At 47.1% G+C, this 229,257-nt stretch overlaps 1 protein-coding gene across 1 annotated transcript; it reads right to left on the reverse strand.

Annotated features, from left to right (window-relative positions):
* Nucleotides 1-27,415: 27,415 nt before the first annotated feature.
* IGLON5 (IgLON family member 5) lies at nt 27,416-159,691 on the reverse strand. Its single transcript, XM_035120981.3, has 8 exons — nt 159,401-159,691; nt 56,124-56,202; nt 44,193-44,425; nt 41,208-41,327; nt 38,424-38,555; nt 35,052-35,172; nt 30,217-30,368; nt 27,416-29,065 (listed from the first exon to the last, which is right to left on the reverse strand). Exons 1-8 carry the CDS (start codon nt 159,624-159,626, stop codon nt 28,965-28,967), a joined length of 1,164 nt encoding a protein of 387 aa, XP_034976872.3. The 5' UTR covers nt 159,627-159,691; the 3' UTR covers nt 27,416-28,964.
* Nucleotides 159,692-229,257: the final 69,566 nt, after the last annotated feature.

The following is a 229,257-nucleotide window of genomic DNA, read 5'->3' on the forward strand; positions in this document are numbered from 1 at the left end:
ATCTGGGCTGGGGCAGATGGTGGTGGTGTCCCACATCTGATGGAAGGTCCTCAGGTTCCTCATCCTTGTATATACACACCTATGAATTACTGGCATGACAGAACAGGCCTTGAGGAAGCTATCGCCCTCCTTGGACTCCAGCTGCCACCAACCCCAGCCCACATTCCCACACAACCAGGTATCAGGACCACAGAGTATTTGTGGGTCAAACCTTCCTTCCCTCTCTGCAGCCCTGATCCAAATGTCTCCCAGCTAGTGATGGGCAGATCTGTCACCTTGTTTCCTTTCAGTTCCTCATTTTTTCACTCATTAGTTCATTTATCCACATTTTCACATCACTTTCTGAATATATGGGGTTGTTGTTTTTTTAGACGTTCTCATGAAACACCTTAGTGTGAATTTCTCTGAATATCCACATTTTTGTCAGGGTGATTTCCCCTACCCTAATACATTTTGTGTGCTGTTTTCACTTACAGGTGCTCTTTAATACACATTTCAATCCAGGGCATGCATTTTTGGACACGTGGCTTGTCCAGAGAACCGCCTTTCAAAATTTGGAGAAGTGTAATATTTTGAGCCAGACATCTTGGAGAGTGAAGTCAAATGGGCCTTAGAAAGCATTGCTAATAACAAGGCCAGTGGAAGTGATGATATTCCAGTTGAACTATTTAAAATTTTAAAAGATGATGCTGTTAAGGTGCTACACCCAATATGCCAGCAAGTTTGGAAAACTCAGCAATGGCCAGAGGATTGGAGAAGATCAGTCTACATCCCAATTCCAAAGAAGGGGAGTGCCAAAGAATGCTCCAACTACCGCACAATTGCGCTCATTTCACACGCTAGCAAGGTTATGCTTAAAATTCTACAAGGCAGGCTTAGGCAGTATGTGGACCGAGAACTCCCAGACGTGCAAGCTGGATTTCGAAGGGGCAGAGGAACCAGAGACCAAATAGCAAACATGCGCTGGATTATGGAGAAAGCTAGAGAGTTCCAGAAAAACGTCTACTTCTGCTTCATTGACTATGCAAAAGCCTTTGACTGTGTCAACCAAAGCAAACTATGGCAAGTTCTTAAAGAAATGGGAGTGCCTGATCACCTCATCTGTCTCCTGAGAAATCTCTATGTGGGACAAGAAGCTACAGTTAGAACTGGATATGGAACAACTGATTGGTTCAAAATTGGGAAAGGAGTACGACAAGGTTGTATATTGTCTCCCTGCTTATTTAACTTATATGCAGAATTCATCATGCGAAAGGCTGGACTAGATGAATCCCAAGCCGGAATTAAGATTGCCGGAAGAAATATCAACAACCTCAGATATGCAGATGACACAACCTTGATGGCAGAAAGTGAGGAGGAATTAAAGAACCTTTTAATGAGGGTGAAAGAGGAGAGCGCAAAATATGGTCTGAAGCTCAACATCAAAAAAACCAAGATCATGGCCACTGGTCCCATCACCTCCTGGCAAATAGAAGGGGAAGAAATGGAGGCAGTGAGAGATTTTACTTTCTTGGGCTCCTTGATCACTGCAGATGGTGACAGCAGTCACGAAATTAAAAGACGCCTGCTTCTTGGGAGAAAAGCAATGACAAACCTAGACAGCATCTTAAAAAGCAGAGACATCACCTTGCCGACAAAGGTCCGTATAGTTAAAGCTATGGTTTTCCCAGTAGTGATGTATGGAAGTGAGAGCTGGACCATCAAGAAGGCTGATCGCCGAAGAATTGATGCTTTTGAATTATGGTGCTGGAGGAGACTCTTGAGAGTCCCATGGACTGCAAGAAGATCAAACCTATCCATTCTTAAGGAAATCAGCCCTGAGTGCTCACTGGAAGGACAGATCGTGAAGCTGAGGCTCCAATACTTTGGCCACCTCATGAGAAGAGAAGAATCCTTGGAAAAGACCTTGATGTTGGGAAAGATGGAGGGCACTAGGAGAAGAGGACGACAGAGGACGAGATGGTTGGACAGTGTTCTCGAAGCTACGAACATGAGTTTGACCAAACTGCGGGAGGCAGTGCAAGACAGGAGTGCCTGGCGTGCTATGGTCCATGGGGTCACGAAGAGTCGGACACGACTAAACGACTAAACAACAACAATATTTTGAAAGATGGCTTCTGTTTTGGTTTATGAATTCTTTTGGCTGGCACAAATTAAGCAGGCTTGTCTGTAAATTGTTTATTTATGATTATTTATTAAGTTTATATACCACCCTTCATCCAAAGATCCCAACAGGAAAAAAAATGTAAATGTGAACCGAATTAAAGTTGTCCCCCACCCCTCCCTGCTGCATTCCATCAGCTGCTATTAGCTGCAAAGGGGAACATATAAAGTCCTAATACTAGAGGGGGAGACTTGGTACTGGGGAAACTTTGGTGCTCCAGATATTGCTAAACCAAAACTCCCACCATCCCTGACCATTGACCATGCTTTCTGGGACTGATGGGAGTTGTAGTTCAGCCTGGAGGGTCAAAGTCTGTCTGTCTGTCTGTCTGTCTGTCTGTCTGTCTGTCTGTCTGTCTGTCTGTCTGTCTGTCTGTCTCCTGCTGAATTCATTTTCCACCCTTTTTTTCTCAAGGAGCTCAGTGTGAGAGCCAGTGTGGTGTAGTGGTTAAGAGCGGTAGATTCGTAATCTGGGTAACCGGGTTCGCATCTCCGCTCCTCCACATGCAGCTGCTGGGTGACCTTGGGCTAGTCACACTTCTTTGAAGTCTCTCAGCCCCACCCACCTCACAGGGTGTTTGTTGTGGGGGAGGAAGGGAAAGGAGAATGTTAGCTGCTTTGAGACTCTTTCGGGTAGTGATAAAGCGGGATATCAAATCCAAACTCTTCTTCATGGTTATCCCCCTCCTCATTAAATCCCCACAACCACCTTCTGAGTTGAGAAGCAGTGGCTGACCCAAAGGCCACTCAGTGAGCTCCATGGCTGAGTGAGGATTTGAACCCTAGTCTTCTAGATCCTAGTCCAACATTCTGACCATTATGCCACACTGGCTCTCTAAGGTTCCCACACTTGGTATAGGGGGAAGAGTTAATTTCTGTGCCCCCCAGATGCTTTTCAGTCCCCAAAATGACATTTGAAATGCATTCACACATCTCCGATGGGGCTGGGGAACCCCGAATTTGGCCCACCTGGCCTCATTTGACCCACAGGGACATTTCATCCAAACCACTCCCACTTGCCCTACACAGCCGGACCCTGCAACTGGGAAGCAGAAGTGAAGCCTGCACACCAGCTGATGTACCTGGAGTTCAATCCTGTTTGGTCCCGGAGTGCGAAGCTGGTTCTGCTACAGAGAAGGCTGTGCCCACAGGAAGAGAGCAAATCCTCTGGGTCTCTGCAAAGTCTGATAATTGGGTTGTAAGATCATAAATAAATCTCTCTCTCAGCTGTCTATATAGCGGGCAGTGAAATAAATAATGCAGCAAGTCTTCTACTTCATTTTGTCCAGAAATGCAAAAGATGTTCACTTTGTGAAGCTTTCCCATAATTTCTGTGTAAGAATGCTGAAGGCATCGTTTGGAAACCTAATCTGGGGAAAGATTTTTCTTAAATAACTTTGCAGGTGAGGATCAATCTTGTAACGATCGCACCGCCACGAGAAATCAGTTTTTTTTTTAATTATTTTGCCCAATGCAAATTATCAGCTAATGCAAATATATTATCTTTGACCAATTCTTCTATCTTTCTTTCTTTCTTTGGTGGTGGGGGGTGAGTAGTGGGAAGGAGGCTGATACTCATCTACTAATCTAAGAAGTTCTGATGATAAAATATATACCAACATTAATTTCTTGCACGGTATAGCTCATGTTGACACCTTGGGGAAGGGCCTGTCCTGACACCCACCCCACACAGACAGAGGTCTTTACTTGGAAGATAGAGAGAGATCGTAATTCAGGCAAATAATGATCCAGACTTAGCAACAGACACAGGAGTCGCAATGCAGGAGTTCAGGCAAGAAGTTCAGAACTGGATGGAAGCAATGGAGACGTCCCAAGACATTTCCTCACCCCCTCGGCGAGTCTGTGCAGGTGAGGCATGGTGCTTGCAAGACTCTCTCACCTTGTGGGGATATTGGCATTGTGTGATCCCTCGGGACAGGTGGGTCTTCTCCCATCTGTAAAGGCAGCACCTGGTCCTAGGTGACAAGACTGCACCCTGCTGCTCCAGCTTTTGTTCAGTTGATGGTGGATCCTGTTAAGCCTCTCCTGCCCCAGTGGCTCAAGGCTGAAGGAGGCTGGTGCAGATATACTGTGCTAGATGTCTAACTCAGTTTAAGTCAGCTTCCTCCCTCACACCATCTCTTCCACCCTTTGCCGCCCTATGTCCATGTATTTGTGTGTGTGGCCACCTTTAGATATCCTCCAGCAGCTTCTCACAGCAACTTCTAAAGTCCATCCCTCCTGCCCCAGGAAATCAGGACAACACTGACACCCTAAATAACTGGGTACTTAGGTCAACAATAGCCTAACTCTGACGCCTCCCATTCCAGATACAACAGATAGCATTCCCGAAGCCCTGAATGAATCCCACCCACAGAGCCAGCCTGGAAGCCTCACAGCCAGCTGTGTCCCTGGTCGAGAGGCAGCTGCTGTGCTTGATGCACAACTTCAGGCAGGAGGGAGCTGTCCAGGGTCCTGACAGCCGAAGCAACAAGGCCAAGAGCCAGCCAGACTTGACAGGATGGGAACTGACAGCGGGCTTCCTGCAGTTGCTTCCCTTGCCTCCTTGTCCACACCCTGCCATCCTATTCACACCCTCCCCTTCTGCCTGACTGCTGTGCCCTCCCCAGAGCATCAGCCCTGGGCATGCAAAGGAAAGCACCAGCTGTTGAGCAAAACTGACAGGGGACAAGCTGAGCTGATGGAGAGAAGACAGAAATCGTCTTGTGGTTCTTTTGATGCTGCTTCAGGGCAGCCTTTCCTCTCTTTTCCTCCCCCTCCCTAAGGCAGTTCTTCCTCCCTCTCCAACTCTTTATGTACCATGCTGAAGTTACAATAACAGCCTTGAAAGCTTCTTTCTTTCTCTCTCTCTCTCTCTCTCTCTGTATATATATATATATATGGGACAGCATAGTTGTCATTCCAATGCAAGATGCAAACATCACACTGCAGACTAATATATCCAGAGTAACTACCACCCTCTCTTTCACTTGATGAGTACAGTGAAATAGGCTGTGATATGTGGAGTATTATTTCACAACATCTATCTATCTATCTATCTATCTATCTATCATCAATCAATCAATCATCCATCCATCCATTCATCCATCATCTAAAACTTTCTAAGCACTATAAATAATCTTAAAACATAAGATATTCCTTGACTGTTGGCTCACAATCTAATAGACACAGCACAAAAGGAAAAAAGGAATGAGGAGGGGAAAGGAAAGGAAGTGATGGACACTTGCCCAAGGACAGTTCTGGATAAGGGGTTACTAGGCTGCACCAGACAACCAGGTATTGTATTTGCTATACAGTGGTACCTCTACTTACGAATAACTCTACTTACGAATGTTTCTACTTACGAATGGAGCTCCGTCCGCCATCTTGGATGCTGTTCAGATAAGATTTTTTCTACTTACGAATTTTTAGATAGGGTTGCTTCTACTTACGATTTTTTTCTCCCAATGCATTCCTATGGGATTCGACTTACAATTTTTTTCGACTTACAAATGTGTGTTCGGAACACATTGAATTCATAAGTAGAGGTACCACTGTATATTTTTCTGCCTGTGAGAAATAAGTTGCTCACACCACTTCTTCCTAGATTCCCTGGAAGGTGCAAGAACGGCCCACTGGCAGAATGGATCTGACTTACTGGTTACTCCCAGGGTGGCCCTCTCATCAGCATTAGGCATAATGGTATGCTATTTTTTAAAAAAAGAAAAAGAAAAAAGGCCCCCTCTCCTGTGTGTAATTTCCATCTTTGGTGTAAAATGCAATGATCCTTTCTGCACATGATAAGTGATACCATTCCATCATCGTGCAATTATGCGGGTCTTGGCAGAAGCTTAAAACGAAATTCATTCATCCATCCATCCCTGGCTTGAAGAGATTCATAGCAATTTGAGGAGAAAATAATGGTCCAATCTACTGTAAGTTACCTTAGGAGCTGTGTCATCTTGTGTCGTTTTCTCCCGTCTGCCTGCTTTATTGGTGTTGTTGGACCCCATCTCCCATCATCCCCGTTAACTGGACACCCCTGTTAGCAGGACCTGACTGCAAGAACATTCTCCCACCCTGTGGCTTCCAGCAACTGGTATTTAGAAGAATTTTTGCCTCTGACTGCGGAGGCAGAGCATCATGGCTGGTAGCCACTGAAAGCCTTCTCCTTCATGAACTTGTCCGATCCTCTTTTAAAGCCATCCAAGTTGGCTGCCATCACTTTCTCCTGTGGCAGCGAGTTCCATAGTTTAACTATGTGCTGCTTGAATAGAAGCACTTTCTTTTAACTGCTCTGACTCTTCCAACAGTCAGCTTCACTGGATGTAACTGACTGCGCTGGCTTGGCCCGGTGGGAATTGGCATCCACACGGCCACAGGTTCCCCCCATTTCTGCACTTAGACCAAGCACGGAGCCAAGTTAGGAATGTCTGGGAATCTTTAATGGCTCTCTCTCTCTCTCTCTCTCTCTCTCTCTCTCTCTCTCTCTCTCTCTCTCTCTCTCTCTCTCTGTGTGTGTGTGTGTGTGTGTGTTTGGATATTTTGAAGACTTCCCATGCACCGCTTTCAGGGCTGGAGTCAGACACAGGTCAGTATGTAAGACACCCGGTTCCAACATCAGTGAAGTTAACTCCTCATGAAAATTCATTAGTAGCGTTTTGGTGCAGATGTCTCCTAATGTAAACATTTTTGCAAAGCAATTTTCCTTAGCGTAACAGGTTTCCGTATGTCAGTTTCACTAATATACACATTGATGGGCACCTCTTCATCTCTGTATGGCACAAAGGTAGGCTTCCCAGCCCTGGCTGGAAGACAAAGGAGGCAAGGCAACCAGGGATTTCTTAGGGTTCCACCAGCTACGGAAGGGGGTGGAGGGGGTGAGGAAATGCTGGTGTTTGCAAGAGAGATGCTATGCAAAAATGTTAGTTACATTTCCTCTTTGTATGAGACGGGAAGCCTATTTGGTGCCATCGAACCAACTCCGAAACCTGTTGGCATCGCCTGCTTTACTCAGCCCTCTTCCTAACGTAGCTCATGATTTTTTGGACATATGAACACACAGCTCTCTTTCATGGTTTTATTTGATTTTATTGGAAAAAGAAAGATTTTTTTTTTTAGTACTTTAATTTTTTTCTCTTTTCCTCATGGATTTGGCAAAAAATAATAAATAAATTTAAAAAATAACCCAAGGGATCAGGAATTTGGCCGCAAAGCCCACCCCTCTCAGAGGTGGATTCGAGCCCCTTTTGCCGGAGGCGGGTTCGAATCCCACCTCCACGGGATTGGCACGACGCCCCTGCGATGGGTGTGGCCCTCGACGGGCCGCATGAGATGGAAGACAAGGTGGTTTGTTTTGCTTGCAATAAAGTTTTTTTTTTACAATATTTTCATCATTTTTAAATGTTGAGGTACAGCATCCACCAACATGCCCCCTCCCCTTCCCAGCTGCCCTCCTGCCCCACCCCCTAACCTCTGCGACAGTTAACAGAGCATGGGACCATTGATGGAGTGGGTAGCCCCAGCTGGCTTGCTCCGAGGTCGGCCGTCCTGCACACTTGCTCCTTCTCTGCTCCAGGTTCAGTTGTTGGCTCCCCCCCCTCCTCCCCCCCTTCCACATCTCTGAATTGAAACACACTTTGCAGAATCAGGCCGGGATCTTCTCCACCATTTTCTGCCCTTGCAGCTGCAGCCATCCACCAGGTGCCTTCAAGGAGGCCATGGGGGTGGCAAGAGCCAGCTACCAGTTGCCTCGGGTGATCCGGGGTCTATTGCTACTGAACATGGAGGTTTTCCTTTAAATGACTTTGGCTCCTCCTCCCTGAACCTTCCAAATCCTGCTGTAAAGTCAGTGGCGGCCGGTCCATTGGAGTGAATGGGGAGGGACCACTGCCCCCAGCATCTTCATTCTGTCCCCAGCCAGTCTGCATCTGCTTGCCTTCATACTCAGAATCAGTCTAGGGGGTGTTGTCCCTTGTGTAACAGCAGAGAGGAGGGTGGAGGCAAAATTAGAATGAGTTGTTTCTGCCTCTCATTGGTTCTGGCGCCACCTACTGTTAACCTCCTTGCCTTCTGCCCTACCAGCCCTAAGAGGCACCAGCCACCACTGATTTAAATCCAGCAGACGCCATTGCACCGAGTCTTGCAGCTGTGAGTTCTACATGATAATGCAACAACGTCTCCCTGCCACTGCTCCCTGCTCAGATCTTCACCCCCTCTTTCTGCCCCTTCTGATCCTGCATCCCCATTCCTGCTTGCACACTTTTGGCCCCGCTGTTCTGCCCTCTCTTTTGCTACCTTCGCTCTGCTCTGCTTACATCATTCTCTCTGGTGTCTCTAGCACAGGAGGGCGGTCCTGGGTCTTACAAGCTGCCAGTAGGCAAAAGAGAACTTTTGGTGATCAGCTGGAATGGCCAGGTTGCTGGGAAAGAAACTACAGCCCAACCTGGTTGAGGCAAGACAGCCTTCCTCAGCCTTCCCAGACTGCAGTCCCTTCTGGAGAACTCTCTGGGGGAGGCCTCATGCCAGTGGTGGGCAGGGCCAGGGGCTAAAGTGGGTGGAGCTAATAATACTAATACTAATAATACTAATACTAATAATAATTTATTTATTTATTTACACCCTGCATATCTGGCTGAGTTTCCCCAGCCACTCTGGGCGGTTCCCAATCAAGTGTTAAAAACAAAACAGCATTAAATATTAAAAACCTCCCTTTTAAAAATAGGATAGCTGCTTATTTCCTTGACATCTGATGAAAGGGCATTCCACAGGGCGGGCACCACTACTGAGAAGGCCCTCTGTCTGGTTCCCTGTAACCTCACTTCTCGCAATGAGGGAACCGCCAGAAGGCCCTTGGTGCTGGATCTCAGTGTCTGGGCTGAATGATGGGGGGTGGAGCCAGTGTGGTGTAGTGGTTAAGAGTGGTAGACTCGTAATTTGGGGGACTGGGTTTGGGTCTTCGCTCCTCTACATGCAGCTGCTGGGTGACCTTGGGCTAGTCACACTTCTTTGAAGTCTCTCAGCCCCACCCACCTCACAGGGTGTCTGTTGGGGGGGGGGAAGGAGATTGTTAGCCGCTTTGAGACTCCTTCGGGTAGTGATGAAGCGGGATATCAAATCCAAACTCTTCCTTCAGGTATACTGGGCCAAGGCCGTTTAGGGCTTTAAAGGTCAGCACCAACACTTTGAATTGTGCTCGGAAACATACTGGGAGCCAATGTAGATCTTTCAGGATCGGTGTTATGTGGTCCTGGCGGCCGCTCCCAGTCACTAGTCTAGCTGCCGCATTCTGGATTAATTGCAGTTTCCGGGTAACCTTCAAAGGTAGCCCCACGTAGAGTGCATTGCAGTAATCCAAGCGGGAGATAACTAGAGCATGCACCACTCTGGCAAGACAGTCCAAGGCAGATGGAGCCGCCCTGGACACAGAATTAACCTGCGCCTCCATGGACAGCTGTGAGTCCAAAATGACTCCCAGGCTGCACACCTGGTCCTTCAGAGGCACACTTACACCATTCAGGACCAGGGAGTCCCCCACACCTGCCCGCCCCCTGTCCCCCCAAAACAGCACTTCTGTCTTGTCAGGATTCAACCTCAATCTGTTAGCTGCCATCCATCCTCCAAGGGCCTTGAGACACTCACACAGGACCTTCACTGCCTTCACTGGTTCTGATTTAAAAGAGAGGTAGAGCTGCGTGTCATCTGCATACTGATGAACACCCAGCCCAAACCCCCTGATGATCTCTCCCAGAGGCTGCATATAGATATTTAAAAGCGTGGGGGAGAGGACAGAGCCCTGAGGCACCCCACAAGTGAGAGCCCAGGTGTCTGAGCACTCATCCCCCAACACCACTTTCTGGACACGGCCCAGGAGAGAGGAGCAGAATGCAAATTTCACTTAGGGACAGCAGATTCGTTTCTAACCACATCCACACCTCCCTCTGCCAGGGCAAACTGGAGTTCAAGGACCCATTCCAGGCAGGTGGGAGAGAGGGCATGTCCAAGGTGGAGGTGAGGCAAAGGGAGAGTTTTGAAGGCCAGGCAGAGAGGTCTGGAGGGCCACAATCCCTGCTTTGGGGCCTGGTGTTCCATTCTGTGGTGCCTTCTACCACCCATTGGTTTATTAGAAAAGTTGCATTCCTCTTTCCTACCTCCCCTTTACTTACTCAGTCCTTCATTTTTCTACTTCCCAGAGATCTTTGCTCTCCTTATCCTGCCTTATGAGGGGCCCCTCTCTCCCATTAAGGATCCACAATTTGGGGGGTGGGAGGTAGGCCTCTTGTGCTTTTGACATCAAGCAGGCGATGTGCTTTGAATAGCCTCACTTGCAGGTTTGGTTGATGCAGAAGAGCAGCCCTGGAAGGTTCCTCCACTCCTTTTCCTTACTTCTGCTCAGCAGTAAGTCCAGCTCGCTCTCCAATTCCAATTGTCTGCCAGGTTCAGGTTACTTGAGTGGACTGGCATGGGCTGCCATGTGGCCCGATCAACTCACCATTGCCTAGACACACTCCTGTGTGTTGCCGCTATCACCTCTCTCTCTGGTAGCACTCCTGTCTTTTAAACAGTTTGTATTGTAGGCAGAGAAACTGCTGATTTTTCTTGCCTCCAAGCAGTGGAAAGCTGCACCTGTTAGACTCTTGCCTGAACACACAGCCATTAAATGCACAGGAATGAAATCAGCAAACCGACTCTGGGTAGGAGGAGATGTCTAGGGCAACTGCTCTGTCCTACTGTTTTAAACACTGACTCTTTTGCTGAGAGTACCTAAAAGAGCCCCTAAACAAGATCTCTTCTCTGACAGCAATCTGGAAAACTACTCCCTCCAAAAAAACTCACCTCTGCATTGCTGAATCGTGCACGGACCTCAGCATGGAACAACCCACTCCATCAGAAATCACTCACGCTTATCCCTTGACGGGGAGAAAAAAAAACACCCCCCCTCAAGTTTTACAATATGGACATGGTGCATATTAAGTAGTGGCTAGCACAAGTAATCACACGTGCAGACAAGGTGTAAAGTCTGTGTAAAGCCTGCAGGTCCCTCCCCATAATAGATTTTCAGTTGGCAAAATTGATTTGCTCCTAGCTGACATACCCTTGGTCTGAGGATTGCACCCCTGTTCACGTATACCGGTACTTGGCATGGAGTTTGCAGCACTGTTCGTATCTTATTATTCCAATATCATCGGCATATTCTCTCACATGCTATGCCCAGTGTTTTTTTACTCCCTGCCAACCACAGCTTTTCACACGCTTTCCAGAGAGTTTACACTCTGACTGTTTTCACATGCTTGATGAATGGTTTACACCCAGTTTGCAAAGAGATTGAGCTCCCCACCACACACATACTTTACAACTATTTTACATCTGGCTTACATGTGCTCCACAAATCATTTACAACCTTTTTTTTGCATTTTTTTTTGCACATACTTTACATGGTGTGAGTTTTTGGAAAATACCTGCACTCTGCTGAAGCATGCTTTTTGCAGAGTACCTAAATTGCTCCCCCCCCAACCACATGATTTACATGGAGTTCACACCTTGCTCTGCCTGTGCTTTACAATGAGTTTTGCATATGCTTTATAATGAGTTTGCACTTCATCGGCATGCACTTTACACAGCGTTTACAAGTGCTTTACACAAAGATATGCCTTGCTTACATATAGTTTATACATGGTTTGCAACAGTTTCCAACAATCCTTTGTTTACATGGGCGTTAGAAGTTTACATGGTATTTGCACACTCCACACCTTTGCAAGTGTTCTTGCCCTTTGCAGATAGACTGGGAATTTCCAATTTATTAACACCAGTCAACTAAATTATTATTATTGATTTAAGATACCAGCCAAGGTATGCTGTCCCGGTACAACAAGGCATAAATATGGAGAATCATAATAAACTTAGTCCCAATTACACCATCCACAAGTACTGGCTCGTGTGTGTATGTTTTAATTAGCACTGACATGTATTACATGTGGATTTTCATGTGACTTACACATGGTGTACACATGGGTTGACACATGGTTTATACATATGCTTAGGAGTAGTTCGCACCTGCTATTCACATGCTTAGCACGTGACATAGATATGATACTTTCCCCCCGGGAAGAGACTTCAATTGGCACATTGTTCAGGAAGTTACATGTCAAACACAGTTAACACATGCTTTACTCATGGTTTAACACCTGCTTTACTCACTGGTTTCTCATGCTTGACACTAATTGCGTATGATGCACTCGTGAACGGCGCATGGCTTCCTCATGACTGGCGCGTGGCCTACTCATGCTTTACACACGACTTACTAATGGCTTACAAATTGTCCTTTTGCTTAGCCGGATGTGGCATATGCACAAACAGAGACATGCATGTTCATTACTTGATCCTGAACTGCTCGACGTATGGTTGGTCTGAACATGAACTTATTCCAGGTGCTCACTTTTCACACATGGCTATATGCTTCTGCCGGTTAATTGCACAAGGTTGCAGATGATGCATTTTTTAATTAAAAAAAGTCATCTCCAGTATGGCTGAACAAGAAGTGCATGTGCAAAGCAGGATCATAAACTCATGTAAACATTGTCAGCTTTACATCTACTTGCTACGATAATAATAGTAAAATAGTTAGGGGTGTTACTCCAGGGACACTGGCAGATTTAACAGTCAGTGAGGTCACAGAGCCTGTCTGTTCCATCCATGACCTCTGACCTCTGTCAGTGACCTCCAGTATTACAGGGAACAGGGTGGGGAGGGGATATATTATTACTTTTGAGTGCGAAAGATTACCACGTGTCGTTACTTTTACTAACAGTAGCTGATCCACCCTTCTAGACCAAGAAATCTTGGGACTCCCTGCCATTGGCACCGAGAGCTGGGTTTGCATGGTTCAAATTCGGCTATTTATTTATTGCACAGATCTCTCTCTCTCTCTCTCTCTCTCTCTCTCTCTCTCTCTCTCTCTCTCTCTCTCTCACACACACACACACACACAGAGTGGGGGTGGGGGTGGGGACATTTGTTTACATTATGTATGTTCGACTGCTCAGCCAGCCTTCTCCCAAGGGCTCAGAGTGGGCAGCAACAGATTAAAAACCAATATAAAATCCTGTTAAAAATTCAAATTCAGATCCAATTAGACAGCTGCGAACATTGCATATATCTAAAATGCCTGATCCTCTGCTGCGTCAACACGCCCCCCCCCGACTCCCCTGAATCCCAGCCCCATGCTGAAAGATGAGGAGTCTCTGGAGAGTCTCTAGGGGCTGGTTCCTTGCACCTCCCTGGGCCTCCCCTCGTTTTCTCATTTGCAGCTCTATGTGTGAACTGACGCTACTGAAAAGCAATGCGCTTTGAGGGGGTGCCAGTGTTCCTCTGTGTGATGCTGGAGCTGTGTGATACTGAGGCACTTGCCAACATGAAAGTCCTCCTCGCTTGACGCTGTGGCCATCTAGTGACAAGTGTTTGTGCCTGTCCAGGGGCAAGGTCCCCATCCTCAAGGGAAAGGAGTTCTAGAGCTGTGGGGCAGCCCCTGAGATTGTAGCTGACAGCATTGCTTGGAGGGTGAGCTCAGCCAGGCCACATTCACACTGCACAATCTAAGCACTGTGATACCACTGTAAGCAGTCACGGCTTCCCCCAAAGGATTCTGGGCTTGTTCAGGGTGCTGAGAGTTGTTCGCAGATGCCACCCCCTCCCCCCCTACAATTCTCAGAGTAGTTTCATGATCAGTCCCAGGGAACTCTGGGAATTGTAGCTCTGGGAGGGGACAGGGGTGGGCTCCCAACCACCTTCAGTACCTTAACAAACTACAGCTCCCAGAATTCTTTGGGGGAAGCCACAACTGTTTAAAGTGGTATCGCAGCGTTCGGCCTGTAAGTGGTGGTAGGTGTTCTTTCTCGTGAAGCTACATAGCCTTGCCACCAGTCAGCGGAGGCAGATCCATGAAGGCAAATGGGGTGTCGCCCAACCAACCCCCCTATGCCGTTAGCCAACCCACACCTGCCTGCCTTCTTGTTTACAACCGGTAAGGGGGCAGCTCTGCTTTGGGATCAGTTCTGTCCTTTCCAACATCTGGTCTCCCTGCTTGGTGCCCCACATGTCCCACTCAGCACCAGGCACCACTGGGGGCCACAGTTGCTGTGAGATGGCAACACAGTCCTCCGCTGCTGCCCTTGTTTCTTTCCCACCCCACAGCTGAGTCCCTGTGAGTGCCACAGAGTGACCTGCAGGACGGAGAGATGCTGGCCAATCTTCTCTCACATCCCTCAAGCATGACAGCAAACTGTGGAAAGTTATTTTCCTGCCAGGGGAAGGCAAACCTGAAGTGGAGGTTAGTGGGAGAGAAGCAGAGAGACACAGAAGGGTGGAGGGAAGGAGGGAGGGAGGGAGAGGGAGAGGGAGAGAGAGAAGGAAAGAAAGAAAGAAAGAAAGAAAGAAAGAAAGAAAGAAAGAAAGAAAGAAAGAAAGGGAATCGACTGTCAGCATTGGCACCGTTTCATAGACCTAAACTTTGCTCGTAAGTAGGGCAGCTTGTTCTTTTCTAGGCTGGCAGGGGAGGAGGAAGCTGGGATAATTAATCCGATATTTTTAGTGCCGCTGCTGCTCATCCCCCAGTCCTCTCCATTTTAGTCTCATGTCTCTCTGTCAAAAGTCAGTCTGGTGTCCTGGATAGTACATCACACCTGGATAGCGGGTGACAGCCCGCTTGGCTGCGAAAGCTTATTGGGCAAACACTTCCTCAGCCTGCCCTACCTCGCAGGGTTCTTGTGAGGATCGGGATCCATGCATGCTCCTTGGAGGAAAGACAAGTGGGGGGGGAATTCAGTGGACCCTGACCTTCCTCCCCACCAGCACTCCTAGCCCGGGTTCCTCTGTGCCTCCCAGCACCATGGTAGCAACTCTGCTCTCTGTCTGCGAAGTCTCCTTTTACGGCCAATAGCAAATTGTGTTACATAGCCAGTTAAGAAGTCCTGTGATTCATGAGTCTCCCCCAGGTAGCAGTTCTAAGGATCCAGGAAGAGGATCCACGGGCTGCAGAGATATCTGCATTTCTGTGCAGAAGGCGATGTACATACCTTCCCACTAAATTGCTGCTACCTCCTAGACCTTCTCTATACAAAAAAAGGCCAAAGGTTTGGCTTCTATGAGCCTCTGCACACATTTCCCGTCCTTGCTTGTTGGAGTTGCACAGAGCTGGGCAGCATTTGAGTGGCCAGTCTTCTTCCTTAGTACTGCAGACGATTGCCTTGGTGGCCTTTTTGGATTTTTGGGAGGTCACTTACTTCACTAGGTATGAGGGAATCTGTCAACTTCCATTGCTTTAAATCCAGAACTTTGCATTTCCACATCAGTTTGTGTTTTTAAAATTTATTTTTAAAGCCCTCGTTATTTTAGTGCAAATTTCTACATATGGACATATCCTGGCGTGCAGTTTTGGTCTTCCATACAGTTTTGCAATGCAAATTTCTCTAATGTAATACAGTTTTGCGTGTTTGTTTGTTTTTAAACTAAGATCATGGCCACTGGTCCCATCACCTCCTGGCAAATGGAAGGGGAAGAAATGGAGGCAGTGAGAGATTTTACTTTCTTGGGTTCCATGATCACTGCAGATGGTGACAGCAGTCACGAAATTAAAAGACGCCTGCTTCTTGGGAGAAAAGCAATGACAAACCTAGACAGCATCTTAAAATGCAGAGACATCACCTTCCCGACAAAGGTCCGTATAGTTAAAGCTATGGTTTTCCCAGTAGTGATGTATGGAAGTGAGAGCTGGACTATAAAGAAGGCTGATCGCCAAAGAATTGATGCTTTTGAATTATGGTGCTGGAGGAAACTCTTCAGAGTCCCAAACCTATCCATTCTTAAGGAAATCAGCCCTGAGTGCTCACTGGAAGGACAGATCCTGAAGCTGAGGCTGCAATACTTTGGCCACCTCATGAGAAGAGAAGACTCCCTGGAAAAGACCCTGATGTTGGGAAAGACTGAGGGCACAAGGAGAAGGGGACAACAGAGGACGAGATGGCTGGACAGTGTTCTCGAAGCCACCAACACGAGTTTGACCAAACTGCGGGAGGCAGTGGAAGACAGGAGTGCCTGGCGTGTTCTGGTCCATGGTGTCACGAAGAGGCGGACACGACTAAACAACAACAACAAAATAATGCGCACATTTTTGCGTACACTTTACCCCAGCATATGCATTTTTGTACATGTTGCAACATTCAGAGAAATGTGAATGCTGAAAGATGGCTGCGTTTTAGGTCACGAATTATGTAGGTTAACCTTTAAATGCAAAATGAATTGGATTTCTTCCCAATCTCTACCATGACACAGCTCTGCTTCCCTCTCTTCCTGTCTGGTGTCTAAAGCATAGTGACTTCGTGGTTCTGATAAGCCACTGTTGTTTTGTCAGGTCCCTTGGGGGCCTGTGAGATTAGCAGTTGCCTGCTGCTACCCAGCTGTACCTCTTGCTCCTCTGTCATGTCTGAACAGCGACACACTCAAGTTTATGCCCAAGGATTGGGACCAGATTGCTAGTTCAGGGCAAAAGATTTCACCCAAGCCAGAAGCTGCTCTAGAATCTTCACTAAACAGAATAGACAACCCAGGAAGCGGTATTGGCTCTGAGTGTGCCTTTCATGGTTTTTCTAGGAGCATGTAATGAAGCAAATGGTAGAATCATAGAGTTGGAAGGGACCCCCAAGGGTCATCTAGTCCAACCCCCTGCAATGCAGGAACTGTAACGAAAGCACCCAAGACAGATGACCATCCAACCTCTGCTTAAAAACCTCCAATGAAAGGGAAGTTCACAGCCTCCTGAGGGAGTCTAGAAACATTGCATTTACACCAGGAAATTTATTTGATTGAAATTTTGTTATTGCACCAGCATGGGAATTACAAGGTGAATTTTATTATGATTATTTTTGATTCTGCTAAAGGAACACCCATACATTATGTTGAAAACGAGTAGAATAATTGGATGAAAACCTGGTGCAAATCCATATATAGATTTTCCAGAAGGTAGCTGTTCTAGTCCGTTGCAGGAAAAACAACAGAGCCCCGTGGCACCTTAAATACTAACAGGTGTATTTATTATGGCATAAGCTTTCGCAGATTGAAGGCCACTTCATCAGATGTATTTGTAAATGTATTTGTAAGGAACAAGGCAAGGCTATGGGAACTTCCTGCTCTTCCTGGGGGAGCAACTGATTTAAGGTATTCTCCATACAATGGGAAACACTCACTGCAAAGGAACACGACTTTAAGCCACTTTGTGTTGGGATTTTGGCCGTAAAATTCAGGGTTGCAAAACAGTTGCTTTTTGTTTTAAAGGCTATCCTGCATAGGAGGGTCAAAAATTCACAGGAAGCTATTCATAGGACGTTTAAAGATTCAAGTGGGGTAGCTGTTTTCCTCAGGACATTTTGCGCAAGAAGCTCATCCCAGGAACCTGCCAGTGAAGATCGACTCTCCTGATTGGTAGGTACATTGGACCACAGCCAAGTCAGACCACTCTTGCCTCTAGTTCACTGTTGTCTACACCAAGTCACACTGCTTCTTCAGGGTTTCAGGGTATCTGGAGATGCCTGTGATTGAACTAGGCCTTCAGCATCCAACATAGATGTTCTACCACTGAGCTATGGCCCTCTGTAGGTTGGGAGGAGTAGTGAAAAATACTGCATGTAAGTCGAGCTGGGGAATGGGGTAGCTGGAAGTTTGTGGAGTCAGAAATTTGGAGAAATGGAGTCGACGAGCTGCAAGAGAGGAAGGGTTGAAATACTTTAAGAGAACTGGAACTCTGGAAAGTGTTGGGCACTGCGGCAGGATGGAGGCTAGAGAGGAACACAAAGGACCCCAAAATGGTTGGGAATCGCAGGTGGGGAGAGTCCTCCTTGCAGGTTGCTCATAAGCATCTGGTCGGGTCACAGTGCGAACCGGATGCAGGGATACATGGGCCATTGTCTTGATCCAGCAGGAATGTTATGATGCTCACGAAACTGAGAGATGCAAATTGTTAAGTTTCGGCTTGATTAGGGAAACAGTCTGTAGTATACTTAGCTGGATATATCTATCTCTGTTCTCTCTCTGTCTCCGATCCCCCCAGCTTAGGAGCAACTACTCAAACTGTAAAACTGGGTTGCCTTCTCAGTTCAATTCATTGCCTTAAGTAAAATGTGTTGTTGTTTTTTGGCGGGGGGGGGGGGATGGGCATGAGGTCTTGTTATTCAATCCCATCCTAAGTGCCATACCACTCTATCTATCTGACATAGGGTGTGGGTTGGGCTGCCCAAAGTCCAGAAGGTTAAATGGTTGTTTAGTGGGGGAAACCAGTAAAAAAAAACACCTAAAAATATCCACTTGGTGGCAGCAGTGAAGTTAACAAGCGTAACTTGGTTTGGCTGGTTTGCTTATAACCTTTCCCTCTTCACAGTGTAGGCGACAGCAACAGGCGGCTAAGATTTTCTGCAGTGCCTCTGATGTGACACAGATCGGTGGCATTGCGGGACATTAAAAATGGCAGCTCGTATCCCCCGGCTGCCCAGCATGGCAGCTTGGGGCAGGGGTTAGTACTGGTGGACCCTGCAAGAGAACTGGGGGCCCGGCATCTGCCTGAGGGTGCTGGGTGCGAATGCTGAACCTGCATGTTATATTTTCTGGGCAAGATGCAGTCCTTGATGCCTGGCCACTTGCTGATGGTGGAAATGTGGTTTAAGAGCTTTTCTCCCAAGAGCAGGGCTGCCATTCCAACAGAAGCTGTGTGCCTTTGACAGCTCTGCGACTCTCCTCCCTCTGCCCTATCTGTGCTGTCAAAACGTTTGATTGCAAACTCCTGGGGGGCAGAGAGCTGTCCTTTTGCTTACGCTGCAAAATGCCACGTAGATGGATGGCACTGTGTAAAATAGGAGTGGCACAGTGAAGAAAGAAATTGGCTTCAGTGGGTCCTTATATATATATATATATATATATATATATATATATAAAGTCTGCACTGGAAAATGCGAGCGCACCATCCCCTCTAAAGTGAGATTGCAAAAAAACACAAGCAATTTATCTAGAAGTGCTAAGCAGTCCTTTGATCCAAGTATTCTGATTTCACAGGTTCACAGACTGGGGAGCAAATTTCTTGCCCTGACTTCCTAAGCCTAATGATGTCTCTGAGGCTTACCCAGCTCATCATTTCAAAGGTCCAGGTTGGCTACAAAGGTCACACATCTCACCTCACCTGGGCTAAAGAGCTAAAGCAAACATGATTGGATTCTTTTGTTTTCTGAAGATGGCAATCTGCCTATTGCTGTTTCCAACCGACCTCCCTTTCTTCATGCTCACGAGGAAGTGATACAAATCTATAACAGGGATGGAGAACCTGCAGCCCTTTTGCTGGACTTCAGTTCCCATCGGCACTCTCTGGCATGGCCACTGAGCAGAGGCAATGGGAGCTGTAGTCAGCAACATTTGGATGGCCAGAGGTTTCCCTGAAATACAGAGGAATGTAGGGCCCGTTGCCCAATGGCAGAGCATGATCTTTGACTGCAGAAAGTTCAGCCAACAATATCTCCAGGCGGCAGGTGGCAGGGAACAGTTTCTGAGACCACGGAGATCTGCTGCCAGTCAATCCTAAACTGGATGGACAGATGGTTCAATCGGGTCTAAGGCAGGGGAACCTTTGGCCCTCCAGGTGTTGCTGAACTACAACTCCCATCATCCCTGGCCAGTGGCCATGCTTGCTGGGGCTGATGGGTGTTGAAGTTCAGCAGCATCAGGGAGGGAGCAAAGGTTCCCTACAACTGGCCTAAGGCGTTTCATGTATTCCTCACTATAGTTTGGTTCACTGAGCACAATGTGGTGCAGGAGAGGGGATTTCAGCCTGACTCTATGCCACAGCCTTGCCCATGAGTCTTCTTCCTCTTGTCCAGGTGTGAAGTCCCACTGCTTTTGGCAACCCAGCTGCAGGTTAGTCACCTCTTATCATACTTTTCAGGCTATGAGTGCAATCGCATCTTGTAGCCAAATAGGCACCCACTCACCCACAAGAGGGAGATACTCAGTGGACATGCGATGCTGATTGGCTTTGGGGAGGAAATAGGCCCCTACAGCTGGAAGGAAGTGAAAGTGGAGCTCCCTGCTGCAACATTTTCTTTGTGGTTTCCACTTGAAAATTGGAATGTGCACTCTGTCTGTCTGTCTGTCTGTCTGTCTTTTTTTTAAAAAAGGAGCTCTCTTGTGCTTTCTGTCCTGCAATGCCAACATTCACTCACATGAACACCACCGAATCTCCAAGTCTCTCATAGTACAGTATATTGTGTAAATAATAATAATAATAATAATAATAATAATAATAATAATAATCATCATCATCATCATCAGCCCTATGGGTGATTTCCCTGTACATTTTTGGCTTACCTATGCTGTGATATGTTTCTTTCTTTTAAGTACGGTCAAGTTTTCACAAAGGGAAACCTGTGCTTGTTTCTCCCTTTTGCAGTTGTTTTTTTTTAGAGGGGTGTGGGCACATTTATGAGATCAAGCAAACATGGGAAATTATAGCAATGCCTCATCTTGTGATGAGATTTTGCTGTAAACAAACAAACAAAACCGATGGTGTAAAGTTAAACTTGCCCCAAGTGAGCTCCTAGGCATGTGCTCAGCAATGAGAATATTCCAGAAGATGATTATGGATTCAGGGAGTCACCAAGGGGCTACTTCCTGTGTTATATATTCCTTACCACCAGATGCATTAAACAAAACCAGAACACATTTTGGCCTCCTGTGAGAGATGCAAACAAACAGTTCAGCAATTACTATCCATGGCCACGATTCACAAACCAAGACTAATGCTTTGCACTTAACACAGCTGACTTCAGAGTAGCTGAGCTTGCATAAATCATTCCATTTGTAGTTTATGGGGCTCCGATAATAGCTGCCAGGTTGCCTGATATATAAATCAACTGCCTGCCGTCTGCATAGGCAGCAAGGTTGGGAAACCTGTCATCCTACAGATCTTTCTGGACTACAACTCCCATCATCCCTGGTCCCCATCCATGCTGTCTGGGACTGATGAGAGCTGGAGTCCAGCAACATCTGAAAGGCCACAGGTTCATCACACCTAATGTAAAGTAAGGAAAGACATAGAGTTATAGGCTAGGCATGTCATTTGCTCAGACCAGAGCAGTCAGTGCCTCTTGGAGAAATGAATAGGGTTGCCGTATTTTAAAGGGCAGGGCTCCTGTGTGAGATTAATGAGATTTGACATGGAAGGCCATCCTGCCTTGCATGTTGCCCCCAGTTAAAGATTTCTTGCAGCAGGGCTAGAGAAGACCCTGATCACCTCCGTGTCACCAGTGTTTTGCAGGAGGGATTCTGTCGCATGCCACACATTTAAGATTGCACAATTAAAGTGGATTAAAACACTCTGGCACAGCAAAACCACTTTTTTAAAAATTGTTCTTTTGTAGTTAGTCAAGTGATCAGGCAATGCACTAAAAATGTGTGGGAGAAATGATTGATGAGTGAGAAGATGTAGTCTCCATACAAGCAAATATGGAGGAATACTCAATAATATAGGCCATCTGGAGAAGAGTTTGAGTAGAGTTTGCAACTGGGATAGGTGGACTGATGTCCTGGCAGAATAAAGATGCTTCCAGGGAGGCAGGCAGGCAGGCATCCAACAAGTGAAGCTGCGCCTGTCCTGTTTCTGCCTGTGTCATGCAACTGTTAATGTAAAACAGGACAACCCCTAGAAATGAGAGCAAAATGCTTGCCCAAATCCATTCAGGACTGGGACCTGCATTGATTCGGCAGTAGGTTTATTTCCTAGGGAACGACAGTCCAACCGCCTACAGCACCTTTCGTCAACCTGGTGCCCTCCTGATGTTTTGGGCAACACCCCTCAACCCCAGCCAGCTCAACAAAGGCTGCCTGTCCTACAGTAACAGTCCAATCCCTGCATTATCAGAAGCCTTTAGAAGAACATGAGAAGAACCTGGTGGATCAGACCAGTGGCCCGTTTAGTCCACAATGTGCTCTCACAGTGGCCAACCTGTGGGAAACGGGTAAGCAGGACCAGAGCGCAAGAGCACTTTCTCCCCTTTATAGCAACAGAACAGAGGATTGCCTCGCTTTGCCTGACCCTGCACTGCCAATCCGCTTTGTTCATCCCTGGCCTCTCTCCATCCTTGGCGTGTCCATCTCAGACTGTGGGCCCTCAGGGTCAAAGAATGCACAATTCCTATGCTCGATATCCCTCCTGTGCCACACTGTTAAAGAGCCATAACTGCTGGTGCAGATGAATGAATGAATGAATGAATGAATGAATGAATGAATGAATGGGTGAAGGTGCTGAGAAGATGGAACTGAAGTGGGAATGTTGCAGCAGAGGATGGAGAGGAGGAGGAGGAGGAGGAGGATGGGTGGTTCTGCTAGAAGACAACCTGAATAGAGGGAATGCATGCAGAAGGACCTGAGGCAGATTGGAGTTCCATGAAGCACGGGGCAGGAGAGGAAATGTAGGGCTCAGTTGGGAAGCAAGGATGGATAAAACTGTCCATTTCGGTTTCTGCTTTTTTCCTTTCTTTTTTTCAGTCCAGAATGTTTAGTTTCCCTCATTTCCACAACAGTTTGCATATACTGTATAGTCCTCGTGAAAATTAATCAGCATTTCCGTGTGTTCCTCTTAGTGTAAACAAACTTGCCTGATATACACACGTTTTGCAAAGCAGTTTCCACAGATATAATGCATTTTTAGCATAATTTTCACAAACATGCGTATTTTTAATGCACGCATTACAACAATATGCACAGTTTGGGGTTTTTTTTTTTGCCCCTGACGTGGCTGGAGAACTGCATTGCAGAATCTGGAGAAGTGCCCATTTCGAAGGATGGTTGTGTTTTTGTTCACGAATGGTTCCAAAAGGTGAGGATAGGTATGTTCGCCTTTCAATGAGAACTGAATCACGTTTCTTCCCCACCCCTCCTGAGAAAGTTTCCTGTATAGATTGAAATGAACAGGAGCTGCAGGACTGCCTAGCAAGAGAGGCATTGCAGGTCAAATCCCTTGGCCAAATTCTGACTTCTTCCAGGGGAAAACAGCCAGTTTCAGAGCACATCAGAAGCCTAGCTGCCCCCTTCATTACCCTACTGCTCTTGACCTCCATCTGCAGCAGTGCTTAATTTATAAAAAAAAATATGGAAGGGTTCAAATCTGCCTGGAAGCCCTCTCCTTAACCCTGGGCACAAGGGAGAACAGATGTGATGACTCAGACCTGAAGACAGAATACAGACAGAAGACAACAAGGGTAAGTGAAATCTGGACTGTGTACAGACGGTTGTTTCTCTGGCCGAATGGGAGAACTTCCCCTCTTATCTCTATGTAAGTACACACAGATAATGGAAGCAGAAGGGGATTTACTGGCCAGGGTAGAAGGTCTGCTCATTCCGTTCCCCTGCTTTCTAATTAAGGGCCCTCCCCATGCTGTACAATCTTATACATGTTTACTCGGAAGAAAGCTTCATGAAGCCCAGTGGGACTTACTCCCCAGTAAGCATGCTTAAAATAGCAGCCTTATCTCATAGCAGGTAATAAGAGTGCTGAAATTGACTAGAACAAATAAGTATTTCCTGGTCCAGTCAATTTCATTCCTAAGGGGAAACTCTCCATGTTTCCTGCTGGCATGGAGATGTACCTGTTCTCTCATGTACATTTTTTTTAAATAGAAGTGCGTCAACCATAATTTAACAGGGGCACTACACTGCCTGGGACTGTCTCACCAAAACACACATACAGCTCATACAATCCTGGGTGCCCTGACTGGAGCTCCTTTTGGCTTTCCTCTGCTACTGTTTGAAGCACTGTGGAACTTTCAAGGAACATTTGGGCTAGAGGCCACAGCAGGCCACAAAGACCAAACAAAACCCCATGCATTGAAGGCGAGAAAGCTCCACAAGATCGCCTCCAGCTCTCTGAGAAGTTATCGTTGGTACTCAGCTGTTAAGTTCTGCAAGCCCAGCAAGACTCCCGCTTCAACCAGGGTTTTTAATGTGAATGGAAACCCTGTGTTGGCTTGGCCAGCATGCTCACCTACATTACAGATGCCTCTCTCACACTCCCCACTTCTGCATGTACAGCAATCAGATGTTAGCACAAGCAAGCACAAGTGAGTCTCGATCACCATAGGCAATCAGAGGGCCACACTTCCTCCTTTCAGCTGGAGGCACAATTTGATCATCATCAATCCCCCCTCCCCAAATCTGCTCCTGTAGGGCGGGGGAACCCATACTTGTTAAGACTGCAACTCCCATCAACCATGTTGGCTGAGGCTGATGGGAGCTGGAGTCCAAGAACACATGGAGTGTCACAGGTTTCCCATCCCTGTCCTGACATGGGCTCTCCCACCTCTGCTGACCATCAGGAGCACCTCCAGCTACAATTATAACCTTGAGAATGTAGGAGGGACAAGGAAATGCTACTCAGGAGGAGATGCCTCTGACACGATACCAGAGTAGAACCTAACAAGGGAGAACTAGAGCGCCTTCCTTCTGGAAATGAATAAAAGGTCCCACCAATCTGCCTTGGTCCGGTGGTTGCGATGCTTGTGAGTGCATGCCCTGGATTCTCAATTATAACCAGGGTTCTGTGTACTGTCTGCCAAATGAAAAATTCTGCAGCAAGATAATATAAATTCTGCACCAAGAAAAGCCCAGTTCTGCAATCTGCATAAACTATGCAAATGAACTCAATATTTCCCCCCTCATTTTGTTTAATTCATCTAGAAACAAAACCCTATTTTTACATAATCATTCTTCTGCCACTCAAGTAGAGGGACAAGGAGCTAAGACCACTTGGGATCTTGTTCAGCCACCTCTTTGGCTTCAGAGATTCAGCAGGCATAGCACAAAATGTTTTGTAAGCATACAGCCATAACTATAACAGCCAAGAACTTGCTCTCCCCCCACCCAAAAGAAAGAAAGCTGGGATTCCCAGAAAACTGAAATCAACCCCTACCACATTCAGAGTTTTCTGTACTCCTGCAGAATCATGGCATGTACACAGCTGCATAGGACTGTAGATACTCCATGTTTAAAAAGAAACTAACATTATTCTAAAGGGACACGGGTGGCACTGTGATCTAAACCACTGAGCCTTGGGCTTGCCGATCGGAAGGTCAGCAGTTCGAATCCCTGCGACAGAGTGAGCTCCCATTGCTCGGTCCCTGCTCCTGCTAACCTAGCAGTTCGAAAGCACGAAGTGTAAGTAGATAAATAGGTACCGCTCCGGTGGGAAGGTAAACGGTGTTTCTGTGCACTGCTCTGGTTCGCCAGAAGCAGCTTAGTCATGACCCGGAAGCTGTCTGCAGACAAACGCCGGCTCCCTTGGCCTATAGAGCGAGATGAGCACTGCAACCCCAGAGTAGTTTGTGACTGGACCTAACGGTCAGGGGTACCTTTACCTTTAACATTATTCTGCCAACCTACATTCTGTGTCAAGAAATGCTGAGGTCTAGCAAATTGTGTAGGACAGTGGAAACTGAACTCATCTGCATGCATTTGCACAATATATCTTACAAACAGGCAGTTTCATTTAAGTGGATTGAGAGGCTACATTACCATTGCTGACTGTAAATGCATTATTATTATTATTATTATTATTATTATTATTATTATTAACCTAGTCAAAGCACATCTTAAAAGTTTTGAGGGTTGGACTACATAGACGTTATAGGAGATAAACAGCAACCCTTCATCTCCTCTTCCTCCTTCTGTAGTGGCATCAGCAGCTACAAACAAAACAGGGAGCCACACCGATAACTGGAAAGATGCCAGAAGCAAGGCCAATAAGGTGCAGATGTAATCTGACCAGTGATCACCAGTGTTTCTGTTGACTTCCTCCTGACACATTTGGAAACGCAGCCCCTTTATGGGCGTGTGGCATGCTAGAAGGAGATGCAATTTTGTGTCGACTAAATGCCAGCTGTAATGGGTTGGGCTTTCCTTATAAACTTGCCTCTTATCAGCATCACATGTGGCATTTCTTCAGTTCTCAGCATCTCCCACGATATTTAGTTTGATGCCCAAACCATGCAAAAACCTGCTAAACCTGTTTACCAGAAGCAAAAGTGGGGCGAGTTCACACCTCACAAGCAGAAACCTCTCTTTCAAACTACCTCCAATTGTACTGGGGATGGGGGCTATATCTGCAGGGAAGGATCACCCACATAGCTTTGCAAATAAGTCTACAAAAACTACTAGCCGGCAGGAGGGATTTGCTATCCGGCTCAGGGGCCAGTTTCTTGCGTTTCTGTGTTGGCCACTGAAGTGGAGAATCTCCTCTGTGGCCAGCATGAAAACAATAGGTATTATTAGCCTCATAGCAGCGGTTCCATCAAGACAGGACTTCAGGGCAAGTGTCTAAGGCCCCACGGCAGAATGAGGGAGTCCCAGTCTCAGAAGGGCCTGCAGATTGCAATGTGAAGCAATAGACACTGCTATCTAAAGAGAGGACCCCAAAGTCCAAATTACAGTCGTACCTTGGAAGTCGAACGGAATCTGTTCCAGAAGTGCGGCTTCTGATTGGCTGTAGGAAGCTCCTGCAGCCAATCAGAAGCTGCAGAAGCCCCGCCGGACATTCACAAACCGGAACAGTCACTTCCGGGTTTGCAACGTTCGGGAGCCAAAACGTTCGGGAACTAAGCTGTTCGGCTTCCAAGGTACGACTGTACCTATCCGCATCACTGCCTTTACTGAGACTTCTAATAAATAGGCTGTGGAAGGATGAATAAGCTCCACTCTACCAGCCTGCTTGCATTTCCATTCTGGCTGCAAGGTTGCGGGGCGGGGGAGTTCCTTCCTATGTAGCATGGACCTTGATGCAGCTCCTGGTTTCTGCAAGTGACCAGGCAAATCGTCAAATGCAGGGCTGGATCTATGATTAACTAGGCCTCATCATATCCACAAAGATACCCACTGGTATTTTCCACACATTCTCGAGCTTATCTTTACAAAAGGACTAGAAACTTTTTTTAAAAAAAAATTATGACATATCCGAATGCTGAATTCTATCCCAAACGTTGGACTTTTTTTGTGTGTGGTGCATGTGCAGAAGTGCTGAATACACAAAACCCTGATTATAATTCCATCTGAAAGGGAGCCTTTGAAGTCAGGGCTGGGGGGTCCCGAGATACAATCAGCAATAATGACTTGAGAACTAGGAAGAGCAAAGAAGAAAAGAGGAAGGAAAATAGAATAAAGACATAAATAAGGAAGAATTCAAGTGGCATGGTGCTTTTGTTCAACAAAGATACAGAGGAGATATACTGTTGTGGGTTTGTGCATATGTGTATGTGTGTGTAAAGGTAGAGAGGGGGATGGGAGTCCTTAGCTCAAGGGAAATTGCCGAGAAAAGATTTTGTGAAAAGTACAGAAAAAGAACACCATTGATTTTAGAGAGCTGGCAGATGTTCCAAGCAATGATTTTTCTAGCGGAATTATACACCCCACCCCCAATGAATGAAAAAAACAAAACCCAACCCAATCACTGTCAAAAGCAGGAAAATTCCTGGGCCAAACAAAGAATTAAACCAGTCATTCCCTCTTCCTGATTTCTTTCTATAGATCACATAATGTTACCTGGCAATCAACATTGTCAGGAGAAGTCATTCTTACCCCTGCGTTTTAAAGGGTGGAAACTCCATGCCTCAAAAAACTTAGCAGACTTGGTTCAATGACCTTCCAAAGACTCTGGCATGCCATCGTGTCTAAGGGCTGCGGGTTCGGTTCTTGGTGCTGGTCCTCAGACAGCGTTCGTGGAGTGCATCTATATGATGTCAGCCTCTCTCGCAATGCCCCAAAGGAGACCTCCTTCCTGCCTAGGCTGAGCTCAGCAGCCTTCCAAATATTGCTGATAGTTTTCCTGGCCCCAGGCTGCAAAAATAATAATAATAAAAATGGCCTGCAAATCTGTCTGAATGAATCTGTAAGGGGGCAGAAGGAATTCCGCCGCCTATGGAGGTTCTCAGCCCAGCTTGTAAATAATAATTAAAAGGCAAGCTCCTAAATGTTGTCAGCTGCTGAAATCCTTGCTCCCAAGCAACAGCGAAAGAAGGAACCAAAAGGGGGTAAAAGGAGGTTAAAATAACAGCAAGAACAAAACCCTTTGTGAAATCTGTATTCCGGGGTCTGTGCATTCGAAGGACAAAAGGTCCCATCAGCCCAAGGAGGAAAATGTTGCTGTTCCATTTACCGTGTTTCTCATATTATAAGACATGTCTTATATTTATTTTTTCCTCAAAAAAACACACTATGGCTTATTTTCAAGGGATGTCTTATTTTTTTCCTTCTCCTCCTGCCACGGCTGGCATTGCTGCTGCGCCTATCACTATGTCTTATTTTCGGGGTATGGCTTATATTCCTTGAATGCTTAAAAATCCTGCTATGGCTTATTTTATGGGTATGTCTTAAAATATGAGAAACAGGGTAAGTCGCAGAGGTGAGGGGTGGGGTGAGCAATGTCTGCAGTCAACCCTATAGAGCCCTGTGTCTTTTCGTTTGTGTTAAATAACAAGTTCAACTGGGAGTGTCTGAGATGGAGTGTGAAGATAAATGGCTGTAGAAACAAATGCATATTTTTTTTCCGTTTCGTTTTGTTTTCTTCTATCCCTCACAGTGATGGGGTTCTTGATAAATTTCATTTCTCTCTCTCTCTTCATCTTTTCCAGAAAGTAGAGATGCCTCCCCTTCTCTCTCTTTCTCTCCCTCTCTTGGATTCATTCCCTTTCACCTGTTTCCTTCCGTGTTTCTGCTTCATTTCCCCAGCCGCCCTAAACCTTAAACAGCAGAGTCACAAAGGCGGATGACAGCAGGCCCAGGAAGAGGGGAGATTCCATTCTGGAGGCTGCCATGTTGTCCAGAGAACCTGGTCCTAAGAGGAGGAGAGGAGAAGAAGAAGGGGGGATTTGTTTTAACCAGAGTGTTAGCAATAAAACTGGCCATCTCTACTAGGATTAGGCAAACGTGTCAATTTTGAGTTCCCTCGGTGTCTCATTTTTTCCAGTCTTAGAAGTTCCATTCTCCACAATTGTACATCACTTTGCAAATATTTTTTTTTTCTTAAAATTGGTTATCTCCTGCTTGGAGTACGGCAATGTGCTCTTCATGGGGCTACCTTTGAAGGTGACTCAGACAGAAACTACAACTAATCCAGAATGCGGCAGCTAGACTGGTGACTGGGAGCAGCCACCAGGATCATATAACTCTGGTCCTAAAGGATCTACATTGGCTCCCAGTACTTTTCTGAGCACAATTCAAGTGCTGGTGTTGAGCTTTAAAGCCCTAAACAGCTTCAGCCCTGTATACCTGAAGGAGCGTCTCCATCCCCACTGTTTGCTCCAGCTCCGAGGGCCTTCTGGTAGTTCCCTCACTGCGAAGCTAAGTGATGTTACAGTGAAGCAGGCAGAGAGCCTTCTCAGTAGTGACTTCCTCTCTGTGAAACGCCCTCCCATTATTATTATTATTATTATTATTATTATTATTTAAAATTCACCACCATTATAGTGTGCATTTCTCCTTTACCTTTACACCTTTCTCCATATAAACACATTTTTATGCAATTTTGTCTGATTAACACGTTTACAAAGCAATTCCCCCTAATATTATGCTTTTTGTGTATGCTATTGTCATTAACCGATGCATGCTTTTAAATGCACACATTACTAGTGCATGCAGTTTTGTACGCCTTACTTGCTTGGAGAGCAGTGTTGGAAAATTCAGAGATAGGTGTATTTTGCAAGAGGGCTGCACATTGTTCTGGGAAGTTCTAGTTTTCACCTTCTGATGCAAAGTGGATCAAATATCTCTCCCACCCACACTACTTCTCATATGCCCGGCCAGTCTAGTGGCTCTAGGAGCAAAAACTGAGGGTGCAGGTAGTGGCAGGCAAAATATTCTGAAAGTTGATTTAGCAGAACCATTGGGAGGAGAAGGCCCCTTCCTAGTAGGCCCAGGCAAGGTTAAGACACAACCTCCACCAGGGATGGGGGAGGTGATAGCAGGAAGAGGAGAAGAGAGACTCACTGATAAGCCGTAAGCTGACATTGAAGGAGCCTAAGTTGTTGGAAGCCAAGCAGGTGTAGTTCCCATAATGACGAGCAGTGACGTTGCTGAAGAGCAGCATGGAACGAGTGCGCTCATTCTGGATCTGCAGTCCATCCACACCGCCAATTACTCTGCTAGGAAAAGGGAGTGGGAGGAGAGCATGGGCGGGTAACATTGTTAAAGCATTGTGCTCTGAGAATACGGGGAATTATAGAAAATACCAGCTTGCAACTGATCTCATGCCCTGTCCCTGATTTGCCCATCATCAGCATTCTACTTCCTGGCTTCTTTTTGCATGAGAGTTAGCCCTTTGTTAAAGAGATATAAGTTTCCAGTGATGGCCCTTGTTTATTAGTTCGCACCTCCCACCACCACCACCACTGCAACCCTTGGAAGCTGCCCACATGCCCAGGCACGTCCGTGTGCAGTCAAAATCCCTGTGCACAAAAAGGGGGTCTTTACCCTGTTGTGCATTTGTGTTGCTAGATCCCTTTCCCTGCACCATGGTTTCACCCAAGCCGCTGGTAACTTGCGAGGAGGATTAGAAGCGGGGACAGAGGAAGTGGGCAGGGGAGATGCCAAAAGGGGACACTTTTCTGGCAAACCGCACATAGGTATCAGTCCGAACCAAGTCAAGAAATTGCAAAGGGGCAGCTTGTTCATGCATCGTTGGAGGTGCTCTGGAAAGGAGGCTAGGTGTTTTGGAAGCCCTTGAATCCTGAGAGGCATTTGGACAGGGGGTGTTTCAAAGGCACCCCCTGAAATCAAAAGCTACAGGAGGCGGGGAGGCTGAATCGGCCGATGCAGTCCAAGGGCTCCCTTTGCAGTTTCCACACCTCTCTATGCTACCTTCCCACAGTCCCAGTGGCTGTTTATCTCTGCTCTGGCCTGTCAGACAGGCGATCCATCATCTGTTGGACCACAACCCCCACAGCGGCAGTAGATCTGGATTCACCTGCCTCCTTTTCTCTGATACGGTGGTGTCTGTCTGTCTGTCTGTCTGCGTGTGTATGCGCATGCACATGCACACATGCGTATTGTTGCTTGCCACTCCTGAGAGGGAAGCTTCTTCTTTATTAACTGTGGCAGCAAGGATGGTATATCCCATGCCAGCCCTCCTACCAGGCAAAGTATTCCACATACAGTCTCTCCTATTATCCAGGCTATTTTCTCTCCCCTCACCCCTGAGTTTTAAATCTATGAAGTCATCTAGCCTGGCTCGGTTTGAACAGCTGCAAAACCTGTGACTCACCAAATCGAATGCAGCTCAGCAACCATGTTATTATCTTTTTTTCCTCCCCTTGCTTGACCGTTGTCCCTGCTTTTGCACTCCTGAGCAGCCAGAAAGAGCAGGAGTTTTATTTGGTCTGCAGTGTGCTGGTTATTGGCTCAATTGGTTACAAGAAGGGATGGGAGAAGGAGGCAATTTCTGCCCTTCCTTGGTTTCTCTCAACCAGCGCTGCTTCCGTTCCCCTACAGTTCAGCTTCCACAGAGATCTATATGATTCATCTCACCATGGCCGAAATTTACACCATCTAGTTCAATCTCCTGCTTGTTGCGTGAGTTCCAGAGCAAAAATAAAAACATGAGAAGAGCCCGACACATCAGGCCAATGGCCCATCTAGTGATGTGTCCTGTCTTTGCAGTGGCCAACCAGAAGCCAGACCCGAGCACAAGAGCCCTCACTCATCCTATGGCTTCTAGCAACATTGCCACCGCCAACCAACCTGGTGGTTGCCATTGATAGCCTCCACCTCAATGAAAATGAGCATTCTTCACAAATGGTTGTCTCACTTCTACTCACAGACCTCCAGTGAAGGAGAAACCACTACCCCTCTAGGAAATGGGGTTCTATTATTAAGCTGCTCTTAAAAGTCACGAGGTTTCTCTTAATGTTCAACCAAACAAATACTCTGTCCTTTGGGGGCGGCAGAGAACACTCCTTTGCCTTCACCCGTGCGGCAGTCTTTCAGGTTAAACACTGCCTCCCCTTCCGATGCTACCACTCTGATCAAATTTAGAGCCCGCTGTCACTGCTTTGTAAGTAAAAACAAAAATATTGGGAGATTCTGGACATGGAATTTGCAATTTGGCCCTTAGCCCCAGCTCAAATTAAACCCCAGTTGCTTGTTCATCAACCAGAACTTCAGAATTTTATGGCTTCTAACAATTTTATTGTATAAACCCCACATTACTTTTATTGACAGCTATCAAATCACTGGGTTGTTCTTTTTTTTAATGTCCTTGTGTGCCTGGGTGGCTTCCTCCTGCCCTCCGCCCTGACTTTTTGCATCTGATGTTCAGTGTGCCCACAGCTCTGTCATTGTTTCCTAATAAAGTAAGATAAAAACTCATGGTTTCTTTTCGCTGAGCAGTTCTAACCACAAACAGCTCCCCTGAGACGCAAGAGGTTTGAACCATGAACTGTTATCACCAAGCTAGCGTGGGAACACTGGAGGGAAACAACTGGAAGGCTGATTGGGAGATAATTGCAAATCATCTTGTCAGGTGTCAATCCCTGCAGAACCGGAACTTGGCTCCCGTAAGAGAGGCCTCAGCTGTTCAGCTAAGTACAGAAATTCCCTCCTCCCCACCTCAGCCTCTTCCTTCAGGAGCCTTTTTCTCCCCACAGCACTTACTCCTTCCTACCAAGTTAAGAAATGAATGCAAGCATGGAAAAGAGCAAAATCCAGGGGCAAATCTAAGGCTGTGCAAGGGCTGCGCATGCACTGGGTGCTGAGCTGGCGGCGGGGGGATGGGACGCTATCTCAAAGACTGGTAAGCAAGGCGCTGGGTTTTGGGAAGGAGGCATGAGAACTCTGACAGGGTCCTAGTGCCCTCCTCCTCCTTCCTAGAACCTAGTTAACACTTTCCCATATTTAAGAGGAGGTGAGAGGGCTCTAGGACCGGCCAGAGCCCCCACACCTCCTGCCCAAAGCCCAGAAGAGGGCGGAACAGAGGCAGAACAGAGTGGAGTGGGCTTATGCACACTCTGCCAACACAGCCCCCCCCCCAAGGAACGGAACCCGTGTGCAAAATGTGCACAAACCCCTAACCTTTGTTCCCATCACTTGACTGCAGAACTGCATTGCAAAATTCAGGAAAGCGTGAATTTCCATATTTTGGTTTGCTCTTTTGTTTCAGGAAGGGCAAATTTGATGGGTTCCCCTTTAAACGTGAACTAAATTGAATCTCTCCCTCATCCCCATAGTCAAGGGTGACGAGAGTTGTTGCAGAACAGCACGGGCTGTACAACATTGGCTATCCCTGCTACAGACCGATACAAATTGCCATTTCCCACCTGTACCAGGTGAACACAACCCACTCATCACATGCCAGGGCCTGCCAGGGAACTTGACAACCGCTCCCCTCTCTCCCCCCCCCCCATTCCAGGCAAGCAACCACACCACACGGTTTATCAAGCCCCCCGGGGGACGGGGGACTATACGTGACTGATGGGCCGTGTTCTGCTTGGAGAGTTACAAATTAATCTGCGTTAAGCGACCATGAGTACGCGCCGTGGGTTTGTTTAATAAGATTGCCATTTGGAAGGTTAAAGCATGCGGCGCTGTCTAACTAATGAGACACACAGCGAAGTTACATGGTGGGAGGGGGAGAAGAGAAGCTGCCTTCTACTAGGTCAGGTGATCCACTTGCCTATCTCAGAGCTCTGATTGGCCACGACTCCCCAGGATCCCAGGCAGAGAAGGGTCGTCACCATCACCTGCCACCTTGATCCTTTTCACAGGGTTTGAACTTGAGGCCTTCCACAATCATTGCCTGTGCTGCTGCCCCACTGACTTTCGAGTGCCAGTCCCAGGAATTCCTTTTCTTTTTTTGTTTATTTGCTTAAACAGGTGAGATTGGAGGAGGGCAAAGAAAAAGATGACTGCAGAGCAGACTTTCTCAAACTTGGGTCCTTAGCGCTGGTCCTGGTAGCTAGGGGTGATGGGAGTTGTAGTCCAACGCCATATGGGGACTCAAGTTTGAGAAAGGCTGCTGGAGAGTAACGACTGTCTTGCCAGATGGAAACAAGATCAAGCTCAGCAGCCAGCCCTGATTGGAGAATTGGGATGCACCTCTGATGCAAGCCTATCTCGGTCTTATCTTGCAAGATATTGGTTCCCACAGAGAATCCAGGGAACTGCAGGGCACTGATGGTTGCTGAGAATTCCCTCCCCATTCACAATGGCTTGGACTGTGCCTGCAGCACAACCAATACTAAGTTTACAGAATGACTGTACCACTTCAGATGGCAGGAGGGGGGCATCATGTTTTAATGCTGCAAAAAAGTGTGGGGGGGACATCCCTGCAAGTAGAAAACTAGCATATAAAGGGAGCAGGCCAAAATTAGAACCTTTCTTCCCGCTGTGCCTAGGTCTTTTTTTACTCCAAGTATTTTAAAGGGTCTTTTTGTCATTGTACACGGAGGAGCATTCAAACGCACCCCCCCTACACCTGCAGTAGTTCGGTCCACATTATCACCACATTCCACCACGTGGGTAGACCACACCAATTTTGCCCTGGGGAGAAGAAATGGCTTGTGTCAATAGGTCTTAAAGGAACACAGAAAGCTGCTTATGCCAGGTCAGGCTATTTGGACCCCTAGCAGGAGCTCTGCAGGGTCTGAGGCAGCGGTCTTTCCCCTCCCCTGCTAAATGATCCTTTCAACTTGGAGATGCAACTGACTGAGCCTAGTATCTCCGTATTGCAAAGCCACTAAGCTGCGATTCCCCCTCCCAAATGTATTGGAAGGATATCAATGTTATGGATCTCTGGCCACGGCCAAGAAATGGGCAGAAGAATGACTTACTGTTTGTCGTCTTTGAACCACTGGAATTCCGCAGGTGGCACAGCCATGGCCTCACAGCGCAGAAGTGCATTCTTTCCCATCGGGATGCGTGAGTCCTTTATATCTGTGATGGTTGGAGGGTCTGGGAAGAGACAACAGTTGATGTGGGAGGCATATATTAGTCATGATATGTGGTGTCTTAGCTGTTCCTCCATAGATGGTCTCCAGTTGCCAACCTTCTGGTAGAGATGCTTCCCCAAAGAATTCTGGGAATTGTAGTTTGTTAAGGGGGAAGGTTGTTAAGAAGCCGCTGTTCCCCTCCCAGAGCTGCAATGCCCAGAGTCAGTGGCGGACGAAGACTTTCCACGTCCCGGGGCAGCACCGGGGGCATGCACCCGGGGGCGGGCCATCGACCCACGCAGTGTGCATGTGCCGCATTGCCACACACAACACATGCGCAGAAAGTGTGCGGCACATGCACCGTGCACGCCGGCTTTATGCACGCGTGCTGCGTGGTGGAGCCACTGCCAGACCTCAGCGCTGTGCAGGGATGCTGCCGCCCGGGATCCTCCGCTCGCGGCTGCAGCGGCTTCATCCCCGCGCAGTGCTGGGGATGTTTGCCGGCGGCTCCGCTGCGTAGTGGAGCATCGGTGGAGGTGGGGAGAGGGTGTTGCCCCCCCCATAGTGGAGCCCGGGGCGGAGCGCCCCTATTGCCCCTCACTTCCTATGCCCCTGCCAGAGTTCACTGTGAACAGGGATCGATTGTTAAAGCACTCTTGGAATTGTAGCTCTGTGAGAAGAACAGAGGCCTCCTGACAACCCTCAGCGCTCTTAACAAAGTACAATTCCCAGAATCCTCTGGGGGAAGCCATGCAGTTGAAAGTGGTATCATATCGCTGTAAATGTATGGTATGGACGCGGCCCAAGTCAGGCTTGGGGGGAACACAACAGGGGAGCGTAAAGCTGTACAAGTTCCAAAAGTTCTTCTCTGGCTTGCATAACAATCTGAGCCAGAGAAGAATTCCCTGCTGCCCTATCATAACATTATAGGAAGTTGCCTTGTACTGAGTCAGATCATTTGTCCACATGGTTCAGTACTGCCAACACTAACTGACAGAAGGTCTCCAGGCTTTCTTACCCGGAGATGCCAGGGATTGAACCTGGGACCTTCTGAAAGCAAAGCAGATGCTCTACCACTGAACAACAGACCTTCCCCTGGCATCTGGCACCATCCTCCAAAAGAAGATGTCTTTGGAAGAAGCACACCTCCCATAATCCCCTACACCATGGCACAATGTTTGCCTGTGCAAAGGAGTGATAGAGAGGAGGGAGGAAAAAAAAAAAACCTCTCCTCTTCAAGCCCTTTTGCTGCTTCTCCCACTATCCCAGATTTAAGGGAAGGGAAGGTGAGGGGGAACCATGCCAACTGCATAATATGTGCCTTTTCACCTAGTATCATAAAGACCTCTGCTGAGAGAGAGGGAGAGGGAGGGGGGAGAGGAAGTGGTGATCCTAAGCCTTTGACTCCAGTGCTCCAGAACTTGCCCCAACTTTCTTTAGCCTTTCAAGCTATCAATCCAAGAGCCTGGTCAATATTTATAAAGCCTTTGAGAATCTGGGCTCTGCACATCTTAAAGGCCATCTTTCCCCCCACCATTTAAAAATGGGCCTCCCTGCCAGCAGCCTGAAGGAAGATTTTTGGATTTGATATCCTGCTTTATCACTACCCAAAGGAGTCTCAAAGTGACCAACAATCTCCTTTCCCTTCCTCCCCCACAACAAACACTCTGTGAGGTGAGTGAGGCTGAGAGACTTCAGAGAAGTGTGACTAGCCCAAGGTCACCCAGCAGCTGCATGTGGAGGAGCGGAGACGCGAACCCGGTTCACCAGATTATGAGTCTACTGCTCTTAACCACTACAACACACTGGCTATAGACCAGCCTAACAGCTCACATCTCCCTATTACTTCATTCTGCCATGTGTGTAAACCAGCCCTGAGCACTCATGTTACCAAATAGGTTGTGAGAATTGGCCACTGATGTCTCAGAAGGAAGAGGATGATACTTAAACTCCTCCATCCCCTTCCCAGTTCAGGGCTAACAGAAGCTTGGAGGTGATTTATATTAGGGACAAGATAGGATGGGAAAGGGTTAAGCATCCCTCTTCCAGGGCCACTTCTAATTTGGAACCCCCAGCAGCTGAATTATATCTATATGGATCAGGGGACTCATCTGTACTACTACTCATCATTTAAAACGTTATAAATGCGTTATTAAAATGTGACACCAGGGGGTGCTGCACATAGCAGGAATCTGTCACCATTGGGAAATTTCCTTGAGAGCCATATAACATTTTTTTAAAAAAATAGCCTTTAATAGCGTTTTTACAAATCATTGTAGATCCAGCAAAGCTCTCTTACGAGAGATCCAGTCAAGAATCTCATAGGTAATGTGTAGTTTAGCCAGGGGAGGAGTAGAAAAGACCATTATTAAGGGAGCAAAGGTCAGTCCCATGGTACATAAGATGTTAATACCCAGTGATTGAAAGCTGGGCAGAAGATTTGGGAAGTGGGAGGCAGAGAAAACACTTGCAGCTCCATGCTCACCCTTGGAGTAATTCCTGCATTTCTGATTCCCAGTTGAGGGCTGGGTCTCAGCTACGGATGGAGGAGAAATTCAATTCTGTTTGCATTTCACTGAGAAGTCACCTAAGACCCACTTCTCAAACCAAAACACAGCAAGCCTTTGAAATTCACACTTTCCCAAATTTTGTGATGCAGTTCTCCAACTAAACAAGATGCACAAGAGTAAAGGGGGAACCCCTCCCATAAAACTCCCCATATGCTCCATTGCAAAATTATTCCAGCACGTATGCACGAGAGTAAAGCGTGCATATAAATGCATATAATTGTGAAAATAATATGCAAAAATGTATTATATTGGGGAAAATAACTTTGTAAAAAAATGCACATGAAGGGAAAAAAATTTATATGAAAAGTTTTGCATTAGAAATCTGCATTAAAAATTCTGATGAATGTTTGTGAGGGTTTTAAACAAATAAAACCACAAATTGCTGCAAAAATGTAGAGGATTAAATTTAAACAGCAATAAAAATGATAGCATATTTGCAAAGCTAAGCAAGGTCTGGTATGGTTTCAGATTGGATGTGGGACTGCATGTTGAGATTCCTGCATTGTGGGGGGTTGGACTAGATGTCCCTCAGGGTCGAATGTTATGATAAGATTGAATTGGGGGGGGGAGGAAACTTAGAAAACGGAAATAGACAGATCCGTCCATCTCTAACTTTATAGCTGAAGCTCCACGCCCCAGACATTGCAACCCCTGATCTGGCTGAAGGGGACAGAACTAGGAGGCAAATATGGGGAGCACTTACAGTTGACAGTGATGAGGACCCGCTTGCTATCAGGTGTGGAGACTCCATTGACTGTGATGCACTCGTACTCCCCAGCCTGCTGCCTGTTGATTTCCGTGATTTCCAGGTACTCCCCTTCACTGGTGAACCCATCTGTTGGGGAGGGAGGAGGGGGGTGGCGGGGAGGGGGTCAGGGCCAGCAGTAGGGAGACAGACACAAACACAGACTTACACACAAGAAAACACATATGACAACAACACTGTTATCCACACCTCGGACACGCAGGGGCTGCCTCGCACCGGGGCTGTGACAACAGCGTAGGGGGTTCTGGGTTAAAAGTGTGTATGTGGGGTGGGGGGAAACAAGCTTACACAACCTGCGACGCACCAAGCCCAAACACATCCCAGCAATTAGGGACGGCATGTCTCCCGGGGGCTTGGTAAATGGATGAGCTCCAACCACCCCTGTTTTCGTGGCAAGGCTGGCACCAGGAAGGAGGGGACCTTCAGAGTTCCCACCAGCGTGCACCCGTCTGACACCAGCACCCCACAACTCAACCCCGGTTGGGGTTACAGCAGGCTCCAGCGGCGAACAGCAAGACCATTTTGACATTCTCATACGGCCACAATGTAGGTGAGGTGAAGGTAAAGGACCCCTGGACGGTTAAGTCCAGTCAAAGGCAACTATGGGGTTTGCGGCGCTCATCTCGCTTTGAGGCCAAGGGAGCCAGCGTTTGTCCACAGACAGCTTTCTGGGTCATGTGGCCAGCATGATTAAATCGCTTCTGGTGCAACGGAGCACTGTGACAGAAGCCAGAGCGCACAGAAACACCAATTACCTTCCCGCTGCAGTGGTACCTATTTACCTACTTGCACTGACATGCTTTTGACCTGTTAGGTTGGCAGGAGCTGGGACAGAGCAATGGGAGCTCGCCCCGTTGCAGGGATTTGAACCACCAACCTTCTGAGGCTCAGTGGTTTAGACCACAACACCACCCGTATAAAGCCCCAATGTAGGACCTCACCAGGGTTTTGCGGGGACATCAATATGGCAGCTTCTGAACTGCTTAATGTGGCCAACCCTAGAGAGACAAGCAAGCAGGAGGGCAGGTAGGCAGCTATCTCGGGTTCTATCCAAGAATGCTGAGATCCTGCCGCCATTTGTGTTTCCAAGGTCTGCCGCCTATTTTCTGGGAACTGTGTCCCTGGGGAAATCAGTGTTCCCATTTGTCCCTGATTTTATTTTCATCTTTCTGCCTTTGTAGAGATGCTTGGGAATGCCTTTGAAAGATGTTTTATTTATTTATTATTTACATTTATTAGCCAGCTGTTCAACTAGTCCTCTAGGCAATGCACAACATGAATTAAATGCAATAAAATGTCAAATCAGATTAAGTGACACACACTTAAACAAACAAACAAACAAACAAACAAACACACACACACACACACACACCCCTCTATAAGGGTACAGATAAAATACCTGAAGCCCTACCAAATTAGAGACTAAAATAGGAATCAATATCAGCTTTAAAGTATTGAAAGTCTTTTTTAAAAGTTTAAAAGCCTGGGGGGACACTAGGCACAGGCTATGGTTTAGAGCGGTTTGTCACCCCTGTGCAGCTCATGATACTGCTCTTTCTTCAAAACCAGGTGAGGATTTATTCCATCTTCCTGTGAGTCTGTATCTTAGGTTTCCCAGCAAGATTTAATTGCTGCTTGATTCTCCTCACTCCTCAAACACATTTTAGGCAACTCGACAAAACTCAAAATCAAATCTTAAAAATCACAATATTGTAAGTGTGAAAATCCCACACACCCCACAAGCTATGTGTGCTAAAGCAGCACACATACACAGGGAGCAGCTTTGCCTATGAGGTGGAGCTGGGCGTGCTGATAAACAAATCAAAGCTCTGCGCCAAGAAAAAGAAGAAAAGCTGTATTCTGAAGCTGGAATAATTAAGCACTGCCTTGTACAAGTCATGGGGAGGAGCGAAGGGGCTATGTTTAGCAGGGGATTAGATTCTCACTCTCTGCCACTGCAATATCTTTTCTGCCACAATTCTGGAATTTCACTAGCCATTGAAGATACTCTTTCAAGCCCATTCTGCAATTTTAAGGAGTGGAAACTTTGTTTGTTTACTTATTGTAAAAAAGAAAGAAAGAGGAGGTTCTAATTTCTGTAACCAGTACCAAATTTCACCTGCTTAACAGATGTACATGGATATGAGATTTATTTGGGTCGAAACCTGCTTTGAGATGTAGGCAATCGTCAGCTCTGATTTTATTTATTTTATTCATTAGATTTGCATGCCACCCTTCATCCGTGGATCTCAAGGCATAAAAATACAAAATGGAAACACTAAAGACATAATAAAAACAATAACCGGAACAAAGAAAACCCATACCCCCCCAAAAAACATACACACATTTAAAGGACACATTTAAAGGGGCATACAATGCTAATCAGCCAAAAGCCTGGTTGAAGAGGAAAGTTTTCACTTGGCACCTAGAACAGTGAAGGTGCTAGGCGAGCCTCCCTGGGAGAGCATTTCACAAATGGGGAGCCACTGCAGAAAAGGCCCTTTCTCATGTTGCCACTCTCTGAAGCTCCCATGGAGGAGGCACAGAAGGACCTCAGGTGGTGATTTCAGGGTCTGGGTGGCTTCATATGGTTCTAAGCTATAAAAACGTTTCCTTCTTCCTGCCTTAATTCATTTGCAGAGGAAACCAGTTGCTCAGAGGGGTGAGCAAGCTTCTGCCAGAACAGAGGACAAAGGGGATATCCTCTCCAGCCTCCCTTACCTTTCAACTGCCGCCAAGTTACCGTCGGCTCTGGCTTCCCCACTGCTAGGCAGAGCAGATTCACGTTGCTTCCCTCATTCACGGTCACTGCTGATGAAATGTTCACGATCCGAGCAGGGACTGCAGAGTTTGGAGGAGAGAGGCAGTGAATATAAAGGCGCCTCTGGCCTCCCAACACTAGGGGGCACTGTTGTCCTTGACACAACCCTAATGACAGTGCCTCTGAGGTTTTGAACAGCCAGCTGCCCTGCAGCAATTAACAAATGATTTTGTTTGACTGCAAAGCTACGCTCTGGTCACTTGACAACTTTACTTAAGAGCATAAGAAGAAGCCAAAGCCCACCAAAGCCAACATTCAGTTCTCACAGTGGCCAACTAGAGGCCTATGAGAAGCCCAGGAGCAGAACATAGCCAACATGGCTAGTAACCATTTACAGGCTTATTTTCAAATTCTCTTCTTGCATATTACATTCAGTGATAGTGCCAGGTATCAGCATCATTGGGTACCAGTTGGCCTCAACTTCCAGTAGGGGGCAAGGGAGGACCTTGGTAATATGGCAAAAGCCAAAAGTTGGCCCCCTCCCCAGCTCTTGTGCCACCTTCCCAAAGCCAGGTGAGCGAGGTGCTGGGCTTTGGGAAGGAGGTGTGAGGCTGTGGTAGGGTCTCAGAGCCCTCCTGTCTACTTCCCAAAGCTGGGAAAGCCTTAAGTAGGCTTTGGGAAGGAGGCAGGAGGAGTCTAAGACACCCTCTTGCCCCCTGGACCCTGTGTGTAGGAACCGGTTGCACTGCCCAAAATCTGCCTCTGCTGTTTATAAGAATCCTTGACCCTTCCTTCTTTGCTGGGACTGTTTTTTCACTTGGCCTCTCCAACCCCCGTGAGTTTTGGCAAGTGCAATGAGGAGCTGTAGATACCCTTGGCTCGTCTTGCCCTTTCTCCTGCAGACTGGGTCCAGAGGAAGAGGGCAAGCAAATGGGCAGCAGGAACGCTGTTGAAAGACTCATCCGCTGAAGGCAACTTGCATAGAGGCACCCATAAAACCTAGAGCTGACACTGATTACGTTCAATGTTCTGTCATGCCCTGGAGTGAGCAAGAGTAAGTATCATAGCTGCCAAGTTATCCCTTTTTTAAAGGGATTTTCCCTTATGCTGAATAGGCTTCCTCGCGAGAAAAGGAAAAACTTGGCAGCTATGGTAAGTATCTAGGATGGGCCTACACAGACAGAGAGACAGTGGAGGCTAGTCCATTGTGATTGTGGGACACCACCCATCCAACCCCAGTCTGCTCTTAGCCAGCCTGCATCTGCTTGCCTTATTACCTCCACTTGGTCCCAGGCGTGGCCTTGGCTGTCAGCTTCCTCCTCCTGTTCCTACAGTGTGGCCCATGTAGAACTCAGGAGGGAGGAGGATGGGGACATAACTGGAATTAGCAGGCTCTGGTGCCATCTACTGTTGGGCTCCCTGCCTTCCACCCTACCAGTCCCATTGGACGGTGCCAGCATGCAGAGAAATGAAGGTTTGATTTTTGAATCTTCATATCTGACTTGATGATGCCCCCAGCTGTCTCCCTTTAATTTATTCCACGGAAGTGTGGAGTTGCCATTAACACCAATGTGAAGCCCTACACTTGGGACTACATTGAGGGACACATATTCTTTTCCCACCCAACATCACTAACATTTAGTGGCCAGGGTACAGCAGATGGGGATTCCATGGGAGAAAATGCAATGTCACTCTGGGCACGGGGTCAGCAACGGAGCATTGCAACCCCCTCCACTTCTCCAGGGGTCCTTGCAATACATACTGGTCTTCTTATCGTGATGTCAGGCATTTTGCTTGTCTTTTTTGTTATAAATAGCTGTCCCACCCCAGAAACAGCTGCATTTTGAGTGCCTCTTCAGCAAATCCCCAGGCTAGTGCTTTCGGGGTTAATTCCCAATAGCTGCTTTCTCTGCCCCAGCGGAAGAGCCCCCGAGAAAGAAATTGCTTTTTTCCTGACTGGGCCTAATGATCCCCATTGTCTGCCCTGATAGGTTGGGGTGACGTAGGCGACGGCGAATGATGGAGGAGTTGGGAACAGCTGTTTCCTGACGCCCAGGCGCCTCGTTCCGGACCGGGGTCCAATCAGCTCCTATTGTACTGGCTTCCCAGCTCCAGCAACCGTGGGAAAAGGGGGGGGCTGGGTGTAATTATGGGGTGGGATAGTATTGCAGTTGTGGCTTTTGCCAATGCTGCAGAAATCCCGCAGGCGGCTGGGAACCAGCGGAGGAGAGGAGTCTCTGTTTGGTTTTGACAGCTGGAGAGAGATTCCAAGTTGTCTAGAGCCAAAGTGCAGCTCTCCTCTGAGATGGATGGGAGAGTTCTGGGGAGCTATACCTACGCAATCAGGTGCAAAGGATGGCAGGACTTTTGCGCCTTTGCTAGTTAGGCAATTTGGAGAAATGCTGCTGGAGAAACACCTGGTGCCGTCAGGAAAGGATTTTGAATTCTGAATTGTTTTAACCCACCCTGGGGCTGCTGCTGGTGGAGGGTGGGTATGAAATTATACTAGTAACAATAGTAACAATAGTAGTAGTAGTAAAGTAAAGGTAAAGGGACCCCTGACCATTAGGTCCAGTCGTGACCGACTCTTGGGTTGCGGCGCTCATCTCGCATTATTGGCCGAGGGAGCCAGCATACAGCTTCCGGGTCATGTGGCCAGCATGACTAAGCTGCTTCTGGAGAACCAGAGCAGTGCATGGAAACGCAGTTTACCTTCCTGCTTCGAGCGGTACCTATTTATCTATTTGCACTTTGACGTGCTTTCGAACTGCTAGGTTGGCAGGAGCTGGGACCGAGCAGCGGGAGCTCACCCCGTCGCGGGGATTCGAACCACTGACCTTCTGATCAGCAAGCCCTAAGCTCTGTGGTTTAACCCACAGTGCCACCAGCGTCCCATGTAGTAGTAGTAGTAGTAGTAGTAGTAGTAATAATAATAATAGCAATACCGTGCACAATGAGGTACACCTGCGAGGTGTGAGGCTTGTCTTGTGTCTGGAAGGAGCAAGTGTAGAGCCCTTCGTCATACACGTCCACATGGGTGATCATGATGCTGAACTCTGAGGGGCTGTTGGTCAGCAGCTGCACCCGTGAGTCAATGGACCACTTGTCATTGCCGGCGTACAGGATGTTGGAGCGGTTCAACCACGCCACACGCGTCACCTGCTGGTCTATGTAGCAGCTGCAGAGAAGGGAGAGGAATTAAGCAGCAAAGGTAAGCGGCAGAACGATGGGGTGAAAACGGGGCAACAGCAGGAGGAGGGGCAGGGCAGGGCAAGCTCCTATATCGGATTCTGAGGGATGCTGCAATGGACATAAGAACATCTGGATCAGGTCAAAGATGCAGCTAGTCAGCATCCTGTTCTCACAGCGGCCAACCAGGAGCCTATGGGAACACCACTGCTATCCTTACGCCTCCCCCCCCCAATGAACTTCTGATATCCACTGATATTCTAACCCCCCATGAACTTCTCCAATCCTCTTTTAAAACTATTCAAATTAGTGGCCATCCCTAGTTTTCAACAGAGCGAATTCCAAAGTCTAACTATGTGCCGTGTGAAGAAATATTTCGTCTATTCCGAATCTTCAAATATTCTGGATGGTTATGGCGAGGAAGGTCCGTAAGGTAAAGGTAGGAACGAGAGAGTTTCTCAATTCAGTTTCCTCTCAGTGTTTTCTTTTTTAAAGTTTCCGATTCTCTACATTCCCACATCAGTTTCCTATTTATTTAAAAAGCAAACAAAAAAAAGTTCTCATGAAAATTCATAAATGTTTTAGTGTGAATTTCTCCCAGTGTTACACATTTGTATGCAATTTGCACATTTTTGCAAAGCTGTTGCTGTTATATTATCACACACCCCTTCAAAAGAACGGTCCCAGAGCGGGTTACAGCAATGTAAAATACGCAATTAAAAACAGCTTAAAACAAATCCCCTGTCATTCTGCGTGATGCTTCCCACTAAATACATTTCCGAGCACAATTCAAAATGTTACTGCTGACCTTTAAAGCCCTAAACGGCCTCGGTCCAGTATACCTGAAGGAGCATCTCCACCCCCATCGTTCTGCCCGGACACTGAGGTCCAGTGCCGACGGCTTTCTGGCGGTTCCCTCGCTGTGAGAAGCCAAGTTACAGGGAACCAGACAGAGGGCCTTCTTGGTAGTGGCACTCACCCTGTGGAATGCCCTCCCACTAGAGGTCAAAGAGAAAAACAACTACCAGACTTTTAGAAGACATCTGAAGGCAGCCCTGTTTAGGGACGCTTTTAATGTTTAATAGATTATTGTATTTTAATGTTCTGTTGGAAGCAGCCCAGGGTGGTTGGAGAAACCCAGCCAGATGGGCGGGGTATAATTAATATATTATTATTATTATTATTATTATTATTATTATTATTATTATTATTATTGCATTTCCAGGCATGTTCTACCCTGATATACATGTAATTTCAGACATGTATTACTTGGCTAGGGAACTTGGCTTCAAAATTTGGAGAGTTTCAAAGGATGGGCTGTGCTTCAGTTCGCGTACCGTTTCAGAAAGTGCAAACTGAATCGAATCCCACTTCCTTCCAATCCCAGCCTTTGCACAACCTCTAAGAGGGACAGATACACAGCAAAAGCGCCCACATTGGCATTTATGCACTCAGGCCGTGGCAAGGGAGCACCCATAATCTCAAGGCCTAGGTTGCCTCCATGACTCCAGTCCAGGCAACAGCCACCATCTTGGGGCCTTGAGAGAACAGGGACCTCAGCACCTGAGCAATATCCTGCTCTGTATATCGCTCGGTTTGTAATCCAAGGGAAAGCCGGGCCCAGTTCCACCTCTGTAGCACACAACTGAGCAGAATTTATTACGCAGCCTTGTAATGTGAGGGAGAAGTGTGGCAGGAAGGGAGGAGAGAACGAAAGTACTCCTGAGTTTTCCTCACAGATTGCCGAGGCCTTTGGCGCTCTCTCCTTCTCTCTCTCTCTCTCTCCCAAGCCCTTTGAAGTCCAAAAGCCCATGTTATTACAGCTCTCTCTCTCTCTCTCTCTCTCTCTCTCTCTCTCTCTCTCTCTCTCTCTCTCTCTCTCTCTCTCTCTCTCTCTCTCTCTCTCTATCAAGCCCTAAAAACTTGAACACCTTCCAAACTGCGGATTTACAAAAATAATGAGTGTTGGGGAGAGGGGGGAGAGAGGGGAAAAAACATTAAAATATCCCAGACTTGATAAACTCAGCTGCTGAATTTAAATCCTGCGCGGGCATGTTCAAAAGCAGGCCTTGCCTTCCAAATGGGCTTGGGGTGTTCTCAGTGCAGCCACCCTCTCCGAGGCCTTGGCATCTGCCCGCCCACCCCCTTGGCATCTCACTACTATTCCTGCCACTTCATTTCTCCTCTCTCACTCTCTCTCTCTCTCTGCACCCCCCCCCCCGGCCCTGTGGCTCCCGGCCTCAAGATTTAATTATCGGAGTGCTTTTTCTCTCGCCTTCAAGGCGAGTGGGCGCTAAGTAATCCCGTTTCTTGGTCCCTGACAGCTGTCAGGCACAGATTGGACAAGTCTTCCAAAGATAACTGGGGAAAAGCTGGGTTGGGGAAGGGCTTTGTGTTTCCCCCTTGAATTTGCAGCTGACCCTGATATTTTATATAGATGCTATTCCTCCACATACCCTGCCCTACCCCTCACATTCTCCCATGGACCCAGAGCAGAGATATCTGCTAGTGGCATCTTGCTGCATAATACCTGGTGAAAGTGTCTGGGGGAAGGTCAGATTCCTGGGACAGCAAGGGCCAAATCTACAATATACCTGGTTATTTTTCCTGATTTTTTTTAAAAAAAGCTTTAAGGAAAGCGAAATATTGGTTGGTTGGTGGGTGGGTGGGTGGTGGGTAGGGGCTGCTTAACCCTTTCCCCCGGCCAGTCGTTGGGAGGTAGGACCACGTAAAAAATATACAGAATGGCAGAAAGCTATTGTAACAGAAATTGGGATCACCCAACATGTCCGATGGGCATTAGCTCCGGGACTGGCTAAAAGGAAGTGGTTCCTTCTTTTCAGAAGGTGGGATTAACGGGTGGAACTCACTGCTGCAATGTGTCAGGCTTTGGGGATCCAATCCCTCTCACGGTAGCAGCCAAGAAACAGAAAAACAATAAAAGTTCTTACCACATAATTTATTAATATTCACAGAGAGAGATGAAGGAATGCAGTCTTCCCTAAATAATGGCGTTGCTCTGAGTAAAGTCCCCCCCCCAATCTTTCCTATTCTACATCACCCCTGTGTCGGCTAATCTGAGCTTTCTGCCTCTGAGATCTTTGTTCTACAACCCTCAATGCATGCCAGGTCCTGAGCGGGAAGGTCAGGAATGCTTTCCAAAGACACTGAGTCTGTCAGTTGTCTCTCCCCTGGTGCTGCTTCTTCCTGCTGTTCATCTTCCAATATTCCCCAGCTTCTCCCCTCTGCAGCCTCTGAACTATGCCCTTCTGTAAACCACTGTTCTGAATCTATAATGTCCTCCTACTGGCGCCCCCACCATTCCTCCTAAGTCCAGTCCCCGACACAATAAGTATCGTGATGGCAGCTAGGGGAGAGAGGCTTAAAACCACAAAAAGTGCCTTGCTGGATCAGACAAAAGCTCCATCTGATCCAACATCCTAATCCCACAGTGGCAAACCAGCACCCTAATAGCAGGGCATGAGCTCAAATGCTCTCTCCAGCACACAGTACTCAGTGTTGCCTTCTGCTTCTGATGCAGCAGGGAATATATTACACAGGCTCCATGCCTAGTTGCCACTGAAGGCTGTTATCCTCTGTGAGCTTGTCTTGTTGCCTGTTTAAAACCACCTTGTTTTAAAAAGGTGGTGGTAGACGACGGGCATACCAGCAGCCACGAGTCAGGATCTTAAAACCTCCATGCAGAGCTGCAGTATATCTCAACATCCAAGGAAAGGAGGCAGCATAGAAAGCATCGTTTCCATGGCCATTGTGGGAAAGAGAGAACGCTGGACTAGGTGGATCTCTGCTCCAGCCAGCTTTTCCAAAATTCCTCCTTGGAGACAGGGTACTGGATGGTGTGTGTGTGTGTGTAACCTGCCCCTGGGAGCTAACAAAAGATGTAGGCTCTGTACTGCAGCTCGCTTAGTATTCCTGCCAAGCAAGTCATCCAGCCAGCGAGTGAGCGAGGGCTCCTTTCCACCTCCTCCCCCTTCTATTCTGCAGAGAGAGAGCAGGAGGGAGAAGTCTTGGGAAGTAGGTCAAAGCCTCTGCTGATTCAGGCTGGTGGGAACCTGGCACACTGCAGGCTGTTTGGAGTGGGGGGCTGGCGGGTGGGGGGGAGGAGGGGAGGAGGAATGGGGAGAACGGCAGAGAGACGATCTCCGCATGCTGACTCACAACTTCCAGCTGGGCATGTGCGGAGGGGGCTGGATACATAGTGGCAGAGAGGGTATATGGGGAGGGGGGCTCTCCCGCCCCATGTTGTAGACCCACGTTCCCTCAAAGAGCATCCTGGTTGCTTTGATGTCTATTGAGTGAACAAAGCAATTTAAATTTTAAAACAAGCAGGAGGAGAACAAAAGACGAACCTGGCCGGGTCAGGCCCTGGGGCCCATCTAGGCTAGCATCCTGTTCTCTCTTTTTTTAAAAAATATTTTTTTATTAAATTTTCCAAATAAACAAAAAACAACAAAAATAATAATTACATTCCATCTTATATTCGCTCATCTCAGTTCATTTCGCTCTGCCGAGTTGTGAATTCCTTTATTTCTATGGCTTTATTTCTCACTCTTATCTCGCAGTTCCTTTTTACAAACATGAATAGATTAAGTTCGTCGGATTTATTTCAGCCCCGCAAGTGTCCTAAAACCTCTACAGTTTTTCTCCATATAGTCAATGAATTTACTCCATTCCTTCTGGAACTTTGTCTCTCCCTGGTTTCGGATCCTGCAGGTCAACTTTGCCAGTTCTGCATAGTCCATCATTTTCGTCTGCCACTTCTCAGTCGTCGGTATCTCCTGTAATTTCCATTTTTGGGCTAAGAAAGTCCTCGCCGCAGTTGTAGAATACATAAGTAGTCTCTGATCTCCCTTTGTTATTTCCTCTCCTATTAGTCCCAATAATCCTGTTCTCACAGCGGCCGACTAGATACCCATGGGAAACCAGCAAGCAGGATTTGAGCACGGGAGGACTCTGACCTCCTGTGGCTTCCAGCAACTGGTATTCAGAAGCTTTGTTGCCTTCAGCTGTGAAGCCAGAGAGTAGCCATCGTGGCTGGTAGCTATTGATAGCCCTCACCTCCATTAATTTGTCCCTCCCCTCCATCATTCATCAGATGAAAATGGGGGTGCTGTCCTGGGCTTTGAAGCACACCTTCTTCTTCTTCTCTTGCTCCAGATGGCTCTGTCATGTGCCCATCTCCACCTCCAGCGCATCCACTTTCTCCTGCAGTTCCACCACCTTAGTGCTAGGTGGTGACAGGAGTTTGCCATCCTTCCACAACCTGCCTCTGCCCCTCCTCCTCCTCCTCAGAGGCCAGAGCAGGGACACAGATGCAGCGGCCAAGCAAAGCAAACCAGGGCCAAGCATCTGTAACCACCACTCGTCAGCACCCCTTGGCATCCCTCTCGGTCGTGGCAGTGGCTTTGTGGACAAGCCCCACCCTCTTCACTCCCCAACCCACCTTTCTTTATGGGAGACTGACCGACTGAGAAACAGGGAAATGGTGAAAGACTTTCTTAGGGGCATTCATGACCTGGATCTTGTTTTCATTTAAAAAACAACAACTAGGAAGTGATGCCATATTGAGTTGGGGAAATGGAGTGGCAGGCCTAGATCTAAGAAATGTGTTAGTGGGACACATGGATCTGAACTTCCAGTAACATATTGAAATACTGCACTGAAGGGAAGGTCCCTTGGGAATTCGGGGCTCGGCGTGATCAAGTGAGAAGCTGTGATGGCTTAAGGGTTTTTGTGACAGTCCCGGCATTTTGGGGGCAGTTGGAGAATATGTTTGTCTAGTCCTCTTTTAAAGCCATCTAGATTGGTGACCATCTCTCTCTCTCTCTCTCTCTCTCTCTCTCTCTCTCTCTCTCTCTCTCTCTCTCTCACACACACACACACACACACACACACACACACACAGGGGGGGGGAAGGGGACTTATCGCCACCCACTTGCTTCACATTAGTGATGGGGGAGAAATTTGATTTTCTTTGCATTGGAATGAGAAACTACCAAACTCTCACTTTTTGAACTAGCACACAAGCCAGTCATTCATACTCCTTCAGTGTGGTTCTCCATCCAACGTGCCAAAAAGAGAGAGCATGTATTGGTGAAAATATGCAGGAAAATGTATGTTAGTAAACACACACACACACACACACACACACACACACACACACACACACACACACACCATAGCTGTCAACCCTCCTTTTTTTTGCGGGAAACTCCCTTATTCCAGCACTGTTTCCCGCTGCTATCCTGGATTGTTAGATATACCATAGACTGTCCCCGGGGCAGGTGAGGCTGCTGCTGATCCCTTATTTTCAAATCCGAAAGTTGACAGCTATGACACACACACACCTGTTATATAGGGGAATGTTTCTTGCATAATGTGATTATTCATCAAAACTTCATACAAAAATGTGCACATAGGTAGAAATTTGCACTAAAACATTGACGATTTTTCACGAAGCTTCCTTTGTTAAACCAACAACTCACAAATGGCTGCAGAAATGTGACAAACTGAGCCCAACATGGGAAAAACGAGAAACCAAAATTAACAGAGACATCCATCCCTATTTCACACCAGGCATAATTTCATACACTTCTATCATGTTCCCCTTTTCTCCCTGTCAAGGTCAATTGCCTTAAGGTATATTAGCGCTCAGCTCTGATTGAGCTCAATTTTGGGGAAATAAGCATAAAGGAGGGGAGGGTTCTGCTCTCCTAGTGTGCATCGCTCTTGTGATTTTAAAATAGAGCCCTTGCTCCTCGTCTAAATGTTTTTAAAGGCATGCTCCTGACATGTCCAGTCTGGGCATTTCCAGGTTGGGGGGTGGGGCAGCTTCAGCAGAATGGCTTTTGATGGGACACCCTGGTGCTGGATCTGGTGGGAGCTGGAGTCCCAAGAATGCTTAGAGGACCACATTAGCCACTCTGGGATTGTAAGTTGTGGATGTCTTGCCTGAGCCAGCAGTCAGAGGTGAGGTGCCTGCAAGAAGGAGTGGCAATGAGAAGTGCAAGCCTATCCATACCAGTGAGATCCTATTGTGCTTGTGGGTATGAAATTGTGATACCAAACAAATGATGATTATGATGATGATGATGATGATTATAACAACAACAATTTATTATTTATACCCTGCCCATCTGGTTGGGTTTCCCCAGCCACTCTTAGCAGCTTCCAACAAAATATTAAAAATACAATAAAACATCAGACATTAAAAACTTCCCTAGACAGGGCTGCCTTCAGATGTCTTTTAAAAATCCGATAGTCATTTATTTCCTTGACATCTGATGGGAGGGCATTCCACAGGGCAGGCGCCACTACCGAGAAGGCCGTATGCCTGGTTCCCTGTAACCTCACTTCTCACAGCGAGGGAACCGCCAGATGGCCCTCGGCACTGGACCTCAGTGTTTGCGCAGAATGATGGGGGTGGAGATGCTCCTTCAGGTATACTGGACCAAGGCCATTTAGGGCTTTAAAAGTCAGCACCAGCACTTTGAATTGTGCTTGGAAACGTACTGGGAGCCAATGTAGGTCTTTCAAGACCAGTGTTATGTGGTGCCGACGGCCACTCCCAGTCACCAGTCTAGCTGCCGCATTCTGGATTAATTGTAGTTTCTGGGTCTGCCCCACATAGAGTGCATTGCAGTAGTTCAAGAGGGAGGTAACTAGAGCATGCACCACTCTGGCAAGACAGTCTGCGGGCAGGTAGGGTCTCAGCCTGCGTACCAGTTGGAGCTGGTAGACAGTTACCCTGGACACAGAACTGACCTGCGCCTCCATGGACAGCTGTGAGTCCAAAATGACTCCCAGGCTGTGCAGCTTCAGGGGGACAATTGCCCCGTTCAGGACCAGGGAGTCCTCCACACCTGCCTGCTCCCTGTCCCCCCAAAACAGTACTTCTGTCTTGTCAGGATTCAACCTTGATCTGTTAGCTGCCATCCATCCTCCAACCGCCTCCAGACACTCACACAGGACCTTCACCACCTTCACTGGTTCCGATTTGAAAGAGAGGTAGAGCTGGGTGTCATCCGCATACTGATGAACACCCAGCCCAAACCAAAATGTTCAGCCCGAAACATGAAGTGCTAAAGTACTTGGGAAAGGCTGTAGCTCACTGGTAGAGCATGTGCCTTGCAAGCAAAAGGTTTCAGATTCAATCCCTGGCATCTCCAGGTAGGGCTGGGAGAGAACCCTGCCTGATACCTTACAGAGCTGCCGCTAGTCAGTGCTGGACAATGCTGTGCTAGATGGGGCCAGTGGTCTGACACAAGATAAGGCAGCTCCCTATGTTTCGAGGGCTAATTGGTCAGATCATAATACAAAAACCACCCGGAGAGCGCAAGAAATAACGGCCACATCTGGAACTGGCACCGAGTCTGCCCCACTGAGACCCATTAGTACATGGAACACCAAAGATGAGAAAGAGCAACGAGCAAGAAACAAGCAGAGGTCCTTTGTGCTGGGAACAGGAGGTCATCATAGGGCCAGACGGAATGCTATAATGCAGCCACACGAAAGCTTGGCTTGGTGGCTGCTTCCCCCATGAAAAGACGATAATCTCTGGCAGCCAGCGGTTGCTGAGAGCAGCAGTTGTTCTCTTGTCGAAAGTCAGGTGGGCATGTGTTCCAAACAACCTGTGAGATGCACTAATGGCTGTCCCCGAGCATGTGCAGAGTGTTTTCCCTCCTCTACTACAGCTCTTGTGCTCTAGGACAGCATGAGTTCTAGTCTATCTGGCTGCAGCCCATAGCATCTCACATACGCAACTAAACATCACTCCTCCCCTAAGCATGTGCAGAGTGGACAATGCAGTTTTAAAAACCCAGGCTTGCTGTCAGTCCTTGCTCAGAGAGGGAGAAAGGAGATCTCAATGCATCTCTTTGTGATGTGGGGTGTGAGAAGCTTCTCTGGCTTCCTTTCTACGTACTAAAAGGTAAAGGGAACCCTGACTATTAGGTCCAGTCGTGGACAACTCTGGGGTTGCGGCGCTCATCTTGCGTTATTGGCCGAGAGAGTCGGCGTACAGCTTCCAGGTCATGTGGCTAGCATGAGCATGACAAAGCCGCTTCTGGTGAACCAGAGCAGCACACAGAAACGCCGTTTACCTTCCCACCGGAGCGGTACCTGTTTATCTATTTGCACTTTGACGTGCTTTCAAACTGCTAGGTTGGCAGGAGCTGGGACCGAGCAATGGGAGCTCACCCCGTCGCGGGGATTCGAACTGCCGACCTTCTGATTGGCAAGCCCTAGGCCCACCCACGTCCCTTCTACGTACTAGGTTGCTGTAAAAGCAAGGGCAGTTAAAACAATACGGTAACCCTGGCACCAAGCCCCCTCACATATTTTTGTATAACTGCACTTAATTTTGGAATGCAGAATTTCACATAATTCTGCACTACTGATATGGTTGAACGATGCAAGGTGTGCTCTCCTGCACATTTTTGGTGCTGTGCTGTCCCATGAGCGCACGCCCATCCCCCCAAAATGGGATGTTCAGATTTAAATAGGACAGTTGAGGGTATAGGTGCCAAGTTCCGGATTGAAAAATCCAGGATCAGCAGCGCCACGGCACCGGAAGTCACTTCTACACACTTCCAGACATGCGTAAAAGCGACTTCCAATGCCGCTGTGCCCATTTCCAAAATGTCCGCATTGCACTTCCAGACATGCACAGAAGTGACTTCTGGCGCTGCGGACATTTTGGAAATGGGCACAGCAGCATCAGAAGTCGCTTCTACGCATCACATGTCCAGAAGTGCGTAGAAGTGACTTCCGGTGCCGGCGCAGCACCAGAAGAACATGGCCGCCGGCAGGCGCTCCATAATCCGGGGGAAAACGGGGTATTTTGCCATTCGGGACACCTGCGGGAAATGGTAAGAAAATACAGGGGTTTCCTGGGGAAAACGGGGTACCTGGCAGCTATGGCTGAGGGGTATGATCTCGATGTGGGGATAATGGAATTCCCCCAGAATACAGGGAAGGCTCTCCTATGGGGGCCTACTGGGAAGGGTTGTTGCTCAGTGGCAGAGCATCTGTTCTGTGTGCAGGTCCCAAGTTCAGTCCCCAATGTTAGGGCTGGGAGAACTCTGGAGAGCTGCTGCCAGCCAGTTACAGACAACATTGCTTTTGGCAGTCTCTTGAACTGACCCAGTATAAGGCAGCTTCCCTATGTCCTCTTGCTTCGAAACAATGCAGAAGTATTCACACCAAGGCCTGGTGAATTTATGCCGCATTTGACAGAGTTATTAGCCATCCCGAAAGTCACCGCCAGCTGCTATTAACGCGTTATGAGAAGGTAATTGTGCGTTGTGCCGTTGGGGGGGGGAGGCAGGGCATATTTTATTTAAATACTGTCAAGATGTTGCGATGAAACTTTAATAGGCAGGGAGAGCTAAATGATTGAACTGCGGGACGAAACCTGCTCTGGGTTCAGACATTAACAGAAGGGGAAATGGGAGAACAGGGTCAGGGAAAGTTCCCGCTCTCTGCTGGCGCAAAGACTGTAGATGAAAGATGGCTGCATTGCCAAAGAGTGTGCTTCTATTTTGTTTTGCTTGGAAGGATCTACTCTTTCCTTACATGGGAGGTCTGTGATGGTTGGTGGTCCCTGGGCCCAGCAGGCCCAGCACAAGACCTGTGTACGGTGGCCCGCTAGGTGCTTACATTTGCTAATTCTCATTTCTCCTTTTACCTCAGGGCAATTTAATAAAGAAAGCCAACATGTGGGCAACAGGTGGCTGACCCCACAAATCTTGCTGGGCTCCAAATCCCCTGGGTTGGGCGGAAAGGCCACAGCTCAGTTGGGAGAGCACCTGCAGAGGGTCCCAGCTTCAATCCCTGGCATCTCCAGGTATTGCTGAGAATGTCCCCCACCTGGAAACCTGGAGAGCCAGTCAGTGTAGCAGTGAAGATGAAACCATGAGGGCAACTGGGGCACTGCCCCACCGACCTCAGTCTGCCCCAATTAGCCCTCACTTGTCTGCCTTCTTATAGTCTATGGAGTGGTGTTGCCTGTCAGCTTCTTCCTCCTTAGTTTCTGTGTTGTCTCCTCCAGCAGGGAGGAGGATGGGGTCAAAAGTGGGATTAGTTGGCTCTGCCTGCCATTCGCTCTGGCGCCACCTGCTGTTAGCCTCCTTGCCTTATGCCCTACCAGCAGCAATGGGCACTGCAGTGTAGGGAACGCGAAGCTAGGTGGGCCAATGGGTCTGACTCCCTATGTTCCCATCAGCTCCAGCTAGCGTGGCCAGTGTTCAAAAAGGATGGGAGCTCTAGTACAACAACATCTGGAAAGCCACAGGCTCCCTATTCCCAAACGCAGAGGTGTGGCGTTGAGCGGGGGCTGACATGAAAGTTCTAGTAAGTTTAGAACAGGAGGAAGCTATGAGTCCCTACACCTTGAGAAACTACAGCAGCTTTCCTCAACCTGAAGAGGTTTTGGACTATAAATCCCATTAGCATTAGCTAGCAGGACTCTACTGGCTAGGTTGGATGGCAGTGGCAGTCCAAAACCTCTGAAGACCACTAGATTGCGGAAGGCTTTTGTCTAGTCCATGGTAATAAATTAATGGGGAGGGCTCATCATATCATCCAGCAGGGACACACTCTCAGCCACCCACATATATATATATACTGTACAAACCCACACTCCTCGGTCAGAGGGAGAAACTCACCTTAGTGTTGCATTGTCCCCTTGACAAACTGTGTAATTGTCAGCTGGCTGGTTAAAATCAGCACCCCGAACCAGCAGTCCTGCACAGTGAAAGACACAGAGAGAAGTTGCTGTTAGAGTGCGGCCGAGGAATTGCCATGCAGAGTGATCCAGGGATGGCAAAACAAGCAACACCTCGTTTAGGAGTAGAGCTTTTAAAGTTGTTATAAGGCCGAAACCTCTTGTCGATGTAGAAGAAACAGGAAAGTTTTCTGAGCTTCCCCATTCTTATCATCCTGTAAGAATTCTGCCTGAAGAAGAGTTCTGTATAGCCTAGAAGTGATGCAGTCTTGCATCAACAAAGGTTGATGTTCACAAAATGATTTATGATTAGATATCACTCGGCTGTCAATATATTGAGCTGCTCTGAATTAGGAATGGTAGACTATATCAGTTTCCAATTCTCTCGGTTTCTTGTTTTTTTCAAATCTTAAATTTGGCTCTCCACATTTCCACATCAGTTTGTGGTATTGTTTTTTTTTTAAGTTCCCATGAAAATTCACCAGCATTTTAGTACACATTTCTACTAATACACAAATTTTTGTGAAGTGAAAGCAAATGTGAAAGCAATTGAATGTCTCCCCCATCCGCCCTCTGAGCTTGCCACTCTATTTTGGGGTACAATAGTAGAAAGCAACACTGCACCTTGTTTACTTTCTAGGGATATTCACATGGCAACCTCACAGTCACAACCCTGGAGTCAGCACTGACGAGGAACAGAGCATGCAGCCCTTCTGATTCTCCCAAACCATTGCCTACAGCAGACATAGGCAAACTCCAGCCCTCCAGATGTTTGGGACTCCAACTCCCATCATCCCTGACCACTGGTCCTGTTAGCTAGGGATGATGGGAGTTGTAGTCCCAAACATCTGGAGGGACGGAGTTTGCCTATGCCTGCCCTACAGTATAGCACCCACAGTTAAAGGAACTTTTCTTGGCTCTCTTTCCCCCCCTTCAGCACTGCAATGGTTGTATTGCGCACACGCTCCCTCTCTCTCTCTCTCTCTCTCTCTCTCTCTCTCTCACTCACTCACACACACACACACACACACACACACACACACACACACACACACCATGCAAGCCCCTCACCTGCAGTTTGAAGTGGGACAGGCTAGGAATAGCATTGCCACATGATCTGCTTTTTGTGTAAACTAACTGTAAATCTTCTTTCCCATTCATTTACATCTCCTTGGGGTATTAATGACTCATTAGTATTGCTGTAGTTCTCTTTGAGGTATCATTGACTGAACAGCACTTAAGTGTGTTGAAGTGCACGGTGTGATTTCTTCTTTACCTGCCAGGAGATGCAAGCATTGCATCCCTTATCCACACTGCCAATGTTGCCTCTGCTTAAAGGGACAACAACCTTGACGATTCCTTCCCCAAACACACAAACACACAAATATGAAGACAAGTGTCAGAAGAAGAAGTCCATCTGGTCTTGACTCATAAGATCCCCTTTCTCCAAACATTGTGCTTCCCTAAAACAAAAGGAACAGAGACAGAAAACAGAGCACAGCAGCACTCTGCCCACCTGCAATTCCCAGCAACTTGTCTTTGAAGGCATACTCTGCCTCTGAACATTGAGGTTCCATTTAGATAGAGTGACTGCTGGATTTCCTAGCCACCTTCACCTGGCTCTGACTTGTGGGATTCCACCTGTGCTGGAAACAGAACCCGGGCACCCTGGTTTCCAGCCTGTGAGGCAACCACTGACTGACTATATGGCACACCAACAAGGATACTGGAGTGCCAGCTCCTATCGGGGCTGTTAAGAGAACATTTGTGAAACAATCTGACTCATGGTACAAGCCTCCCTTCTCTTCTGAATTGGGGTGGAAGGTGCATGTGCATAAATAGCCTAGATTGCCTGAGGGCTCATCAACGGGGATGCCTCATCAAATGTGCCTCAGTTTTCTTTCCCTGTCAAAAATCCACCGACTCTCTCTCTCTTTCCCAGTGATCTAAGGTCAGGAGGCTTAGAGGCTGGGCTGACAATAGCTGGAGAAAGGGTCCAAGTCTGTAGATCCTGAATGTTATGATGTGCAACCTGGTCATTAACAGGTTCAGATCTGCTGCTGCAGAGTTAGGAATGCCATGAGTCAGGTGCCTGGCTTGACTCTATTTGAGGGGGCTGGAGGTGTTGTTGTTGAAGCACAATGGTCCCCAGGGATGCCCAGACTCAGATTGTTTGTCATCATGAGCTTGCGATTTGAAAGCAAGCCCAGGATTTCAAAACATGCAAAGGTTGGGCAGCAGTAGTAGAGATAAACTGCACCATTTGTCATTTCCAAGGGCTGGCTCGCCCACGGCAATTTATCACTTGATATGTTGACTGTTGCCATCAGGAGGCGGTGCTGTCATCAGGGCAAGAATTTGGGGCAGAAGTCAACAGAATGAGCAGGAGAACACACAAATGCACACTAAACAAACAGAGCAAGGCTTAGCTTCTCACATGCCGAAGTAACTGAAGTCAATACACATCCCAGTCTAAAGTAGCCTAGGAACTATGGCCCAGAGTCTAAAATTATCTCCCTGCCCTGCTGCTCAAAGGGATGAATAATTAAGGTGAAAACCCACAGAGAGACTGAAAAGAGAGGGAGTGAGCTTCCAGGCGGCCGCTATTTTGGGGTGGGGTTCAACCACATACCAGCAAATTCAGGTTGCACAGTTAGAGGCTAGTTGGGAGCTCTTGCACAGCATAACTGCTTCTCCAGAAGATCAGACATTTTTTGCAACATGGAAAGGGATGGGAAAATACATTGGGAATGCGACTGGGAATGTTGCACCCCTGCAAACAAATCAGGCCGAATGCCCATTGAATAGCTAACATTGTTTAATCTCCCTAGATAAAAAGACCAGGGTGCATGTTCAATAAGCAGGTCATCTAGAAGCATCCAGATACCGGTAGAGGGGGAGGTGTATGCCAAGGCTCAGAAAGCCACATCCTCTTATTCGGACGGCCTCGAAAGAAGGCGGGGCTAGCAAACTGGGGGAACCCAGAAAGGAGCACTCCATGCTGCAACAGTTTGTTGCGGCTCCCACTTGCCTGCTCTGCTACAAAGCTACGGACCCTTCCCTTTTGGAAGGCTTCTCTTTTCTTGACTTCCCGAGACAATGACAATTTTATACCACTCCGGTGCTGTAGCTAGAGTGGGAAGCGCTCTGCTGGCTTCAGGTTCCCTATAGAAGTTGCAGCTGCTCCCCTTCCATGGGAAACTAGAAATCAACCAGCCCTGTGACATTTTACACATCCTAAGCGTCGGGCACTGAAAACAAGGCCTGAAGCTCAGCCCTGGCCTCAGAGCATTGAGGCATTGCTCCTGTCTGAGATACCCAGTTGCTACACCCACCCTGCCCGTATTCCATCATAACTGGGGTCCAGGTTGTGATTGACAGGCATCAGCATCTGGGAGAGATCCGAGGGTCAAAGCTTAGTCAGCAGCTACGCAACAGGGGACCCGACCAGCATCATTTTTATTATGGATTTATTTATTTATGTCCTCCAAGTGATTTCCTTCCACTGCCTAGCACAGCGCAGGTCACTCAATGGTATCACCAGCATTTGGGGGCATCTGCTGCAAAGATTGGAGCCAGGGAAAGAGGTGGAGGGGTCTGGACAGAGTCAGACCCCTATCCTCTGCCCTATGCATGAGATTTCACCTTTTTTGTCCTATTTATGGTTAATGGCACTTCTTCACTAGAGCTACTAAAAAGTGTGTGTGTGTGAGAGAGAGGGGGGGGGAAGGGATTTTCAAGCAAATTGTCCTTGCCCTATATTGGCCTGCAAAAAAATTGCCATCAGTCATGGGCTACCTGTTACATACTGTCATAGCTATCTTTTTGTCCACAGGCTTCAAATATCAAGGACTAACAGCTGTTCAGGAAATACCAGCAAAAACACTCGCTGTTGTGATGGACCGGTGTAGTAAAGAGAGAATCTGCATATACCAAGGACTCAGGCTGGCTATGCATGCTCCCAACATGCAGTGCATTTTTGAGAGCTCGGCACACAGGAGTTGCATAAACCCCCACATGGTGGGAACCCTGTAAGTGTAGGTCAGACAACTCAGATTTGGGGTGGAGGGTAGGGTTTGCCTTTGGGTGCAATAGCACCCCCAAGTTCTGTGCTTTATTTTTCCTCAGGGAAATGGAGGGGGGGGGCTCCATTTAGGCACAGTGTCATTCATGGAACACACACACACACACAGAGAGATATAGATATCTATATAGATATCTATATAGATATATTTCCAGTTTCTTAATCCAGATTAGGAGGGTGTGATCTAATTTTGCTTGTGTGTTTGTGTGCCTGTGGAACTCAGACCAGGTAAGGCAGCCTGCCTGACCTTGCCGATTCTTAAATCTGTCCACAGATCAGCAATGTATTGTGTGTATCTCTCTTTCTCTCTGTGTGTGTGTGAGAGAGAGAGAGCAGACGCTTGCCTGGGCCCCTCCGGTGAAGTAGTTGATTAAGATTCTGTCTGGTTGACGAATGGAGCTGGACACGAGTCGGAGAGGCAGACGGTTGCTTTGCATGCAGAACCAGGGAGAAGGTGACGAGGGAAGAAAGAGACATGGACAGAGATCAATCACAGCCCGCACAAACCCCGCTAGCTCTCCTCAGCAATGCCTCGCAAGCCTCCGGCTGTCCTTTCTCTGTTTCCTCCCCGCCACAACCAAGCCCCTCTCCATTCCTACACAGCTTGTGCCAGCTTGTGCCCCACCAATCCTATCAATGTTCCTCAGAGGGCGGAGGCTGTGTGCTCCAGGTTTCCCTTTGGCCCAGCTCCCCATCTCTCTCCATCCCAGATAGCCCTCCTCTATGACAGATTGCAGTGGGCAGGTATCTAATTGGCGGCTCTCTCTTGGATGTGACATCGTGTTTACTTCATGTTCTCGCTCTGGCTACGAGTGGCGACTGTCAATATCCAGCAACTGGCACCGTGGCACTCAGACAGCTTGAGGGTCACAGCAGATGCTGCTAAGCCAGCAGTCCCTCCTGGACCAGGGCGTTTGCTTAATGCAAGCGCTTAGCACCATTGTCAGGGCCTGGAAGCGCCTAGGACACATCATGCCTCACCAGAAATCTGTGCGCAGGCACACACACTCATTGACCCCGTTACCTGGTGCCAACAGGCTGTCTGGAGAAAGGGCTAGCCCCTGAGCATGAGCAGAGTTCTTTTCTTTTAACATCAAAGACAAATGGAGGGGCAGTCAACGTGGGACCTTGCAGATGTTGTGGAGTGCAGCTCTCATTCTCCCCATACTGGGGATCATAAGAGTTGGCATCCAAGAACACCTATGGGGGTCGCCACATTGCCTTACCTTGGGCTTATTCACAGAGGCATGTTCATCCCTCAGCATCGCATCACCCATCTACAGGGGAAATGAAGCATGGTCAAAAGAAGTTCTTTATTTTGCCTGGCCTAATCCTATTCATTTCATCAGGCTATGTGAAATATACTCGGAGTCAAGAGTGAATTTCATGCTCTTTATTCAGCTCATAGTCATCAAGGAGGAGAAGAGAAGACGAATGGCTCTTTTCCCAAAACCATCTGCTTATATACATTATTTACACAATGGGCCTTGCGTGATTGGCTACTTCAGGGCTACACCTGTGGGCCAATTATATTGTGGATTGACTTTTGCCTGCAGCCTGATTGGCTGCTCCTACAGGCCAATCAGGTAGCAGATTCACTTATGCCAGCCGCCTGATTGGCTGCTCCAGCAGGCCAATCAGGTTGCGGATTCACTTCCACCTGGAGTTGGATTGGGTAGCTCCCGCTGATTCTGAATCCTATTGTTCTAGGATTCAGCTCAGTACATAACACCCCTCCCCTCTAAGTTCCAGTCCTGCCCGGGAAGTTGCATTCGTAGTCCCCAAGGTCTGCTGGCCGCCTCCGTGTGCGTTGTGGCCTGGGGTGTTCCTTGGTCAGGGGTTCTGGTTCTGGCTCATGTTCCGAGGCTGCTGGCTGTGCCGGGGCTGTCTGGTCTGGCGCCACTGAACCACTAGGTTGTAGCTCTGGTTCCGGTGTCCTTCCAGCCTCGGGGCGCCCCTCTGTGCCTACTGCTTCTGCTTCCTCTGCCCACCCCTCTCGCTCTACAGGCCTCACTGCCCTGCTGTCCCCTTGGGACCCCTCTGTCCCGCTCTCCTCCCGGGTTCCTCCTGGGAATCGTCGCCGTATCTGGTCGCAGTGGCGGCGCCAACATTGCCCCCCTTCCGTTAGTACCTCGTACGACACGGGACCGGTCACCTTGGTGACTGTGGCGGGTACCCATGCTGGGCCTGCCCCAAAATTCTTTGCATACACTGGGTCCTGGGCCACAAATGTCCGGGGGTTCCTGCCTTTCCCCACCACTACCTCATCCTGAGCTCTGTCGGGGTGAAGTCGGTCCAGTCTAGTTGCAAGGCGCCGGCCCATTAGTAATTCAGCTGGGCTCCGGCCCGTCGTTGTGCTTGGGGTGCTGTGCTGTGCTAGAAGAAATGCGGCAAGGCGGTATTCCCAGTCCCCTTATGTCATGCGGCGGAGGCTGTCCTTGGTGGTCCGCACCATGCGCTCCGCTTGGCCATTGGTGGCAGGGTGGAATGGTGCTGAGCGGATGTGGCGGATGGCGTTCTGCGCTGTGAAGGTCTGGAACTCCTCTGACGTGAATGCGGTTCCATTGTCCGAGACGAGGGTGTCAGGGAGCCCGTGGGTCGCAAACAGCTTACGTAGTACCCGGATGGCTGCCGCCGTAGAAGTGGATGGTACCAGTGCGACCTCCAGCCATTTGGTGTAGGAATCCACCACTATGAAGAATGTTTTTCCCTGGAAGGGGCCAGCGAAGTCCACGTGCAAGCGTGACCATGGATGTTGGGCGGACTCCCAGGGCTGGACTGGGGCCCTTGGGGGATCCGGGCGGGATTCTTGGCAGGTCTGGCAGTGTTGGACCCAGGCCTCTATCTCTCTGTCAATCCCCGGCCACCACACATAACTCCTGGCAAGGGCCTTCATCCTCACTACCCCTGGGTGTGTCTCGTGTAGGGCTGTGAGGACCCTTTTGCGGAGGGGCTGGGGAACAACAACCCTGCTTCCCCATAACAGGCACCCCTTGTGGGCCGACAGTTCATGTTTGCGGTTTGTGTAGCCAGCGAATTCTGGCCCGGGGCTGCTGCTGGGCCATCCTCGCCACACCCAGTCCAGTACCCGGGAGATGACCCTATCTTTTGTGGAATGGTGCGCAACTTCTTGTGCCTGAATGGGTCGGTCGGGAAGCAGCTCCAGGGTCATAACCTCTTGCGCAGGCGCTGGGTCGGGGCCTGTTTCTGGTAGTGGTAGCCTGCTGAGGGCGTCTGCGTGGCCCATCGCCTTCCCAGGGCGGTGGATTAGTGCATACTGGTAGCCGGCAAGGAAAATTGACCACCTGAGGACACGTGGAGACAACACTTGGGGGGTCTGCTTCTCAGGGGCAAACAGGCCAAGCAACGGCTTGTGGTCAGTCACTATGGTAAAGGGCCGCCCGTACGAGAAATCATGGAATTTTTTTACGCCCTTCACGATTGCCAGACCCTCCTTGTCAATCTGTGAGTAGTTTCGTTCGGCTGCAGCAAGCGTCTGGGAGAAGTATGCCACCGGCATCTCTCTTCCATCCGGGAGTTGGTGTCCCAGGACAGCGCCGATGCCATAGGGAGAGGCGTCGCATGCCAGCACCACTGGCAGCCTCTCGTCGAAGTGTGCTAAGACCGAGTTCGAGACGAGCAAGTCCTTGACTGCCTGGAATGCGGCCCTTTGTCGCTGGCCCCACACCCAAGGGGCCCTTTTATCTAGGAGTCTGTGTAGGGGCTCCGCTACCGCTGCCTTATGGGGAAGGAAGGCATGGTAAAAGTTCAATAGTCCCAAGAATGACTGAAGTTCGGGCTTGCTCTTGGGCGCTGGGGCCTCACAAATGGCCCGTACCTTGTCACCGGTTGGATGGACCCCTTCTGCGTCCACCTTAAATCCCAGAAAGTCCACCTGCGGCACTCCCAGTAAACACTTTTCCCGCTTCACCTTGAGGCCCGCCGTCTGGAAATGGTGCAGGACGGAGCGGAGGCGGTCCTCAAATTCCTCTGGTGTGGGCCCGGCGATCAGTACATCATCGAAGAAGGGGGTGACACCAGGAATCCCTTTAAGGAGAGAGTCCATTAGATTCTGGAATATGCCTGGTGCCACGCTAACGCCAAATTGCAGCCGCTTTACTCTGAATGCCCCTCTGTGCGTCACAATCGTCTGAGCCTCTGCTGTGGCTTCGTCCACAGGCAACTGTTGATACGCTTGGGCCAAGTCCAGTTTGCCAAAGATTTTTGACCCAGCCAGGGTGGCGAGGACATGGCTGACCACTGGCACTGGGTATGCATGGGCCGTGAGAGCCTTGTTTATGGTGCATTTGTAGTCTGCACAGATGCGGACCGAACCGTTAGGCTTGACGGGTGTGACAATTGGAGTTTCCCAGGGGGCGTTGGGCACCGGCTCCAGCACTCCTTGCTCCACGAGCCGGTCCAATTCCTCGTCTATGCGGGGTTTCAGGGCGAACGGGACCCGGCGGGCCTTGTGCCTGATGGGTCGTACAGCGGGGTCTAGCTGTAGGGCAATGGGGGGTCCTGTATATCGTCCCAATGCCCCATCGAAAACCCCTGGAAACTCTTTGCATATGGCGTCCACGTCCACTTGTAAGCTAGTGCGGTTCACCCCGGTAACGGCTAGCCCCAGAGGTCCAAACCATGCCAGTCCCAGTAAGCTAACGTAGGGGCCCTTAACTACCAGCAAGTCCAATTGTTGCTTTCGCCCTCGATATTGCACCCTGAAGGTCCCCACCCCCATTGTAGGGACCTTACATTTCTGGAAGTCCCGGAGGGTGAATGGGGCCGGCCTTAGTTTGGGACCCCCATTAGGGCACAGTTCCCTTAATGTTCGGGCCGAGATTATGGATAGAGTTGAACCCGTGTCCAGCTCCATGCGGCATGGGGCTCCCTCTATCTGTACCTCTATATAAATTTTCTCTGTGCTGGGATGGGGCAACTGGAATACCTGGTAGTCCGTGATCTCCGCCGAGTTGCCTTGGTGCATGGTGCCGTGTGACCTGGGGCTCCTGGGTCGGTCATCTGATGCTTGTCGACTGGTGAGTCGAGCCCGACACACCCGGGCGATGTGTCCCAATTTTCTGCACTGCCTGCACTCTGCGTTGCGGAAACGACAGGTCCTCCTCTCGTGGTTCTCCCCGCAGCTTGCACAGTTCCCTCCTTCTCGTCGAGGCTGCTGTGGTGTGTGTGCTGCTTGAGTGCGCCGCTGTACTCGGTGTACTTCCTCCCTGTCAGATTCGGATTCGTCGGTGAGGTCTTCGTGGTAGACCCTCGGTTGGGATGGCGGGGCCGGTCGTGCCTCTTGCGTTGACCTCTCGGCGGCTTCGGTTGCCAGGGCTTCCTCCAGAGCAATCTGGAACGTGAGGTCTTTTTTGGCGTAGAGGCGTCGTTGCAACATCTCGTCCCTCAGGCCACCGACGAGGCGGTCACGAAGCATGTTCTCCAATTCTGAGAAGTTGCATAACCGGGCGGCTTGGCGGAGGGAGGTCACAAACCCAGTTATGGTTTCCCCCGGGGCTTGCCGTTTTGCGTAGAAGGCATTTCGGCAAGCTACCACCGAGGGCTGTGGTGAGAAGTGCTCCTTCAGCCGTTCCATTATTGTTTTGTAAGAGACGGTAGCGACATCTCTAGGTGCAAGGAGAGCCCGGGCGATTTCAAACGTCTCCTCTCCACAGACGCTGAAGAATGTCGCCCTCTTCATGGCATCGTTGGTGACTTCTTTCGCTTGCAGGAGGAAGTTGAAACGGGCGGCGTACCCTTCCCAGTCTCCTGATGCTGGTTTGAATGGCGAGAAGCTGCTGTCGGTTGCCATTCTGGGTTCCTTGAGTCCTGGAGCTGAAGCCTAGATGCACGGTGCGATGCAGCGGTGCAGCAGGTGGCGGTGCTGCGGTGCAGTGCGTGGTGGCGGTCAGCTCAGCAGGATCCCATCCTCGTCGCCAGTGAAATATACTCGGAGTCAAGAGTGAATTTCATGCTCTTTATTCAGCTCATAGTCATCAAGGAGGAGAAGAGAAGACGAATGGCTCTTTTCCCAAAACCATCTGCTTATATACATTATTTACACAATGGGCCTTGCGTGATTGGCTACTTCAGGGCTACACCTGTGGGCCAATTATATTGTGGATTGACTTTTGCCTGCAGCCTGATTGGCTGCTCCTACAGGCCAATCAGGTAGCAGATTCACTTATGCCAGCCGCCTGATTGGCTGCTCCAGCAGGCCAATCAGGTTGCGGATTCACTTCCACCTGGAGTTGGATTGGGTAGCTCCCGCTGATTCTGAATCCTATTGTTCTAGGATTCAGCTCAGTACATAACACTATGGCAAATTCTGACATGAGAGAGGGGGAGGAGAAAACTCTCTGGGTTGTGCATCCAGAGTGTGCATGCACACGGAAGCTTATAACAATGACAAACTTAGTTGATCTCTAAGGTGCTACTGGAAGGAATTTGTTTATTTTGTTTCAACTACAGTAAATCTAGTTACAGTAAATCTAGTTACAGATTTTAGTTACAGATTTAGTTACTAGATTTAGTTACTGTAACTACCTGTAACTAGATTTCTGGATTGTCTCCATACAGTGCCAGATTTACGTATAAACTAAACAAGCTATAGCTTAGGGACCCACTCTCCTGGGCCCCCAATTTTTTTAAAAGGAAGAAAGAAATTGGATGTAAATTTCCAAAAAATAAAAAATAAAACCTACATTCAGCAACAGGGTGTGTGTGTGTGTTGTGTAGGCTCTTATGATTTCAGCAAGGCCTTTGACAAGGTGCCCCATGATATTCTTGCAAAGAAGCTGGTAAAATGCGGGCTAGACAATGCTACCATTCAGTGGATTTGTAACTGGCTGACTGACCGAACCCAAAGGGTGCTTATCAATGGCTCTTCCTCATCCTGGAGAGTAGTGACTAGTGGGGTGCCACAGGGTTCTGTCTTGGGCCCAGTCTTATTCAACATCTTTATCAATGACTTGGATGATGGGCTTGAGGGCATCCTGAGCAAGTTTGCAGATGACACCAAATTGGGAGGGGTGGCTAATACCCCAGAGGACAGGATCACACTTCAAAATGACCTTAACAGATTAGACAACTGAGCCAAAACAAACAAGATGAATTTTAACAAGGAGAAAGTACTACACTTGGGCAAAAAAATTGAAATGCACAAATACAGGATGGGAGACACCTGGCTTGAGAGCAGTACATGTGAAAAGGATCTAGGAGTCTTGGTAGACCACAAACTTGACATGAGTCAACAGTGTGATGCAGCAGCTAAAAAAGCCAATGCAATTCTGGGCTGCATCAATAGGAGTATAGCATCTAGATCAAGGGAAGTAATAGTACCACTGTATTCTGCTCTGGTCAGACCTCACCTGGAGTACTGTGTCCAGTTCTGGGCACCACAGCCTTATGAGGAACGGCTTAGGGAGCTGGGTATGTTTAGCCTGGAGAAGAGAAGGTTAAGGGGTGATATGATAGCCATGTTCAAATATATGAAAGGATGTCATATGGAGGAGGGAGAAAGGTTGTTTTCTGCTGCTCCAGAGAAGCGGACACGGAGCAATGGATTCAAACTACAAGAAAGAAGATTCCACCTGATCATTAGGAAGAACTTCCTGACAGTAAGAGCTGTTCGGCAGTGGAATTTGCTACCAAGGAGTGTGGTGGAGTCTCCTTCTTTGGCGGTCTTTAAGCAGAGGCTTGACAGCCATATGTCAAGAATGCTTTGATGGTGTTTCCTGCTTGGCAGGGGGTTGGACTGGATGGCCCTTGTGGTCTCTTTCAACTCTATGATTCTATGATGTAAGTAATGGGCCCTGCCTGCTAGCCTAAAATATCACTGGTTTGCTCATTTCTATATATAGGGTGCCTACATTCTGCATGTACAAATGAGTTTAGATACATATTAGGTCCATAAATTACCATACAAAGGTAAAGGTAAAGGACCCCTGACAGTTAAGTCCAGTTACAAATGACTTGGGGGTTGTGGCGCTCATCTCGCTTTACTGGCTGAGGGAGCTGATGTTTGTCCGCAGACAGTTTTTTCCGGGTCATGTGACCAGCATGACTAAGCCGCTTCTGGTGAAACCAGAGCAGCACACGCAAATGCCGTTTCTCTTCCCATCGGAGCGGTACCTATTTATCTACTTGCACTTTGATGTCCTTTCGAATTGCTAGGTTGGCAGGACCTGGGGCCGAGCAACGGGAGCTCACCCCGTCGCAGGGATTCGAACCACCGACCTTCCGATCGGCATGCCCTAGGCTCAGTGGTTTAGACCACAGCGCCACCTGCTTCCCTAAATTACCATATAGCATATATTCAACACAAAAAACAGCAACAGTTTGTTGTTGGCAAAGGACAGCTGGGCATATAAAGAGCTCCACTATCTTCAGTAGCTTAGGGCCTCATCAAACCTAAATCCAGCCCTGTCTCCATGCCATTCGTGTTTTTTATAAAACTTGGTAGCTCAGGAAGAAAAGGTGGCATTGTGAACTCCACCAGGTTGTAACTCAGAGGCAGAGCCGTGGCTGTTGGCTACAACAGGATGCATCTTTCAAGCCTGGTTCAGCACTGGGAGAGCTGGGGGCACATCTGCTCCTGCAGGCACCCATTGGTGACCCCTCCTGTAGACAATATTGAGCTATGTGGACCAAGGGTCTGCTGTAACTCAGTATATGGTAGCATCCTATGTTTTGTGGTGTCGCACCCCCACTCAATAAAGATTGGACTGCCCCAATATAAAGACAAAAAGCAGCATTGCAAGATCACATCAGAGGTTCATTGTTCTAATACTCCTGATTCCCATTTTTAATAATAAAAAAGCACCCCCAGATGCCACCAAGTGTAGGGAGGCCCTGTATAAAGTAATAATAACGATCAATTACTCTGACTGGAGCTCTACGGGAGTGTCTGGTATGGAGGTTAAAATAGATGATGTGCAATAAAACAACAACAACAACTCTTGTGCTTATACTTTCCTTCCTTGGAGGTTTTTTAAAGCAGAGGTTGGATGGCCATCTGCCATGGATGCTTTCGCTGAGATTCCTGCATTGCAGGGGGTTGGACTAGATGACTCTCAGGGCCCCTTCCAACTCTCCAATTCTATGATTCTAAGCATTAGGTTTAAATACTCTTCCAACTACTTGCTGCCTCTCTTTCATATTTTATCCCACCTTAGCAGGGTTGTTGTTTTTCGGAGCAGGTGTAGAATAGGATTTAAAAGCCAAGTAGTTAATTATATGCCTCTGGATTTTATTTCCTATTTATTATTATTACATCCCTCCTTCCCTCCAAGGAGCTCAATGTGGCATCTCTGACTCCTCATTCTATCTTCACAACAACCCTGTAAAGTAGGACAACCTGAGGGACCATGACTGGTCCAAGGCCACTCAGTGGGCTTCATGGCCAAGTGGAGATTCAAAACCTTGTCTCCCAGGTCCTTGTACAAGAACTATTAATTGCTACACTGCACTGACTCTCTGATATCTGATTTCCATTGGTGGGAAAAACATGCAAGCTATCCTCTTAAACAGAACACACACTCTCTCTCCATCAGACAATACTGAAAAGTCACTCGTTCCCTGGTATATAGAGGGTGACGTTACATATTAAAGCGGAGCAGAAGGTTAATATGGATGAAAAAAAATCCTCGGGGAATGATATTCTGTTCCTTGCCCTCACCCAAGAAGCAGGCATCACAGTTAATTTTGCTTCCCTTCATCTTCGTGTTGCAAATGCCCCATTTTCAGGTGCGAAGTTCCGGTATCTTTCATAGTAATGGGATATAGACAGCTGTTGCCGTGTTGGTCCCAGAGATTAAGGAGCGACAAAATGAGTTAAGCAGTGTTTTTATTGCAATATGAGGTGGTGCCTAAGGACTCCCCTGTCTGCACTGACTGACTTTCGAGCACGATTCAAGGAGCTGGTTTGGATGAGGGATGGTGCCAGCCTGGTCCCTGAAGGGCTAGATTTGGAAAGTGGCGGGGCAGGGAAAGGCGGCAGTGTTATTGGGGCCATTTCCGAGCCGGAGGGGTCAAATGCTTGTATTCCAAAACAGGGCACAGGGTTAATTTAGCTGCCATGGGCTGAAAGAAAGACAGAATAAGCAAAACACAGACACCACGCCCAGCATGGAGACGTATGTGACCACGTTGCCATGTCAAATACACTGTATGAGGTCTAACTGGCAGTGACTACGACTTCCCTGCTCATGGTCTGTTTATTGTTATTTGCAAGTGGAGCTTGCAACAAGTCTTGCAGTGCGGATTGCTCCTATTCAAGAGTCCAGCTGGCCAGCAATGGTCCATTGCATTCTGCCTACTGCTTTTTTAAAAAATAAAAAAATATTATTATTATTTATTGAATTTATATACCGCCTTATACCCGGGGGTCTCAGGGCAGTTCACAGAATAAAATCAAGATATAAAACCACAAAATACAAAATAAAAATTAAAAACAACAACTCAATACCCCCCCCCCGACATTTTCAAAGGGCATAGGATGTAAATCAGATCAACCAAAGGCCTGGTTAAAAAGGAACTTTTTGCCTGGCGCCTAAAGGTGTATAATGAAGGTGCCAGGTGAACTTCCCTGGGGAGAACATTCCACAGAAGGGGAGAGCCACTGCAGAGAAGGCCTGTTCTTTTGTTGCCACTCTCCGGACCTCTCGAGGAGGAGGCACACGGAGAAGGGCCTCGGAAGATGATCTCAGGGTCCGGGTAGGTTCATATGGAAAGAGGCGGTCCTTGAGGTATTGCGGTCCTGAGCCATTTAAGGCTTTTTAGGTCAAAACCAGCACTCTGAATTGGGCCCTGAAACTAATTGGTAGCTAATCTCCTTCCACCCACAACAGTCAACATTCTGACCAGACTGGTTTGGGGATTTTCCACAGTAGCATCAAACTCTTTGGGCAGTGGAAAGACAGAAGGGTTGGAGCTCTGGGGCAGAGATAGCATGGTGGAGTTGCTGAGGAGGTGGTAGATTCAGCCTCCAAGGAGTGCATTTCAGCTGTTGCTGCTACTGTGGCAGTTGGAGAGGCAAGCCTTGGAGGCTGCATCGACTGCCCCTGTAGATGCAGCCACCTGAGGCGGCCATCCCACCTTGCCTCATGGGAGGACCGGCCCTTGTTGCCTTTTTATCTAATGGCAGTCCTCCTCCATTTGAAACAAAGCATGAAGTATTGTACCACAATGCCCATCGAAATCGGGGGGTGGGGGTGGGCATGACTAACTTAGGTCCGTTAATTGTTACAGGTTATTCTGACTCAGTTTGCACAAGTCAGAATTGGCATTCATTTGAAACCGAGAGTGTGCACCTCTGCCTTGGCAAGCGCCACATCTAAAAGGGAGGACATAATGTGTAATGGGATGTTAAAATCTGTCATGCTGTATTTGGGATCCAGGGGTCTCCAGACAAAGTGCATTTGCTCAGTATGGAGGTTGACAGGGGTGAGATAAGGAGAGGGCCCTGCCAAGGACTGGCGGAAAAGAGCCTGGCACTGTGAGGAACGAGTCCCTGTTTCCCCAGGTATGACCTTCCTGACTCTATCAGGTAGAAATGATTATATTGACAGGCAGCCATGTGTGCCAATGGGACATGGAAGAAATTAACCAAGGAGAGGGGGAATGCAAGGTTGGGGCTCTCCATATGGATGAGCAGAGGCTGGTTACTGAGCTGGAAAAACAATGCTTGGGAATGTGGTGGTGTCTAAGCTGGGGATGCATTGACAAGATACATCCAGATACTAAAAGTAGATTTAGGAAGTTCTGACGCAGGTCACATCTAGAGAAGAATACCTTCAGGAATGCAGCCAGGAGTGGAAATTCCTGCAACATGAGGAAATCATGCAAGTGAATACAAGTGCTATTTGCTACCACTATTTTTTTTAGTCTGCAAATATTGTGTAATTAATTGCTTCTTTTCAATATTTCAAAGCCCATTTTTCCCCTCAGAGAATTCTGGGTGATGTAGACACACACACACACACAGACAGACAGACAGACAGACAGAGAGAGAGAGAATTCCCAACAACTCATAGCAAACTCATAGCAAACTATAGTGCTCAGAATTTCTTGAGGCAGGGTATGGTGCTCTCAATGTATTTCAGTGGTTTAATGCAGTGGTTTCCAATTAGCAAAGTACTGCAGACCCCCTGTTTTTCAAAAGCCAAGCCATGGGACCCTTACTTTTGGAAAATTTTGATGTATCTATGGTAGTTCTTGTTATGTGAATGGTGCCACCGCCTCCCTGGGTGGGTTACGCGGAGCCCCTGTGGTCTGTGGGCCACCAGCTGGGAACCACTAGTGTTGTGTGTACATTTCCTCAGTCTAGAATGCACATGAGCATCGTGAGTGGAAGAAGTTCATATACTGAACCAGGCAATTGCAGACTGCGGCACCATCACTAGTACTCACCAGTCACCACAGAATCTCACCTGCAGCCTATAGCCTTTAAGAGAAGCCAGGGAGTTCTTTTGAAGCAGAAGGGGAAGAAACTCTGTCCTGAACATGTTTATCTGACAGAGCACATCTGCCTTGGTCAAACCAGTGGCGTGCACTTGGCTCTTCACCCTAGGTTATGGGCAGTGGGGGTGTTAGCTATGGAAAAACTCTCGTGTTATATTTATGCATAATGGGTTAAGGGTGCATTTCCCCCCATACAGGGCCAACTTCCATGCTGTACCCTCATTTTTCCTTGGAAGATTTTATTTTATTTATAAACTTCATAGATTACCCACCATCACATGGGTCCTGGAATGACTTACAAATATAAAACAATCATGAACGCCTTATAATGCAAGTATTCATTATAGAACGAAATGCATTTCTTTTGTTCCATGTTTTGATTTCTTACTGTTCTTTTTAAAGAAAAGAAACCTTTCAGCAGCAGAATCACCTACCTCAACTCTGCATTTGACATACTTTTTTTTTAAAAAAACTAAACTAAAAACCCACCTAAAATGTCCTGGAGGTATACTGTATATTATATATTTAAAGTGGAATGACAAAGGCATGTTCCCAAGGAATAAACTCACATGAAACCCTGCAGTAGGCCTGTGTAGAGAGAGCCCTGCTGAATACCAAATTCAGGCTCTACACAGGTGTTGGAAATGAGAGAGGTTTATTAAGCCAGACAAAGCACTCCTCAGTCCCATCTCCCTTACCAATAACACAGCAGGGCCACAGTGACTTCAGCACACTAAATGTTGACCCAGTTCAGCACAGCATAGCCCCACTCCTGACTCCCCCTCAAAAAACAAACAAACAAACAAGGGTTGGGAAGTGGCTCTTAATTCAAAGGAGACACTAGCGACCCTTCTAGGGATGCTCACCACCAAAAATAGGTGATGACCCAAGCTAAGCCGAGGCACTAATCTCAGGGTTCTTGGCAAGGAGGGTTTCAGGACCACGGATAGCAATCGTATCGGCAAGACAAAGGTGTGCCATAGAGCAGTGCTCCCCAACCTTTTTATTGCCGCGGACCAGTCAACGTTTGATAATTTTACCACGGCCCGCTGAGGGGGGGATGTTGATTGTTTATATTTTATTTAGATTGTTTTGATTTAATAATTTTAATTTAATTGTATTTAAATGTTCCTTGGGCGGCCCGGTACCAATTGATCCACGGACCGGTACGGACCCATTGATCCTCAGTGGGCTGAGGACCACTGCCATAGAGCAACAGGCAGGTGCTTGTAGCATGGGTGGTGCTAGTGCCCATTGAGATCGGCAGAGCAGAAGGTGGGGTGCTCAAAAGTAGACAGAGGCAGTCCCAATGGTAGGTGGGGGGCGACAGCCAATGACAAGCAGAGCCAACTAATTATTGTTTCCTCCCCATCCTCACTGAGACTAAGGAGGAGGAAGCATATAGGCCATGTCATGCTCCTGGGCTGGTTTCATTCTGTGCATCTCTTAGGATGTGGCGATGCATGGACTGGTCCAAGCCCACTCATATATAAAGGATCACAGAAGCATAGAATTGTAGAGTTGGAAGGGACCCCAAGGGTTGTCTAGTCCAACCCCCTGCAATGCAGGAATCTCAGCTAATGCATCCATGACAGATGACCACATGGGGCTCGAACCCATGACCCTGCTTGGGACTAGCATCGAGATAAAATTATTGCCTGTACGTTTTTCTGCAGAACAAGCTCCTGTTATAGTCACTGGACTAGGGGGCGAGCAACCCTTTCCCTATCCCATAATATATCCCCTTACTTTTTAGCCTAGCCTAGCCTTCTTTCACTGCACTCAGAGCCATGTGCAGAGTCTCCCAGCATCACAACAAGCCTGTTAGGTAGGCTAGGTTAAGAACGAGTGATTGGCCCAAGGTTAGCCACTTAACTTCATGTCTCACAGTGCATGCTAATAAATGTTTACTCAGAACTGAATGCCACTGAATAGTTCAATGGGGCTAACTCCCCAGTAAGTGTGCACAGGGTAGAAGCTACAGCGGAGATTTAATCACTGGCCTTTCTGGTCCTAGCCTGGCATTCGAACACCTAGACCACAACGACTGTCTTTATTCCCACGTTACAACCTGGAAAAAGCCCTGCAACTGTTGTTTTCTCCTCTGCAGTAAAAGAGTTGAGTGTGTTCAATTCAGAATGCAGCACTACAGTCCAAATGAAGAGGCTAGTCTAGGATATCCATGAAAGTTTATGGCAGGCTCCTTGCATGTGATCCCCTCCAGACATCACTGGACTTCAATTCCCATCATCCCTGACCACAGGCCATGCTGGCAGGGGCTGATGGGAGATGAGGTCCAAAGCAACTGGAGAGCACCAGGTTGGGGGAGGCTGCTCTAGGAAAACTCCTTTAGTCATGCCCATTGCTCAGAATACCTGAGGATGCCTCCTGATTTTTGTCCTTGGTTGGATGACTGAATCCCAAAATTCAGAGGAGTGCAAATTTTGGAAGATACTTCAGTTCATATATTGTAAGTGTGAATCAGACAGGTTCCCATTAAACTCATGAGCCAAGCTTCTCCTCTAACAACCTCCAGCTGCTACTCCACAGCTCAGGCATAAGTTGTGGGTAAGGAAGCTGTGACTCTGGAGATGTCGATGGACTAAAACTCCCATCATCCCTGACCATTAGCAGTACTGGCTGGTGCTGATGGAAGCTGGAGGCGTCCACATTGGCTACGCCTGATTTAGGGCTTCAAAAGCAGTAACCAAACACTTCCGTTAAACCAAGGAAGAGACCGATATCCAAATGCAGCTGGAACAATTGAGATCTCACGTCATGCTGCAGAGGACTTGGTCAGAACTTCGGCAGCCACATTTTGAACCGGCTGCAGATACAGAAACAGGCTTAGGGAGGGCATAGGGCAGTTTGAGGAGCCCCCATTTTCTCCCCCCCCCAAGCTGTTAAGCCTCTCCCCCCCTCCATTCGCCGCCACCCCCTTAACGCTGCTCCTCTCCGGCATTCACTTCACTGGCTCCGGCTAATTAGAATGATTAATGGTGCCTGGGAATTATGTAAATTGGAGTGAGGTGAATTTGAGAGGCAGCGGGAAGAGGGTGATGTGGTAGTGCTGAGAAGTCAGGCCTGGGAGGCTTTGCTTTAAGTCGCAGGGAGGGAAAGGAGAGTGCGGGCTAAAGTTGTTGTTTTTTTCTTTCCTCAGTTGCCTTCTGGGAAAACCCTCAATTTCCTCCAAAGCTCACAGGGGGACAATGGCAGAAAACGTCAGTAATGGTGGCCATACTTCACACACAGAGAGGGAGAATGCTTGCCAGCTACATTAGTGGATGCTTCCTGCCATGTGAAGCTTGAGGGAGGGTTGGCCAGGCCTCAGGCTGAGGAGACTGCAGCCCTCCAGATGTTTGACTCCAGTGCCCATCAGCCCCAGCTAGATTGGCTAATGGTCAGAGCTGAAGGTCACAGGTTCATCGCCCCTGATTTAAGGCGTGCTTTCACAGCACATGGAGGGACAAGGGAAAATGGGAAGCTGCCTATACCAAGTCAGACTACTGGTCCCTCTAGCTTAGTATTGTCTACACTGATTGGCAGCAGCTTTCTGGAGTTTCAGACAGGAGATACCCCCAGCCCTACCCAGGGGATTGAACCTGTGGCGTGGAAAACAGACACTTTGCTGTGGTACTTTGTCACGATTCCTTCCTAGCAGGGCTGCCAGGTAGATCTGGCGAACTGGCTATTTGCCCTCAGACATTTCCCAGAATGCTTCACAACAGATATGGCAGATTCACAGGAAGAACTCAGCTAACAAGTCAGTGATGAAAAGGTTACCTGAAGCAAGGGGGGAAAACATGGCCTAGTAGTTGCATCAGCAACCTCCTGAGAACAGAAAAGCCCTTGATGGATTGAATGAACTCGGTAGAAGGAGCGGAAGGACAAGGAATACGAGCTCTTGCCCCTTGCCCCTTCACCTTCTAGCATATATTCATTGTTTGTCCATTACAACTTCAACTTTTTTCTCTGCAACAACGAGGACTAGAAACTTAATTTTCAAGTATGTGATTAAACCTAGACCGTACGACACATGGAAGACAATGCAGGAGACACATGTGGTGGATATGTGAAAAAAAGTCACTGCATTCCCCTCCCCCTGGCAGGCAGATGTTCTGTCCAGAGTTTGCCAGCTGCAAAACAGGCAAAAATTTAGCTGCTACCGGTACATCTCCCTCCATCATTGCATCTCCTTACTGGGAAAAGCTGCTTCTGCTGGATTTCCCTCTGTTCAACAGCTTTTATTTGCAGGGAAATAGGCAATCATGCATTCTTTACTCTTTACCGTATATTTAATACTCTTTCTATGCAGAGCTTCTCTGTGTGAAGAACAACTGCTCTGAACGAAGTGGCCAGAAGTGGTCCTGCAAGATTTGCCTCTCTGCACTCTGTACATGGGCAGGCATGCAGCTGTGAAAGGGGCAGCAGCTTAAACTTATACACAGAAATAAAGCATTTCTATGCAGCCTACGAGCCAGACTACATAGCAGGGATAACGCAAGATATTTTGGTGGCTGGGGCAGAAAGCCCAAGTCGGCTATCCCTCCTAAGACCACCAACCTATGATTTTAAAAACACCCATTCAGTGGGTAGAGACACACGGGGGAGGGTTTGGCCACTATGGGGTGGAACTAGTTTAACTTTTTAACATGGGGCAGAGCCTGGCAGATAAGGGCAACTGATCGAAATGTCATTAAACCACTGGATTTCCAAATTTAGCTTTAATTTATCAAAACATTTCCACCCCACCTTTCTGGTGCAAAAACACCAGCTTAGGGGGTTATTCAACAACAAGGTAGAGCCGAAAGCAGAAGTCTCAAAACGGACAGGTAAGATGCCTGATGGCTGATCACTTTTCTTCCCCTCCCATTACTCTTCCACAGCTCCTGCCTGTTTCGATGAAGCTTTTGGAAGAAAACTCGGGGAGGGGAGAGAGATTCACTTGATGCATCAGTTCATTCTCTATCCTGTTTGCTGCCATGTGTGACATGCAGATCTGCAACCCTTCATCAGCTCCAGCTCTGCTCATCTCCCCAGTGCAATATTAGGTACATTATATCATTGTTTCATCATCATCATCATCATCATCGTCATGCTACCTTGCCTGCTGCAAGCTTCTTCCCTCTCGCTTCCCTCCCCTCCCCTCCATCCAGAAATCTAGCGTCAAATTTCATTCATCTCACCTAGACCACATTTCAGGTTTCAGCACTCCCTATCCATCTCCCTTCTACATCCAGCACAAATGTCCCATCCTAATCTTCAGGGCTGGCCCAAGACACTGTGACAGTTGCAGCGTTACGGCCCCTTCCTGGGGAAATCCAAATGGGTGTTCCATTCTGCTATCACTTCTCTGGTGTTAGGAACTGGAAAGACAGTCATTGCATCAGTGACACGAAGACAGAATATAAAGCTGACCCTCTCTGCTGTAGCAAAAATTCAAGCCTCACACTTTTAGCACCTTCCCTGCTCTCCAGTAGCAGCAGCCCAGACTCCTGCTCATGTCAGCACCTAAAAAACCTAGCCTGCATTTTCTGAACTTAAATTCAGGTCTCCACATTTCTGCAGCAATCTGTGATTATTATTTTTAGATCGTCATGAAAATTTACTGGCATTTTAATGTGAATTTCTCCTGCTGAGCACTTTCATTATATGTGGCTTTGACTAATATTTACATTTCACCAATCAGTTTCTTCTAATGTCATGCATTTGTGTATGTCATTTTCACTGATACATGCACATTTATGCACCCTTTTATTTAATTTTGTACACATTTCTTCATTGGAAAATTGCGCCGCAAATTTCAGAAAAGTGCGAATTTCAAAGGACAACTAAGTTTTTGTTTGCATATTGGTTCAGAAAGTGTGAATAAAGTTAGGATCTCATTCAATTTCAGTTTCTGCTCTATCCCTAAGAGGCAACCGCCCCATTCTGCCTAGTCAGCCCTCCTTGCCTCTAAAGCGCTCTCTCTCCTGGCCTAACTCCACCTTTTCTGCCCATAACTATATGTAACGCATTTCCCTGTAATTCATCCCTTGTTTATCCTTCCCCTTCCATTGCTTTGCAGCACCATCCCACTGCCTGCATCCAAACTGTAGACTCCTAGGAGCACAAACCTATCTTGTTGCACTGTAAATGTGCCTTGCACACTGATGAAGCTATATAATACAGTAATGATAAAGGAGGCTGTGCATGACCCCCAACCCAATCCAGGTCTACATCGGATCCTGATCTGACCTGAATCAAATAGATTATGGGAAGCAATCCTAATGTTTATTTTTGTGGGTTTTGTTGTTGTTTAGTCGTTTAGCTGTGTCCAACTCTTCGTGACCCCATGGACCAGAGCACGCCAGGCACTCCTGTCTTCCACTGTCTCCCGCAGTTTGGTCAAACTCATGTTGGTAGCTTTGAGAACACTATCCAACCATCTTGTCCTCTGCCATCCCCTTCTCCTTGTGTCCTCAATCTTTCCCAACATCAGGGTCTTTTCTAGGGAGTCTTCTCTTCTCATGAGGTGGCCAAAGTATTGGAGCTTCAGCTTCAGGATCTGTCCTTCCAGTGAGCACTCAGGGCTGATTTCCTTCAGAATGGATAGGTTTGATCTTCTTGCAGTCCATGGGACTCCGAAGATTCTCCTCCAGCACCATAATTCAAAAGCATCAATTCTTCAGTGATCAGCCTTCTTTATGGTCCAGCTCTCATTTCCATACATCACTACTGGGAAAACCATACTAAACACAGTCAGGAGTGGAAAGGGGAAGAAGCAGGTACTGCATGAGCTGGTGAGTGGAGGGTTCAATCCTGTTCAGTTTGGCTGTGTGAATACGCGCCCCTGCTGGGTACAGATACATGCAGTCAAAGCACAGTGTGGGACTGTTTGAAATCCCTTGTGCAAACAACTATTCCTTAAACCTTGCCTGCCTGCCTCTCCATCTTCCCCCTCGATGTCTGACCATGTTGCCTTTGGGACGGTCCCGGATGACTCCTAGTGGGGCTACCCAACTCAGGGCAACCCAGGGCTGTCTCAGAGCCCAGATCCACCCAAACTGTCCCAATTTTGTTCTGGATTCAGCCCGATCTGGTGCTCAACCCTAAAATAAAATAACCAGTGATATTGCACACACAGTTACTCATCCACGCGACATTTAAGGCGACGGAGTGGGACTGATTTCAATATTTTTGAAATATTGATACACAGGACCTCTCTCTCTCTCTCTCTCTCTCTCTCTCTCTCTCTCTCTCTCTCTCTCTCTCTCTCACACACACACACACACACCAATTGCTTAAGCCTGTCTAATCCCCCCTTTAAGACCATCCCTCCTCCTTAAAACCTCCATAATCCTACAAAGAAATTTAAAGGAACTGAAATCTCCTGGCACGGCCTCAGGAGCTTCTTCTTCCCTCTCATCTCTTTTTTACACAAAATCCCCACTCAGAGCCTTCCCCGATCCACCCATTGCCAGGGAAACTGAGACAGGAGGCCGGGCCTAGGCCTCAAATGAAGAGCGCAATTTCAAATGCAAAAATCCAATCCGGAGGCTCAGTCAATTCCTCTCCCGCAACCACCGCAGTGGAGAAGTTTTGAGGCTGCTGCTATGTTCCTACCGCATGCTTCTTTCCAAGGCTTTGCCATGAGATGGGTCTGCCCCAAGGCAGCACCCGTTCCTGGGTTTGGAGGACCGGCAGGCAAGATGTGTGGAGTGGTCCCCACTGCCTCCTTACTGTCACCGCTGACAATTCGCCTCCTCATCTCCTGGGTCTAAACTACCCCAAGGGAGAGCACATGGCCAATGGGATATATTGCTCTGTTGCCTCACTCCTCGTCACTGCCTACAGAAATCTTTTTTTATTGTGCATTCAGGATGATTTGTCATAATGATGCTGTTGGGATGGTGATACATGATGCTGCTATTAGGATGGTCCCCCCCCCAAAAAAAAAACATTTCAGGACAGAAACCTATATAACAGTTTCATAATTAGGCTAGTGGAGTTTGTGCGTGTCCACCAGTCTCAGGATTTGGGAATTCCTGCATGTCTCAATAGCCTTGGGTTCCACACCATTGGAAGTTCAATACGAGAGTCAGTAAAGCCAGAGATTTGCCCTATTTTCAGGGGGAAGAAGGGTTGGAGAGCTGGCTTTACACTCTGCGTAAATTGCAAGGGAGCAGGCAGGGGGCATACTAGTTTGGAGTCCCAGGATTTAACCATTAATTGTAGATCCCTACTTCCCCCTTCCCCTTTGTTTCTGGGGCTGTAGGTGACCAAGAAAGGGGGGTGGTAGAAGCAGCTACCAGAGAGTGAGGCTCACTGGTAACACTGCAGGGCTGTTGTGCAGCAGTTAGACAAGGAAAGGTGTGTGAAAGAGGCTCCCCTTCATCTGAGACACAGCATCCTCTACCCCCCCCCAAAAAAACACAAATTGGAATGAATGCTCAATAAACAGCTGGCATTGACTAATCTCCCTTCAAACAAATCAGGATGAGTCCTTTATCAAGAGGTCATCTGGAAGCAACAGAACCTCTGCATAAGCTTTCTGCAGGCAAAACAAGACGTCTGGCTATTGCAGAGAAAATAACTCACCAACTACTGTATATGTTTCTAAGGGTAAGGAAGACCCAGAACATTTGTATACCATTTGGTGGGATTTTATTTATTATGTGTCTAACTCAGTTATGCAAAACTCTCTTCCCCCACCAAGTCATGAAATATGGCTTTTATGATGTGCTTTTCCGCTTTTATTTTTCTAAATTATCTTGCTCCGAGTCTCTTTTTTTATATTAAAAAATACAACCTCTATGCTGCTCCTGTGTGTTGTAACCTGGATGGTGTCCTTTCCTGTGTGTCCTTTTGACTTTACACTAATAAAAAAAAACACCCTATGGAACAAACTAACCCTGGTGCACCAGGAAGGAGAATTTTGACAAGTGCTGCTTCTCCCCAGAAGGCACAATATAGGGGAGAGAAGCTGCCCTCTCCAGCTCTCCCCTCTGTGCCAGTCTTCTGTGTTGATTAGCATTTAACAGTCTTATCACGGCCGTCTCTTATCCTTCATGCGCTGCACCAGCATAAGGAATGCTCACTCCGTTTCAGATCATGGGCGCCATTTCAGATGTGGGGCCGCTGATCAAGTCTGTCATGCCTCAAGTGACAGCAGGGGAGGGGTAGCATAGAAGGGGCGAAGGAGGAAAGTTGCCACTGTCTGAGCAGTGTGTTGGGGGGGGGACAGGGCAGGGAGAAATGCGGCAAGGAGATGACTGGGTTCAAAAGACCTTTAAAACTGGGCTATAGTTTTATGGGGGTCCCTTTCACGGCGTACATTTAATGGCTCACTCTTGGACATACCGGCAGCACATGCAATGTGCGCATCCAATTGATGCATGACTGCCAACACCACTTTTGGCCCTGGAAGGGGGCAGAATGGTGGTTCAACGGGGTGGAGCAGGCTGACAGGCAACCGCCGACATCATTCTGATGTGGCCATGGTCTAACTACTACAGAAGTTTCGTGCAAGCAAGTAAGGAGCAATGCTCAATAAACAGGTCATTGGGAGGAGCCCTAGATCTCTGAACTACAGTCGTGTCATGGGCAGAGACGGGCTGCCCTCATCTTTCTTCCTCTCTTGTAAAGGAGCTGGTGTCTTTGGCATGATAATTTACTAAATTTAATTGGTTAACTATCACCATTCCGAATGTTGAATCAGTAAGCTGGCCAGGAAGAAGGAAAAATCACATGTGGTCTGAAATAGTCGCCTAAATAGCAAGCTGCTAAATAGCTACTAGCCATCAAGACTAGTGCTTTTTCTCTCTCTCTAAAAAAATGTTTAGGGGTACTCTCATTTTCCTACTCAAATTGAAATACTGCCCCTCGATGAGGCCAAACTTAGATTCACAAAATGTTTACAGGTATGTGCCGCCCCCCCCCGAAAAAAAGCACTGCGCCTCTGTATACTAGCTGCTGGGAGTTTCAAGTGGGGAGGTGTGCTGTTGAGGGCCTCTCATAGGCATCAGGCTGGCCTCTGTGAGATCAAGATGCTGGATGAGGTGGGCTTTTGGGTCTCATCCAGCATGCCTCTCGTTATGTTAAGCCTGTTTCATATTTTTCCGATTCTCTGTTTTTGTTCCCCCCAGCTCCCCAAAGGACCCCGGGGGGAGCATGCACGGGACTTACAGGATTGTCAACTTTTCCTTCCGCTCCCATGCCTTTATCATCAGCTTGGCGTGCAGCCAATTGCAGGTGATTGCGCTTATCTCTGGACTGTGAAAAGCCCCACCTGCCAATTTGCAGCTCCAGCTCCTATAAAAGGCACAGGAGCAGGCCCGGTGTTTGTTCTCCCTGATGAGTTGGCAACCGCACCTCCCAGCTTGCTTAGCTTCAAAAGAGAGAATCACACCGGACACCGTTATCCGGGCATGGAAGCTTTTGTTCCTCTTCCTTTCCTTTTCAACTCGTCTTCCCCACGCCTCCCATCCCCGCAGCCCGCAGAATTCACCTCCTCCTCTCCCAATCTGCCCCTGCAATCAATCTCTGCCAATAAATGGCTGGCATTCCCCAATTACTCAATTAACTCTTGACCCCTCTGATGTGCCATCAATCACTCTTCACCTGGGCAGAGTGTGTCATTGCCCTCCTTCTCTAGGCGCCAGCTCAGATCCAGCTCAGCAACTGAGTCGAGGCCGAAACCAGACAGGTGCTTAGGTGCCTCCTGAAGACTTCTTTATTTGGTTTAGGAACACTTCCCCCAAAGTGCAAACTTAGCCATTTCCAAAAGCTTTGAAGAAATGCTTTCATTATTTTTAGCGTTTGTATGGATGTTCTTTTTTTTTTTTTAGAGTCTTAAATAGATCTTTATTGTTCTTACAGCTTGTGTTTCTGTGCTTATTCCATTTTTACCCTTCAGTGCCATGAAGCAGGCTATAAATTTGTTTAATAAATAAATCTTTTTTAAGGGGGGGGGGGACTGGTAGGAAGCTCTAAGTCTCCAGCTGGAGAGTCTTAGAAATCAAAGGAGGCTGGGAGAAGAGACAAATAGGCAGGAAGCTCTAATGAGCTACTCACAGATGACATCTGTTCAGAGGTGTCTGGGGCAGCGTATTCATTTGGTGTCTCATCCAATGTTTGGAAGACCTTGCCACCCTGGAGGCGCAATGTCCAGGAATAAGATAATATGCATGTTTCCATCATATAGTTTTCTTCTCTTAATCTGCCCTGTTCCTGCACTTTTTGGCATTCCCTTTGCCTCCAATCAGATCAGCTTAATCTGTTTCAGACCTTCAGAAAGCAGGTTAAGTGAATGTGCTGGGGGGTCAGGGGGTCAGACTCACTTCTCTGTCCCTGACCCAGTGGTGGTGGAAGGGGGGGCAGTCTGCTCCAGGTGTCACCACTGAAGGGGGTGACAAAATGCTGGGCGGCACTTACTGCGGGGCCTGCAGAGCACCTGAGCCACGCGTTTCTCCTGGGAGAGATGTACGCAGGCTCTGCTCTGCCCCAAAGGTCCACCCGCTGCCTTCCCCCCAGCTGTAGGGCGGCTGAGTGGGAGGTGGCATGCAGACTCCGGAGGACCCGCTGTGCGCCCCACCCCTATGGGCGGTACGCCCTGCCCCATGGCGTGCCCCCTAGGCACCCGAGTGGCTTCCTCCGCCGCTGCCCTGGCCTCCGTGCTTTGATTGTGTGAACACAGCACATCACATCCAACTTGTCTGCACATAGGCCAAGGTGGCCATGCGTCCTACTTTGCAGAAGACGGTCCTCTCTTTTGAATGACTTTTAGGTGAGAATCCTCTGTTGGAAAGCTGTCTAATCCAAGCCCAGCTGCAAGGAAAAAATAGAAGCCTAAGGAGGGAGATCAGGAGGGGCCTTGAAGTTGCCCATCGGCACTGAGCGTTTGCACAGCAGACAGAACAGGTCCTCTGCTCACAGTCTCCCCACTATGGTGGCATGTGTTGTATTTCTATTTCAATGACAGCCATCATTTTAAAATTTGCATCTATATGTGGAAATCAGCTCATGCAAATTTCATCTCACTCTGTGCCCTCGTTTGTGGTGATGCATCTCCTCTAATGTAGGCTGTTTTTTGCACAATTGGGGACCCATGGGGACCCATGAAAATAGGGACTGCAGGCATGCATATAAAACCCCTCTTCTCACCCCAAGGAACACAGTGCAAAGACTCTGCCAACCCCCAGTGTATGCAACTCCATCTTCCAGGGGAGTTGCAAGCTACTTCAAGGATTTAGGGCACAGGCCCATGACACAAATATGCATAAATGTACAAAGTGCCTCTGGGCAAATTAAGCTGGTGGGTGGCTGAGGTCTCATAGGCATTGTAATCCTCAGCACACCCAGCTGCTTTGTAAGCAAGGTAAAAAAAGAATTAAGGTTGTTTTTTTTTTAAGTGAGAACAGAAAGGGCAGGAGTGGGAATTGGTGACTCTATCAGCCTAAATTTCCTTGGTTCTCATTTTTCCAGTTTTAAGTTCTGTTCTCCATATTTTCATATTTTGTTCTGTTCATCAACAGATGGATGTTCATCATCCATCAACATTTATGGGACAATCTCTCTTCATAGACACAATTTTGCCTAATACCCACATTTTTTGCAACACACTTTCCCCAAATATAATGCATTCTTTGTATGTTGTTTTTACACATAAAATGCATTTATGTGCACACTTTACCCTAGTACATGCATTTTTGTACATGTTACTTGTCTGGAGAACAGCACTGCAAAATGTTCTCAGGCTTTTGCAGGCCATTAGTACCAGCTGGTTTCATTTATTAACAGCAGATTGTAGCCAACAGAATCAAACTCAAAACAGATCCATTGGAATGCATGAACCTCAGTTGTTCATATTACCTTCAATGGGTTTACTCTGAGTAGCATTGGATACAGCCCTTTATGTCTGGACTGGCCTATTGGCTGCTGTTTGGTTTTGCACTGTAATTTCACGGTATTTCTTTTTAACTGTACATCGCCTTTGTGCAATTTTACCATTGCTATACATGTATGCAGATGAAACGAAATGAAAATGCATATCTTGCATAACAACGGCAATAAATGTGTAGATGTGCTTTTATGCGCAGGGTTCCTCACCTCCAAAATGTGTGTGTCTGGGTGGGGAAGCATTCTGCATTAGGATCCTAGTAGGGTGAATGGATAAAGTGTTGCTGATGCAAACAGGGCTGCTAACATTAAAAAAAAAACACCACATCTATATTGAAAGTTCAAAAAGTACATAATTATATGTGCACTAAACATGGTGAGATGTAAATTAAAGAGAGAGAAAGAAAAGGAGAAACAGAACCCATGTAGAAGGGGGGGGGTAACCAAAACTGTATACTTTACAAGGTTGTTATTGTACTTCACCAGATCTTAACCTACTACAGTATTTGTAAGAAGGGATTCCAAATACCATTGAATTTGTCCATGGCAAGTCTGCATTTATATGCAAGTTGTTCATATATTGCGAGTTTATATAACTCTTCAATCCAATCGTAGAAAGGAGCCACATTTAGAATATATTGGACCCCATTATGTTTGTTTTTAAAAGGGCTATCTAAGGTATCTAACTGTTGGAGATGCAATAGGGATAACGCTTCTGTAAAAACATGTTTTTTCATTGTCCTATATTGAAAGATTTATGGCCGAAGGTAACCGAAACTATCAACATAACTGTACGGAACGACCTTACATTTGCAGAGCAAAATATCCTTTTGAATTATATACCCAGCACACGGAACCTTACAAAAGCACAATACAAGTGGACTTTCCATGCCCTTACCACAGCAGAAAGACTGATCCTGATGAACTGGGGAGAAAACAGGGGTGCTAACTTGATTTTTTTTTATTATGCCCCGCATAATCGACCACAAGGCATGGCACACACACACTATTTGAATGGCTTGGGGGGAGGGAGGCTGATCCCCTCAAATATTTTATTGAGGAGGGGGCAAAGGGACCTCAGTCCCTATAGATACAAGCCAAAGTCAGAGACAGTGATGCTCTGAAGAAGTGTGCATGCACACGAAAGCTCATACCAAAATATAAACTTAGTTGGTCTTTAAGGTGCTACTGAAGGAATTTTTTTATTTTGCTTCGACTCAGACCAACACGGCTACCTACCTGTAATTCTGAATACCAGTTGTTGGAAACCACAGGAGGGGGAGAGTTCTCTTATGCTAAGTTCCTGCTTAAGGTTTTCCCCATGCGAACAGGATGCTGGACTACATGGGCCATTGGCCTGATCCAGTTCTGATGAGGGGCATTAACCCTTTGGCCACTGTGATGGGCCCAATGTGAACAGGCCCCCATGCCTGCCATTTGCAAAAGCGAAAAAACTTTCAGAGCTCTCCCTCCGATCCAAATTGCTCAAGCAGCACAAACTACTCGAAACCAGTGCTTTTTCCCCCTGGGGGATACTCAAGGGTACGCAGTACCGGCACCTCCCCCCCCCCCCCCGTAGAAGGAAAGCACGGATCAGGACCACAATGAGTGGGAAAGGTGTACAGTCCCCCTGCCCTCCATGTAAGGGTTGCGACCTGGATCTCTCGCGCAGCAGTGGCAGTTTGTGCAAAAACACCCAAAATGAGCAAGCAAGTGAACCTGAACTTCATGCCGTGGTTACATAGATAAGGTAACATGCAGCCTTCATTGTCCAAGCACATGGGGTTGCAGGTGTTCATACTACAGATAAGATGCACCGCCCATCTTGACTGCTATAGACTGGGGAGTGGGGTCTGAAGCCAAAAGAATGACAACTCCAGTAACTATTATTAATAACATTTCCATAAGACATCCCCAACAGGCAAAAAAAAAAAATACAAGACAGCAATTTGCCATGAAACAAGAGCACCCCCCCTGATAAATTTTACACATTTGGAATGTATGCCTTAAACAGGATCTCAAGGGCTCCTTCTAGTTCAGCGCCAGACCTCATCTTTTCTGGGTCTCTCTTCTCCTTTCCTGTCTAATTTTTATCCACCTGTCTCTCTCTACCTCCGCTGACCTAATCCAGTCTGTCTCTCCTTGGGCCCGGGGCTCACGGTTAGCTGTCTCTGTCTGCTGTGACCACATCCCTTCATCATCACAGAGGCAAGAGAAGTGAGCCAGGGAACGCCAAAGCAGGGAGATGTCTGGATTTTAATAAGAAAGTGGCTCTCCGCGAGCTTATTGATTGTGAAAAGGCCACTGGGGTGGGAGTGGCGAGAGAGCGAGTTGGGCTTGCCAGCCGTGTTCAGCCTCATGCTGTCACTGAGGCAGCAGTTAAACCAAACACACACAGAGAGAAAAAGGCAGACAGCACCACTCCCTAGATCGAGACCTGCTTCCGATAGAGGCTGCTCCATTACAGTGAATGGGGCACTGCTCCACAGTTTGCCCTCGGTCAGCCCCCACTTGGATGCCTTCTTGCTTCTAAATAGCCCAGGGCTGGCCCTGCCTGTCAGCTTCCTTCTCCTCCATCTCCGTTTTACCTTTATAGAACTGAAAAGGGAGGAGGATGGAGATGAAACAAGCATGAATTAGCTCTTCCTGCCACTGGCTCTAGCGTCATCTACTGTTAGCCTCCCTGCTTTGCTCCCTACCAGATCTAGCAGGCACCAGGCACCACTGCATGCTTCACCGCTTCATTTTGGAGTGTTCTAATCTTGAAAGCCTAAGGGACCCAGGTGGCGCTGTGGTTAAACCACTGAGCCTAGGGCTTGCTGATCAGAAGGTCGGCGGTTCGAATCCCTGTGACGGGGTGAGCTCCCGTTGCTTGGTCCCAGCTCCTGCCAACCTAGCAGTTCGAAAGCACGTCAAAAATGCAAGTAGATAAATAGGAACTGCTACAGTGGGAAGGTAAACGGCGTTTCCATGTGCTGCTCTGGTTTGCCAGAAGCGGCTTTGTCATGCTGGCCACATGACCTGGAAGCTATACACCGGCTCCCTCGGCCAGTAATGCGAGATGAGCGCGCAACCCCAGAGTCGGTCACGACTGGACCTAATGGTCAGGGGTCCCTTTACCTTTTTTTAATCTTGAAAGCCAGGGTTTGGAAGAGGAGGTGAAAAACAAAGTAGAAGTTGAGCAAGTCCCAGAAACACACACATCAACACAGGGCCACCTGCCTACCACACATCTGATGTCACCATGACGGCAGGTGATGATCACTGGGACTTCAAAGAGCCCTGTGTGGCGCTTTGAAGTGGCACCGATCAGCAGGCTGAAAGCCACTGCCCACCAGTGATGGGCAGTGACTTCAGACCTGGTTTCTACAGGAATCGGCTGCATGACCAAATTCATGTTGGCAATGCAGTCAACCCAGCAGGTCCGATATCCCCCATGGTAGAGTTCCCCATGGATCTTGACCTGCCCCACATTTGATGTCAGAAACGATGTCCAGCGTGCAGCATATGGTCACGGTTTTGGGGGAAATGGCTTCCTGAGCAAAACTGGGATCCATGCTGGGCAAAATTTGGCCTGTGGGGCTGAGTTCCCCCACCCCTGCATCAAAGCATGTGAGACATGTTGCCTATACGACACCTTGGAGGGACTGTCTTCTAATGACCAAACAGAAAAGAACTTCCCATTGAGGTTTCGATTGCAATACATCCAACATATCCAGCGTCTTGATAAGCACCTTCCCCAGCCTATCATGTTTATCATAACCTGCATAAAAAGCACCTAAGTCTCTGAAATGCCATAAGAGTCTGTGTTAGAAACTGAGATGTGAAAGCAAGGAGCTGAACTGCACCTTAAACCTGCACATTTTTAATAACAAGAATACAAAGCTGAAAAGGAATGAATTGCAGCAAAAATATTGTGTTCATTTTTCACATGGTTTAGTCCTTCCCCTGCCCACCCCCCCTAATATTTCTAAGTGTGGGAATGTTCAGGGAGGCAGGAGAGGATATATTGTTTCAGTGGCGGAGCTTCATGCTCCGGCACTGGGGGCAGGGGCGCGCCTCCAGGAGGGGTGGGGCGGGGTGCACGTTCCAGGGCTGTGCAGCGCATCCCGGGGGTGGACCGCGCCTCCCGGAGGGCTGTGGCACACATTCCGGGGCGTGGTGCGCCTCCCGGAGGGGCGTGACATGCGTTCCGGGGGCGGGGCATGCATTTTGGGGGCGGGGCAGGCGCCCACGATGGTGCCCCTTGGAGCCAGCCACTCGGGGTGGCCCGCCCCCACCACCCCTATCTTCCTACACCCCTGTATTGTTTAATTATATCCTTCCCAACTTGTGTTAACAAGTTCTACAATTTAGCAGAGTAACATCTCAGGCTGATGCTTCTTCGGTGAAAGCAAAATGGAGAAGAGAGAGGTGTGGTGGCCAGTCCTGTGCTTTTGTTACCTGCACAGGTAAAGTCACGCCCACCTCTGGTCACATGTAGAGGAAGTTTGTCCCAGCACAGGAGGAAACAGGAAGTTTATCTACTGGCTGGACAAACATCCCTCTTCATGTCTAAACATGTCCACTCTAGGAATGTTGTATTTGACTGCTCTGTGTTTCACACCCCACATTAAGAGGGTCTCTTCTCCAGTCTTCAGAGAGTAGCTGGAAGTGGGGAGGCAGAAAAAGGTCCTCCTTTCCTTCCACTCTGCAGTTTTTATCTGAAATCTTAGGCTCAGTACTGCGCCCAGAGCTCAGAAACTGCCCGCGCTAATGAAATTCCCTGTCACAAAATGCACCTAGAACAATGGGAGTTTTGAACACTGATAAGAGTGCCCTGGGAAGGGTGTGCGAGACAGGTCTGTAGGAAACTTCAGAATCCTCACTACCAACCACAGATGAGCTCAGGGAGACTAACGTCTGGGATGCATGCAGCCCCACAGCCACTTCCTACGTCCCCATTTTGATACAAAGCATAACTTTTCAGAAGAGGCCTCACAAAAGCCCTTTGAGGTAGGTCTCTGTGTAGATGTGGTATAGTGTAATAATCACTGGGTGCTACCGGTACTGGATCAGGAGGTTCCTCTTCTGTTCTCGTTTATGGGCTAATACAAAATCTTGCCCAGATGGCATCTTGCCTAAGCCTTCCGCAAATGCGCTGTCAGGAGTTGAGCTTGAAAACCACAAATTCCTAACAAGACAGAAAATTGCACCGTCACCTGCACAGACAAGCGTTCAGCTTTAATCATCCAGCAGCACTACCTGGAAAGAAATATTTGCTTGCTTTTATCTGGACACAAAGCTTCACAAAGAGGAAAGAATACTGCAGGTAAATTCAATCCTTCATGCAATGGGCATAGCAGCCAGCGATATCTTTAAAAATCCCTTATTTTTGCCAAGTGGATAGTAAGTGAGGCTGTTTTGGCCATGTTTGGTACCCATTGCACCTAATAATAATAATAATAATAATAATAATAATAATAATAATAATACAGTGGTACCTCTGGTTACAAACTTAATTCATTCCAGAGGTCTGTTCTTAAGCCAAAACCACTCACAACATGAGGCGTGCTTTCGCTAATGGCGCCTCCCGCTACTGCCGCGCTGCTGGCACGCGACTTCCACTTGCATCCCTGGGCAATGTTCGCAACAAGGGGCATCTACTTCCGGGTTAGCAGAGCTTGTAACCCAAAGCATTCGCAAGGAGGATGGTATGTAACATGAGGTTCCACTGTAATAATAATAATAATCAATAATAATAATAATAATAATAATAATAATAATAATAATAATACCCTGCCCATCTGATTAGGTTGCCCCAGCCACTTTGGGGAAGTTCTAACATACATAAAAACATAATAAACCACTAAACATTTTTTTTTAAAAAAACCTTCCCTATACAGGGCTGCCTTCAGATGTCTTCAAAAGGAATTGTGCAGTGGTCCTTTTGGGTGACTGGGGCACTGCCCCTCCAACCTCAATCTGCCCTCAACCCACCGCCACCTAAATGCCTTCTTACTTGCATCCAGTCCAGGAGGTGGCCCTTGTGGTCAGTTTTCTCTTATTTATTTATTTATTTATTTACTGAATTTATATACCACCCTATACCTGGAGGTCTCAGGGAGCTGCACAGAAAAGATCACAATATATAAAATCCTAATAAGAACAAAAACCCAATAACACCCCCCCCCAAAGCCACATTCTAAAAGGGTGTGGGATTTCAATAAGATCAACCAAAAAGGTAAAGGTAAAGGGACCCCTGACCATTAGGTCCAGTCGTGACCGACTCTGCGGTTGCGGCACTCATCTCACGTTATTGGCCGAGGGAGCCTGCGTACAGCTTCCAGGTAATGTGGCCAGCATGACAAAGCCGCTTCTGGCAAACCAGAGCAGCACACGGGAACGCCGTTTACCTTCCCGCTGTAGCAGTACCTATTTATCTACTTGCACTTTGACGTGCTTTCGAACTGCTAGGTGGGAAGGAGCTGGGACCGAGCAACGGGAGCTCACCCCGTCGCAGGGATTCGAACCACCGACCTTCTGATCGGCAAGCCCTAGGCTCTGTGGTTTAACCCACAGCGCCACCCACGTCCCATTAAGATCAACCAAAGGCCTGGTTAAAAAGGAACGCTTTTGCCTGGCGCCTAAAGGTGTATAATGAAGGCGCCAGGTGAATTTCCCTGGGGAGAGCATTCCACAGACGGGGAGCCACTGCAGAGAAGGCCCATTCTCGTGTTGCCACCCTCTGGACCTCTCAAGGAGGTGGCACACAAAGGAGGGCCTCAGAAGATGATCTCAGGGTCTGGGTAGGTTCATATGGAAAGAGGCGAGCTTCCTTAATCTCAGTGTTGCATTTTGAGAATTCAGGGAGGAAGATTAGGACAAAACTCGGATGACTTGCCTCCAGCTGTCACTGGCTCTGGTGCCATCTGCTGTTGGGGTCGCTGCCTTCTGCACATGGAAGCTCTCAAGAGTCTCATCAACTGTTTTGCCCAAGCCTGCATGAGTTTGGCTTTACGATCAGCCTGACAAAGGCCAGCATTCTGGATCAGGATGTTGCCAGCACTCTGTGTCTCAGCATTGAAAAGGCACTTCTCCATGGCAATTGCTTGCTTCTCCCAAACGGTATGGGAGAATGTGATGCTAACGAGCAATAGCAAGATGAAGGTCTACCAGGCTTGTGTGTGGAACACACTGCTTTATGGTAGTGACTTACACCATTTCCACATTTGTAAAAGCTCAATGCTTTAGTGTGGCAGCATCTACACTTTGGAACTCCATGCCTCTTGATATCAGGCAGTTGCCTTCACTGTACTGTGTTCAGCGCCCGCTTAAAATATTTTTGGTTAGACACGCCTACCCTGATATTTAGAAAGCTGATAGGAGTTTTCAATCTGCTTTTTAGCATATTCTTATTTTAACTTTCTGAAAATCTTCCATTATATAGTCTTTTCTCTTTATGTATGTGACCACGGCTGCACGGATGTTACTGGCCCAGAGATGGAAAGAAGATAAAAGTTCCCACCAGAGAAAAATGGCAGATGAAGCTAATGGACTATGCTGAAATGGCTAAAATGACCAGGAGAGTCAGAAATCAGGAAGACCACAATTTTAATAAGGAATGGGGAAAATTTATAACCTGCCTTAAAGACCCTTGCAAACAGTTAAAATCATTAGTAGGATTGGAATATTACTTGTAGTATAAGGTTAATGATATATTGGAAGAGGTAAACGGTTTGGATTATCATAAAAGATGCAGGAGGAATTGATTAATAATAGGATCCACAAAGGGGAGGATGGAAGTCCAGGAGATTCCTTGGAATCTTGTTTTTATTATTTATGTTTGATATATCTCTGTAAAAATTTAAGTTGAAAAACCAAATAAATATTTTTTAAAAAAAAAGAAAAGAAAAAAGAAAGTCTTCCATTATTGTCGTTAATTCTTCTGCTTGAGAATCTTATTGTTTTATCTGTTTTGAAAACCTTTTAATCTGTGTGTGTGTGTGTCCCCCCCCCAATTAAGCGGTGTACGGTATATGTTATATGGGGGGGGGGACTCATTAGTGGGGAAGACCTGTGATCAGGTGGCCTATGTGCAAGTAAGGACAGGACTTTTAAAGTCACACCCATCACAGCTTCGTCTGCCTCGTTCTGTTTCCATGCAGCTTTTTTTTTTTAAGGGGGAAATCCTTTAAAATATGCAAGGAAAACACAAAGAGGAAAAAAAGATAGATGATGATAGATAGATAGATAGATAGATAGATAGATAGATAGATAGATAGATAAGAAACAAAAAGGAAGATAAAAGCAGTGGCGGTCTGAGGTCGGCAGTGCAGGCTGGTTCCCTTTACATTAAAAAAGAAGAAGATATTCTAGCTACCTGGAGTGGCTATCATTTGTGGACCCCCAGCTGCTGTGTGCTTTGTACTGAAATACAGCAAGTCCCCCTGTGGCAACAACTCACCCAGGTGTTTTTTTCTTTCATTCCCCCATGTGTTGTTTTCATATACCGTACGTTGCCCCTGAGAGCAATGACATCGCCATCAAGTCATGCTGCTCCCAGTGCAATCTGCCTGGCAGCAAGGAGCCCCATACGTTGGCTCCTCCAAGCTGACTGATCTTTTTTTGGTGTGTGTGGGGAGACATATAAGGACAAGAGGGTAGCTGGACCATCAAGAGGGAAGCCCTACCCCACCCCACTCCCTGCTGCCAGGGAGGCATCGGTGCGGAGAAGAGGCTGTGCCAGACCATCAAGGGGCAAAGATTTCTGCCTGCTCTGTCCCAGCTCCCTGCCTGCTGACATTATAAGGAGGACCTGTTCCCTAAGGATTTACTTCTGCTCTACTTGACATTTTTTGCAGGCACTACCCTTTGCAAAGAAGCATGAATAAATTTCACTTTTAGCCTCGCCTCCCCCCCCCCCCGCCCCCGGCCACCATTCTTAAGGTTTTGGCGTTTTTTGTGAATTGCATTTCCCGCACCTTGAATTTTGCATGTGTGCACTGCCCTTTGTGAACCACCTTGAGGGTCTTTGGGGCAGGAAGGAAGTGCAGAAGGTGCAGAAGTAAACTCTGAACAATACCAAGCGAGGACCCAGCCACTTTAGTCCTGGTGGTGGTATAGTGGTTAGAGTATTGGACTAGGACCTGGGAAGCTAGGGTTCAAATCCCCATTAGCCATGAAGCTCAGTGGGTTATCGTGGGCCAGCTACAGCCTCTCAGCCTAACCTACCTCACAGGGTTGTTGTTGTTGGGATTAAATGAGGAGGGGGAGAACCATGTACATCGCCTTGACTTGAGAAAAAGGTGTGGCATAAATGCAATAAACAAATACATTCACATACGTAATTTGTAAAGCGATCCACAGCATTGGAGATTCCAAAGATGACTCATGATCCAATCCTGTTTATGAATAAATCAGGTGAGTCTGCTTTGAGGTCCAAGTTCAGCAGATTCCTCCTGAATCTCTATGTGTGCCTGACCCGGGTGCGGATCAAAACAACTGGAGGCCTTGGGCTTGGAGAGCTTGGGAGGCCCAACCTTAATAGCATCGCATCATGAGAAACAAAACCTCTTTCTCTTCTTTATCTACTTGATGAAAGTAGAACTTTGCTCAAATTTTAGCATTGATAAAAAGATTGTTTATAAAGTTATAACCAGGGCTTTATCTCTCAGGTGGGTGCCGTTGCCATTATAAGAGAACAAGGGAGGTGTTCTTGGTGAGTTCTGGCATCTCTTTTTCTAGAAAATAGCACTGTTTTATAACCTTTAATAAGTTTACAAAAGTAAAGTATGGAATTAATGAAGGCATTCACACAGAACGTGCACAGGGGAATCACAGCTATGTTGTAACATTGCACTATATACAAAGTCAGAACTGTTTCTTTCAAGCTCCTCTGGATGCAAACTTATCAGTTATGTCATTAAAATCAGTAAGTCACAGTTTATCATTTTCTATGCAGAGAATGCTTGGATTGGACAAACCAATCTCGGGACATTCTTTACCGTAGAGATAATTATTTAGCCTATAAAATGATCTTTTGCCAGTACAGCTTGTAACCATGGAACACGGGAACAATCTGAAACGTGAGTTGTCTTTGAACGTTTGAGTGTTTCCATCTGTTATTTCCATCACTTTAGTTTACCAGCACCACTTTCATGTCGCTTACTCGTTATTATTTTCACAAAAAAGCCGAAATTAAATATTATTGGGATTCACAATGATATAAAAGAATCCCCACTTGTTCTCAGAGCACACACTGTAATGACAGACAATGATCTGAAGACTTGAATTGCTTCACGGCTGACTTTATCATTTGATTCTGAGTAGCTTTAAAGTCTCCACGAACTTCACTCAACAGTAAGTAAGCACTTGTGTAACTGGTTTACAGTCATCGACTCATACGTCACATGTTTAATGTTACTAAGCAACTGGGACTAGACAGTAAAATCTGCCTGTTTTTTTATTGCAATTGGGTGAGCCCCCCACCCCCCGAATTATGGGGCCCTGGGCTACAACCCACTCAGCCAGTAAGTAAATCCAGCACTGGCCAGACTCAGTCTTCTGGCCAGAGCCTGTTAATGAGGCATTCCAGTGCCTTTGCTATGCTTTTAAATGATTATTTATCTTTAAACCCTACAGTGGTGCCGCAACTTATGAATTTAATCCGTTCCGAAGGCACCTTCATAAGTCGAAAAATTTGTAAGTCGAAAAACGTCGTTGGAAACGCAATTTCCCGTAGGAATGCATTGAAAACGGAAAAAAATCGTAAGTCGAAGCAACCCTATCTAAAAATTCGTAAGTCAATAAATCCCTATCTAAAACCGCCGCGGTTTTTCCCCGGATGTCGAGACATTTGTAGGCGCGCGGCCATTACCCCCATTCGTAAGTTGAAAAATTCAGTTGTCGAATCATTCGTAAGTCAAGGTACTACTGTACTTGCAACAGGCAGCCCTTCAAATAGAGGGCTGCCCTCTGTTAAGTTGGGCACACGGCTAGCCTAGTGACTTTACTCTTCCATTACTTCACAAGGTGGAAATGGAGTTGAAGAGGATGGAAGAACATGGGATAAGGAAGGCAGTCACCAAGTCTACCATGTGGTGTGCAACAGTTAGAATACAGTGGTACCTCGGTTTACAAACACAATTGGTTCCGGAAGTCTGTACTTAACCTGAAGCGTACTTAACCTGAAGCGAACTTTCCCATCGATAGTAATGGAAAGTGGATTAATCCGTTCCAGACGGGTCTGCGGAGTACTTAAACTGAAAATACTCAAACCGAGGCGTACTTAAACCGAGGTATGACTGTAATAGAATTGCAGAGTTGGAAAGGACCACCAAAATCATCTAGTCCAGCCCCCTGAAATGCAGGAGTCTTTCACCCAATGTGGGACCTGAACCCACAACCATTAGATTAAGAGTCGCATGCTCTACCGCCCGAGCTTTCATGATTCTGTTGTCCATATCATCAAGAATAATGTGAAAATACAGATCTGTGCAGTTCTGTAAAAGTCTAATGAAGTCTAATGAAGGCACTAGGGGGGCTTCTCTTGAAAGTGGCAGAAGTCAAAAGTATTTTCCATATTAGATGTCTCTCAAGTGGTCTCTAGCAAATAACTGGCCTACTGTAGAGTTCAAAACTAACTACAGGAATCAAGCCCTTTGGGAACTTCTGCTTTCAATGTTTGCCATTTGGGATCACAAGCGCTGCTGGGACTTTTCAAAGGAAGATGACAGAACTCCTCAGAGACATGAAAAAAGATATTTTCTTCATGAACGATGTCCTAATCCACAGCATATCAATGGAAGATTATGACACAATGCTGGGCATCATCTTGAATCGGATCTTTGAAGCAGGACTCAAGCTAAACAGAGATTTATTTATTTATTTTGGAGGGGAGGGTCAAAGTGAAATATGGCTCTTGGGACTAATAATTACACAACATTGGGGGGGGGGGAGCCATGACCAGAGGAGGCTAATGCCCCCAGCGAGCTGAAAATGCAAACTAACATTACAGAACTGAGATGCTTTCTAGGAATGCTAAATTCCTAGACATCTCAACAGAAGCACAACTACTAATACTGAAACCGCCATATCCTGGTTTGGGGAAACCAAATCATAACAGATTAAAGGATGTGATGTTTAGGGAAGCTTTTAATGTTGTTTAACAGACCAAGGTATTTAAATATTTTGTATTTAAATATTTAATATTTTGTTGGAAGCCGCCCAGAGTGGCTGGGGAAACCCAGCCAGATGGGCGAGGTATAAATAATAAAATTATTATTATTATTATTATTATTATTATTATTATTATTATTATTATTATTTCAACAAGCCCACAAAAGTCACCACTCAAGCAAATAGCCATGGACTAAATGACAACTGCATTGGTGCCAGTTGTTTTTCTACTTCTACCAAAGGAGAAGAAAAACAGACTAAGCAGAATAATAAAAGCATAACCACCCCACCCTACCCCACCCCACCCCACCCCACCCCACCCCACTCGCCACTCCCACTCCCTTTCTCCCCTCTTTTTATTCTCTTTTTCCTTTTTTTCCTTTTTCTTCTTCTTCCTAATTGTTTGAACCAATTCACGAACCAAGAACTTACACATTGACCACTAATAATGAAACATGTTATAGATATTTTCCCCACATTTATTATGCTATTTTTGTGATATACAAATGACATGAGAAAACTTGGTATACTTGTTTGTATAACACTGTTCTTGTTTATAAAACCCAACAAAAAAGAAAGAAACCCTGTACATCCATAACCAGCAGCTAATATTCTGCCATGCTTTATTTATTCTTGTTTTAACTATGAACTTTTTTTAAAAAATGAAAGCTTAACAAGAAAAAGCACAGCAGATCAATGCAAAATAGATGATTTTGTCCGTCCAATACAACAAAACAAGAATAAGAATAAAGTAGAGGGAGAGAAAAGAGGCATGGGGAGCACAATGTGGTCCAGGTGTAGCAGCAGAGACAATCTGATGCTTCTGCCACTAAACTCTCCGCCAGTGTGGTGTAATGGTTAAGAGTGGTAGACTCATAATCTGGGGAACCAGGTTCGCGTCTCTACTCCTCCACATGCAGCTGCTGGGTGACCTTGGGCTAGTCACACTTCTCTGAAGTCTCTCAGCCCCACTCACCTCACAGAGTGTTTGTTGTGGGGGAGGAAGGGAAAGGAGAATGTTAGCCACTTTGAGACTCCTTCGGGTAGTGATAAAGCAGGATATCAAATCCAAACTCTTCTTCCTCTTCTTCTTCTTCTTCTTCTTCTTCTTCTTCTTCTTCTTCTTCTTCTTCTTCTTCTTCTTCTTCTTCTTCTTCTTCTTCTTCTTCCAGAGGGCACCAGGCATAGGAGGGTTGCCGGGTTGCCGTAAACATTTTGTGGCCTAAGGTGGAAAGAAAAGATTTGGAAAGGGTTCTTCTTCTTCTTTGGGCGATCACTTGTAGCCCAGTAAGTTTGTCTTCCATAAAGACGGTTTTAACAATGAGTCCGTAAGTGACTGTGGAGGCCAATTCTGGATCCACACGTCCTTCCACAGTGGGGACATTGGTTCCCGGGCGGGAGTTGATCATGGTGTGGATTTGCCAAGCATTCCTTCCTCCTAGCATGTTTCTCCCTTGCATCCTGAGTTCGAGTGTCTTCAAAGCCCATGACACCTTTGGTAAAGGCTGTTCTCCAATTGGAGCGCTCGCAGGCCAGTGTTTCCCAGTTGTCAGTGTTTATACTACTTTTTATTATTATTATTTGCCTTGAGTCAGTCTTTAAATCTCTTTTGTTGACTGCCAGCATTACGCTTTCCATTTTTAAGTTTGGAATAGAGTAGTTGCTTTGGAAGACGATCATCAGGCATCCGCACAACATGACCAGTCCAGCGAAGTTGATGTTGAAGAGTAACACTGCAGTGCTAACATCTTTTTTAACAAAGGATGAAATTCAACCCAGTAGGCAAGTATTTTCCGGGGGTTGGGATGGGCTGTTCACAGCAGACACTTTTATCACAAATCCCCACAATGCAAGCACACACTTAAATGTTAGAGGAGGGTGTTAAAGTTTATGTTCACGTTGTGCGTATTTCTCTAGCAACATCTGGAAGTGGGCTTCATCAGATTCCAGCAGTTACTCACAGACATCCAGATACATATATCAGACTTGCTAACTTGCTCAATAATGCTTCAGAGGTAACTTTGCTTATCGTGGACAACTGAATGAATCAGAAGGCCTGAGAGCAAAAGGAAACCATATTGTTATGTGGAAAGATATCCTAAACCTTATCCACAAAGGACACAAATGCCATGCGCCGGTGAAGCAGACACTGTTGTGGCCGAGGGTTGAAAGTGATGTAAAGAATAGATCATGTGGCTACTGCGAAAGAAATAGATCAGTGCAACAGAAGGAACCTTTAATCATCAGTCCCTTACCCAACAGACCATGGAAAAGACTAGCAGCTGACCTGTGCGAATTAGAAGGTCAACACTATTTGGTTGCTGTGGACTATATTCAAGATATATTGAGATACTGCCCTTGCCCGACATTAACTGCTGCTGCTGTTGTTGCACAACTGGAGAATGCACCTTTGTTTGTTTGGCATTCCAGATGAACTTGTGACCGGCAATGGAACTCAATTCATGTCTGCAGCATCCATCACTGAGGACGTCTTATAACTTTTGTCACATTACCACTAGCCCTCACTACCCTCAAGCAAATGGCGAGACAGCGAAAGCAGGACAGGCTGTAAATCTTGAGACAGAATAATGATATACCGCTATGTTAAGCTACAGGTCAGCATCACTGACAGCTACTGGAAGTATCCCAGCAGAACAGCTAAAGGAAAGGCAAATCAGAAGAAGGACCCCTTTCCACTTCTAGAGAAGAATCTCATTCCAACACAGCGTGACCTGGAACAAGTTGCCTCTTCAGATTACCAGGGTAACAGAAGTTATGAACATTTCTATAATTGGTACAATTTAGCACAAGAACTATCACGTTTAGAACTGGGAGAGAGTTTATATCAAATTTGATGGAGAAAAGACATGGCAGACTCCAGTTACTGTATAAGGAATAAATGAAACAGCGATATCATATCATATCATATCATAACATAATCACATCATATCATATCGAACAAACTTGGTAGATGTGGTCAGGGCTGATGGGAGTCCAACAATATCAGGAAAGCCACGGGTTCCCTGCCTGTCTTCTACGGCCACAGCCACTTTGTAAGAGTGAACGAAGTCCTTTTCAGGTGTTCAATGTCCTTGCATGTAAGCAAACATGCAAGGAGAAGCAAGGCCACAGTGCCCAGGCCCACACTTTCTAGTGTGTCACTGCTACAGTTTAGTGCCACCCATGCATCTGAGGGCAAAGGTCTGATGTGCGGAGACTCCTCTACTCTTGAAGGCTTCTCACTCAGTTGAAATCCCTGGCTATGATTTATTAATATTAAGGAATCAAGTGTATTTTGCATGCGTCTCAAGGCTATTTACAAATATATCATTTTTTAAAAAAAACAGCTAAAAATGATGTGTTTAAAACAGTACAAGCAACTAAAAATCTTTAAAACAATGCAAAACGAACACCTAAGGCAGAGATATTTTTTCATTCAGCTGCAAAACCTTGCCCAAACAAACACATGTCTTCAATTGTTTCCAGAAAGTGATGCACTCAAATTGTTGCTTGCACCCATCAAATCATTTGGAAGATTCTGAGATATTTGCAAATCAGTGACAAATGCGCTACCAAACATTTCAACAGTGTTGATTTAAAGCTGCATTCCTCTGATATATTGTAAATATTAAATAAATAACTGTATGGACAGTTACAGGTAGGTAGCCGTGTTGGTCTGAGTCGAAGCAAAATAAAAAAATTCCTTCCGTAGCACCTTAAAGACCAACTAAGTTTATATTTTGGTATGAGCTTTCGTGTGCATGCACACTTCTTCAGATACACATTCAGATACACATTCCTTCAGATATGTGTATCTGAAGAAGTGCGCATGCACACGAAAGCTCATACCAAAATATAAACTTAGTTGGTCTTTAAGGTGCTACTGAAGGAATTTTTTTTATTTTGTATGGACAGTGTGATTATAAAGCTTAGTCACTAGGTGGCGCTGGACTTAGCTGAACCCGGATGGAGTTAAGTGTTTCCCTTTCTCTGTTCTGCTCTTGTACAAGAGAATAAAGTTCTTACTTAGCTTTCACACTGATGTGCCCTCTAAGGCTTCCATGACAGCCAGCATCATTCCCCCTTCATTACGTCCTCAGAATAAATCTAGGCAACGTCGTGAATAGGTGGCATATAAATATGATGAATAAAACTTTAAACATTAAAAACTTCCCTAAACAGGGCTGCCTTCAGATGTTTTCTAAAAGTCAGATACAGTAGTTGTTTATTTATTTGACATCTGATGGGAGGGTGTTCCACAGGGCGGGTGCCACTACTGAGAAGGCCCTCTGCCTCATTCCCTGTAACTTCACTTTTCGCAGTGAGGGAACCGCCAGAAAGCCCTTGGCGCTGGACCTCACTCTCCGGGCAGAACGATGGGGGTGGAGACGCTCCTTCAGGTATACAGGTATATTCAAGCAAGGATGAGGGCCTGGCAAGATCTGGATGAATCCCTGCAGAACCTGATGGCTCAGGGAAGGGCACAAAGTGTCATGGCTGTTGCCTTACAGAGTATGATGGAGCCTCATAGAATCTGATGGGTCAGGGCAATGCCTGAGTGGGCACCCAGGTGCTTATGGAGAACCTGGAAGCAGGACCTGAACACAAGACATCTTTCCCTTCCTACAATTTCTAGGAACTGGGATTCAGAAGCATTACTGCCTCTGATCATGGAGGCAGAACAGCCACTGACATCAATATCCTCCATGAATTTGTCTAATCCTCTTTTCAAGCCATTCGAGTTGGTGACCATTGCTGCCTCCTAGCTGCATAGTTTACAGCCTTTACAGTCTGTCTAAATCTGAAACGAATGCATGTTTCCCTCGATCTCCTCTTTCTAAAAGAAGCCCGGGACCTCTGCCCACAAAACTATACAACACCACCGCTGACCCACTGCTCTATGCTAGCAAAGCAGCCTGCGAAGAACTGATGGACGGCAGCAACAAAAAAAAAAGGAAAAAAGGTGGGGGTGGGAAGGAGGAGGGAACCCAACCTCCTGCCACTGTAATTACTCAAGGATTTTCCATCTCCTGATCCCAGCCACCAAGTGATTAGAAACTGGGAGGAAAAGTGCTTTTACAGCCTGCGGCATCCCCTAGGGAAGAAGGTCACCCCGAACTGCCGCACATCTGCCGGATGGGAAATCCAAGCTCGCTCCAGGCACAGATTACAATGGAGACCAGGTTGACGGTGTAGGAAGCCAGGGGCTTTGGGATTAAAAAAGGGGGGAGGAGAGGGCATCTTGCCTCCGGCAGGTGCTTTGCCAGCTCCAATCCAGCCCCACAGCATTAGAAGCCCCTTCCCACCAGCCACACTCTCTTATTCCAACCACTAGGGTGCACTTCCTTCCCAGTGCCAGGCAATCTAAGTCTGGTTCTCATCCCAGAGTTTCTTTCCTTAATAAATCCGGGGTTATTTTGTGTGCAAACATTACCAAGGGATGAATTGTCCCTCTTTTCAAAGGTTTTGTATGAGATGATGGAGAGGCAAGGGGAAGAAGAGGAAGCTGGGAGTAGCTGATAGATTAGATTAGATTAGATAGATAGATAGATAGATAGATAGATAGATAGATAGATAGATAGATAGATAGATAGATATTGGAAGCTGTAGCATTTGGCCACCCTTGTAATAACCATATGTCCTATTGTTTCCTTGTTCCTTTGTTTGACGTACAGGGAATCAGGAATCTAAATGTGACCCCCCTCCTCCCCTAAGCTGGCATTTTCCGAGGGAGCTGATCTGATAAACGTGGAGACTGAGTCTGCGGCAGAACCGCCTTGGCGCTATTTCCCGGTTCACTTCACCTGCCCACCTCCTGATGCTGTGGTGGGGGGCCATTGCAGTGGAAGACAGCTGCAGTTAATCCCTGTGCACTGCGAGGGGCAGCAGAAGGAAGGATCTGCTCGATTCTCGCCGAGACACAATGCAGTAGGAACCTGAATAGCAATCACCACCCGCCTCTCCCCCTGGACACACACACACACACACCCTACCAGTCCAGCAATAATGGAAGGGGTTTGAAGATGTATTCAGAAAGCTGACATTCTGCTCAGGAGATATGCTATACCCTATCCATCACACTCGTTCATCTCTAACTTCCCCAGTGACTACCCTCTGCAGTAAGGCATAGGAGTTCCCAAAAGTAACTAGGAGGCAAAACAAACACTAGACTAAAGAAGTCGGGGTGGGGGTGGATTCAATTCCTTTCACATTTAAAGGTGAACTCCTCTAATGTGCACTTTCCAAAACAATGTGCAAACCGAAACACACCCATCCTTCAAAATTGACACGCGTCCGAATTTTGCAGTGCAGTTCTCCGGCTGAGTAATACATACAGAAAGGTAAAAATATGCAAATAAGGTCATATATTGTTGAAAATAACATACAAAACTGTATGATCTTGCTAAGTCACTTTGATACCTTTTTATTTTTGTATAAAGTGACATTATTATTATTATTATTATTATTATTATTATTATTATTATTGGAAATTGCATACAAAAATGTGCAATCGGGAGAAATTTGCACTAAGACGCTGGTCATTTTCAGGATGAAATTTTTATAAACAATAATAATAATTTGATGTTGGAATGCAGAGAACTGAACACTGGGAAATGAGAAAAGGAGAGAAACAAAAATTGAACCATCCCTATAAGGAACACTGATAAGCAATCGGAAAAATAAATGTTGGAGGGGGTCAGAGGGAGATACAAATATTTGTGGTAAACCACCTGTTCTGCAAGATTAGTGAACATTCCAGGTTCAGTCCTAGGCATCTCTAGGCTGGGTAGCAAAGACATCTCCACTCTGCCTAAGAGCTGTCTGCCAGAGAGGACTAAACGAAACTAGACGGAACAAGAGTCTGATTCACTACATGGCGGTTTTGTATTTAACTTGCAAGAGACACCTAAGTTCCTTTGTCTGAGACAGGGAAGGAGCACAGTTTTCGCACCAGCTGGGAATTTAAAGGCCCTTTCTGGTGCTCTATCGCTGTACACGGCATCTTATAGAACTACATGAAGAACAGGTCCCTGCTCCCAAGGAGCTTACATTCCAAACTAGAAAGCAGGGAACAGACAGAGGGACAGGGAACATAAGGACAGACTTGATAGATCGAACAACAGGCCCCCAAAGGCGGCAGCATCCTGCATCACACAGTAGCCGGACAGATCCACTCAGAAAGTTACCACCAGATCCTGAAGGTAGTGGACTGCCTCCCATCCCCATGTACACACACACACACACACACAAAACAGCATTCAGAGGCACCGGAGGTACTCTGCAACAAATTATTGCAGTGTGCAGTACTGCTGTTTAGGATTCTAGCTGCTCCGTTTCTCATCTGCCCCCCCCCCCACATCAAAACAACAGTAAGGTATTCCCCACCCCCACTTCAAACAGCTCAGTCGGTAAAAGTTTGAGACTCTTAATCCCAGGGTCATGGGTTCAAATCCTATGTTGGGCAAAAATATCCCTAAATTGCAGGGGGTTGGACTAGATGACCCTCATGGTCCCTCCCAACTCTAAAATTCTATGGTTCTATTCTATGCTTCTCTGGTGGCCTCTGAGAATGCTCAGTCTTTATTGGCTGCTTTTGTCCTCCCCTTTTAAGACTTCTTATTTTTTTTTCTAAATAATAATAATAATATATTATTTCTACCCTGCCCATCTGGCTGGGTTTCCCCAGCCACTCTGGGCAGCTTTCAACAGAACATCAAAAACAGAATAAAACTTCAAACATTAAAAACTTCCCTAACCAGGGCTGCCTTCAGATGTCTTCTAAAAGTCGGATAATTTTTTTGGGGGGGAGGTATTATGCAAATCTCTATGCTCTCCTACTATTGGCTGTTACATGCCTCTTGTTGGTGAATTAGGGAGAGAGGAGAAATCCAAAATAGCTTATATTTAAAGGCAAACCTGCCTAATTAGCACCTTCCGAAATATTAAGCGTACTGAAACACAGTCGTCTTTTTGAAATTCTCACTTCTCCGAATTCTGCAATGCAGTTCTGCAGGCAACTAATGTGTAGCAAATCGCAGACATCCAAGTAAACTGTGCACTTTGCAATGTGTATATTAGCAAAAGTAACATACAAAGGTGTGTTATATTAGGGGAATCGTTTTGCAAAAAATGTAAGACTAAATTGCACGCAGGCATGCGTACAATAGGAAAACTTCACTGATGAATTTTCATGAGGACTTAGTTTAAAAATAATAATAATTGCAAATGGATGTGGAAATGTGGAGAACTGAAGATAAAACAGGAAAAAAGGAATCTAAACAGATAGAAACCGAAATGGACAGATTCACCAGCCATGGATGGTGCAGTTTTGGATACAAAAGCAACAGCACGCATCTCTGAAGATTAGAAATAGAGGGAGCTCCTCTAACATGGACACAGGTTGAGAGGAGAATTCATGCAAGCACACTCATCCCTCAGGGCTGCCAGATTATAACCCAGTGATTCTCTCTGCACATTTAACTCCTGCCGGGTGATGATTCAGGGGACTGAGCTGCTGAGGTTTCTCCTACTTGTTTTTCACTCTCCCGCTTTTTGCCCACCCCCACCCCATTCCTGATCCCTCCTTCTGCGGCAAGCAGGTGCAGTGTAGAAGAGATAGGGAGAAGGGGCAGGGAATTTTTAAAAAAAATAAAATTGGGAGGAAATGAGCAGGGGTAGGCATTCATTGGTAGATTGAGAGGGAAAGGGAAATTCTGCATGTTTCAACTTGGCAATTCTATCTTCAACGCCTGCGATGATTCCTCAGACGATGATTTGCTGTGATGAATCATCGCAAGACAATTTGCATGGGTGAAAGAGCCCTCGCAGACTACGTACCACACAGCCAGAGCTTTCTATACCGATGGATATATGGGGAGGGGTTGGGCACAGAGCGTGCTGGGATCTACGGGCAGATCTTCTGAAGGAATTGCAGTAGATCCACATGGATCCCGAATTCTCAATCGCTTAATAGGAAACACAAACACACACTTCCCACTAAGTTAAACTGCTGAGATGAAGAAAGCGTGGAGTACAAACAAGGAGTTAGCTTGCCTTGAAAAGACTGAGAACCTGTGGCCCTCTGAGGGCCGTTGGATTCCAAACCCCCAGCAGCCCCAACAAGCATGAGCAAAGGCCAAGGATTAGGGCAACAGAAGCAGATGTAGGGAAAAAGTGGTTATTGTGTTCTATGTAGGTCGCTGGACTGTAGGTCGCTGGATTTACTGCCTTAGCTGTGTTCAGCTGTTTACTTCCAGCTGTGGTTAATAGGATAGCACCAAGATATTTGCCTCCCCAAGCAGCCTCTAAGGTGAATAGTTGGCATGTGCCTGCTGAAATCCCCCCTTTTGCACAACTATTAAAGGCGCAGGAGCCCCTGTGTTCTCTTTCACCAGGCCACCCTGCTGATCAGTCACACTCCTTATGGGTATTGAAGGAGATCCACTTTTATCCACAGCAGAGTGGAAACCGCTCCTCTGTAGTGTAACCCCATGGCCAGCTTCAGACCCTGGATATGTAGATGTCCCAAAACATTTGTTGTTAACCTTAAAACATCCACAGGACTCTGGGTTGGTTCAGTTGCAATGCCAAACCATGTTTTGCGCTAGCAATAGTTTAGAATCCAAATGATGATTTGTGTTCCAAAACTATATACTGTAAGAAGAGCCCTATTAGATCATAATGAAGGTCCGTTTAGTCCACCACAGTGGTATGGTGGACAGAAACACACTCTGGGGTGATTTTTGGGGGTGTGCCTTGGCAAGGTATACAGAGATATCCTGCCTTAGGACATGGCATTCAGAGGTATAGTGCCTCATCCATGGTCATGGGCCACTGCTTTAAGTATCCAGCAACAGCACTGTAAGCTAATAAAGGCAAACCATGGTTTTGCAGTTTTCCTTACCCCCACCCCAGATCTTTTCTGAAAATACTTAGGTGCTAACTTGAACAGAGGCATCTGAGGATGCAGTGATGCTACAAACCATGGTATGCTGGTTCAGAGGTAAAGTAAAGGTAAAGGGACCCCTGACCATTAGGTCCAGTCGTGACCGACCCTGGGGTTGCGGCGCTCATCTCGCGCTATTGGCTGAGGGAGCCGGGCGTACAGCTTCCAGGCCATGTGGCCAGCATGACAAAGCCGCTTCTGGCGAACCAGAGCAGCACATGGAAACGCTATTTACCTTCCCGCTGTAGCAGTCCCTATTTATCTACTTGCACTTTGACGTGCTTTTGAACTGCTAGGTTGGCAGGAGCTGGGACCGAGCAACGGGAGCTCACCCCGTTGTGCAGATTTGAACCGCCGAGCTTCTGATCGGCAAGCCCTAGGCTCAGTAGTTTAACCCACAGCGCCACCCGCATCCCGCATTCAGTGGTAAGCAGCTTCAAAACATGGTTTTGGAACCTGATTTGACATCTGTTCAGAAACCATGGTTTATCAGATGGAGTCGGTTTGGACATCACAACAAACCTTGGTTTGGTGTTACATTTGAACCACCAATTTAGTTGCCTTCACTACAACAGGATACCCTTTTGGGGATTAGTTTCGTTAATGCTTACAATCCCTCTGATCTCTCTCCCTTATCAACTTCCCAAAAGCCAGTTTTGGGGGACGTGCCCTAGAGAACAGAGAACAGACTTCGAATGAGAGAGATTCCAGGCTGCCTCTGCAGTTATTATCGGAGCACCTGCATCAGCCATTGCTCCCTTTTTTGTAGTGGGTGCAGAGATGCAGCCAGCTCTGGGGCAGCTGGGGGAACATCTGCCTAGGAGGGACACTGCAACGCGTTTACTCACCCAGCTGAGATGCAGAAAAAAGAGGAGGGAGCAGCCAGGTGGAAAATGCAGAAGCAGCAGAAGGGAGAGATGGAAGCATGGAGGGGGTGAGGGGATGGATTAGAGCTGGGGATAAGAAAGCAGCCAGGGCTGCAGTGTCGGCAAGGGAGGGGGAAGGAGGGAGGGAGATTCCCCAATGTATATACACACAGAGAGCTGTACTCAGCCTCTCTCTTTCACAGACATAATCAAGCCCCACCACCACCACCACCGTTCTCAGCATAAAGCCATCCCCAAATTACACTTTAAAATGCAGAAGCCAACACACTCTCACATCCTTTGATCTGATGTCAGGACATGCTTATTGCCCCCAGCAAATCCTGTGGAAAGGACTCTGTGATTCTGCAATCGGAATAAATTAAATAAATCCTCCCTCTCCTGGTTATCCACAAATGTGTATACTGTACATGAATCCATAGAAGTGTGTGTATGAAAGATAAGCACAAGGGCATTGTTAGCACAACATATTAAACCATAGTTTCATGTTCATTTTAAACCATAGTTTAAAATGAAACCTGTGGTTTCAAGGCGAGAACCCAGCACACTCAAGCACGCTGCTGAAATTCAAGCACCTTGCTTTAGTTCAGTGTTACATCCAAACCTAGGCTGTTGGCTTTTTCCCTCCAAGCAAATCACAAGTTATAACCATGTCCTTGGCTTATAGCTCATGGTTTGTTTCGAAGAAATGAATCACGGGCCTGGGCTCATTCATAACATTAAGCCAACCCATGGCTTGCTTCCTTGCAGCGCAACAGTAGCAGCGGAGGAGTGAAATGCCTAATAGTTTACTAGCATTCACTTTTGAAGCACAGCTAAATTTCACTATGATCATATTGACACCATACATTTGAAGCACATTTAAAGCACATGGCTTCCCCCAAAGGATCATGGGAGCTATTTTTGTACTTGTGACTTGGTTGGACGAACTGTACTGCAAAATTTAGAGAAGCGCAAAGGGCTGTGTTTTAGTTTGTAAATTGTTTTGGAAAACACAAAGTTTGGTGGGTTTACCTTTAAATGCAAATGGAATTCATTTTCTCTCCCAGCCCTATCTCCACTACACCTGAGGGCAACAGGCTAGCTGAGGGGCCTTAGGGAGGCTGCATGGCAACACAGCTTTGTCCTTCTGCCCAAGAGGGACTCAAGAGAAATGGCTAGGAGGAAATGGCTAGCATCCTCACTCTGCCTAATGGTAGGGCTGGCCCCTCTCCACAGCTCATTCTCTTCACACCAGTTCTCTCCCCATCGAAAATGTGAGCACTATGCAGTTCTCCGTTTGCTACCTGGCACTTAACTGCAACGTTTCTTTAAAGCCAAACAAGCCTGGAAGAGAAATTCTCCTGAGAAATGTCTCCGCCGAAAGGCCCTGACTAATGCAGTCCAGCAGTTTTTCAAACTTTCTACTTCCAGGAAGTTTGCGTCTGTTGCAGAAACTCTGTGCATTGTAAAGGGGGGCATTTCCACCAGTCCAAAGCTCAGTGGTGGAACACATAGATCCTAGAATTGAAGATCGGGAAGGGACCACAAGGATCATCTAGCTGCAACACCTTGCAATGCAGGAATTTCAGATAAATATTCCCAGGTTCAGTTCCTGGTGTCTGTGGATCATGTTGGAAAAGACTCCCGCATAAAATCCTGGCAATGCATTGCCAGTGCTGAGTTAGATGGACCAGTGGTATAATTTGGCTTAAGCTCACATGTTATGTTGTGGGCCAGGAGTGGATCCTGTCGGCACAATGCTGAACACCTGAAAAGAGCTATATTGAGAGTTGTTAAGAGGCCCCCAAACAGAGCTCCGATTCCCAGCACCAGTTCCCAGGGTTTTGGGGTGTGTGAAGCCATGACTGTTTGAAATGGTTTGCTACTGCGTTAAATGCATAGTGCACATGGGGCCTGATTTGTGCTAGTAGTATATGCACTGAAATGGATGAACTTACTTTGATGTAAGTACAGTGGTGCCTCGCTAGACGAAATAAATTCGTTCCACGGGTCTTTTCTTATAGCGAAAAATTCGTCTAGCTAATCCCATAGGAATGCATTGAATTTTTTTGTGAATTTTTTTTTTTTTTGCCCATAGGAACACATTAATTGAATTTCAATGCATTCCTATGGGAAACCGCGACTCGCTAGACGAATTTTTCGTAAAACGCATTCGTCTAGCAAGGCAACCTCTGCTCGAAAAATCCTTTCGTTAAGCGGAAATTTTGTTAAGCAGGGCATTCGTTAAGCGAGGCACCACTGTAGCTCTATTCTGAGTGTGACTAATATTGGATATCACCCACTGTCTTACAAGAGACCTCCTGTGCAGAGGTACCAACTTGCACCAAAGATTGAGGGGGGTTGGGTTGCACCTGCCATGCGTGACGTTTCGGGAGGAGCCTGGGGATGGGGACGGATGCAGTGGCCGGTGGCTCCTCCTCTCTTATGCTTGGCAGTCTTCCATGGCTTGGCTCTGTGTTCGGCCTCCTCCGCCCCCTGAGGATAGGGAACATTGGGAGACTACCCCTCTATTGGGGGGGATGCTCAGCCCCCTGGAGTTGGCCCCCTGCTCCTGTGTCACAGGCCCTAAATGGCCTTGGCCCATTTTACCTAAAGGAGCGTCTCCACCCCCATCGTTCAGCCCAGACACTGAGGTGCAGCTCCGAGGGCCTTCTGGAGGTTCCCTCCCTGCGAGAAGTGAGATTACAGGGAACCAGGCAGAGGGCCTTCTCGGTGGTGGCACCCGCCCTGTGGAACACCCTCCCATCAGATGTCAAGGCAATAAACAACTATTAGACTTTTAAAAGACATCTGAAGGCAGCTCTGTTTAGGGAAGTTTTTAATGTTTGAAGTTTTATTCTGTTTTGAGCCCACTGTTGGGAGCCACCCAGAGTGGCTGGGGAAACCCAGCCAGATGGGTGGGGTATAAAGAGTAAAATTATTATTATTTATTATTATTATTATTATTATTATTATTATTATTATTATTATTATTAACATATCTCCTCAGGTAGCAGTTGCTACTCACCATTTTTGAAGGGACCTAAAATTCTATTTGTGGTGGGACCCCTCATACACTGGTGACAAGAAGGAACCAGGTGCTAATGAGCAATGGATGGTTGGGTGTTGGAGCCACCGTTTATACAGGGTGAGTCTATTAAAAGATGCCCCGTGGAACATGTGTACTCTGTATCCACAGGGCCTCTTTTAAAGTCATCACCCTGTATTTCCCACAATGCTCCACAGTGAGGCTACACCAAGGCCATTGCCAAAGACTAAAATGGCGGCTTCCAAACTCAACTGTAAGTGCTGAGTGGGAAAGAGTTTATAGGTAAAGGGAAGACGAGTGGTGAGTCCTGGCCATGTTTGATGGCCTCAGCGGTGTCCCAAGAATGCTGTGCATTTATGCTGGTAAAAAGGTCAAGGTAAAGGACCTTCAGATGGTTAAGTCCAGTCAAGGTGACTATGGGGTTGTGCCGCTCATCTTGCTTTCAGGCTGAGGGAGCTGGCGTTCGTCCACAGACAGCTTTCCAGGTCATGTGGCCAGCATAACTAAACCGGTTCTAGCGCAACGGAACACTGTGATGGAAACCAGAGTGCACAGAAATGCTGTTTACCTTCCTGCCACAGCGGTACCTATTTATCTACTTGCACTGGCGTGCTTTCAAACTGCTAGGTAGGCAGGAGCTGGGGCAGAGCAATAGGAGCTTACCCCGTTGTGCGGATTCGAACGGCCAACCTTCTGATCGGCAACCCCAAGAGGCTCAGTGGTTTAGACCACAGCACCACCCGCATCCTAAATTTTGCTGGACCTCCATACAACCACAATACTTGAACAAACTTTCCCTCTCTGAAGCACAGAGTTACATACTTGCATGCGCATATGCACACAGGCACACACACCGAGAAGCGAAAAACGCCTGTACATCAGGCCAGAATTCAAGAGAGTCTTCACGCTCAGCGTCTCGGAGATGGGATTACACCACGTCTCGGGGAAGATCTTTCTCTGCCTGTTTGGAAAAGGAGGTCAGGGCCTAGGCAGCAGGGGGACAAACAGAACAGTGGCTCAAAGAGAAGACGGACAGGCTTCACTGCTACACACTTAAAGCGCAGAGAGAACCAAAGCAAAGCAAAGTCATTCATGGCCACAGCTAGACACAATTCGGGGTGGGGAATGGCTTCTTGAGGTTCCTTGTTTTGCCAGTTTCCAGGGGTAACGGCTTGACTCAGCTTCAGTCCTTATTACATTTTGCATTTATTTATCTTCTTTCCTACATTTATATAGCTCTCTTATAACCAAAGTTCTCTGGGTAGCTCAAAAAGCATGCAGAGAGAGAGAGAGAGAGAGAGAGAGAGAGAGAGAGAGAGAATAAAACAGAACACAGACAAACCACAATTTAAAACTTAAATCAATGCAATGGAATAAAATTATATGGAAGTGCAGCCTACCCCTGTGGTCTGTCTGGCACTTTCACTATACATTTTTCATTGTGTGCTGAAGATGCACCTCTTATCCTGGCCTTTGACACAAGAGAGGTACATTTTAAGGCCCCAACCCTATTATTGTGATTACAATTTGTTTTCAGCTGTTTTCAGCTGCTGCATTTCAAATTGCAGCGACCCACCCTGAGACCTTGGGGTGAAGGGCAGGGAATAAAACAAAACAACTACACAGTCCCAGAGTCAGCACACTTCCGTGCCCCAGAGGACGCCACCTCTGACACACACACCCAGGCCCTCCTTTGCCTTTTCACCAGCAGGAGCTGCCATTTTAATTTCCCTCAAATCCCCTGAACGATGTGGAATTGTGGGGAAGTAAAATGGGGGGGGGGGTTCCCCAAGCTCTCAGTGCAGCTACACACACACACACACACAAACACTAGCACATACATATTTCATGCAAATATGTTTCATTGTCTTTGGGGGGGGGCATGTAAGTGGCCACACTACACTGTGGAGGGCTTTGAAGGGGGTGTTGTTGTTTTTTAACCCTTTCTCCCTGCAGTATTTTCCTGATTGAAATCTCCCCATCAAAGCTGCTATTTCCAAGAGCTGCAGGCAGGGTGTTTGGAGGCAAGAAGCAGCCTCAGGTTGTGGGAAGGAATTGTAGAGCAGACAGAACGTCAGTACAGACAGCCTGATATGTTTAAAGGTTTCTTTCTTTTTATTTAATTTACTTTTTTCGTGAGCCACTGGGCAGAATCCTGCTTGCACACTTTCCCTTATGTCGGCTCAAGTGAAAGAAAAGCCTAGAGATACCTTGCAACTCTGTGCAAACTTACTTAGGAAAAAGCCTCATGCAACTTAATGGGACTTTCTTCCAAGACAATATGCATAGGATTGTGCTGTTAATTTCTTTTGCCTATTCAAGCAAACCTGATTTTTATTATGTCCTCAATGAATATACCTTCCTCCCCCCCCCTCTCTCTCCCCCATTAGCCATGAAACAAAGGGATGGATTTAAGCCAGGAAAAACGAAGTGGAGAAAAAGTGTTATCCCACAATGGTGCTGCAGTTCCATTCAAAATCGTCCCTCCTAATAGCTCCGAGATCAAGCTCCGAGGGCCTTCTGGTGGTTCCCTCACTGTGAAAAGTGAGGTTACAGGGAACCAGAGAGGGTCTTCTTGGTAGTGTCACCCACCCTGTGGAATGCCCTTCCATCAGATGTCAAGATAGGCAACTATACAACCTTTAGAAGACATCTGAAGGCAGCCCTGTATAGGGAACTTTTAAATGTTTGATGTTTTATTATGCTTCTGTATGTGCTGGAAGCTGCCCAGAGTGGCTGAGGCAACTCAGTCAGATGGACAGGGTACTAATAATAAAATTGTTGTTGTTGTTCTGGAGGCTGCTTCTAAAGCAAAGACCATAATGCTTTGGGGATCCAGTCACAGACTTCCCACGACACATGTCTTCTTTGGCCCTACATCTGATTAGTAATAATTCACAACACTTGAAAAGCACAACAGGAATATACATCTGAACATGCTTTGGCCAATCAATGCCTGTTGCCAAAAATCTATACATACTGAGTACATTTATGCAGGATTATCACTAGGTTGGTCTTGTGTTCTACTCAACACAGGACTATCCTCTATTTTAAAAGGATGCCAGAGGGTAGTCCTCTGTTCAAAGTTGTCCTTTATTGGAGGGCTGTCTAATTCAAACCTGGTTTAAATGTAAAGGTAAAGGACCCCTGACAGTTAAGTCCAGTCACGAACAGCTCTGGGGTTGCGGCTCTCATCTTGCTTTGCAGGCCGAGGGAGCTGGCGTTTCTCCGCAGACAGTTTTTCCGGGTCATGTGGCCAGCATGACTGAGCCGCTTCTGGCAAAACCAGAGCAGCGCACGGAAACGCTGTTCACCTTCCCACCACAGCTGTACCTATTTATCTACTTGCACTTTGACATGTTTTTGAACTGCTACGGTACGTTGGCAGGAGGGTATAAAGATAAGGAACCATAAAAGGGGAGATCAGGACCCTGGACAGCAGATTGAGTAGACACACCAATCACTTGGTATCTTCCTCACTATGGTGAGGTGTATTAAAGTTAGGGATGTCAAAGAGTTTTGACCAAAACAGAAACAGGAGCAGAAACTGCCAGCATCCACTTACTCGTCCTGTGCCCCGAACAGAAATCAATCCAGCAAACACGATCAGTATTTTCTAGTGTTTTAGCTTTCAGTCCACAGCCCACACACAACTGATTAGGTTTCACCCCTACCCAACATTTGCACTGCATATCCTTTACATTGAAACAAATGGGGTGGAATAATGCAACGACAATGTAGCTTACATAACTCCTAATGTAATTATGCAAATTCCGTAAGTTGTGTAATTTTGCCACAGCGAACACCAAGATGGATAACATTTCTGTTGGAAGACTAACTGCAGCGGAATGGAACCCGTGCTGCAGGCGGCAAATACCAAGTAGAATGGAAAGTGATACCATCTTAAGTCCCTAATTATTGTTCCATTTAAATTATACTAGTCATTTTGAAATTCACACCTATATGTCTTAAGCTACCATATACATATCTCATGCAAATCTGGGCCCTTTTTGTGATGTAAATCCAATTTGGGGGCAATGCCTAACTGACCACCCTACCTGTCCCTGTCTGAAATCTGTGGGTTGAGCTCTATCCCTCTCCCTCTCTCCCCATTCTTGCTATGAGGATCAGAGTATTTCCAGACATACCTCCAAGGCTGAGGGGTAAAATGTCCCTAAGAGGACCTAGAATCATTTCTCCTTGCCATCTTTTTTGCAGAAAATGTAAAACCTGCCTTTTGGGGGAGAGAAGAACGAAGCTTTTGGCTGTTAAGCTTTTTAATTTGCGGCTTTATAAGGCTTTATATGAGCATTGCCGAAATTTTCTGGTTCTTGCATTGCTGTTTTTAAAATTGAGGAGAGTTTGTTTGTTGTTATTGTCTTTTTATGGCCGGAGAATGTTGCTGCAAGCCACCTTCTGCTTTGGAGAGGGAGGCTTTTCCGAGCCTTTTAAATAAAGAAATAAAGCCCCTCAAATAGCACACCAGCCTCTGAAGCACTTTTGCACATGTCGGCTTGGCAGTCCTTACAACAACACTGTAAAGTAGGCAGAGATGGGGAGATGTGCACTAAAACGCTGATCCGGGAATGTGGAGAGCCGTACTTTGGAAATGTAAGGAACTGAGAGAAACTGAAATTCATCCATCCCTAACCTAAAGGTGGGGTCTGAGCCAAGAAACTGCTTGTTTCCCAGCTTGCGGGACTCTACCAGCTCTGAAGCCCAGGCTCAGAGGTGGGGTCTGCAATTCCCTGCTGCCACCCAAAGCACTGGTCTCCATTCTAACTCTTGCAAAACACAACAACAACAACAACAACAACAACAACAACAACAACAATTTTATTATTCATACCCTGCCCCTCTGGCTGAGTTTCCCCAGCCACTCTGTGCAACTCATTACCAAGCTTAAAACCATGGAGAGACCTGGTCTGAATAAAGACATTGGATTCTTATCTCATTATACATGATAAAACTTTCTTTAGCCATCTCATCCCTTGCTTTTCCCTGCAAGACCAATTGCAGTCATTAACAGTCATCTACAGGTTCACCACTCCTATCAGCCAATCACCCATTCCCACCACCCTTCTGAGTAATACCCCTCCCCACCCTCTTACTGTACATAAGAGTCTGGTGACTTCTGTTTCAGTGTATCTGAAGAAGTGTGCATGCACACGAAAGCTCATACCTATGGCAAACTTAGTTGGTCTCTAAGGTGCTACTGGAAGGAATTTTTTTTATTTTTCATTTGGGATGAGTTGGGCAAGTTGTTGTTTTTCAGGGCTCAGCTCCCCTTTCCAAAGCCTCTAGAAGCAAAATCTAAGAGTTGGGGAGAGTAGGTGGCTCTTACAATCTGCAGTGTCCATCTGTGTGCTCACATTCAGCAAGACCACAGCCTGCAATGCCACACATTACAGCTGCAGAGTTGTGTTCTGAATGATCCACCTCGCAGGATTGTTGCGATGGTAAAATGCAGAGGAGGAGAACAATGTACGCGAGCACGAGTTCCTTGGAAGATATAAAATGTGGGGTATAAATGTAAAAACTGAACAAGTACAAACACCTTTCTGGTTTTTAAATCAGTGAAGGATTTGCTATTGCAAAGAATTTGACCACAGTGGACAGAGGTAGAACCTTCAGCAATCTGTAATAGGTGGGCTGGGGTGGAGGAGGAATCCTTTTCAAACGTATTTATACATGGAATTTGGCAGTTCTGACCCAGCTGAGCTTCACCCACATCTCTCACATCAAGCCCCAACTTATATGTCTGAGCTGCTTCTGCATGGATGGCTACAATAATTATATACAGTTTTAGATACAGCTATGTTTTATACAGTTAAGTTGAGGTTCCTGAAGCCAAAGCAGGTTCTGTGATTGTCCAACGGTTTGACTTCACCCCTGGAGGCACCGCACCTTCCATGGTCTCTTGAGACAGAAGGATGCCAGCGGTTTACCCTACCAGTTATGATTCTATGTGTATTGTTGTAGGCATATAGAATCATAGAGCTGTAGAGTTGGGAGGAGCTCTGAGGGTCATCTAGTCCAACCCCCTACAATGCGGGGATCTCAACATGCAGTCCCTCATCCAGACCCTGCTTAGCTTTGCAAATGTGCTATACAGTACGTTTATGTGCTGGCTACTTTAGGAAACATAGACTGCAGACGTGTAATAATAATAGGTGTGTAATACCATACATATGACAGTGCATAAAATATCACATACTTTATTGCATGTAACAATGTGTATAAGAATGCATAGGATATGCAAGAATCGCTCATATTTTTAGACCAACCAGGGGGAAATGAGCTTGCTTCTTGTCAAGATTAAGATAAGAAACAAGACTGGAAATAGGGGAGAGAGAAAAGCACGTTGATAAGCCTGAAATAAAGATTTTCAGAAAATCCAATCCAATAAGTGGAGGAGGCAGCTCAGGAAGTAGTTTTTGACGGGAGAATCGAGACATTACAAGCATGTCCCTATTTTTGCCTCTGAGATCAGAGCCAGTTCCAGGATTGTGTAGGAGCTGTGTGCGTGGACATGCTCAGCATAAAACCCTCCTCTTACACCAGTCCCCCACCCACCAGCAGCAAGCTCACCTGGTGGCCGTGTTCTTTCTATCAGTGCTGAGCAACTGCCATTTGGATTTCCCACAATGGACCCAAATGAAATGTTGCTCCAGTGCATTGTGGGAAACTGAAATAGCAGCTGCCTGGGGTCGAATCGCTGGTGGTGGTGTTGGGGAGATACATAAGGAGGCCCAAGGTAGGTGTGAATAACAAGATAGGAGTGGGGTGGTGGTACCCCTAGGCAGGTGGGAAGAGAGGAAGGGAGAGGAATCACTTAGCATGGATCCAGAAGAGTCACAGGCTGACGGACAGGCAGGGGAGGTTGCCGCGTGATAGATGGAGAGAGGCGAGACAGTTGGAGCCGAGGGACTCTGCAAATGCCGTCCAGTGTAAATAATTCCTCGCAACAACAAATCAATGCTCCCAGGAGAACCTGTGTCAGCTTTGTGGGCAGAGCAGGCAGGAACACAAGACCCCCCCTGCCCTGCGAAATAACCAGCCAAGACCTTCGAGTCGCCGCGCTGCAGTACCAAGACACGGAACAATAACCAACCGGCCTTGTCCTGACCCGGGGCAAAGGAGGCCGCAATAACAAATCAAAGACCCTGAAAAGCCCTGCAGTGCCCAGATGGTTTCGGCACTCCAAAAGTCTGTATGGTTATAAATTGGGCTGCGTTCTGTGTGTCACAGGCAAGGCGTTCCTTTGACCTCGTTCCGTGGCTGCTCCATGGAAGTGTCAAGAGTTTTCCATCTGTCCTGCCTCAGGGAGGAGGAGAGCAGGGAGGAACAGTAGTTCTCTCTCTAGGGAGCCAGCCAACAGGTGGGGAGCTGCAGCTGAGCAAAGGCTACCAGGGAAAAGCATCCTGTTCTCCTGAGAAACTGTAGCAGAGGGCAACTTTATGGAACAGTTACCTGCCTACAAGAGGAATGGGGAGCCTATGGCCCTCCAAATGTTGTTGGACTACAACTCCCATCATCTTTGACCACTGGCCGGAGACTAGCTGGGTCTGAACATAAGCTGGATTCTGACATTATTCATAGCTGCCAAGTTATCCCTTTTTTAAAGGGATTTTCCCTTATGCTGAATAGGCTTCCTTGCGAGAAAAGCGAAAACTTGGCAGCTATGACATTATTTGGAAGGCCACAGGCTCCCATTTCTGATCTACAGCCGTAACAGACTTCTCATTAAGCCTTGTCTTCTCTTATCATGTCCGCCTACCTGTTAGAAACTAGTTCCCAGTATTATTTCTGAAGGGGGCATATGCATACTCTCCAACATTTCTCCCATGAAAATACGGGTGTCCTATTCAACAACAAAAGGAATTTTATTATTTATACCTTGCCCATGTGATTGGGTTGCCCCAGCCGCTCTGGGTGGCTTTCGACATATACAGGTGAAACTCGGAAAATTAGAATAGCGTCGAAAAGTGCATTTGTTTCAGTAACGCAACTTAAAAGGTGAAACAAATATATGAGATAGATGCATGACATGCAAAGCAAGATATGTCAAGCCTTTATTTGTTGTAATTGTAATTATTTGTCGTTAGGCGGGACAATTATAAATGGAATGTAATTAATGGAATGTAATAGCGAAGTTTATTTTTGTTTATTTTTGTATTATTGTAACTATTTGTTTTATTACTGTGGAATTTCCAAAAGAAAGCATTCGTAAAAATTAAAATAAAAATAAAAAATAATAAGTTGCATTACTGAAATAAATGCACTTTTCAACGATATTCTAATTTTCTGAGTTTCACCTGTATAAAAACATGATGAAACATTAAACATTTTAAAAATAAAACTTCCCAATATAGGGCTGCCTTACAATGCCTTCCAAAGGTTTTATCCTTGGCTCAGGGGGGTCACATAACTGCTTACCCTCCAGTATTTCTCTGATGAAAATACTGTAGGTATGTTCTAAGGAAAAGTGGGACATTCTGGAATCAAATCAGAAACTGGGCAGTTTCTGTAAATCTGGGACTATCCTTGGAAAATAGGGACACTTGGAGGGTCTGCAGATACTTTAAACATATGCAGCCTCATACTGCAATCATGTGTGACCATATCTTAGAGTAATATCTATCTATCTATCTATCTATCTATCTATCTATCTATCTATCTATCTATCTATCTATCTATCATCTATCTATCTATATCTATCTATCCTGTCTATCTGTCTATCTATCTAATCTGTCTATTTATCTATCTCTATCATCATCTATCTATTCAGTGCAATTTTTCTAGAAAAAGAGGCACAACGACTCACCATGAACACCTCCCTTGTTCTCTTAGAATGGCAGTGGCACCCACTTGAGAGGTGCCGAAACTGAGTTCTGGAGAGTTCTGGCTGAAAAAAGTCCTCTATCTATTGACTGATTGATCGATCAATGTTACTGTATTTATATTACACTATTCCTCCAAGGAGCTCCAGGTAGAACGGATGGTTTATCCTCATGACAACCGTATGAGGTGGGTTAGGCTGAGAGCCGGTGTTTGGCCCAAGGTCACCCTGTGAGCTTCGGGGCAAGGTGGGGATTTGAACCCTGTCCTCCCCAGTCTTCACCCAACACTTCTGAGTAAACATAGGCTTGCACTATCAGCCCCTCTTCTTCCCACATAGCTCATACATACAGGCACAGGGGTACCTCAACCCTCTCTTCCCTCCCCTTAGTATGCACCTTGGCTTCTCGTTTCCCAATTCCCTGGGTGTTTGTTTGTTTTAATTCAATTTAAAGTGTCGGCAGTGACCTTTAAAGCCAGCCGAAACTGCCTGGGCCCAGAGTACTTGAAGGACTACTTCCACCAATGTGAGGCTGCTCGAAAGTTTAGGTCATCCTCATCAGAGGCGCTGCTCTGTGCTCTTCGCACTCTCTGAAGTGGAGCACAGAGCTATGCACGTGAAGAGGGCCTTTTCACTGCTTGCCCCCAAGCTCTGGAGACTTTCCCCATGGAGGTTTTTTTTTTGGCTTTCTTCCTTCGGGGTTTAACCAGTGGAAGGTCAAGAGATCCTCTTCTTTCAGAGGGCCTCTGGTGCCATGGCAATTCAACAGAGTATTTTGCTGCCGCTGTTGTTATTAACCTATTTATTTATATTCCCAGAGCGTTCAGTGGAGCATACTTCCAGGTAAGAGTACATAAGGCCCTATCTGCATGATACATTTAAAGAAGTATTGTACCACTTTGAACAGTCATATACAGGTGAAACTCGGGAAACTAGAATATCGTCGAAAAGTGCCTTTATTTCAGTAATGCAACTTATTATTTTTTCTTTTTCTTTTAATTTTTACAAATGCTTTCTTTTGGAAATTCCACAGTTATAAAACAAATAGTTACAATAATACAAAAATAAACATCGCTATTACATTTCATTAATTACATTCCATTTATAATTGACCTGCCTAACGACAAATACTGTAATTACAATTACAAGAAATAAAGGCTCGACATATCTTGCTTTGCATGTCATGCATCTATCTCATATATTGGTTTCACCTTTTAAGTTGCGTTACTGAAATAAGTGCACTTTTCGACGATATTCTAATTTTCCGAGTTTCACCTGTATACCTTTCCCCCAAAGAATCCTGAGAACTGCAGTTTGTTAAGGGTGCTGGGAGTTATTAGGAGACCCGCTGTTCCCCTCATAGAACAACAATTCCCAGAGTTCCCTGGGAAGGGGGACTAACCTTTGCAACTTGTAGTTTTGTGAGTAGAATAGGGGGCCTCCTGGTGACTCTTAGCACCCCTAAAAAACTATAGCCATGACTGTTATAGTACAGGTGGGGCCTAACTGCATCTAAGGCTGTAATCCTAAACATATCTACCTGGCAGTAAGCCCCACTGAATATGCTGTGATTAGTTTCTGAATAAATCGGCACAGGAGTGCAGCCCTGGAACTGTTGTTTTTTTATGTCAGTATTTGGCTTGGGTGCATTTTTCAAAACACACATTTTAAAGGTATCATTGCTTTGCTTTTGCATCCCCCCCCCCAATGACATTGCTCAGTTAATTTATATAGAAAAGCAGGGTGGTGATCCATATATATATATATATATATATATATATATATATATATATATATATATATATAACAATCTCTCTCTCTCTCTCTCTCTCTCTCTCTCTCCACACACACACACACTTTACAAAAACAACTCATGCCCAATTTAAAACAAGGAACATGCACAGATTAGAAAGGAAGATGGCAGCAGGGAACTGTTAAAAAACCCCACACCAATTTAAATCAAATAGCTCCACTAAGATTAGATAAAAGCAGCAGATAAAGGCAGCGAGGACACAGATCACTCCGTTTAAAGCCATGGAGATTTTTTTTAAAAAAGACTTGACCTGATTCCAGGAAGATGCCACCGCTGGTGCCTGATGAACTGGCAAGGGGACAGAGTTTTACAGATGTGGCTACCTCAACTATTCCCCCCCCCCTCAAAAGACATTCTTCGTCCCTGATTAATTATCACATGCTTCAGAAAAGGGAAGGCTCTGCTACAGAACTTTGCCTGAATAACGCTACCAATTTTTTTGTGTGTGACCATCATTATTTCCCCACACATGTGCATTCAGTGCCCCATAATGATGCCAGGGCTGGGGCACTATGGACAAGACAAAATGGTGGCCAAGTTGGAAGCACAGTTGCTGCTGATGACACTTGCCATGTCAGCCCCCCAAAAGTGTGTGGAGTGGGAGAATACATTCAGAAAAAAGGGGGACATGCTCTTCTACTATCATTGGGAATGGTGAGCTCCTCTGGACAAGCAGTGTATTCAGCAGTCGCCCTGATTTCCTTACCCAAGGATTCTATGATGGTTAGCTTATGGCCTCATTCACACCATGCATTTAATAATAATAATGATAATAATCTTATTGTTTGTAGGCTGCCCATCTGACTGGGTTGCCCCAGCCACTCTGGGCACCTCCCAACAGAATATTAAAATACTTCCAACAGAAAATTAAACAGAATATTAAGTGTGCATGCAAACGAAAGCTCACACCAATGACAAACTTAGTTGGTCTCTAAGGTGCTACTGGAAGGATTTTTTTATTTTGTTTTAAATACATGGTAAAACACCAAAGGTTAAAAACTTCCCTAAAAAGGGCTGCCTTCAGAGGTCTTCTAAACGTAATCCCCACTGCCACATTCCATTGGTGGGGCAGGGCCAGGCACTAAGGTAAGCAGAGCGATAATTTTGATAGTTACAGGCTACCTTTTAGCCATGCAGAAGTTAGAAGGTTCCACAAACATGGAATCGCCGCGCCAAGCAAGCAAGAAGGCAAGCAACCTTCCAAGTGTCCTGATTTTCCAGGGACAGCTCCGGAACTACGAAAGCCACCCCAGCTTCTGATTTGATCCCAGGATGTCCCCATTTCCCCTGCCGGTGCTGCGGCCACCGAGCTCAGGAAGGAGGCTGAGCTGCCGATTGTTCCAAACAGTGGCAATCTCTCCATGGCCGCTGCTGCCAGCTTCCTCCTTTGGGCAGCTCATAGGAGCTGCAGGAGAGCAGGCGAGGGGGAAGAGAGGCTGCCATCCCCAAGGCCCAGCCCCACGTGATGAGTTGGCTCTGAGGGGCAGGAGGAGACAGGGCTGCGCTGGGTGGGGAAGGGGGGGGGAGCAGAATAGAGTGCAAGGAATCCTGGTTAATATATTTTTTAACACAACAAAATCTTTGTGCATCTGTGTCTAATCCTGCCCCTTTCTAAAAGTTATTTATTGGCATGTGCTTTTCTTTTAGTAAATCTAAAAAGGTAAAGGTAAATTACCCCTGAAAGTTAAGTCTAGTCTCAAATGACTCTGGGGTTGCGGCACTCATCTCGCTTTGCTGGCCGAGGGAGCCGGCGTTTGTCCACAGATAGTTTTTCCAGGTCATGTGGCCAGCATGACTAAGCCGCTTCTGGCAAAAGCAGAGCAGCGCACAGAAACGCCGTTTACCTTCCCGCTGGAATGGTACCTATTTATCTACTTGCACTTAGACGTGCTTTCGGACTGCTAGGTTGGCAGGAGCTGGGACCGAGCAACGGGAGCTCATCCCGTCGCGGGGATTTGAACCACTGACCTTCCGATCGTCAAGCCCAAGACTCAGTGGTTTACACCACAGTGCCACCCAAATAATAAAATAAAATCAGAGTTAAGGGGTTTTCTCGGAACGGTGGAGGGCATGTGTGTTGTGTCCCATTGGTACAGTCGGGCGGCACTCACCCATCGTCTGATAGGAAATGCTATCTGTGTGTGAGAGGTTAGGAGGGTCAGTTGTGGGGGGGGGGAGTGAATGTTGGAGGGCATGCTATGCAGGGGTGGCATTATCAAGGAGGTTATCCTGACGCAACCTAATACTGCCCAGAACAGGCAGCCTATTGTTCCACCTTAGATACGCAGAGGCTTCCACAATGCTGGGTTGCTCAGTTGCAGAGATGAGCTGCTGTCTAAATGCACGACAGACCAAAAAGGGGGGAAAAGAAAACCCATCTTAACACGAGCCTCAGGGATGTTGGAGCTGGCTTAGTAGGTTAGTGCAGAGTCAGGATTCCTTAACAGACTGCAGGAGAATCAATACAAGGGGGAGGGAGGGAGGGAGGCAGAGAGGCTGCTGAGATGAAGGGCCTGCACTTTCCAGAGATAGCAATGCAAGTTGGCTGGTTTTTAAGCGAGCTGGACTAGGGAAGATGTCCAAAAGCTGAGGTGGAAATGTACACATACGCATGTGCGCACGCGCGCACAAAATGTGAAAATCACTCATTTCTGAGTCTTATCTTAGAGGGGAAGGAAATTTGGTTTGGCAGATCCCCTTTCCCCAAGCAAATGTGAAGGCTGTGGGAACCTCTACAGGATCAGCCTGCGATGGAGATTCCTGGGAATGCAGAACACAGTCTTACACCTGCTTACTTGGGAGTAGGGGTGTGGAGAAATTCCATTCAGTTCACCGTTTGAGGTCAACCCACCTAAACAATACAATACGAGAATTTGAAACACAGCCATCCTTTGGAATTTGCACTTCTCTGGATTTTGCATTGCTGAAGCATTCTCCAGCCAAGCAATGGGTCAAAAATGCATCTATTGTGGGAAATCATGCATAAAAATCCAAATACTGGTGTAAATGACATACACAAACTGCTTTGCAAATGTGTACATTGGGAGAAATCTGTGCAGAAATGCTAGTGAATTTTCTTTTTTCTTTTCTTTTTTGCTTTTTTTAATGCTTTATTGTTCGTTTTTTTATATAGGTACAACAAGTAGTCATAATCATTTCTATTAATCCAATGAAGATATCAATGATCACAAAAGATACATATAGTTTCGACTATGTTTTTCTTCATGAACTTATGACTTCACTAGAAATGCTAGTGAATTTTCAGGTGGACTTTTTTTAAAAAAAAGATCAGGGTCATGGGTTCAAGTCTTACATTGGGCAAAAGATTCCTATATTGAACAGGGTTGGACTAGATGACTAGAGAATGGAACTTAGGACTGCAAAAAAGAGAACCTGAGAGACAACAACAACAACAACAACAACAACAACAACAACAACAACAACAACAACTTATTACTTATACCCCACCCATCTGGCCTGGTCTCCCCAGGCACTCTGGGCGGCTTCCAACAAAATATTTAAAATACAATAAAACATCATACATTAAAAACCTCCCTAAACAGAGCCGCCTTCAGATGTCTTCTAAAATTCAGATAGTTGTTTATTTCCTTGACATCTGATGGGAGGCTGTTCCACAGGGCGGGCGCCACTACTGAGAAGGCCCTCTGCCTGGTTCCCTGTAACTTGGCGTCTCGTAGCGAGGGAACCGCCAGAAGGCCCTCAGAGCTAGACCTTAGTGTCCGGGCCAAATGATGGGTGGTGGAGACGCTCCTTCAGGTATACTGGACCGAGGCCATTTAGAGCTTTAAAGGTCAGCACCTACACTTTGAATTGTGCTCGGAAACATACCGGGAGCCAATGTAGGTCTTTCAGGACTGGTGTTATATGGTCTTGGCGGCCACTCCCAGTCACCAGTCTAGCTGCCGCTAGAGAAACTAAAATTGACAGATTTCCACATTCCTGGTTGGAGGTAAGTCCAATGGGGCCTACTCATACTTTAAATGTGGAAATTACTGCTGGTTGCTTATAGTACCTTTGGAGTCATGTGGTTTATTGGCGAAGGTGCAAGATGAGCACAGAAAATGTATGCATTTGAGGGGGCAGAGAAGGACGTCAGTGGCCGAGCAGCAAAATGTCTCGAGTTTAATCTGCAGCATCTCCTGCTAGTGTTGGGAATAACTCCTGACTGAAACTTTGGAGAACAAATACTGGTAATTGTAGACAACGCCAAGCTAAATGGAAGAAGGGTCTGGCTTGCCATGGGGAAACATCCTATGTTCTCAGTATCAGATGTGTCTAGCTCATTGCATCAAGAATTATCCACTCTGTGTTGTGGTCCTTAGAGCGTCAGAGTGGGACTGGGGGAGCCCAGGTAACAGTTCAAATCAGCAGTCAGCCACGAAGCTCAGTGGAGCAGCCTTGAGCCCATCAACCTCTGTAAGATCAAACTATCCCTACAGGGTTGCTGGGAGGATGAAACATGGTGGAATAACTATGAAGACATCTGAAGGCAGCCATGTTCAAGAAAGCTTTTAATGGCTGGTGTTTTATTGTGTTTTTAATATTTTGTTGTGAGCCACCCAGAGTGACAAGCACCCATATGAATCAGAAAAAGTGAAGCATGCAGTGAGGAGGGAGGAAAGAAAGAAAGAAAGAAAGAAAGAAAGAAAGAAAGAAAGAAAGAAAGAAAGAAAGAAAGAAAGAAAGAAAGAAAGAAAGAAAAGCCCCGATGCTTTGCTTTTCAACTATTTTGCTTTCAAGGTCTACACATCAAGGCATTTCAAGAGCTGACACAGGTTTTTCACACTTGAGGGCAACCATTTCAGAACAGGGAATCTTGTAGAACAAGTGGAACCTGCTCACCCAGCTATACTTTGGCATCTGCTCCATTGATAAGAAAAATATGCAAATTATGTTAATGATATGCAAATTGATGGTGACACTCCATCTCAGGAAATGATCCCAACATGGGGCTCCGTAGTGAACAATTTGCCCAGTCCTGGATCAGATAGGCAGATAATTTGGAGGTGGGTGAATAGATACATCATATGAGGAGGGGTGGCGCTGTGGTTAAACCGCTGAGCCTAGGGCTTGCTAATCAGAAGGTCGGCGGTTTGAATCCCTGTGATGGGGTGAGCTCCCGTTGCTTGGTCCCAGCTCCTGCCAACCTAGCAGTTCGAAAGCATGTTAAAATGCAAGTAGATAAATAGGAACCGCTACAGCAGGAAGGTAAACGGCGTTTCCATGTGCTGCTCTGGTTTGCCAGAAGCGGCTTTGTCATGCTGGCCACATGACCTGGAAGCTATACGCCGGCTCCCTCGGCCAATAATGCGAGATGAGCGCGCAACCCCAGAGTCGGTCACGACTGGACCTAATGGTCAGGGGTCCCTTTACCTTTACCTATGAGGAGGGGTACCAACAAGAGGGGGGGAGAGATGATGTGTGAGTACTGTATATGATTAGCAAACAGAAAATAGAAGGGAAATGATTGGTATTACATTTTTTATGGACGAGAGGAAGACACGAGACGTCTACTAGCTTAGGTGGCTTGAAAAGGTGATTCAGCAAATTCACGGGGGAGGGTAGCAGGTCTGTTGAAGGTTATTTGCCCTGACAGCTAAATTGAACTTCCATCTTTAGTTGCAGTATACCGTCAGATGTCAAATGCTAGCAATAAATAATGGGTGACAGCCAACGGTGGCATGCCTTGCTTAGGGGACTTTGTAAATGCTTCTGGTTGGCCACTGTAAGCAATCAAAAAAATGCTCGATTAGACAGACCTTCACTCTAATTGAGGTACTTGTTCAAGCAATCTTACTTTGAGTAGTTGAATATAGCCCGCAGGGTTGCTGTGGTAAGATCACATGTTTCTCCGATGCCCATGCGGAAATCTCCCTTTATGAGACCGGATGGATGAATAATATAGCATGGGTGTGTGTGTTTTGATTCTATCCTGCTGTGTTTTAGTACCTCAGTGGGGAAGCCATTAGGAAAGCATAACCGAAACACTTAAATGTTTTAAAAATTATTTTTAAAGCCAGCCTCCAAAGGATTACTTGCTCAGACCTGAAGGCCTTGCATTGCTTTCGGAAGAGATTGGAGAACTGGATCCGTTTCAAACCCCTAGGGTATGGTCTGAATATCAGAGCGGATAAATAATGCGAAAGCGTGGAGTCGATGATTATATGATATGATATCAGATGGGGAGAGGTGGATGCAGGGATAGAACAGTGGCCAGACTCGGAGGTGGGTAGAGAACCCTGATCTGCAACTAATTTTAAACACGGCCAACATCTTTAGCCCTATTCCTTGATTCATTTCAAATCAGAGCTCTCATTTGGCAGAGTTATCAACTGAAGAAGTCCTTTCGTTGCACAAGCCCACTGCTTCGGCCCCATCTGCACCACACATTTGAAGACAATACCAAGTAGACACCCAGAGATCTATCCATTCATCCAGCTGGGAAAGGCTCAGCTCGGAACAGAAATGTCTTCAACTGTTTCTGGAATGTGCAGATAGCAGGCGCCTCTCAAATCTTGAAAGGGACGCTGTTCTACATAATAGGGGCAGCCACACTGAAAGCCCTGTTCCGAATTAGTGCACAGTGGGCTTCTGAACTCTTTAGTGCTTGGAGGAGAAGCTCTCCCACAGACCACGGTGACCTCCTGGGTATAGGTAAAAGGTAATGCTAAAGGACCCCTGGACAGTTAAGTCCAATCAAAGGCGACTGGGGTTGGGCGCTCATCTCACTTTCAGGCTGAGGGAGCCGGTGTTTGTCCACAGACAGCTTTCTGGGCCATGTGGCCAGCATGACTAAACCACTTCTGGCGCAACAGAACACCGTGACAGAAACCAGAGTGCATGGAAAAGCCGTTTACCTTCCTGCCACAGCAGTCCCTATTTATCTACTTTGGGCTGCTAGGTTGGCAGGAGCTGGGACAGAGCAATGGGAGTTCACCCCGTTGTGGGGATTTGAACCGCCAACCTTCTGATTAGCAAGCCCAAGAGGCACAGTGGTTTAGACTACAGCGCCACTCGCATCCTAAATGATAGCCCAATGGTCTGACAGTATAAGACAGCTTCCTTTGTTCCTGAACTTGGCCTGGTAGTAGAATGGCAACAGCTTAGCATTCTTTCAATAAGGTAGACCAGTGTGGGGGACATGCTGTTAGATTCTACCTCCTACAGTGGGCCATGCTGGGATGGGCTCTGTCAGAATCTGTAGCTTACCTGGGGTTTTCCCCCAACCCCCTATTATGGACAACACAGAAATTTAGTGGCTTGGATTGGTATCATCACAGCTGCGTGGCAACCCAGCCTCAGAAAACAGTTGCTGGCCAGAATAATAGTGAGATGAGCACTGCACCCCATAATCGCCTTTGACTGGACTTAACTGTCCAGGGGGGCTTTACCTTTACCTTAGACTATGATGAGCCTTATATAGACTGGGTTAGATCCAGGTGTGGTCTGCCTCAGTATACAAGGCACCCAGGTGGCGCTGTGGTTAAACCACTGAGCCTAGGGCTTGCTGATCAGAAGGTCTGCGGTTCGAATCCCTGTGACGGGGTGAGCTCCCGTTGCTTGGTCCCAGCTCCTGCCAACCTAGCAGTTTGAAAGCACATCAAAATGCAAGTAGATAAATAGGAACCGCTATAGCGGGAAGGTAAACGGCGTTTCCATGTGCTGCTCTGGTTTGCCAGAAGCGGCTTTGTCATGCTGGCCACATGACCTGGAAGCTATACGCCGGCTCCCTCGGCCAATAATGCGAGATGAGCGCGCAACCCCAGAGTCGGTCACGACTGGACCTAATGGTCAGGGGTCCCTTTACCTTTACCTTTTAGATCCAGGTGTGGTCTGCCTCAGTATACAAGGCATCCTCTTCTTCTTCTGCATAGATAAGGGCATCACTGGGTCTTTTTGTTTGGTCTTTTAAAGGGATCTCACAGATAGCCAGGGCTTGCAAAGACCCATCTGGGATTCTGGCAAGCTGCTGCCAATCAAAAGAGGAGAAAGAGAGATATGAGATCCGACACACACATGCACACCCAGCAGAATACAACTTCTCATATGTTCCTACCTGCCAATAGGGATGTCGGAGAATTCCGACAAAGAAATGGGAGCAGAAATTGCTGGTGTTCGCTTATTCGTCCCATGCCTTGAATAGAAACCAATCCAGCAAATATGAGTGGCATTTGTTGAGACTGTGGCTTTTGGTCTGCAACTCATACGCAATTGATTCCCCTTCCGCCTGTTTGCATTGTGTTTCCTTTGTGCTGAAATGAATGGGGTGAAATAGAGCAACATCAACGTAACTCGCATAATTTTGCCACATCGGGTAATGAGATGGATAGCATAGATTTGGGCGGAAGATGAACGGAAACAGAATGTAAACGGCATGTGATCAATGCAGGGCAGAACGAAAAACGATGCAAGTTTTCGAAACACACCCATCTCCTTTTCAGACGGAGGTGCTCAAACGGAAAATGAAAGGCTGGCATCGCAGCATGCCAAAACATGTAGGAAAATGTAAGCCAGGACTGTCATATCTGGGTTGTGCCTTTCCTGGACCTTTTCTCCATGCCCTGTGGTACTTCTGCCTGTTCAGTCAGACGGGCTGGAAGGTTGCTATCCTGCCTCCCCTCCCTCCCCTCCAACCAGGTCTTATATTGGATAGCTCTAATGAACTGTTATAAATAAACAGAGGAACAATTACCACCAACAGATGAATAAACAATGTTCATCAACAATATCTGATATACAAAACGTTGGTCTCATTACCATACATTCATTAAAAAAGTAACAAAATAATTGTGGATCACAATTATTGGGGCAGAGAGAGAGAGAGAGAGAGAGAGAGAGAGAGAGAGAGAGAGAGAGAGAGAGAGAGAGAGAGAGAGAGAGAGAAGAAATTCAGAAATGGTAAATTAGATTGCAACAAACTGTCTGGCCTTTGATTTTATCTGTACCTTCTGTCCCTTCTGCCTTGCCAGACAAAACCCTGAGGGCCAGAAACTTGGTTGGGGGGGGGGGGAAAGAGAGAGAAAACAACTACAACAAAACTGGTATTCTCAGAATTTTGTTCTGCTTTTTCTCATGGGCTCATAATTTGTTTGTTTCTCCTGTATCTCAGCCTTCTCGTGAAGAGTCCAGGGTGGCTAACAATCATCAATAGCACTTAAAACAACATTAAGAGCACAATTCAAAATCATGTATATATACAATATAACAGTCATTGAAAAATTATGCAGGTAAACTGATTCCTCTGCATTCCGAAGGCCTGCAGAAATATGTATGTTTCAATCTGGCATCTAGAACTTTACAAGGATATTATTCCGTAAGTGGGGTGCCACCACCCAGAAGGCCCTGTGGCATGTGATAGTCCCACTGGCCACACTCACTAAGGGCTTCAGTAAGGCCTCTCCCACAGATCATAGAGCCTAGGTTGGCTGGTATTGGGGAAGGCATTCCTTTGAGCCATTTAAAGCCTTCTACTAGGACTGCAATACATCCAGGATTTCCCAGACATATCTGGGATTAGTCCATCGGAAATAGCATCCTTAACTTTCCTTAAGAATAGCTCAAAAACTCAAAAACTTAGGCAAAAAATAAAGAAGCTGAACAACTTTGCCTAGTATACAGTGGAACCTCGGCTCCTGAATGCCTTGGGAGCCAAACATTCTGACTCCCAAACGAACGAAAACTGGAAGTAATTGTTCTGGTTTCTTAACATTCTTTGGAAGCAGAACACCCAGTGCAGCTTCCGCAGCTTCTGATTGGCTGCAGGAAGCTGCTGCAGCCAATCAGAAGCCGTGCCTTGGTTCCCAAACTGTTTTGGGAATTGAACAGAATCCCGGAACGGATTAAGTTTGGGAACTAAGGTTCCACTGTACCATCTCACTGCCCCAGACAACACATAGGAAGCAACATTCTGCACCAGCCACAGCTTCTGAACAGTCTTCAAGGGAAGTCCCACATACAGCCCATTACAGTAATCCAACTGGGATGCTATCACAGTGTAGACTGCAGCACCTAGGGTATCTTAGCCAAAGAATGTCTGGAGCTGGCAGACCAGCTTGTGTGTTACTGTGGAATATGCAGAGTGATGACTCTCCCTGAAACAGTTCACATGGACACAGGATCTTCTGAGACCCAAAGCATGTTCAATCGTATAGCTAAATCAGACATTCTCAGCACTGAGAACCACAGTAGTTGTACGAAGGCAGTGCCATGTTCAGGTCTGGAGCAGCACTTGAGCTAGACCATGCCTTCCACTGGCCTGCCTCCTTTTCGCAGCAGCTGTCCACACACTTGCCCTCTCCCTCTGGGCCCATTTGCATGGCTGCCCAGTCTGAAAGGGCAAGGCAGGAAACGGAGGATATCCATCCTTCTCCTCATGCTTGCTATTTCCACTAAGGTGTGCATTTTGGTATATATTACTCAGCCGGAGAACTGCAATGCAAAATTCAGAGAAGTGTGATCAGGAGCCAAGCCCACCATAAACCGCAAGCCCCGCCTTCCAGACCTGCCAAACTCTACAGGGCTCCACCCCAAGCCCCACCTAGGTACCAGAATGTCTGATTTCAGGAGCAGGCAGCCTTATTTAGCTGACAGGCCACGCTCAGCTTGGTAGGTCTTAAGCCTGTTACAGGATGGCTTGCCATCCTGGTTTCTGAGTTTAACCTCACCATTGGGGATACAAAGGGATGAAAAGCTGAGGCACAGCCTTGATAGAAGCTGTCTTTTCTGTTTCAGATGCAGACAAGAGCTCAGGCCGAGGCTTTGATTTGTTCTGATGTGCTATTTTTGCAGCACCTTCCTTAGAATAAAAACCAGAGAATGGTCGTGAGTTGTGATGGCATGGAATGAGGATGCAATGGAATGGTTGTGTTTTAGACTTGCACATTGCATCAAACATGGCAAGCATCCTGGAAAGAAAGAATGGATAGTACTAGGGAAAAACAACAGATTAGCTCTTTGTATTTGGTTTGGGTGGGTTTTTTATTTAAAAAAATAGTTTTAAATTGCTTGCACAGACCATGTTGTTTGAAGCAAACAGATCTAATCTCTTCAGCGTGACGTAAAAATGTCAATTTACTCCTTTATGAATTTTTTATCCCCCATATTTCCTCCAAAGAGTCCCTCGAAGAGTCCCACTTCTACTTCCTACAACAGTCTTGTGAGGTAGAACACAGTCCAAGATTGCTCAGTAAGATTTGTAGTTGGATAAGTAGTTAAGAATTGATGCTTTTGAATTATGGTGCTGGAGGAGACTCTTGAGAGTCCCATGGACTGCAAGAAGATCAAACCTATCTCAGGGAAATCAGCCCTGAGTGCTCACTGGAAGGACAGGTCCTGAAGCTGAGGCTCCAATACTTTGGCCACTCATGAGGAGAGAAGACTCCCTGGAAAAGACCCTGATGCTGGGAAAGATTGAGGGCACAAGGAGAAGGGGGTGACAGAGGACAAGATGGTTGGACAGTGTTCTCGAAGCTACGAACATGAGTTTGACCAAACTGCGGGAGATAGTGGAAGACAGGAGTGCCTGGTGTGCTATGGTCCATGGGGTCATGAAGAGTCGGACACGACTAAATGACTAAACAACAACAAGTTGTTAAACCCAGGTCTCCATGGTCTAAATCCAATTGCTCTAAGTGCTGATGTCATACCACTGTGGATGGGCCAAATCTTGAACCGCAAGGCCTCTCTGATGTGTGATTTGGATCCAGGGTTCCTGCATAACAACCCCACCTTTTTCACTCAGACCTTAGAGCAGAGAAACTGAGTTTCTTGGTGCCAATGCTCTGAGCATCATTGATTCCCCCAAACATCTCCCCCACTCTGTCAATGTCAGGTGGCAGGAGGAACGTCCAAAGCTGTGACATGTTCTGATGCTTCTGGGGAACAAACGAGGCCTGAAATCTTTAGCTCTAATTAAATGAATAGCATTTTATGCCTCCTCTTGTATGAATCACAGAGTGAATCAGAAGGAGAGAGTTCTGCATGCAGAGGAAGACAAACCCCCCCCCCCACACACAGAGAGAGAGAGAGAGAGAGAGAGAGAGAGAGAGAGAGAGAGAGAGAGAGAGAGAGAGAGAGAGCAAAGCACTGCAGGTAACACTGCACTTTCAGGCCTTCTCCTTCCAATTTCAGACAGTGTCTCAGTTCAGCTCATCCTCCAAACCATGTTCTGCATCATCACCAATGAGCTGCAGAGTTGAGCACGGTTTCCGCACTCCCCTTCCTGTTTCCTACATAGCCTTGACCATTGTTTGCCATTCATGGTTTAACTATGGTTAGTTTCTCCCAAAGTGGAAATCGGAAACCATGGTTTGGACTGGGTTTCCAGTCCTGCTCCAGAAGGAAAGCACAAACCATAGCTTCGTTTGGGACATTGTGGCTTAACACCATAACAGGAAACCACTTGAGAGTACGGCGGCGAGTTCATAGTTTGGAGCACCATCAGAAGCAAACCACAGTTAACACGCATTTTGACCTGTGTTTTCTACTCTGTAAATATCAGAAGCAGTAATCATTTAACTGCAAGGCTGGCAAGAGGAATTTCTGGACTTGGTGCAAAATTCTTACTCCCCATCCTCACTTTGCCTAGAAAGTCTGTGAAATCTGCAAGTGACCCCACCACATTAAGTACCCATAAGCATGGGACAGCATCCCTGCTCCAAACTGCAGACAGATCTCAAATCCCCTTTCTCAAATCTTTCCTTGTTTGCAAGCCTGCCTCAGCTGCCATCCAGCTCCCTGGCTGGGTAGCCTAGGATGAGTCAGTCTCCGCCTAATCTTAGAAGGGTGAAATTATGTATCAATCCTATTTCTATCCAGCGTCTAATCCAGATAGCTTTCCACTTGAAATGAGCTGTTGTTGTGGGAGGGCAGACGTGCATGTGATTTCCCTACCCACATTATGAAGCCATACATAAGGACATAAAAAGAGCCTGCTGGATCCGGCCATTGGCCCATCTAATCCAGCGTCCTGTTCTCACAGCGGCCAGCCAGATGCCTTTGGGAAGCCTGCAAGCACGCCTCCCTCTTGCAGTTTCCAGCAACTGGTATTCAGAAGCAGAGCATCGCCAGGGAAGGTGACAGTAGATAGTCTTATCCTAAAGCTATTCAAGTTGGTGACCATCAGTGCCTCCTGAGGCAGGGAGTTCCAAAGTTTAACTATGCACTGCATGAAGAAATACTTTCTTTTATTGGTCCTGAATCTTCCAACACTCATCTTCCAACACTCATGGATGCCCCTGAGTTTTTGTGTTAGGAAAGTGGGACAAATCCTTTTCTCTATTCACCGTCTCCATGCCACACATAATTTTACAAATTTATTATCATGTCACCTCTTACCTTTTCTCTACAGTCCGGGAAGGGCTATACCACCCAAGAGCTTTGGAGGATGGGTAGGAGACAAGCAATCAAGCTGTCCCCGGGTGTGCTAGCTGCTGTACAGAACAACAACAACAGCAAAGTGTGACATGGTTGTTTCTCTGTGGGATTTGCAAACGACAAGACGGGCTGAGACAGAGATGGTGGGAAAGGTCAACGACTGCCAAATGAGGCGAGGGAGTTGTAAGAGACCCAAGAGCCTGACAGCAGCAGAGATGCAGGATAAGATGATGTGGAAGTAGTCCAAGAAACTCTTGGGTCAATGAAGGTGAAGTTGGAGAGTGAGCAAAGCAGGGATGGGGGAGCTGTGACCTCACATGTGCTGGTGGACTTCAAATACTATACACTGCTGGTCTGTAAGCTATGCTACCAGATACTTTTGGACTACAACACCCATCATCCTGGACCATTATCCATGCTAGCAAGAGTCCAACAACAGCTGGAGGGCCACAGGTTCCCCATTCCTGGCATAAAGGGGGTGAACTAGCTGAAAAGACACAGAAACGATGCTCTAGCTGTCATCAGGACTTACTAATTTTATTTGCTGCTTTTATTGTTGTTGACATCTGTCTGCCTCAAGAGACAATGGAGTGCGCCTCCACTGGTGAAGCCAAACCACTGCATTTGCAGCACTGAAGTGACTTCTCCGGGGCACAAGCCTGGGCAGTGTGCATGGAGGTCCTGGGCTGCCCAGACGACAAGACCCCCACACTTGACCTCACCGATGTGGTCCAAAGGAAAGCAGAGCAATATGTTTGGCACCAGCTTGGCTGCTGGAGTTGCCAGAAGCAGGTGTACAAGGCAACATGCAAGCATCTTAGGGTCTCCACTTTGGATATGAGTAGCATTTATTCCTTAGTCTTTTCTTCTCCGGAAGATATACCACAAAGCAGTGGGAGGCTAGGATCAGACTTTTCCTCCTCCTTGATGGGCTACATTCCCAGGTTGACGAGCCCAATCTGCCCCTCAATTCCCTCTTCAGCACCTGCAGAAAATGCCTTCTTGACCGTTGGACCCACTGTTGGTCTTGTCCAGTTAATCCACTCATGCCTGTCTTCACATATAGGTGGAGTCCCTAACTCACTGAGGGTTTGAGACCCATCGGCTACCCTCACCTGGTTTAGCCGGCCAGTCAAAGCCATTTCCTGGGGTGTGGCCACTGAAACATGCTAAATTTCTAGGAGCCATAGATGAGAGCTGAGTGCAGTGTGGGGACCAAAGCTGGACAAACTACCCCAGAAGGAGCAGGACATGTCCTCCGTTGGAGGTACTACCTGTCCCCTAACACCCCATACATCCTAATTACACACCATCATTTCCTCCAAGGAGCTCAAGGTAGTGTACAGGGTTCTCCCCCTCCTCATTTAATCCCCAGAACAACCCTGTGAGGTGGGTTAGGCTGAGAGGCAGTCACTGGCCCAAGGTCAGCCACAAAGCTTCATGGCCAAGTGGGGATTTGAACCCTGGTCTCCCAGGTCCTAGTCCATTTAATAATAATAATAATAATAATAATAATAATAATAATAATAATTTATTTATAACCCACCCATCTGGCTGGGTTTCCCCAGCCACTCTGGGCAGCTCCCAACATAATATTAAAAACACGATCAAACATCAAACATTAAAAACTTCCCTAAACAGGGCTGCCTTTAGATGTCTTCTAAAAGTCAGGTAGTTGTTTATTTCCTTGACATCTGATGGGAGGGCATTCCACAGGGTGGGCGCCACTACCGAGAAGGCCCTCTGCCTGGTTCCCTGTAACCTCACTTTTCGCAGGGAGGGAACCGCCAGAAGGCCCTCAGAGCTGGATCTCAGTGTCTGGGCTGGACGATGGGGGTGAAGATGCTCCTTCAGGTATACTGGGCCAAGGCAGTTTAGGGCTTTAAAGGTCAGCACCAACACTTTGAATTGTGCTCGGAAACATACTGGGAGCCAATGCAGGTCTTTCAGGACCAGTGTTATATGGTCTCAGCGGCCACTCCCAGTCACCAGTCTAGCTGCCGCATTCTGGATTAGCTGCAGTTTCTGGGTCACCTTCAAAGGTAGCCCCACATAGAGCGCATTGCAGTAGTCCAAGCGGGAGATAACTAGAGTGTGCACCACTCTAACCACTACACTACCCTGGTTCTCTTGTGCCTCCAGGCTGCTCTGAACCTAAGAGATGTCAGGCAGGAAATTCCAGCCTGTGGGCTCCACTGACCTGCTCTGGGCAAAGGGGAGGAAATGTAGCATGATTAACCACACCACAAAGGAAGCCTCTTAACAACAGGTCAGAGTATGGCCTTGGTAATGGTGACCAGGTACGCCTCGCTCACTGATGCAAGCAAAGGCTTGCCTTAAGAGGCAGGGGATAAAGAAACAAACAGGAGACAGGTGTAACAGCCCATAGAAAGTAGCCTGGGGAACCAGAGCACGAAGGAAGAGGAGCCCCCCAGCTCACATGTATGTATGTATGAAGCAGCCAGCACTTGATCAATGATGCCAGTCCCACAGAGGGCGCCATCTGCACACTGAAAAGAGTGGGATGGGAGGGATTCAGGGCGGTTTGATTGTAATGCGAAGCTGCCCAATTTGTACTTCCTGCAACATTCCGTGGAAAGAAATGCAAGTGTCCTTTGGAATTGACAGGTTTTGGAATTTCATGAGGCAGTTCTCCGTACAAAGACTGTGTGCAGAAATGCATATGTTGCAGGAGAAGCTGCATGGAAATGTGTTTGTGTGTGTGAAAATAACTTACAAAAAGGTATTCTATTTTGGAGAAAATGGACAAATTTGTCCATCCTTACTGAGAGGTAGAAGGCACACAACACACCTGCAGGCTCCAAAACATCTCTGCATCCAAGCTCCTCCCAAGCCACTCACCTGGTATGGTGGCTTAGCGTTAGGGCAAATGGAGGGGAACCCTTGGCCCTCCAAATGTTGCTGAACTACAGCACTCATCAGCTCCAGCAAGCATGGCCGATGCCCAGGGATGATGGGAGTTGTAGTTCAGCAAAGATCTGGCAGGCCAAGGGTTCCCCACACCTGCATTAGGGTGTCCTTGTGTCCTGCTTTGAAGAGGGCAGCTCTCTATTTGAAGGAGCCAAGCACATCAGAAACCAAAGGGAGTTTTGCTTTCTCCACCTCTTCTAGGTTAAAGAAAACTACATAATGTGCAAAGACACCCCTCCAAAAAAAAACAACCCACCACCACCCCTAGAGCCACCACCGCTGCAAATTTCTCTGCTGCTTTTGTTTATTTGTATTGCTTATTGCAGAGAGGGAATGCGCCCAGCTGCTGATGTTTATCCTGATTATGTCTCCATTCCTCCAACGCATAAAATATTCCTCCGCCACAAGATTCCGGTGTGATATAAATAGGCAGATTTTTTCCCTCTCTCACTCGCTTTTTTTCTTTTTCTGCAAACAAACATAACTAAATACAAACTCTCGCAAGAGCCCTGACACTCGCACAAAGTTTGACGGCCCGGTTTTGGCAGGCGCTTCTTGTTATCTAGGGCTGATTGGCTGCTTCTTTTATCAGCGTGGCACTCGGAGCAGGAGGTGAGTCTCTCCAAGGAGACATAAAAAGGCTGACAGAGGAGGCAGCAGCCCTTCCTGGAAAACTCCTAACATGGATGCAACCGTGCTGCTTCCGTCTCCAGCCTACAGGCAAGGCGATGCCTGTTTGAAAATTCTGCAGACTGGCAGGGAAAGATGAGGCTGAGGGGCTGGGTCAGCCTGACTAGCATAGCAGGGGTCTTTTAGAAGTGGATTTCTAGCATTGGCACGGATGTGAGGGAGACTGGGGTTAGCATTGGGAGGGGATCTAGGTATGTTTGCACACCTCCGATCTTTCAAGGGGAGGTCTGGGTGTGCCATCAGTTCACAGGAAGAAAGCCATGCACCCTGTCCCAGGTGCACACATGTTCAGACCCTCCAAGTTTCCCTATTTTCCAGGGACAGTCGCGGATTTACAGAAGGCATTCCAGTTTCTGATTTGATCCCAGAATGCCATGGCTCCCCCCAAAGAATTCTGGGAACTGTTGCTTGTTAAGGGTGGTGAGAGCTGTAAGGAAAACTCACAGAACTACAATTCCTGAGTGGGCCAACAATCAATTCCTTTTCCTAGAAAACTCTGGGAAATTGTAGTTCTATGACGGGAACAGGGATCTCCTAACAACTCTCAACATGTTTAACAAATTACAGTTCCCGGGATTCTTTGGGAGAAGTTAAAGTGGTATCACAGACCCTCCACATGTCCCTATTTTCCCGGATTTACAGAAGCCATTCCACTTTCTGATTTGATTCCGGAATGTCCTGCTTTTCCTAAGGATGTTCCTATTTTCATCAGAGAAATGTTGGAGGGTATGGAGTTATGCAACCCGCCAAGCCAAGGAGATAAGTAACTATACAATCTTTAGAAGACATCTGAAGGCAGCCCTGTATGGGAAGGGTGTTTTTTTTTTAAGTGTTTACTGTTTCATTGTGTTTTTATATAAGTTGGAAGCCACCCAGAGTAGCTGGGGCAATCCAGTCAGATGGATGGGGTATAATAATAATAATAATAATAATAATAATAATAATAATAATAGACATCCCTATTTTCATCAGAGAAATGTTGGAGGGTATGCAGGTTCTAAATCAACCTCTGCTGATTTTCATTTGAAAGTTGACTAATCTCTCTGTGTGTCACACAGAGTTAATATTCACAAGAAATAGTCAATACACATGTGGACTTGTATGTTTTTAGAGTTCAGGAAGAGTTGGTGGGAGGACTTTTGGAATTTAAAATTGTATATTGTCCACCATATGGCCAGTCTACACTCAGATGGGTACACTGTTTCTGGGACCGCACTGTTTCTGACTGAAGGTGGTTTGCACGCTTGAATGTTCTTCTTGCATCAATATCTCCCATCCTGTGAAAATGGCTGCAGCACAAGAGTGTTCATTCATGCAGTTTTCAACATTCAGCCAATATATAACGCAGGCCCAGAAACCCATTAAAACGTATTTTTTCCAATTGTATAGACAGATTCTCAGTTTGAGTGATGCGGCAAAGTAGCCCAGTTTCTGTGCCTGGAAAAGCAGAATTCCGCAACCAGTGTAAATTTTTCAAATGAAATTGGTTCACTTTGCATTGCATAATATAGCCTGTTTGCTGTAAGAAAAGCAAAGAGCATTGCCAAGTGCTTAAATCTCGACCCCGCTGCAAATCTCAGTTTTTACTTTTTAAACAGTCACACTTTGGACCCTTGAGGCTTAAAGTCTCCTGAAATGAACCCTGATTCTGGCTGCTGGGATTTTGTCAGGCATTGCCTACACACTTTCACACCTGTGCAGCCGTGTGTGTGTGTGTTTCTGCAGCTACTGTGTCCCAGGGGCACAAGGACTTCCACTTGAGTAAGAGCACCTTGCCTGCTCTCCTCCCACTGTGCTTGCCTCGTTCCCTCCCCAAATCTGCTCTGAAGGGTTCCCCAGAAAAGGCTGGGAATCTTCCCTGTCTGAAACCCTGGAGAGAGCCACTGTCACCGAATGATACTGAGTTAGAGGGACCAATAGTCTGACTCATTATAAGGCAACTTTCTATGTTCTCCTTGGCCAGCTGGACCAACTGGTCCACCCCTGCAGTTTGTGGAGAGATATACAAGAAGAAAAGGGATAGGGCCCTCCATCAAACTGGGAAGGGGCACCAATGAAACAGGTCACAAGGGGCCCCAGGCCCCTGCAAACCCACAGCCAACCCTGGTTGGAGGGGGCCCAGAGGGCGCAGCCTATCACCCTCCTCTTTGCACATTTAGCAAACACCTGGAGTCATGAGCAGCCCTTCTGCCTTCCAGGGAAGCTGAGCCGTTATGACTGATCTTCTCTTTTCAGACAGGCAGACAGGCTTCCAAGGAATTCCCTGGACTGCAGCTTGGAAGGAGCCGGACAAAGGCTTTGGAGGCTTAGCACGGCTCCTTTTGTCCTGCGCTGTTCTTGGCCAGGTAAACCCTCAACCGCCCCGTCAGCTTGTTTCCCCATCTGGCTCTTCGCTTCATTTACAGTCTGCAAGACACCCTTCAAGGATCCTTTCTGGATGACCTTTCCTCTGATCTCCTCGCGGCTGTCGCTGGCAACCTAACCTGTCACTTCCTCCCCGTCCCTTTGCAGAAATGATGATGACATCGGTTCCCTTCCCCGAGCTGCCAGATCGCAAGAGCGGTGGTTCTCTTGTCCTTCAGAAAAAGGTGTCCAGCCCCTGCTTCTCGGATTTTTCTCGGCTGTGGGTGTTTCCCCCGCCCCTGGGGGAAGGTGGAGGGGATGAGGTTTAGCAGCAGCGTCTAAGCCTCGGCTCTCCCGGTATAAGACAACAGGTACAAATCATAGCCTGCCACTGCAACCTTCCCTTTTGACAAAGCAGACGCGGCATCGCTCTGCTGAATGCTAGCCCTGCTCAGTCTTTATAACACATCCGATCAAGGCAGATGCCTCTCACGCCCATTCCCAGAGCTGCCCTGCCTTAAATCTGGGTCCTTGACAGCTCTCTGGAGCTTCCATCAAGCACCACAGAGGGTGAGAGCTTAGCTAGGTGCAGGGGCATAGCATGGGTGGCCAGGGGGACGGTATCCCTGAGTGCATGATTTGGGAGCGGGGGCCAAACCAGGCACCTGCCCTGCCTGCCGCCAGGGGTCTCTGGACCCCACAGCCCAGCCTTGCCTTGCTGTCATGACCCCAGCACCCTCACCTGAACAACCTTGGAGGGATGCACCTGCCTAGGGCCATGCTGGCTGGCCAGGCTCCTCTCTGCATGGGCAGGCAGGCAGGTGGTGCAGCACAGCTCTGTGAACCCTCCGTGCCCCACGTCCATCTGGTGATGGTGAGGGCTGGGCTGGCACAATGGGTATTGTGCCCTGCCACCAGTCTTGCCTGGTGCGTGCATATGTGCAAGCATGCCCTGGGCACCAGCAAAGGATGCACCGCCACTGATCAGGTGAGAAGCTTGGCTGTTTGGGGCTTAGAGGCTTCTTAGGGCAGGAATAAGGAAACTGGTGGTCCTCTAGATTCTCACTGTTAGACTCCAACTCCCATCAGCCCTAGTCACTATGAACAGTGGGCAAGGATGATGAGAATTGCAGTCCATCAGGGTCTTCTTCTAAAGCCATCCAAGTTGGTGGCCATTACTATTTCCTGTGGAAGAGAGTTCCATAGTTTAACTATGTGCTGCATGATCTCAAGCCCAGAAGGGTTGGGCCTTACAAGACCCAGGGCCAGCCACTGTGCAATACATGACTAGACCTGCATGTATTCTGTAGCCCAGGGGCAGTGGCGAAATGTGGGGTCTCAAATGTCATTAGCACCCTTTGTGATGCTAAAATTTGACACCCCCTCGCCTCTCACACCACATTCTAAAGAATAGGTTTGGCGTCCCCTGTGGCGCCCGCGAGCTCAGTGCAACTGAACCAGTCACACTCCACTAAATCTGGGCCACAATTCCCATCATCCCTGACAATTAGCCAAGCTGGCTGGGGCTGATGGAGTCCAACAACATGTGGAGGTTGGAGATAGTCCACATTGACTATCCTTGGTGCAACCATGGAATTCAAGGGCATACATTGGGCTTCGTTATCCTTCATTTCTCAGCTCTCTTTTTTTGAGCATTCAGGTTTCCAGATGTCAAGAAAATGCATACCCCGCAACATTTTGGGAGGCTAATTCAGAGCACCCCCTGACCCCGTGACCCAGTCGCTTGCCCCCTCCCTGCCCACCCACTCACCGCTACAACCCTTTCGCTCGCCTCATCCCCCTCTCCTACCTTGGTCTGCTGTCTTCCAAGTCCTGCTCTGCAGCCTTGGGAAATGCCTGGTATGGCCTAGCAGGAGGTTGGCCCAGCCTGCACAGGGTCTGGAGATACCACACGGACCAGACCCGCTTTCTCTTCCTCCTCCTGCACTGTAGATGTACTTCCAGAAGTGCCATGGCAAAAGGAAGGGGAGGGGTGGTGACGCATGAGGTCAATGTACGTTTTCCTTCCGTTATTTGTTCCTGCGCTCTGGTGTGAGCCAACTGACTTCCACCACAGCACAGAACCAAAAAAACAAAACAAAAACACCCATCTTTGGGTCCCATGCTCTGTTGCGGCCAGAGCACAGGAGCCTAAATGGGATGTCCAGGATTGGGCTTAGAAACCAGGGAGGCTTCTGTCAATCCAGGATGTCCAAGTAAAAAAACACTTGCATGAAATCTTGGAAACCTTGATTTCCTGTCAAGGGGTCAAGGTTTCAAGGCCCTTCAAAACATTTTAGGCCTTGCCGTGACCAGTGCAAGCAGAATAAAGTATGCATAATGAACAAAGCGCATGCAAAAAATGTTTAATTTGAATGATTCTCGTGAATCTTAACTTATTTTGTGCACAGCATTTTTTAGTGAGGGGCACACGCAAACCTGGGTAGGCTGAAAGCTGTGTTCTTTACAGGTTTGCACCTTCAAAATGCTCTCTGCTTTGATCTGATCCAAGAAGTAAGGTTCTAGATCTCATGGTCATTGAGAAATATCTCAGTGCACTTCCCCACCTTCCCTCCCACTTTCACACATTGCACAGAGCTTGAATCAGAGAAGGAGCCGAAGCCCACAAACCCAAGTAAGCGGGTGTCACTCGGCTTGTTTGCACGGGTTATTTCAGATCACAGAAACTGGGCTACTCAGTTACAGAATCTGGGTTTTGATTTTTGACACGGAGCACGTGGGGAGGGAGGGGAGAGGCCTTTCGATGTGACCTTTATTGTCTCCTTGCAATTCATATGCAGATCCGGCTTGTTCCTTGTCACACAGAGGCCCCCTGAGGAGTCTATCTGGGAAAGTGAATGAGCTTCTGCTACAGGGCGGGCTGGAGGAGGGCCAAATGTTTCCTGTAGAGGTTTCTGCACCCTTGTATGTCTTGTCATGTTCCTTGAAGGTTTCCTGCTACACAGTACAGCTGCGAACCATTTCAATAGCACCTTGCTACGCTTCCCTGACAGGTTTAAGAGCAGTTTATACATTCGGCAGGATCCGGGTAGCATAGCTTCTCCCAGACGGTGCCACTTCGGGCTCCGTCTAGGTGGGTTGTTGTCAGGTTTTCATTTGTTTGCTTGGCGCTATTTCCATGTCCCCCCAATGAGGAATGAAGCATCTGCCTGATGCAGGGGGTGGGAAACAGACTGTTTAGGAGAAAAATTATGTGCAGGTCATTTTTCCTGCACACAGTGCTTCCCCCCCCCCTCTTTCATGCAGGAGTACCAAAACAAACATGCAGCAACACTTCTTCGCTGGCTGAAGCAGCCCAACCCAGAAAACCTTTACCGCTTGAGTCTGCAGAACTGATAACCTGAGAACCTCAATCCACCAGTTTAGCATTTGTACTGGCAAAGGGGGCTGGTAAAGAAATGACTTTGTCCTGGAAACGCTGCTTTCACACTTTCTGTGACATTGGCAGGGGTGGCTTGGATGAGGGGTAGCCAACTGGCAGCCCGCAGGCAGCATCCGGCCCATGGTTTTGTTTGGCTCCTGTGACCCTGCAGAAAGCCTTCTGGATAGAGGGCAGGAGGATGCAGGGGCAGAAATGCCTCTGCTTCCTCTTCCAGCTGGCTCCACCGAGGGCAGAAGGACTGCACCCCAGTGGTAGAGCTTCTGCTTTGCATGCAGAAGGTCCCTGGCATCTCCAGGCAGGGCTGGAAGGAAGTCCTGTCTAAAATCCCAAAGTGGAAGGGAAGACAGTACAGTCAGAAGATGTGATGGCCACCAGCTTAGACGGGATTGAAAGAGGAGGTGCTAAAATGGGTATTTGTCATTATCGCTATTTGGAACCTCCAGGTCTCAGGCAGTTGGGTGCCACCGGATGCCAGTTGCTGAAGAGCAACTTTGAGCAAGGACTATTGCCTTCATGAGCTGCTCTTAAATTCATGGAGGACAAGGCTATCAATGGTTACTAGCCATGATGACTATGCTCCACCTCCATTGTCAGAAGCATCACAGAGTGCTGCTGTACTGACAGCCAGCTTGCCATTGGCTTTTGGTTGGCCATTGTCAGAACAGGCTGCTGGATTAGATGGGCCACTGGCATGATCGAGCAGGCTTGTCTTAGGTGAGTTTCCTGGAGACACTTGTTTGGCCACTGTGGGAAGCAGGATGCTTGATTAGACAGACCAGTGTTTCCCAAACTTGGGTCTGCAGCTGCTTTTGGACTACAACTCCCACCATCCCTGACCACTGGTCCTGCTAGCTAGGGATGATGGGAGTTGTAGTCCAAAGAAAGCTGGAGACCCAGGTTTGGGAAACACTGAGGTAGACCTTTGGTCTGACCCATAGGGACATACCGTAGGAAGCTGCCTTATACAGACCACAGCCCCATCTAACTCAATATTGCCTCCACTTATTGGCAGCTGCTCTCCATCAATTTTGGCAGGGGTCTCTCCCAGCCCTACCTGGAGATGCTGGGGATTGAGCTTTGGACCTTCTGAGTGCAAAGCAGATGCTCTACCACTTGCTGGATGGTAGGGGCTCCACCATCCAGGAAGATGCTTCTGCTAATGGAAAAGGCAAGTCAAAGTACTCCTACCCTCACTAGAGGGTACTGCCAACAGCAGTAGATCCATAGTTCTTTTCCACCTGCACTGTCTCCTCTCCCACCATGGGGCCATTGGACACCAATTGCCCTGCAGGGAACAACATGTTTATGCTCCATTTTCATTTTAAGTGTGTGGTTCTTGGTGTATCCATTTGATGTCCATAAATGCTGCAAGCTGCATTAGAGGCCTGCAGTTGAAAAGCAGGATGTGAAACTGCTAAATAAATAGCCGCAAATAATCAACCGCAAACCTACCCCTAAGAAGCTGAGTGGCACAGATGGGGAACATGCGGACTACAGCTCCTATCTTCCCTTGGCCCTTGGCCATGCTGGCTGGGGCTAATGGGATTTTGAGTCCGACAACATCTCAGATCTAAACTGTTGGCAGTGTTGGCATGGTTGGCAGTGTGGGCAGCCACTATAGGTGCCCATGGAAGCATAGATGTAGAAGACCATTATGGCAATCACGGCCTGGTGATCTACATCCGTTCGAATTTGACATATGCCATAGTTGCTGGCTACACTAACCCCTTTGCCAACAGCAAACTGAAAGTACCAGCCAGGATTGGGAAAATATTCTAAACTCATGCAAGAACAGCAGGAATAGGGAGGGTGCTTGTGGTTGCTGACTTTCAGCTATCTGGTCCTGAGGTCACCAAGGATGCCCAAACAGGAACTTCATCGGATTTGGTAGCACAGGGAATTCATTGAAACTCTGCCTTCAGCACGTTCACCCTGAGCTGGTCCCAATTCCAAACTCTGCTGTTTCAGCAGAAAGTGTTACTGGAATCTGCTTGGTCACTTGGGGTGGTATACAATGCTAGTGCTACTCAAAGAAATCCTACTAAAGTCAATGGACATGACTAACTCAGATCCATTAATTTCAATGAGTCTACTTGGAGTAGAAGATAATTTGAGATGACCCATCAGTGGAAACCAAGGACTGGCCTAGATAGAGCTTTGGTTTGATTCAGCAAGGCGGCTCTTAACGTTGGAACAAATGTGGATTAATAATGGTTCAATTAAAAGACACACACAAAGAAATTCATTGTTCGGCATCGTCAACATGTTCCGGAACATGGAGCAGTTTGAGGAAGTAATGGAATTTTACTGGGAGCTTAGGTAAAAGTTTCTTTGAAATCCAAAATCCAGCTTTTGTTGCAGCCTCACAACCAAATCATTTCTAGCTGTAACTATAACAACACCAGCAAGAATGTTGTGGCGGGGATCCAGAGATGTACTTCAGGCATGCCTGAGGGCTCGGGTACATCCAGTGGGATTTTCCCCCTCCTTTGAAAAGCAGTCCCCACTCCCCGTCAGTACCATTTCACAAATTGATTTGGGATTCCCTTGCCATGTGGCAAATCTCCAAATCTCTCTTGGGTGTGCCAAACTAGTTGCACAAGTTCTTTGGAATCTTTGGGGCTGTTCTCCATTAGTGCTGATAATCGAGAATCTACATCAGCATTGCAAATGATGTCCAGGCCAGTGCCCACCCACTTGCATTATTAATAAAGGACGCTCCCAACAATAATAGCAAAGGCAGCCTCTGATTTCAATCAATGCCTTCAATGACAACTGAGAGTTGTTTTACCAAAGCTGTGTACACAGTATACATTTAAAGCACACACACACACACACACATTGAAAAAGAATAATGGGAACAATGGTTTAAGGCTGCTGGAAAGGTGGACTTGTGAGAGCTGAACTACAGTTCCCATGATTCTTTTGGGGGGGGGTGTTTTAAATGTGCTTTAAACAATATACACAGCCTGAGTCTTAACTGTTAAAGCCCTCTCTCTGCTAAGGAAATCTTAAATCAATTAACTGTGAGTTTTAGTTGATTGATCAACTGATTAAATCTGCATACATTTGCATATGAATACAACACAGGGGGAGGGGCACTCTTTCTTTGTTTTTAGATTATGCATGCCTGTGTCATCTCAGAGAAGACACTCCCTCCTGTGTCAGAAGATAGGAGGTAGACCTCACTAAGAAGGAACAATCCAACCATGGATTTAAGAATCGCCCGCTCAATCATCCTAAATGACTATTGAGGCCCAGAATCCTCTTTCCACAGTGGCCCATTAGATGCCATCTGGGAGACCCCTCACCAGGGTGTGAAATCTCCTAGGACATAGTAAGCAGTTGCATGCTGCCTCTGATTCTGCACCCAATCGCCATGATTAGTAGTTATTGATAGCCTTATTTACAATGAAGCTGCCTGATTCCCATTTAAAAATACTTACGTAAACTAGTGGAATTGAGTACTTACATTTACTTTTCCATAAAATAAAATAAACTGTCCCCCTTTAAGTTGGGGTTCCTTTTTAATTGATCAGAAAGCTTTTAAAAAATCCAACTGAATAATCAATGCTGTGCATATATACTTGGAAATAACTCCTACTGCAGCAGTGGGGGACGCGAGTCCCTCCAAAAGTTACTAGACTCCAACTCTCATCAGCCACAGTCAATGTAGCCAATGGGCAGGGATGAGGGACCTGTGGCCCAGAAACATCTAGAGGCCCACAGGTTCCCCGGTCCTGCCCTACTGTGAGGGTAGCCAATGGGTCTCAAACCCTCAGGGAGTTAGGGACTTCCCCTGCATGCGACGACAGGCTCTGGTGGACTGAGCGAATGAGACTAATAGTGGGTCCAATGGTCAAGAAGGCAGTTACTGCATGTGCTATAGAGGGAAGTAAGGGACAGATGGGACTTGTCAACCTGGGAAGGCAGCCCATCTAGGAGAAGGGAAACACTGGTGCTAAAGCTCTGCTGCCTTGAGGCAATAGTCATTTGTGAAAATGCCTTTGGGAAGAAATCCCAAGGAAAAATCTGCACCCGTGGGACATCCGCAGGAGAAGAAAAGGCTAAGGAGTAAACCCTACACAAACCCAGATTGGAGTCCCTAAGACGGTTGGATGTCGCCTTGTACTCCTCCTCCTCCTGGCAACTCCTGCAGCCAAGCTGGTGCCAAACATATTGCTCTGCTTTCCTTTGGACCCATCGGTGAGGTCAAGAGGGTCTTGTCATCTGAGCAGGACAGGACCAGCACACAGGCTTGTACCCCAGTGAGGTCACTTCAGTGCTGCCAACGCAGTAAAACAATGCAGGAGGCAGCAGTTATGAGTTACCAGCCTCTGCAGCCACGGCAGGCGCTGTGATTCTCCAGCAGCTTGACTTCACCCCCAGAGGCACACTCGGTTGCCTCTGGAGTCAGACAGATGCCAACGACAAGCTAGTAAGGAGAAATTCCTCCCTGGTTAAGGACAAATTCCTGCTGTGCTTCCACAGTTGGAGGCAGTAATGTTTCTGTGCTAGAAAACATGGGGGGGGCAATGCTCTTGTGCTTGAGGGTTTTCCCTCAGTCATGTGTCTGGCCAATGTGCAAACAGGATGCTGAACTAGATGAGCCATTGGTCTGATCCAGCAGGACATCTTTTATGTTTTTAGGTTCTCAATTGCGCTTAGCATTGCACCCTAAATATTGCAGCCCTACAGGGTGGACGGCTAGCCATGCATAGATTTGTGTGCATGCAACTATCATGTGCCCGGGGTGGGGTGGGGGGAGACGCACAAAATGGCTGGAGAAATCTGGGTTTTTCTGACACTTCTTGCTCTCATTTCTAAGACAGCAAGTTTTCTTTTTAAAAAAAACTTCCAAGATGTGCTTGAAAGAGTGTGGGCAATACCTGCTGAAATCTCAGGTGCCAGAGAGGTGAGTGAAAACGGTTTCTCAGTGGTCGTGGAAGGGAAGCAAAATTCCTGAATAGCAAAATGTCCTTCCCTGTAATGAGTCAAACCAGAATAAATGATGGAACATTTTAAGTAAAGACCACAAAATTAATTATGCAATAGAAGAGAAATCAGGCAACATTGCTCAATTTGCATAATTTAGACAAGCCCCAGAATTCAGTTTCTCTTTGTGCAAAGTTTGTATACCTGGGTGCAGGACTATATTTTACTAATTATATGGGGCAGGTTTAATTCTTTAAAATTTATTTTGGAGCACTCACAACCCTTGTTAGGGCTATGTAGTTCTGAGGAGAGAGAAGTTATCTTTACTTTCTCCTGCAATGTCCTTTCCCCCAAGGAACTGAGAAGTGCGACCCTTAGCTGACTTTTTACATCAGTTAGTGGTCTAGGATCCCTCTCTCAGAATTAAGTCCTACTACTTGGTGGATTTTGAGGCAAACGTCACACAAAGGATGACCAATTTTGGCATTTGTGCAGCCAGAATTAGACTGAAATTTGCAGAAGTAAATCCGATTAATTGCAAGGAGGAACATTTGTTCCACTCGATGATCCAAATTGCGCCGACGGACGTATAAACCTGTCTGCTGCTTTTTATCCCAGCCATGAGTTTGTCTCCCTGCCTACCTGTTTCTTTTTTTAACCGTTTCTTTGCAGCAGGATATTGCGATGGCCCAAAGCCAGCTACCGTAATACAGAAATAAAAGAAAATATGCACTTTGCACAAGTCTACAGACTGCACCCACAGTTGCAGGACCAAGTTGGCACTCCTGCCTGGGACCTGCAGTTGTTAAGGGTGCTGGGGAACCACTGCTCTGTGAGGGCTCCCCTAACAACCCTTAGCACCCTTTATACACACTACAATTCCCAGGATTCTTCACGGAAAGCCATGACTCTTTAAAGTAGTATGCTGCTGCTTTAAAGGTACAGTGTAGATGCAAAGTTAGCCATCATCACATAAGCCAGGAGCGGAAAACCCTTTTCCACCCGAGGGCCACATTTCTTATTGGGCAGCTTTCTGAAGGCTGGCCAATAGGTGACAGTCCAAGCATGCAAAAGTCAGAGGTTTCTCTCTCCATTCAGGCAATAGGTGTTATTACAGTTTGATACATTTCAGCCAAGCAAAGTATTATTATTATTATTATTATTATTATTATTATTATTATTAAATACTGCCTTTCATCCAAGGATCACAGGCTGGTTCACAAATACAGTGGTACCTCGGGTTACAAACGCTTCGGGTTACAGACTCCGCTAACTCAGAAGTACCGTAGTACCTCGGGTTAAGAACTTTACCTCAGGATGAGAACAGAAATTGTGCAGCGGCAGCACAGCGGCAGTGGGAGGCCCCGTTAGCAAAAGTGGTACCTCAGGCTAAGAACAGTTTCAGGTTAAGAACGCACCTCTGGAACAAATTAAGTTCGTAACCAGAGGTACCACTGTACTGGAAGAAGAGGCAGGGCTAGCCTGGAGAATGTCCCAAGTGCCAGGAAAAGAAGCCTGAAAGAGATACATTTGGTCCCTGAACCTGAGATCACCATCCTTGATGTACTAAGAACATAACTGTTCGCTGATGATCAGCTCCTGGCACAAAATCTGGACATCACCAGAGCCTGCAGCTAGCCAATCAGCAAACAACACCTTTGCCTGGTGCTGACTAAGGCTGACACATGCAGCAGAATGAGATGGTGCAATCCCAAGGTAAGGAGCAGTGAGTGGACCGTGCCACTTCAAACCAAAGGTTGAGGCTCCAGTTTTGAATGCTTCTGCAAGGGAGAGGGAGGGAACAATCTCCCCATAACTCAAGATCTTTACCCACTCCCCCTTTTATTTTATTATTTTATTTTACAAAGGGAAATATTTTAAAAATTGTGAGACACACACACACACACACACACACACACACACACACACACCACAATTCTGGAAGTCAGGCACATCCAATGAAGCTGAATGTTAGAATATGCAGGATGGACAAAGGAATGCATTTCTTCAAGTAGAGCAAAACTATGGAACTCACTGCTGCAAGAGGTAGCGATAGCCACCAACCTAGCATCACAGAATCATAGAATCGTAGAGTTGGAAGGGACCCCAATCTCAACTAAAGCATGGCAGATGGCTTAAAAGCCTCCAAGGAAGGAGAGTCCACAACCTACTGAGAGGGACCATTCCCCGAATGGCTTTTAGATAGCAAGATCAGGCTACCAATGGTTACTAGCCATGTTGGCTATATTCTACCTTCACTGTCGGACGGTGTCGGAGGCAACAGCCAGTTGCTGGCCAGCTCCTGCTTGTGGGCTCCCCATTGGCCACCATGAGATCAGGGTGTTGGACTAGATGGGCCTTTGGTCTGGGACACAGTAGGGTTCTTTCTGATGGATGCCATGATAGCACATGCACTCAGGTAAATCATGTCAACCTCACTACTAGGCACAGGTTTTCCAGGTGCCACTTCCACCGAAGCTAACTCGGAGAAATCACAACCGACTATTCTGCCATTGACAAAGTTGAGAGTGCCAACCATATCTAACCTATAGCAAGGCCAATGGTGTGGCATCTCTGCCATGTACTCAACAATCAGGATCAAAGCAATCTTCAGTGTCTGACCACTCGGTATGTACAGTATGGTTTAGTGCCACTGTTGTGGAAACTCTGCAAGTAGCTGGCAGCCCGTGCCATCAAAACCGACAGGTACAAATTGGACATTAACAGATTTAGACTGGAAATCAGAAGGCAGTTAATATTAAGAGGTGTAAAATTATGGGGCAGTCTCCCCGGAATGGCGATTTGAGCGGAAAGACCCTTGTGATCACAGAGAAGTTGGATAAATTTAGAGGGGATCAACTGGCAATTACTTTTCTCAAGCTTCATGGGAGTCAGAAAGGTTTTGTTTTGGCCCAGCTTCTCCTTTGCATGCAGAAGGCTGGCTCTGCCATTAGGCAGTATGAGGCACCCACCTCAGGCGGTTTGATCTTGAATGTCATGAAAGGGCAGCAAATTGCTGGTTACTGCATTTCCATTGCCAGAGCACTGGAGAGATGCTTATTCTATGCCTTAGGTGACAAAATAACCCAGTTGGCCTTGTATAGCATGCACCTTGACTTGGGGCAATGGTGCATTTGCAACGAGGCAGCACATGGTCTTGGGCCAGGCAGCTGAGATGCAGCCAACAAAATGCCACTCTGGATAGATCTGTAGATGTGGGGAAGTGCTGTGGCTCAGTGGCAGAGCACATGCTTTGCTTGCAGAAGCTCCCAGGTTCAATCCTCGGCATCTCTGTGTGGCACTGGAAGAGACTCATGGAGAAACCATGGAGAGCTGCTGCCAGTTGGTGCTGACAGCACTGAGCTATATGGATCAATGGTTTAACTCAGTGCTTTCCCCCCAAGAAAAATAGGTGCCTCAACTCACCACAAAGTTGTTACAATAAGTCACCAGGTGACTCTGAGAACCCTGAACAGATGCCAGTTTGCCAGCAACTGCGTTCACCACCCATGGAGGTGTTTAAAACTATGGCAAGCTTTCTTCCTAGCTAGTTTTAGGGGTCGCCCCTGGTTCTGGTGCAAGTGAAATAAATGTGCTTCCATCTCCCTCATTCTCTTAGATTCAGGCAGATGGCTAGGGCAGCTTGGAAGGGCCCTCAAGCAAAAATACGCACATGGAATGGTAGAGGCCTGCCTGGAAAGCTTAAAGCCTGTGTTCCTCTGCTTTTGCCTTTCCTTGGTCACCTAAGGTAGACCTACCAGGTATGTTTAGCCTGTGTAAGAGACAACTGAGGAGCAGCACAGTAGCATCCTTCCAACAAGGCTGGTTTGCTTTTGCACTCCCAAGGCAGGCAAGAAAAGACCAAACTGACTTAAGCTGCAGGAGGGCAGATAGCAGCTGAACATTAGCAGAAACTTATTGATGGTACGATCTCTTTGATAAAGGAACCAATTACCTAGGGCAGTGGATGAGCTCTCCCTCACTGGAAGTCTTCAGGCAGAAGCTGGGCAGCCATCTGTTTAGGGTGGTCTAGCTCTGGATTCATAAGAACACAAGAAGAACCTGCTGGATCAGGCCCATGGCCCATCTAGTCCAGCATCCTCTTCCCACGGTGGCCAACCAGATGCTTATGGTAAACCTGCAATCAGGACCTGAACACGAGAACGTTCTCCCCTCCTGTGGCTTCCAGCAACTGGTATTCAGAAGCATTATTTCTTCCACGAATCCTCTTTTAAAGCCACCCAGTTCCTCTTAACTGAGCAACTCTATGATTCTTGGACCTATTAGCAAGTTCAGCGACTGCACACACAGCATACTTTTAAAGCACGTGACTTGCCCAAGAATCCCAGGAACCATAGTTTGTTCCGGGTGCTGGGAATTGTAGCTGTATGAGAAGGTACAGTTCCCAGCAATCTTTGCAGGAAGCCATGTGAATGTATGGTGTGTGATAGTGTATGTCTCCATGCCAAGTGCTGGAGACAAGCCAGAATTGTGTTGTGGTTAGAGCATAAGACTAGGGCCTGGGAGACCAGAGTTCAAATCCCCACTCCACCATGTTGCTCACTTGCTGACCTTGGGTGAGTCACAGTCTTTCAGCCTAACTTACCTCACAGAGTTCCAAAAGGCATTTGACTGGCTAGTGTGGGAAACAGGATGCTAGGCTACATGGGGCTTCGGTCTTGCCCAGGGGTGTGCACAGATATGCTTTTTCTTATTTCCTGAACTTTTGGAGAAGATGCAAACCTGACCTTTTCGACAAATTCACGGAGGTTGGGCTATTGACAGACTATTAGCCACAGCAGCTGAATGGAACCTTCAGGTCCAGTGATAGCCTACCTCTGAGTACCAGGTAGCTTTCATGTCTTGCTCATTAGCTTTTAGACAAGTCAGACTAATGGTCCATCTAGGCCAGTATTGTGCACACTCACTGGCAGCAGCTTTCCTGAGTTTCCCCAGCACAGCTTGGAGATGCCTCCAGGGATTGAGCCAGGGAACTTCTATACTCAAAGCAGAGGCACTGAGTTGCAGCCCCTCCAACCCCACAAAAAAAGAAGAAGAATTAGAAGCTGGAATGTATGCAGAGGAGGGCAACCAAGATGATCAAGGGTCTGGAAACCAAGCTTCATGAGGAACGGTTGAGGGAGTTGGGCATGTTTGGCCTGGAAAAGGAGACTGACAAGAGATATGATAACCATCTTCAAGTATCTCATGGGCTGTAACATGGAGCATGCTTGTTTTCTCCTGCTCTGGAGGTTGGGGCCCAAACCAACGGCTTCAGGTTGCAAGAAAGGAGATCTGACTAAACATCAGAAAGAACTTTCTGACATTAAGAGCTTTTCGACAGTGGAGGTGGCGAGCTCTCCTTCCATGAAGATTTTTAAGCAGAGCTTGGATGGCCACCTGTCATGGATGCTTCAGTTGAAATTCCTGCATTGCGGGGGGTTGGACTAGATGGCTCTCGGGGTCCCTTCCAACTGTCTATAAAATCACAGCGTTCCTATAATCAAAGCCAGTAGGCACATGGTCAGTAACAGCCAGTGCAAGTAGCACAAACTCAGACAACCTCATCCTGACACTCCCAGCCATACAACAGAAATACCTCTGCAGCCTTCCACGCCACTGCCAATACTGCTGAACAAAGTAATCCCAATCATATCAGCGGGGAGTAGATGTCAATCATGCATGCAAATAAGCAGAAATTTCAAGGAGTTGTACTTTATGTGTCCTGAGCCTGACGTTACATGCCTCAGATTAACGTTCGAAGTGGGAGAAGCAGACAAGCTCCCTGCGCGGGGACAACTGAACCATTTCCCCACCATTGGCAGCAGGGCAGGATGGGGGTGTTGGCAGGGGGGTCCACAAGCCACCACACCTTAAAGCCAATCAGCCTGATTTACACTTTCACTTCCCAGTCTGATACACAGATTGGCGTGGAGTTGCTCTTTGGCTTTCACACTTCCGCATTTTGTGAGACGGTTCTCATCTAAAATAAAACCCCTCACATGCACATAAGCATGTGCATTAGATGCATATTTTAGTTCCAAATCTGGGAGGGGGGATTGCTTATTTTAGAATGAAACATATACAGAAACATGCAGACATACATCTTTTTAGAATGGAATGTGTGCAAAATATGTATTTTACCTTTGAAGGTGCACAAAAATGCCTTTTCCTGCAAGGTTTTTTTTTTTAAGAAAACATTATTGCAGAATGATGTTGAAACTGGGCAGAAAAGATTTAGAATCTGGCATGGATCAGGAATTCAAGTGATAGGGCCACACTTTGCTTGCATGAGATGCTTGCAGTTCAGTCTTATATTTTCAGTTATAGGAACTCATAGGAACACAGGTCCCATACCACGGCCATCTGTTTGCCCATCTAGCCCAATATTGTCCACTCTGACCACCAGCAGCCCTCTAGGATCTTGGGTAGAAGTGGGCTTCCACAATGCCACAATACCTGATCCTCTTAAGTGGAAATGTCGAAGAATTTTACCCCATTCAAAGCATCTGTTCTACCATTAAGCTACGGTCTTGCTCACCTAAATTGTAAAGGGTTTTAGGTACAGTAGATGGGTTTGGGGAGGAGGGGGACAGCTCCTGGAACCTCAAGTGTCCTCTGCGGTCACAGCAAGTAGTCCTGTTGGGCTGGATGGGCCCACTGAACTGCCTTCCATCATCCTGCCCCCATCACATAGATCCCAATCCTACCAGCCACGCTGGCGCAAACCCCAGATACCCGAACCTCTGAGCTTCATCAGGCTCTGCCAATGAAACTGCTCATTCTGATGATGCCACCACTGTGTGGCACCAACCAACAGTGGCTGGCTGGAAATGAATATCACCCCGGCAGCCAGTGAGAACGCTGCTCTCAAAATAGGCCAGAATCAGAGCACCTGCTGTCCACAGACCCGACCCATGGTTTGAGCATGGGCACTACTTTTTAAGGCAGGCAGGCAGGCAGGCAGACAGGCAGAGACAGAGAGTGTGTTGAACTTATGGAAAAGGCCTTTCCGTAAAAGGCTGATCCAACTACTTATTCAGAGCCCACAGAAAGGTAGCCGGGTTAGTTTGCTGTAGCAAAAATAACAGAAGAGGCCTTCAGCACCAGAATATGAACAAACTCATTATTGGGTACATAGGCAGTGGTCCACAGAAGGTCATGAAGCTACAGATTTGATGGTCTCTAAGGTAGTTTGGGACTCTGGGTTGTTCATGCTGACCAGATGTCTTCCAATTCCACCAGCTGAACAATACCCACACCAGAACCTCATTGCCAACAAGGGGATGCAGATGTCATGATAACCCAAATGACCCTTGTGATTTGATTTGATTTTACTACCATTAATACTAGTGTTTCCTGTCACACCAACCTCTGCAAATTGGGGGGGGGGGTGAGGAAGTTCTTCTCCTTCCCTCCCCACTTTCCTCTTTCTTTCTCATAAGGTTTGAAGGCTCAGGAGTACTCAGTTAAATTCTTTGGCAGTACATTCAGGAGAGATGAGAGAGAAGTAACATATAATTAATTTATGGCATTCACGACCACAGGATATGATGATGATGTCCGCTAGCTTTAGATGGATTAGGCAAATTCATGAAAGATAGATCTGTTGATGGCGGATACCCAGGACAGCTTCCCAGGATAGAATGTGGGACCTCCTCTTTCAGGGATTGTGTGTCTCTGCATGCCAGGTACAGGGGAAATCTGGGAGATGGCTTTCCTGTCATGACTGGAAACACTGGAGTAGGTAGACCTTTGGGCAGACCCATCAGGGTTTTCACAATCCCATTTTAAATGATAAAGCCATCCACAATGTTCCAAAGCACTAGCTTGGCATTAACCTGACCTGCAGTGCCACAGCTCCAAGCAACCACTCATACAACTCCTCACCTAACCACCCCATGGTCAGTGCCAGCAACCGCACCAAAATGCCAATGTTGGCACCTGCGCTGAGATCAGGACCATTGGTCAAGCCGTTGCAATGATGCCTGTCCACCTTACCACCACCACCCAATGACAAGATTAGGTCTCCACACAAGGCCAGGATCGGTGGCATCAAATTCTCACCAGGTGATGGAGCGATGGGCTTTGGAAGGGCGGCAAAGGGAGACAGCAGGCCAAGGATGAGAACCAAGCATCGAAACCCAAGCAGACAGATCCTCTGCATGTTTACTTGGAAAGGAGTCCCCCTGAGTTCAATGGGACCCATTCCCAAGTAAGTGCTGTACATAGTGTTGCAGTCTCACTGTCCCAAAGTGAGCACCATGGCATGGTCTCTCTCTCTCTCTCTCTCTGCATCTCTTACCTTCCACAGCGTCCATCCCAACATCTATCCTCTGGGTTCATCTATGCCTCTATAAATATTCTGGTCATCATCAGCATCACCATCACCTATCATCATCACTTCTCTTCCTTTCCCCAATCCCATCTCCCTCTCCCTCCCTCTCTCACACACGCATTACACAAGTCCCCCTTTTGCTCTTTGTTTATTCCCACACAAATGTATCCATCTGGTGATTAGCATCCATACAAGCCGTTCATTCATAGACCAGGGTGTCTCCATCCCTCTCCATCTCTCTCCTGTATGGTCATCTCTCCAACATATTAGGAACACACAAATCCCCTCCTGTTTCTCCCCAGATCTGCACCCTGCGCCCAGGAACCCCTCTCTTCCCTCCACCCGCCAGAACCCTTTGCAGATCTTTAGGCGGCTTGCTCCCTCTCTGCCCACAACTACCCCGTGGCAAACAAGTCGTGCAAAGAGGCAAGCGGCGCACTTAATTAACGACCGGCATCTCCGACGTTAGCTATCCGTGGCAGGAAATGTACAGTAAGCATCCAGATACGCAGACCGAACGGTCCGGCGGAGAGAGTGAGCCGGATGTTGGAAAGGAGGTGCCAAAATTGTGCATTCACAAAGCACACATGCAGTTGTTGTGACACCTCATTGGGAGGGGTGGGGGTGGCGAGAGAGAACTGGGTTTCCGTGGCATGCATCTGCGACCAAGAACGACGTATCCCTAAGGGGCCGCACGGATATTTGCAACGCGGTTGGGGGTGGGGAACCCCACGCTTATACTTGGGACAACTCCAAGGTACCTCGGCGAAATGCGCCGCCCCCCCCAAAAAAAGACCCCAATCGTGCGCACAGCCACACACATCTGTGGCGCTCGGTTGGTCTGCAGACCCAGGGACAGAGCACAGCGCAACTGTGCTACAGAGACGCTCCCAGCGCATCGGTGCAACTGCGCTACCGCCGTGGCACGCCACACAGCCGTGTCTCCCCGTGGCGCGCACACAGGTACGCATTGGGTATTCCGTCCGCGCACTCCTGCTCTCCCAGCCCAGCCCCCCGCAAACCACCACCAGCACCACCACGCACACCCCGCCACCGCCACCCCGCGCAGCCGGAATGCAGCACCTTGATAGAGGAACAGCATCCCCATCCTGTAGAGGAGCGTGACCAGGAGTGCGCAGTGCATGTCTCTGGCTGGTCCTGGGTGCCGGCTGGGGGGCGATGCTGCAGCAGCTGCCGGAGGAGGAGGAGGAGGCAGAAGAGGAGGAGGAGAGCGAGACACAGGCAGCGATGGAGAGAGATACAGGCTGGCTCTCGCATTCAACCCACCGCCAGCCTTGCTGCATCTCATGAGAGGGGGGGTGTATTGTGGAGGGAAGAGAGGAGGGAGGAGGAGGAGGAGGAGGGGAGAGAGAGGGAGCTACTGAAGGGGGTGAGAATTCTGACAGACAGCTGGGCAGAGATGAGGGACGCGCCTGGCAGGGCCAATCCGGAGTCCGGGTGGCTGGGAAAGGGGCCGGGCATGCAAATTAGGAGGGAGGGGGGCCGCCAATGGGAGGGAGGGAAAGGAGGCTGGTGGGACGGGCCGAGGAAGGTGGGGGGGGCTGATTTATGAGGGGCTCTTTGTTACTGCAGCAATGCTGGGGATGAGGAGAGTGGGGAGGAAAGAGAGCAACCCCCCCCCCCGCACACAGAGCCAGGGAAACCCAGAGAGATCCCGGCTAGGCTGTCAAGCCCCCTCTTCCCTCCCTCACCCAGCCCCCTTCCTCCGGCTTCCCCCATAGAGGAGCATCTTCTGTGGGTACCTCCTGGGGATGGAACGGAGGAAGGGAATTAACTCTTGTAGCCCATTTCTCAGCTCTCTCACGACTGTCTCTAGTTAACCCCCCCCCCCAAGTCTTTCCACCACTTCCTCCGCCCCACGGCTTGCCTCAAAGCTGTCCTCAGCACTTTCCAAGCGCGACAACCTCTTGGCCCTGCAGGCTTCCCCTTCCTGAGTCCCTGCAGTCCTGGATCACCTTCAGCTAAGTTAGCCAACCCCATAGATCCAAGATGTTTTCCTCATCTTTTTGCACCTTACCTAGACTCTGTGCTAGAAAGGCAGTGATATGTAGTGGTTAGCGCACTGGACAGGGGTGACCCGGGCAATATTGGCCCCTGTCCCTCTTTCCTTTGCTCCTTCCTCTGATGCCCTCTTGTGTCTCCGCCCCCCAAAGGCTTGCACAGCTGTTTGTTGCAGCAGCCCTGGCTAAAAGCTCCCCAGGTGAATGGTGCCTCTGGGGCAGGACGGGGTGCTTCCCAGGCCCCGTGGGGCAGTGTGAGGAGGCATCTCTCTTTGGGGTGGGGGGGGCAGCTCAAAGACCAGGGGCAGCAGCTGTGGCTGCCCAGAGGACTCTCAAGGAGAGGGGAGAGGAGAGGAGGCTGAGGGAACACTCCACAAGGGAGGGTGTTCCAAAAATGGTGAGAGGGTGCTGGCTCTGCAAGCAAGGGGTGACATAACTGGGCTCCTGAGTCCCACAGGGATGTCACAGAAAGAATGTAGTTGGTCAATGGAGTCGTGGACTCAAAAAGGTTGAAAACCTTTGACTTAGACTAAGGGCTGCTTACCTTAGGCCCCCCAGGTGTCATTGGCATAGCTGTCAAGTTCTCCCTTTTTTAAGGGAAATTCCCTTATGCTGAATAGGTTTCCTTGCGAGAAAAGGGAAGACTTGACAGCTATGGTCATTGGATGACAGCTGCCATCAGCCCTGTCCATACGAACATAGGACTTAGTCAAGAAACAGTGTTTTGAATGCATTATAAACATGCAACACCAGATGACATCAGAGAGCAAAAAAAAAAATCTAAGTGATTTCCCATAGCGTTCCCCCCCCTTTGTTTAATTTAACGTTTTAATTTCTGACTTATTTATAGTGGGGGGTTTCCCCCTGTGTGTAGATCCACCCATAGAATTTTTGCCTGGCATGGAGAAAGTGGATCAAAATAAGTTTTCCTTCCCATCTCATAATTCTAGAACTCACAGACATCCAATGAAGATGAATGTTGGAAGTTTTGGGGCAGACAAAAGAAGACACCTCTTCATTCAGCATATTATTAAACTATGGAACTCGATTTCGCAGGAGGCAGGGATGGCTTTAAAAGAGGATTGGACAAATTCATGGATGATAAGGCCTTCAGTGGCCACTAGCCAGGATTACCAGCTACAATGGCTGTGGTCTCTCTCCAGGGTCAGACCCAGCAATGCTTCTGAACACCAGTAGCTGGAAACTGCAGAAGAGAGATCTCTTGTGCACAGGTCTTGTTTGAAGGCTCCCCACAAGCTTCTGGCTGGCCAGTGTGAGAACAGGATCCTGGACTAGATGAGACCTTGGCCTGATCCAGCAGGCTCTTCTTGTGTTCTTATTGGCCATGCTGCCTGGGGCTCATGGGAACTATAGTCCAGGTATGACTGGAGAGTCACAAGTTTCTCACCCCACAGTCTTAGAGGAAGATTGTGGCAGAAATGTGAAGAGGAAATGAACACAGGGTGCATTCACATCACCCCCTTAGAGGACAGTGAAGTTATTTCCAGTTCATGCCACAACTCTGCCCCACCCACAGTAGTTCACATCAGCACGGCTTCATTACTGTCGAATTCATTTCTGTTTGTGCACTCACTAGTGGGTGTTGGCAAGGCGAGGTTGCCTTTGCCCTGTGCAAAGATGTTCACACTTTGGTTAGAGGTGAATTGGGGGCAGCTTAAGGACTCCAGTCAGTGTGAAGCCAGTTTGAGAAACAAGCGAGGCATCAAGCAGTAATGTAGTGCAGGACGCATATGCATTTTGGATAACATCCTGTGAATGAGGATTAAAAAGCCAGCACTGAAGAACACAGTAAACAGAAGTGTGAACAGAGCCACAGGTGTTTTTTTGGGGGGGGGGGGCTTTAAGGCAGCAAGATGTGGAAAAGGGGAGTCTCCACAAGTGTAACATGCTCTGGGTGCCAAAGACCAGGAAGCAGCGTTGGCAGTTGCCAAGGCTGGGCTAGGTGGAGAGACAGTCAGACTCATAGCTGCCAAGTTATCCCCTTTTTTAAGGGATTTTCCCTTATGCTGAATAGGCTTTCTCGCGAGAAAAGGGAAAACTTGGCAGCTATGGTCAGACTCCCAGTTGCTTATGTATTGCCCACTGGAGAAGCTTGCGGGTGGGGATTTTAACCAGGAAAACGGTGCAGCAGGGAAAGGGTTAATTTCACTGACTTTAGGTCAGGTTGTCCCCCCCCCCCCTTCTGCAATGTAATAATTCCTGTTCCTGCTTCCATTATGGTTTTAAGTGCTATTTTAATACTCTGAAAACATGTTTTCTAGAATGTATGTACACTGCCCCACTTCTGCAGTGTAATAATTTGTCGTTGTTTTCATTGTCTTTTTAAGATGCCATTTTAATGATATGTCAACATGTTTGTAAACAGTGATGTGTAGCCATAGAATATATGTATCCCACCCTAGAACTTTTTCTCTTCTTCCCTTCCCCTTATTCCCCCCCTCTCCCTGACTTCTATGTCAGGTCTTTTAGACAAGGGCTGGGGAACTTTTTTGGAGGGGGGGAGAGGCAGGGACATAGATCCTTATCCCTCTTCACCCCTACTAGTCACCCACCTTTAAATCATAACATGTCACAATGGCATCAGGTAACTGATAGTTGGCAGTCTTGCCCACCTGTCAAAGCTGGCCCATGGAGGTGAGTGGGGTCTTCCACAGGGATCATCCCAGAAAAGCAGCGCCCAGCAGGATTGAACCCTCCACTCAACCAGCTGTTGAGTTGGGTGTGCAATCCTGGGGGCCTCGGGGAACACGCTGGCAAAGCAGACCCTAGCAGGATTGAATCCTGCCCATCCATTGGCATCATGCAGTGGCATCAGCTGATGGGCAGGTGGGTGTGGTTTGGAGGGAAACAGCTCTGCGGGTCAACTTGGACCCCCTGGCAGGCCAGGATTGGGACCCGTGTTTTAGATGATAAATATTCAGGGATTCTCTCTCTCTCTCTCTCTCTCTCTCTCTCTCTCTCTCTCTCTCTCTCTCTCTCTCTCTCCAAAAGAGGAGCTATGATAGCCATATTCAAATATCTCAAGGGCTGTCACATGGAAGAGGGAACAAGTTTGTTTTCTCCTCCTCTGGAGGGTAGGACTCAAACCAATGGCTTCAAGTTGCAAGAAAGGAGATTAAACATCAGGAAAAACTTTTTTGACAGTAAGAGCTGTTTGACAGTGGAATTGAGCAGGAGTGCGAACTTGGACCAGTGACTGTGGGTGCCATGCAGTGTGCATGGCCCTGGCACTGAAATTTGTGAGTGCCCAGTCTCTTCATTGGGAATCTTGTGGGTGCTGGGGCACCCAGGGCCACAGGGAATTGGCACCTATGCTTAGGAGGTTGTGGACTCTCCTTCCTTGGAGGCCTTAAAGCAGAGGTTGGGTGGCCATCTGCCATGGATGCTTCAGTTGACATTCCTGCATTGCAGGGGGTTGGACTAGATAACTCCTGGGGATCCTTTCAGCTCCACAATTATATGATTCTATTCTATTCTCTCTCTCTCTCTCTCTCTCTCTCTCTCTCTCTCTCTCTCTCTCTCTCACACACACACACACACACACACACACACACACACACAGAGAGAGAGAGAGAGAGAGAGAGAGGGAGATCCTTTGGGCTCCTTTTGGGGAAGGTTGAGATACAAATTTATTAAATCACCACCCTCTTCTTCTCCAATATGGGTATAATAACACTGAAGGGCATACAACATCATTCAAATGCATAAACACATAAGCATGGTCCTCTCCCAAATGGAAACCCCAACTGTGGGGTTGCAATCCTGGAAGCAAGGAATAACACACAAACTCTTGGGGAAATCTTTCCTGTGCTCCACTGCTGCCTCCCAAAGCAGGGATGTGGAAATTGTGGCCCTCCAGGTGTCATTGGGCGCCAGCTCCCATCAGACCCAGGCAGCATCACCAATGCTCAGGGATGATGGGAGTTGTAGTTTAGCAGCACCCAGAGGGCCACAGGTTAGCCACCCTTGGTGCAAACAACAACAACAACAACAACAACAACAACAACAACATATTTATTTATTTATTTATTTATTTCCCAGCCACTCTGGGCGGCTTCCAACAGAAGAATTAAAATACAATAATTTATTAAACATTAAAAGCTTCCCTAAACAGGGCGATCTCTGCCCCTGAGCAACCACCTAGGCTGTCAGAGAGGCAATGGAAACAGGCCAGGGGAGGAGGGAACACGAGCCCAGAGGCACAAACAAAGATTATTTGAGATTGCTACCTTAAAATAGAGGGAGCGGGGAACCCTCCACTCCCTGTCTTTAGATTTCTGCTGCCCAGAAATTTACCAGGTGAAGCTTTCCCTCCTCTGCCCCCTTCCAGACTGGTAAACGCTTTGCCCTGCTGAACTTGCATGTGCCTGTCTGCTGCGAAAGCCACAAGTGCAGGCTCACAATCCAAACTGGGGCAGAGTCAAGTCTATTCCCCCATATACAACCCTCCCCCCTCCTCCTTAAGGACGAGAGGCAGCCTTGACCTCCCAGTTCAACGCTGCAGGCCACTGGAGACAGGGTCAGCAGTGCTTGTAATGAGGGCGCCCCCTAGTGGGCCGGAGACTCTCGGTACAATATCACCGTTCCAGAAATGCTGATGTTGGTGAGCTAGTGATGGATGCTAATTACCAGGGGTTTAATTGCTCCTCTTTACACCATTAGCTACGAACCACTCAGCTTCTGGGATAGGGAGAGGATCATTAATATGAGCGATTCCCAGGGAGCTGGGTTGGAAAGAGTGTGGCGGGGAGAGCTCCCCCCCCTCTCATCTTTACGCTTCATTCAGTCCATCTATCTACAGTGTTCACGATGCCCATTTTGTGCTTCCTGTTCTTTTAGCGGCACTGCCAACTCCCCCCCCCCACACACTAGGGAAGCGCAGTGGTTAGAGCATTGGACTAGGACATGGGAAACCAGGGTTCAAATCCCCATTCAGACACATGAATGGGTGTGACGTTGGGCCACTCATTGCCTCTCAGCATAACTTACCTCACAGGGTTGTTGTTTAGATTAAATGAGGAGGGGAATGAGCTCCTTGGAGATAAAGGTGGAATAGAAATGCAACAAAGAAATATAAATCAATCTTAGCAGCTATGGGAGAGGAGGAATGCTTCACTTGCTAAAGTCCTGGTGGATGGGGTCAGACAGGGGAGGCCTCAGTTTGAATCCCCCACTCAGCCATGAGGCTCACTGTGTGGCTTTGTGCTAGTAATAGCCTTTCTCCCCAACCCACCTCACAGGGTTGTGTGAAGATAAAGTGGGAAGAGAATCAGTACACATTACTTTAGTTCTTTGGAAGAAAGTGGCAGGGGTGCAAAATGAATGGGTGGGTTTCTGCCTGTGGTACAGTAGTGGCACAGGAGCCCTGGCAGAAAATCAGTTGGCAACCAGGCTTCACCTGAACTCAGAAGTTAATCTGAGCCCAGGGATCAGGAAGTTTAGTCTTGGAAAGGGAACATTTCGCCTAGGAGATCCTTCCGTCTCAGAATCCTCCACATTTCTCATTGACATATTAGATCTGCACGACATTATTGTTATAAGGCATGCAATGCGAATCTAGGCATGCTTACCCAGTCATTATTCTCATCAAGTTTAATTATTTAGAGCGTTTGTACCCGGCTCTTCTGCCAAAACGGCTCCCGGAGCGGCTTACATACAGTCAATATAAAGACCATCTTTGTCCAAAGACTTGCAATCTTAAAATAAATCCAGCACACAAGGGGAAAGGGAAGAGGAAAATCAAAACTCAGGCACCAATTTAGAGAAAGGCACATGAAAATGCTGATGAATTTTCATAGAGACTTTTAAAAAATTGATTCAGAAATATGAAGAACTGAATTTAAGAAGGGAAATGTGAAGCCCTGAAAGCAAAACTACACCAATGCATATGGAAGGCATTTGATGCACACCTAAGACACGACATTTCCCTCCAAAGATTCTTGGGAATTGTAGTAGTTGTTGTCGTCGTCCCCGTCATGGAGCTACATATCCCATCACCTTTAACAAACTACAGCAGCTGGTTGCAAAGTTGCCAATCCTAGGAGCATCGCTCGACAGCTGCAGAATCGAGTGAGGACGCAGTATCAAGGGATGACTCGGTGCATGTGTAAAAGACATCACAGATCAAGCATCACAGCTAGAATTTTCATCCTACTCGGTGTCACCTCAAAGGCATTGCTTCTCACTCAAGCCGGCTCACACATTCAGCTATCAACTGTCAAGAGCTGGCTGGATGTAATACTTATGTTCAGCTACCCACATCCTTTTCTACCAAAAGCCCTCCTGTCCCAAGGCCCTATTTGAGTTCTTCTTTTAGCCAAGTCTGAGCTTTCTCCTCCTCCTCCTCCCTCCCTCACCTTCCCTTTGAGCATTCCTTTAAAAGGAACATAAGAATCACCTGCTGGATGAAGCCAATGGCTCCTTTGGTCTAGTATCCTCTTCTCCAAGGTGCCTTTGGGAAACCAGGGAGCAGAACGTGAGCCCCAGAGCCCTCTCCCCTCTCGTGGTTTCCAGCAATTGGAATTGGGAAGCCACAACTATGGAGGTCGAGCCAAGCCATCGTTGCCACCAATTGCCCTCTTCTCCATGAATTTGTCTAATTATCTTTTAAAGCCACCCAAGCTGGTGGCCAACTCTGCCTCCTGGGGAAGCAAGTTCCATAATTTGACTTTGTGCTGCACGAAGGAGAACTTTCATTTAGCTTTCCTGCAGATGTTACTGGCCCAGAGATGGAAAGAAGATAAAGTCCCTAGCAGAGAAGAATGGCAGATAGAGTTAATGGACTATGCTAAAATGACCGGAAGAGTCAGAAATCAGGAAGATTTTAATAAGGAATGGGAAGAATTTAAACCTTATCTTAAAGACCATTGTAATTAGTAGGATTGGAATATCACTTGTAGTTTAAGGTTGAATTCTGGACACAATGGAATAGGCAAAGGATTTGAAGTACTGTATCATAAAAGATGCAGGAGGAAATGATTAATAATAGGACCCACAAAGGGGAGGATGGAAGTCCAGGAGATTCCGAAGAATCTTGTTTTTATTATTTATGTTTGATATATCTCTGTAAAAAATTAATTTGAAAAACCAAATAATAAATGTGTAAAACACAAAACAAAAATATAGATTCAAAATGTTTGGAAAACCAGCATGGGAATTCCTAATCCTTCAAACCTTTTTTTTTTCTAAATGGAAGCAGAGAGTTGCACCCATCTCTAATAAAAATGTAATCAATAAACCATTTAGCTGTGTCCTGAGTTTTCCAGTGTTCAGCTTCATGGGATGTCCACAGGTTTTAGCACTGAGACAGTTCCCATTGCACTGCTTGTCAGTGTCACATGATTGCCCCCACCCCAAAACAGATAATGTAGCTCAGTTAGTTCAAGAATGGTGCTGATGATGCCAAGGTCTCAGGTTAGATCCCCATATGGGACAGCTGCATATTCCTGCCATGCAGGGGGTTGGACCAGAGCCAAGTGTGTTTCCCCTTTATTAATTATTCTCATTATTGATAAGTATTATTATTATTAGCCTTGTTTTTTAGTCTTCTACAGCAACTTGCCTGAGGTAAGATATAGAGGTAATAATGTTTCCCCCACTCCTGGCTTGGAGAGGTGGTGGAAAAAACCACTCATGCTCAGTAGTAGAGCATGAGATTCTCAATCTCAGGTTCATGTGTTTCAGCCCCAAGGGCAAATGATTCCTTCTTTGCAGGGGGCTGGACTGGATGACCCTGGTGGTCCCTTCCAACTCTACAATTCTATGATTCTATATGTTTCTTCGGGTGCTGTTAAAGGCATAGGAGCAAGGTTAGTATAAAAAGTAGCAACCCTAGGGACAGATCAGCCATTGGTAAACTAACTAAAATTGGGGGGGGGACAGTGTGGTGTAGTGGTTAGGCTAGAGAGCCTAGGGCTAGAGTAGGACCTGGGAGACTCAGTTCAATTCCACACTCAACTGTGAAGCTGTAATCACTATCTTCCTAGCCTATCACAAAGGGTTGTTGTATGGATAAACCCTGTTTTGGAGGGGAGCCATGTATGCTGCCCTAAGCTTTGAAAGATGGGATAAAAATGGGAAGAGTTAAATAATCAATAAGCCCTGGGCATGACTACTCAGGAACCCTGTTTTGCCATTCTGCCCAGCCCTGATAGCAGGAGAGGGTGGTGACATGTTTGACTATTTAGGACATGGCACATAAACTGTGGAACATCCTTCTCCAGGAGGAAGTGGTGGCCACCAGTGGTTTCAAAAGAGGACTTACCCTTATTGCAAATATAACCGGCTTTATCATTTCTACTTGTGAATGTAACATCCCATGCCAGACTTGATTTCCTTTCCTTTAGGGGCTAGGCATATGTAAATCTGACATCAGGAATCACAAAACAGAGAAACCAGTAGGAGAACACTTCAGTCTCCCAGGACATTCTATACAAGATCTCAAAGTAGCTGTCTTATTACAAAAGAATTTCAGAAATAGACTGGAAAGAGAAGTTGCTGAATTGCAACTTAAAACCGAACTTTAAACCATGGAGAGACCCAGGGCCGGCTCTAGGTAGACCCCCGGTGCCGCAGGGCACCACGGCGCCGACCCGCCAGGAGGGCGCCGCGAGCTGCGCCCGCCCGGTCCGCTGGTTTGACAACTGCGCTGTGCCTGCCCGCCCGCCGCGGCGCCATGCAGCACCCGCCCACCGTGCTGGGAAATGGGGCGGGGGGGCGCCGGAGGCATCCGTCGCTCCATGGCGCCAGGGGCGCTTAAGACGGCCCTGGAGAGACCTGGTCTGAATAGAGACATTGGATTCTTATCTCATTATGTACATGATAAAGCTATTTTTAGCCATCTCACTGCTTGCTTTTTCCTGTAAGACCTATTGCAGTCATTAACAGTCATCAACAGGTTTACCACACCTATCAGCCAAACACCCATTCCCACCACCCTTCTGAGTAATACCCCTCCCCACCATCTCACTATATATAAGGGTCTGGTGACTTCTGCTTCAATGTATCTAAAGAAGTGTGCATGCACACGAAAGCTCATACCAATGACAAAGTTAGTTGGTCTCTAAGGTGCTACTGGAAGGAATTTCTTTATTTGGTTTAGACACACTTAACATTTGCCCCACTCTTTCCAGGCAGAGGGTTGCACTTAAATGTTCCATGTCTGAGTGTGCATTATTTTAGGGGACCTTGGGTGCCTCAGCACCCACAAAAAATGTTGTGGGTGCTTGGCACCACCCATACCACAGGGCCAACACAACTTCCAAGGTCTCTCGAGACCAGGGACAGCATCTCTGAGGCCTTGTATGGCCTCAGAGATGCTTTCTGAGGTCTCATGAGGTCTCGGAACCTGACTTCTGGTGCCACTGGAAGTCAGGTTCCAAGGCCGGGGGAGACGTGTGATGTCATGATGTCACACCACATGTGATGTCACATGCACTGGACACCCATAACCTGGGACCTGAGTTGGCTCCCCTGCCCCTGACCTTTCCCTGCAAAAATCCACTCTTTAGTACTTAGTAGGAGCAAACGTCACTTCGAGTAAGTGTGGATAAGCCCTTAGTTTTTACGTGTTTGTCTCATTATAAAATTCAAGAAGAATACTGGAGAGAGAGAGAGAGAGAGAGAGAGAGAGAGAGAGAGAGAGAGAGAGAGAGGACTGGCTAAATTCATGGAGGCTGCCAAAGACTACCACCTACAATGCCTGTGTCCTACCTCCACGGCTGGAGTGATGCTTCTGAATGTCAGTTGCAGGAAAACACTGGAGGGTGTAGAGCTCTTGTGCTCTGGTCCTCCTTGAGGGTTACCCACAGGCAGTGTCGTCCCCCTCAAGAAAAATAGGTGCTGGAACGCAACACGAAATTGTTACAGTAAATTACCAGGCATCTCGGGGCAGCCCTGAACAGATGCGTGTTTGACAGCAGCTGCATTCACCGCCTGTGGAGCTGCTAAAAACCACAGCAAGCTGTCTCCCTAGCTTGTTTGGTGCAGGTCAAATAAATGCGCCCCCGCCTCTGTTAAACCACAGAGCCTAGGGCTTGCCGATCAGAAGGTTGGCAGTTCGAATCCCTGCGACGGGGTGAGCTCCCATTGCTCGGTCCCTGCTCCTGCCAACCTAGCAGTTCGAAAGCACGTCAAAGTGCAAGTAGATAAATCGGTACCGCTGTGGTGGGAAGGTAAACAGCGTTTCCGTGCACTGCTCTGGTTCACCAGAAGTGGCTTTGTCATGCTGGCCACATGACCTGGAAGCTGTATGCCCGGCTCCCTCGGCCAATAAAGCGAGATGAGCGCCGCAAGCCCAGAGTTGGTCACGACTGGACCTAATGGTCAGGGGTCCCTTTACCTTTACCCTTTTAAAATGTGGCTCTTTTCTGGGAGGGGCGTGTTATTGAGTTGCTTTTATTCTGTATGTTGTGATCTTTTCTGTGAACTGCCCTGAGACCTCTGGGTATAGGGTGGTGTATAAACTTGATGATGATGATGATGTGGACAGGAGGGGGTGCCGGCCCACAATGTTGCCCACCTGAGAGATACCAGAACTGCGCTCTAGCATGGTCCGGCTGAAAAGCAAGCACTGCCCACAGGCATCTGGTTGGCCAGTGTGTTAAAAGGATACTTGGCTAAATGGGAGATTGGCCTCATCCTCTTTGTACATTGTTGTGGTGTGTGCTCCATCTTTATTGCTGTGGGGTCTTTAAAGAGACAGGCACTAACTCCGAGTGACAAGTACTACCCTACCCCACCTCTGCTAAATCCCAGCTCACTTCTGGAGCTGGTAGGCATCCAGGAATCCTGCCCCCACTTGGCATCCTTTCCGCATGCTGAAAAAAAGGCCCCAGAGATGAAGCTTCCAATCCCCCATACGCTAATCACCAAACAGCTGCAGCAGACGCAGCGGGTCAAGGAGTCAAATTCCGCAGTTAGATTTAATAAAGGGGTTGGGGAATTTTATGACTGCTAATAACATCTGTTGCTATAGCAATGAGGCTAATGATAGGGACGTGGTAATCGAATTTCACGCTTCGAGGCTAGATGGGGGCCATTGGTCTGATCTATTGGGGCAAAGGCAGGAGGACCAGGTTAGGTGGGCCCATTGGTCTGGCATGCAGCATCTGAGAGAGTCAGAAAGAGACGGCAGGACCGCCGAGACGGCGAGGAGAGAAAGCATGTTCCGAGATATGCCGCTGGCTCGTTGTTCTCACCTTTAATGGCAGAAAGAAAAGGTTTAGTGGCGCCGAGCTCTCTACCTGGGCTAAAGCTCTTGGGCTATTGCTCTTTTCCTTACTCTGTTTTGGTGGCAAACCCTGAGCTAAGCAGCCCTTGCAAGAACTCAGCTGCCAGCAAACTAGCAGCCCAGGTTTAGAAAAGGCTTCTCATCATTAGTTAAGGGCCTTTCCACAGCATAAATTGCAGGTGGAGGGGGGGGGGAGTCCTGATTAGCCATGATGGGAGTAAGCCTTGAAATCTCACTACCGGTATTTGCTCTTGCCTGGTCTACAAGCCCATTGCCCTCTCCTACCAAAGCTCCTGGCTTCAGATCTAAATCCATCAACTGATTTCTCGGATCCTGGGTCTCAGAAACACCCATCTCTGGTGCCAACCATTCAGCCCAGCCTTGATGCAGGAAGAACTGAAAGCCTCCCCTACCCTCTGTACGCACGCTGTAAACTGCTGGGCAATAAGGCGAAGACGGTGTATATTCTTCACTTTAAAAAGAAAATAAATCTGCACTCTGACAACCCGAATCTTGCATCAAGGAAAGCTAATTTCTACAACTTACAACTGATTATTTGCTCTCCAAAGTTGCATCATGTCTCCTGTTTCACGTAACAGTTATGCCTGCTGAAAAGCTAGGAAGAAGATATACCAGCCAGAATAGCCAAGAATGGTTGTGCTCTGCCTCCACGGCTGGAAGCAGTAATGCTTCTGAATCACCAGTTGCTGGAAACCACAGGAGGGGAGAGGGCTCTTGTGCTCGGGTCCCACTTAAGGGCTACCCACATGCATCTGGGTGGCCAGTGTGAGAACAGGATGCAGGAGGAGGTGACCCACTGGCCTGGCCCTGCAGGCTCTCCTTATGTTCTTAAGGGCACTTTCCACCTCCCTAAGATTTCAGCAGACACCACCAGCACACCATGAAGTTTGGCAAATCCTCGCCGTGATCAACTCCCACCTGGAAACCTATGTCCGCACTGTGGAAGGACGTGTAGATCCAGAGTTAGCCTCCACAGTAATTTATGGGCGCACTGTTAAGACTGTGTTCATAGAAGATAATCTTACTCAGCTATGAGTAATCGCCAAAGAGAAGAGAGGAGGAGGAGGAGGTTATCCTGTGCCAATGAGGGCTAGAAGCTTGCCTTCTGAAGAGAGAGAAGGAGAGATCTGGGATTTGCAGGCAGTTGAGTTGTGCCTAGTGCTACATTCTGTTTTTCCTGCAGCTCCGCAAGAACACTGCCCTTGACAATTGGTTTGGCAGATACGTGCATGAACAGATCCAAGCGGCCAGCACCATGAATGAATGCTGTCTACTAATGCTGATCTCTGGCACATAGCCATGGGGGTTGTAGCGAAGGAGACTAGCCCTACAGTGAGGAGTCTTCTGCTCAAAGCAGCATAACTGGCACAACCACGTTCCAGATCTCTGTGTGTGCACACCACATGTGCAGATGGCAGAATCTGCTGGATGGATGGGTTTATTTTTAACGCAGGGTTCTTTGGAATCATGCAAGATTGGACTGCACTTTTCTCTCACTCCCCTGCCCCCTCTGCCCCCACCGAGTTCCCTTGCTTGGCACCAAACCTCTTCCCTATTCCTCGCTATAATAAATGCCTTTTGGCTAAATTGTATCATTTACCCGCTGGAGCAATCTGGAATTCACATATCTCTGTTCTTTCCCCCAGCTCCTGCCCACCCCTGACCGCCCGCCCGCACATCCTAATTTCAATTTAACTGTTGACTTCTTAGGAAATAACTCAGCCGCTGTCTTGCCAAATTTGTCGCCTCTGCTGTTTATATATTATTTGTTTATATTAATGTTTTTGAGGCTGCCTCGCCACCCAAGGGCCTTCAAAGTGGCTGACGAGCTAAAAACACAATGGAACACGAGATCCAGAGATATTAACGCAGAAATAGACAGTGGCAATACTTGATCAGCAGCAAAGCCACCTCCAGCTCTGGTGGCTTGGCCCTTCCTGATCCCTTGGCAGGAGTGACACCCTGCAAGAACGACCTTGAAGCTGGGCTCGGTGTGCCCTGAAGGTTTGCACCCCCCATGCTACCGGGAAGATGAGCCTGAAGCGGCCTCTCCCACTGGCTCTGCTGGCAGAAAGGAGAGGAATGTTATTGTTAAGACTTGGCATCACTGTACAGTGCTTTTGAGGGTCAAAGCAACTCACTGTTTCCTCAGGAATACAGGACACTGCCTTATAGTCAGTCACAGAATCATAGAACTGTAGAATAGAAATTGTAACTAAGGAATCCCTAACAGACCGACTGACCATTGTTTCATGTAACTCATTAATGACTACACAGCTTCTCTCCAGGGATTCAGGCAAGGGGTCTCTCCTAGTCCTGGCTGGAAATGCCAGGAATTGAACCTGGGACCTTCTGCATGTGAAGCAGGTGCTCCGCCACTGCACCACAGCCCTTCTTGCAACCACTCTGCGAGGTAGGTCTGTATTGTACTCTTGTTGCAGGTGGGAGGCTGAGGAGTAGTAACTTGGACAGTAACTTTTTCCAGCCTGCTTTCTCTGCATGCATAACTTTTTTGGGCACATGTGCCAGTGGTATGTAGGGCAGAGATTAAAGTGGGTGTGACTAGAAGCAAAAGTGGGTGGAGCAATGGATGTGACTCTTAACATTCGGACAGCTGTCCGGCTGGCACTGAGCCTGCCACATGGTCTTTTCAGTGGTAGCCCCCCATTTGCAGAATGCATGACTGTCTTCATCATTAACATTCAGGAGGGGGTTTTTTTTATAAAAAAATGTCCCTGTTTACTCAGAAATTTGATGGCTGAAGAATATTGCTCCTTGCAACCCCAAATTCACTGGATAAAATAATGTTTTTAATGGTCACTGCCTTTCCCCCCATGCTTTTTAATATCTATATGAAGCCTCTGGGAGAGATCATCAGGAGGTTTAGGCTGGGTGTTCATCAGTATGCAGATGACACCCAGCTCTACCTTTCTTTTAAATCAGAACCAGTGAAGGTGGTGAAGGTCCTGAGTGAGTGCCTGGAGGCGGTTGGAGGATGGATGGCGGCTAACAGATTGAGGTTGAATCCTGACAAGACAGAAGTACTGTTTTTGGGAGACAGGAGGCGGGCAGGTGTGAAGGACTCCCTGGTCTTGAATGGGGTAACTGTGCCCCTGAAGGCTGAGACCCTACCTGCCCGCAGACTGTCTCGCTAGAGTGGTGCATGCTCTGGTTATCTCCCGCTTGGGCTACTGCAATGCACTCTACATCGGGCTACCTTTGAAGATGACCCGGAAACTGCAATTAATCCAGAATGTGGCAGCTAGACTGGTGACTGGGAGTGGCCGCCGGGACCACATAACACTGGTCCTGAGAGATCTACACTGGCTCCCAGTACGTTTCCGAGCACAATTCAAAGTGTTGGTACTGACCTTTAAAGCCCTAAATGGCCTCGGTCCTGTATACCTGAAGGAGTGTCTCCACCTCCATCATTCTGCCCGGACACTGAGGTCCAGCACCGAGGGCCTTCTGGCGGTTCCCTCGTTGCAAGAAGCCAAGTTGCAGGGAACCAGACAGAGGGCCTTCTCGGTAGTGGCACCCGCCCTGTGGAACGCCCTCCCAGCAGATGTCAAGGCAATAAGTAACTATTTTACTTTTAGAAGACAACTGAAGGCAGCCCTGTTTAGGGAAGTTTTTAATGTTTGATGCTGTACTGTTTTTAATATTTGGTTGGAAGCCGCCCAGAGTGGCTGGGGAAACCCAGCCAGATGGGCAGGGTATAAATAATATATTATTATTATTATTATTATTATTATTATTATTATTATTATTATTTTGAATGCTTTTATTTCTGTTTTTATAATATTTTGGCTGTTTTTGAATGCTTTAAAAAAAAGATTTGTCTCACAGAGGTCGAATTCCCAGAGTTCCCCCATGAAGAGGGATTGCCTGTCAAACCACCCTGAGAATTGTAGATCTGGCAGACAAATAGGGGCCTCCTAATGACTTTCAGCACCCTTAACAAACTACAGTTCCCAGGATTCTTTGGGGGGAGTCATGTGCTTTCAATGTATTGCATGTAGGCAGCCACAATGACCAAATGCTTAGTATGGGAAGCTTGCAAGCAATACCTAAGTGCAATCAAAGTTCTCTCCCCACTTGCGATTCTTGAAATATCCACGGATATTCTCCAGGGTCTCAAAGTGAGGTCTTTCACATGTCACCTGATTCTTCTAACTGGTGATGCCAAGAACTGAACCTGAGGCTTTCTAAGTGCAGAATGTGTGGTCCCTTGGGGAGATAAAGTGATGGGAAAAAGCATCTCCTGCTAAATTGATTTCTGCCAGCTCCCTGTTAGAGGCACGGGAGCATGAAAACGAAAGTGGCGGCTGGCAACCTCATTGGTATGGCTTGCTAGCCATTTTCTGTAGACGTCCAACAGGCAACAGTGGCTGTCATATTATGCAGACTGCGCAAGGTTTGTGGCTAAGGACCCCAGCTCCCGCCAGCAGCTGCCTGCCTGCCCGCCTACCCAATGGTCAGGGTTGATGGCCGTTGTAGTCCAATAACATCAGGACACCACCTGGTTGGGGGAAGGCTATAGCATGGCAGACAAACTAGGATTGCATCTGGCATTGGCTGCCCCTGCCATACAGCACTGCCCTGTTGCTCCCATGCCATTTATTTGCTAAACAAATGGTAAATACTAGTGGTGGTTGCGGCAGACATTTAATTAGGGATTCATTAAGTCCATTGTACCAGAGGAGAAAATCCATAGCAACACTCCAGGAGGAGACCGCAGAAGTCCTGGCTGATCCCCCCTCCCACATATAAACACAAAAGCATCACATCCTCTATCCCATCTCTGGTTGGACCATGTGATCTACTTACCCCACCCGCTGCCAGCACACCCCAAACTGATGGCATTTAATGCTCTCAAACAAACAAACAAATAGGAATTCTCCCTGCTGTCAGTATGCCTTCCTCATTGTGCCACTGACGTGGGTGATTTCTTGGAGTGAATGGGGCACCTGGCCGACTCAGTGCACTATCACAAGCAACTGAGGGGGTTAGGGGGAAATGTAGGATTGCCATATTTCAAAAAGTAAAAACCAGAGCCCCCTGAAAGCTGTTGAACTTTTTTCTAAGACAAACCCCAAAGTTGTTGAGCAAAAAACCCGGTGTTTCTACAATTGACTTGCCTAAGATCCAGAACAAAGTGCTGCCTTTCGGAAATTCCCACACCCACACACTCGGACATCAATTCTGCCTTTGAAATGTATGGATGCCCTAGGATGTATGGCAGCCCTAGGAAATGTCTTATCAGAGAGCTGTGTAATCATGATTTTTTGGCCTTACTCCTCTGTGCTTCTTAGATTCTTCACTTAAGCAAATAAAAAGAAAAAGAGAGAGAGAAGGTGGTCTGGCTAAGGGCAACATGCTAACAAGCATGTCCAGAGTGCCTTTGCACTATTATCTACTGTATCTGCCTGTCTATCTATTGGAATATTTCTATACCACCTCATCTTGAAATATCATGGTGGGGCATGCCGCTAAAACATAAGACATCGTTTTGAAAACAAATAATTGCCAAGGCAACTGGCTAATCAAAAACCAAGCCATTTACAAAGGTCCATCAGCACAAAAACATCTTCAAGAGGCATCTGAAAGTGACAACCGAGGATGCCTGTTGAATCTCTGCTGGATGAGTGCTCCACAGCTTGAGACCACCTTCTAGTTGAGGTTGGTTGAGTCTCTGTAACACTTGGAGCAACAAACGATAATCCTCAGAGTGATGGAGCTTAAGGACTCAAGAGGTTATTAAGGTCTCCCAATGCCCAAGATGATCAGGGCTTCACATATCAACACAAGATAATTGAACATGGACCAGCTAACGGAGGTGTTTCCTGCTGTCGGCCACCTGCCCCCATCAGCAGCCTAGCCACTGTGTTGTGCACCAGCTGCAGCTTCCGGGCCAGGCCCAAGGGCATAGAGCGCATTGCAGTCATTCAGGCCCAAGGTCACCAATGCATGGACTACAGTGGCCAAGCGATCTCTATCCCAATATGGCCATAGCTGGCTTAGCAGTAGCCAAGTGGGAGAACAATGAAGATGCTCTATAGAAGCACCATAGCTCTCTTCAAAAGGAGGGAGGGAGGGAGGGAGGGAGGGAGGGAGGGAGGGAGGGAGGGAGGGAGGAAGGAAGGAAGGAAGGAAGGAAGGAAGGAAGGAAGGAAGGAAGGAAGGAAGGAAGGAAGGAAGGAAGGGCATTTCTCTCTTCATATCTGGTAAGGAAGATGAAATCATAACCATATGGAAATGTTAGTTCAGACAGCCCTTGGTAAAGGTAAAGGACCCCTGGATGGTTAAGTCCAGTCAAAGGCAACTATGGGGTTGGGGCACTCATCTTGCTTTCAGGCCAAGGGAGCCGGCGTTTGTCCACAACAGACAGCTATCTGGACCATGTGGCCAGCATGACTAAACCGCTTCTGGTGCAACAGGACACCGTGACGGAAACCACAGTGCACAGAAATGCCGTTTACCTTCCCGCCACAGCAGTACCTATTTATCTACTTGCACTGGTGTGATTTCGAACTGCTAGGTTGGCAGGACTTGGAACAGAGCAGCAGGAGCTCACTCTGTTGTGGGGATTCAAACCACCAACCTTCTGATTGGCAAGCCCAAGAGGCTCAGTGGTTTAGACCACGGCACCACCCACAATAGTACAACACTATGAAGAAGCTGTGTTTTGCCTTAACACCGCTGATAGTAATTTTAAACATCGGGAAGAACTTTCTGACAGTACGAGCTGTTCAGCAGTGGAACAGAACCCCTCAGAAGGTGGTGGGTTCTCCTTCCATGGAGGTTTTTAAGCAGAAGTTGGAGGGCCATCTGTCATGGATGCTTTAGTTGCGATTCCTGCATTGCAGAAGATTGGACTAGAGTTGGTCCCTTCCAATTCTATGATTCTAGGAGGAAGGGTGGTGTTGAACATATGCATTGCCAACAAGTGCAATGGTCACAGGTCAACCCACAAACTTTGAGGGTGAGATGCATTAGACCGTAAGAAAAGCCCAGCTGGATCAGGGATGATAGTGGAAGCTGTCGCCCCGCAGTGCCTCGATGGCCTAAGTTTCAACATCCTGGCAACAGTCCTTTGGTCTAATGTGACCAAGCTATTCTTATGTTCTTATGCGATTCTAAACACACTGCTTTAGAATGATTAGAAGGGCGCCTTCGAGGAAAAACTAAGAGAAGAGACAAGCTTAAAAGCATCATCAAAGATATCACTGGGTTTCATGTGTGGATTTAAAATGACTGCCCCTCCCTCCCTGCCCCCTGAGGTAGGTTTTCTAAACCTCATTTCCAACACGATTCAACAGGGGCAAAAAGCTTTCAACAAGATTTGTAATCAGGGTTATAGTTTCAAAAGAAGAGGGAGCGCTCCCCCCTCCCCCTTATTTATTATTATTAATAATACTATTTTGAAGGGGAGTTTATGATTATTGTTTCTTTGAATTCTGGAGTATAGAAACAGAATCTGCAAAAAGGGGGGAATATAATGAGCCTCGCCGAGTCGTCCTCATTATGCAGTACAAGAGCTCAACCACTTCATTAAACTCGTGCCACACATAGTAATGAAGGTCTTAAGTGGCGTCATGGATGGTAAGCCCAAGATGGTTAACAGGTACAAAGAAGCCATCTCATACTCAGTCGGCCCAGATGGGAAGAGGAGAGATACTGACGGTAAAAAGGAGGGGGGGACGGGAAAGTGAAAAAGAAGCTGTGTGTGTGTGTGTGTGTGTTGGAATAAAGGTGAAACTTGGAAGCTGGTGCTAAGATAGACAGCTCCTCCTATTCCCACCAGACCCATCCCTTAATCCCACACACCCCACAACATTTTAAGTTGTTTTATCTCATGGCGGTAGACTTTGAAGTCCAAAATAAAGTGAGCACAATTGTAAACACACAAACCGCCTTTGACAGGAACACAAAAACTTACAGAGGTGGGTTTGGGTGGGGGCAGAGGCAGAGGCACCAGCTTGAGCAGAAGATTGGGGGCCCGATGATGCTCGTGGGACGCCGGGAGGAGCCAGCCTGCTCAGTTGGGGGAGGAAGAGGCTTTTTATCTTGGTTTTGGCTTTTTGGCTTGGCAATTATTCTCATTTTTTATTTTGAAAACATCCATATGGTTTTCACCGAGAAAGCACAACAAACCAGATTCTTTGATTTTGCCATTTCTATCTGATCTTGAGCCTAGGGTAACTGCTGGTCCTCCAAAGTGGAAATGTAGTTTTCAGGTAAGGATGCCCGCATCTGTCATTTTTTGGGGTGTGCCTTTCAGTTTCCCATTTTTCCAATCTCAAATTCAGTTCAGCACATTTCTGCATGAGTTTGCATTTTTTGTGTGTGTGAAAAAAGAAAAATACCTCATAAAAATTCATCAGCATGCTAGTGCACATTCCTCCTAATACACATTTTTGTGCAAACCAATTTCTCCTAATTGAATGTTGTTTTTGTATGGTTACTTTCACTAATACATGTATTATTATTATTTTTAAAATGCATTCCATCCCATAATATATGCATCTTTGTAAACGTTATCTGGGTGAGAAAGTATATATTGCAAAATTCAGAGAGGTGCAAATTTCATAGGATAGATGCATTTTGCTTTGAGGATGGTTTCAGGGAATGCAGATTCGGTGAGTTTCCATCAAAGGGTGAACCGAGCTGAGTTTCTCCTCCATTTGCATCTCTTGAGGCCTCGGTCCAGAGCTTCTGCCCTGATCAATTCCACAGTTTAATGGTGCTGGCAGGTAGGAAAAAGAGAGGAGAGACCGAAATCTTCCAGTGCACAGATTAAGGATTGGAATTTAATGGTTTAACTAGATTAAACAGATGAAGAGATTAACAGGGTTAGATTAGAAGGATCATTTTAAACACATTAATGTGTAAGATTAAGTGCTATCAATTAGCTTGATCCGTCTAAAGGCTAGCAGAGAGGAAGGTGGGTGGATGGGATCAAAGGGGATGAAGAATTAGGATAAACGGTAATAGCTGCACAGGTTAAGTCAATGTTTATTTATTCTCCAGCCCACTCCTGCAGCCCACCACATGCCTTTAACTTCTTCTTCTTTAACTGCACCAAAACTAAGGGCTTATCCACACTCTGGGGCAGGGGAAAAGTGTTCGGATATGGAGCTTTAAAGCGCAGGCCTATGTCTAGAAACCGAGGGCCAAAAGGTAAGTGTAGATAAGCCCTGAGATCTGTGCAGAAGTCATAGGGCCACAGGAAGCTGCCTTGCCCTGAGTTAGACCCCTTGGTCCATCTACCTCAGTGTTGTCTGCACTGATTGGCAGCAACTGCCATTGAAATTCTACTCAGTTTTGATCCAGAGTTTTGATAGCAGAGTAAAAACTTAAACATGTTGCAGGATTCCCCCCAAAATAGACCAGAGGCATTTCATCCAGCAGAGCTTTACTGCTGCTGAAGACAAATGAGCATAATGGTCACAAATCCAATACATTCAGGATCGGCACTGTCCATAAGAAATCCAGTTGCAGCAGACTTAACTTAAACTTAGCAAACTTATAATAAGACTAAAACCTTAACACTATATACGGAACACCACACCGGAAAGAGAGACAGAAAGAGAAAGTGCGAGACCCAGGCTCCTTCTGGCCCTACTATTAAAGTCAGCACGACCTTGACAGAAAGAGATAACAGAACCAGTTTCAGCCAGCTGTACTCAGCTTCTCTGAAGAGATAACCCAAACATCATGAACCTTCTGCTTGTTTCTTTCACAAGGAGAAGCTTCCAGTACCCTCCTAAACTAAGTAGAATAGAAAATATCTCTACACATCAGATCAATACTTTCTGTACCAGGGCCGTCTTAAGCATATGTGGTGCAAGGGTGCAAAGATCCGCCTATCACCCCTTCCCCCCAGGATCCCCAGAGTTGTAGACCCTTTTAAAGGAGCTGACACCATGCTTATCTCTGCTCAGGAAAAGAAAACAGGAAACATAAGGAGCCCAGCACAACATGCCAGCCCAAGGTGTTAGTGTTGGCGTTGGCGACTGAGTGAAGCCGGGCACTTTGTGGTGTAAGCAGCATATGCTGGATGGGCCTCCCCACAGGCCTACGCCAATCCCAGGCATGCAGGAAGGTGGAGCCGGCCAGCCTCCTCAGCACCTTGCTGGCTCACTTGCCCCCGAACTCGTGGCACAGAGCCACCCACAGCAGAAGAAACCGCCACACCGCTCCGACCAATGGGCGGGCTCTTCCCCAGACTCCAACTCTCGGGCTGCGGACTCTCAGCCTGGCGCCCCTGAGAGCCTGGCACCCAGGTGCCCTGCACCCCCGGTGCCTATGGTTAAGACGGCCCTGTTCTGTACTAGGAAATGCAACTGACAGCAACTCTCCAGGATTCCAGTTAGGAGCTGTTTCCTGTCCTATTTGGCACTGCTGGGAATTGAATCTGGGACCTTCTGCATGAAAAGTAGCTGCTCTATCACTGAGCCAAGGCTCTTCCCTTCTACCTTAAGAGGTCCAGCTCTTTCACTGCAGGTGTGACCTCCATGAAAACAGAAATATAGTCTGGGTATGCATGTCTTCCAACTATTTCTGATGCAAAACCAGGACGCGTGTGTTCTGGGATGCGCTCCCAGGTGACTTGTGAGATCTGTGCCTCACTCTCCACCCCCCAAAAAAGTGCTTTTGGGGGGCAAGATCTTGCACAGTGCCCCAAACGGAAAATGCAGTGTGAGAGTGCATGAGAGCATGGCGCCTAAGATGGCCCCTGAGATTTCATGAGAAAAATGGGATGTCTCATTTTTCCTGGGGCATTTGGAAGGTATAGGTATGCTCAGAGATGCTCTTTCCTTTGTGACTTTGCCGCTTCTTTCTAGGATTGATTCTTACGGTAGCATACCATGCAACCATTAAAAGCCAAGGAGAACCGGATGGACTTTTTCTAGTATATAAAAGATACAGTGGTACCTTGGTTCTCATACTTAATCCGTTCTGGAAGTTCTTTCCAAAACCAAAGTGTTCCAAAACCAAGGTGCGCTTTCCCATAGAAAGTAATGCAAAATAGATTAATCCATTCCAGACTTTTTAAAACAACCCCTAAAACAGCAATTTAACATGAATTTTACTATCTAACGAGACCATTGATCCATAAAATGAAAGCAATAAACAACGAACTGCAGTCACACAATCAATCAATCAATCAATCGCTGAACTGAGTTCCACACACACAACACACACACACGAGCCACAAAAACAAAACAAAAACAAAAAATAAATAGCAAAAACAGATAGACTTCAGTGTAACACTTAAAATGGAAGAGTGGCACTCAAATCAGAAGCATAAAACTCAAAATGAAGCATAGTCAGCTTCCAAAAAAAGTTTGTAAACTGGAACACTTACTTCCAGGTTTTTAGTGTTTGGGTTCCAAGTTGTTTGACTACCAATGTACAACTGTAATGGCAAAGGTGTCAGGAGAGCATATTTAGGAAGGGGATGCTGTTTTGGGGGGTCCTCCCCAACTGCTACCTGGCAGTGTCAATTCTGTCAGGCTGCAGAGCAGAGGGAAAGCAGGGCTCACCTCTGCTGTGAGACCAGCTGCCTTTGGCTTTCCCTGGTTTAATGTATGCCAGGGGGCATTGTGTTTCAGGTTAATGCTTTTGGGGCCTCTTGAGTTCCTGCAGTTTGCACATTGCAGAGCACCAGAGTGCACTTTTGTTTCCCGTTTTTGTTTTGCAGTAATAAAGGACAGTTGCGCTTAGAAGGCCTGCTTCCTCCTGATACGCATTCTTGGGACCCCAAAACAACACCCAAATCTCAACAAGGTGGACCAGCATTCTGACTCAGTATCAGTTTCAGTTTCCTATGTCCCCAATTTGGGAGAAAAGGGCAGTCAGAGAATTGGAACGGAAAGAGAAATGGGAGCAGAATTTCGTCCCAGGCCTGGAACAGAAATCCTTCCAGTGAATAGGACTGTTGATTGCTGTTGTTCTTCAGACTGCAAATGATTCTATTTATTAAGATTTTTATTAGATCTTCATAACTTTAACCAATTAATTTCAAACTTCAAATTTGTTATGCATTTCTCTTATAATTTGACTTCCCACCTTCCTTTCCATGCTGTTTTATACCCATCGATTTTGTATACTGCACATTTCACCTAATAAATATTTCTCTATTACATCACATAGGGGATGCGGGTGGCGCTGTGGGTTAAACCACAGAGCTTAGGGCTTGCTGATCAGAAGGTCAGCGGTTCGAATCCCCGTGACGGGGTGAGCTCCCATCCCAGCTCCTGCCAACCTAGCAGTTTGAAAGCATGTCAAAGTGCAAGTAGATAAATAGGTACCGCTCCAAGCAGGAAGGTAAACGGCGTTTCTGTGCGTTGCTCTGGTTCACCAGAAGCGGCTTTGTCATGCTGGCCACACGACCTGGAAGCTGTATGCCAACTCCCTCGGCCAATAACGCGAGATGAGCGCTGCAACCCCAGAGTTGGTCACGACTGGACCTAATGGTCAGGGGTCCCTTTACCTTTATTACATCACATTTCATTTAATATATATTCCTCTGTTTCATATATTAACATTTCTTTCCGTTGGTCAAATTTCAAATCCTGCCCGTGATTTCATTTGATTATGATATTTTTTCAAATCATCCAAAAAAGGCTCGAACTCTTCCACACAATGTCCGTCATGTTGATCTCTTATGCATATGATTCGTCATCAATTGCTTTCTCCCAATTTGCATTGTGTTCCCTCTGCACTGAAGCAAACAGTGTGGACTAATGTAGGAATAACGCTGTTAATAATGTAATTAGATTATGTAAAAACTCCACCGCCGCAGACGGCAAGAAAAATAGCATAGTTCCCCTCACCAAACACAAAAAGGCAAACTGCAGCAGAATGGAAACAGCACTGTGTATGTGTGTGTGTGTGTGTGATTAGGACAGATCAGGATGAAAATCACTGCAAGGATCTGGCTTGTGGGGGAAAACAGATTCCCCACCACTGTGCTAAAACAAGGAAGGTCCATCCATGACCATATCACTCTGGCAAATTAAGTCATGGTCCCTACCCAGGACCATTTCGCCTCCACTGGTTGGAGGTTGAGGTCTGCTGAGCGCAGGTTGGACCTTCTCAAAGTTGAACTAGAGGATGGAAGTTCCCCCTTCTCCCAACCCTTTAGCACAGCCCCCAGGAATTTGTGTAACTGGAGTGCTTATTCCCACCTGCGTTAGACCTTGTGCCAGTCGTTCCCTCCATCTCTGCCCGCGTATGTGTGTGCGCGTCTGGCTGCCATAGGAAATCAATTGGCCAGTTTACTGTCTGGTCGATTCCCAAGTGGTTTCTAGGTTACTTGGGCCATATTGACGCAGCCAGTGCAGCTCTCAGATCAATGGGAAGCCATCAGTGTTACCTTCATGTCCTTGAAAGAACTGAGCGGCCCATGCACAGAGAACTTCTGAACCAGGGAGGCCCGCTTTGCAGCACCTTCCTCGAGCCGAACAGAGAAGATAAAGGTGTGGGGAAGCCCCTGTTTACAGTGTTCACTCCTCATAGCTGTGCCAAGATTATTGATGCTAATACCTGGCCCATCTGTGGATTTAATGGGGGAGTTCAATAGGGCAACTGATGCCAGAATTCCAAATTAAGTTATAAATCGTAGAGTTGGAAGGGAACCCAAGGGCCATCTAGTCCAACCCCCTGCAATGCTGGAGTCTCAGCTAAAGCATCCATGGCAGGTGGCCATCCAACCTCTGCTTCAAAACCTCCACCACCGCTCACAGGAGTTTATTCCACTGTCAAATAGCTCTTACTGTCAGCAAGTTCTTCTCAATGTTTAGGCAGAATCTCCTTTCTTGTAACTTGAATTCATTGGGTCGAGTCCTACCCTTGGGAGCAGGAGAAAACAAGCTTGTTCCATCCTCTATGTGACAGCTTTTAAAATGCCTGGGCGAGCAGGAATGTTTTCAAATTTGTCCTTGAAAATTAACAATGGAGACAAGTGCACCTCACTAAGGAGGGCATTCCACAACCAGGGGACTACCAATGAAAAGGCCCTGCCATGGTTTCCCAGTACGTTTCGGAGCACAATTCAGAGTGTTGGTGCTGACCTTTAAAGCCCCAAACAGCCTCGGCCCAGTATATCTGAAGGAGCATCTCCACCCCCATTGTCCATCCCAGACACTGAGGTCCAGCTCAGAGGGCCTTCTGGCAATTCCCTCACTGCGAGAAGTGAAGTTACAGGGAACCAGGCAGAGGGCCTTCTTGGTAGTGGTGCCCGCTCTATGGAACGCCCTCCCATTAGATGTCAAAGAAACAAGCAACTATCTGACTTCTAGAAGAAATCTGAAGGCAGCCCTCTTTAGGGAAGTTTTTTAAATTTTTGTGTTTTATCATTTCTTTAATATTCTGTTGGGAACTGCCCAGAGTGGCTGGGGAAACCCAGCCATTTTTTTGGGGGGGGGTATAAATAATAAATTATTATTATGGTGATGGGCCAACACCAGCTGGGCAGCCCCTAGTGGTGGCACCATCACCTACTTGTCAATTGTAGGATCAAAGATGGATGGTATCACTGCAGCTTCACAGCACACCAACATCCCAAACTCCATCTATAGCAAAATAAAAAAATTCCTTCAGTAGCACCTTAAAGACCAACTAAGTTTTTATTTTGGTATGAGCTTTCGTGTGCATGCACACTTCTATAGCACACAGAAACACTGAGCTGGACCTCAGTGTCTGGGATGGACAATGGGGGTGGAGATGCTCCTTCAGATATACTGGGCCGAGGCTGTTTGGGGCTTTAAAGGTCCATCTATAGCACACAGACCATCCTGCCAGTGCCTTGCCCTCAATAAAACTGTTTCTCAGCAAGTTGCTTAACCTTCCTGTTTATCAATATCCTATTGCTGACTGCCCTTTGTGACACCATGGCAGCTCAGCCAAGAGCTTGGAACGAGCGGCTTGTTAAGAGGCAAATGTAACCTTACTCAAAGGTAGATCTAGGGGAACATGACCAGATCGGTCACGCCGGGTGTGGAGCTTCGGGGTGCTACAGCAAGACTCCGCAACTATGAAGTCCAAGGGCACACACACGACACCACTGAAATTTGAGGTACCAAGGTCCACCAGTGCCTTACTCTTAAAACAGTTGCATTTCAAATTATGAGGTGTTTGTTCACCTCCAGTATTCAAATTTGAAGTTTCAACTGAAAATTTCACAGTCCAAAAAAAAAAAGCACTGGAGAATCTGGGAAGCTCTCCTAAACCTTGAATTGCTTGCAAATAATTAGCTGCGACTCTAACTTTCTTAGAGTGTGGAAATAAAGGACGAGTGCAGCTGTTGAAGTTACACTCACAATGTTCTCCCAGTGTGCTGCAGTATGAATGAAGACCAGCCCCTTCTCAGGTGATCCACACTGATCAGCTGAGGAATGGCGATGGGACACGTTTCCCCTCTATCCTGGTGAGTAGGGAGCTCAGTGAAGTAAGGAGGGCGATGGCTTTCCATGCTCTAGGGCAGGCACCCCCAAACTTCAGCCCTCCAGATGTTTTGGCCTACAACTCCCATGATCCCTAGCTAAGAGGACCAGTGGTTGGGGAAGATGGGAATTGTAGTCCAAAACATCTGGAGGGCCAAAGTTTGGGGGTGCCTGCTCTAGGGAGAGTGCTGGGGGCCAGATTTACAGCCAAGTGAGTCATATTAGACTGGAGGCTCTCTGCCCCTGTCATAAACGATCTTCTTGAGGTAAGATGGTAGTTTAAGATAGCAGACCGTCCAAGTGTCCCTATTATCCAGGGAAAGTCCTGGATTTGCAGAAGCCATCCCAGTTTCTGATTTGATCCCAGAACGTCCCGCTTTTCCATAGGACATCCTTATTTTCATTGGAGAAATGTTGGAGGGGATACCTTTATATTCATCTCCAAATTTGGGGGGTCCGGTGGGCCAGATTAGACTCACAGGCCAGACTCCCCCTCTAGTCGTGTCTCATCCCTGTGGGTTAGTCTAAAAATGGATAAGGAATAGCTAGAATCGAGAGGACAGGGTTTTGTGAGTCACTGTTGTAGGCCCAGCCCATATCGAACATACAATGGAGCCCTTTGACTCACTTCCCGCTGGTGCATGAAAGAAGGGGGAAAGGGGCGGGGGGGGGGAGAATGGTGCCTGTCAAAATTGATGCATCTCTGCTGCGGTCTAGTTCTCTGTCTCTCAAACCACAGGCACTGATATTCTCATTGATTTTCATGCTTCCCTCCCACTTGCCAACCCACAGGCTGCAGGAGGAATCCTTCATGCCGCCTCGTCCGCAGGAGAACTGCTCCCACTCAAAACGGAGACTTCCAAGGTGAAATATGGAGAGTCGTTATCCTGGGTATTAGAGCCATGCACACAGCTCATCACCTCTCCTCATCCCCTTTCCCTCTGACTATCACAAATCTGAGATCTGCCTGTTCCGTCTACAAGCATTAGAACATACGAAGAGGCCTGCTGGCTCAGGCCAAGGGTCCGTCAAATCCACCGTTTGGTTCCCACACTGATCAAGCACATGCCTCTGGAAAGGCTGCAGGCAGCAATGACGGCAATGGCCCTCTCTTGCTTTTGCTCTTAAGAATTTAAGAAGAGCCTCTGTCATGGGCCAGGAGTCAGCTTCACCTGCTGAACAGCAGCCTTGATTGTAGAAAGCCTGAAAGCTGTTTACAGGAAAGAGGAAACCATAAAATTATCACTTTAAAAAAGGTCCAACCGTAATTTAAAACGTATGGAACGTTAAAACTACAATAGAATAGACTAAAACAAGTGCCTACGAACCTTCATCAAAGATCGCAGGGTAGTTGGCAACACTGAAAACAGAAAACAACAACAACAACTATTATTATTATTATTATTATTATTATTATTATTATTATTATTATTATTATTACTGTATTGTTATTAACCCATCTGGCTGGGTTCCCCCAGCCATTCTGGGCAACTCCCAACAAAATATTAAAAACATGATAAAACATCAAACATTAAAAACTTCCCTAAACAGGGCAAAATATTCCTGCATTGCAGGGGATTGAGCCAGCCATCCTGCATGGTCCCCTCCAACTCTACGATTCTATGAAGAATTTCCTCTCCCAACAAGCCTTTTCTGTTGAGCTCTTTCCTAGCCTGCATCTCTGTATTGGAATCATTTTTCTGATTCCATTTCATTGTGTGTTGTTTGCCACCCTGGGCTCCTTTGGAAGACCGGGATATAAATTTAGTAAATAATGCTGATGTGAACAAGGAGCTGCAAATGTGATTCGAAATGCAGCTCAAGGCAGAGGGGACACACAACTTCACTTATCATTTTAAACTGATAATGCACACAGAGGCAGAGCTAGATGCCCCAGCACCCGGAGCAGTGCACATGCTGTGCACCTGGGGGCAGGGCCATGGGGGTGGGGCGAGCATCCCAGAGGGGTGGTGTTGCTTCCTAGGCGGGGGGAGCTGCGCCGCTTTGCCAGCAGCCTTCCTCCTTTCCCTCTTCCTTTTGACAGCTCAAGGGAGGCTTCCCCCCACCCCCAAGCAGCAGACTGGAAGTGGGGGGCAACAGTGCGCCGCCTGCCCGTGACTCCAAAGCCTCCCCTGAGCTGTCAAAATGAAGGGGGAAGGCCGCCAGCAAAGCGGCGCAGCTCTGCCCCTTCCCACGAAAGCTCGGGGTAGGCTTGGGAGTCGTGGGCAGGCAGCGTGACGAATGTCACCCCCCTCAGTTATGACACCCAGGTTGAACTGCCCCCACCGCCCCCCTTCCTCTGCCCCTGAATGCTCACGCAGTCCCATTCTAACCCAGGGCAAAGAGAAGCCAGTTCCTCCTCGCACAGTGAGTCCAGGGCTGAACCACAAACTGATCCCTGGTGTTCCTCCAGCCTCACACTTTCTTTGCTCCCCACCGCACCATAACTAATTCTGTGCCTGTTTGCCCCTCCTCCCTCCCTCCCTCCCTCCCTCCCTCTGGTCCTGAGCAAATGCTCCTTCAGCCCATCAATATCAATGCATGGATCCGATTGCAACATTACTTAAACCTTGGAGGAAAAATAATTTCAAGGATAAATTATTAATTTGTATCGAACTTGCAGTAATTGTCCTATTAAGTCTAACAAAGCCATATGTTTGGTTGGGGTATTTATTCAAGGCCGTAATCCCCATCGACGTCCTCAATTCTAATTAACGGACGTTTAGCAAACAGGTTCCATAATTGATATACCTCCACCCAAATCGATCACCTTTGTAGAATCCTCCCCTTTCCTTATACCCCTCTCCATCTGTGTCCCTAACGGCCACTTGGAAGGATAACAATTCATTTTCTTTCTTTCCTTTTTTTTTAAAAAAACAACAACACTAATTTGCTTTTCACCTGGTTCAAAATGCAGATGCCTCTGGTGTAGGATAACCAGGTGCAAAGGAAGGTAGGACTGAATTGCATTTAAGGGGGAATTTAAGGAGATGCAGGTTTTTGTTTTGTTTTTTAAACTCCTAAACTTCCATGAGTTTCATCCACCTTTGCATCTGAATCATAGAATTATAGAATTGTAGAGTTGGAAGGGACTCCAAGGGTCAGCTAGTTCCGGCGGCCGTATACATTTCAGCAATCTCGAAGTTTGAGAGTCAGTAGCACAGATGTGGTCAAGGTTGTTGTAAACAACCCCATTGAAGAAGATAACTGTGGTTAACCAGACCTCGTTGCTGGTTGCGAAGGGGTCCCCATAACAGTTCAAGCTTCAGGGCCCTAAAAATGTAGGTCCTAGGATGACTCTTGGTTGTCTGAATGGAGAATAGGAAACGGTATGCACAGAAACTAGCCTGTTGTACAATGATTTGAATTTGTTGCTCCGCACACTTTTGCTGCTAGCCCTGCCCATGTCAGGGACTGGGCAAAAGGAATGGTGGAGACTGAGCCTTCCAGAGGAGAATAAGACAGTTCAGAATTACAACAGGAAGGTTTGAGGAAGGTCACAGCTCAGAGTAAGATGAAGGGGAAAGTTGGGAAATAATGGGAGAGGAGGAGACAGAGCCGGAGCACTCGGCTTACATGTTATCACTAGAAAGCATTCCAGACCCACCATCTCCCAGAACCCAGAGAGCCTTGAAAGTAGGAGAGCAAAGATCTCAGAGACAGGTGGCCCTAAGCAGCAACCGTAGGGTGCTGTTGACAAATGAGAGAAGGGGATTGGAGATTTACTCAGGACAACACCATTATTCCAAGAGGCTGCATTCACAAGCTCTCTCTGTAAATATTGAATAAAAAGCAGATGGTAAGGACTTTTCCTTGTCTTATTCATTCCTGGCAACCTGTCATGGGGGTTGGTTCCTCTGCCCGTGATAGCCCACCATGTGGCCCCCAGGAGTTTGATCAGAAGGGAATGCGGCCCTCGGAATGAAGAAGCGTCTAGAATATGCCCACAATCCTTTTCAAGTAGCTGTGGTTGCTCAGGGCTGTCCTCAAGAGATGTTATTGCAGGAAAAGCAGTCTCCGGAAGCATGTAGATTTGAAAGCCCCTGCCTTGTTAGCCAACAGATTCTACATCCTTCAGGTGAACTAACATGACCGGGAGTGATGATAGTCTGAGGACAAAACAGAAGCAGAGTAGTTACTGCAGAAGGACCACTCAAATAGAATCGGTTGTAACGACCCTGCAGAAATACGACCACTCGGGCACTTCTCCTCCTGCTGTTTGTAATAGCTGGTCAGTCCATTCCCAGTGCTAAGTATTTATTGGCGTGTGTGTGTTTTTATTGCTTGGAAGATGCTGCAGGAGAAGGTCAGAGGTTTACGATGTGGTGATGAAGAAGTTATTATGGAGCTTGCAAGCTAATATTAGCAGAAAATTATCTGGAGTTAATAAACACAGCTTTTAGATATACAAACTCCTGTCACACGCGGTCAGATGCTGAGGTGCAGAGTGCAAGTGGCAGGATTGGAAGAGGAGAGCAAAGCGGTTGCTTTGGGTATACCTGCTCCTTCCTTACTTCTGTATGTGCAATTATTTCCCTTCTCATACAGAAACTAAGAACAAAAATAAGAAACCAACACAGCGGACCATTCATGATAGAATGGAAGGCGCCCCCCCTCTATTTTTGAAGATCTGAAGAAATATCGTAATCCGATGAAATCACAAGCAGTTTTTGAAACAGGAGCAGTGGAAGAAAAATGATAATGTTTGACGTAGAAGAAAATGTATTCGGTGAAATGTTTGTTAGAATGCAGCATGCAGATGGGTTGGGATCAAGAACAGCATGGAAGGAATGGCGGGATGTCAAAGTTGAAAGAGAAACGTATAACAGATTTAAAAGCTGGGATTTATATGTAAAGATTTTAAAGTCTGATAATGCATTTGACACAAACAAAATGCAATTCTCTCCCTTCTCAAGTGTTTTTGCTTGGGTGGAATCTGTCCGTTTCAGCTGTGATGATGCCTTTTGCTGTCCAGGATGGAAGATGGAGGGGTGTGTGTGTGTGTGTGTGTGTGTGTGTTTAGAAACCCTTAACCTGGCTGGAACCGAGTCAACTGTGCAAAGAGTCATATTTATAGCTTCACCCATGTATGCTTTGCCCATGCCCAGGTATTATCTCTGGCCCCACCCACCACTAGATCCAGCCCCCAGAAGGGCTACCCACAAGGTTCCCTCACTGCAAGAAGTGAGGTTACAGGGAACCAGGCAGAGGGCCTTCTCGGTAGTGGCGCCTGCCCTGTGGAAAGCCCTCCCATCAGATGTCAAGGAAATAAACAACTCTCTGACTTTTAGAAGACATCTGAAGGCAGCCCTGTTTAGGGAAGTTTTTAATGTTTGATGTTTTATTGTGTTTTTAATATCCTGTTTGGAAGCTGCCCAGAGCCAAGTAAATAATAATAATAATAATAATAATAATAATATGCATTATTACTAGGGCTCAAAAAGTTCCCCTGCCCAATGTGGAAAGAACTTCTGTTTTAGCAGAGGATCCAAAATACACGGGCCTTCATGAATCAGGAAAGGGTTTGCATGGAAAGCTGCCTTGTGGAGCAGGATTTTAACACACACACACACACACACACACACACACACTGTCAGCTGATGAGTGGGGGTTAAATCCTACTCACTTTGGTTGTGCTTCTTTGCTGGGAACATCAGCATGCAACAATGGAGCATTTAGGCCATCCCTCGTGATGCCAAGAGTGATGTCGGCTGAAGGGTGGGTGAGCATGGTTTGGGGGAAATGGCCTTGAGGGCCAACTTGGATCCCTGGTGGGCAGGCAGGAAGTTTGCTGCTTTAAAGCACAGCCCCTCTTCCTCATCTAGTCACTTCACTTTGTGGAACGGTAATGGCAACGCCAAGCCATGTTGATCATAGAATCATAGAATTGGAAGAGACCACAAGGGCCATCCAGTCCAACCCCCTGCCAAGCAGGAAACTCCATCAAAGCATTCCTGACAGATGGCTGTCAAGCCTCCACTTAAAGACCTCCAAAGAAGGAGACTCCACCACACTCCTTGGCAGCAAATTCCACTGTCGAACAGCTCTTACTGTCAGGAAGTTCTTCCTAATGTTTAGGTGGAATCTTCTTTCTTGTAGTTTGAATCCATTGCTCCGTGTCCGCTTCTCTGGAGCAGCAGAAAACAACCTTTCTCCCTCCTCTATATGACATCCTTTTATATATTTGAACATGGCTATCATATCACCCCTTAACCTTCTCTTCTCCAGGTTAAACATACCCAGCTCCCTAAGTCGTTCCTCATAAGGCATTGTTTCCAGGCCTTTGACCATTTTGGTTGCCCTCCTCTGGACACGTTCCAGCTTGTCTGTATCCTTCTTGAACTGTGGTGCCCAGAACTGGACACAGTACAGTATTCCAAGTGAGGTCTGACCAGAGTGGAATACAGTGGTACTATTACTTCCCTTGATCTAGATGCTCTACTCCTTTTGATGCAGCCCAGAATTGCATTGGCTTTTTTAGCTGCTGCATCACACTGCTGACTCATGTCAAGTTGATGTGCTGCTACAAAGGTGAATGGGGCAAATATGACAAGGGGCGCTTGCACACCCAAAGGGCTGTGGGAGGAGGAGGAGATGGAGAAGGAGAAGGAGAAAGAGAAGAGTGTCAGGGATTCACAGGCTGACACAAAGGGCAAGCCACGATGATAGGGGGGAGGCAGCCGTAACGCAGAGTCACAACTGTATTAACCTCCAAGCCAGCGATTGCTTGTGACCTGCGCCCTCCCCACGTCAGGGTGGTGGTTCCGCTCCCCCGCCCCAGCCACCGTTTCCATTGAGCTGAATCTTTGTCTCTTCAAGGTTCAACCTAACCCCAAATATTTCTATTATATTCATATTGAGAGGGGAGCAATATAGATAAAACCTCTGACCAAAATTATGTTGTTATGGCAACACCTCAGGCCTAAACCTCTCTGCGCAGCCTGGGAAATATTGTCCAATACATCATGCACCAGGAGACCTGACAGGAAGAAAATTGTCCTTAACCAGCGCCTGTCGGGGTGATTTATAATGTGTTAATTTCCCCGTGACAATAGGGTATTTAACTTCATTTGCTACCAAGTCCCCCCCACATTGTCCCCCCTGGCTAACAGGGGAGATTGTCGGCTTCACCTCTTTGGGGCAAGTTCCTTCTCTTGCCTCCCTCCCCAATTAAAAAGCAACAACTATGTTTTTCCATACTTGGTTTAATTTAATAATGGGGGAATGGGAGGTCTTTAAGTGGCATTGTGCTGGGCTTACCACATGTCCTCAGCTGCCCCTTCGCCAGGCCCATTGATGCGATCACTCTACCCTGCCTCAAACCTTCCAGATATATTGAACATGGGTAGCCCAAGTGATGTTCTCCAGATGATGAGGATTGCAACTCCCATAATCCCTTATCATTGGCTGTGGATGATGGGAGTTGTGGTCCACAACAGCTGGAGGGCACTACATTGCCAACCCCTAGATAGATAGATAGATAGATAGATAGATAGATAGATAGATAGATAGACAGACAGACAGACAGACAGACAGACAGACAGACAGACAGATGATAGATAATAGCTAGAGCTACCCAGAATTGGTGAGCTTAGTTTCTTTGGTTGAAAGCACTGAACGCCGATAGTGTCTTTGTAATATCTGTTTAAAGCAGGGATAGGGAATCTGTGGCTCTTCAGATGTTGTTGGGCTCCATCTCCCATCAATGTAATGTAAACTGGCCGTGTCCATTGGTTTCCACTTTTCGCCACAACCGCTTGAGCGATAGCGATGAAATTTGGACACAACGTCAAATGCACTATGCAAGTGTTCCTAGCTACATGGGGTATACAAATGTCACATCTGCGCAAGCTAAAACCCCATTTTTAGGACCTAAAAAGTCAGCCAGGAGACCCTGTCGAGCATGCTGGGAAAAGAACCAGGTTACAAAACATTGCCCTCTAGCGGCAGCCACACTGGTACTGCAGCTAGAAAACTTTCTCTCTCCACAGCACCTCGGCTTGCCTTTAGAGGCTAGGCTGAATGGAAGTGGGGACTCACCTGGGTGGGGGTTGGGGGGAGGAGGGGGCAGGATATGTCATGGATCGGGACAGGGTGGGGGATCACAGGGATGAGCTGGGGTGGGGCGAGGAGGGGATGGGATAGTTCATGGATCGGGACATAGTGGGGCCACTCACAGGGATGATCCAGGGGGGGGGGGGACGGGATACGTCATCAATTTCAGTTTCTCTCAGGGTCTCATTTTTACAATATTAAATTCAGTTCAGCAGGTTTCCACACCCGGTAGGGCTGCAATATTTCCAAAAGTAAAAGCCAGGATATCCCAAAGTTGTTCAGCTTTTTTTTAGACAAACCCTGAAGTTGTAGAACTTTATTTTTTTTTTAACAAAAATACAAAACCCGCAATTTTTCGATTGACTTGCCTAAGATCCAGGGCAAAGTGCCGCCTTTCGGGAATCCTCCTCCCTCCCCGACATTAATTCAGGCTTTGAAAACCCGGTAATCAGGAAGACCCAGCTGCACAAATACAAGATGAGAGACACCCAGCTTACCAGTAGTGCATGTGGAAAGGATAATAGGGGCCTTAGTGGACCACAAACATTGCATGAGTCAGCAGAGTGATGCAGCAACAAACAAAATCGAATGCTAGTCTTGGCTGCATCAATAGAAGTACTGTATAGTGTCCTGATCAAGGGAAGTAATAGTTGACGCAGAGCAGCACAAAATTCAGATAAGTACAAATGTCTGCAGGACAGCTGTTTCCCTTTCTGGATTGTTGCAAATTAATTTCACATAAAAATACGAACCTAACCAAATTTCTTCCCCATTCCTCTTTCTCCCAACTCTTTCTCCACCTGTTGCTTTATCCAATCCGTTCTCACTCTCACCCACCTTACGTTTTACACCTGCCCCCCCCTTCCTTCCCTTTGCTGGGGAGGTCACCTTCTCCAAGCTCTGATGGCGACAGAACTGCAACAGGGAGGTTCCACATCTGTGAGGCAACCATCTCATAATAACACCTTGATGAACCAACTGACCATGCTGGGCAATCAACCAGCAAATGTGCCTAACAAAGGAGATGGGACAGGACCTCTCACAACAAAGGGAAATTTCCAAAATTCCACCCTATTCTCTCAACATCCGAGTCCTGCTTGGGCATTTATCATACTTACCAACATCTCTCCGATGAAAATAGGGACATCCCCTTCCATAATGATAATTTTACTATTTATATCCCACACATCTTGTTGGGTTGCCCCAGCACTCTGAGCAGCTTCCAACACACAGTGGTACCTCTGGTTATTAACTTAATTTGTTCCAGAGGTCCGTTCTTAACCTGAAACTGTTCTTAACCTGAGGTACCATTTTAGCTAATGGGGCCTCCTGCTGCTGCCGCCGCACGATTTCTGTTCTCATCCTGAGTTCTTAACCCGAGGTACTACTTCTGGATTAGTGGAGTCTGCAACCCGAAGTGTTTGTAACCCGAGGTACCACTGTACATAAAGGTAAAGGTAAAGGGACTCCTGACCATTAGGTCCAGCCGTGACCGACTCTGGGGTTGCGGCGCTCATCTCACATTATTGGCCGAGGGAGCCAGCGTACAGCTTCCAGGTCATGTGGCAAGCATGACAAAGCCGCTTCTGGCGAACGAGAGCAGCACACGGAAACACCGTTTACCTTCCCGCTGTAGCGGTACCTATTTATCTACTTGCACTTTGACGTGCTTTTGAACTGCTAGGTTGGCAGGTGCTGGGACTGAGCAACGGGAGCTCATGCCATTGCGGGGATTTGAACTGCCGACCTTCTGATCGGCAAGCCCAAGGCTCTGTGGTTTAACTCACAGCGCCACCCACGTCCCACCACTGTGTGTGTGTGTGTGTGATAAAACATTAAAAAAAACCTCCACTTTCCTATACAGGATTACCTCATTTTCACATTTCTCCAGTGAAAATAGGGACATCCTAAGGAAAAGCGGGACATTCCAGGATCAAATCAGAAACCAGGATGGCTTCTCTAAATCAGGGACAATCCTGGAAAATAGGGACACTTGGAGGGTCTGATTTATACTCATGTACATTGCTGGTTCTGCCCATCTCATGCATATTGACTTAATTTAGTACCCTGCAGCAGTGTTATTTTTCTAGTAAAAGAAAAGGCATTGGCGCTTACCTGAGAAGTGCTGGAACTGAGTCCTGCCTGGGGGGTGGGGAGCCCTGCCCTGCGCAATCAAGGCCCTTCAGCGGCCTCCAGCAACTAGTAAGGAGGAAGGCAGACTAAAAATGGTAGAGCTGCAGCTCGTTTGCCCAAATTCACCAGCCAACGCTGCTTAGAACTGTTAGGAAAAGATGGAGTGGGCTTCTGAACAACACACCTCCCACCACAGTGGCAGCCCCCAGGCTTAGTTTCTCCTATATAACTGAAATGCTGCTGTGATTTTCTTTGGGGGAAAGTCAAGGGAGCTGCATTTGGGCGGAAATAATAATAATAATAATAATAATAATAATAATAATAATAATAATAATAATACCCGGCCCCATCTGGCTGGGTTTCCCCAGCCACTCTGGACAGCTTCCAACAAAAGATTAAAAATACCGGTACGTTAAAAAAACAGCCATTAAGCAGGAAAGTTGCAGCGAGCCGAAAACCTGTCCTGTTCCTTATTTATTTGTTTATTTCAAACCTGTACGTCGCCTTTCCACTTATTTCATTAACAAAAAGAGCATTCTTAAAAAGCACTGAGCAACAGATGAAATAAAAGCATGCCAATACACAATCATGAAAGAAAACATGTAGCATTAAAATCCATTCCAGCTGTCATCAAACCAAAGTAAGAAGAACAAAGTGAGCAAACTAGGCACAGTAGCAGAAAAGGCTCTATTCCCAGTTGCCTGCCCGAAAAATTACCTCTGATCTTGGAGGTAGCATGTAACAGCTTGGAATCAATTTAGCTGAAGGATCGCCTTTCCCCATACATGCCCACTCAACCACTTTGATCAGCAGAACTGACACTTTTGCCAGCGGCACATACTGCCTGTTCCATACTTGGAAGGAATCAATCCTTCAGGATGGCAGCCCCTAAACTTTGGAACTCCCTGCCCATTGATAATGGACTTTTTCCTATATTATTTTTGGTGCCCGACAACAAAACTTTAGGCTAACTTTTCTTTTAAGTCTGGTTTTATTTGTCGTTATAATGTATATATTATTTTTAACGTTAACACTTTAGAGGTCTGGATGCTAAAACAGTATATGAATCCTGTTGAGCAAAAAAGCAAAGACTCTTCATTGCCAAAAGGCACTGATGGTCTTATTCTCCATTCATTTGTTTAAGCCCCTTTTAACACTATCCAGGTCGGAGGTCATCACTGCTTCTTGTGGGAGTGAGTTCCACTGTTTAACTAGGCTGTTCCACTGTTTAACTTTCCCTCATCCATCTATATATATATAAAAATGTAAAAATAGTGAAACTGCGTTTTCCGTAACTGCTTGACCGATCGTCCTGAAATTTTGACACAACGATCCAGACCACTCCCCGAGTGTTGTTGGGGACAAAAATCCCTCAAATCACACACCTGGGCAGGTATAGACCTGGTTTTCCACCAAGTCAAACAGCGCCCTCAAGTGGTGTAAAACCCTCCTCCACCCCCTCCCTTCCTGTGAAATCTAAGCCACACCCACAAACCAAATGACATCATCAACCAAGCAACTGAAACCACCAAGGCGGCCATTATCAGACCCCCTAGCCCCCACCAAATAACCAACATTGCCAAGTGGAGGTAGGGGCCTGCCTGGAGGGGATGCGGGGGGGGCGAATAGGAAGCAGGGATACGTAATGGGTCAGAACAGTGTGGGGGGAGACACAGGGATGAAACCTGCCCTCTCCACAGTATCTCACCTCGGTTTAGCAGACTAGGCTGCTTTCCAGACTAGGCCAAGTGGAGGTAGGGGCCTGCCTGGGGAGGATGGGGTGTCCAAATAGAGGGCAGGGATACGTAATGGGTCGGAACAGGGTGGGGGGAGACACAGGGATGAAACCTGCCCTCTCCACAGTATCTCGCCTCGACCTGGGGACTCTGAGGCTCAGGGAATCTGAAGGGGGACTATTACCCTCCATTTCACAGACTAACGCACAGCAACGCGTGCAGGGCCAGCTAGTCCTGTATAAAAATGCATTATATCAGGAAATGCTTTATAACGGTGGCAGGGCGGGGTGGGGGGACACGTCGCAAAGCTGTGTTTGGTAGGCAGAATTGCATTTTAAAACGCATGTAGTAAGAGAAATCTGCCCTAAAAGGCTTACAAATTTCCATGAGGACTCTTGACTTATGATGTGGAAATGCAAGAGAACTGAACTGCAGGCTGCAAATATGAGAAGCTGAAAATGTCAGATTCTCCCATCATTAATCTAGAGATCCAAATGGTCTCTCCCAAGCCTATGCTTTTTAACATTTTAACTCAGGTTCCGACATGCTGCATTCTACTTCTCCCTCCTGTGGCGCAATGGGTCATTGTGCCTTGCTGTTAACCAGAAGGTTGGGGGTTCGAGCCCACTCAGGGATGGCTGTGGGCAGGATTCTTGCATTGCAGGGAGGTAGGACAAGAAGACCCTGGGGTCCCTTCCAGCTCTATGATTCACCTCTTCCCTTTCTGGGGAAACTGGGTCTTTGGGCATGTGTGTGTGTGTGCGCGCACGTGCATCCTCTTTATATGGATTTAAGGTTCTGAACTTGCAAAGATTCAAATAAAAAGTCAGGGTGGGGGTGGAATGGGGGAAGGGTGTGTTTTGTGTGTGCATGTGAATAAGGCGATGGGGAGATACCACTTTAGAAAGCGACGTGGTCGTCAAGGCATGTCGAGGTCAGGATTAGTGGCTGCCAGCTTTTCAAGTTGGGCTTTCTGTGCCAGCCAGCTCCCCTCTCCTGCTGGGAAGGACGAGGACAGAGGGGCAAAGGGGAGGGTTCTGGCCAGCATCCAAGGCCTGTGGCTTCTGATGATAAGGAAATGGGGCGGAGGGAGGGAGATGCTGTTCAGCTGCCACTGGAACGGAGGCCAGAAGCAAAGCTAGGCATATATAACCAATTTGGTGCCAGCCTGGAGTTACAGCAACAAAATGAAGGGGGTGCGAGGGGAAGGGGGGGTACGTGATCCTTTTCCAAAAGCAAAGTAAGAGCTCTGAGGATCCCCAGAGCAAATCTGCTCTTTTTCTTTCTCTTCCCTCACCCTGCCCAGCCGTGCTCCCTGGACTGCTTTATATTCTGCTTCTGCATTTTGTCATGTGGGCTGAGTTTTACCGCCACTTTTTTGTGGTAGAACTGCTGCCTTTGAATGCCAAGGCTGGGATTCAACAGGTCCCCCTCTCCTAACATCGATCATACCCTCCAACATTTCCCCAATGAAAATATGGACATCCTATTATATGATAATAAAATTTTTATTATTTATAACCCAACCATCTGACTGGGTTGCCCCAGCCACCCTGGGCGGACTCCAACATATGTGTGTGTGTGTGTGTGTGTGTGTGTGTGTGTGTGTACATAATAATATAATATATAATATAATATATAGACATAAACATAAACACAGGGTTGCCTTCAGATGTCTTCTAAAGGTTGTATAGCTACTTATTTCCTTGCCTTGGGGGGGGGCACATAACTCCATTGAAAATATGGAAGTCCTAAGGAAAAGCGGGACATTCCAGATCAAATAAAAAACTGGGATGACTTCTGTAAATCTGGGACTGTCCCTGGAATAAAAGGAGCACTTGGAAGGTCTGTGATACCACTTCAACTTCTCCCAAAGAATCCAGAGAGCTGTAGTTTGTTAAGCGTGTTGAGGATTGTTAGGAAATCCCTGTTCCCGTCAATAGAACTACAAATTCCCAGAGTTCTCTAGGAAAATGAATTGATTGTTAGTCCAATCAGGAATTGTAGTTCTGTGAGGGAATTAGGGTCCTCTTAACAGCGCTCACCGCCCTTAACAAGCAACAGTTCCCAGAATTCTTTGGGGGAAGCCCTGACATTCTAGGATCATATCAGAAACTGGAATGGCTTCTGTAAATCCAAGATTGTCCCTGATAAATAGGGAGGCTTGAAGAGACTGCTATCTGAATCCCTGAGAAGCTGCTCCCTGTGGCTGCTACCGGTATACAGTAATAAGAAATATGACCTGGCGTATAAGACGGCCCCCAACTTTTGAGAAGATTTTCCTGGGTTAAAAAGTAGTCTCATACGCAGGAATACCGGTACCTGTTAAAACTCTTTTTAATTCTGTGTTTTAAATTGCTGTAACCCTTCATGTGACTTGACTGTGGAAAGGTGGGCAATATGCTTAATAATAATAATAGCATCAGCCTGTTTTATATCAGTGGGGCCGCTGTACAGGGGAAGCCGCAGCTGAGGGCTACATCCAGACCCTCCAAGTGTCCGTTTTCCAGGGAGAGTCCCAGATTTACAGAAGCCGTCCCGGTTTCTGACTTGATCCCGGAAGGTTCCACTTTCCCTCAGGACATCCCTGTTTTCATGAGAGAAATGTTGGAGTGTCTGTCATTCCCAACCCTACCTAGAGACGCCAGCGAATGAACCTGGGGCCTTCTTCATGCAAATCATGTGATCTCCTGCCAAGCCGCAGTCTCTGTGTGCTGTGACATCTGCCTGCATCGAAAAACAAAGGCACGGCCGTTTCAGAACCGTTGCTTTTGCTCCAGTGCGGATGTCTGCCTGCAAGCTTAGTCGAGGTATTTCAATTATATCAGTTAATAGGATCAATTGACAAAGCCGGTGACAGTCCTGGTAAATATCGGGAGCCATTCTCCCTAGCCCACGCGCAATCCCATTACAGGGACCAGCAACAGCAGGAAAGGCAATTGAGCTTCCCCCGTGCAAATTCCCATTAAAATATATAAACAACCCTTAGCCATACATATGTAAGATCATACCCGTAGCACTCTATAAGTTAATTAACCTGGAATAACTACCATCCTCTGCTTCAATCCACATAACCGCTAATGTAGATGAGAATCACCATAAGAACGCAAATTGAAAAGGGGGTGGGGGCGGGGAAGGGAATTCACCCTATATTTCCCATCCCGGCTGGGAGCGTGACAAGCTGCTTAAAGGGTGTTAAGGGGTAACTAATCTGCACTGCGTGATCTTCTCGCATGTCCCCCCCCCCCACCTTTCAGACATATCCTTGCTGCAGCGCTCCACTAGTTAACCCTGATGGAAATTAATTCCCCACTAGTTTGTCAGTTGGCTTCACTCACACTTCATTTTGTTGGGTCTAAATTGGATGATCCATCACCGCTCCAAAGAGACATGTTCCTTTCCCCGCCGTTAAGCAAAGCACAGAATAGAAGCGTCATTAAATTATAACTTATTCGGGGCTTTAAAAAGATCGCAGAGAGCATGAAAAGGGGCTCTCTGATCCGTGGAATGGCAGCGTTCTCTAATGGTCACAGCAGGGATCTTCTGAGCCAGGTCTCCTGGGGACCATCAGTAGCTCTGGAAGGGGAGCAGCCCCCCTGAGCCCTCGTAAAAGGATGCCGGAGGGGGGGGAGAGATGGAGGAGAATTTATTTCAATCCGTATTTTAGTTCGCAGTTTGTGAGATCAGAACCGAGTTAACCATCAGGGGCTCTCTGCGATGCACTTTCTGGTTCATAAAATGAGGAGCAAACCACACGTTTTGCAGAAAAGTTGTGTATTTTCAGGGGAAGTGCATAGGAAGGCATACAAAAGTGTGTGTTTTAAAAGGGAAATGGTTAGAAAATATAGATTAGAGGGGAAATACAGTTTTTGTGTGAATGTGGTTTATTTAAAAAAATAAAATGCAGGAAAAGGGATGTGATAGACATATGAGTGAACACGTTTGAAACTGACACAGAATGGAAAGAGGACTGTATCTCTGACATAAAGTATATCCCTCACATAAATAGCATAGCCTTCAACAGTTCTCTGATGAAAATCCTTAATAATAATAATAATAATAATAATAATAATAATAATAATATCACTATGTTGCCCCAGTCACTCTGGGTGGCTTCCAACATATATAAAAACATAATAAAACATTAAACTTAAAAAAAAAACCTTCTCTATACAAGGCTGCCTTCAGGTGGCAGTTTTCCAATGAAAACAGGGACACCTGGCCATACCCTCCAACATTTCTCCGATGAAAATAGGGATGGCCTAAGGAAAAGCAGGAAATTCTGGAATCAAGTCAGAAACTTGGATGGCTTCTGTAAATCCGGGACTGGAAAATAGGGACACTTGGAGGGTCTGAAATAGGCCCCGGGTTCAGTCTCTCGTATCTCTGCATAAAAGGCCTGGGAAGACCTCTGCCGGAGATTTTGCAGAGCCACTGCCCATCAGATTAGGTGGTACTGAGCCAGACTGACCGATGGGCTGATTCAACACAAGACGAATTGATATCATATGTAGCCAGGATCACTAGCTTAGATTACTTTTTTAAAAAGCATCAAAGGCAAATGCAAGACAGAGCAGTCTTTCCCAGTGGCTATTAGCATCTAAGAGCACAGCCTCTGTGTTCAGAGGGAGTGTCCAACTAGAATATTAAAAAACCCTCTGGATCACCCCCACAAAGATAAACAGCTTTGTTTACTCGAGCCAAGCAAAAGACTACTGGCATCCGCCTCACTAGAAGAGCAGAAGGGCATTTGGGATAGGGGTTGTTTCACTTCAGGACAGATCCTGAAGCTGAGGCTCCAATACTTTGGCCACCTCATGAGAAGAGAAGACTTCCTGGAAAAGACCCTGATGTTGGGAAAGATTGAGGGCATAAGGAGAAGGGGACGACAGAGGATGAGATGGTTGGACAGCATTCTCGAAGGTACCAACATGAGTCTGACCAAACTGCGGCAGGCTGTGGAAGACAGGAGTGCCTGGCGTACTCTGGTCCATGGGGTCACGAAGAGTCGGACATGACTAAACTACTAAACAACAACAAACAATTGTTTCACCTGCTTTCTAAGCCAGCCTCTTTGCCTCATTTTGCACCCACAAGGATGCCTTTTCATTTTACCTTTCTGAAACGCAAGCTGAGATTCCGCACCCAATACCTGCACCATGTTCTGTGCTTGGGAGAAATTGTGGTGCGCAAGTGTGGCAACAAGCATCCTTGCTGCAAAGGGCGCTCTGCGAATATCGTGCCAGAATCCAGGCTCTGGACCCCTCTGGACACACGTCCTTGCAGGCAGAGTGAGAATCTGTGCCACCCCGCTGAAAACACACGAAAGCTGCAAGGAGATGCCAGATTGTAAATTCTTCGCCTCCATCTCCTCCCCTCCTAATCAATAGCTGCTCTTTTTGCCAGAACAACAGTGTCCTTGAGCTAAAGGAAAGAATCGTAGTTAATGGAACTTGCCACAAGGCCTTTTGATGACTTGGCATCTGTTCAACCCTGGCTTTTAAGAACACCAGGAGACCCCTTAGGAAGACCTGGCTCCTGGAACAGGGTTGACAGGGAGGAGTGGGGAACCTATAGTGAGGGCGGCAACTGCTTCCTGTTCAGTACCGCTAAGCGTTTGAAGTATTTGAACCCTGCTCTCCCAGATGGAGACCACACTTGGCTTTCTACTGCCTCGAGGTGGAGGAGCAGGCTGTTTTTGCACCTCCTACCCAGACCTGGGTCTGCTGTGCATCGGGGAGAAGGAACCGACTTCAGGAGGGAGGGCACCATGATGAAGACGGTAGATGATGGCAGGATCTTATGTCTGATCGATTCAGCTGGACTTCTTAAAGCGGTGGCAATTTAAGGCTTTGTTTCAGGCAGCGTAATGTGTTGGGCAAGTCCCACCAGCCAATCCCTGCTGTAGGTAAGGGTGTCACCTTTTATACCAGCCCTGCTCCTCTTTGGAAGGGATCACAAGGGTTTGCTGTCATGGTTGGGCCGAATCTCCACTATAAATAGGATGGTGCTGCTTTGCCTCCTCTGTTTCTTTAGAGTCTTACCAATAGTCACAGAAGACAAAAAAATACAAAATTGGCAAATCATGCTTCTAAAATTTATACACCAGAATAAAAGGCTAAGGTTACCATATGAAGCGTTATATCAACCAGCCAAAGGAGGTGACATGGCAGTACCTAATATCATGTGGTACTATGCAGCAGCCCATCTATAGTACATAACATTTTTTTTCTGGTAATTCAAGGATCTCAACAAATACCTTGGCTAAATATGGAAACCCCAAATGAACAGAATTCAATAAGAAGGGTCCCATTTTGGCAAATTAATAATAAAAAACATTTATTGAGATAGAAAGCCCCTTTTTATTATCTAATCTAAAAGTTTGGAAGAAATGGTTCCCACGGATGGCGTCTAAGCCTTCTCCTGTAATACCATTGGCATTTCACCCTACTTTCTACAATAGAGACAGAACATTCCTCTTTGAAAAATGGGAAAATGTAGGCCTGTTTTCGCTTAAACACTTTTACAAAGAAAACACCCCATTGTCTGGATTAATACTACAATAAATGGTTCAAAACTTTTCCCACAATTGGATGGTAATCCATCAAGTCATCCATTTTATAAGTACCGTGTTTCCCCTTTTATAAGACACCGTCTTATAACTTTTTTTACTCAAAAAAGAACACGGTGTCTTATTTTCAGGGGATGTCTTGTACGGTACCTTAAGGCCTCCTCGGAGGGGCCAGGCCACTGGTTCGGGGTGCTGCTGGGCGCTCTGCGCGGCACCGAGGCGGCAGACTGCTGGCTTGGCGCTCCGCCCAGCACTGCTGGGCGCTCCGGGCGCTCGGCGCTGCAGACCGCCGGTTCCGGCGGCGGGGGGCAGGCCTCGGGCAGCTCTCCCCCCAAAAGAAGAGGCCAGGCGCTGCAGGGCGCTCCGAGCGCTCGGCGCTTCGGAGCGCTCCGCTCTGCAGCCGCCGCTTCCGGCGGCGGGGGGCAGGCCTCGGGCAGCTCTCCCCCCAAAAGAATGGGCCAGGCGCTGCAGGGCGCTCCGAGCGCTCGGCGCTTCGGAGCGCTCCGCCCTGCAGTCGCCGCTTCCGGTGGCGGGGGGCAGGCCTCGGGCAGCTCTCCCCCCAAAAGAAGAGGCCAGGCGCTGCAGGGCGCTCCGAGCGCTCGGCGCTTTGGAGCGCTCCGCTCTGCAGCTGCCGGCCTCGGGCAGCCAAACAAAAAGAGAAGAGGCCAGGCGCTGCAGGGCGCTCCGAGCGCTCGGCGCTTCGGAGTGCTCCGCTCTGCAGCCGCCGGTTACGGCGGCGGGGCGGCAGGCCTCGGGCAGCTCCTCCCCCCCAAAAAAAGAAGAGGCCAGGCACTGCAGGGCGCTCCGAGCGCTCGCTGCTTCGGAGCGCTCCGCTCTGCAGCCGCCGGTTCCGGTGGCGGGGCGGCAGGCCTCGGGCAGCCCAAAAAAAAGAAAAGAAAAGAAGAGGCCAGGCGCTGCAGGGCGCTCCATGCGTTCTCTGCAGCAACAGCAGCCGGTTCCAGGCCCCTCTGGCTGGCTGGGGCACTCGGCGGTCTCGCATGGAGGTATGTCTTATTTTCGGGGGGTGTCTTAGATCTCACTAATGCTAAAAAATGCTGCCATGGCTTACTTTCTGACTACGTCTTAAAAAAGGGGAAACACGGTAGCACAGAAATCTGCAAACAAGAGACGCTGTGAGCAACAGCAATGGCTAGCACACAGTCTGTGTGTAAATAGTGAGTTTTATTCCAAATAGTCAAAACAAAGGCAAGTAACCACAAGAAAGACTGCAACTTCCTGCTCAAGACCACTAGTTAATCAGATGATGACTCATCTAGCTCTCTAGCGTGAGTCCACCTCCTTTTATTCCTACGCTCGAACAACGCCCTCTGCCTCTCTCTCTGTAATTGCCATTTCCTCTTATCCTGTAACCCTCCCCTCCTACGTTCCTGTAACTTTAAAGAACTAGGACCAGACTCGGACAAACTCTCTTCTGAGGTTTGAGTTATTTCTGCCATTTGCTCACCCCTCCCAGCCAGTTCCTTTATCAAAGCAAGCCTCCCTTCCAGTTCCGGGCTATCAGCCAAGTCCGACAGCTGAGCCTCATTAGTTATCGGCTCTAACCTAACATCATCCCCCCCTCTAGGGGCCTCCTCTCCTTCCTCCCGCCTCCGCACTTCCTTACTTGGGGCGTTATGAGATACCTCCCACCATTCTCCCTCTTCACTTCCCCAATAACTGCAACCCGGTTGCGACTCTTCTACTTCTTCCTCCTCTTCAAACCCACCATTCACTTCAGCTTCCCAGTCTGCCTGTTCTGCCTGCTCCTCTACCCAACCCCGGGGTTTGGGTTTATTAGGGTACCTATGGTGAAACTCTCTCTGCAGCCTAGATGCATGTATATCACTCGCATTCACCCATGAGTTCTCCTCTGGTCCGTACCCTTTCCAAGCCACCAAATACTGTACCCCCCTGCCCCTTCTACGAGAGTCCAATAGCTGAACCACTTCATATTCCGGTTCACCCTCCACCCAGATGGGCAAAGGTGGTGGCTCCTTCCTCTTCTGATACCGGTGTCTTGGCGTTACTGGCGATAAGAGTGACCGATGGAACACCGGATACATCTTCATTGAAGTCGGTAAACGTAACTTATATGAAACAGGATTTATTTGTTCCAACACTTCGAATGGCCCTACCCGTTGCGGCAGTAACTTCTTACAACGTCCCTTGCTCGGCCAATCTTTAGTGGATAGCCAAACTTGGTCCCCTACCCTTATCTCCTTGCCCACTTGCCGGTGTTTATCAGCTTCTGCCTTATACAGAGCCTTCGCTTTTTCTAGCTGTTCTCGCAGAATACTGTGCAACGCTTCCATTTCTTCTGCGAACTGTTCAGCTGCAGGCACTGCCAGTCCATCTCCCTGACCTGGAAACACCCGTGGATGTCGCCCATGGCAGACAAAAAATGGCGTCTGCTGTGTAGAAGCGTGCACAGCATTATTATAAGCAAACTCAGCCAACGCTAGTTTCCCAACCCAGTCATCCTGTTGATAATTCACGTAACAACGTAGGTACTGTTGCAACGTCGCGTTCGTCCGTTCGGCCTCTCCATTTGTCTGAGGATGCCGAGCCGATGAGAGGCACACCTCCACCTTCAGCAATTGCATCAGTCTCCTCCAAAACTGGGAGGTAAACTGCGTTCCCCTATCAGACACAATCTTCTGCGGCAATCCATGCAATTTGAACACATGTTCTATGAAGAGTTGCGCGGTCTCCTGTGCCGACGGTAATTTCTTGCAAGGAACAAAGTGTGCCATCTTGGAGAACAGATCTACTACCACCCAAACCACTGTCTGTTTCTGCGACTCGGGCAAATCAGTGATAAAGTCCATAGCAATGCCTTCCCACGGTGCTTGTGGTGTGGGCAGTGGTTGAAGTAGCCCGGCTGGTGTTTCGCGAGGTCTTTTGGACCGTTGGCACACTTCACATGCCCGGACATACTCCTTGACCTCCTCCTGCATCCGTGGCCACCAAAAATCCCTTGATACCAGACGTTCTGTCTTCCACTGCCCAAAATGTCCTGCTGTTGGACTGTCATGGCATTGTCTCAGCACCCTCGCACGAAGCTCTCCCTCTGGCACATAGAGAGCTTCCCCCTTGTACAGCAGCCCTCCTCTCTCAGTAAACTCCTTCCCTTGGACTTCCCCCTTACGTATTGCCTTCCTCTTCTCTTGAGCGAACCCATCCTTCTGCGTTTGTTGGAGAAAGTCTGACCGTTCTAATGCCGTCATTGTTGCTAGCTGCAGTTGTTCGGGGCTCAGGATCAATCTCCGTTCTAACCCGGTCTCTATTTCGGAATACTCCGGTTTTCGGGACAATGCGTCCGCCCGCTGGTTCTGAGCACTAGACACATACTTAATCCGGAAATTGAACCTGGCAAAGAATTGCGCCCACCTAATCTGTCGTTGGTTCAATTGACGAGCCGTCTGCCAGTACTCTAGGTTTTTATGATCAGTGCGTACCTCCACCTGATGCTGCGCCCCTTCCAAGAAATGCCGCCAAGTTTGTAGAGCATCCTTTATTGCCAACAACTCTCTCTCCCATATAGTATAATTTTGTTCTGACGAGTTTAATTTCCTTGAGTGAGAGGCACATGGTCTCAGTTCCCCTTTGTCATCTTCCTGGAGAAGCACCGCCCCAATGGCTTTGTCCGAAGCATCGGTTTCCACGACCATCGGCTTGTACGGGTCTGGATGAGCCAAGTATCTTTCCTCCACAAACAAGTTCTTAAGTCTCTCAAACGCCCTTTGGGCTTCCTCAGTCCATTTAAACGCCTTTTTGCCTTTCAAACAATCTGTTATCGGTGCTGTAAGGCCTGAGTACCTTGGTATAAACTTCCGATAGTAATTGGCAAACCCCAAGAATCTTTGTACATCTTTTCGAGTCTTGGGTCTTTGCCATGACACTACTGCCTGAACCTTTGCTGGATCCATGTGCACCCCCTCTGGGGTGATTCTATAGCCTAAGAACTCCACTTCTGTTACGTGAAAGTGGCATTTCTCCAACTTAGCGTACAATCGATGTTCTCTTAGACGCTCTAACACTTCCTTCACATGTTGTACGTGTTCTTCCAGACTCTCCGAGTAGATTAATAGGTCATCTAAATAAGCAAGGACCGAACGATCCAACAAGTCGGACAACACGTAATTAATAAATGCCTGAAAGGTGGCCGTGCCCGACTGTAGTCCAAACGGCATGACAAGATATTCAAATGTGCCGTACCTGGTGTTAAAGGCCGTCTTCCATTCATCTCCCTCTCTTACTCGTATCAAATTATATGCCCCCCTCAAGTCCAGTTTTGTAAAAATTTTAGCCGACCGTAATCTTTCCAGCAAATCCCCAATTCGTGGCAACGGGTAACGACTGGGAATCATGCGCTGGTTGATCTTCCTGTAATCAACTACAAGTCTTTTCTCAGAAGTGTTCTTCTTATCCACAAAGAAAATTGGAGCTCCTCCCGGAGTCTTGGTAGGCCGTATGAAACCCCGTTCCAAATTTTTTCGCAGGAACTCCCTCAGTTCTGCCAACTCCACTTCTGACATAGCGTAGATACGGCTGGCGGGTATCTCAGCCCCTGGCACCAGATCTATTTTGCAATCGTACTGGCGATGCGGTGGTAACCGATCTGCCTCCTTCTCGCAGAATACGTCTCTAAAAGACTTATACTGTGGGGGTATTTGTCTCTCTTCCCCAGTGAGCGGACCACAGTCTGGCGTACCATTGGCCTCACCATTCTTCTCCGCCCTGATTCCCAAACAATGTAGTCGGCAATACACTGACGAAAAGGTCATCGATCTCTGGCCCCAGGAGATCATCGGATCATGACGGGATAGCCAACTCATCCCCAAAACCACGGGGTAGGAGTTCAACCTGGTGATATGGAATGCAATGACCTCTCGGTGTCCCGGCAGTTCTAGACCAATTGGCATTGTGGCCTCTGACACACAGCCAGACAGCAACACTCTACCATCAATTGTTCTAACTTCTAAAGGTTCTTCCAATGACTGTGTCTCTATTCCCAACCTGCTCACCAAGTCCATGTCTATAAAATCAGTCGAGGCTCCAGAATCAATAAGAACTTCCACACGCTCGCCCCTTCCATCTGGGAGTCGTAGCATTGCGAATGCTGTAATTACTGGTAAGATCGGTCCAGGTGGAAGCCCTTTGGGTCTCTTTTCCCCCAACCCGAGGCCTCCAGAACGGGCTGGGTCATCTCGTTTCCCGACTGCTCCACTATGCCCTCTCCAGGTGTTGTTACATTTGTGCCAGACAGCGCACCTCGGTTTCTTCCTACAGTACACTGACGAGCCATGTGATTGGGGGAGCCGCAGATAAGGCACAACCGATCTCTCCACCTTCTCTCTCTCTCAGCGTGTGTAATACTAGGTGTTGTACCCCTTCTGATAGAACTACGTTGCATGGGTGCTTCTTCCTCCACCCTTCGTGAATCCGGCAGCTCTAAGGGCACAAATGTCCTGCGGCTCTCTGACCTTCCTTGGCCCCTACGCAACCTGTCCAGCGATTGGAACCTCAGGTCTAGTTGCAAGGCGACTTGTGCCACCTCTTCCAAGGTCTTCAACCCAGGATTTTTTGCCAACTCCACCCGAATCTCTTCACTGAGTCCCGCCTTAAACAATCCAACCAAGGCCTTTCCTTCCCAGCCTAGTTGTCTAGCAAGTCTCACAAAAGAGGACCAGAACTGTGCTATAGTTCCCTTTCCTTGCTTAAGGCTCAAGAACTCCTGTTCCCACTCTGCTTCTTGTGCAGGATTCCTGAACATGCTATCCAGAAGCTTCAAGAAGGCTGATAAGTTGGTGAGCACTCGGTCATTAGACATTAGGTAAGGGGCAATACACTGCCGCGCCTTCCCTTCTAAAAGCCCCACCACCAGGGCCACTCTGGCATCATCATCTCTGTATTCTTCTCCCTTAAGCCTTAAATAATACAAGCAGGAAGCCCGAAATGAATCATACTCTGCACCGCTCCCACTAAAACGTGGGGGAAGGGGAACAAAATTCTTTGCCACTTGCCTGCCAGATAAGTCAGAGAGTTGTCTTGCTTGTTCTGAGGTCACTCCTTCCAGCCGTGCTAATCTTGCCTTCAACTCTTGGTTCTCTGCCCAGAGAGCTTCAGTATTATCTTCTAACTTCATCTCCATTGCTGTTGCGCCGACTGATAAATCCCCAGCCGGTTGCTGCTTCCCCTTTTCTTCCATTCTTGCTTAAATCCACATGCTTCCCCTTCAGCAGCAAGTTAGATGAGTCATGCTGTGAGCAACAGCAATGGCTAGCACACAGTCTGTGTGTAAATAGTGAGTTTTATTCCAAATAGTCAAAACAAAGGCAAGTAACCACAAGAAAGACTGCAACTTCCTGCTCAAGACCACTAGTTAATCAGATGATGACTCATCTAGCTCTCTAGCGTGAGTCCACCTCCTTTTATTCCTACGCTCGAACAACGCCCTCTGCCTCTCTCTCTGTAATTGCCATTTCCTCTTATCCTGTAACCCTCCCCTCCTACGTTCCTGTAACTTTAAAGAACTAGGACCAGACTCGGACAAACTCTCTTCTGAGGTTTGAGTTATTTCTGCCATTTGCTCACCCCTCCCAGCCAGTTCCTTTATCAAAGCAAGCCTCCCTTCCAGTTCCGGGCTATCAGCCAAGTCCGACAGCTGAGCCTCATTAGTTATCGGCTCTAACCTAACAGACGAAATCACTAACTGCATTTGAAAATATTTTACTGTATATACCACAGACCCTAGAGGTAAAGGTCTAATTGCTTTTATCTATAAAGCGATTGTAAATTTCTCAACCATGTTGAAGACTAGATGGGAAAGAGACTTGGGAGAAGGGATTGATGATGGTTTGTAGGAAGGAATGTGGCATTGTGGCAAAAAGTCCCCTTTTGAGCTATTTCTGCCCGAATAAGAGAAAACACCTTAAAGCTAACCCTCAGGTGGTATTTGCACCCCACATTGCTAAGCAAAATAGACAAAAATATTTATTTGCAATGTTGGAGAAATTGTGGGAATGAAGGAAAATTTATACACATGTGGTGGAAATGCCCATTGATTAAAAAACTTCTGGTTAAAAATATTTCAGGAAATGGAACAAATTACATCTCAGTCAATCTATTTAGATCCCAAAATAGCACTGCTTTCTATATTTGCAGATGAAGCATAAAATCTTAGAGACAAAGACTTAATTGTACATCTTATAACTGCAGCACATTTGGCTGTTGCTAGACACTGGAGGACATTAAACGTGAACCTATATGAAGTTTGGTATGCTTATGTCTGGGAATTAATTTTAATGGAAAATTGAACAGAAAGGGTACGTGAAAGAAAACAACGTGAAAAACTACATAACTTTTACATAACGTGGTCCTCCTTTATTACATATGTATCAAAGAAAGAACATGCATTTAAACCACCTAAGACACATAGAGCATGTGGAATGATATTTTTTAAACCAGCAACTGTAGAAATAATTTTTTATTTGATTATATTACAATTGTAATTACCTGGACGTGGTTGGGGCTGTTTTTTTTTAGGGGGGGGTTAGGGGAAAACTGTATTTAATTGCTTGTATTTGATTATATGTTGTTCTTATATTCAACTAAAAAAAAGTCCAACCTCCTGCAGTGCAGGAATCTTTTGCCCAACGTGGGACTTAAACCCGCAACCCTGACATTAAGAGTCTCATGCTCTCCCAACTGCCTTTAGCAGAGGTAAGTCAGGGAGATCTTTGGATGGTGAGGCCTTTCCTGGCAAGGAGCTCAGCGGTCTCAAAAGCTGAGGGCTAAATGCCTGTTAAGTTGTGGATTATTCCTTCCCTCTGTGTGATGGATAAGTGTGGATAGGTCATGTCACTTACATGCCCTTTTCTAAGTGCCTGATAAGTTGTAGTTTAGTCCTTCCCTCTGTGTGGACAGGTGCCAGTCACTTAAGTGATGGATAAGTGTGGATAAGCAGCATCACTTTGCGGAGAAGTGATATCGCTTACATTTCACCTGCAAAGTGCCTGCTAAGTTGCAGTTTACTCCTCTCGATTAAGGCAACACCGATTATGACGTCATTTGTGACTTCATTGTGTGCACAAATGACATCCCATATGTTTCACCTACTAAATGCTTTTTAAATTGTGGTTTTCTCTTTGCCTCAATCCATCTGAGTGCATAAATAACATCATGTAGTTTAGCACGGCACAGGATTTGGTTGCATTCTAGGTGGAGTCAGAAGTGCCTTCCTTCCTTCCTTCCTTCTTTCCTTCCTTCCTTCCTTCCTTCCTTCCTTCCTTCCTTCCTTCCTTTCTTTCTTTCTTTCTTTCTTTCTTTCTTTCTGGAGAGATGTTAAGGTTCTTCTCTAGCTTCCTGATTGGTATGACCTCTTAGCTTTCAAGGGCACCCCTACTTTCCCAATCCTTCTAAAATTTTATGGGAGAGGGGGTTATTGCTTTATTTTGTTTTTGTTTATTTATTTCATTTGTGCTTTTTTGTTGTATTTTTATCTTATGAACCACCCTAAGATCTTTGGAGGAAGGGTGGTAAACTACTACTACTACTACAACAACAACTACTTATTATTATTATTATTATTATTATTATTATTATTATTATTATTATTATTATTATTTACCAATTCCATATGCCCATGACTGCACCAACCTTTCCAGCACCAAACACACATAAACCATTGAAAGGCAGACATACATTCAAGAATCATTCCTGGGGCCCTAACTGGCCAATCTGTGTTTGTTTGTTTATGGTCAATGGAATCTGTATACTTCACAAAATATGCATTAAAAATTAAGCCAGAAGTTCAAAGCAAATTGGCTCCAAAAAGCAAACTAAAAATAGAAATAAAACCAGCAGTACACGCATTATAAAATAAACTTGCACCTTAAAATACATGCCAGCTTTACATGTCTGTGTAAGCAGTACAGCAAAGGTCAAAGGGCAAGGGCAAAGACATGTATATCCGCAGTACAGGCTTAAATGGTGAAAACTGAATGTTCATTGGCAGCGAGTAGGTGCAGATCTCAAAACCCCACTGAGCATCTGAGGATTTCTTGGTGGAAACCTTGTCACTTGAGTTACTTCCACACTCGTTTGCAACACCCATCCTTTTTTGAACTCGCCTTTTACAAAGAACCCAGGCATCATTACCAGCCCATTGCATTTCAGTCTTTCTTCACCTCTCTCTTTTCAGACTCCGTGCTTTTCTGTTTAATGTGGACTAGCAAATCGCTGCTTTTCGATGCTTCGGCGCATTAAATGAGAAGCTTTCTTCTATTGGAGTCTGCCTTTAATTTCTTCCTGTTCAGCACAAGTAAGTGATTACTAGTGAAATAATCCCTTAACTGACTGTTAATTCTCGTTTTCTCCTCTCCATTGTGGTGGTGATTAGGACAGTGTTATTAAGCGATTGCTCTCATTCATTCCCACTCCACCTTTTTCAAATCGAGAAATGGGGCTATTTTGCAACTACAGAAAAGAAAAATGGGAGGAGACAAGTAGCTAAATTCCCACCCTCCCCCCTCAAAGGGAGCAAGAGATAAGTAAATTAAAGTTTGGCTAGGGACCCCTGGCCACGATGAACAGGAAACAATTAAAGGCAGGTGCTGCAGGGAGGTTGCAATTAAAGATGATGAGGACATTTGCTTAAACAGAAAGTACTTCTGCGGAAAGGTTTCAGTAGGATCATGGCCAGAGGATGAGCATTACTAGAAAATATAACGATACGTTAAGTGCAGTGTGGAACCATCATTTTAATTCCATTTCTGGCTAATTGTGGGAAAGCAATGCTTTAGCAGCATCAAAAGCAGCTCGTAGGGAAGAGATATTTGTAAGGTAGAAGCTGCCCCCCATCGCAATGCCGCCACCCCCAGTTTCTTACACATACATGGGGTTACTGTTGTCCCATGATGCAATAATAATACTGCAATAATATTTTTTTATTTATACTCCGCCCATCTGGCTTGGTTCTCCCAGCCACTCTGGGCAGCTCGCAACAGAATTAAAAACACGATCAAACATCAAACATTAAAAACTTCCCTGATGTCTTCTAAATCCAGATAGTTGTTTCTTTTCTTGACCTCTGTTGTGAGGGCTTTCCACAGGTTGGGCACCACTACCGAGAAGACCCTCTGCCTGGTTCCCTGTAACCTCACTTTTTGCAGTGAGGGAACCGCCAGAAGGCCCTCGGCGCTGGATCTCAGTGTCCGGGCTGAACAATGGGGGTGGAGGCACTCCTTCAGGTATACTTTGCCAATACCATTTAGGGCTTAAAAGGTCAGCACCAACACTTTGAATTGTGCTCAGAAACGTACTGGGAGCCAATGTATGTCTTTCAGGACCAGTGTTATGTGGTCTCGGCAGCCACTCCCAGTCACCAGTCTGGCTGCTGCAGTCTGGATTAATTGTAGTTTCCAGGTCAACTTCAAAGGTAGCCCCACGTAGAGCACATTGCAGTAGTCCAAGCGGGAGATAACCAGAGCATGCACCACTCTGGCGAGACAGTCTGCAGGCAGGTAGGGTCTCAGCCTGATTATCTGATGGAGCTGGTAGACAGCTGCCCTGGACACAGAATTGACCTGCACCTCCATGGACAGCTGTGAGTCCAAAATGACTCCCAGGCTGAGCACCTAGTCCTTCAGGGGCACAGTTACCCCATTCAGGACCAGGGAGTCCTCCACACCTGCCTGCTTCCTGTCCCCCCAAAACAGTACTTCCGCAAGCCCATGCTGCTAGGTATCCATGTGGCTCAGGGGTGATCATGTGACTCTTCCCTCACCCCTGTCCCTATGATCAGCATCCTACCCTGAAGTAGACTATGGACTGGGTGAAAAGACACTCTTGATTGCTGGCTAGCACAGCACCCAACCTTAAAATGGTGATTTTCCACATTCCCCAACAACTAAGGAGTACACCATAGTACCATGCTACCTGTGACCCAGCCCTATTTGCACAAATCTGCATACATTTGCATATGTTAATTTATATGGAGGTTTAAAAATAATTACTAGAACTTCATGGAAGGCAAGCCAATTCACGCCATATCCAAAATCAAATACCCCAATAAATTTTTCAATTAATTTGCACCCAGCCCTGATCACTCAGAACAGTTCAATTAATTTTCCTTCATTACCTCTAATTAATTTCCCACCCAGATGATCCAGTTCCTGCTGCAAAATCATTTTCTCTTCCGGTACCCCCATTCATTAACCATCAAATTATTGCCATCCCACATGTTCAAAAATTAAAATAAAAATTAAATTAAATTTATTTAATTAATTAATTAAGTTAAAAATAAATAAGTTACACATCATGATTCCTTTCAGGTGGTGGAGGGAGGACTTTTTTTACTGTGGAATAAAATGGCCAGCAATGGTATCTCTTCTTTAAGAAGAAAGAAAGAATTCAGGGTACCTCCAGAATACCAGTATCTCACAGAAGAAATTCAAACATGTCAGAAAGCGTGGATAACTTTAAACGAACATTATATAAATTCATGGATGACAGGGCTGTCAATGGCTACTAGCCATAGCTGTCGCGTTTTCCCTTTTCTCGCGCGGAAGCCTAATCAGCATAAGGGAATTTCCCTTTTAAAAAGGGAGAACTTGACAGCTATGCTACTAGCTCTACTCTGGCTTCATTGTTGGGGACAGTAATCACAGACTTGTAAAGCTGGAAGGGATCCCCAGGGTCATCTAGTCCAACCCCCTGCAATGCAGGAATCTCAGCTAAGGCATCCATGACAGAAGGTCATCAAATCCCTGCTTTAAAAGCTTTTTGAATACCAATTGCTGGAAACCGCTGGAGAGCTCCTGTGCTTGGGCCCTGCTGGAAGGCTTCCCACAGGCATCTGGCTGGTCTCTGCGAGAACAGGATGAGCACAGAATGGACCATTGGACTGATCCCGCAGGCTATTCTTCTGGTCCTTTGTTCTCCCATATAACTGAAGAGCTACTGTGCTTTTCTTTGGAGCAGGCTTCCCAAAACTACGGCCCGCGGGCAGGATGCAGCCCACGAGGCTCATTTATGCGGCCTGCGGTAACCCCCGCCGCCCGCTGCTGCTGCCGCCTGCTCTTACCAGCGCAGTGCAGCGCAGCTACCCACTTCCGGATCGGAAAAGCGCAGGAAATAGCTTGTGCACATGCGCAAGCATCCTTTCCAGCTCAGTTCCGGGTCAGAGGAGGCCAGTGTGCATGCACACAAGCTATTTCTATTGCTTTTCTGACCCAGAACCCTGATCTAGAACAACTTCTCTTATGTTCAGAACTTCAGGTTTGTGTAATTAAAGGGAACGAAAGCACTCTGGCACCCTAGCAAAATAATTCCACTTAAAAACAAACCAACCAACCCAGACTTTTTGCAGTGAGGAACGTGACAAGGGAAATGAATTGTTTTTTTAAAAAAAACAATGAGAGGAAACATATAAAATACCAACTGAGGTTTGGGTTAATAACATCTGGAGTGCTGCTCTATCAGAACGCCTCACATACCACCAGCAACTAATCAAAGGCATCTCAAAAAAAAATACCTTTGGCACAATTTGGTCTCCTTTTCCCCCTCTTTCATTGAAGAGGAACAGGTTCTTTTAATGCCATCCTCATTGCAGAGGTGCCTGTGGAAGGGATATATAAGTAAACTAGATCAGTAGTTGGGTTCCTACTGAGGATATTTAGCGTGCCAACATGACAGTGATGAGGGGTAGATGACTGGAGGGATCATTCTGTGATATTATGGCAGTAGACAAAGCTGCATGGTAACTTTTGAATAAATGTGCTTTAATAATAAAGGGGGGAGGGAATGTGTGATGAACAAATGATGAATGGAAAGATGTGAAAACACCCCGTGAGCAAATCAGGATGGGTGCGGCAGGGCTGTCTTAAGCGCCCCCGGCACCGTGGAGCGACGGATCCCTCCGGCGCCCCCCTGCCCTGTTTTCCAGCGCGGTGGGTGGGCAGGCGCTGCTGCGCGGCGCCTAGCGGGCGGGCAAGCACAGTGCGGTTGTCAAACCAGTGGACCGGGTGGGCACAGCTTGCGGCGCCCTCCTGGCGGGCCAGCGCCATGGTGCCCTGCGCCACCGGGGGTCTACGTAGAGCCGGCCCTGGGGTGCGGGATGGGTGCTCATGTATCCACGAATCTGAGGAATGAATGCTCAGTTCCCGTAAGACTCACTATCGCACAAGTTCTGAACAAGTAAATCAGGCTGAATGCTCAACAAACAGGCTTCCTTACTTAAACCGCAAGGTGCGCTGGCAGCTGAGCTGCTGCCGTTATCACGCCACAAAGTGAAACCACAAATATCCCCGGGAAGAGGAAATGTTTGCGCTTCCTTTTCTTTTACATAGACCTTTTAAAGAGAGAAGAAATGGCTCTCTTTTTTTCTGCACGGTGTCATCGCTTGCAAAGTAAATGGAAGCGGCGTCGGCTCCCCCCTTCCGCCTTGGTGCTGGCAATCTCAGTTTGCAACGAGCCACGCGCAACAGTGGCCCTGGGAGCCCAGCTGCCCACTTGCCTTTGCTGAGGAGTTAAAAGAAAAGAAGAAAATATGCCTTTGGGCAAGGAGTGGCACATCCCACCACTATGAGGTGAAGGTTTCCCATGCCTGCAGTTTTGCCACACTGTGCATTAAAAGCACTACGATACCACGGCTTCCCCCCAAAGAACCCTGGGAATCGTAGTTTGTTAAAGTTGTTAGGAGACCCCCTGTTCACCCAGAGTTGCAGTTCCCGGAGTTCTCTGTGAAGTGGGATCGATTGTTCAACAACCCTGGGCTGGGCTGGGCTGGCATATGTGAAGAGAGGTAAGGCCAGTCAAACAGCAGTTGTCGACCTTTTAGGCCTGTTGGCACATTCATCTTTTGTTGGAAGCTGCCTAGAGTGGCTGGGGAAACCCAGCCAGATGGGTGGGGTATAAATAATAAATTACCGTAGTATTAGTATTAGTACAGTGGTACCTCAACTTATGAAGGTGATCCGTTCTGCGGCGCTCTTCAGAAGTTGAAGTCTTCGGTTGTCGAAGTGCCCGTTTTGCGCATGCGCGAAGCGCAAGTTTGTGCTTCTGCACATGTGCCGACCGCGCACACGGCGAAAAGACTTCTGGGTTTGTCAACTTCGGAAGTCGAAACCTTCGGAAGTCGAGCCGTTCGGATGTCAAGGTACCACTGTATTTTCACAAACAGGAGTTTGCTTGGCCCTGGGACTGTGGGTGCCCAGGGCCGTGGGTGCCATGCACTGTGCATGGCCATGGCACCAAAATTCGTGGGTGCCCGGCCCCCTCATGGGGACTTTTGTGGGTGTTCAGGCACCCAGGACCCCAGGGAGTTGGCACCTATGTTTGCAAAACTAGAGAAATGGTAGTTGGAGTCACAGGTGTGCCAAAACTCTCCCCTTCCTAGCACTGGGGCTTTTTTCAGCTGGAACTCGCTGGAACTCAGTTCCAGCACCTCTCAGGTGGGTGCCATTGCCATTATAAGAGAACGAGGGAAGCGTTTGTAGTGAGTTCTGGCAGTTATTTTTCTAGTAACCACCCAATCGCCCTTCATGCTACAGTTTAGTTTGAAACAAAGTCTCCTCCCCTCCAAAAAAGGTTCTCAAATGGAAAAGCAGCATCTGCTAGCATAGGTAAAGCCACTAAAAACACATTTTAAATTAGGTATTCTCTCACCTTTATATGCTACCTTTCTTCCCTCATGTGTCCCAAGGTAGTTTACTTAGGTGGGGTGGGGGTGGGGGTAAACCCCCACAGCGGTCCCTCTGACCATACCCCGGGACTTCTGCCAGCTTTCTTGTGTTGCTGTGCACTAAACATTTAAAGCAGTATGACACCACTTTAAACAGTCATGGCTTCCCCCAAAGAATTCTGGGAACTGTTGCTGGTTAAGGGTGGTGAGAGCTGTTAAGAGGTCCCTAATTTCCACACAGAACTACAGTTCAATTCATTTTCCTAGAGAATGCTGTGAAATTGTAGTTCTATGACGGGAACAGGGGTCTCCTAACAACTCTCAACACCCTTAGCAAACTACAGTTCCCAGGATTATTTGGGAGAATGTTGTAGGGCACAGAGTTATGTGACCCCTGAGCCAAGGAAATAAGTAACGATACAACCTTTAGAGGATATCTGAAGGCAGCACTGTCTAGGGATGTTCTTTGATGTTTACCGGGTGGTGTATAAATAATAAAATTATTATTATTACTATGGAATCGGACGTTCCTATTTTTATCGGAGAAATGTTGGAAGATATGGGTGCCATAGAGCTTTAAACCTATGGTGCAGAGGTGACCTTACATTGAATACATGAAATCCAAGAGAGTCCTCCTCAGCACCCAACAGCAGCAGACTACCTCAGGGGTGCAGTGCAGGTCCTTGAGGCTCACGAAGCAACCCTTCGTCACTTGCAGCTTGAAGCAGCATCTTATTCTGTCCCATGGTAGGGCCGGCCCCATCTACTCTACTTCATATTCAACATTTTTCTTCTGGGTGATGCTGGTGGATGTAGCCGCAGCAAAAACGCATGAAACAGATTTTATCTGCCCTGAAATGGCGCTGTTAAGCACCTGCCACATGTTTTTTCATATACGAAGGATTGCTGAAATACCAGGCCTCCACCTCATCCCTTTTGGAGGCAGATGCTTCTCAGTGGTCGGTGACCGATTTCTGTACAAACACTTTTAAGATGTTATGATTATTTTTCCTGTTCGGAGGCCAAATTGACCATTTAAAAAATTAACTCCGCTGCTACCTTTTCCTGTGTTGAAACCCTTTTCATTACACCCTGGAAAATGGATCTTAATTGGATTAGGCACTCATTTGTCAACTAATTAATTGGCTTTCAGAGATACCTGGAGCCATTTCACTTGAAAAGATGGCTATGAATGCAGACAAGAGCTTTTTTTCTTATGGTGCAATTATCCCATGGTGTGTGGGTGTAACAGAGAGGGGGTGGTGGTAAAGAGAAGCAGAACTATTCATTCTCTCCTTGGGAAAATTTCATACGCTGCCTTGCAACGCACTTACAATATTTCAGACATGACTATACCGTAGCTCAAGAAGGTAGAACCTCAGGCCTGACGTCCAAAAGGTGGCCCTCTAGAACTCTCTTTGTGGCCCCCAAAATTCTCCCCAGGACACACTGGCCCTTCCCCCGCACTCTGAATGTTTTTTGTCTGGCCGGCATGTGTCCTTGAACTCTGATAATGCCTCTCACTTGCCTGGACTCAACCTCCTATAGACCCCAAAGAGAAGGACCAATGGCCTTACGTTCTTGCGAGTGCTCCAATTGGAGAACAGCCTTTACCAAAGGTGTCATGAGCTAAGAGGAAGGCACATTTGGCAAACCCTCATGATCAACTCCTGTCTGGAAACCTATGTGGAAGGACATGTGGATCCAGAATTGGCCTCCAAAGTCACTTACCGACTCACTGTTAAAACTGTGTTTATGGAAGCAGAGGCGTAGCAAGGTACCCAGTGCAAAAAAAAAAAAAAAGCTTGTCAGCCCCCTCCCCCATTGCAGTTTTTGGGAATGTTGCCCAGATTTGTTGAAACAGATACGTCCACAGATTGTCCTCCGCAAATCCACAGGTTGGCCTCCGCAGCCACTTACGGACCCATGTTCATGGAAAACAATCTTACTAGGCTACGAGTGATCGCCAAAGAAGAAGAAGAATCCGTAGAAAATCAGCACAGCAGAGAAAAGGCTGCTCTGCTGTTCCTTTCTATGCAAAAGAAAGTGTTTTGAGAGAGTTTGGGGGGTGGAGGGCCCCTGGGACGGCCCACCTCTGCTGGTTTACTGCTTTGCTGCCAACTTGGCCCCCAACTAAATTTTCCTGTCTGGCACCCAAGGAAAGACAGAACTCGGGAGGGGAGAGAGTGGAACTAATGAGGGTGGCGTGATGGTGCTAATGGCTCTTCTGCAGCCGCCTTCCTGCCTCCATCATCCCTCCTTTGCTTCTGCCTGGACCATAGCAGCTGGGATAACTTGCAGACAGCTGTGGGAGACTTCCCAGCAATGACTGAGTGATGGAGCGGGGAAGAAACCTTTTGTTGTCAATAGTGTTTCCTGGAAACTGTAGATGAAGACACAGACTGGCTGCCAAGCTTTTGGTTCTAAGGTGCTGAGTGCCTCTGGGGCACACCAGAGGCTTGCCTGTAAACCACGTGTTCTGCAGACAGGCACGTGCACCCCCTTGGCTATGGTTCTGGGGTTAAGTTGGTCTGCTTGTTTTTCAGAGTGGGGGTGCGTTTTGTGCATGCTCAGAGGCACTCTTCATCTTCCCCATGTTCCAGAGTTTGTCTATTGTACTTTTTATTGATTTCATAAAATCTCCATGCTACATGATTGGTTTTAAAACAAGAAACAAAAACAACCACGTCAAAGCTGTTTATGGGGTCGGGTGGGAAATAGAACCATGAAATTATCAGTTTTGTTGTTGTTGTTGTTTAGTAGTTTAGTCATGTCCGACTCTTCGTGACCCCATGGACCATAGCACGCCAGGCACTCCTGTCTTCCACTGCCTCCCGCAGTTTGGTCAAACTCATGTTCGTAGCTTCGAGAACACTGTCCAACCATCTCATCCTCTGTCGTCCCTTTCTCCTTGTGCCCTCCATCTTTCCCAACATCAGGGTCTTTTCCAGGGAGTCTTCTCTTCTCATGAGGTGGCCAAAGTATTGGAGCCTCAGCTTCAGGATCTGTCCTTCCAGTGAGCACTCAGGGCTGATTTCCTTCAGAATGGATAGGTTTGATCTTCTTGCAGTCCATGGGACTCTGAAGAGTTTCCTCCAGCACCATAATTCAAAAGCATCAATTCTTTGGCGATCAGCCTTCTTTATAGTCCAGCTCTCACTTCCATACATCACTACTGGGAAAACCATAGCTTTAACAATACGGACCTTTGTAGGCAAGGTGATGTCTCTGTTTTTTAAGATGCTGTCTAGGTTTGTCATCGCTTTTCTCCCAAGAAACAGGCACCTTTTAATTTCGTGGCTGCTGTCACCATCTGCAGTGATCATGGAACCCAAGAAAGTAAAATCTCTCACTGCCTCCATTTCTTCCCCTTCTATTTGCCAGGAGGTAATGGGACCGGTGGCCATCAGTTTTAAAAGCAGTTAAAAATTAATTAAACCAGATTAAATTTAAACCAGATTAAAGACCATGCCAGCATGTCTGGGTAGGCAACTTAAGTTTAGTTATCCACATTTAGACATCCGTATGCCTTTTTTTTTTTTTAGTCCTCATGAAAATTCATCAGCATCTTGTATGCAATTCTGCCTCGCCTCACACACACATTTCTGAAAAGCAGTCCCTTCCCCCACTATAATGCATTCTTTCACCTTGCCTTTAATGAACATATGCATTTTTTGTACACACTTCTCCTCAATGTACATGTGTTTGTAAACATTATTTGGCTGGCGAACCGCATTGCAATATTCAAAAATTTGTGAATTTCAAAGTTCTTTGGTTCATATGTTGCTTTGGGAAGTAGAAATTATGTAAATTTGCCTTTACATGTCAACTGAACGAAATCTCTTCCCTGTCCTTGTTCATACATCAGGACTGAGGCACACTGGCAACTACTGCCTTGGCTGTGTTGCCTGCTCTGACTGGTAGCCACTCTCCAGGGTGTGTCAGGCAAAAGATTTACCCCACCACCCATCACCTACCTGGTTCTTTTCACTGGCAATATCAGGGATTGATCCCTTCTGAATGCAAGCCTCATCCACCAATCCAGTGTGATCCACTGCAGTGGAGGAGATCAGGATCTGCTGTCTGGATCCAATTTCCCTCTCATAGTATAATGGTGCATGTGTGTGAGAGTGTGTTTTGCTTTTTTGTTTTAAATTGAAAGTTATTTTAAACACTTCTGCCCCAGCTATCCCTGAGGTTAAGGTGACCTATAAACAATTTAAAATAGCATGCACAACTTGGAAAGGAAAGTGGGCTGCAGATTTGAAGGAGAGGGAGCCACTGGGGTGGGGGGTGGGGAGTGGCCCCCTCAAATACGGTGGTGAAGATGCAAAAAGGGGAGGCTGTGAATTCCCGGCTCCCTCGGGGGTATCTCACTCCCTCACTGCCTGAACGCTCAGCCTCCGTTTCTTTAAAGTAAGCCTTTTAGTCCTTTCGATTGCCAGCTATAAGGAGGAAAAATCTAAGGGAAAGCGATCATGCGGCCTTCCATCCAATAGCTCGCTGAGAAGTAATTAAACGACTTTGAACGCATTAGGCTACCTGTATTTACGCTCTGCCTGCTCGACAATTATTCCCTGCCCCCCCCTCAGGCCTCATCGCCACTTCTCTGTTTACAGGCCCACCCAAAGACTTAGGACTAGCCCTGGACGTGCCTTTTATACACACATACCAAAAAGGGGGAAAGCATTCCTGTTTCAAGGTCAATTTTATTGCCTGTGATATTTCTTAGGGGGTCAGTTGGTTGTGGAGCAGAAGGGTGAGCGAGTCTATATAACATTTTCTCCTTGCTCTGCCTGTTCTGCTCTCTCGAGTATCCCTCCATAACCCTTGCGTGCCCAAGGCCTCCGACGTCCCTTTCTCCCCGCCGCCGCCGCAGGCTGTCGCTTCTCTATGCCCCCTTCCCCAGCCCTTAAACGCTTTGCCATTCCCCCATAACCTCACAATGATTAGTGCCTCATTTGCATTCCATTTGCATAATTAGCACCGTGGCGATTACAAAGCAGATTACAGGGCAATTTCCAAAGGAAAATAAAAATTTAGAACCAATAATGCACACAGCAGCGGGAGAATTTAATTGGCAAGTGAGAAGTGAGGTCTAGTGGTTAAGTGCTTGCACACGGGGGGGGGGGGGCTGGCAGCAGCAGCAGGGGGAGAAGAGATGCGAATTGAGATCCCTGGCTTTCTAGAAGGAGAGTGAGGTCTAGCGGTTAGAGAGAGGTGCATGTCTTTGCGCTGCTGACTCTTGCTACGGAGGAGGGGGAGAGAAAGGATGTTTTGGTTAAGTTCCTCCAAACAACCTTGGAGGTTTTTAAGCAGAGGTTGGATGGCCATCTGTCATGGATGCTCTAGCTGAGATTCCTGCGTTGCAGGGGGTTGGACTAGATGACCCTTGGTGGCCCTTCCAACTCTCCAATTCCATGATTCCATGAACCTGTTCACTCAGCATCTACCTCAATTTCCTTGCTCAAACCTTATGTGGTGGTTAGGCTACGATCAGTCTTTATTGAGCCTTTGTTGTGATTTGTTTGCCGGGCGGTACTATGACTACCAGCATTCATCCTGCACCCACTCTGATTTGCTTTACTGGGTGTCCACACGTCTTCCAGTTAATCATCCACCCATCCCGCACTTTTCAGTGCATTTCCCCATCACTTTCCAAACAGCAAAAAGTTGTGCATTTGTGTGTGTGTGTGTGTGTGTGAATCAAGTGGGTTTGAGCCACTTCAGTTCTGCAAAACCAAAGTTATGCAACGTGCTTGAATCCCACCTGCAAAATGCTGAGAGGTTGGAGACACCCAATGGAATGCTTGCCAATGCTAGCCTACTGCTTTCTGGAACCTTCTTCTGATCCATGGAGAACCTTTTCTCTAGAGTCTGCCTTCGTTCCAACCCTCACTCCAGACATGCTGTATCAACTTGCTGTGCCCATACTGATGGAGCTTTGGTGGGCTGATTTATGAACCCAGGAATCACAGAGATAAAGAGGGGAATCAGAAAATCAGCATGGTCAACTCTAGGTCTCAAAGGAGAATATTCCATAGACATAATGCCGTATTCTTTCCAGCAGGGTTGCCAATATACCAGTGCTTTACTGGTCTAGCAGGTAGGAACACAGGAAGCTAAGGAAAACCATTGGACCATCTAGTTCATTAATGTCTGCAATGACTAATAGTGACTCTCTAGTCTAGTAGATATTCCCAACCCTACTTGGATATGTTGGGGATTAAACCAGAGACTTTCTGAATGCAAAGCAGGCACTCCACTGCTGAGCTACAGCCCCTGTAAAACCACGTTCTTCAGGAATACCCATTATTGATATCTAAGAAGCCAGTAAACTAGATTATGCCATATTCTCATTCCTGACCTGCCTGAGTCTGGGGAATCCAGAGATTCAGCTCTTGAGTGCAATGTCTCAAATAACAGCCTTGGTTCGAGTGTTTCTGGAAGCCCCGGTCCAGATGTTGTTGATCTAGAAGCCCCATCATCCATGGCCATTAGCCATGCTGGCAAGGGATGGTGGAAGTTGTGCTGCAAGAACATCTGGAGGGCATCACACCAGCTTTTTCACATTAACACATCTGTATACCTGTACAGTGGCAAGACGAATGCCCTACAAGATGAATTTTTTGCAAGACGAATGTGTCTTGCAATCTGATGGTGATTCGCAAGACGAATTCATTTTGCAAAAAATTCATCTTGCGAATCACGGTTTCCCATAAGAATGCATTGAAATTTAATTAATGTATTCCTATGGGCAAAAAAAGAAATTTCAATGCATTCCTATGGGAAAGCGCTATTCGCAAGATGAATTTTTCGCAAAACAAATTGACTCGCGGAACGAATTAAATTCGTCTTGCGAGGCACCACTGTAGATGCAAATTTAGGAAGGAGTTCTATCATTTCAATTGAAATATAATGCATCTCACCATCATGGGAACACATTGCCTAGGTGGCTTGCATGTCTTATCGATCTGCTGCATAGGGGTTGGTTTTGATGGAGTTTGGCAAATGCATTGCAGCAGTGTGCTGAAAGAAAGAGTCTTGGAAGACTGCTGGTTGAAAGGGTAAATAAAACTTGTTCCTTTGACTCATGGCAAACAAAGCCGTTCTGAGCACAGGCTTAATATGCGGCCAGAAATGGTGTCAAGGGGTTAACACGGCCGCACAGTTACTCGGTCCTTAACCGGCTTGAGCTAACTAACTTGATGAAAAAGCAGGACGCAAAGCCTAAAAGGAAGCGACCTCCTCTATCAGGAGGTAAAGGTAAAGGACCCCTGGATGGTTAAGTCCAGTCCAAGGCAACTATGGGGTTGCGGCGCTCATCTCGCTTTTCATGCTGAGGGAGCCGACGTTGGTCCACAGATAGCTTTCCAGGTCATATGGCCAGCGTGACTAAACCACTTCTGGCACAATGGGACACCATGAGAGTGCCAGAGAACATGGAAATGCCATTTTCCTTCCTGCTGCAGTGGTATCTATCCATCTACGTGCCCTGGCATACTTTCAAACTGCTAGGTTGGCAGGAGCTCGGACAGAGCAATAGGAGCTCATCCCGTCAAGGGGATTCAAACAGCTGACCGTTTGATAGGCAAGCCCAAGAGGCTCAGTGGTTTAGACCACAGCGCCACCTGCATCCCACTTTATCAGGAAGAAGAGAAGGAACCAGTGAGTAGGAGGAACAGGTTGCCTTTCTCTTTATCACCTCCAACTGGTTCAAGTAATGTATTGCAAGCCTTGTTGCTTTACTCACAACAGCACGCACTTCTTAGGGTTCCATCCACCATCTGTAAACCAGACTTGGACCAGGAAGTCCTTCAGACAGAAGATGTATTCAAACAGAGGACTGTCCTCTGTAAAATAAGACACATGGCCACCCTAAGTCGGTTGGTGTTTGCTCCATACGCCAGATTAAGAATTGTGTGAGATTGGCAGCCCATCATTTCAGTTCAACAGCCTCAAGGTCTGCCTGCCTGTCCATCTGTCTGTTTGTCAGTCGGTCTATCTATCTTTACTCATCTAAGTCTCTCAATCTAATGAAGCTATTCTAATCTAATCATGTCTAATCCAGCACTCCCCCGCTCTTATCTTTTCTACCTAAATGATAGCCCTGCAGATTGCTAGCAATGGATAAAACAGATACAGACTGATAAAAGTTAGCAAACGCAGATAGCGAAGACAAGCAGACCGGCTTTAGGTGTCTCCCTAGTGATCAAGGCAGCCTGGACTGAGACAAGAAGCAGAGAGGGGGTTTTTCCTGCCTTTTTGGTGGGCTGGGGGTTGACGTGGAAGAGGGATGATTAACAGGCACAGAAAGTCTGGGAATGATGGAACCAGCTTGCTGTGAAATTGGTGTCGAAGGTTGGGAAATAAAGAGAGGCTGGCTGATGGGTTGGCAGGAAGGAGAGAGGATCAGTGGAGGCTGGTCCACATTTGGGGCAGACGGGGCAGTGCCCCACCAACCTCATTCTGTTCTCACACAGCCCCCAACTGCCTGCCTTCCTACTTGCAACCAGTCTGGGGGGGGGAGGGTTGACCCTGCCTGTCACCTTCCTCTTCCTTCCTCTTGGTGTTGCTCTTGTAGATGCCGGCCGAGAGGAGGATATGGGACAAAACAGGAATTTTGCTGTCATTGACTCTGGCGCCACCTACGGCTGGGCTCCCTGCTTTTTGCCCTACCAGTTTTAGTGGGCACCGCTGAAGAAGAGCACTGTCAGGCACTCATTACCTGGTTGGAAAAGCAGAGGGGGGGGTGTGCACCTTCTACTCTGCTCCAACAAGAAAGAGGCCTGTTAATCATCCTCCCTGTCTTTGCAAGGGATGTCTGGCATTTTCAAAAGCCTTCCAAAGGAGTGATACTCACCATGCAGAAGGAGGCAGAGAGCAGAAGTGGCTGGCTGGGGCAGAATTGCTATTATTTAAGGAAGTTTTTAATCTGTGACATTTTATTGTATTTTAATCTTTGCTGGAAGCCGCCCAGAGTGGCTGGGGAGACCCAGCCGGATGGGCGG

This window comes from Zootoca vivipara, chromosome 6 (assembly GCF_965207765.1).
Source record: "Zootoca vivipara chromosome 6, rZooViv2.hap1.1, whole genome shotgun sequence".
NCBI lineage: Eukaryota > Metazoa > Chordata > Lepidosauria > Squamata > Lacertidae > Zootoca > Zootoca vivipara.

Excerpts from the sequence above, each read along its gene's own strand:
- IGLON5 (XM_035120981.3), bottom strand. The coding sequence starts at position 159,626 with ATGAGATGCAGCAAGGCTGGCGGTGGGTTGAATGCGAGAGCCAGCCTG. Across the intron at positions 44,426-56,123 it reads GGGGACAATGCAACACTAAG|CTGCTACATAGACCAGCAGG; the intron begins GTGAGTTTCTCC and ends CCTTCTCTGCAG. Across the intron at positions 29,066-30,216 it reads TGTCAGCTTACGGCTTATCA|GACCAGGTTCTCTGGACAAC; the intron begins GTGAGTCTCTCT and ends TCCTCCTCTTAG.